Source organism: Lampetra planeri, chromosome 2, assembly GCF_965212315.1.
Source record: "Lampetra planeri chromosome 2, kcLamPlan1.2.h2, whole genome shotgun sequence".
NCBI lineage: Eukaryota > Metazoa > Chordata > Hyperoartia > Petromyzontiformes > Petromyzontidae > Lampetra > Lampetra planeri.
This window is the reverse complement of record NC_136108.1, coordinates 8,277,941-8,548,608: the sequence shown is the minus strand read 5'-3', so window position 1 is coordinate 8,548,608 and position 270,668 is coordinate 8,277,941. Positions and strand designations below refer to the sequence as shown.

At 50.9% G+C, this 270,668-nt stretch overlaps 7 protein-coding genes across 27 annotated transcripts; all 7 read left to right on the top strand.

The window, feature by feature from the left end:
- Positions 1-49,165: 49,165 nt before the first annotated feature.
- LOC144726716 (gap junction gamma-1 protein-like) lies at positions 49,166-93,414 on the top strand. 2 transcript variants are annotated; one of them, XM_078605542.1, is made up of 2 exons: positions 49,166-49,345; positions 91,835-93,414. In XM_078605542.1, the coding sequence occupies exon 2, from the start codon at positions 91,857-91,859 to the stop codon at positions 93,402-93,404; it is 1,548 nt and encodes a 515-aa protein (XP_078461668.1). In that variant the 5' UTR covers positions 49,166-49,345; positions 91,835-91,856; the 3' UTR covers positions 93,405-93,414. The 2 variants fall into 2 exon arrangements, with proteins under 2 accessions (XP_078461668.1, XP_078461678.1); XM_078605552.1 differs by lacking the exon at positions 49,166-49,345 and adding an exon at positions 60,028-60,295.
- Positions 93,415-109,400: 15,986 nt separating this feature from the next.
- On the top strand, positions 109,401-129,861 carry MEIOC (meiosis specific with coiled-coil domain). Its single transcript, XM_078605529.1, has 9 exons — positions 109,401-109,578; positions 110,335-110,560; positions 118,776-118,839; positions 122,609-122,763; positions 123,235-123,330; positions 125,679-127,473; positions 127,974-128,108; positions 128,971-129,151; positions 129,428-129,861. Exons 4-9 carry the CDS (start codon positions 122,639-122,641, stop codon positions 129,799-129,801), a joined length of 2,706 nt encoding a protein of 901 aa, XP_078461655.1. The 5' UTR covers positions 109,401-109,578; positions 110,335-110,560; positions 118,776-118,839; positions 122,609-122,638; the 3' UTR covers positions 129,802-129,861.
- An 11,952-nt stretch (positions 129,862-141,813) lies between these two features.
- LOC144733312 (obscurin-like protein 1) lies at positions 141,814-175,685 on the top strand. The gene is made up of 22 exons (XM_078615149.1): positions 141,814-143,406; positions 143,971-144,240; positions 144,813-145,097; positions 145,799-145,978; positions 147,312-147,593; positions 152,996-153,385; positions 153,804-154,091; positions 155,072-155,124; positions 157,127-157,292; positions 158,167-158,454; positions 159,938-160,219; positions 160,914-161,005; positions 161,142-161,205; positions 162,528-162,797; positions 163,079-163,348; positions 164,081-164,347; positions 165,028-165,140; positions 166,002-166,158; positions 168,698-168,859; positions 169,426-169,530; positions 170,611-170,877; positions 171,664-175,685. The coding sequence occupies exons 1-22, from the start codon at positions 141,825-141,827 to the stop codon at positions 171,936-171,938; spliced, it is 6,108 nt and encodes a 2,035-aa protein (XP_078471275.1). The 5' UTR covers positions 141,814-141,824; the 3' UTR covers positions 171,939-175,685.
- Positions 175,686-180,853: 5,168 nt separating this feature from the next.
- LOC144726696 (1-phosphatidylinositol 4,5-bisphosphate phosphodiesterase delta-4-like) lies at positions 180,854-205,888 on the top strand. 2 transcript variants are annotated; one of them, XM_078605517.1, is made up of 16 exons: positions 180,854-182,589; positions 182,658-182,756; positions 190,876-191,046; positions 191,680-192,016; positions 192,615-192,744; positions 194,124-194,355; positions 196,289-196,490; positions 197,017-197,161; positions 197,826-197,978; positions 198,557-199,333; positions 199,478-199,622; positions 200,340-200,456; positions 200,841-201,019; positions 201,330-201,465; positions 202,006-202,155; positions 203,033-205,888. In XM_078605517.1, exons 2-16 carry the CDS (start codon positions 182,672-182,674, stop codon positions 203,149-203,151), a joined length of 3,078 nt encoding a protein of 1,025 aa, XP_078461643.1. In that variant the 5' UTR covers positions 180,854-182,589; positions 182,658-182,671; the 3' UTR covers positions 203,152-205,888. The 2 variants fall into 2 exon arrangements, with proteins under 2 accessions (XP_078461643.1, XP_078461634.1); XM_078605508.1 differs by having other exon boundaries at positions 180,854-182,756.
- Positions 205,889-207,036: 1,148 nt separating this feature from the next.
- ZNF142 (zinc finger protein 142) lies at positions 207,037-222,194 on the top strand. Of its 6 annotated transcripts, none has more exons than XM_078605451.1 (13): positions 207,037-207,151; positions 208,955-209,371; positions 209,777-210,026; positions 210,449-210,725; positions 211,645-211,996; positions 213,410-213,587; positions 214,174-214,267; positions 214,659-214,882; positions 215,538-219,564; positions 219,755-219,860; positions 220,187-220,497; positions 220,931-221,080; positions 221,366-222,194. In XM_078605451.1, exons 2-13 carry the CDS (start codon positions 208,996-208,998, stop codon positions 221,660-221,662), a joined length of 6,642 nt encoding a protein of 2,213 aa, XP_078461577.1. In that variant the 5' UTR covers positions 207,037-207,151; positions 208,955-208,995; the 3' UTR covers positions 221,663-222,194. The 6 variants fall into 6 exon arrangements, with proteins under 6 accessions (XP_078461577.1, XP_078461585.1, XP_078461620.1 ...); XM_078605459.1 differs by lacking the exon at positions 207,037-207,151 and adding an exon at positions 207,158-207,276; XM_078605485.1 differs by lacking the exon at positions 207,037-207,151 and having other exon boundaries at positions 207,286-209,134; positions 209,780-210,026.
- Positions 222,195-223,880: 1,686 nt separating this feature from the next.
- LOC144726641 (nucleolar transcription factor 1-B-like) lies at positions 223,881-251,032 on the top strand. 7 transcript variants are annotated; one of them, XM_078605409.1, is made up of 20 exons: positions 223,881-224,117; positions 237,505-237,623; positions 237,901-238,076; positions 238,513-238,596; positions 239,061-239,216; positions 239,698-239,765; positions 240,095-240,218; positions 241,185-241,295; positions 241,838-241,965; positions 242,418-242,559; positions 243,025-243,066; positions 243,273-243,371; positions 244,304-244,423; positions 245,112-245,222; positions 245,358-245,443; positions 246,391-246,580; positions 247,000-247,047; positions 247,508-247,582; positions 248,829-248,924; positions 249,689-251,032. In XM_078605409.1, exons 2-20 carry the CDS (start codon positions 237,554-237,556, stop codon positions 249,767-249,769), a joined length of 2,007 nt encoding a protein of 668 aa, XP_078461535.1. In that variant the 5' UTR covers positions 223,881-224,117; positions 237,505-237,553; the 3' UTR covers positions 249,770-251,032. The 7 variants fall into 7 exon arrangements, with proteins under 7 accessions (XP_078461535.1, XP_078461527.1, XP_078461561.1 ...); XM_078605401.1 differs by lacking the exon at positions 223,881-224,117 and adding an exon at positions 227,347-227,433; XM_078605435.1 differs by lacking the exon at positions 223,881-224,117 and adding an exon at positions 231,390-231,550 and having other exon boundaries at positions 239,701-239,765.
- A 4,156-nt stretch (positions 251,033-255,188) lies between these two features.
- On the top strand, positions 255,189-268,854 carry ATXN7L3 (ataxin 7 like 3). 8 transcript variants are annotated; one of them, XM_078605364.1, is made up of 14 exons: positions 255,190-256,504; positions 256,925-257,059; positions 257,508-257,560; positions 259,228-259,360; positions 259,747-259,918; positions 260,864-260,997; positions 261,435-261,457; positions 261,538-261,601; positions 262,674-262,708; positions 264,456-264,551; positions 264,652-264,695; positions 265,305-265,376; positions 266,713-266,816; positions 267,205-268,854. In XM_078605364.1, exons 3-14 carry the CDS (start codon positions 257,555-257,557, stop codon positions 267,351-267,353), a joined length of 1,032 nt encoding a protein of 343 aa, XP_078461490.1. In that variant the 5' UTR covers positions 255,190-256,504; positions 256,925-257,059; positions 257,508-257,554; the 3' UTR covers positions 267,354-268,854. The 8 variants fall into 8 exon arrangements, with proteins under 8 accessions (XP_078461474.1, XP_078461490.1, XP_078461482.1 ...); XM_078605356.1 differs by having other exon boundaries at positions 255,190-256,564; XM_078605371.1 differs by lacking the exon at positions 256,925-257,059.
- The last annotated feature ends 1,814 nt before the right edge of the window (positions 268,855-270,668 follow it).

The window sequence follows — 270,668 nt, the reverse complement described above, 5'->3', positions numbered from 1 at the left end:
TGAACTTGGAACCAAAATAACAGGCTAATTATTCCTGAAGAAGGCCAGTCGGCGAAAATGTCATGATCTTTCATCTGTCACGGTAAAACAAACATTTTAATGAACCTCTTTAAAAATAAGTGTATGTGTCTGTGGGATCTGGTGCATCTGCCAGTCATCTCCGTCAACCCCTGGCACCTGGGTGGGTCCCGTGACCTGTCGGCTCGCCTTCGACACTTCACGTGTGCTCAGTGCACCTCGCCTGGCCTGGCACAGGCACCGTGGTAACATCACCTCAACAAAGTGGCGAATGGCGACTGTTGTGTGAAATTGTGTACGTGTCGTGTATGTGGGAGTATTGCCTGTATATGTTCATGTCTGAATGTATATGCGTGTCGTGCCATGAAATTTACCCAGACATGCCCCGGGAGGGTCCTGCCTCACTGTGATGTTTGGTCAAATCCCACCACGCGAACGAGGGGATATCAATTATTAATTGGTGTACTGCCATCTCCTGAGCACCTCAGCCCACAAGCTTACAACTCCTGGTATCCCTAAACAGTCGAACCAAGGCTTGTCAGGCTCCCCACCTGTTCAGCGTCTGAGGTGTGACGATATCGGACGCATTCGGGGTGATTTGGGGGGTCTTTGCAGTGCGTTCTGTACCTCTGGATGGAGCGGCACTTAATTGCGATTCCCGTTCACACCAGTGGCGAATATGGGAACCGGTCTTGGGCTTCCCCAAAGTCGAATAGACCTAAAATGATTACCTGGTAAGTGGGTGAATATCAGCACTGGGGATTTAAAGGTGCTCGAGTGTGGTTCTGACCACACCACCTCGTGTGCCGCCGTGTCGGTCAATCTAAGTCCTCTCGAGCAGCATTTCCCCCAACAGTCTGTCGGCTCTATGGGGGGCGGGGGGGGAGGAATCTTTGCCTTTGTACCTTTTATTTGATCTCTGGAGGAAAAAAAATCACTTCCAGCATCACAAAATAAACAAGTAAAACATTTTCATCTTCTTGGTTCTTTCGGTAAAGTCACGTAGAAGGGAAATAATAAAATTATAAAAATAAAATTTAATAAAATAATTCTCACGACGTTTCGGCCACAACGCAAGCAGCCGTCCTCAGGTGAAGAACAGGTCTGTCAGACGCTGTCTTTCCGACAGACCTGTTCTTCAGACGCTGTCTTTCCGAAAGACCTGTTCTTCACCTGAGGACGGCTGCTTGCATTGCGGCCGAAACGTCGTGATAATTATTTTATTATGTTTTATTTTTATTATTTTATTATTTCCCTTCTACGTGACTTTACCGAAAGAACCAAGAAGATGAATCCCTGCAGTCACGAAAGCTTTAAATCGAAAAGGAAAACATTCATACAGAGAAGAGAGAGGTATCCCGTGTAGCCGAGTTGACCTCTTGGGCGGTGTTAACTTTGTAAGCGAAATTAGCGACTTAAACTATTCGTCGGAATTTTTTTTACTTAATCTGTCAAAAATGACAATGAGTGGATGAAAATCACAAAAGGTGACGACGGCGTGACGACATCGACTCGTCAACGATCTCGTCGCGTTGTGAGACGCGCTGCATTGCACCGAGGGAGACCATACATGGGTAATTGGCGAGTCTGCATACGACGCGTGTGTGTGTGTGTGCGCGCAACTATTTACGGAGTTCTCACTGATTAGGGGGTTGGGTGTGATGTGGGTGGGAGGCAATTGCGCGCTCCCTTACGCCAATATTTGATAACTGAATGTGAAACATCATTTGATTCGGCTGCGGCTGTTACGTTGGCAGTGGTGCACAGACATTTAACAAATGCCTCACGGTGGAAAGCGCAGCCTCCAACTCGGACGATCTGTTGATGGGGAGGAGGGGTGGGGGGCCTTTTTGCCGGTATAACAATTGTTAAACGAGGCCCGTGAGGAAGCTGTCGCTGGTGAAGGCCAATCGGTTTCAAGGACAATGCAAAGATTATCATCTTTGCAAAGATGAAAATCTTTGCAAAGATGATAATCTTTGCAAAGATTATACTCTTTGCAAAGATGATAATCTTTGCAAAGATTATACTCTTTGCAAAGATGATAATCTTTGCAAAGATGATAATCTTTGCAAAGATGATCATCTTTGCAAAGATGAAAATCTTTGCAAAGATTATCATCTTTGCAAAGAGATAATCTTTGCAAAGATGATAGTGCGGGGCCCGTAGCTACATATGTAGCTACTCTTGCTACTGGGAAAATCCAGCACTGGATGAGTGACATCTGAGCCAGTCCTGGTGCCGCCTCGAGGTTGACTCAGCCTTAAATGAGTTAACTGTAAACATCAACACCGGCCACACCACCGCCCTCTCGTGCGCCGTGCTGGCCTTAATAAAGATGAAAGTGCGGGGCCCGTAGCTACATATGTAGCTACTCTTGCTACTGGGAAAATCCAGCACTGGATGAGTGACATCTGAGCCAGTCCTGGTGCCGCCTCGAGGTTGACTCAGCCTTAAATGAGTTAACTGTAAACATCAACACCGGCCACACCACCGCCCTCTCGTGCGCCGTGCTGGCCTTAATAAAGCGCTTGTTGCTAACAGCACAGGACGGCACTTGTCCTGCTTAATCGCTGTCTAAGTCAAGTGGACGGCATCGCGTGCAAATTGCGTCAAGCGTTGGGCTGTGGATGTCATTCTTCGCTTGGTCTCGTCGCCCAAAGCAACTCGAATATCAAGTCCACGCTCAGTTATACTGGTAGGAACCTCCTGGTTACACCAGCTCACAGGGGATTATTGTGTCCGTTGTGCAGGGAGGGCCTGGGTAGGGAGGGGCTGGGTGGGGAGGGGAGGGTGAGGAGGGGCTGGGTGGGGAGGGTGGGGCTGGGTGGGGAGGGGAGGGTGGGGAGGGTGGGGAGGGGCTGGGTGGGGCTGGGTGGGGCTGGGTGGGGAGGGGCTGGTCACCCCGTGGTGCCCTTATAAAACTCAACGTTTAACCTACTCACGCCGGCTTGTGCCCGCCCTCACAGTCGGGCATATTTGAGGAATACACCACGCCGCCGTTGACCCTGCAGGCCATTGACCGAGCAACCCAACGTTCTTGCCAGTCGGAATTAACCACACACGCTCGTGGTAAAATATACAAAAGAAACAATGCAAAGATGATCATCAAGGGCCCCGCACTTTCAAGGGCCTCGCACTTTCAAGGGCCCCGCACTTTCAAGGGCCCCGCACTTTCAAGGGCCCCGCACTTTCAAGGGCCCCGCACTTTCAAGGGCGCCGCACTTTCAAGGGCCCCGCACTTTCAAGGGCCCCGCGCTAAATGCTTTCAAGCTCTCAATTCCGGTTCAGTGATTTTGCACTTGCTTTATCACTACAGTACTATACTGCCTTCAACTTTTACGAACGACTGGGTGTTTAACGTTATCGATTCGTCGTATTATCTGGCTGTATAGCAAATGCAAGTTAAAGATGTATGTGTTTTCATATTTAAGTGTTTTATTTATTTACTTAGGGCCCCTTTACAACATGAGCTTGATCCGGCACTGCATACCGTATCTCCGTCCCTCCTCGACGCCACCGCTTCACGCGCACGAACACGACAGGGCAGGCTACTCACGCGACCGCCGCGAGGTACACTGGTTTCGTGACGATCATCGCCATCATCACCACCACCACCACCGTTATTTGCAATCCATAGTTCGCTGTTCGGTGGATTTGCCGTGTTTCCTACTCGAGGCAACTTCAGCGCGGATATCCCCAAGCCCCACATTCACCCTCCTCCCCTTCTCCCGCCCTCCCCCCCCACTCACCCACCCTCCTGTTGGACGTGAAATGAATGAACAATGAACATCCAGATGTGCGAGGCACGGGCCCCGACATCTGCCCCCCCCCTGCCCCCCCCACCCCTCTCCTCCACCCCCCTCTCCCCCAAAGTGGGGGGGGGAGGGGTCAGGATTGGCGTCGGAATAGCGGGAGAAGGCGCGAACTTGGCCTCTTCTTTAATCTGCAGGACTCATCCATCTCCACGCTCGCTGGACTCGCGACTCCAGCTCCTAGGACCCTTGGGGAAGGGGGGAGCAGTGCCGGCCCGAGCCTCTTGGGGGCCCTAAGCAGAATTTGATTTGGGGGCCCCCCTCCCACCACGCAGACTCATCTGTGCTAGAAGATTATTGACACAAATGTCACACTATAATGTTATAGCGAATATTATAAACGAATACAGTGAGGTTATGTATTAATAAAAAATAAAAACAACACTTAAAATACTTCACTCTTTTATTAAAACTTCTGAATACAAACGGTCACAAAAAACATATTAAATAAATTATTTGCAAATGTGCATTAAATGTGCAATCTTTTAAATAAAACCAAAATAGACAAACATTAATCTAATCAAAAATAGAATGTTACAAAAAAAAAGATACTTAAATAATGAAAGCAAACATAAGAACAGCAAGGGTTCAACAATGTCAACTGTACAACAATGACCTCAAAATCGTTCCTTCCTAGCTTTTCTGGAGGCAAAGTCACTAATGACATCATTGTATGGTATTGCTTGGCCAACTTTGTTATTAATACTAATGACTGCAAGTCCACTTAGTCTTTCCTGGGCCATTGATGATCTCAAATATGTTTTTATCAATTTGAGCTTGGAAAAGCTCCTCTCTGCTGAGGCAACTGACACAGGCAGAGTGCAGGCTATCCTGAGAGCTACCCAAAGATTTGGGTAAAGCTCACACATCTCATTTTGTGAGAGGTATGTGAGAAGCTCAAAGGCAGTCATCATAGTTTGGGGAAGTTCAGGAAGACTCTCTATCTCTACTGCCAGTGCGCTACCATCAATATCAGCCTCCTCTCCACAAGAGAGTTTTTCCCCAAGAAGCTCACATTGTTCCCTCCGGACCTTTTGATCTAGCTCCCTAAAATTGAGCAGCACTCCAAAGTTCTCTTTAACCTCACTTAGAGACTTAAATCTATCCTCCAATGACAGAATACTACGGTCCACTACAGCATTAAAAAATGACACTTCCAGCCTCTTCATAGCGTCCACTATCGGCTCATCTGCAGCCTCATAGGCAAAGTGCCTTTTTGTAGAACGCAATCGCTTCTCTTTCAGCACTGCTTCTGTGTTCATCCGCTCACAAATTTCTTTAGCAGATGTCTGTGCATCACAGAAGCCTGTTTTTCGGTAACTGATAAGTTCGCCTTTGTTCTTTTTTACAAGGTTAACCGCTACATCAAGCTGCATGTTGGTTGACTGTAGAAGCTTGCTCGTGATGTTAATTTTAGACAAAATGTCACACCAGACAACACAACAAATCTGAAACCTAAATGAACCTATCTCTTCCGCAAGGGAGTTGGCTTCAACAGCCACTACAGGGTCAGTCGCTTTACTTCTCAGTTCTAGCAGGGCTTCCCTCACCTTCTCTGACTGGTAGCGCAAAGCTTCAATACTTTTTATCCGGCTTTCCCAGCGTGTCTCACTCCAGGACTTGAGGGTGATGTCAACAAACTTCCGTAAGATGGCCCACCTTTGAGTGGACCCAGCGAACAAATTGTACAGCTTCTCCACATTTCCAAAAAAACAAGAAGCATCCGTTGATGCTTTAGCCGCATCTGAAACGGTCATTAATTCATTTATATCACTTGTTTAAGTTATTTAATTGTAAAAAAAAACGATTCGGGGGCCCCCTGGTGGCCAGGGGGCCCCAAGCAGCCGCTTAGTTCGCTTATGCCTCGGGCCGGCCCTGGGGGGGAGGCTGCTGCAGATTGCGCTGATGTCAGGATTGGCGTCCCGATTGGGGTCGAGGGTTTATGGGTTTGGTCGTAGTCTGGATTTTGGGTTCGGGAGTTGAGGACTGGGTTAAGGTCTGGTATGGGTTCGGGCTTTGTATTTGAGGCAAGGGGTCACTGTCTTGGATTGCGGTCTGGGTTTGGGTTTGGGTTGGAGGTGTAGACTGAGAAGTGAGTCTGGGGCTGATGTCAGGATTTTGTGGTTAGGGTTAGGATTTCGGTCTGGCTCTGAGTCTCGAGTCTCGCTCTGAATCTGGAGGATGGATCGTGCTGTTGAGACGTCATCGTGAGTTTTACGCTCCTGAGAGAGGGGGGAAGGGAGGGGGAAATGCGGCCTTGAGACTTCAAATGGCGGTGTTCGTGTTCCTGGCGAGCAGGTCAGAGTGACATTCATCCACGCACTCGCCACTCACCCTCCCTTACCCATACATCAGACTCACAATTCGTACTCCCCGGTGGGTTAGAAATCGGGTTGTAGGCTCGGATTATGGCTATGATTATGCAGAACTCGGGTTAGGAGGAATAAGGTTAGGGCTGTCGTTATGGATACGGCTCGAATTAGAGGTAGGGTTAGGTTGGGGCTATGGTTAGGGCTAGGGTTATGTTTAGGATTAGGTGAATAGGGTTGAGATTGGTCGAGTTAGTATTAGAAATATGTGCTGGACCACGGTTAGGTATTTATTTCGTGGCACCAAAGCGACCCTTTAAGACGACGTAAACGATTCCACGAAATCGTTTAGTAACTTAAAATGTCAAACACAACCCCAAACAAAACCACAACCATATCCAGAAAACGCGCAAATCTCTCCCCATGCACTCCAGCCTCGTCTCGAGACCCCGGGTGTCTGACGCAGGCTGCGTGGAGAGAAAGAGAGGCGGGGGGGGGGTGAAAGGAGAGAGGGAGGAAGAAGAGGGGGGGGGAGATGGGAATTGGAGAGAGTGAAAGGATAGTGGTAATGAGGATGGGGGACGGGGGAGCAGGAGGGTGAGATAGAGAGTTGGAGGGGGGATAAGGAGAGAGGGAGAGCGGGGGAAGATCTGTGAGGAAGAGAGAGAGAAAGAGAGCGGGTGAAGGAGGGGTGGGGGATAGAAGGGGTTGGGTGGTGTTGGGGGGGGGGTGACGCGGGGTTTAAATTGGAACCAGGATCGCGTGCGGATCAAATCCCACAATCTCTGGCCCGGGTCGGCGACCTCACCACAGGCAGTGTGTTAAGACAAGCGCTGTTAGCGAGCGCCTATTAAGGCGAGCACGCCAACACGTGTCGGGTTTGTCGTGGGGTGAGCACCAAGCCGGCATGGCCTGCCTTTGTTCCCGCAAGGCTGACTTTCATGGCCACAATCGCTGCCATTTTCCTCACCGCACGTGGCACCCATTTTATGCTGAGGTGACCTAAGGGGCCGTCCATAAATGACGTCACGCACCTGGGGGGGGGGGGGGGTCTGACTTTTTGTGACGCCGTGTGACGATGGGGGGGAGGGGGTCAAAATCGTCCAAGATCGCGTGACGTCATTTATGAACGGCCCTTAAGGGAGCTAAAATACAACTTGTGGGTTCGTGAACTCGTTTTTATGTCCGAGTGGCTCTTCTTGAGTGTCATGGACCCCGCACGCGTCGATGCGTTTTCTCCAGGTGCTCTGTTTTCCTCCCAGACTATCGTCAATGGAATTGGCCAAACATCCCAATGTAACAAAGACCCCTCCTGTAAAAGTAGGCTTGAGGCTCGGTCAACCTCTCCTGGGGTACTACTAAATAACATTATTTCATTTATACATATTTAAAACAAAAAGTAATTGGCCAAACGTGTCAATGTCACAGGATCCTCCTGCACGAGAGGAGTCCGTGAGACTCGGTGAGACTTTGCTCCCGACCGCTGGGCCGGGAAGAGCCGTGAAAAGTGTGGGGGGGGGGGTAGGGGGGAGGGGGGTTAGGGGGGAGGGGGGGATGGTGACTGAGGGATTGGACGTTGCTGAAGTTGGAAAAGGGGATTACTGACGGAAGTGGAGGAGGGGGGGGGGAGATTAGAGAGGGAGAGGGCAGTATGAGGGGGGGGGGGCGAGGTGAGGCTTTGAAGAGCCCACCCCCCCTCCTAATTGTGATGTTAAATGGCCTCGAGCCTCCCAAGCGCTCTTAACGAAGGGCCCGCGACACACGACAACATCCAACGTGACCTGGAACACTCAGAGCCCCCCCGTCCCAGCGCATTACAGCTCAGCGCAGCCACGCACCAGCGCCGGTCCCGTTCCAGTGGGGATCTTACAACGCGATTGTGCCCGTATGGACGTCGTGAATCAGTGCTTCTTAACCTTTACTGCAGCCTTTGGCTCTCAGTCGTGAACAAGTATGTAATGTTAATAAGTATCGAGGGTTTGATGGAACAAAGTAGGTGTACTCTTTGGTTCTGTCGGTGAAGTCAGGTAGAAAGGTTAATTAAATTAAATAATAGAATAGAATACGACGTTTCGATTGCAACACAAGCAATCGTCATCAGGTCGAAAACCAACCTAGTGAACTTAGAAATACGATGCAATCCAACACAGAGAGTCGGCTAACACAGCAGTCAGCACCCTACCTGGTTGATTACATTCTTCCATAGATTGCTAAGTTTGAGAGAGAGCGAGACAAAACACAGACACGGGGACACACAGACAGACACACAAGCAGAGAGAGAGACAACACAGAGACAGAGACATACAACATAGACACACAAACAGTAGTTGTACTTACGTGTCCGAGCTTAATTTGTCTTTCGATTATTTGCTTTCCGAAAGGGCATCTTGCAGCCCCAGGGGGTGCGTGCTCCCGAGGTCGAGAAGAGTCACCACTGTTATACATTTCACGAGCATGTGCTTGGATGCGTTTCAACCGGATCCTGTGGACATCGTTATCGTCAACATTCTAACCATCCTCTAACCATCGTCTACATAATGATCATCGTCTCCTCCGTGATCCCTTGCTCCTAACAATCATCTTTGTCGTCATTATCATTTTCATTCTCATTTACATCGTCAGCATCATGATCATCCGAATTATAATTATAATTACTCGCCCTGACCCTGCTTGTGGACAGTCGCTATTCGTGAATCGCCCTTAAACGTGTTTCCAATTGCAATGGCCTGGCACGGACCACACCGCTTTAGCCACCCCAGGGTGTGATGGGTTCCATGGCCATGAAACACGGCTCCCGGTCGGTACCATGCTCCTCCTCCGTCTCTTCACTCCTTATTATCATCATCAGCATCATCAGCATCATCATACTTTCACTTAAAACTTTCGTGACTGCAGGAATTCACATTCTTGGTTTTTTCGGTAAAGTCACGTAGATAGAAAATTAAACAATTTAAATAATAAAATAAAATCTCTCCGCCTGATGAAGACCGCTTGTGTTGCAATCGAAACGTCGTGGGTTTTTTGCTTTTATTATTTTCTATTTATTTGTATTTTTTATTTTAATCAAATTATATTTTTGTATTAGTTTTTTTTCTACCGAACGAACCAAGAATATACATCATCATCATCACGATCATCATCTTCCTCATATTTCGCCTCGTCTCTCCTGCTCAGCAGCAGTCATCCTCCCCTTTGACGCGCGGCGACGGTGCCAGGAGAGCCCCCCCCCCTCCCCCCCCCCCTCGTATTCGGGGACCGAATCCTGGAACCTGGGGCCAGATGGGGCTGAGGGCTGGGTCCGGGGCATCTCGGCGCCGCTGAATGAACATGTGTTTCGCGTCTCACAGGAAACCATCCCGGGCCGCGATGCTGATGACCGAGAAGTGAGACGGGGCCCCGAGGGCTGCGAGGTGATTTGTTGGGGGGGGTGGGGGGCGGAGGGGGGGGAGTAATGGGGCCTTGGGGGGGGCGGCTGGAGTCTTAACATTGCCTCTGAGAGTACAACCAAAACAAATATCTGTTGATTCTGTTTTTTGGTCCAAGTTACATTACGATGGGGCTATCGGTGTCATGTCATGTTAGCGGATGCAGCCGTGCCCACTTGGAGCGAACTCTCGCAGTGAGCAGTGCACCATCTGGTGCCGGACGACGATCCCATCACGTGATCTCGTAGCCGTTGCCTCTAAAGTCGCAATCTCAACGTGCCCTGCGGACAGTGGTCGTTGCATTTCAATCGAAGTAATTTTTAAATCCTTTGTATTAAGTTTACTTGCTTGCTTGCGCGCTTACGACCGTGCAAATCTTTCGGTCGTTTTTTAACCCACTTCCCGTGATCTAATCGAGCTGACATTTTGCACACAGACTCGTTGTGCGTGACAATTTATTTTCGTGAATTTTTTTTTCAAAAATGTTACACTTTTTAGGATTTTTTTTTTATATTTAATTACCAATTGCTTAATGGTGGCAGGCAATCATCTGACCCATAGGTGGCAGCCATCTCAAGCCAGAGGACGAGAGGACTCTAGCCGCCCGTTTCAAAGACCAATGTGGGCTGGGTTGTGGCCCATTGAACACGCATATAAAGGATTTATAGTGAAAAACTTTGTTTTTACGGGTTAATTTTTTTTTCATTCTCAGAGATAGAATTCAGCCAAAGGGAAATGACAAATCACATGTTTAATGTGATGGGTTATTTGAGTGCTTCGGGGGTCGGGCTGAGACCGGAAACTTAAGAAGCAAATTTAATCAACGGGCGGCCGAAATTGACAAAATCGGAACGGGACCTTAGCTCGGTTCAAACAGAGGTAACTTAGTTACGGGGTCACCTGGAGAAGGGTCGAGTGTATTTAGTTTAACCAGGTGAGATCTCAAAGACCAGGGTGAGTCTCATTTGCATGAGTGCCCTAGTGCCACCGACATTACTAAAGCAAAACGTATACAAGTTAGAAAAATAAACAACTGCCGTATCACCCGAGGAATTTAAAATATCGCAAACATAATTCCTTTCCGTACCGCAAATCGGGCAGATGGCCTCCAGATTAAATGCATTACGAAACTGAGCTACATAAAATGTTAACATTAAACAGATTTCGGGTGATTATATCACTCATGTACAGTAATTTGTAGAAGGCGGAGGAGACAAAAGATGATGATGATGATGATGGAGTCATCACTAGCCCCGCCCACTTCGCTTATGACCCTTGGGCTACACCCAGTTTAAACCTTTAAAACAGTCCGTCTCAGCAGCTTCCCCCCTCTGTTTTCCTCCTGATGACGATCGCTTGTGTTTTGATCGAAACGTCATCGTTTTTTTGTTATTTTCTTTGAACCTATCTACGTGACTTCACCGAAACACCCAAAAAATATGAATTCCTGCAGTCACGAAAGCTTCAAGTCAAGATGATGGAGTCATCGTGATCCTGGCAGCGTGAATAATTCCGTAACTCCCACATCCCACACGTCCACCCGTCACCGACCTCAATCGGCGATCTCGCTCACAGCACTTTGCCCTCTCCGCTTATTCCCTACACGTGTCACCCCCCTCCCTCCCTTCCCCCGCCCGCCCCGAACCCCCAACCAACTATTGCGCAATTCCCCTGCGACGCGAGCCCATTACGCACGCACAAGGCACAGCCCCCCCACCTCCCACTGCCTGGGTTGGCACCCGAGTTAGGGAGCGGTGGTGGGGGTGACGGGGTAAGGTGGGGGGGGGGTGGAAAGGGGGAATGGGGAGGGGTGATGGTGGGGGGGGGAGCTGGATACCCCGTCGCTTTACGGCCTGGCAACCGTCTCTGCGCTGTGATCCCGTTTCGGTCAATCTGGGATCACCGCGGGTGGGGAGGGGATGAGGTATGGGTGAGGGGGTAGAGGTGAGGAGGCGAGGGGAGGTGGGAATGGTGTGGGGGCGGGGGGCACGTGTTGTGAATTCTCATAGAGGGGAAATTAAATATGGTGGTGACCTAAGAAAGTGGTGTGGTGAGTGTGGAATGGGTGATCACGGTGAGTGTGGAATGGGTGATCATGGTGAGTGTGGAATGGGTGATCATGGTGAGTGTGGAATGGGTGAGCATGGTGAGTGTGGAATGGGTCATCATGGTGAGTATAGAATGGGTGATCACGGTGAGTGTGGAATGGGTGATCATGGTGAGTGTGGAATGGGTGAGCATGGTGAGTGTGGAATGGGTGAGCATGGTGAGTGTGGAATGGGTGATCATGGTGAGTGTGGAATGGGTGATTACGGTGAGTGTGGAATGGGTGAGCATGGTGAGTGTGGAATGGGTGATCATGGTGAGTGTGGAATGGGTGAGCATGGTGAGTGTGGAATGGGTCATCATGGTGAGTATAGAATGGGTGATCATGGTGGGTGTGGAATGCGTGATCATGGTGGGTGTGGCATGGGTGATCATGGTGAGTGTGGAATGGGTGATCATGGTGAGTGTGGAATGGGTGAGCATGGTGAGTGTGGAATGGGTCATCATGGTGAGTATAGAATGGGTGATCATGATGAGTGTGGAATGCGTGATCACGGTGAGTGTGGAATGGGTCATCATGGTGAGTGTGAGTTGGGTCAAGGTTTGTGGTGAGTTGAAAGGGTAAGCGTCAATGAGTGATGATGATGTGTGGGAATGAGTGACTGTGGAGGGGGAATGGTCGAGTGGGCAGATTCACCTGGTCAGTCGCTGTCAGATCCCTCCGTCTTCAATCCTCTGCCCCAGTTCCTTCCTTGCAGTTGAGCTACACAAGACACAGATCCCCCGTATAGCCTTAACAGACTTTTAGGGCAAGTGCTGTTAGGGAGCCCACGTGGGGGTGGGTAGCCAGCACCACGCCCCGCAGCATTTGCCTCCCTCGTGGCGACGTTTACACACCCTGCACCAGGTGCTCATTTGAGGCTGAGTCGACCTATGGGGAGGCCCATGACGGGTTCAGATAATCCTCACCGTTGTTGGCGGCGAGCGGAAATCGAACTCGGCTCTCCGGGTTCGTAGCGAGCACAGCTTACTAACCGCTACACCACCACTCCCCACAAAGATAAAGGTCCCCCGTATAGCCTTAACAAACTGTTCGGGCAAGTGCTGTTAGTGAGCACCTATTTAGGCCGGCACGGAACACGAGGGGGTTGGGTGGCCAGCACCACGCCCGGCCGCCTTTGTTTCCCCGGTGGCGATATTTTTTACACACCCTGCACCAGGCACTCATTTGAGGCTGCCACTCTTCATAGCCGCTTGGCAGGAGACGCCGCGGGCAGACACGCGATCCGCGTGCGCGTTTGTCTTGCTCGCTGATTCGGGGTAAGCTCTTATTTGTTTTTCTGTTCAAATCGAGCGGAGATCAATCGCGTTACGTGCTCGGGCCGAGCGGGATAAGGAAGGAGAGACGAGAAGACATTTGCAGTAGGCGGGGTGGGGGTGGGGGGGGATGATTGCTTTGCTGTGTGTAATCCTAATTGAGTTCATTAAAAAAAAGTGTTGAAGAGTTTATGCATTTAGCAATCTACCTGCACGGGCACGACCGGCACCCGAGACTCCACCTGCCCAACTCATTACCCAGACCCCCCCCTCCACCTGCCCACCCCCTCCCCCCAACAGTGGTTTGCCCCCCCTCCACCCGCCCCCTCCCACCCCCCAACAGTCGTTTGACCCCCCTCCACCCGCCTCCTCCCACCCCCCAACAGTGGTGTGCCCCCCCCCCTCCACCTGCCCCCTACCCCCCAACAGTGGTTTGCCTCCCCCCCTCCACCTGCCCCCCACCCCCAACAGTGGTTTGCCCCCCCCTCCACCTGCCCCCCCCAACAGTGGTTTGCCCCCCCTCCACCCGCCCCCTCCCACCCCCCAACAGTGGTTTGACCCCCCTCCACCTGCCCCCCCACCCCTCAACAGTGGTTTGACCCCCCCTCCACCTGCCCCCTCCCACCCCCCAACAGTCGTTTGCCCCCCCCTCTACCTGACCCCCCCAACAGTGGTTTGCCCCCCCTCCACCCACCCGCCCCCTCCCACCCCCCAACAGTGGTTTGCCCCCCCTCCACCCGCCCCCTCCCACCCCCCAACAGTGGTTTGCCCCCCCTCCACCCGCCCCCTCCCCACCCCCAACAGTGGTTTGCCCCCCCCTCCACCCGCCCCCTCCCACCCCCAACAGTCGTTTGCCCCCCTCTACCCGCCCCCTCCCACCCCCAACAGTGGTTTGCCCCCCCTCCACCCGCCCCCTCACACCCCCCAACAGTCGTTTGCCCCCCCTCCACCCGCCCCCTCCCACCCCCCAACAGTGGTTTGCCCCCCCTCCACCCGCCCCCTCCCACCCCCCAACAGTGGTTTGCCCCCCCTCCACCCGCCCCCTCCCACCCCCAACAGTCGTTTGCCCCCCCTCCACCCCGCCCCCTCCCACCCCCCAACAGTGGTTTGCCCCCCCCTCCACCCGCCCCCTCCCACCCCCCAACAGTGGTTTGCCCCCCCTCCACCCGCCCCCTCCCACCCCCAACAGTCGTTTGCCCCCCCTCCACCCGCCCCCTCCCACCCCCAACAGTCGTTTGCCCCCCCTCCACCCGCCCCCTCCCCACCCCCAACAGTCGTTTGCCCCCCCTCCACCCGCCCCCTCCCACCCCCCAACAGTGGTTTGCCCCCCCTCCACCCGCCCCCTCCCACCCCCCAACAGTGGTTTGCCCCCCCTCCACCCGCCCTCTCCCACCCCCAACAGTCGTTTGCCCCCCCTCCACCCGCCCCCTCCCACCCCCCAACAGTCGTTTGCCCCCCTCCACCCGCCCCCTCCCACCCCCCAACAGTCGTTTGCCCCCCCTCCACCCGCCCCCTCCCACCCCCCAACAGTGGTTTGCCCCCCCTCCACCCGCCCCCTCCCACCCCCCAACAGTCGTTTGCCCCCCTCCACCCGCCCCCCTCCCACCCCCCAACAGTCGTTTGCCCCCCGTCTACCCCTCCCCCACCCCCCGTGGGTGTTCACAATCAAGACGTCGTCAGGGCCGGTGTGACCGTGCGATAAGGAAAGGAAGCGACGCTGCGAGACGCGGTTCTGTCGCATTGTTTTTGGTGCGGATGCAGCAATAGACGACAAGGTAAAGAATACAAGTTGATAATGCTCTATTCGTATGGACACCCACATCTGCAAAAAAAATGTCCCTCTGTGCAAATAGCGAAGCATTGCCACGCATCACAGCATCCGTGGGCAAATCAGAGGCAGCGTCGAATCTCGTTCTGCTCGTGTCCTGTCACCAGGACGCCGCTGGAGCTTGGGACGCCGATGGGGCTATGCACTTCTGATCTAGATCTAGAATTCGTTTCGTGAGTTTTTTTTTGTTGTGTTTAGTTTGTTGTCTTTTCCCCGCACCTCCGATTAGCGCGGTTGACTACGTACGGTGCGAAAGACGTTCTACATCACGGTCAGATGTTCCTCCAGAATCTGGCTCATGGTGACTGACGTTGACGATGTGGTCCGGTCCGTAGCCCTGGCGAGGTCCCCCACGCTACGCGGCTTCTCCTCCACGAGTCGACAGATCAAGAGACACGTTGCACCGCCTGCGTTGCTCACCGCAGTCACGTGTGTCAGCCGCACACCGCCGACCAGATTTTGCTTGGCCAGGAAGAGCTCTCGAGCGTACACGACAGTTGCCCCCTACGACAGCCCTCTGCATCAGGCTGGAGAGTCGGCGGCTTCTAGGAGAGGCCCTCATGGCCATGGAGCACGTGGCCCGCTGGCAGCAGACGCACAGACACGACACTGGCCCCCGTCATCCGCTGGGCGACTTCAGCACTCCTGGGTGTTTTGGCCGATGGCTCGCTGCTTCAAATTAAATGCACAGAACATTCTTTGAATTTTGTCCACTGGCCAATCTGGAGGCTGAAGCAGCAGCAGCAGCATCAGCAGCACCCTTTGCTTTGTGCCAACGCGGCGAAGCTGCCAAAGTTCTTTGCCGCGAGGACGCGACCTGTGAACGGCGTCTCCGCCCCGCGCGCGAGCTGCCCTCAGTGCTGACCTCTTGCCGGCGTGAGCTGCGGGAGTTCAATTTTGCCGCTGCTTCATCCCTCCGCCTCTCCGTCTGACGCCTCCCACGTTTCTAGCGTTGTTCAACGGGCGACCGGTAGGTTAACCGGGATCCGTTTTCAGTCGTGAACCGGTGACCTCTTCCGGTGGAATTTCGGTCACGAATGCACTGATTGGAACGCGCAAAAAACGTACAAACCGCACGGTGGCTCTGAGTCACCGCATTGGACGCGTGCCGTCGTATCTCGGTGACAAGGTGAGAGGTGGCAGTCCTGCAAGTGGCTGATCGCTCACGCTACTGCTGGCAGAAGGGGCTTACACGAGAGAGAGAGAGAGAGCATCTTAGAGCGTGCTTGGGCTACTCTTCCACGATAACCAGAAGTCTAGGATGAGGCTGGTGGTAATTACACGTACGTTACCCCGCCACCCGCTGATTGACTAACTATGGTTCGTCTAACTGTGGTTCGTCTAACCGTGCTTAGTCTACACTGCTGAGTGGACAGAGGTGGGGGCGATTTAATAAACGTGCATCATTGTTTCAACGGCAGCGACGAGAGATGGAATGGAACAGGGCGACCTCTGGATTGCAAATCCAGGGCCCTGACCATTACATCAGTTGAAAAGAGACATATATATGTGTATGGAAAACTGGTAACCGGTTATTACCGTTATTTCCATGCAGTTAACCGGTTCGTCCCCCTCGCAAAAAAGTATGTTTTCCACCTGGTTAAATAAAGGTGAAATAAAATATTTAAAAATGTTAGGAAACTCCGTGCACGTGGGCGCCCAATGCGAGTCGTTCCCTGGCTTGCCAGGAGAATGCGGCACAGCAAAGCGTGGACTAGTATCCATCTGTCCCTTCTGCACACTGGCTAGATTGTCTCCCCCTCGCACGCGTGGGGTTTCTCCGGATGGTCCAGTTCCTCCCCCAAGTATGAACACTCATTAATTACCTGACGAAAAAAACAAATCATCTTCATATTTATGCATGCACCTCCGTGTGTGGCGTAATTGTGCATCGTTGTGAGATGCAGATCGTATGAACGACGCTGCGGTATATTAACCTTATGGCGGTACCCCGAGGTTCTACCATAGTAACCCGGCTCTCGTACGATGTCCGTGATGCAGTCACTTTGAGTCTGTTGATGGTCGGCGGTGCGGCAATCGACTCATCTCGACGAGCTGTACACGATGCACCGCTATGGTGCGTACCGCGAGCGTTCAGGGTTTCAGCGCAATCGTCCTCGCTGCGTTTCGACATCGCGGAGTGGCACCACGATGTCGGATCGATTGGTACCCCAGTCGCGGAGAGAAGTACACCCCTGGAAAAAATAGTGTCCCAGAAATAACATATTTAATTGCCTCGGCCCAGTTTGTATTAATTGGTACCCCGGGGTACCGCCATAAGGGATCATATATATATATAAAATTAAACGTTTGATTAATTATTATAAGCGCAGCGCTCTCTATCTCGTCATTGAGAACAATGCACACATCTTCTTTTGTAAGGCTGCTGATGTAGACGCTGGGCAACAACTTCAATGTCACGTTCGGATGGTCAAGCCAGAAAGCCGCGTCAGGAGCAGTGGGAGTGTATCGCTGTGACGTCTCCTTCGTATTTGTGGATCGGGCATTGTGTCGTTCTATGTTGCTATGGTCTGTTTTGGATGACCACGGTCGCACACTGGAGAGTTTTTAATGGTCTATTTGTGCATCAGGTGTGTCCGCATTTGCCATGGTTCGTGCGGATGCGATTTAGGATGGACCGTGAGCTTCGTGGAAAAGCTAACCCAGAGATCTTCTGTGTTGGGTCTTTCACACACACACACGATCTACATACGCTGACACTTAATGACCAACCCTTCCCAAGGTTGGCACGCAGAGTCCTCGTTCAACTCATTATTGAAGGGCCAGAAACAACGGTTAGCCAGACACTGGACACACGCTCATGCGAGTCCTCGTGACTTGGCATTCGAAGCCCACTCTCGACCCCGATAACATTTTGCCACACTGGATATATTTTACGTAATTGCTTGAATACTGTATACCGAAGCTTTGCCCAGGAGATACAAATACATCTCAAAATCCCAAACCTCATGACTGACTCATAACCAAAAAAATACTTTCTCTTGATCACACGCACTTTTGACTTGGCCATTGCCCGAAACGTTGCCTATTTTATTATTATTATTATATAATGGGGGAGGGTTTCCCCCTTTTTACCCACGAGTGTGTTGATTGTTTTTTTCGTTCACTTTTATTTCGGTACGGACTTTGCGAGGTTGTCATGTTCATCACAAGCTCAACTGTACGCCGATGTACTCCGGCATCATCGCTCGCGTCGCTTTGCAGTGATAATTACTCTCCTTGAACGATTTAGCAGTGTTTTGGAAAACTGTTTATCACGTGTATACAACGGAGACACAGGATGCCATTCTTTGTATACGTCTCAACTTTCCTGTGTTTGGCAGAAGTGTGGCCACAGAGAAGTGTGATGCCCCCCCCCCCCCCATATTCTCCCACCCTCCACCCCGCCCCTCCACCCCGCCACCCCCAGCCCTGCTACAACGCCGAGGCCAGCGCTGCCGACCGAATCCAGGCGTCCTTAGTAAACACCGATCACACGCAACGCGACCCCCAGGCCCCATTCCAAAGGGGCCCTGCAAGAGCTCTACAGGCGGCAAGCCCAGCGATGTCGCTATGGCGGCTGGGTGACCTCTACCTGTTGCGAGACGGCTTCTCACTCCAACCTGCAGCTCATCCAGTGAGGGTCAAAGGCAGAGTTTGATTTCGACATTTGGGGGGGGGGGGCAGGAGGTGGCTTTGTCCCTCACATTAGGAATCGCGGGTGCATATAATTACTTGTTTAATTTTAATTGTAAACTACTGAAAATAAATTAATAAAGGTGCCCAGTTGGGGGGGGGGGCTGCTCTTCAGCCCCCCCCCCCCCGCAAACTCCGCCCATGGCCAGGGGCATCAACCCCTTCTTGTCCCCTTACGCCCAGGAGCTTCATGAAATCCTTCACTCACTGCTCCTTTATTTCATGTCCCTGACAGTGAAGGACTTGGACACAAAAATAAGGCGCCATACACACTTTGTTGGAACACGTGTCTCCTTCCCTTTGCAAATACTATATATTTGTGTTTCTCGGTGGTTTATTTTCTAAGTTAAAGGAAAACATTTGTACGGGTCATCCATCTCGACTAGCTTTTGTATTTTCATACGTGCCATAACACCATTGGCCCGTGGTCAATCACAGCAGACAGCAGCTCAATGCAGTCTTTCAATGTTTTTGCTGAATCAATTGTGCTTTCTTTTCATTAAATAATGATAAGAGTGGTAGTAGCGGCCTCCAGTGGCTGCAAGAGAAGTCTTATCCCATCGCAACTAGCGAAAGGATCGATACCTACACACGTATCATATGGTACCGTGAGTTTGAGAAGCGATATTCATCGACGCATGATTTTATCACGGCCAGGATCACTCTCCCTCCGGTGTATCCTCACCACCCTTGTGAACCTCACCCCTGTCTCACCCACCCCCCCGTCTCACCACTCCCCGTCTCACCACCACCACGACCTTCAGCCGTCACATCCCCGTGAGCGCCATGCACACCTCGCCGCCGCTCTGTGATCCGTCGCTCTCACCTCCACCGCCACACGCGCGCTCTCCCTCCCTCCCTCCCACCCTGCCTGCCTCCCTGCTCTGCCTTAATAAACTTAACAGATGTTGTATTTGAAACAAAAGGAAAGTTAAACAAACGCGAGTCTTAAATCTCTGGCATCGAGTTCCCGGCGTCTTTAATTTAGCGTGAGCCGCCACCGTTCGTGCGGGAGCATGTGCGTTTGTGCGTGTCTGTGTGTATTATCCCCCTGTGTGTGTGTGGATTCACGTGTGTGTGTGTGTGTTTGGGGAGCGGTGGCGTAGCGGTTAGCGCGCTGCGCTACGAACCCGGCGAACCCGTTTCGATTCCCACTCACGGTCGACATCAGTGACGATTGTCTGAACCGGTCCTGGGCCTCCCCTAGGTCGACTCAGTCTCAAATAAGTATTTGGTGCGGTGTATAAAGATCGCCACTAGGGAGACAAAGGTGGCCGGGCGTGGTGCTGGCCACCCACCCCCTCGTGTGCCGAGCCGGACCATATAGGTGCTCGCTAACACCACTTGCCCCTACAGTCTGTTAAGGCTATACGGGTTTTTGATGTGTTTGTGTGAGGAGCGGTGGCGCGGTGGTTAACGTGCTGCGCTACGAACCGCCTGCCCGAGTTCAATTCTCACAACCGATAACAGTGGCGAATATTTGAACCAGGCCTGGGCCTTCTCCAAAGTCGGCTCAGCCTCAATTTAGTACACGGTGTGGTGTGTAAACATAGCCACTGGGGAGACAAAGGCGGCAGACGCAGGTAAAGCTTCGTGGCCACGAGTCAGAACCATTACCTGTTTGCCTTGGGGTCCGACCAGGATCTCCTGTGTCCCTTACACATTCAACAAACTCTCTTCCCGTGGGCGTCAAGGCGGTTCCATACCCTGGCTTTCCATGAGAGGGCGGTACGGCAATTGTGGACTCCACCTGTTGCATCTGCATGGGATTGAGTTTTGCCCTCTCACCACGTGTCGATGTTCCCCCCATACTCCGCTTTCCTCCCAGATGTAGACACCTATTAATTGGCCGATAACACCTGCATATACAGAGGACCCCAGAGCTTGGGGGTGAACGTGACGCCAGCTCACCGTCTGGCTGGCTGCCTGCCTTTCTCGCTTGTCTCTCGTTCCTCCACGCACCTCTGGGTCGTTCTCTCTCTTATTATTTTTTATTAATAATAATAATACTACTACTACTACATGTGGAACAACTACAACGAGAGGCTGATCGATGTCCGGGTGAGGTCCAGGCATGGTTCCCAATTGATCAACCGTAATTGTGTATGCTGATGATTGGATAAATACTGCTCACCTTGAGAAGGCGTTAGAGAGTCTGATGCTCTTAATCTTAAGATGTGGGGTCCTTTTAGCATCCTCGCCAAAGCAAAGCACCTGCCTGGGTACCTTGTGTCAGCAATCACTCCACTCCCTAAATTCTCCATGGGTAAGGGCCCATCCATTTCGTAGGTGCGCAAAAACGTTACCCCCCCCTCCTCCCTGTACGCACGCGTACTTTTTACACCCCCCCCCCCACCCCACCTGCGTACGTACGCTTGACCCCCCCCCCCCCAAATCCTATAGAACGGCCGATATTTAATTCACGCAGAAACGATCACGGATTAATAATAGTAACGTGTTTAAGCAAACAAACAGTCCACCGCCGGCTGCGTTAAAGACTCAAGTTGCATACCTTGCCCACTTATTTTGCTGAGCTGCGTGATAGCTGCAGTCAGGGGTACGGTGGCACACGAGTGACACCTCTCCCACAGTCCGACCTCTCCCGGTAGTAGTTGTCTGACAGCTGAAGAAACTCATTTGAAGGCCAATGTAGACAAATTATTATCGAGGCTTCACCCCGCCCCCCCCCCGTTTTCTATGCGCACTTACATTGTCAGTAGACCCCCCCATACGCAAGCGTACGCATTTGGGTTAACCCCCCCCCTCCTCTCTCCATGCGTACGTACTAAATGGATGGCCCCTAAGAGGGGGGTTGTAGAAAGCGTGGAAGAATGGTTACACGCGGGCAAAACGTTCATGGGCAGCCCTGGTTTGGCAGCGGAGGTCTCAGAATGAATTGAGCAACATTAACTTTTCATCTGCTAAATAACTGTTTGCAAGTTGCCTGGCCTGTCACTCCTCACAAAGCTCCGGGTCTTCGTGACCACAGTCACGTCCTCTCTTTTTTACGCTTGGGAAACATTTAGGTATTTGTAGGAACATCCTCTGGCGCAGCAAGGGTTGCAGAGGAGATGTCGCTGATGCGGTACATGAGAATGTGGAGGAGCTGATTGGACTTTCCGATGACTGGTACCAGTCATCGGAAAGTGTCAAGATCGGCCTCTGTGGAGGAGGCTTGTGAAATGACGCTGCTGCTACTGGGCAGACGAAAGCAGTCGCTCAGCAAAAACCATGGAGGGTGCAAGTGCAACCGCTCACAACAACGGCTAGAGTGCCGGGCGGCTAAAGCACCGCAATGTGGCACAGTGGGGGAGCACGGGTGGTGCACCTGCCAGTGATCTCAGTCGTTTAACTAAGAACACCTGGGCTTGTTTCATCACCTCCTGGCAGCGGCGAACCCCTTTGACACTTGTCTGGAAAAGAACCCGTGGCGATACCACCGCCACTTAGTGGCGAATAGCGGTCGTTGTTTGTGTTGGTGGAGGTGGTTGGACGTGTATATCTATCTGCACATTGTCATGTGTGAGTGTAGGCATCTGTGGGTGTGTATGTATGTGTTGCAGGTGCGCGTGCCAGCCCGGGTTTCTGGGAAGGTTTGGGCTGGGTGCAGAGCAACTGGCATAGTGGCTGCATGAGCCACAGTCATAAACCTCCCCCAATTCCCATCAGCATCTGAATGAGTGAGAGAAAATTCCTGCCACAAATGCTGACAATTAGCAGATTCTCACCCGCAACTATCAACAACAGCTCCAAAGACGGTGCGTGGGTTCATTGGTCATGGAAATGTTTGTTGATCGTTAAAAGTGTATAGGCTGTACAAAAATCTAACAGCCTCCTGCCATTATTGCTGAGCTAATCTGGTTCATGCCTTCAAAGTGCTCGTGTCCACGTGTCAGCATCGTGACCAACTTGGACATTAGTCACCGAGTGAGATGACTCTATCCCATGGGCCAATTAAGCCAATGTCTGGGATCGGAGGTGATCGAAACAATTCGGCTCATCAGCTATGCCCGTGTCCCTCCGGATATTAATCTTCAATGCGGGCAGGACCAATCGCCACCATCACAATTCCTCGTCTCCTGTTGACGGGGAAGCGAGTCCACGCCAGGCCGGAACTCACGGCCCTCCACACCTCGCCGTCTCCTCTCGGGGGTCGGGTCCCCTCGCTGGGACTCCAGAGTAATCCTGCGAGCGAATGGAACTCTCACGCGGAGTGAGGGGGGGGGAGCGGTGCGTGATTCGTGAAATAACGTTTCCACTTTTGTGCGAGGATGTTTGAGGGCTTCCTAAACTATAAACTATCGTTTATTTTACCAGGTAAGGCTCACTGAGCTAGATAGCTTAACGAAGTGGCTTATCATGTGGGAATGTATAGCAGCCAAACACTCGAAACCAGTGATTTTTAACCTTGGGTGTACGCACCCACTGGGGCTGCGAGATGCCCTTTCTGGAAGGTAAATGATCGAACACACAAATTAAGCACGGGTACTACTTTGTTTCATCAAACGTATTTATAAACATTATGCATGTTTATCGATTGAGAACCAAAGGGAGGCAAGGATGCATTAAAGGTTAAGAACCACTGCTCTAAACGCACGGTTTTACATGTGGAGGGAAAAACCGGAGAACCCGGAGAAAAGTCCACGCTACCACGGGGAGAACACACAAACTCCAAATATACAGGCATCGTCAGGGTCTGGATCGAACCCACGACTTCCTGTATACCAGGCGAGACAGTTAACATCTCGCCACCGATTAACTCGTAACATCATCAGCAGCAGCGGTGGCGGCGGCGGTGGCAATAACAGCAGTGCTGTCATCATTTTTGCGGCAGCATTATAATGTCATCATCATCATCATGAGTAGCATCGGGCATTATCAACAGCAGTTACAGCAATGCCAACAGTGACATCGTCAGTGTGATTAGCATCATCTGCGGTTCACCGTTATCACCGTCATCATCGGCACGCACACGCGACCACATCTGGGCGAGAGAATGCGATGTGAGTGTGGGGTGGCGGTGGATAGAGGATGTGGAGGTGTGGGGGAGGAGGGTGGACGGGGGGGGGGGTGAGGAATGAGTGGAGGATGTGGAAGGAGAGGAGTCAGATCTCCGAGACCATACGAGATGAGCGACTCGACGATTAAACCACGAGCATGGCGAGAATTTACCAGCACCGCCCTCTGCACGCCCTACACAGTAGTTACATTTTAACACGTAGGCTTTCGCGACCAAAACTATTCATAATAAAGGTTTTTTGGGGTTAGATCGCGATCTAACCAAAAAAAAAACCTTTTATTATGAGTAGTTATATTCTCAGCGAATTACTATTCAGCGTGGAAACAATTGTGAAGTTGGGAGAATGGTGGCCGGGTGTTGGCTATTGTCCCCGAGGTTACAGAAACGACTTGGCCCATCCATCATCATCATCATCATAAATTATCATCAATCATGCCCGTGGTCAGCGAACTAAGTATCACTTGGTCGACCGAGACCACTGGGTGTTGGGAAGGTCGAAGAGAGTCGCTGCTCCGTGCAGCAGGGCCTGTAAAGAGGCGAGGATGTGAGCAGGTAGATGTGGTGCGTGGATTGTACGGGGCTGACGTGAGTGACGGTCCATCGCTGACACGTGGCCGCAGGGGCGAGCGGCGTAATAAGCGCTCGCAAAACATACATGCCCTATCCCTCGCCTCCGCGTGCGCTCGCATTCCTGCTGCTCGTGTTCTCGCACGCAACGGGGGGGGGGGGGTTAGGACACCAAAGGGGCAATCGAGTCAAGACACGTTAGGGGGGTCTTCTTGAAAACAAAATCGGACATTTAAAAAAAAAAATCTTCGTCAAAAATGTATCTCAGCTGTTTCAATCTAATCTGCGACTAAGGTCGGCTGGTCACGAGATGACAGTACAGCAATGGATTGTTGAATATGTCTGTGCGGAGCTTTGAGTGTTAAACCCTTTGCATGGGGGGGCTTTTCTCCGGGTGCTATGTTTTCAACAACAGAAATTGCTATGGTTGGATATTCCAGGCCATCGTTTCTAACCACAACCCACGCCAGCGGCATAGCTATTCGAGTGGTGTGTTTAGGCGGTGCAACTGCACCCAACTTCATGGACCGGGTCAGGCCTGGCTGGTACACGCACAGCAGGGCCCATACAATGGCACGGTGTGCCACTGAGCGCTTCCAGGGCCCAAATCACGGATGTCTTCATCGTGACTAACAAAGAGACAACGTTGCGATGTGGAAGTGATAAATCCCTTAAATCAGTCCTGTGGTATAAACTCCACATTTCTGATAATGGTGCTCAGCATTTTCGTATGAAAACCAGGTTGGCTTCTCAGAAAGTGGTAACCTAGTCGCTTTTACCAGTCACTGAGAAATGCATGTTTGCAATATTACCACTAAATGATAATCGTACTTATAATGGCTGTATGTAAGAGGAAAAAACCTTCCTGAGTCTCAATTCTAAATTTTAGGAGGGTCCTGCATTGAAAGTTGGCCAAGTCCATTGCTAATGCGCCTTCGTGGGGCTTTGTCCACGGAGCAAACTTAAGAATTAGGAGAAACCCCACCACGCATAGCAGGGGATTGACTCTCAACGCCACAAGCTTCTGGCCACCTCACGGCCCAAAGCCTCTCAACACGTGACAGGCCCTTGAGATGGTCACCCATGCGAGTGCTTAACGAGGCCCAAACCTGCTGAGCTTTCTGAGATCCCACGAGGCAGTGCGCATTCAAGGTTCTTTGGTCGTAGTCCTCAACGCGCGAAGGCGACTCCTTCACTCAAACGTTCTCCCTGTTGCGTCAAATTATTTTGCTTTCCACCACCCCCCCCCTCCCCCACCCATCCTGCCCCCGCCACCCTAAACCCCTTCTCTCTTCTCGAGCAGAAAAAAAATTCCCACTCTCACTTGAAAAATAATCCCAAATTGCGGCCACGTGCACTGAGGGTGCAACGACTTTGGGCGCCCTGGGGTGACCCTAGATTCCACATCGAGAAAATGAATAAAACGAATTTCATCGAGCAATTCTCACAAAATCGAGTCATTCGCACAAGTTCGAAAATATTAGTTTGTAATCAATGTCCCCGATTATGGTGGCGTATGCCTGTGATCGAGCGCTTTGCAGACAAGGGAAGGGTGGTTCTTGTATGATACGTGAGGCTCCCAAAAAGGTGTCAGTGCGGCACGTGGTCTCGTGAACCCGTCTGTTTATTTTTACCTACCAGTTTCTTCCCAATAATTGAATCCCGATTGCCTCGCTCCGTGATGTGTGCTGAACCCATTGGGAATTCATACCAAAGATTATGGATTCCTGCAGTCACGAAAGCTTCAAATCACCATTGGGAATTGTCTGCTCAAGAGAGAGACGCAAACCTCTCGCCCTCCCGCCGTGTTCAAAGAACGCTCCGTGTGGGGTACCCATCTCACGGCACTGCCTTGGTGTAGCAGGCTGCTCTCATGTCGTCGATTTGCTATTCAACTATTTTATGTTTATATTTTTTTTTATCAGGTAAGCCCCACTGAGCTGCATGGGTCATTGTCAGAAGCGACCTCGCCACAAGTGGTTGCCCAATGAAGTGGCTTATCATGTGGAAATGCATCGCAGCCAAATACTCTAAACGCACGTAACAAACTGTGGGGGGGGGAACCCGGAGGACTCGGATAAAAATGTACGCGACCACGGGAAGAGAGAACTTGCAAACTCCAAATATACAGGCATCGTCAGGGTCGAGATCGAACCCAGGACCTCCTTCCTGTATACCAGGCGAGGTAGTTAACATCTCATAGCCACAGCTGCGCTCCTATGACTGTCACGGAGCTTGGAATTTGGGCCAAATTAAAGTCCATTGTCGTGGCCTTTACTCGCTTCACAAACATCACGTCCCTATTCACTTCCCTTGACACGCGCCGCCGTGTGGAGGAGACCTCATTCGCCCTCCGAGTTAATTTGTTCCATAGCCCCCCCCCCCGTATTTCCTGTATTTAGCCAGGTGGGAAACCATCGCGATTCGCCATTTCTTATTTCTCAATTACAAGTCCTTATCTGCCCTCTCTGACCCAATTACAGCAACAACCGCCTTTACTTGACCACTTTTGGGGTCCCATTTAAGCGATCATCATTGCCGGATAAGCGTGGGTAATGATCGCGTGTTGTGCTGGGTGAGGGGAGCGGTGGCGCTACCGTTGACGCACCGCGCCCTGAAGCCGTCGGGCATCCGAGTTCAATTCCCGGCCACGGCTCACGACGTCACTGTCGAGTGCCATCTGCGGCGGTCGTGGCCTCTGCCGTTTCCACCAACCCACACCGACCAGCGTGGTGAAGTATGGTCAATCTACCCCCGTGACCGACACGATGTGGGTAGGCCTTCATACAGAGGAGGTGTATTGACAAAGGGCAGTTATTATGATGATGATGAGTATTATTAAGCGGGTGGTAGCTCTATGTGATGCCTCTGAAATGAGTCGAGAATCGACCCGTGACATCAAGACCAACCTTGCTCAAGCATCCACGAACTCGTATGCGATTTTCGAAAGGAAAAAACCTGGACGATGCAGGGTCAACTGCAGACCGTTGGCGAACGCTACCGTAGAGTTTTGCTGCCCAGGTTCCGAGCAAAAGTCTCATCAAGGGTACCACCGCTGCTCCGCGTGGCTATGTTCTGCCAAGACACGAACTGTGGTGGCTCCAATCATCAATCATCAACCGCTTCGCCACGGCGATCGCTCCCTGTTGCTGCTGGGCGCCCCTTACGTATGTTGAACTTCTTGCGCACCGTACGTAGCCAATCGCGCTAATCACACGTGGGACATTAAAGATGACCCCCCCCCCCCCTCCACACGCACACGCAGCTCAAGGGCCGCGGGCCACACACAATGGTGCACATCGCGCGAACAACTTCATCGCTCTGCTGGGCCAGGAGTCGTGCGACTAACAGCGTCGCACCACTCCTCGAAGCTACAGCATCACCACGTGGCTAACCGACTTCAGCCCGGACGTGTGTCGGTGTGTGTACTGTGATTGCTTACCGCACACGAGAAGAAGAAGTTGAGAATACTGTGATGTTTTGAGTTTGGGATTTGGTAATTGCGGTGCTCGGCGTCTTCCCCGTCGCATCATAACGCGCGAGCTACTCGGTTTTCTCCGGATACTCCAATTTCCTCCCACATCTGGCCCACTCACTCATTAGGGAGGCTTTTCTTGGATCAACACGGGGGAATTGTTTTTGTTATAACGGTCAACTTCATACCGGGGCAGGTGCGCTGGTAGTGATGCCACGAATACATTGTAACTGACGTGTGCCCACGTGCGCGTGTGCGTGCGTGCCTGCGTTTGTGTACGTGGGGAAGCGGTGCGCAGTGGTTAGCGCGACTGCGACACAAACCCCGGCGACCCGGGTTCGATTCCCGTGCCCAGAGCCACCAACACTGAACCGATCCCGGGCCTCCCCTACCTCGGTCGACACTAGCCTCGAATGAGTGCCCGGTGCGGTGTGTAGCGAACAACGCGACTGCGGAGACAAAGGCGGTCGGGCGTTGTGCTGGCCACCCACCCCCTCGTGTGCCGTGCCGGCCTTCATAGGTGCTACTCGCTAACAGCACTTGCCCCAACAGTCTGTCAAGGCTATAGGGAGGTCTTTGTATTTGTGTAAGTGCGGTGAGCTGTGTGGCGTAGTGGTTAGCGCACTGCGCTACGAACCCAGCGACAAGTTTGATTTTCCAGCCTCGACAAACGTCAGATTCATGTGTGTCGGGTTTGGGTGTCACCTCGGTCAACTCGGCCTTAAATGAGTACTGTCGCCAGTGCGGTGTGAGAACATCATCACGGGGGAGAAGGGAAATGTATCCGGGTGTTGAGTGGGTCACTCCACCCGCTCGGGAGCCGTTTTTTACCTTAAAAGGTGCTCACTCACAGCAGTCTGTAATCGGCTATACGGGAAACCTTTGTCTGTATGTGCGCGCGTGCATGAGGGTGTGTGTGTGTATTTGCAGTGGGGAGCGGCAGCGTAGCGGTTAGCGCACCGCGCTACGAACCCAGCGTACCGACACCAGTGACGAATATTTGAACCGGTCGTGTGCCTCCCCTAGGTCGACTCAGCCTAAAATGGATACCTGGTGCGCTGCCTAAACATCAGCATTGGGGAGACAAAGGCGGGCGGGCGTGGTGCTAGCCACCGTCGTGTGCCGTGCCGTAACAACACTTGCCCCGAAAGTGAGTTAAAGGCTACGTGAGGCGCCTTTGTCTTTGCGTGTGCGCGTATGTGCGTGCGACCCATCCTACATTGTGTGAATTCTTTCCCCTGTGAAGAGCCCCATACCTGTGCGGGCCACAGCTCTCTCCTCTGGGCTCACTCAGCCTCAAATCATTACCTCGTGTGTTGTCCCATTCGCTTCACATTTCAATTCTCGGCGCGGTGGTTGAAAGAATCTCGAGACCCGATTTAAAGCTTTCATGACTGCAGGGATTTATCTTCTTGGTTCTTTCGGTAAAGTCACGTAGAAGGGAAGTAATAAAATAATAAAAATGAAACATAATACAACAATTCTCACGACGTTTCGGCCACAACGCAAGCAGCCGTCCTCATTCAGACGCTGTCGCCTCGACAGACCTGGTTTTCACCTGAGGACGGCTGCTTGCGTTGTGGCCGAAACGTGGTGAGAATTGTTTTATTATGTTTTATTTTTTATCATTTTATTACTTCCCTTCTACGTGACTTTACTGAAAGAACCAAGAAGATGAATCTGTAGACCCGTGCACCTTCTGGCCTCCGTCCATGCAGCCGTGTAACGCGTGGATGGCTCGTACCCTCCTCCAAGACGTGGCACCAGCGTGGAAGAGTAGGCCAAAATATATATATATATACCCGATACCGTCGGTGAGTTCTCGAGAGCTCCCTTCATTGGAGGCCCTTCTGTCATGCATCTGGCGTGAGGATGAAATTGCAGGGCTGCACCTTTACCCACCCACATCATTGTCATCGTTTATTCTGAGTCAACCTAGTGGAGGCCCACGCCAGTTACATGAGCACAACAAGGAGACCTTGGACGACGTCTTCCCCGGTTCAACGTCACCCACCCGGCTCCCATCTACCCCTCCCCCAAACTGCCCCCTCCACCCCCCATCAATTAGCAATATTGACAAATCGATTCTTACGCTCACGATATTCGTCAAGGGATCTGTGCAAACATCTCACTCGCGATTCGCCTCGTGTTGCAATGACATTCTTGCTGGTGGCAGCGACACGTCCAGGAGCCGCATGCCAATGTCAGGGTCTGCTCGCCACGACGATTGGGCTTCAGGGGAGAGAGTCCGTTTTACTAAACTAAATGAAACTCTTTTTTTATTTTATCAGGTAAATCCAACTGAGCTATTATCTCTTTCTCAGAAGCGACCTGGCCACAAATGTTTAGCAGCCAAGTAATGCTCAACGCACGTTTCTAAATGTGGAGGTGAAAAACCGGAGGACCCGGAGAAAAATCCACGCGACCACGGGGAGAGAGAGAGAGACACGCAAACTCCAAATACACAGTAGGAGTCAAGGGTCGGGATCGAACCCACAACCGCCTGCACACCAGGCGAGGGAGATAACATCTGACCACCACAACAACAACAACAGAGACAGAGACAGCAGAACGAGAGAGACGTAGAACAAACCTTAACACGTGTAAATAATGGAATCGCGAGTGTAAATCGTGACACTGTTGGGCGGCGTGGTGGTAACGATTTATGACTGCGGCTGTAATTATAATTACCGCGGCAATAACTCCACCACACGGGCACCTGCTGCACAGTGGGCTTACAGATCCCCCCCTTCTCCCCTTGACGTCATTCGCAAGAGTAGGCCATTGTGTCCCCGCGTCGGGGTTCCAAATTCGCTCAATTCGAAAATTGCACCACGAATGACTCAATTGGGATTACAGTCACACACACACACAGCGGCAATCATCGCGCTCTGCTGACAGCGGACTAATCGCCCAGGTCAAGCTTGCAAATGAGACTCGTCCTTGGTCGCTTGAGCTCTGACTGGGTGCGACTCCCGGCACGGGCGCATTTATGCGCGGGGTTTGTGTGTTCTCCCCGCCAGCCGTGTTCGGTGTGGGCTTCTCTCGGTCTGTTTTCCCCAGAACAAAGCAAAAATCCGTACAATGTCAAAGTCAACTTTTGCAACATATTTTGTGTTTTGCCACAAATGACTCACGTTGCAACCTTCACGCCTTGCTGGCAGGCTAACAGCCCCTCGCCGAGCCAGGTCTATAATGACCACCTTGTGCCGCACAGGGACAGCTGCCAAGAGGGGGGTCTGCGCTCTGAGCCGTTTCGTTCCGTGGTGGAGCGCAGTTTATACCAAGTGCAAGTTCATTCATTCAGTCATTCGCTCACGCTTCGTCTCCCCGTCAGCCCGCGTTCTGGCCGCACGAACCTTAACCTCGTCGCAGTGAGTCCGCAGCCGTCCTTTTAAAGCGACATTCGATCTCAGTTGCCATGGGACAACCAACTTGAGCCAAGTCGAGTTGCACGTCGAGTCAACTCCAACTGGCATGGGTTTCATTCCAGAACTCGAGATCGAGGGCAACGCGGGTCGACACGAATGTGACAACTTGGAGTTCATCTTCAAGTCGCGTGGCTCGTGTGTCACGTAGGGCCGTCGCGGTGGCGAGATGTTGCCTACCTCACCTGGCATACAGGAGGTCGTGGGTTCCATCGCGATCCTGACGCCTGGATATTTGGAGTTCGCATGCTCTCCCCGTGGTCGCGTGCGTTTAGACGATTTGGCTGCGAAACATTCCCACGCGATAAGCCACTTCGTTGAGCTATAATTTGTCGCGAGGTCGCTCCTAACAAAAGCGCTATATAGCTCAGTGGGCCTTACCTAGTAAAGTATAAAATTGTAACAGCAAATAGTTTAAGGGCATGTCGCCCGCATGACAACAGCGTGTGACGCCAAGGCAGTCCCGCGAGATGGAAGAAAGTGATCGTTAGGGGCCGTCCATAAATGACGTCACGCGATTATGGACGATTTTTGCCCCCCCCCCCTTCGTCACACGACGTCACAAAAAGTCAGACCCCCCCCCCCTCAAATATGACGTCACAAAGCTCTGCCCCCTCCCCTCCCCCCCCAAAAATAAAACATGCTTCAAATCGCTTTAAACTATTGTCATTGTAGTGCGTATTTAATATGGCGCTGCACTCTGATGTTGTAGGAGAAAACATTTATTAAAAAGTCTATTTAATTAAGTAGAACGTGTTGTCTATATTTATTTAAAGTTGCGCATTTTGATGTGACGTCACATTTCTCAACCCCCCCCCCCCCCCTCGTCACACATCATCACAAATGTCTGACCCCCTCCCCCCCCCCTAGGTGCGTGACGTCATTTATGGACGGCCCCTTAGCTCATGGAACCCCACAGAGGAGGATTCAGGTGCCTCCCTGTGAAGCTGGCAGTGACTCGATGTGACCAGCAGAGGTGGCAGAGGCCGCGCTGCTCATGAGACGTTGATGAGACGTTGCTGACTAATATCGGTCGCGAAAGCCTCCGTGTGAGACTGACTTGTCTTGTAGTTTACAGTCCCATGCTGTGGCGTCGCCCCCCATTCGTTAGCTAATCATGTGATTCGTGTATCCAGTAAAACCTCGCTCATCCTAACGGCTCTTTTTTCAGCATGGTCCTCCTGCATCGGGGTGTCTGGACAATGCTTTTTTTTTAAGATTGTTTTTAAGATGGGAGGAGATCGGAGTACATGGAGAAATCCCAAACCACGTTTAGCCGGGGTTATCGATCTAAAGGTTGGTAACAGATGTATTTAAGAGCCCAATAGCTGTACCGTCATCCTCGTGTTATCTCGCTGCCCATTTGGATTGTGACTTTCACATGTATCATCTATCTGTGTGATCTAGCAACCCTTTGTCTCCCACACGTGAGATTACAGGCGGGAATCACCTCGCCCGGACGTAAATACAGAGACGTAGAGAAAGTGACACAAACTTTTGACTTTTAAACAACTTTTATTGTCGCCAGCAGCAACAGCACTGGAAGCGATTCCGATGTGAAATACGCAGTCACCAGCAAACAAATAATCGCTATAATAAATCCACGCGCTATGGCGCTAAATGCAGCGCGCACAACACGAAAAAAAAGTCACGTGGTGGTGGTGGTCATCGCGCACGCCACGGTGACGAGCGAGCGCTTCGGAAGGTGAACACGAGGGTGCCGTCCACGCTGGTACAGAAAGGGGCTTCGAGAGACGAACGCAAACACAATGAGAACAAATGACACGTGCTTACATCCATATTTACACGCAGATACAGAGACATAGAGATATGGAGACACACATCGGCCAACAAACAGACACAGAGAACGTCTCGATCAGTGGTTCCTCTTAACCTGGGGGGCACGCAACTCGTGGGGGGTGCGAGATGCCAGATTTATTTTTGAAGGTAATTCACCGAAACACAAATTAGGCACGGGCACGTCAGTACAACTACTTCGTTTCTTCAAACCCTCTGTGTGTATTTATTCAGATCGTTATTTGTTTTACGATTGAGAACCAAATGGGTGCAAGGCCGCAGTAAAGGTTAAGAACCGCTGGTCTATATGAAGTGTGTAGGGGCAAGTTCTGTTAGCGAGCACACAAGGCAAAGATAAATATCCCCCGTCTAGCCATCAGCCAAACTGTTGGGGGAAGAGTTGTTTGGAAGCGCGGGGGGGGGGGGTGGCGAGCACCACTTCTGGCCGTATTTGTCTTCCGAGTGGCAATGTTTATACATCGTACCGGCTACTCGTATGAGGCTGAGTCGACCTAGGTGAGGCCCAGGGACCGGTTCAGATAATCGTCGCTGGTGTTGGCCCTGAGTCGGAATCGAACTCGGGTCGCCGGGTTCGTAGCGCGGCGCGCTAACCGCTACACCACCGCTCCCGCAGAGGCACACTCGCCCACAGAAACACGCACAGAGACACGCAGAGGAACACGCAGAAAGGGACACACACGCACACAGAGATACGCAGAGGAACACACAGAGGCACACACGCACACAGAGATACGCACACAGAGACACGCAGAGGAACACACAGAGGGACATACAGAAAGATTATGCCACACAGAGACACGCACACAGAGACACGCAGAGGAACACACAGAGGCACACACGCACACAGAGACACACAGAGGGACACACAGAGGCACACAGAGATACGCACACAGAGACACGCATAGGGACACACAGAGGGACACACAGAAGGATTATGCCACACAGAGGGGCACGCGCCGCAAGTTGAATGCGGGGGTCCCACAGACAACGTGGCCGCTACGATGTCGTGGACACGTGCACGCCGCCTTGTAGGGTGAAAGCACGCGGGCGGCGGTCTCGGGCCTCGTAATCACTGAGACGGAGAGGTGACACAGCTGGAATGCGCCAGGTTCACCCATGGTTACAGGGAATCAGCAGCGCAGCTCGGCGAAGGTTTTCCTTCCCGAAGTCAGTCATCCGCGTCTAGACTCATAGATGGAGGTGGAGGGGAGGGGGCTTCGTTTGGCACTGGACGTTTTAGGGAAAGGCTGCTCGGCTGGCTTTGAGTAGGGATTACCGGCGTAAGGCACTACGACTAGAGTAAGATCTACGCACATGCAAGCAATCCTAAAATATATTCCACGATATTCAAATAACCCAACGAGGACGTGAAATGCGTATCGCGACGACGCAGCAAGGCGAGATGGATGTGGCAGGGTGAGACGACAACTTCCGCGACAGCGTTGCACAATGTCCCCGGCAGAATTGATGAAGGGAAGACTCGGAAGCATGGGAATCGAACTCAGGCCGCCGGGTTCGTAGCGCTCCTTGGATAGCCACGAGTGTTGACGGGGTGAACTGTGTGGTGGCGACACCGGGGGTGAGTCGTGGGAGAGCTGGGAGAGAGAGAGAGAGCGTGTGTGAGAGTGTGAGAGTTTGAGTGAGAGTGTCAGTAGGATTGTGAGTGAGAGTTTCGAGTGCGCGTATGTGATTGAGAGGGTGTCAGAGTGTGAGTGTGTAAGTGTGAGTGTGTAAGCGAGAGTGTGAGTGAGAGTGCGAGTGAGAGTGTGTGAGCGAGAGAGGGAAGACTCGGAAGCATGGGAATCGAACTCAGGCCGCCGGGTTCGTAGCGCTCCTTGGATAGCCACGAGTGTTGACGGGGTGAACTGTGTGGTGGCGACACCGGGGGTGAGTCGTGGGAGAGCTGGGAGAGAGAGAGAGCGTGTGTGAGAGTGTGAGAGTTTGAGTGAGAGTGTCAGTAGGATTGTGAGTGAGAGTTTCGAGTGCGCGTATGTGATTGAGAGGGTGTCAGAGTGTGAGTGTGTAAGTGTGAGTGCGTAAGCGAGAGTGTGAGTGAGAGTGCGAGTGAGAGTGTGTGAGCGAGAGTGTGAGTGAGAGTGTGAGTGTGTAAGTGAGAGTGAGAGTGTGTAAGCGAGAATTGAGTGTGTGCTGGACCCAGAGTTCCATCTCTTGTACTCGAAGCACCGTGCAGGACTTCTGACTCAGTGAGGATCGCCAGGGAGGGATGAAAGGACAGACTTTTGACTTTTAAACAACTTTTATTGCCGCCAGCAGCAACAGCACTGGAGGTGATTCCGATATGAAATACACAGTCACCAGCAAACAAACGAATAAACGCTATAAATCCACGCGCAGGACATGAGAAAGAGATGAAGGGAAGGAGCGAGGGGGAGACTGAAGGGAGAATGAAGGATGGGAATAGGAATGGATGGACAGGGGAGAGAGGGGGGGGGGTCACGTGGCAGAGTTTGTAGCGCAGTAGAATCCCGGAGTGGTTTTACTGCTGTGACTTTGTGTCGTGCGGAGCGTCGTAGTGCGGTGGTTAGCGCACTACCGACCTGAGTTCGATTCCCGACCACGATTAACATCAGTGGGGAATGTCTGAACCACTCCCGGGCCTCCCCTAGGTGGACTCAACCATAACGGATTGCCTGGGTGCGGCTTGGAAAACGTCGGCGCTGGGGAGACAAAGGCGAACGGGCGCTGTTCGGTCGTCGATCTGTCATCTCTAAGTGCTCGCTAACGGCACTTGCCCCAATAGCCATAATGTTTATACGGGGGAACTTTGTCTTTATAATGCGGGTTGTGTGTGAACACGTATAGCGTAAATCGAGGTGCTGCAGTTGATTATGCTGTTGGTGACGTGTTGGGTGGATGATGATGGTGGAAGAGGATAGTGGATTATGCTGATGGTGGAAGAGGATGGTGTATGATGATACTGATGGTGGACGATGCTGATGGTGATAGTGGATGATGATGGTGGACGAGGATGGCGGATGATGGCGGATGATTCTGATGGTTGACGATGGCGATGGTGGTTGTGGATGTTGATGATGATGGTGGTGTGTATGTGTGTGATTCAGTCTGTTTTGGGGCGGGTGGTGGTTGAGTTAAGGTGACAGCGCGTGCAGGGGAGGAGTGGGGTGTGTGTGTGTGATGTTGGGTGAGAGTGGGGTGAGGTTCGGGCGAGTGGGGGTGCCCTTCGCCGGGCCCAATAAACGAGGATTCGCTGAATGTGTCGACACAGAGGGAACTCATAACATGGAGGCTCTTCAAACCCATGCTGCGCCCAACACAGAATCAGAATATGTCTACTGGAGAAATCCGGCGAGCTTTAAAGCTCTTTTTTCACATATGTCCAGTCGGGGCGGATTCGAACGTTCACTAAACCCCCTCGCGCCCCCATCCTGTCATTTGCTGACCTCTATTGAAGTGACCTCCGAAGTAGTTCTTTGATATTCTTAGTTTTTTTTTTCGGTAAAGTCACCATGTAGGTAAAAAATTAAAATTAATAAAAGTAAAATAAAAATAAAATAAAAATCACGACGTTTCGGAAGCAACACAAGCCTCCGTCTTCAGGTGGAACAGTCACAGCACGATAGCTGTATCAAGTGAGATAAATTACAGGAAAACCGTGTCTCTATATATACTGGTTAAGGGTGGGGGGAGCCAAGGTAGGCCCTGAATACCATTTTTGTGAGGTTCGGTGCGGCTGAAGCACGCCGCTAGGAATGAGCCCTTGTTGTGCAAACCAGGTGCGGATGATGTAAGGTTTTATTATAAAAAACATTTTTTACCTACGTGACTTTACCGAAAAAACCTAAGAATATGAATCCTTGCAGGCACGAAATCTTCAAATATATGATTAGTTCTGTGATGTCTTCTTCCAGGGCCGCGGGTGCACACTGCTTGCTGCCAGTTCCGAGTGTACCTCTGCTCGCATTTGCGCGGAACGCCGATGGAACAATTGGAATTTAATTAGAAGCGAACAGCAAACTGTCTGAAATCCAACCTGCGACTCTCAGATACTCGTGACCCCGAGGGATGGATGAGGCCAGCGGCCAAATCATTCCGAATGCGCCATATCTCGCCAGATGTCGGAAACTCGGCGAGGTTTGGGCATGTTCAGCGCTTGCGTTGGAGACGTTTGGGCTGGCTGTGTGTGGTGTGGCGATGCGATGTTTTATCTTATCTGTGCGGAGATTTGAGCGTCATACGTAGCGGGGGAGGGGGGGGGTAGTTCAACAATGAAGCCAAACACTCGTCTATGGACTTGGCGAAAGACCACAATGCAATATTGAGACTCAGCGAGTCTTTCCTTGGTTAACGGGCAATACGATCCTCAGTTATGTTGTCGATTTCGCGAATGCAGGGCTTGGTAAATTGAGAGAGAGATTGGATACGACTATTCACCCCTCCTAGCGATTCGCGTCCCTCTCTCCCCGTGTTGCAGTGTCTGCCCATTCGACCTGTTCGCCTGTCCCCCCGTGTCTCTCGTCCCTCCGTGTCCCAGTGTCCTCATGTCCCCGTGTCCCAATGTCATCATGTCCCCGTGTACCGGTGTCCTCATGTCCCCGTGTCCCAGTGTCCTCATGTCCCCGTGTTCCAGTGTCGTCATGTTTCCTCGTCTCACTGTCCGCGTGTTCCCGTGTCCTCTTATCCCCGTGTCCCCGTGTCCTCATGTCCCCGTGTCCTCATGTCCCCGTGTTCCAGTGTCGTCATGTTTCCTCGTCTCACTGTCCGCGTGTTCCCGTGTCCTCGTATCCCCGTGTCCCCGTGTCCTCATGTCCCCGTGTCCCAGTGTCCTCATGTCCCCGTGTTCCAGTGTCGTCATGTTTCCTCGTCTCACTGTCCGCGTGTTCCCGTGTCGCACCATTCCATCATCGCCCTGGCTTCCTTTTCGCCGAGTCCTGGCCCGTTGACTTGTGGTCATTGTCCCACCACCACCACCCCCCCCGCCCATAGCCCCCGCCCCCGCTTTGTGTGGGAACAGCGTGCATTTGTGTTCGAGGTCGCGCCACCCCTCCTCATTACAGCCCCTCCCTCGGACCTTTCGAGACGCTCAGCACTTTCTCGGACTCTCGCAATTTAAACTCGCAGGCATCATCCCTTCCACTCACCGCCGAACACTCCCCCCTCTCGCCATAGGAATGTGGAATAGGTCCACCCTCTTCTGAGGGCCGCGAACGAGCACCCCCAGAGCAAAGTCGCGTCGTGAACCTCTTCCCCAGTTGAATTCCAACTGCGCCGTCGGCGTCGTGCCCAATGAGATGGAGGCATGCCCATTGAGGACTCTCGCAGCGAGCAGTGCACCACGATGTGACGGGAGATGAGGGTCCCTTCGGTAACCTCGCATGCACGCCGCGTCACGCGCCGTGCGGTCAATAGAGTCGCGTCTTGCGAGACGACAGTCAAACCGAAACATGTTTACTCGCCAAAGATGGAATTTAGCAACAAAATTAGCAAAAAAAAAACTAAAGAAACTTGATGGGGTTTTTTGTTGTCGTTCTTGTTGTTGTAATTGCGGATATTGGTAACTGGACTGAGGTCATCCACTCGCGACGCTTGACAACCCAGTTTTAGCACGGGCGGCTAAAACTCCCGATTCAACAAACTCATGCCAGTACCGGCTTCAGTGCCTCTGACATGGCCATTGTTAATCCGCTGAGAGACGCTCTCTCTAAACCACGGACGGATGGAACCAGGATTCGAACCCAGGTTACCCTGGGTGATGGGGGACGGTGACTGCCTCGGTGTTTCTCGCACTGGCACCGTGGCACCCCCAGTCGAGTCATCCCCAAAGGTGGCACGGGTAGAGGCGTCTCGCCAGGCAGACGCAGGTTGCCTTTTCCACGCCACGGCTCCTGCCTTTTGAGACGCGCAGAGAATTCGAGACCGGTCCAGAGGGCCTCTTGCGATGACAGAAGTTACCGAGACGTGTGTCGGTTTGTGTGCGTGACCCGGCCAAAGGTATTGACGCTCCTATTTGGTGCCGAGTAAGAATTACATTCCCTTCTAGATTTGAAGCTTTCGTGACTGCAAGGATTCATACTCTTAGTTCTTTCGGTAAAGTCACGTAGGTAAAAGAGACGCTGGCCTTCCTTCATTTTTTACCTGCGTGACTTTACCGAAAGAACGAATTACATTCCCTTCTGATGCAAGTTGCACATGGATCGGTTCACGTGATGCATGCAGCCACCACATGCTACATTCATCAACAAGATTTTAAAAAAAGTACCGATTCCTGAACCAGTCTTACGTAACATTTGGAGGCCCTTTCAATTCAACGAATTGTCACGATTGCGATTGTAGCCAATAATCATCGTGATAAACGTGAACTTCTTTCGCACCGTACGTAGCCGACCGTGCTAATCGGAGTTGCTTCAACAACATCGTCCGGGAAATATTGGGTCCAGAAGGCCCATGGGTTTTATTTGGCGGAAGCAACATTTGATTAATTGTGCGTGTGTGTGTGTGGAGATTTGATTGTTGCGGGGGCGAGCGACGTTGCCTCTGGCCCCATTCTCACCACCGCGCCCGTGTCCCCCCCAGTCGGAGTTAGTGATTAATTGGTTTACAATCCCCACACTCTCTCGCTCCGACTCTCTTCCCTCGGCCTGTTCGAACATGCGCTGTTTCGCACGCTGCGGCGTTCGCTCAATGTCGTTTGTTCTGCGACTCGCAGATGGCAGTGAGGCGGTGCTTTTGCGGCCGAGTTGTTGGTTTGATTCGTTGTCACGGAGCTATTCTTGCTCCTCGGGTCAGGCCACGTCCTCTGAAAATCGAATTCGCATTTTTTTGGTTTTGCGCGCGCATACATTTAGTCTATCGCTCAACCTCGTGCTACCTGAACGGCGATGCCGGTGCAAGTACTGGGTGATGATCGGTGCTGACGCTGGTGCAGTAGGTGGCCGTGTATGCGAACGATTCCCCGTCTCGCGAGCGAGACGCACGATCGCCACGTGACGGAGCGGTCAGCAGACGCGAGTCGCCCTCTCCCCTCGTCGGCAGTCGGATTAGAGCGAAGCTGCTCGTCAGAGGCGGCTTAATGCAATCCCAGTAATTGTCCGCGCCAACCACGCGAGCAGTGTGACTGCACCCGCGATTATTTCCCAACATTTGCCAAGCAAACCCCCTCCCTTCCTCCCCCTCCTACCCCTCCTCCCCCTCCTCCTCCCCTTCATCTTCCTCCTCCTCGTCTTCCTCCCCATCCTCCTCCTCGCCCTCCTCCTCCACCTCCTCCTCCCCCTTCTCCTCCTCCCCTCCTCCCCCCTCCTCCCCCCCTCCTCCCCCTTCTCCTCCCCCCCCCTCCTCCTCCCCCCTCCTCCCCCTCCTCCCCCCCCCTCCTCCCCTTCCTCCTCCCCCCCTCCTCCCCCTCCCCCCCCTCCTCTCCCCCCTCCTCCCCCTCCTCCTCCCCCCCTCCTCCCCCTCCTCCTCCCCCTCCTCCCACTACTCCTCCTGCCCCCCCTCCTCATCCTCCTCCACCCCCTCCTCCTCCTCCCCCCCTCCTCCCCCTCCTCCTCCCCCTCCCCTACTTCCACCGCCCCGGACTGCCCCCACCCTCCAAGCGGGGCGCCTCTCTCAGTCAGGGGCTCCCGTGGCGATTTGCGGTGGGTCCCACGGCGATGAAGAGACCTGGAACCCCAACTCCAGCCGTGACCTCTCGCTCTTGAATTCTCGACATCAAACGGAGGAGGAGGAGGTTGGGGTGGGGGTGGGTGGGTGGGTGTCTCACGGTAATTGCTGCTAACGAGAGCGGGAGAGTGCATGGCCGAGGGTGAAAGGGAGTGAGAGAGTGCGAGAGATTTGAGCAGCCAAACGGGAGAACGAGTACGCAAGGGTGGTCGTGGCTGGAAAGAGGGGAGAAAGACAGATCAAGTGTCGTAGTCGCAGAGCCGTAGACGAGTGTGAGAAAGTGTGTGAGAGGGAGTGGGAGTGAGTTGCAGGCGTGGTGCTCGGATGGGCTAACAGAAGATCACTGGACGTAATGGCTTCTTAAGCCTCAATTACATGACGTGGTTGGACACGGAACGTTCACGCGCCGCTCAGTTCGCTCGGTTGAACTCCGCGGGCCGGCACCGACTAACCCGAGAAACGTGGCACCGCTGTGGCCAACGGCGAACAAGATGATGCTTGTCGTGATCAGTGCTAGGGCTGAACGATTAATCGATTTCAAATCGAAATCGCAATTTGGAACAATGCGGTTAGCAAATCGCAAAGGCTGAGATTTTTTGCGATTTGAAAAGTCCTGTTACTTTCTTATTGGAATTGTTTTATTGTTTTATTATTATAACTTTCTTTATTTAACTTAACAATTGTTCTATGTTTGATTGTTCTATTTCAATTAATACATTTTAATAGATACATGTTGGAAGCAATTCATATCTTTTAAGTTCTCATCCTTGCATTAGAATATATAGAGCAGTTCATATTTTGATGGTATCATGTGGTCACGCTCCATCACATGTTTTAAATCTATTACACAAGTGAATATTGAACTGGAGACTGACTTAAGAAAATGTAATCGCAAATCAAATCGCTATATCTGTCAAAAAAAATATCGCAATTGGATATTTTCCCCCAAACCGTTCAAGCCCGAATCAGTGCAAGGCAGCAGATTTCGGACCCGTCGTTCACAACGCAGAGTTTGAGCCGTTGTGCCCCCGCGGCTCGTGAGCCTCTCCCTGGCGTGAGCTGAAACACCTCCAAGCATCCAGCAGCAGGACCCCATCCTGACAAGACAGCCCGAGACGCCGCGAGACTTTCGTAGGGCACAGACAGAGAGAGCGAAAGCTCCAGTCGACAAAACCCCAAAATAACAAACGGCGCCTAATCGCACTCCTCAGATTAAGCGCGGTCCTTTCATGCGTAACAACAACAACGTGTATATATTGTGCCCATTTATTGTCACGAGGTGAGCCGGTGACTTGAGAGAGGACGGAGAGAGACGGAGTCGGACATAGGCAGGAGACGCGGAGAGAGACAGAGAGCGAGAGGAGACGTTGAAGTGAGGGAGTTAGGTGAGAAGGTGAGCAGGCGCGGGCAAGTCTCGTCGTGTCTGCATGTCTTGTTGAACTTCTTTCGCACCGCACGAAGCCGACCGTGCTTCATCGGAGGTGCGCGGAAGGACAGCGAACTTCTTCTTACTCGAAGAGGACGCCCTGAGATTGGCCGTGTGGATGTTTCACGATGTTTAGGGGGGTGCGGAGTGGGGGGGGGGGTCTGTGTATTGGAAACGAGAACCAAAACAGTCCTCTGCGCGATGCACGGAAACGTTCGGAAAGGAAACGCGAAGGGAGGAGAGAGGGGTGGAGGAGAAGAGTGAGAGACGCAGACAGCCAGGGGTGAGGTAGAGGGCGAGGGAGTTAAAAGTGAAAAAAATACCAAAATTACATAGCAAACAGGGGGAACATAGATATAGAGTAGGGAGAGAGGTGGTAGAAAGAGAGAGAGGTGGGGGGGTAGAGAGGGAAGGTGTAAGAAGTAGGAGAGCAGAGCCTGGAATATTTTTACATTTTTCATTTAAAAATGGGGGGGGGAGGGGAGGGGGCACATGAAGCAAAGCATTGAAAAAAAACAAAAAAACTAAATGATGAACGAAGCAAAGTGCCGACTACACCGAGCATCTTCTTGTTTCCTCTGATCGTCAAAAAAGAGTGAGAGAGTGAGAGAGAGAGAGCAGGAGAGGAGAGATGGATGAGAGAGAGAGAGGTAAAGACAGGAAAGAGAGGGTGGGGAGGCGGAGCGGTGGGTGACGGGGGGGGCTTAGAGAGAAAGCAGACTCCGAATAACAACAAGAGCCGGAACAGCGGCGATTGTAATAATTTAGAAACTATGTGTTTGTGGAACAAGTAGTGACAGCCGCGAGCGGGAGAGAACTCGCCTGCAACGCTCAACGCGTTGCCTGCCCAGGGAACAAAACCGAACACGAACGAGTTCGTTATCGAACCTCTCGCGAGCACGTGGCATTGCCAAGCGCTCCGAGCCTCGGGGTAACCATGCAAAACCGCCAGTTCCAGAAGAACTGGCTAGCAGTGCCGGATAATCCTCGTAGCAAAAGTAGCTACGTTACGTATGCTACGGGCCCCGCACTTTCAAGGGCCCCGCGCTAAATGCTTTCAAGCTATCAATTCCGGTTCAGTGATTCTGCACTTGCTCTGTTACTATAGTACTATACCGCCTTCAACTTTTATGAACGACTGGGTGTATTTATGTGTTTTTATTTTATTTAGAGCCCCTTTCTAACATATGCTACAGGCCCCGCACTAGGTTAATCCGGCACTGCTGGTCATCGGTCACTTTGTCTCAAAACCATCAACGAATTGAGAAAAAGGTTACCAACCCGAAGTTGTTGTTGTTGCTGTTGTTGTTGCTGTTGTTGTTGTTGCTGTGAGATGTGTGTTTGTATTCCGGGCCCCGCACAAACAAGTCGCTCGTCACCCGCGCGGGGGTGCCTCGGGTGTTTTGTTTAATCCACATTGAAAACAAATTTCTTTATAACTGCTTTTTGTGTTTAGTTTGTTGTCCTTCCCCCGCACCTCCGATTAGCACGGTTGGCGACGTACGGTGCGAAATAAGTTCAACATGCGTAGATACATCACGATTCATCCACAATGATTGATTCTTAAGCTCACTATTTATATATAGAGTTGTGTATAACACATCAATGTGTGTGTGTGTTTTTTTTAATTCCTCCAAACGTATCAAATTAGATCGCCGCTACATTTACCATATCGACGTTTCGGACGGCATGCCTTTCATCGACGCCATTTACTTTAACCGAATGTGGGCCCACGTGGCCAATTCCAGTAATTACAGCGCTTCCCCGAAACGCATGAACATGTTTATGAACAACGTGTCCCACAGTGGTAAGGAATGTGCCATCTAATAAAGAAAGACGCAAGAGAAAATAATGTAATAATTGTCATGTTCTTATTTACCCAGGAGAACCACACTTCGTCGTCAGAGTTTTTTGAGGAGGGTCCTGCATTGGGTTCTTATTTTAAGTTTTCAGCCGATTAATTGATGAGCATTTATGACATTTCGCACCTCCGATTACCACGGTTGGCTACGTACGGCGCGACAGAAGTTCAACGTACATATTTACATACAGTCCATACAACAATCCATCCTCCGTACAGATGGAAACTGATGGCAATTAGTCCACCTGCTGTACTGCCCTCTCCTGGCGAGCTATGGGTATGGCACCTCATCTTTGTGGTAATCCACGAATTCTCGCTGCTCCTGGGTTACAGACTAACACCGTACCCGCAAATTCGCCACTAAGTCACCACAGCGCCTGTGCCAGGCCAGGTGCACTTTGAGGCCACGGGACAGACCAACATACCATGGGTTGACTGACCGAGATGACTGGCAGATGCACCAAGCTGTGGCCCCGACTCTGCCATCCGCTCGTTGTTGTGAGCGTTGTTGTTGGAGGACGACTGCCTCCACTGCCAGGCACAAGCAAGCTCCACTTAGCTCGCACATCCAGGCGAGATGATCGTCGCGGGCTTGCCCCACGTTAGTTTTTCAGCTCCGTTATGATGAGATAAACGCGCGGCGTTCAAGTGACGTTCACATGACGTTCAAGTGGCGCTTTGGTTGGTGACAAGCCTGTGAAGTCACCCGCATACTCTCTAATAGAACGTGCCCCTATTGACGTCACGGTAACATCATCGACGCTTTAAGCTGTTGTTGGAGCGAGCCAGAACACACAGTCCTGGCGTGTAACCGCGAGACACGAGTATATATGTACAGTATATATATGTACAGTATATATATGTACAGTATATACGTACAGTGTATATATATGTACAGTATATATATGTACAGTGGATATATGTACAGCATATATACAGCGGAACCGTGGCGCCGTAGTAGTGCGTTGCGTTATCATTTCGGTAACCTGAGTTCGAATCCCGGGAACGTCTAACATCAGTGGCCAATCCTGGCTAGCGCTCACCCTTGAACCCGCATTGACCCACGCGTGGCAGGACGGTGACCTTATAGCCAGGACGGTGACCTTATAGCCAAAGCGGTGACCTTATAGCCAAAGCAGACTGTTGGGGCAAGTGCTGTTCGCGGTACGGCACACGAGGGGGTGGGTGACCAGCACCACGCTCGGCCGCCTTTGTCTCCCAAGCTTATACAGCAACCAGGTGGCTGAGTCGACCTAGGGGAGGCCCAGGACCGGTTCAGATAATCATCACTGGTGTTGACCGTGAGCGAGAATCGAACTCGGGTCGCTGGGTTCGTAGCGCAGCGCACTAACCGTTGCACTACCGCTCCTTACGACACGTAGCACACACACACGTGTGTATGATGGCTTTCATTTGCTGAACGGATATCTGTAATTGGTTTTAATCCGCGCGATCATCCCTTGAGATCAATCACGTGTGTTGCAACGCAGACCTGAGCTGTTCAATCGGAGCTGTGTGCTGAGTCAGCAGGGGTGCCACATTCAGGCGCCAGTCAAAACAAAATCATGTTTGAAATTTATGAAATTACACCGCCTCTCTGTTAGCGAATAGCCCATGCGGCAGCAGTTTCTGGTCTTCTGGTCGTCCTCACGGATAGACCGGCTACCGCCATGGGAACGTGGAGTTTCGACGACTGTCCCACGGCCACCCGGAGTAATGAGCGGCCTTGAGCAACTGAAAACTTTGAAACTTTCGCTGGATACACTCTCTCAATGATGCTGATTCCCAGCCACTGGTGGTGACCATTATGGAAGCCAAGGACGGATCGAGTCCCCGCCTTCACCCCTTGTGCCGCTTCCCCCCCCCCCCACTTTCACAAACACTCCCCAACTCTCACCCCCCGTGATTGATTGAGTTAATTAGGGATTAGACACGTCTCGCAGTGGTTACAATCACATGACCCCACCGGCACGGGAAGGGGGGAACCTCACCCCGCCCCTCTCCTCCCCCCAATCTCACCGTCCCCCCCAACTTCGTAAACGAATAGAGATCCTATCACAGTCCCCGGATGATCGTTCACAACAACTGCGTGCACACACGCTCAGTAAAGTCGTTCATTTGACCCGGGAATGTCTCAAAGGGTCCCAAGACTCTTTTTTTCCGCCAGGAGGGTCCTGCTTTGAGGATGTTTGTCCATTTCCGTTCATGATGAGTGTTTTTGCTCACTGTGGGAGGGAAACTCGGAGAACCCCAACATTTGCCAAGCAAATCCCAACCACGTACGATGGGGAGGGGGGGGTAACACTTAAAGGGCCAGAATACAGACCAACCCACTTGCTGTACTGTCATCTCCCGGCCACCGATCTCGCATCCCAGCAGGATTTGGGAGTTTCGCGGATCTCTTCGTGACCCACCGACCCTTGTCTACGCAGTGCTGACTCGCCCGGGGTCACGTGATGACCCCCCCACCACCACCACCGTAATTGCACTCACAAAGCGTGCTCATTGTGCCATCATCCCTCCTCGCGTAGCCTCAAAAGTGCCTCCTTATTCCGACTGAAAACTCCGCTTACTAAAACGGAGTTTGGTAAATAAAAAAAGTATACAAAAATTTTAATTTTTTCCCCTTTTGCTGCTCCACGTTTCTGCAACAACCCCGTGTCGCTCGTCTATGGCTTGGTTCGATCCCTTCACCCCCCTTCCTCACTGCCCCATTCGACCTGAACACAGAGCTCACCTGCACCTGCACGGAACTTGTTTCCCTGGCGCCTCTTGTTCTCCCATTATATTTTCACCGTGGTTTGTTGTTGTTTTTAATACGCGAGTGTTACGTTTACGACCTTTAAATACCTCGTTTATTAGTTGTGCAGTATTCCAAAAGGACCGTTCTCTGCAATATTGACGTCTTTGTATTTTGTTGCTGCTGCTGCCGCAGCTGCTGCTGCTGCTGCGCTCACGTACCACGGATATTCCTTGTAACGGAGCCGGGAAACTCGCAACAAAATATCAAATAAACCTAAGTCTCCGTACGAGAAAAAAACACAAACACACGACGCGTTGTTCGCCTCTACGATCTACGGCTGCCCTCTCCTCGGCCCTGGGGCTCGCAAAACTCGACCCCACCGTTCGTTTGCCTTTCGTCACAGTTCCGTTCAAACTCATTCGGTGACTTTTCGGTGAGAGCAACGCTCGGCCACAGGCTGCGCTCTTGGCAAGGGATGACCCGCGGAGGACAGCCTACCTTGCAAGAGTTGTTACGTCTTCAGCATACGAAGCAATACGCAATTAACAATACAGAACAATAACAGGAATTTCAAATAATCATTTCAACTGCAGGGTAGGCGCTTCGACAATAATTCGAAGGTGTACAATAAAGGGCAAGACGTTATTGCAGGACACGAGTAACTACAACAACATAGATTGTTGTTGTTGTTGTTGTTAAAACAGTAAGTCATGGAAGTGGAATTCACGACCTCTGGACGGAACGGCCAGACACGTGGCCACGTCTCCTGGGCGATCTCGCGCTTGTTGTTCCGAGCGGAGGCGCTGATCGACGATGGACACGCGGGCACGAAATCCGCGAATAATCCACCGCACGGAGCGAGACATTCGCCAACATCGCGGGAAGCAAATCCGCCGCGCCCAGCGGCGGAGCGCGGTTTGGAATTGGCGCAGGGAATTAAACGAGGGCTCCCCTGTCCAGAAATTAAATGCCCCCCCTCCCATTTTAGTAGCGTGGAACCCAGAGCACTTTCAGGCCGTAGGTGTCAGCGCAAATGCAACGCCTGCACGCTTGATAGCTGACATCGCTGTTTACACTCAAGCGAGCGTTGAGCGGTCCCAGTGATTAATGGCACCGTTGGTTCTAAAACAATCATACGGCGAGGCACCGGATTATCTTGAAACAAGCAAGCGGTGTTGTTATGTTTTTACTGATTTTAGCTTGCACTCCCCCCCCCCCCGCCTAAGATGGACGATGATGGGCTCATGCGACCTTGGTCGCGAATTCAAGTCGCGGACCGAGGAGGATTGAGTCAATGGGACGATGCTGTTCTTTGGAGAAGACGCCGTTCGAATGAACACACACGCCACGTGTGAAGCATTCTCAATCCACTGCTGGATAACGGTTGTCCTACCCATCTCGCTCAGGGACCCGTTCGCACTCGCGTGTATTTTTCACGCGGTTACCAAGAACAAGAACCGATAACAGCAATCTCTCTCCTTCTCTCTTGTGTTTTTGGCAGCGATGTTTAACACAACAACAATCATAATTTGGTAGAACTTGTGTGACGTCATTCGCTAAAATTCTGGCAGTCAGGGCATCGCCTTTATCTGATTCCCACGGCGGCTCACACTCCCCCCCCCCTTCCCAGAGGCTTTCTCTCCCAGAGGCTTTCTCGCCCCCCCCCCCTTCCCATCTACCCCCCCCCCCTCCATCTACCCCCCCCCCCCGTCTCCTCCCCTCATCCTTCCACTCACGCCGCTGCGTGATGCGATGAGCTGATATTCTGTGGGTCTTTCGGTGACGTCACGTAGATAGGTTCGAAGAAAATAACAAATTAAAAAACTGCGACGCTTCGATCGCAACACGAGCGGTCGTCATTTGCTCTTTGCTCGTGATGTGTTGCGATCGAATCGTCGTAGTTTTTTGTTGTTGTTATTTTCTTCGAACCTATCTACGTGACTTCACCGAAAGCCCCAAGGAATATGAATCCTCTGCAGTCGCGCAAGCTTCAAGTCAAGCGATGGGCCGAGTTAGTCGGCACCTGTGCGCGCTGCGAGCTCGTTGCAGAGACGAGCGCTGCGCTCGGAGTCAAAGAAAACACAGTATCGCGTCACCTATCTTTAGTCAGAATAATAAGCAATTAATTATAGGATTATCACGATCCACTCCGCCCCGGACACATTTACTCGACGCGAATATTGAGGACGTGCTGAACACTGGGTGGGGTGGAGCGGTGGCGCAGTGGTTGGCGCACTGCACCGAGAAGCCGACCACCTGAGCTCCATCTCAAGCCACGGATAACATCAGTGGCGAGTGATATTTGCACCGTTCCTGGCACCGATGATGGTTATGATGATGATGGCGATGTTGATAGTGGCCCATAAGAAACAGCTAGATGCTAACGGCGTGCTGCGCGGAACGCGACCCTGATCGCGATTAACGTGGTGCTGATGTTAATAAGAGTAGTGGTGAACACGATGATAATGATGATATAAACGCGTTATTAATTATAATCTAATAACAGTGATAGCGACGCTGAAGATGAATTGTTGTTGACAAGAGTGATCGCGGCCACGTGATAATAATAATATTAATATTCGGGATGGTGTTGATCGTGTGGATTCGCACGCACGCATCTCTCCACACCTCCCTCCTCCACCGCACTCCACTCTCCACCCCTCCTCTCCCACGCCCACCGCGACTCCCCCACCGACACCCCCGACTCCCCATCGCCCATATGGCCACCGAAACTCGCTCGTTCACTTCACTTTCTCGCGACCGTTCGCGCAGAGCGGACACCGTGCTCATCACCTGGCCCGCGTCTGCCCAACGACACCCTGAGCCGCGAGCAGAGAGGCAAGCCGAGGACGCGACCCTTCTCCGTCGCAGCTTCAGCCTCGAGCAGCTTTAGCGCTGCACCCGTTTCGACGCTCGAGGTATTGCGCAGCGTGGCTTCTCGCTTGAGCGGTCTTCCACGTGGAAGTATAAAACGTCGTCGTCGTTGTGAGCCGTGGGCTTGTCCACTGCTGGACGGAGCGTTCTGCCTGATCAACAGTCGCCATCGTTTTGCCAGAAGTTACCGTTGATCTCGGCACGTGCTAAGTGGAAATCGCCATCCGGCATCGGTTGTCGAGGTGCTGCTACTTTCGAGTGAACTTGTGCAGTGATAAGGGCAGTCGGCCAAATCGTGGGATTTTCTGCTCCAATGGCAGTACACAACTCTGTAATGAGAAATATATATATATATAACTCGTTATAATTATCACGATCGTGCGACGTGGTCTATCCACCCTTGGATGAAAATGTCTCCTTCCTGCTAATCATCACCATTATTGTGACCACCAGAGCCACCACTATCATTCAGCATTCACGTCCTCTGTTCATTCGATCGAGAGTAACGAAATAATGTAAAAAATATGTAAATATTCTGGTGGTGAGTGGGGGTTTAATTGAGTATAATTGTTCACAGATTGGGATTTCAAATAGTAAATACGATTTTCCCTCGTTTTGTGAGGGTTCGGTTTGTGCGATTTTGCGTATATGCAGCTAACATATTATCTACCCATAATTCAATATACGCCGTTTGCATTCACTCATATTACGGATATGCGGTAGGACGTGGGGCAACGTTGTGTATGTGTGTGTTCTGTATGTGTGTGCTCGGTGTGTGTGTGTGTGTTCTGTGTGTGTGTATTCTGTGTGTGTGTGTGTATTCTGTGTGTGTGTATTCTGTGTGTGTATGTGTTCTATGTGTGTGTACTGTGTGCGCTAATCGGCAGCCAGATGTCCCCTTGTGCGGTTTCCTTTCCTTGCGCCCTTTTCACGGACCGCATTTACTACCGCATAAAGCATCTACTACCGTATAAAGCGAGGGAACCCTCGACGAGAATACAATACACTAATAGGCGTCAACAACAACAAATGCAACCACCGTGATCTCTTCGGGTGGCGCTTCGGCGTCGTGGTGGCTGCTTCGCTTGCGCACCGCGCTCTCGGTCTCGGCCGTCTCGCTTCGATTCCTGGCCACGGCTACCAAGAGCGGCGAGTGACATCTCAACCGTTCCCCGCCGCTCCACTCCCACCCAGGCAACATCGTGCCATGACAACCATCACCAACTGAGTCAATACACGGATTTTTGTTCGTGCCGTAAGAATGTGTATTTTTTTTTGGGGCTGTATGAAACGGCAGGCGGGCTGCAGGTTAACAAACGCTCCCCCCCCCCAACGAAAGATGCATGAGAATTTGATTTATTAACACGGGGTTGATATTAGAGTCCATCCACTCTGGCGCCTCTGCGTGCTGCGAAGAAGGGCCATTGCCCGAAACGTCGCCTATTTTAGACAGATTTGCGTAAGAAGGGCGCGCCATTGTCATGCACGCAGCCGCCACGAGTAAGCAGAGCCGTGGCCCAAATTGCCCTCTCGACCACCTGGGCATGCGGGCCTTAGATGTCCCCCGCCCCTCCCTCCCCCGTGTTCACGCGACTCGTCCAACGCCACGTGGTGAACCCTGCGGCGGGCGTGTTCACCAAAGCGTGCCTCACCGTGAACCCGTGGCGTCGTCACACGCTCTACGAAGAAGGCCAATTTCCCGAAACGTCGGCTATTATAGTTATTTGTTTTGTTGGTGCCTTTCAAGGCCACGGCCGTTGTTGACGAACGCGTGATGCTGTTTAGTTCATTGTGCCCGTGCGTCACGACTAACGCGTCAGCCTTGGCCGCATTGTTGGTGTAATCGTGCATCTTCGGTTGTTCACAGGCTGCGTGACTTTCTTGAGCTATCATCTGTGACCCGGTCGCTTCTTCACAAAGCAATATAGCTCAGTGGGCCTTACCTGGTGAAAAAAAAAATAGTTTAGTTTTTAATACGGTGGGCAGCAGAAGGGCAGTGCAGCCGAATCCGTGGTTGTGCTGTACGCCTATGCTCCCCGCCGTGAAGCAACCGTCACTGACCGGCGTGGTGAAGTATGGTCGAATAACCCCCACGAGCGGCGTGGCGCGGAGGCTTACGAATCTAGCGGTGGATTAACAAAAGTGACTCTGCATGTTGCACAGTAACCATCTCGTCGGTCATGGAATTCATTTACAATTAATCGGGTGAGGGAGTAATGTGTCAGGCACGATTGGCTGCCGAAACATCCGACTATGATCTTGCTCCGATTATGATATACCGCTTCTTGAAAGGCAATGTTAATGAAGCATGTGAGTTGATGTATTTTATATATATATCCGTGCCTCACGTTGGATTTACAGTCCAAATGTTATGGATGTATGTTGAACTTCTTTCGCGCCGTACTCTCTACGGACGAGCATTAGAAAAATTCAAACCGGTCCAGAGTTCACTTTCTCTTAATGATTAAAAAACAATGCTGCCGAATAATGGTCGATGGATTAAAGTAGATTCTGCGTGGAAATGCAAGCACCGTCAAAGTGCGTTGTAGACTCCCCACCCACCCACACTGCGGCGGTGGTGGTATTGGTAGTGGTGGTGGTAGTGGTGGTGGTAGGGGTGTTGGTGGTGGTGGTAGTGGTGGTAGTGGTAGTGGTGGTAGTGGTGGTAGTGGTGGTGGTAGTAGTGGTGGTGGTAGTGGTGGTAGTGGTGGTAGTAGTGGTGGTGGTAGTGGTGGTGGTAGTGGTGGTAGTGGAGGTAGTAGTGGTGGTGGCATTAGTGGTGGTAGTGGTGGTAATGGTGGTAGTGGTGGTAGTAGTGGTGGTGGTAGTGGTGGTGGTAGTGGTGGTGGTAGTGGTGGTGGTAGTAGTGGTGGTAGTGATGGTGGTGGTGGTGTAGGCGCGTGTGTGATGCGCAGAATAGTTCTCACCAGGGGGCGTGGAGGTGCGGACCCTGCCACTGAGCTCTGCCGCGCAACTGAGATACTGGTACCCCCCCCCCCCAACTATGTGGGTAGGTGCGGTCTGGGGGGGGGGGCTGGTATACTCTCCAGTCGAGATGTTCGAGGGGGGGGGGGTGCATGAGTAGAGACATTGAGGTGTCGCCATATTCGGGGCGACCGCGCGCTGCCCCCCCATCCACCCGTGTCTCAAATCGCGCGCGGAATGTGCACGGAGCGTGTCCCGCCACGTGAGAAGGGGGGAGCGAGCGGTGGTGCAGCGGTTAGCGCAGCGCTTGCAGGACCCAGTTTATTCATCGCGCGTGCTCCCGATATCCGCATTTTTTTAAATCCGGAGCTTTGGCGGCGATGCCGGCTCGGGCGGCTCTGAGCCACCTCGATCGCGCGCAGAGGGACCGAGACTCGCGGTGAGCGTTGCGACATCGTCGTTACTGACGTGGTCGCATTGCACGGAGGGGTGGTGCCCAATCCTCTACCTACACATCCCTCTCCATCTTCTTCTCTCCCTTGTACCTACAACCCTCCCTCCTGCGCCCTCTCTCCCATTCCTCATTCTCCCCACCCCACACACCGCCCCACCCTTACTCCCCTTCTCCATCCCGCATCTCTCCTCCTCCCTCTCCCCATCCTACTCCCTCCCAGGAATTTGCTGCGCTGCCCTCTGCTGTTACACTCACGTTAGCCCCCCCCCCTCTGCCCGCCGCAGCGCCCCGTCACGCGCCCCGTGCCCTCTTGCACAGCGGTGGTGGCTCTGCCGAGGTGTCGTGACACCTGCATGGCTGCGCTATCCAGCTGGGTGCATCTGGGGCGCGTGCCACTGGGACGATCATTTCGTGACACGGACCTTCTCGGCCGAGGGCGTCGTCTGACTGCGGCGGTCATTGGATCTGGCAGAAGGAAGGAGGCGACGGTGGTGAGGCGTGCGGGAGGTGTGGAGGGCATGGTTCGCCATGCCCTGTGAAGCGCTCACCCCTCCTCTTCCCCGCCGCATCGTTCCGCTGTCGCTGTTGTTTTGGTCGCGGTTGTGTTTTTTTGGAGCGATTCGCGCGTGGATGTCGAATGTTGATTCTTTCCGTCAGATTTTTGTTGTTGTTGGGCGAAACCTCGCTGACGCCTCCATCGTCGGTGAGAGCAGCAACAGTAGCAGCAGTAGCAGCAGCAACAACAGCAGCAACAGCAGCAGCAATAGCAGCAGCAGCAGCAACAACAGCAGCAGTAGCAACAGCAACAAAAGCCAGCCTCGGCAGCAGCGGCGAGATTCGCCCAAGAGGAATTTCGTTGAGCGGTGCAGGGTGAGGGAGGGCGAGGAGGAGAGAGGCAGGCGAGAGGATGTATGAGAGGTGAGGGTGAGAGAGGAGGGAGGTGAGGGAGGGAGATGATGAGCCGGTGGGAGGAAGTCGCGAGTCTTTATCTCCTGCGCGTGTCTGGGCAGGTGGCTCGTGACTCCCGCCTTGGGCCACGTGGCCTTGTTGTCGAGGTCGACAGCGGAAGGGGGTGGGGGGGGGGAGTCGAACCTGAACTTCCAGTCCTCCGGGGGGTCGTGTTCTGCTGCCTGTCGCGTGTGCCGCGTTGGATGCGGCGCTTGATGAGCTTGTGCTGACTCGCGACCCAGGGGAGGCCAGGGCGAAGGTCGGATGCGAATGTGGCTCTATTTGTGGTGCAGACTGCCAGATGGCCGGACGATGGCAGGACAGCGATTCGTGAATTAATCTGTATAGATTTGTTTTGTTATGCGATCCGTATGCGTAGTGGGTTTTCTGTTGGCACTCCTGATTTATTCACACACGTCCAACACTTAGGAAGCCACTGCGGCTATGCACTTTTAAATCTAGATTGAAAAATAATTTATTTGAAAGCAATTTTTTGTGCGTGTATAGTTTTTTTCTTTACCCCGCACCTCCGATTAGCACGGTTGGATACGTACGGTGCGAAAGAAGTTCAACATATATACCATGACTGAAATTGGCCAAACATCCCAATGCAGGACATTCCTGAGTTTTGAAACTCGGCTCGGCGTTGTTGATTATAATGATGATGATGGTGCTAATTTACTCGTGCTCCGAGTTGTTAATGATGATGTGCTGTTGCGAGTATTAATAGGGATGATAGACCGATGCTGGTAGTCGTGGTGATGATGATGACACTGGTGGTGCTGGTCGTGACGGTGGTGCTGGTTGTGGTGGTGATGGTGATAGTGCTGGTTGTGATGGTGGTGGTGATGATGATGATACTGGTGGTGCTGGTCGTGACGGTGGTGCTGGTTGTGATGGTGGTGGTGATGGTGCTGGCTGTGATGGTGGTGCTGGTTGTGATGGTGGTGGTGATGATGATACTGGTGGCGCTGGCAATGATGGTGGAGGTGGTTGTGATGATGATCCTTACCGCACCCTGGCTGGGTCTTAAACTCGTACTCGACAAACTCTGTAATAATTTCACTCAACAAAAAATGATGGGCGCTTGCCAACAAAAAAAACCATTGAGTCCAGACGCAGCCTCCCGTGAAAGATCTTCTCTCGCTCCGCTGCGGGGGAAACTCTCCGCTTGGGACGGCGTCTGCGTTGCGTGAGTTGTGCGCGCGGCGAGCGAGTGCGCGTCTCGACAAACGGAGACCTGGGGTGAAGTTACGAGCAGATCGCGTGGTGATGCGGGCAAGCCATCCATAACATCCCCTCCCCACACACACACACCACAACCCACCCACCCCCAAAATAAAAAAAATACAATGGAATTTTATTTCTTGCCAGACGTATATTTAGTTTTTGTCCCCCCCCCCTCTCTTTTTCCACCATCTCGATGGCTTTGTCAGGAAATCCTAAAATTATTCGAATCTGCTCATTGGGCCGCGGCAGCCTCCAGCAACAGCGGCGGCAGCAGCAGCAGCAGCAGCGCCTATTGAGCTGTTTCCGTGAGCGATGCGGTGCAGAGGTCGCGAGTCGAATCAGCGGTGGAAGATTTAATAAGTATAACCCGTAAAAACAAAGTTTTTCACTATAAATCCTTTATATGCGTGGCAGCGAACTTAATTTAAAGGATCTAAAAATATATTCGCCTGTGGAGGACGCGGGGATCGATCCCGCGACCTTAGGCATGGGAAGCGAGGGCGCTACCAACTGCGCTACTCCGCCACGGCCTGTGGCGGCGGTGGTGGCGGTGGTGGGGGTGGCGGTGGTGGTGGTGGCGGTGGCGGTGGCGGTGGTGGTGGTGGCGGTGATGGTGGTGATGGTGGCAGTGCGTGGCGGTGGCGGCGGTGGCGGTGGCGGTGGTGGCGGTGGTGGTGGTGGCGGTGGTGGTGGCGGTGGTTGCGGCGGTGGTGGTAGTGGGGTTCCTACTCGGCTCCGGTGTCCTTCTGCGTGAAGGTGAAACGCTCGTTAACGTCATTGGTCAGACATCCCAATGGGCCCACCTCCTCACTGAACCCACCTCGTCACTGAATGGACTCACCTCGTCAATGCTGCCTCCTGTTCACGCATCTAAGACAATTCACTCCGCTGTGTTCCTAGAGACGATAATTCTCGTGAAGTTGTTTGTTTTTTTTTGCGTGAAAAACATTCAAGCGTTGCCTGGGATAAGCGCGTCTCCTGCGAGTGATCTTGAAGTGCACCTAGCCTGGCACAAGCGCCGTGGTGACGTAAGCGCAACTTGGCAATGAACGGCGGCTGCGTGTTTTGTTTATAAACGGTGCCCGGATGCAGCTCGACCCGTGGAGTAGCCGTCGTGGTCACTGTCGTCATCGTTGTTTATGGTCGATATCGGAATCGTCATCATCATCATCAGCATCATCAGCATCATCATCCACGGCAGCCGCACCATCAGTAACCACGAGGAGCAGAAGCGCCAATCGTGATTTACTGCGCCGCATAATCAGCATAATCAGCATAATCAGCATGATCAGCATAAGCAGCATAATCAGCATAATCAGCATAATCAGCATAAGCAGCATAATCAACAGCAGCAGCAGCGAGATGTCATCTCCCTCGTCTGGTATGCGGGAGTTCGTGGGTTCGATCCCGACCCCGACGCATGCTGCATAATCAGCATAATCAACATAATCAGCATAATCAGCATAATCAGCATAAGCAGCATAATCAGCATAATCAGCATAATCAGCATAATCAGCATAATCAACAGCAGCAGCAGCGAGATGTCATCTCCCTCGCCTGGTATGCGGGAGTTCGTGGGTTCGATCCCGACCCCGACGCATGCTGCTGTGTGTTTGGAGTTTGCGTATTTTTCTCCCCGCGGTCGCGTGGTTTTTAGCTCCGGGTCTCTCCGGGTTCTACCTTCACATTTTAGAAACGTGCGTTTTCGACTTTCTGGCTGCTTTACATTTTCAGACGACGGCCACTTCGCCGAGCAATAATTATTGGCTCGGTCTCTACTGAAAACAAAACAAATTCGCTCAGTGGGCCTTACCTGGTCAGTTAAATACGTTCATAATGAAATCGAAGTAAGTTGATTCGTCCGGGTGCCGTAGGTGAAGGCACCACGTGGCGAAGCTGCCCGACTATCTGGGACGCTCGATAACAGTTTTCCGATGGACATACGGGGGGGAGGGCTTCGGTCTAGAAACGTGGACTTTCTACCACTGGCTCTGGGAAAGCCGGTCGAGATGAGGGACTTTTGTCTCGTTGGTTAGAAATGTTTGCAGAAAGAAAAAAAAACTCGGGTGAAAAGTGAAACTTGCAAACAGACGGATGTGATGTCGTTGGGATGCTGTGTGGTCCCTTTGTTTGCAACAGCACAGGAACGTTCAGACCGCTGCGCTTGTCATAACCGTACAACAATCCAGACCAATAAATAAAGCGTTGACTTAATAATCGTCCCCATAAATCGTTTAATTTATTTTTATACTGCGTTTGGAAGCAAAAGTAGAAACCCGTAACTCAAGGAGATGTTCCTATACCACCGGCCAAACAAACAGAGTTGCCGGTGTGACACGCAATCGCAATACCACCCACCAGCCATGGCCAATCCACTGCTGGATGAATGCCTCTCCAATCTGTAGCCATCTCTCGCGGTGCAATCAATACTATATTGGTGAATAGATATATCTGAACCGCTCCTGCACTCTGCCCCCCCCCCCACTTCACACCACCTCCCTGCACTGAACAACGTGGTTGAAGTATGGTCAAACAACCCCCCTCAGGACCGACACGGCGCAGGGGAGAGGCCTTCATTTAGCAGTGGATTGGCACAAGGTTGTACATTATTATTATTATTGTTACAGGCAGAGGAGAGAGGGACGTCACGCGCCACCACCAAGCTGTGAGAGTGGCAGGGTGGCAGTGAGCGCGCCGCGCTACGATCCCGGCGACCCGAGTTCGATTCCAGCTCACGGCCAACGCCAGCTACGATTATCTGAAACGGTCATGGGCCTCGCCCCTAGGTCGACTCAGTCTCCAGTGAGTAGCTGGTGCGGTGTGGAGTAAACATCTCCACGAAAGAGACAAAGGCGGCCAGGCGTGGTGTTGGCCACTCACCCGCTCGTGTGCCGTGCCGACCTTCATATGTGCTCGTTAACAGCACTTGCCACAACAGTCTCTTCAGGCAATACCGGGGATCTTTATCATTGTGTTATACTGTATATGAGTTCTACTTCGCAATCGTTTTCTCAAAGTGAACAGTTTTATATAAATAATAACATTTTACGACCCAAAAACAAATGTGCGAGAGTCCATTCAAGTGCTTGTGGAAAAATGAACCTAATCATCATCATCATCACGATGCATGGGAGGGACACCCCGTAGGTGTCCAATGCACGTTTCGTCTTAACTTGGGGATAGAATCAACAAACAAAACTCTCCCAAGATGGGGCGATACCAGCCAAGGGCGTGTTGCCTCGCCGTGATTACAAGCGGGCCGCGAACACCGGAGGACGCTCGCAAAGAATCTGGAACAAACCAAAAACCGAGGAGTGCACAAGGAAGAAGCATGGTAAGCTCGGTGCAGGCTGGGAATTACGATGAGAAACAAACAAAAAAACGAACAACAACAAAAAAACTCGTGGATTAAAGTACAAATGTAAAAGCGGACTTGGGCAGGACAATTGCTAAGAAGGGAATCGTGGCTGGTGGACATCACGCATTGTAGAATGGCGACAGCAGCAGCCGCGTGATGAAGGGAACGTGCCCTAAACGACGACCATCGTGGAGATAGCGCGGAGAGACGCCGTGCAGTGGTGAGATTGTGACATGGCAAGGTCACGAGGCATAGTGAAGATGTTGCGGCCTTCATCCAGCAGTGGATAGACCAAACCTGCTGCTGCTGCTGATGATGATGATGATTGTCAATCCATTGCTGTGGATGAAGATCATGTTGGTCATGGTGGCTGTTTAAGGACACCACCGTTTTGGTCAATGCAGGTTTGTGAAATCGTGAGGAGGGGACAACGACCTGTTCAGATCTCACTCTTCGCTGACGGAAATCAACCTCGCGTTGGTGGGATTGTACCACAGTGCGCTAACCACTGCGCCACCGCTCCCTCTTACTCGTAAGGTCCATTGGTTGATGGGCCCGAGGCGGGCATTGAACTGGCACTCGGAAGGTCGGCGACTAAGGGGAAGTCCTAATACTCACGGTGGTGACGATAATGTGGAAGAGGTCCTTGAAAGATGCATAAATTGAGTAACCAGAGGTAGACTTAAAGCCAGACGACGGACGTCATGCGAGCAGCCTTCGTGGGTCAGGTGTCAACTTTGCAACGGCTGAAGGGATCTAGCAGAAGGAAGAAAGCGATGGCGAGCTGTGATGTCATCGACGGGATTGGGCGTGATGGCAGAGGGGAGCCGGTCGTGGCCACCATAGTAATGCCGAGGTAATTACCCACGAAAGCCTCGCCGAGCCTCGGGGCTCATCTTTAGCATGGCCCCACGTTGGCGTGTGCGAACAATTGTATTCCTGGGCGTTTGGCTTCATGTCGGCGGAAATCAGAGTCCGTGGAAAAAAAGGAAAAAAAACCGCATCAAGCGTTCGAGGGGCGTGGTGCTCCAGAGGGGTACACTTACTAAATCCACGCCAACAACACCCGGCAGGGCCCGGTAGTTACCCGTCCAAGCACCAACCAAGCTCAACTCTAATTAGGTCTCGGGGCCATTCGGCCACAAGCAGCCGAGTTTTTCGCCCGTCCCAGCGAGCGAGTCTGTGCACGGACATTTTAATTATTATTATTAAGAGCGTTTTCTCTTTAAATCTACTTGGCAGGCGAGACCGACCCAGACATCTCCGCTTGGCCGCGCTCTGCGTTTCGTCTCGTCCCCGAACAAGTGGTGGCTTTTAAAGCTGAAGTGTCATGATGAGTGCTCAAATGTCATGCAGTCAACAGGCCAGTCACCCAGCTAGCTAGCCAGCCACTCAGCCACGCAGCAATCCAGCTAGCCACGCAGTTGCCAAATCCGCCACCCAGCGAGTCATATAGCCAATCGCCCACTTAGCCAACCACCTATCCAGTCGTTCGGCCAGCTAGTCACTCTCCACCAGTCACTCCATCTCGCCAAGCATCTGCCCGGCCATCCAGCTCGCAAAAGAATCCAGCCACCAAAGCGAGCCGCTCGGTTGAGCCAGCCATCTAACCAGATCGTCAAGTCACCCAGCCAGTCACCTCTCCTCCCGCCCACTCAACCACCCACCCCACCCACCTAGCGAGCCAGAATATTACCCAGCCAGCCAGAAACTTACTCAGCCAGCCTCTCTTCAAAACTTCTTAGCTAACTCCCATTCCTCTACCCCCCCCACCTCCACTGACTCCGCCCGTCTGCATCTCTCGGTGTAATTTCCTGTGGTGTGTTGGACTGGGCTGGGCTTAATACTTTACTGGAGCTGCGCTCGGTTTTCGAGAGAGGGCGAGAGAGTGGGAGAGAGCGCGGCTGGGGTGGTTGAGTGCTCGCAGTGAACGCCAGGGAATCTCTTCGAGTCGCTCCGAGTTGAGTCCGCGGCATAAGAAGGACGGCGAGAAGGGCCGAGTTTGCGCCCACGGGTCCACGACAGCTTCGCCTCCAACTCGGCCCGTCTCGCCTTGTCGTCCCCCCGTCACCTCGCGAGGTACTGCCGCTTGCTCATCCTCGCTGCGTTGTGACCGTGGGGAGCGTGGGGTGGTGGTGGGGGCGGGGGGCATCGGTCAAACTGCGCACGGCGATCTGAAAAACCCCGGCCGCCCGAATTCGATGACGGTAGCGGCGGCGAGCGATATCTGAACCGGTACTGGCGGCCCAACGCCCCCCAGCCTCTTTTCTCTCCCAGCTTTACTCACTCGCACTGCCCAGCGTGGTGAAGTATGGTCAAACGACCGGCACGGCGCGGGGGGGGGAGGGAGGCCTTCATCAAGCAGCGGATTGACATTGAGGCTATACATTAGGTGATTAATATTGACAGTTATATTCGACTTTGTATTCTTTCGAGGTTTCAAATTGATTTGCTGCGGATGACTCGTTGCTGAGTGTCATCTGAAGGTTGACTCGGAGTGAACGTGGAGTGCACGGCATCACGTGGGTGCGCGTGCGAGTACCGGGTGAGCGGTTTAAGCATCATTTACAACCCTTCATCAATCCGCCGCTGGGTAAAGGCCTCTTCCCTCTACCTTGTTGGTGATGAGGGTTGTTTCGCCATACTTCACCACGCTGGTCAATGCGTGTTGGTGCGAGGCGGTGGGGGGTGGTGAGGGCAGCACTGGCGGAGATATCCGCCGCCACTGACGAAGCCGTGGCCGGGAGTCGAACTCGGTTTGCCGGTATTCCTTTGTGCGCATGCGTGTGAATGTATCTGTGTGTCTCTGTGTGTGTGTCTCTCTCTGTGTGTGTTTCTCTGTGTGTGTCTCTCTGTGTGTGTGTCTCTGTGTGTGTCTGTGTGTGTGTGTCTCTGTGTGAACGTGTCTCTGTGTGTGTCTCTGTGTGTGTGTCTCTGTGTGTGTCTCTGTATGTGTGTGTCTCTGTGTGTGTCTCTGTGTGAACGTGTCTTTGTGTGTCTCTGTGTGTGTGTGTCTGTGTGTGTGTCTCTGTGTGTGTGTGTCTCTGTGTGTGTGTGTCTGTGTGTGTGTGTCTCTGTGTGAACGTGTCTTTGTGTGTCTGTCTCTGTGTGTGTGCCTCTGTGTGTGTGTACCGCTTATGTAATGCACATAGATGATGGAGATTGTAATTCTCTGTTATGGAAGGGGCCGAAATGAATTTGGAACACAATAGCAGTCGAGCACGGAGCTTATGATCAGAAGGGGGGGAAATTTTCGATTTATTTTTCTCATTTGGATCACAAATTACAGCTTGGATATTTGATCATTGGGACACGGGCCAACTTAAAGATGTTTTTTTCCTTCTCAATAGAAATCTGGAAGCGTTCATCAACGCTTAGAGAGGGGTGATTCCTGGTCAGCTGTGAGTTAGGAAATTCGCCTCCCGTTGAAGCGTGTCACTGAATCCCGATAGAGAAATGGAACGAATTGCGCTGCTGGAGACTGTCACTGCGATCCAATGGTGCCCAGTTGCCGCTGTGGGCAGCACGGGGCTTATGCCAATCGACGGTGGAAAAGTTACCAATTTTTCAATCCCGGTCATTGTTCAACTCGACTCGTCATCACCATCATCACCATCATCATATCTCCGCGGTCGATAAACAAACAAACGACATATCCGTACTACATTGTCAAGAGGGCATCAGTCGCCGTGTTGTGTGGATAGACTGTCCCCGTCATGGGAAAGTGAAAGTTTTCACTCGCGCAGGTTTGGGTCCGCGCCGCCGCCCACATTACTCGTTCGAGCAGGGGAGATGTTTGCGGTTGGGAGTGGTCGGTGGGGGGGAAGGAATGGATTTAGATGTGGGGCGAAGTGCTCGTGCCTGGACACGATAGCGACGAAGCCCGTGAGCTTCACGCCGCAATCACTGCTGCGCCTGCATTCGACTCGCTTTGCCAGGGTGTGGTGCCACACGCCTATGGTTAAAGCGGTTTGGAGGGAATGGTTGGTGGTCAGGAGATGGCAGTACAGCAAGTCGGATTCGCGAGGTCCCCACCTGCGTTGCGGGACCACGAGCGAAAACCCTCCACGTACGCGTGGTGAGGTTCTTCCTCTCGCTTCGTGCGGTGTCCTCCCGCACGAAGCGAGATGGACATTAGTATTATTATTTATTTAAAAAAAGGATATGGCCAACGATCCGATTGCAGGGCTCTACAGAATAATACTTTTCAACACTCGTGGAGGCTTGCTTTCCGGAAAATACAGGTGTCATTGTTCGCGTTGCGCGAGTGTATTGCATGTGTGTGGTTTAGGTCGACTCAGCCTCAAATGAGTACCTGGTGCGGTGTGTAAACATCGCCACTCGGGAGATAAAGGCGGCCGGGTGTGGTGCTTGCCACGCACCCCATCGTGTGTCGTGTCGGTCTTCATAGGTGCCCGCTAACAGCACGTGCCCCTGCACTCTGCTGATGTTTTCACACCGCAACATGTACTCATTTGATGCCCGGTTCAGATAATCGTCACTGGTATTGGCCGTGAGCGGGAATCGAACTCGCCTGCTGAGACACGCAAGTCAATTGGTCCGACCAGCCATCGCTATGTCTGTCCGTGTATATGATTCCATCTGTATCTCTGTCCGTCTCTTCGTCCATCTGTCTATTCGCCTACCCGCTGTACTCTCTATCCTTTGGGATGATTGGTCATCTGCCGATGCCAACAATTAACGTCTGAATGTAATCACATTGTCACCACAGCGGCAGATGAATACACTTTGTTTTGTTAACCCCTCTGTCTATCCATCCGTCTATCTGCCCTCTGGCCTTGCTGTCTCTCTGCCTGCCTCTGAGGTCTCTCCGTCTGTCCGTCTTTCATTGTGCAAACGAGGATACGAATAGAAGTCACCCCAAGTTTGAAAGAATCCAAGAGTTTCTGAGAGCCCTGGCAAGGGAACGTGGAATCGCTGTAGGAGAACACGCTCCTCGACGATGACGATGATGATGATTTACCGCTCACAGGCATAGAGGCATTCATTTGTCTGCCCGGTGGAATGCGCCCAAGTGATTCTATCTGCCGGGAGACGGTAGCCGGCGGCGAGGAAACCGGGTGCCACGTGGTCTTACCCCGGCAATGTGGGATTTCCATCATCCACTTTAAAGCACCCGCCGATTTTGGACACGTTCATTTATTCTTGGGTTTTTTTTTTCTACGTGACTTTACCGAAAGAACCAAAGAGTGATTCCTGCAGTCACGAAAGCTTCAAATCACGTTCATTTATGTTTGTTGCAATTGTTAACTTCGGAATCAGTGGTGTGGTGTGGAGGGGGGAGGGACGGGGCAGCGGTGGCGCGGCTTGCTTTCTGCGCAAAAAACTCTGCAAACCTGAGTTCGCTTGCCGGCCACGACCAACATTGGTGGTGGGGGATATCTGAACCTGCCCTCGACAACCCTGCCTTCCAAGAGGTCCTCATCCTTCATCTAGCAGTGGATTGCCCAGGTGGCCTCTAGATAAACTTCTGAATCGGCATCGTTTCATCGTGGCTCCCCTCCCATCCCACTACGCCCCCCCCCCTCCAACAAAAGAAGCATTCCTGGCAGCGCCGTGACCGCGCGGCTCTCCGTGTTCACCAATCATCATGCGCGTGTGATGCGTGCAGGCGATTTGATTAACATGGCAGTGGAAAGATTGGCAGAGACGAAGCAGCGGGCCGCGCGAAGGGTCACTGGAATATTGGAAGGCCCAGATTTCAGGGAATGTCGGGCAGGGCAGGTGTGAAAACTAAAAACTCTTTCCATTCTAGCCCCCCCCTTCTCCCATGCCCTCCACCCCCCATCCACGTACGCCCCCCGTCCCCCCCACACCTATACCGCTGTGCATTATTGACGGTCAGAATCACATGTTGAAGAAACGGGGAACACATGGGCATAGTTACGTATATTGCCGAATTGTTGTCGTTGTTGTTGTCACTTATTTGCACGAGAAAACCTCGCTGGCTGTCAATTCTTTTTTCAGGAGGAGGCTCCTGCTGTGTTTCGCAGTAGGGCGGCGATGTTGCTACGCGTTCCCCACCCCCCCCCAATTGAGTAATTTGAGGGCAACTTTAGCAAATTTGGAAAACATCCAATCCACCTGGGCGCCAGTTGGCGCGGCGTTGGTAATTGAGACGTCTGCACGCCAAACATCTGACACAAACGAGTAAACGTTCGTTCAGATGCGTGCCTGATCCGTTCCCTGCACGGGCTATCGCCTTGTTTTAAACAAAGAAGGTAGTCTCTCTGCTTGACTTGTATCTGGAGCGGCTATCGCCTTATTTTAAACAAAGAAGGTAGTCTCTCTGCTTGAATTGTATCTGGAGCGGTGACGCAGTGGTTAGTGGCGTGCATCCGACGGCCGGCCTAAATTCTATTCCTGGCCACGGCTAACATCCGTGGCTTGAAAATGTTTGAACGGATCCTGCACCCCTCGCCCCTCCTCCACCCCCAGCCATCATCAAGCCGTACCGACCAGCGTGGTGAAGTATAGTCACGTAACCCCCCCATGAGAAAACTACTTTTATTTTACCAGGTAAGGCCCACTGAGCTATGCAGATCGTTGTCACAAGCGACCTGACCACACTGCATGGAGAGGCTTTCATGCAGCAGTGGATTTGATATATTTATTAGTACAAATAATTACATCATACTTGACCTATAATTAGAGTCAGTCTCACTGGGTTTCCGCGAACACATGGGGAACACTAAATCCGCTTATTTGGATTGAAACAGTTTCCTGGTGGCCACCATTCCCCAAGTACTGTGACTAACTGGCTGCTTTACACAGACAAAAGGAATTCCTTGTGACGTGGATTTTCCTGTTAGCGCACCCCATGCATCGCGGTGATTATCCCTACCGCCCTTGTTAAATAGGCTAAGGTCAAGAGATCATCACAGCCAATGCCGTTAAATGCCACCACGCCTCGCCATCGCTTCCTTCCTTCTGCCAGATTCCTTACGTTTCTGTAAAGTCGACACCCCGCCCTGACAAGAGCCACTGTCTGGATTTCTGTCCTCCCCCTTGAATCGCCCAACTCTGGGTACCCGTCCCGTTGGTTCCCGTCTCGGCAAGCCACCCGCCCCAACCTCCATCCTAGGCACCCGTCGTACCCCACCTCCTCTTCCTCCTACCACACATTGTTTCCACGTTCTAGTTCGAAGCGACTCGTAGCTTACCCCATACTCCTCTGCCCCGTAACACGCATGCCCCACACCCATCGCATCCAGGTTTTCTGTATTTCCCCGCCACGGTCCGTGACTCATGTCCAAGCTTGCTTGCCCTTACACCCCATTAAAATCGTTACGCATCCACTCGCATTGAAATGCCATCGAGTTTATTTTATCGATGCTTTGTTCAGCTCCAACCCACTGGGGGGGGGCGGGGGGGTGGGTCCTTGTTGCCAACAATTCTCGAGTCCCGGCCTCTGCTTCCACGAACCTCCCCAGCCGCTCCAGCCTCCTTCCCCGTCTCCCCTCGCTGGTACTGCGATGTCGTGGTTTAAACAAATATATACACAACTAAATCTTGTTATTACTCTCAGTCTGGTCTTTGTGCTCGCCTCGCGAAGTCTCTGTCCGTGTTTTTTTTTATTTAAAACAACAATAATAACAATAAAGATAAATCTCTGATAACCAAAAGCAGTAAACAATTCTACGGAATAAAAACAGCTGTTGCTTTTGTTCGGACGCCGGGACAAAGCAGCTGCATTGTGCGAAGAGCGACCTGTGCGAAGGAAAATGTTTTTTTTCTAAGTGTGAATTTCCTTTCACGTGACGTCCACACACACACACGCGCGCACACCTCGGTGTACACACACGCGCACAGACACATGCATTCACGTACACACACGCGCATGCGCGTGCACACACACACACCTCGACATACACGCGCACAAACAGCAGAACACACACAATCACAGACACCAGGGTAGCAGACACGTATACACACGCCCATACAAATTCATGCACACACGCACCCCGAAAGACGTAATTTAGCACACACACACACATGCACTCGCGTGCGCACACGGAGACAAAGACAACGTTCCCCCGTATAGCCTTCAATCGACTGTTTGGGCAACTGCTTTCAGAGAGCAACCTATGAAGGCTGGCACGTCACACAAGGAGGAGGGGGAGGCCAACACCACGCCCGGCCGCCTTTGTGCCCCTAGTGGCGATGTTAACACACCGCACCAAGTTATCATTTGAGGCTGAGTCGGCCTGGGGGGGAGGGGGGAGTCCCAGAACCGGTTCAGATATTCGTCACTGATGTTGGCCGTGAGCGGGAATCGAACTCGGGTCGCCGCTTTCCTGGGGAGGCAATGACAAAGATCGTCGGAGGTTGTCGTCGTGTTTTTTTTGGGTCACGTCCTGACGGAAGCGCCCATAACTCAACGCGCTGGTGTCGGGCGGTCAGTCGGTGGCTCTGCACGTGGCTTGTAACCCATCACTGGGGAGGCCGCGAGGGTTGGTGGGTCGGACAAAATGTTGCGAGACGCCCTTCCCGTGGGCATCGAGGTGCTCTAAGCCTGGCTCGCCAGCGGAATGCGATAGAGCAAAGCGGTGGGGCCGATGCCATCCGTCCCTTCTGTATGGGATAGAGCGTTGTCCCCTCGCATTGCGTGGGGTATCTCCGGGGGCCTCGGTTTCATCATCACACATGTATAACCAATCAGAAATTGGCTGAAAACATCTTAATATATAGAGAACTGCAGAGCAATTTTCGGCATTGGTTCACCACTTAGCAGTCTTCCAGCTTGTCTGTGGTTTATCAGCGACTGTGAAATGAAATTTGCATGAACAGCGCTGTGTAAAAAATAATTAGGGTTTTTGTTGTTGTTGTTGTTGCGTGTATGGTCTTGCAGTGATAATTAAAACTAGCCCTTTGCCCGTTCAAGGACGAGTGTATTGCAGTACATCTGAAACGTGCAAGCGGAAAGCAGACCGCGACGTGATATCCATTGCATCCATTCGTGTGCAATTTGTAAGACCGCGGTGACACAGACCTATTGCATTTTAATGTTATAATCCCTTGTTCATCATGACGTCCTTTTTACTTTGATGTCTCAATAGCGGAGATCGAGTGACGTGAGGGTTCTGCCTTTGTAGTGAGGGTTGGAAGTTGACGCTGAGGGGGGAGGAGGCGCCTCGGCCCCCTCATGTGGAGTGGCGTCACCCGCTAATGATTATTAATGGACGGGGGGGGGGGTGTCCATTTAGAGGACGTCACCTGTCAAAGATTATTAATGAGGGGGGCTGGTCGACGTGGAGTGACGTCACGAGCGTTGCACAGAGACATTCTTGGCTCATTATCGTAGGTAATAATAATGGGGGGGGGGGTGTCTGTTTGGAGGACGTCACCTGCTCATGAATATTAATTCGGGGGGTTGGTCGATGTGGAGTGACGTCACGAGCGTTAAGGACAGACATTCCTGGGTGATTATAGCATTATGCGTTGATGTTCCAACTGGCAGGTGAAGCATTGAAACAGACATGTGGTTGTATCCCAACGGTAGAATTTATTTAAATAGCCAAACCCTGCACCGGTTTCGACTTCCTATATTGAGTCTCATCAGCAGGACGTGTCAAATAAATGCTACTGGCGATGTCCGCGGTTATTTTTTTATTCGTGGGGAGAGGTCGTGTAGATTCTAGATTTGAAGCTTTCGTGACTGCAAGGATTCATACGCTTAGGTTTTTTCGGTAAAGTCACGTAGGTAAAAAATAAAATTAAAAATTACTAAAAGTCGCGTAGAGGTTAGCGTGCTTGCGCTACTAAACCCTCCGACCCGAGTTCGATTCCCGCTCACGCCCAACATCGGTGACGAATATCTGAACCGGTCCATGGCCGACTCGCCTCAAATGAATACCCGGCGCTTTCTAACAACACTTGCCCCCAACAGTCTGTCAATGCTACACGGGGACATCTTTCTTTCTGATTATAATTTGTTTCGCCCCAGAGCCCAAACCCCCTTCTCCATCCTGCCCCTCCATCCCCATGACACCCGCCGATCCCGTCGTGACCTCACGGCACCCGCAGATTTCTAATCGTGAGCCAATCCCAGTTTGTAACCCCCCCCCGCCCCGTGTGTTAATTCACGGAATTTCTGCGCGTCGCTCGCCGCCTGTTCAGCGGCGCGTGCGTGCTCTCGTGTCGTGGTCGGGCACGGGAGTTGTTTCTTTTTGTTTGCATTTTAACTGCTTGTGTTGTGGTTATTGCAAACATGATGCCTTGTATAAAGGTGTCAGTTTTTGTACCAGTTGAAAGGGTAAAAACCTATCACTATATTTTGCCACTGGTAAAGGAGATGTCTCATAGTGTACATGCTTACCCCGAGCTCTCAATACTCTGATAGTGCGCTGTTTTTGAGTTGTACGCCTTTTGGCGTCATTTGGTCCAACACCAATGGAGACTAGGCTCTAAGAAAAGCTGCCTCGGGTGTGGACCAATCAACTTCAAGGACAGTGCATCATCAGAGTTGTTTATTTTTGTTTGCATTTTGACTGCTTGTGTTGTGGTTATTGCAAACATGATGCCTTGTATAAAGGTGTCAGTTTTTGTACCAGTTGAAAGGGTAAAAACCTATCACTATATTTTGCCACTGGTAAAGGAGGTCTCATAGTGTCGAGCTTGAGATGTCGCGGCAGTCACAGCGAGCAGGTCGACACGCGCGCTCACGGCTTCTCTTGTGTGCGTGTCTTCGGGCGTGGGGGGGGGGCATGGGGGGGGGGTGTGGGGGGGCATGGGGGGGTGTGGGGGGGCGTGGGGGGGGGGCGTGGGGGGGGGGTGTGGAATTCGTACCGTTGCGCTAAGATGCTCGCGGGCATCAATTTCAGCAACGACGCTCGCGATGGAACACGTGGGGACATTCCTCACGCACGTGGCAAGGCTGAGTTCTCGTCAGCTGGACGATGTGACGATCAGCAGGCGCGACGAGATTCGTTCACGCGACTGCGTGTGCCAGTGACGTGACAAGTTTCGTCGAAGCCACCCAGACAACCTTCGCTCATTCTCCTCTGCTGCCCGCCAAGGTCTGGAACGCTCTTCACCTCGACATCTGACTGAATGCCTCTCTTCTCTCTCTCTCTTATAAAAATGAATGTGCCCGGTTTCTATAAAGCATCTGGAGGTGCCGTCGCATTTAGAACATGTATATTGATACGTGAATCGGCATTGCATTGCGTTTACAAACAACACCAACACCGTACTGCTCGATGCGTAATTTAAAGTTGACAAATAAACAGCTGGTCGTGATGTCAGCTGGTGTCTCTCTTGCGCATCTGTTTTAAGCAAATGTGTGGACTCTCCTCCATCTGCCCCCGCGATCAATCCTCTCCCTGCCTCCCTCTCGTTCCCCTGAAGTCCGTCCCTCTCTCCCTCGCTCCACTCCCTCCTGCCATCACTCTCTCTTCCTGCCTGACTGCACTTTCATCCCTCCACCCCTCCATCTCTTCTAGATTTGAAGCTTTCGTGACTGCAAGGAATCATCATCTTCTTAGGTTTTTTCGGTAAAGTCACTGACTTTACCGAAAAAACCTAAGAAGACCCTCCATCTCTGTCCATCCCCGCTCTTCCCCCCCACCTCTCTCCATTCCGCTGTAATTCCTCTGCACCACTCATACACGCGCACGCACAGATCCATACGTAATTACGCGTACTCACGCACACACTTTAATATTTACACACACAAAGATAAAGATCCCCCCGTGTAGCCTTCACAGCCTGTTGGGGCAAGTGCTATTATCGAGCACCTAATGGAGGCCGGCACGGCACGCGAAAGGGTGGGTGGTCAGCACCACGCCGGCCCCCTTTGTCTTTCTAGTAGAGATGCTCACACATCGAACCAGGTCATCATTTGAAGCTGAGGCGACCTAGGGGAGGCCCAGGACCGGTTCAGATAACCGTCACTGGGTGTTGGCCCTGAACAGGAATCGAACCCGGGTCGCCAGGTTTGTAGCGCAGCGCGCTAACTGCTACACCACCGCTCACCACTACACACACACACGCGCACACACACGCACACACACATACACACACGCGCACGCACGCACACACGCGCGCACACACGCACACACACACATACACACACGCGCACGCGCGCACGCACACACACGCGCACATACACGTGTTTGGGATCTGCCGCTCCCCGAGCGAGCGTCTGGTCGTCCGATGTCTCCTCAAGTAGGAAATTCCGCTGTCGTTTTCGATTAGAACTTCACAGACATTTGAGGCCAGGGTCCGGTGGAGGAGGAGGAGGAGAGGGGGAGTTCTGGAGGGCCCGAGGGGAGGGATGCCCCCCCCCCCTCGAGCTGCTGTCATCACGCTGCTACTCGCGATCGAAGAGACATTTTATTGTTGAAACTCGACCACCATCTGTTGACAATTTGTCAGTGTTTCTGGCGTCTCGGTAATTTGTTATCTTTGATTACGTTTCTATCTCCGTAATGTCACGGTGATGTAATGGCGCTTCGAATAGTGCGCTACGGCATCTCGCCATCTCGTCGAGTTTGGATTGAGCGAGTTCAATTCCCCCCCCACCCACCCAACTTTCACCATACCGCACCGACCAGCGTGAAGAAGCATGCTCACACTACCCTCGTAACCGGCACGGCCAGGGCCTTCATTGCACGGCGGACTGACTCAAGGCTGCAATCTCTCGTGGAGTATTATCTCCGATTCGCACGGTTGGCTACGTTCGGTGCACAAGAAGTTCAACATAGGCAATGTCTGTGGCTGTTTCTCTGTCGGTCGCTCCAACATAATCGTGAACATTATATTTATAATTAATTCACGAATAGACATAAACGTAAATAAATCCATACCGTGCGCTATTTCTCCCCAATAGCGCACTGAACAGGGCCCCCGTCGTAAAGAGGTCCCCGTGCCAGTAACATCTGGCAGCGCAGCAGCATTCGTACGTAGCGCCTGACTGTTGATGAGAGCCAGAATGCTGCTCAATAACGTTTGTCTGCGAAGACAACAGGGGCTCATGTACTCAACATTTTTACATTTCGCTTTTTATGTAGAGGTGGATGGAATACCCATTTATGTATGTATGCATTTATTTATTTTGCCCCATGATAATCCGCATCAGAGCTTTATGACTACTCTATATGTAAGTTGTGTGGTGTGGAGGAGATGCGGCAGTAAGCAACGGGATTTGCACGACGGATGATAGAATGCTGAGCTTGGCAATGGGCGCTTCTCTCGTTTCTTTCTCTCTCTGCGTATCTGTCTGTGTCTGTTTCTCTGTCGCCCGTGTCTCCGTTTTTATATCTCTGCCCGTGTGTGTGTGTCTTTATCTAAAATCTTAATTTGGAGCTTTCGTGACTGCAGGAATTATTCTTTGGTTCTTTCGGTTAAGTCACGTCTAAAAATAAAATAATAAATTAAAATAATAGTACCGTTTCGATTGCAACACAAGCAATCATCATCGGGCATAAACGAAATAGCAATAAAAATCTAACTAGAAAACTATAGACAGACATAAGCAGACAGACATCACAAGGACACACAGAGAGAGGACACATATCGGCACAGAGAGAGGGGTCGTTTCTGTGACGGTCCCTTAAATATAGAGAGGGGGGGCAGGGGCGGGGACGGAGAGAGGGAGGGGGCTAATTTTCTCTGCCCCCTCCCTCTCTCCGTCCCCGCCCCCCCTCTCTATATTTAAGGGACCGTCACAGAAACGACCCCTCTCTCTGTGCCGATATGTGTCCTCTCTCTGTGTGTCCTTGTGATGTCTGTCTGCTTATGTCTGTCTATAGTTTTCTAGTTAGATTTTTATTGCTATTTCTTTTATGCCTGATGATGATCGCTTGTGTTGCAATCGAAACGTCGCTATTATTTTAATTTATTATTTTATTTTTAGAGGTGACTTAACCGAAAGAACCAAAGAATAATTTATCTAAAATGTTTACACGTGGCAAAAAAGGGCTGTCTTCCTGTCTGGCTGTCATCCAATGTCCTGTCAATATGTCTTGGGAATTATCTGTATCTGTCTTTGTAATTAGTGTCGGTCTGTCTGTTCTTACGACTGTCTCATGACTTGTTATCTAACTTTTTTTTATCTTGCAAACTGTTTTATTGTCTGCCACGTTGTCCCTCCCTTTCTCTCTCTCTCTCTCCCCTTTGTAATCTTCCAGTTACTCTGGCACACTTTCCCTCTGCCTGTTTGTCTTGCACTTGGCATGTCTCTATTTCTATCTCCTATCTCAAAGCTGTCTCGTCTGCCAGTCCTACAGTCCCGCCCGTCCGCCCACCTGACAGTCGTTCTGCCTTAGCCTGACAGTCGCTCTGGGAAGTCACTGAGCTCTGAGGTTTAACGCAACCGCCTTTGTCTTTCTAAACAACAACTCCGCCTCGCTGCCGCAGCTTCTCTGAGCGACCTCGCTCAGCTCTTTTTTTAACTTCCAAATGTCATCGCGCGGATTATGGCTGTGGAGGCACGACCGCCCTCTCTCAATAAAGACAGAGTCGCCTCTATAAACACGTTGGGCCAGATTCACGTCTTGACGCCAACGGCCAAATGAAGCAACAAAGCCTGGGAGATCCCCCCCCCATCTCCCCCCCCCCATCTCCCCCCCCCATCCCCTCTCCCCCCCATCCCCTCTCCCCCCATCCCCTCTCCCCCCCATCCCCTCTCCCCCCCCATCCCTTATCCCCCCCCATCCCCCCATCCCCTCTCCCCCCCCATTCCCTCTCCCCCCCATCCCCGCCTCCCCTTGTTGGTGGAAATGCGAGCCGGTGGCACTGGCCACGTGGAGATGGGCATCAATAATTACCAATTCTCACAATCAATCGTCATTACTTATTACACATTATTTTGCTCCATCATCATCATCATCATCATCCAAATTCATCAAGAATGTCTCACTGATCATGATTTATTCATCCATACATATAATTGTCATTGCCAAGTAATAGTCATAGTGCTCACCCATCCCTTCATATGAATCTCGTGGCGGGACCCCGGGGTCCCGAATAAACGGAATTCAAAATCGTAATTAATTCGTTTATTTTTGGCGACTCCGTCCCACCGCGCACATTAATCAATCCTCTCGTTGTTCACCAAGCACCCGTCGTTGCCGTAGTCATTAACAAAACTTTGATTAGCGCATCGTGTAGAGCTCGTCGAGAGGAATAGATTACCGTATCGTTCGCCTTCAACCGATGTACAATGACGTCGCAACGCGGTTTATGCGAGAGCCGGGGTCCCGCCATAAGGTCCATGTGAGTGGCGTCACTTCTCGTGCTTGTAAATGGAGACCGAGTGATCGCGTGTTTACCTCCAGTTCTCTGGTGTGCTTGTGGGGAGCGGTCGCGCAGTGATTGGCGCGCTACTCACGGCCAACACCGATGATGATTATTGAACCGATATTTTGGGCCCCTCCTAGGTCGACTTAGCCTCAAATGAGTACCTGTTGCGGCATGTACATATTGCGATTGGGGATACACGAGGCAGGGCGTGGTGCTTGGCCAACCCCCACCCCCCTTCCCCTCGTGTGTCGTGTCGGCCTTCAGGGGCGCTAACAGCACTTGCTCCAACATTATTTTCAGGCAATAGGGGGGGGGGCGATCTTTGTCTTGACAGCACTGCGCTGCAAGTCGCGATGGGAAGCCGCGGATCTTCCTCGCTGTGTCCACGCGTCCCCGTTTTAAGCACCGCTCACGTTCGGACAGAATACTACAAATCCCATAAACCATTCTGCGCGAGATGTATAGTACGGCTCACCAACACCGGTGGCCGGATCTGCACAGTTTTTTTTTGGGGAGGGGTTTGTGGGGCCAAGATTGGCGATAAAATACTTTCAAAGGAAACTTTTTTTTGCGACAACAAATAAAAAAAAATATCACTGCAATGTTACGTAACGGCGCAAATACCGCGTGCGTTCTCGCTGCGTGGATGGTATGCATATCCGTGGGATTCTATGAAGTACGTGCTTCTGTGTATACGTCTTTGGCCTCTCTGCAAGTGTGTAGATTTCGTGTGTAGATCTCTAATGTAGGTAGACGGCTCTCCGTATGTGTATGGGACTGTCTAAGCCTGTGGATCTTTACGCGAGTTCATTGATGTTTATGTAAGTATATGGGGGTCTTTGTACGTTTATGCATCTGTGTGCGAATCGATGGGTTTTTGTGCGAGTCTATGGATCTATTTTGGTCGATCTATGGGTCTATGGGCAAGTCTGTCGCTATCTGTGTTAGCCCGAGTGTCAGTCTATGGATCTATACGAGTCTCCGTGCACACATTTTCCCTTTTGCAATCTTATTATATTGGTAGGAACCTCCTGGTTACACCAGTCCACAGGGGATTATTGTGTCCGTCCGTCGTGCATCAAAAAATGGGAGGGGTGGGGCTGGGTGGAGAGGGTGGGGAGGGGCTGGGTGGGGAGGGTGGGGAGGGGCTGGGTGGGGAGGGTGGGGAGGGGCTGGGTGGGGGGTGGAAGGGGTGGGGCTGGGTGGGGAGGAGCTGGTCACCCCGTGGTGCCCTTATAAAACTCAACGTTTAACCTACTCACGCCGGCTTGTGCCCGCCCTCACAGTCGGGCATATTTGTGGAATACACCACGCCGCCATTGACCCTGGCCATTGACCGAGCAACCCAACGTTCCTACCAGCTCCCTCCGCAGGAATTTGTGTTAAAAATATAAACATATCAGCCACACGCTGATCACTGCGGGTTGGTGACAAGTGGTCAAACAACCCCATGACCGACACGGCGTGTGGAAGAGGCCTTCATCCAGCAGTGTACTGGCAAAGGGCTTTAGTTATTTTTTTGCCGTTTGCGAAAGGAACCCGCAATACCCGGGGAAACCCCATCCCCCATACGAGGGGACAAAGCTCGTGCCTCCGCCATACAAACGCGTGCACTGGACCCACTTGCTGTACTGTCTTCTCCCGGTCACCTCGCAGCTTAGCGGGTTTGGGAAACGTATAAATCTCTCCTTGTTCTATCAGCACTCGCCTCTCCCAAACACGATAATCGCATGGGCGAGCCGCCGCACCAGCCCCCTGAACAATTTAGCAATTTGGCGTGCCGGGCCACGTGACCCCTGCGCGTGCCCGGCACGCGCGACACGTGGCCGCTTTAAAAAAAACAAAAATTGACAGCCAAAATGTTGGCCTCCGTCCAAACTCTCCCGATTGCGCCCGATCTCTCGCAGGATGGTAGAACTACTTTGTGTGTATTCTTGGTTCTTTCGGTAAAGTCACGTAGAAGGGAAATAATAAAGTAATATTAATATAAAACAATAAGAATTTTTATAGTTTGATATTTTTATTATTTTATTAGTTCCCTTCTACGTGACTTTACCGAAAGAACCAAGAATATGAATCCCTGCAGTCACGAAAGCTTTAAATCGAAAAATACTGTGTGTGTTTCAGTTTGTTGGGAAATAAGTTCTGCATACATACCCGGTAATGCCGCACCAGGCATTGTCAGCTGTGGCTGCGAGGTGGCCCGTGAGATGATTGTACAGCAATGGATGCTCTGATCTGTCTGCGCAGACCTTCGAGTGTTAATCCTCGTATGGGCGGGATGTAGTTGTATCCGGCTCCTCCGGTTTCCGAACTCACAGGAAGCCAAACGCGCGTTGATGGAATTGACCGCACATGGCGGCCCCTCCTGCAAATTAGTCTTGAGAATCAATGAGGCTTTCTCGGGTAAATCGATCGGTGTTATTATTTATGTCGTAACAATCGCGCTGTTGCGCTCGGATAGGGCATGATATCCCATTCGGATACCACGTGACTCTGATGTAACCCCCCCCTCCACACTCCCACACCGCCTTGACACTTTATTCAGTGTCGTGGGGAGCTCTGGGAGATTCCAGAGTAGGATCAGGGACGGGGGTGCGAGTATCCCCCTTTGCGGGATGTGTCAGTCGCGTAGCTTAATATAGTGCCGGGTGAAGCTAGTGTGGGGCCTATAGCATATGTTATAAAGGGGCCCTAAAAAAAAAAAAAATTTTTAAACACATTTGTTTTTTACTTGCATAGTAAAGTAATTGTGTTTTTTCATCCAGCCAGATAATACGACAAATCGCTAACCTTAAACACCCAGTCGTTCATAAAAGTCGAAGGCAGTATAGTACTACAGTAATAGAGCAAGTGCAGAATCACTGAACCGGAGTTGATGGCTTGAAAGCATTTAGCGCGGGGCCCTTGAAAGTGCGGGGCCCGTAGCTACTACATATGTAGCTCCTCTTGCTACATGTGCAGCTACTACATATGTAGCGCCTCTTGCTACATATGTACTACATATGTAGTAGCTACATATGTAGTACCGTCGTTATCAGCCATGGTCTATCCACTGCTGGACGAAGGCCTCCCCAAGACGCCGCCTGCTCTCAAGCTCCCGCGGTGCGAACAATCCACCTGGGCGCACGCGCTCGCCCGAGCCGATTTGATCGCTCCATCTCCGCGGGGCACGTCCCACTCCCGGGTGCGTTCCCCTCCCTACCCAGTTCCTCGTGGCTGCCCGGTACGTGGCACCTCGTGCCCCAGCCAGGACTCGCCTCGCGCCCGGCGCCCGCGAGTAGCCAGTGTCCGTGTGCCGTGGTAACGCGGCTGGCAGTCGGGGGAGTCGGTGGCGATCGGGAGGCGAGTCGCTTGTGGGGAAGGCGGCATCGCCATCCGACCCCCCACCCCACCACCCACTAATCATTCACAGATGCGCGCCCCTCTACCCCCCACTCTCTTTCTCTCTCTGCCTTCTTCATCTTCTCTGCTTCCTCCCTCCCCTTCCCCGCGACGCTGTGGGACGCTCACTCATTCACTCCTACACTTACACATTGACTCCTTCACTCACGGACTCATTATACCACTCACTCAGTAATTGCCTCACTCACTGACTCAATATACCACTCACCCATTGACTCATTCACTCACTGACTCAATATACCACTCACCCATTGACTCCTTCACTCACTGACTCAATATACCACTCACCCATTGACTCCTTCACTCACTGACTCAATATACCACTCACCCATTGACTCATTCATTCACTGACTCAATATGCCACTCACCCATTGACTCATTCACTCACTGACTCAATATACCACTCACCCATTGACTCCTTCACTCACTGACTCAATATACCACTCACCCATTGACTCATTCACTCACTGACTCAATATACCACTCACCCATTGACTCCTTCACTCACTGACTCAATATACCACTCACCCATTGACTCATTCATTCACTGACTCAATATACCACTCACCCATTGACTCATTCACTCACTGACTCAATATACCACTCACCCATTGACTCATTCACCCACTGACTCAATATACCACTCACCCATTGACTCATTCACTCACTGACTCAATATACCACTCACCCATTGACTCCTTCACTCAGGGACTCATTATACCACTCACCCAGTGACTCATTCACTCACTGACTCAATATACCACTCACCCAGTGATTCCCTCACTCACTGACTCAATATACCACTCACCCAGTGACTCATTCACTCACTGACTCAATATTCCACTCACCCATTGACTCCTTCACTCACGGACTCATTATACCACTCACCCAGTGACTCATTCACTCACTGACTCAATATACCACTCACCCATTGACTCATTCACCCACTGACTCAATATACCACTCACCCATTGACTCATTCACTCACTGACTCAATATACCACTCACCCATTGACTCCTTCACTCAGGGACTCATTATACCACTCACCCAGTGACTCATTCACTCACTGACTCAATATACCACTCACCCAGTGATTCCCTCACTCACTGACTCAATATACCACTCACCCATGGACTCATTCACTCACTGACTCAATATTCCACTCACCCATTGACTCCTTCACTCACGGACTCATTATACCACTCACCCAGTGATTCCCTCACTCACTGACTCAATATACCACTCACCCAGTGACTCCTTCACTCACTGACTCAATATACCACTCACCCAGTGACTCATTCACTCACTGACTCATTATACCACTCACCCAGTGACTCATTCACTCACTGACTCAATATACCACTCACCCAGTGACTCATTCACTCACTGACTCAATATACCACTCACCCATTGACCCCTACTGTATATATATTATCCGTATAAATATTTTTAGAGAAAAAAACAACAACAACAACACGGTATTCCAACAGAGGGCGAAACGAATTGTAATTCTCACTCCGATAAAAAGAACCTACAACTCGAGTTTCCTGGTAGCTTGTTGACTGCGCTCCTGCGGGCTGTTGCCACCGAAACTATTTGGATAACTGGCTACACGGGATTTTCCGTGTAACGAATGAACATTGAATTGAATTGAAAGGGCGGAAGGCACAACAATAATAATAAACACCGACGCGGTTCATTTAACATTCCCGAAACTTTTCGATTTGCGCTGCTGTTCATGTCACCCTTTCGTCAACTCGCTCTCTTGAAATCCGCGAGCACAACGGGGGGGGCTTGCCTCCTGCGCGTAGCAGTAAGCGATGGATGGTGGCAACTTCGCGCGTTGCTGCTAAACGAGGCCGTAGCCATGGAGTCAACATTGGGGGGGGGGGGGGACCAAATCTTCTAGGGTGTCTGGGGGGGTCCCAACCCAGAAAAATATCTAAATTTGAAAACTAATTTCCTCCCTAAAATATAGAAAAATTCACTCATACATGGGATGATTTTTTTTTCTTACAATAATGTCTAATAGTGTATTGTATTGCATTGCTCTATTTTAACTTTTATTTTGCCATTTTCTTGTTTCATTGTATGTAATGGCAGAGATTAGGGATTAATAAAGTACAACCATAACCACACAAACATAAACATACATCTATGCATTGATTTATATGAAGACAAATCCAGATATTGTGGGCAAGGTTTAGCAAATTGTTGTTTTTATTTACATAGCATAGCAATTATTATTTTTTATAGCAATATATTGGGAGGGACATTTTGAGCATATTTTAATGTTATGATTACGGTCTTGATGGGCCAGTCAACAGAGTTGGACGTCCATTGCCGAGACGTCGCGTTCCCATTGGTCGGTCAATCATTGCTGCGCGTGTGCCGCTCACGTGACGTCAACTTGTCACCTTGACGCCAACTGTCGCATTGGCGCGGCGAACCCGAGCGAAATTGAACGTAACTTCTTCTTTTTTTTAAACGCAACCATGTTGCCGATCCCACTTGGATTCCATTCCGCGGTCGGGTGCGCGCGTCCTGTACTTGTTTTTTCAAATCACTCTTTTTATCCGAATAAATAACCGTGGACATCTCAATCAGCTCAAGCCTCGTGTCGACCACGTGATTATGTGTGCCGCCCGCTGTCGAGGCCCTGATGTAGCTTCTTCCTATCCTCATTTTCTCGACCCTGCGCTCCCGTTGTTCCATTCCCTTTCCCCCTTATTCCACATTCGTTATATTCTCTCTCTATCTCCTTTTCATTTTTGCCGTGCATTAGATCATCGACTCCATTCCTCCTTGTCGCGGTGTGTCACGGGGCACAAAGTAGTTGCCCGTTTCATTAAACGAGGTTGGGAAAGTAATTTTAATTCACGTCGATCAACACAATAACTTTTGTTATACGGTTCATCAGGCGTGTGAGTCCATTGGCGAACGTGGACGGAGATTGATCCACCTTCAAATACTGCGTTTGGTTGAACGCTCTCCACGTCACGGGAACAAATAGAAAGATTCCCCAGAGAGCCTTAACAGATCGTTTGGATAAAGTGCTTTTACCGATCGCCTGTTAAGGCGCAACGGCGAGGCGCAGCACATTGTCGCGTGGTGAGGATCACACACGGCCGTCTTTGTCTCCCCAATACCGATGCTTACGCACCGCACCAGGTACTCAATTATGGCCGAGTTGACCCGTTCAGATGATCGCCACCGATGTTGGCTGTCGTGCGCTTGACCACCGCTATATTACAACTTCCCCGCACATACGCAACACACGTGCACACACCAGCGGCGCAACGATTGCGTCGATTAATATCGATAGCTGAAGCTCGTGACACACGCGCGCGTGTGTGTGTTGCACGGAATGGGTTCGCGTGACTTTTTCAGCCGCCACATTGCCTGCTGGATGAAGGCCTCCCCGAGCGAGGGGGTGCTGCGGTGGCGAGATGTTAACTACTTCGCCTGGTCTACAGGGGGTTGTGGATTCTAATCCGAACCTGACGCCTGCTGTATATTTTGGAGTTTGCGTGTTCTCCCCGTGGTCGCGTGTATTTTTCGCCATACTTCACCACGATGGTTTTTGCTGCAATTTGGGTGAATTTGGTGTGGTGGTGGTGGTGGTTGGTGGTGGAGGAGGAGGAGGGGCTACGACTGGTTAAGATGTCACTGATGTTAGCCGTGTCCGGGAATGGAACTGAGGTCGCCCGGTTCGTAGTGCATTGTTTGCGTGTGTGTCGGGAGGATGTGAGTGTGTGCGTCTGTGTTCCTGTGTGTGATGCGTAAATATCGCCATTGGGGAGACAAAGGCGGACGGGCGTGGTGTTGGCCACCCACCCCCTCGTGTGTCGTCCTGGCATTCATAGGTGCTCGCTAACAGCACTTGCCCCGACAGTCTGTTAAGGCTACACGGGGGATCTTTGCTTCGTTGTTGTAGTTTGCAATGTGCCTGTCACTGCTGTGTGCATAGGGAGTGGCAGGATACGTTCGGTCGCTTTTTAAGTTTATCTCGTGATGATAATGGCGGCGGCGATGACGACGTCGATGATGTCTGTGACGTCACATGAGTGCACGCTGTTTTAAAGTCTCCCCACCCCCCTACCACCACCACCACCAACCCCACTGCAGCTATTTCCCGGGACGGCGTTTTATTGTTTGAGTTTCTCGCCGTGTTATTTGGTTTTGGTTTTTTTTCGTGTCCAAGAGGAAATTACTGAATGCGAAGTAGGAAACGGGCGCGACGATTCGCAGAAGAGCCGAGCGAGCGAGGGGGGTGTGTGGGGGGGGTGGGGGGGGGGTGTGTGTGGGGGGGGGGGTGCGTGGGGGGGGGAGTCGGGGGGAGGGGGGAATCGATGATTGCCACCTCTGAGGCTTAAACATATCCGGGACAATTCACGGGATGTGTGTATATATTTCACTCCCGGAAACGGGAGAACCCCACGTGACCGCATTGTCTTGAGTGGTGCATTATTGGGCAACTGACAAGCAACCGGGACTTGCGACGTCCCGGAAAAGGTTGCAGTGTTCCCAGGACAGCAGCTGCCTCGACGCGATGACAATCCTGGGAAAACCGGGACAGGTGGCAACCCTGGGGATGGGGGGGGGCAGCGTTGAGAGAAGGCCTAGGGGGGGGGGGGGTGGGGGGGGTGATAGAGATCGGAGATTGAGGTGACGATGGGAAGGAGAGCGAGAAGAGAGACCGCAGAGACAGACGAATCGAGATCGGGGAGAGCTCGGACAAGTCCGTCGGAGGGATCTTCTTTCGCACGGCGGCGAAGGTGACGTGGGCGACATGATGCCTTGTGTGGAGGCTTGGTGAGGTGATAACGAGATACCACAAGGAGGGAGACGGAACACCCAGAGAGAGAGAGACGAGAGAGAGAGAGCAGGGATAGCGGGAAGGCGCAGAGCGAGGATCGAGAAGAGAAGTGCAGGCGGGAGGGAACCGGGCGGAGTGCGAAGTGAGATTGAGAGAGTCGATGGAAGGAAATGCGATCATCTGGAGGGGGGGAGAGGCAAGAGGTGAGTGGACGATGAGAGGGCGAGGTGAGAGCGAGGTGAGAGAGCGTGACCGGTGGCATCCTCTCTCGGTCTGATGCCGATTCGTGTTGGCGGGGGGGGGGGTGCGAAGCGCCTCTTCCTTTGTGCCCGACTGGAGAGTGACGCCAGCGCGCGTTCTTCTTTCTCACGCCGATGCGACCCCCTTCGTGGTGGCGGGGGCGGGGGGTTACGTCACAGAGACGTCACAGAGACGTCACAACGAGAGTGCTGCAGTGACGTGTTCGCTCGGACCAAGGTTTTCTCGACGAGCTCGGGTGGTGGCACAGCAGCCAGGGACACGGGCACGCGCCTGGGTCTCGCTCCGAGATGAGAGCTGCCTATTGTTTTGGGTCACGTGTTTCTTTAATTAAGACAAGCAGCACACGCGTCCTTGGACGAGACCGTATGTCCCTCCCTGCCTGCCTCCCTCCCTCCAGCCAGCGACGATTTTTCTTTTTAAAACATAACATGAACGAGTCGTAATGACAATGGCCCACTTACTTAGGAAAAAAACCGTCACCATCATTATTATCGTTGATCACCGTGGTTAAAAAAAAAAATGTAAAACCGAGAGAATGTTTTTTTTTTATTTGCTTAATTCGGTTCCTAAAGAAGCTCCCTGCGTGTGGAGCGAAACGTCGGACATCGTCGAACAACACGCAGCGCAACCTGAAAACAACATGTGAACCACGTCGTACAATCTCAACAACGCAGTAGTGTCTGAACGACGTAGTACAACCCGAACAATAGCTGACGACGAGAAATAAACAAACGGCGTAAACACGAACCGCGGCACCACTGCTGCCGGCGCGGAGGGATGAGGATGAAGAGGAGGACGAGGGATGAGGATGAGGAGGGAGGAGGATGGATGAGGAGGAGGATGAGGGAGGAGGGATGACGATGAGGGAGGAGGTGTTGATGAGTGTGAAACCACGGCGAGTCTCTCCGTGGTTCCTGGCAAGAGGAAGGAATCGGTCATGGGAACGGAGTCGCGCACCGAACGTGAGACCCTCGGCTCCTTACACAGGGCGGGGGGGGGGGGGCTCGGGGGGTAGGGGGGCGGGGTGGGCGAGGTGGGTGGGGGGGGGGCAGCCCCCATTGTTGTCCCCGGGTCCCACTCCTCGCTTCGCTCCCAAGCGCCCCCCCCCCCTCTCAGCATCCTCCTCGCGACCTTTAAGGCGACGTGCGCGTCATTGTTATCCCTGCAGCCGCTGCCGCTGCTGCTGCTCCATTGTCAGCACGGTCGCTGGCTGCTATTGTTGTCGTCCTACACATTTGGACGCAGGACAGCAAAACACGCGTGAGAGAATCTAAATGCGCGTGTTTGCGCGCAGAGGTGGTGGCCCTGCGACTCCGCGGGGGGTGGAGGGAGGGGGTGACTCACAAACAAATACAAAGATCCCTCCCCCCCGTGTAGCCTTCGCAGGCTCGTTGGGCAAAGTGCTGTTAAGCGAGCACCTACGAAGGTTCACAGTGGCCGTGTGCGCAGACAACCGAGTCGCCGCCGCTGCCGCCACCACTGAGATCCACTCCATTATATAGAGAGATTTGTGGATATGAGTCGATTACCGGGACGCCAGTGCATGATTAAGCGAGTGCGGGGCCTGTAGCATATGTTATAAAGGGCCTGAAATAAAATAAAATAAAAACCACAAATATTCAAACACATAAATGTTTAACTTGCATAGTAACTTTATTGCATTTTTTCATTTGCTATACAGCCAGATAACACGACAAATCGCTAACCATAAACACCCAGTCGTTCATAAAAGGCAGTATAGTACTGTAGTAATAGAGCAAGTGCAGAATCGCTGAACCGGAATTGATAGATTGAAAGTGCGGGGCCCGTAGCATATGTAGCTACTATTGCTACGAGGATAATCCGGCACTGAGGGGCGCCACAGTGGCGAGATGTTAACTACCTCGCCTGGTGTGCAGGAGGTCGTGAGTTCAATCCCGACCTGACGCCTGCTGCTGTGTATTTGGAGTTTGTGTGTCTCTCTCTCTCTTATCATCACTGTGGCTCGGAGATGTTGACTACCTCGCCTGGTATACAGGAGGTCGTGAGTTCAATCCCAATCCCAACCCTGACGCCTGCTGTATATTTGGAGTTTGCATGTATCTCTTTCTCTCATCATCACTGTGGCTCGGAGATGTTGACTACCTCGCCTAGTATACAAGAGGTCGTGGGTTCAATCCCGACCCTGATGCCTGCTGCTGTATATTTGGAGTGTGCGTGTCTTCCCAGTGGTCGCGTGGATTTTTCTCCCGCTCCTCCGGTGTTTCCCTCCCTATTTAGAATTGACATGCGTTTAGAGGATTTGGCTCCTATAAAATTCCACGTGATAGACCACTTCGTTCAGCTATCATTTGTCGCTTCTGAAAAAGAGCTACTGTATATAACTCAGTGGGCATTACCTTGTAAAATAAAATATATATACTGTAGTTTAATAGCTTTTAGTTTACATTTTTGTTGAGGATGACAATGTTTGGTTTCATTGGCACGCGAGAGTTGCCTCGATGGCCGTGCACGTAAGAAGCTGCAGCGCCACCTCGTGTGGTTGCGAGGCAATTGATGAGACCTCAGAAGTAGCTCCCTGAAGTCATCTTCCCCGAGGCCGTTCTCGAACACGGTGCGATGCCACTGCTTTCTGCGATAGGTCCGCACGTGGATGTCTTAGCCTCCTTGCCAACAAGACGCCACCGATAGAACAATTATAAGATCGTTAATGAAAATGAATAAGCACGTGTTTTAAACAGGCACTTGCCGGCGCGGGTGAGAGTGTGATTGAGTGGTTTTACGTCTAATTCGGATAGCGCAGCGGTTAGCTCACCTGTCCAATGAACCGGAGTTCTATTCCTGGCGAGCGTGGTGAAGTATGGTCAAACAACCCCCATGGCCGACAGCGTGGGGGGAGGTTTTCATCCAGCAGTGGATTACTGACAAAGGGCTGTAAATGTAGTTGATTCACAAGCATCGCGCAATTTACACTCGGATGCAGTCCCTTTTATTGATTGCTGTAAATAGAAACATTTTCGTGAAGGCGTTTTGTTCGTTTTTGTAATTCCACATCACGCCCCGAGTGTTGCCTCGCGGCAGCTTGGTCCACGCGAGGACGAGACTGAGTTTTGTTTTTTTTATTAATCGCGTCGCCTCGCACGGCGGGGCCCGCAAGCATTCGCATCCCACCTGACTGAGAAGTGCCTCCGTCTCCTTCTCTACCGAGGCTTTAATTTTGTTTTTTAAACACGTGTCGCCCGGAGCGCGGCCACAACCTTCGAGTCTTTCTTTGTCACGAGCGACGCTCCATAGTGCAAACCACGGCTGTGTGGGACAGCCCCGTGTGCGTACCGACACGATGAGTAGCTGCCTGTTTGTTGACGTTGAAACTCCGTGGCTGCAATGAGTTTGCTAACAAACAAATTAGCAAAACCTCTTATCCGTTGGGCTCGGTCCCAGTGCCGCCAAACACGGCACCTTGTTCGGGATCGCTAATTATTGTGGTGACTTTGTTCCCAATGCTTGGAACACCGCGAACCGCGGTGCCAATAACAGCAACAGACGGGGGGGGGGCGGAGGGGGGGGGGGCTCGGGGGGAGTCAGTGGCTCGAGGACGGGGGGGGGGGCGATGGGTGAGTTGGCAGAGCTGAGAGCTCGGGTTCAAGACCTGATTGTGGGTGTCTCTGTGGGTGTCTCTGTGGGTGTCTCTCGATAGTGCAGCGGTTCGCGCGCTGCGCTACCTAACCCGGCGGGTTCGATTCCCGCTCACGGCCAACACCGAGTGAAGATTATTTGAACCGGTCCCGGGCCTCCCCTAGGTCGACTCAGCCTCAAATGAGTACCTGGTGTGGTGTGTAAACTTTGCCACTAGGGAGACAAAGGCGGTCGGGCGTGGTGCTGGCCACCCACCCCCTCGTGTGCTGTGCCGGCCTCAATAGCTGCTCGCTAACAGCACTTGCCCCCCACTGCACGTTACAGCTTTACGGGGAGATCTTCGTCTTGTTTTCGCGTTTGTGACTGTGTGTGTGTGACTGTGTGTGTGACTGTGTGTGTGTGACTGTGTGTGTGTGACTGTGTGCGTGTGACTGTGTGCGTGTGACTGTGTGCGTGTGACTGTGTGCGTGACTGTGTGTGTGTGATTGTGTGTGTGTGACTGTGTGTGACTGTGTGTGTGTGTGACTGTGTGTGTGTGTGATTGTGTGTGTGTGACTGTGTGTGTGTGTGACTGTGTGTGTGTGTGACTGTGTGTGTGTGACTGTGTGTGTGTGACTGTGTGTGTGTGACTGTGTGTGTGTGACTGTGTGTGTGTGACTGTGTGCGTGTGACTGTGTATGCGTGTGACTGTGTATGCGTGTGATTGTGCGCGTGTGACTGTGTGTGTGACTGTGTGTGACTGTGTGTGTGACTGTGTGTGTGTGACTGTGTGTGTGTGACTGTGTATGCGTGTGATTGTGCGCGTGTGACTGTGTGTGTGACTGTGTGTGTGTGACTGTGTGTGTGTGACTGTGTGTGTGTGACTGTGTGTGTGTGACTGTGTGTGTGTGACTGTGTGTGTGTGACTGTGTGTGTGTGACTGTGTGACTGTGTATGCGTGTGATTGTGCGCGTGTGACTGTGTGTGTGACTGTGTGTGTGACTGTGTGTGTGTGACTGTGTGTGTGACTGTGTGCGTGTGACTGTGCGCGTGTGACTGTGCGTGTGGCTGTGTGCGTGTGGCTGTGTGCGTGTGACTGTGTGCGTGTGACTGTGCGCGCGTGACTGTGCGCGCGTGGCTGTGCGTGTGGCTGTGCGTGTGGCTGTGCGTGTGTGTACGATTCAATCTTTGCTCCCTGCCCACGGGGAGATGCTACAAGTAGCGGCCCCTTGCCAAGACACGTGCCGCGTGCCACTGGGAGCTCAGAAGGGGGCACCCCGGGGGGGTGGGGAGTGGGGGCACCCCGGGGAGGAGGGGGCAGGGGGACAAGAGGGCATCGAGGTCAGAGGGGAGGGGGCAGGGGGGGGAGGGGCGTGAAGGGAGTTGGGTCGACTTCGAACTCATCCACGACCAAAATGTTGTCCTTGCACCCCGCGCACCTCCGTTTAGTACGGTCGACTACGTACGGTGCAGAAGAAGTTCCACGTGCATGCACGTCCGCTGCTGCTGTTGTTGTTTGCGAGGCGAGAATCAAACACGCGTGGCCAAGGTCACAGCGCAGTGCGCTAACCGCTGGATCACCCCTCCAGGGACAAAGGGGGGAAGGCGTAGCGGTGGCGAGATGTTAACTCCCTCGCCTGGTATGCAGGAGGTCGTGGGTTCGATCCCGACCCTGACGCCTGCTTTCGTGTTCGCTCTCCGCGTGGTCGTGTGGATTTTTCTCCGGGTCCTCCAGTTTTTTTCCCCAAAACATTTGTAAACATGCGTTTAGATTGATTGTTTGGCTACGATGCATATCCACTCGGTTGAGCTATCGTTTGTGGCCAAGTCGCTTCTGATAAATAGCGATTAAACTGAGCAGACCTTACCTGGTCAAATAAAAGAAAATAGTTAGTGAAAGATTCCCCGATTGCATGAACAGACTGATGGCGCACGTGCTGTTAACGGGCACCTGATGAAGTTCGTCACGGTACACGAGGGAGTGGGTGGCCAGCACCACGCCCGACCGCCTTTGTCTCCTCAGTGGCGATGTTTACACACCGCACCAGGTACTCATTTGAGGTTGAGTCGACCTAGGGGAGGCCCAGGACCGGTTCAGATAATCGTCACTGGTGTTGGCCATGAGCGGGAATCGAACTCGGGTCGCCAGGTTCATAGCGCAGTGCGCTAACCGCTACACTACCGCTCCCCATGCGTACAGACACACACACACGTACATACACGCGTAGCACAGACATACACGTAACAAATGCAAGCACTTATTCGCAGACTCACAGACGAGTGTATAGAACAGCCACCCAAACACTAACAGAGCGCACGTGTGCAAATAACATTTGCAGACCCCTTGGACTCGTAAATATGTATTTTTTGTGGAATGATATTTTGAAAACCGTGGCTGGGATACATGAGTGGTTGAGGGGATGAGTGGGTGCAGGTGATGGCGGGGTGAGAAGGTGAGTGTGTAAGAGGGTGAGTAGTTAAGTGTTTGGGATGTGACGGAGTAAGTGGGTGAGGGTAATATGGGATGAGTGTTTGAGCGTTGTTAGTGCGTGTGTGTATATGGGTGGGTGAGTGTGTGCGTGTGCAAAATGAGTGTGGGTGAGTGTGTGTTTGTGCCGATGACTGGTACCAGCGGTGTCAAGATCGGCCTCTGTGTAGGAGGATCGTGAAGGACGCTACTGGGCAGTTGGAGGCAGTCGCCCTCCAACAACAACGGAGGGCGGAGGAGCGACGCTCACAACAACGAGCGGAGCGCCGGGTGGCTAAAGCACAGCAAGTTGGCACAGGTGGTGCATCAGCCAGTCATCTCAGTCAGTCGACCTGTGGCACCTGGGTCTGCCCCGTGACCTCCTGCCAGTGGGCGTTCGACACTTCACGTGGTAGCCTCAACGTGCACATAGCCTGGCACAAGCGTCATGGTGACGTCACCACCACTTAGTGGCGAATGTCGGTTGTTGTTTGTGTGAGTGGATTGATGGGTGAGCGGGGTGCGATCGTATTGTGATTAGCGCACTGCGCTAACGAATTGTGTCATCTGAGTTCGATTTCGTTTCACAGCCATCATCAGTGACACATGACTAGGTTAACTAGGCCTAAAATGTGTACCTAATATTCTGTGTAAACATAAGCCAGTGCCGTTGATTGTCCACCTCTACTTCAAGACCGCCATCGAAGCCAGCCACCGCACAACGGCCGCGAAAGAATGCGGCCCCGTGTCGACTGATATCGAAAGCTAATCGGGATTGTTGTTCACAGGTTAGCACTTGCATGGGAGACCGTCTGGCAACGCCACGTGTTGCAGACTGGGAATAGGAGGTCGTCAGAAGATGGGCAGATCAGATCAACGGATTCTGTAAACGAATCCGTGCGGAATGTTGAGTTGCCTCCTGTTGCGTGCTGGGGTTTCTCCCGGTTCTCTCCAGTTTCCTCCCAGAGGGATCCAAAGGCGACACGTGATTGCAACTGGCCAAACACCCCTAATTGCATGACTCTCCTGAAAGAAAGAGAGAAAGAGAGAGAAAAAAGAGTCTTGATATTCGGTGCGAATTTCTTCTGGGTAACGAGCGGCCACGATTAGTCGTCTTCACGCGAGTTTTTATTTATTTATTAAACGAGACGTGACGCAACGCAGAAACGGCTCAGCAGTCGCCTGCGGACTTTGAAAAAGAACAACCATCATCATCATCAGCAGCAGCAGCAGCAAAAATAATATAGTAGCGACGGTGCGCTGCGGTGGCACCAAAAGCATCAGCCTCAATGACCTCCTGACCTTGAGGAGCGACGCAATCGTTCATCTGACACCATCGAGACCTCGTGTGGCCTCGGGGACGTCACCGGGGCAATGCCGGTGCCACGCGCTGGCTCGCACATTCCCGACCATCATGTCGGATATAACCATAACATTCGCCGATTGGTATAAATTCCTGTTCTTCCCCAAAAAAAGAAATGTATATAATGAACCCCCCTTCGCCCTTGACAAAGTTCCTCCTGCAGCGGATGTGGCCGGTGGACGCCACGCGGGCGAGCTGATAAATTAGGTGTGGTTGTTAAATAGGGCTGACAACCGCGGTCGGTGACGCGGGCGATTAGTCTCGCAAATTTCACAGCGATTACAAACAATGTCCAGTTGCAATAACGGGACCTTCAAAACACATGTCCATGAAAGTCCATTCACCTTGCGCTCCCTCCCCCTATCCTCCCACTCCCCCCCCCCCCGAATGTCAACTTTGCTCTTTATAAAGGCATCGCCAGTGCGCGACGTGCTCTGTAAAAGGCCGGGTTCAAGGCGCTTGTCCCGACCTGTGTGTGTCTGTGTGGCATGAGGACAAATTGCGTCTGGCGCGCGCGTGCCTCTGTGGAGGGAACGCGTGGACGGCACGCGTGTCGGGGTGCGTGCGTGTGTGCGTACACGTGTGTGTGTGCGTACACGCGTGTGTGTGTACACCTGTGTGCTTTGGGGGGAGCGGTAGCCTAGTGGCTAGTGCGCTGGGCTACGAACCTGTCGACCCGGGTTCGATTCCCGCTCACGGTGACGATTATCTGTACCGGTCTTGGGCCTCCTCTAGGTCGACTCAGCCTCATGATTATCTGATGCGATGTGTAAATATCGCCAGTAGGGAGACAAAGGCGGCCGGGCGTGGTGTTGGCCACCCACCCGGTCGTGTGCCGTGCCGGCCTTCATAGGTGTTCGCTAAGAGCACTTGTCTTCACAGTCTGTTAAAGGCTATATGGGGGACCTTTGTGTGTTGGAGTAGTGTACGGTAGTGGTTAGCGGGCTGCGCTACGAACCCGGCGACCCGAATGATCTTCTCGCTCGCGCCCAACATCGACGAGGAATGTCAGGACAACTCCTGTCCCTCTGCCCGAGGTCGACTCGAGATGAAATGATTCGATGCTGCGGCGTGCAATACATCAGCAATGGGGGGAAACAAAGGCGGTCGGGCATGGTGCTAGTTACACGCCACCAACCTTACGGCGGCCCTGCCGGCTTGCGAGCAGCACTTGGCCCAGCAGTGGGTGAAACTTTGATACGGTGGTTCTTTGTCTCTCTCTCTCTCTGTTTTGCATGGCATCTGTGTGCGTGTGGAACGCACTTACGCCCTCTGATGACATTGGCGCACATCCCAACTCTGTAACCAACAACAACATTTGTAGGGCTTCTAAATTGAATACCCCCGTCCCCCTCGGGATGTATTTTCTTTTTAAGTGAAAAGGGGGCTGTTGTCACTTTACAAAATCGGCCTTTTAATGAAGTCTGATGATGTTACACCCTCATTAGTCCTTCCTTCGCGCGATGCCAAAATCATTTCCTACTCTTGTTTGTCTCGCGTCTGCGCGATGTCTCCCGAGATCGTGGCTTGTCTCGCCGCGTGGGAATGACAGTGGGAAGGCCTCCCGACAGCCGATAGTTGAACCAAGGCGCTCGAATCGCGCTTTGGTCATCCTTCACCACGGTCCAGAATGGTCCGAACGTCGTTCCGGGAACTATGTTGGCGCCCAGTCACATCCGTCTCCCCGGTTTCTTCTTTTTTTTTGTCCCCACGATGGGCGTCGTTTATCCCTCGTTGATTTACAGGATTATCGTGGAAATTATACGAAGCTAATTATTGTTTTTGAAGACGCTACTGCATTTGGCAGTGGTGCACACACGCACAAATAGTAACAACAAAGACGCTTGCTTTTAAGTGCTATGTAGGGCACGGCCGTTCACATTTCTCACTGTGTGGGCCCCCCAACGCCTTGAAACTGAACCGGCAGCATTGCATCTGACACCGTGGCGTCCAAGCGGACCCGCCCCCCAAAGCAAGGGGCCCGGGGCGGTCGCCCCGACTCGCCGTATCCGAGGGACGGCTCTGATGAAGGGCCATTGCTCGAAACGTAACCTATGATGTGCGTCTCCTTTTAAGGCCACGGTGTTATTGATGAATGTTGAGTTATTTGTGCAATATAGGGTTGAAATGGATAGGCGTATGTATTATGTTGAACTTATTGATGGATGTATTTCTTCATTGATTGGTACACTGATCGATTACGTATCTAATGTATGAATTGATTGATCCAAATTGATTGGCGGATGAATTCCTTTATACATTGCATTGATGAATTGACTGGTGATGCACTCAATGATGGATTAATTGTTTTATGAATATATTGATGATTCGATGGATCGATCCAGTGATTGATTAATGAGTTAAACAGCTGATTGACAAGCACATCACACATCTCCCCCCTCCCTCCCGCCCTCCCTCTCTCCCTCTGTTGCGCTGCGCAGTGCCGCGTGAAACAGCGCCACAATGAGCTGGGGCTTCCTGACGCGTCTCCTCGAAGAGATCAGCAACCACTCGACCTACGTGGGCAAGATATGGTTCACCTCCTTCCTCATGTTTCGCATCATCCTCACGTGCGTGGGCGGCGAGACCATCTACTACGACGAGCAGAGCGCCTTCGTGTGCAACACCAAGCAGCCGGGCTGCGAGAACGTCTGCTACGACGAGTTCGCGCCCCTGTCGCACGTCCGCTTCTGGGTCTTCCAGACCATCGTCGTCGCCGTGCCGTCCGTCGTCTACCTTGGCTACGCCATGCACAGCCTGAGCCGGGCGGAAGAAGCCCGGGGGAGCGTCGCGCCAAGGAGCAAGAGCCGACCGGCGATGGGCACCCATCGGGCTCAGCACCGCCACATCGAGGAGACGGAGGGCGACCACGAGGAGGACCCCATGATCGTCGAAGTGGCCGACGAGGACGCGCCCAAGGCCTCCGCCAAGGGCGGCAAGGGCGGCAAGGAGGAGTCGCCGCCGCCCTTGAGGCACGACGGGCGCAGGAGGATCCGCCAGGAGGGGCTGATGAAGATGTACGTGGTGCAGCTGCTCTTACGCACCGTCTTCGAGATGGGGTTCCTCTGCGGGCAGTACTACATGTACGGTTTCGCGGTCACGGCGTGCTTCGAGTGCACGCGCTCCCCCTGCCCGCACCGCGTCGACTGCTTCGTGTCGCGCCCCACCGAGAAGACCATCTTCCTGATCATCATGTACTCCTCCATCAGCTTCTGCCTCCTGCTCAACTTCTGGGAGATGCTGCACCTGGGCCTCGGCTCCATCCGGGACATCCTACGCGGCAAGAAGGAGCAGCAGCAGGAGGAGCAAGAGCGCCAGCAGTTGGCCCTGAAGCAACAGCAGCAGTCCTTCTACCAGCAGCAGCAGCAGCACCAGCAGAAGCACCAGCCGCCGCCCCAGCAGCAGCAGCAGCAACTACAGCAGCAGCAGCAGCAGCAGGAGCAGCCGTTCCCCATGAGCCCTGCGCCTTGCTACAACCAGCACTACCCGCGGCAAGCACCGCACGCTCCGCCCGTCTACGACTCCCTGCACGCGGCGGCGCAGTTCCCCTCCAAGGTGCCCGACGGCGGTCGCTCGATGGTGGCCAGCGTGCCGCAGGGCCTCTTCCCCGCGAGCATGGAGAGGCAGCAGGCGGCGGCCACGGACGGCGCGAGTTGCGGTCCGGTGCGCATGACGGCGCCCGCCGGAGACGTCGGTCCGGCGCCCGCGACGGCGTTGCCACCTTCGTCGCCGGCCGCAGCGTCCCCGTGTCCGGGAGAGGCGGCAGGACGGGGGTTCCACCCGTCGGCGAACTCCTACTCCTCCTCCCGGCCCAGTTCCCCCGCAGGGTCAAACAACAGCGCGGCTGCGGCGGCGCAGAACCGGGTCAACCTGGCATACGAGCAGCAGCAGCAGCAGCAGCAGGCGCAGCAAGTCGCTGCTGCCACCGCCGCAGCAGGAGGCGCCGTGGCGGCCAACGGCTGCGTCAAGACGGCAGCCGGGGGGGACAAGCAGGGCTCGGTGTGGATTTAAGTCGGGGGGGGGGGGGTTGCTGCGCTTGAGGGTGACGGGTGGTGGAGGGGACGGGTGTAACCATCTCTCTCTCCCCCCACCCCAAACCCCTCCACTGCTCTCGACATCTCTCCCTCCCTCCCCAGCCTCTCCCCTTCGACTATCGCCTGCCCCCCCTTACCCCACCTTCCCCAAACACACACAGCAGCCTGGATGAGTCTGAGTCTTGCCTTCTACTTAATGCTGAGGATTTTAGAAGGGGTGGTGGGAGGGGGGCGCGGCGGAGTTCGGAGCTGATTAAGACGTTGGTTTCGGTAGAAATGTAGATTTGTTGTCACCCGTCCACCACAAACCGGTGGCCTCTCACCGCCTCCGCAGCCCCCCCCCCTCCTCCCCCATCACCACGTCCCCCCCCCCCCCCCCACTGGGGAATGAGCTTCTGATGTGCGCCTCCCTCTGTAGGGTCGTGTGATGGTATTGTTGTTGGCTATGGTGTTGGTGGTGCCAAGTTTCGTGATGGCGAAAATGATATTGGTGGTGGTGCTGATGTGGTGATGGTAGTACCGGTACTGTCGTGATGCTTGTGGGGTGATAGTTGTGGTGGTGGTGGTGATGCTGATGGTGTGGATATTGGTAATTGAATGGCAGTAGTAGTGGTGGTGATAGTGGTGGTGTTGGTGGCGTTGGTGGTCGTGAGAAGTCGCCCTTCAACAACAACGGATGGCAGAGGAGCCACGATCAAAACAACGAGCGGAGCAGTCAACCCATAACACCCGGAGCTGTCACGTGACCTGCCGGCAGCGAGCCTCCCACACTTAACGTGGCCGCTACGTGCACCTAGCCTGGCACAGGAGCCGTGGTGATGTCACGGCCGCTTCGTGGCGACTGTTGTTGGTGGCTGTTTGGTGGTGGTGCTGCTGATATTGGTTGTGTTGGTGGTGGTGCTGATATTGGTTGTGTTGGTGGTGGTGCTGATATTGGTTGTGGTGGTGGTGGTGCTGCTGCTGATATTGGTTGTGTTGGTGGTGGTGCTGATATTGGTTGTGGTGGTGCTGATATTGGTTGTGTTGGTGGTGGTGCTGCTGATGATATTGGTTGTGGTGGTGGTGCTGCTGATATTGGTTGTGTTGGTGGTGTTAGTGGTGATGTGAGCGCGACCGCTAAACCCATCACAGCTGTCACTCGCAGCTCTGCGTAGCACGGTTCGCAGGACACTCGTACTTGGGCCAGCTCGCGAGGCTTCGTGCCGCTGGACGGAGTTGGACGGAGCCGAGGTTAAGCGCAGGAGGGGCAGGGTGGTGGGATGGAGGCAGCCTGTGATGGGCGGGAGATGGCCACTGAGTCATCCGATGCCTTACCAGCTTCTCTGACTTTCCTCCCCCCTTTTATTGCAACGCTGTCATCGTCACCACTACCACACCCACCGCGTGCGGCAGCTCCTTACTTGACATTCCAGAGAAAGTCGTGCCATGTTTGAGTGGCGTTCTTTATCAATACGCAGCAGCAGCGAACGAAGGTGGTTTGTGGATAAGCTCGTATCTATTACATCTTTAATAGTGCTTTTTGTTGCTGGTCGCTTGGCGTTTTGCGCTTTTTTTTGGACGGTGCTCAGCAACCGCAATAGAGTAAATCGTCGGCCTGCGTAGGGAGACGCAATTGCATTTGTTCGCGCGGAGACGCGTACGGTTTTAGCCTTCGCAAGTTTTCTCCTTTTTTGTTGTTGTTGGGATACTCGCTCTGTCCGCAGCCGAGTCGGTTGCATGATTCGCCTGCGTGCTGTTCGTACGGCAAATACACATTGTTGTGTGCGCGCACGTGCAGCCTGCCCTGAGTGTAACGAACGTCCCGTACCGAGCTGGCGAGTTCTGTTCCGCTAAGCCTCAAACACGTTCGCTGCATCTCGCCATCCAATGAATCGTCGACATTCGCTTCGACGACTTGTTAGACTTTCGACGCGTGCCTAGCTTGAGCTGAAGAATCGATGGTGGTCGATACATCGATGATTGTTGCACCCCCGCTTTTGAAGCTTCGATGGCCCCCTGAATGAAAAAATTCCCTGCCCATGTCATCAGCCCCACTGTAATCTGTTCCCCCCCCCGCTCGCACCACGCTCGCCTCCGTTCACAGCCGTGAGGCCGGTGGTGGAAACTCCACGTGCGTATGGCGGGGGCCAGTCATTCCACGTCCCGGTGTGAAATCCACAATTACGATGCCGCGCTCCGGCACGCGAGGGTGACGCTCGCTCGCTCCCAGCACCCCTCCCCCCGCCCCCCCACGTGTCCCCATGCTCCTCGCTCCCCGTGCCGCGAGGCGCGTGCGCTCCCCTGGCTGCCACTCCGTGGCCCCATGCTCATCCTGCACATCGTGCCATCTTCGTTCCTCCATGGCACACGAGGAGGTGGCCTGCCCAAAACCCTCGTTTACCTCGACTGCTAGAATTTGTATGTTTACCAGGTAAGCCTCCCTGAGCTACGTAGCTCTTTTTTCAGAAGCGACCTGGAAAAAGAACAAATGATAGCTCAGCGAAGTGGCTTATCGCGGCGTGGGAAATGTATAGCGGCCAAATACTCAAAACGTGGAGGGGAAAACCCGGAGGACCCGGAGAAAAATCCACGCAGCCACGGGGAGATAAACATGCAAACTCCAAATTATACAGGCGTCAGGGTTGGGATCAAACCCACGACCTCCTGCATACCAGGCGAGGGAGTTAACATCTCTCAGAGTCCATGCGATTGTCGCTCTGCGTCACGTGGCCCTCTTCCTGTCTCTTATTTCCCAGCATTCCAACCCCGCCGTGCTTCTGTGCGCACTTCTCACCCCCGGTCCCATTTACTTTGTCAACGTGTCCATGTTTCACATCCGTATGGCGTCGCAGGCAACATTCGTGCAATTATACGCACGTGATCGCGATCACCAAACGTGACTCGAAGGGCATATGTTAAGTATGTTGAACTTCTTTCGCACCGTATGTAGCCTACCGCACTAATCGCACGTGATTGGTGCTGAATGGGAGCTGGGTGAGCTCGTAACGGAGTGCTGTTGTGGAAAGTGGGACATCGCGATCGGTCTGGCTACTCCACGTTCACGGCAAAGGGGGTGCAGGGTCCTTACAGCAGAGGGGTCCCGCGTTACTTGGAGTGAGGTTGTGGGCCCCTAGGCCGCCCCTCCTCCTTGGAGGGGTGCGGGGGGGGGGGTCCGACCTTAACCCCAGACAATTGCCGAGTCCTCGGCGAGTCGAGGGCAGCGGAGCGCCTGTCTCGGGATGCAAACTTGAGCGACCAGAAGTCGCGCGTCGTCGGTAGCTCGGCGACACGAAGCAAAAGAAGATTCTTGAAAGTTCTCCCAAGAGAAGAGAGAACTCGAACCGAAGGGCCCCGCAAAAACCCCGCTCCCCCCCCCCCCCCCTGCTGCCTTACCCCACGCGTCGCGTTACACATTCTTACGTTTTCTGAAAGCAAGACTCAAACGACAAACAGCTCTGGTAGATGCACACTTTAGGCTGCGCGTCAAACATCATTGACGTTGCGTTTTAATTGCGGAAGACCAAAGAAGAAAGCGACGTTCAAGTTAGGGTCTTGCGTCACGTCGCTCGACGGACGTGTTCAAACGCACGCGGGTAACGTTGTGGTGTTATCAGGACCATAACTTTGAACGGCCGCATTTTTCCAGATGATGAGACGCTCCGCTAAAGTTAAGAAGCGCCACAAAACAAATGCTCGGTGTCGATGAACATCACCAACTCTGGTTCCCGCAACCTACACCGGATTTGAAGATGCACCTCAACGTTGCTTTGAAACACATGGGCAGAGTGCGTCTAATCGTCTGGAAAAGTCGGTAATAGGGAGCTCTCTTCGCAGTTCTGTCTCGACGCATCCATCCCACGTCCACTATCTGAGAGCTATACGCTTGGTTCTTTCGGTAAAGTCACGTAGAAGGGAATATGAATCCCTGCAGTCACGAAAGCTTTCAATGTCTGAGAGCTGTTTGTTATGGGCTGCGTCTTCTTTAATTCCACTTTGTGTCCACTTGTTTGTCACACGTCTTTAAACATTTCATATCATCTTAAGTTTATATTATTGGGGGTTTTTTGTTGTTTCAATAGTATTATTTTTTATTCCCCACAAATGTATCGAAAGAAACAAACGGCACGCGGCGTTTTGCCTGGCCGCAACGGCAAAAGCAGTGTGAGCTTTACTTACTCCGCAGCGTCGAGTTTCACTCCCCAGAGCATTTCAATCAAAAGCACGTGCTCGCATTGTGACCCGTTTCCGTGCGTCACGTGTCCACGCGTTTCCGGTGGTCGGTCGTCACGTGTCCACGCGTTTCCGGTGGTCGGTCGTCACGTGCCACGCGCACGCAATTCTCGGTTGTTATTGTTGTCTTACAAAGTGCCTTTAAGAGTCGAGATACTTGAATTTATATGCGTTTAGCTTTGTCGGTGCACATTGATAAGTTTAGACACCCAACTCGCTTCGGGTGAGTGGCGATTCTGAATAGGGGAGCCCTTTGGGTGGGGGGGCAATACCCCCCCCCCCCAAACCTACCCACACCACACCATCCCCCCACTCCCAGGCCATATTCGTGTGCCCCCACCTCCCAACCCCATATGCCCTCCATTCAGGGGCAGCTCCTCGGGGTGGCTGGGCAGGCACCCAAGTGAAAGTTCAAATTGTTCTTCGTGGACAATGCCGGCACACCTAGCCATCGCTTCCTTCCTTCTGCCAGATTGCTCGTCAGCCTCACGGTCAAGGTGGCTCTCGCAGTCTCGCCCAACTCCCGCAAGGAACTTCGCCACCAGCTTGTGGGGCATTAGGCGTGTAACGATGATTCCCTTCCTGGCAGGTTCGATACATTCACCACAATTAAGGTGACGACTCAACAATCGATACACTTGTCATCGCGACACACGCATTTATCCCTCGCGGCTGTCCGGAATGATTCGAAGGTCGTCGTTTCCGACACGCGTGGCTATGCGCACACGTCGTGAGCCGTAACAATCGATTTTAAATCGACGAATCGATTGACCGTTACGTGCCTGGTGGGTATTGGATGCCCTCCTCCGACCCCGCCGTTTGTTTTAGCATCGCCACCGCCACGTCTGAGCGAGATGGGGTTAGAGGTAGGGCTATAAGTCGTCACTTGCGCCTGTTGGCTGACGGTGGAGGGCAGCCCGTGCCCTCGCAAGGGGGTCGTGTGGGGGGCCCTACATGGGTCGGGGGTGGTGGGAGGGGGGGGGCACAGCGACACTCGGATAGTTGCGCAGTGGGTGAGCAGAGGGGTTCGCGGTGAGTGGGGACGGAGTCACGGGAGTCGGACTGCTCATTGAGGTTCATTGTCCAAATCCTTAATGGAAAGATTCCTTCATTGGCAAGGGAACTCCCACGGAGATCATGCTGAACAGAGAGCGCTCTTGGTAGCGTTTCCATAGCAGAGATTCTTTGATGGAGAAATGTATGTTCTGGCATGTTGAACTAGGCCTGAATAGAGACATATTCCTTGATAGCGAGATATCTGTTTACAGAGAGACCGTCCATCGTAGAGACAGGGAGAGAGCTTTCTCACTTGATAGAGATATACACATTGATTATATTGATACTTCATAGATAAGTACCACTTAATAGAGACGTGCTTTCTCTTACAAGGATATAGATTATTTCATTCAGAACAAAGACATATCTTTGCAGTGAGATATCCATTGATATAAATCCCTTTATATTAAGATATGTTAATAGACACACGTGTTGGTTACAGAGAGTCTATGTAATAGAGGGATCATTCCTGATAGAATTTCATTGATAGAGATCCTTCATTGCAGTAATCCCTTCGTAGAGGTATCGTCCTTCAAAGGCATTCTCTAACAACGTTGGTTTCTTCGCTGACAAACATCTTCCCTTTGAAGAGAGATCCATTGATAGCTAAAATATCTTCACAAGTGAAATTCAGTAACAGAAATGCCCCTTCGTATACAATTAATTATGATTTTTTTTAATATGATAACAATGCTTTTTATTTACCCTGGGAAACCACAATGGGTCTCGAGACTGTTTTTGCAGCAGGAGGGTCCTGCTTTGGGGATATTTGGATAATTACACTTGTGGGAGTTTGGCATCGTGCGGGAGGAAACCAGATATCCCTGGAGAAAGTCCACCACGCACGGTATTCGTAGTCTTCCATCTACAACTCGCCGTCATCATCATCAACATAATTTCCTGTATTTCTTACCAGCTAAGAGAGATTTAAAATATTAAAAGTCTCTCTTTTCAAAGCACACCTCTGGGTGTGAAACAAGAGCTACCCAGAAATATGGTCATGTCTTCTTCTCGTTGCTGATCTACCAGCTTTTAAAACCCACGTTTTCCGAACATCGGTCATTGCAAAACTTGTAACCCTAGCTATTAACCCTTCCTAGAGTGCTGGTTGATCACCGACGGGATGAAAAGCGAGAACGCGTGTCCGCATCAATCATTGTTTTTCACGTGCTCTGTTTAAAAAGCAAACGAACTTAGTTTTTTTTAATATATATCGAATAATCGACACCAAAGCCGCATTGCTGTGCCCTTACGCTGCTGTTCTGAGCAGTCGCTTGCGAGGCGTGGGAGCTGCCCAAAGAATTTCGTCGCGAGCCACGACCGAGCGATGTTTGTTTCTGCGCCGAAATACAGAACGAAACAAATAAACTTCATGATCAATCGATGTTGTTGGAAGATTCCGTGTTCACGTGTGGTTGTTTTTTGTCCGCTTGCGATTGCTCTCGGTTGCGTGTGTGTGTGTGAGAGATTCAGCCCCCCCCCCATTCCCTCTCTCCCACCCCCCCCCCCCCCTGGCGATTCAATGCACGATCGAGCGATGGTGGATATCCAGGTGGCCTGGAATCCAGCACTGTGGAGGCAGCGAGGGTTGGTCGATCGAACACAATTTTGCGAGACTCCCTTCCCGCGGGGAATGCGGTACAGCAAAGCGTGGAGTGACAGCATGCGTTTAGGGGATAGGGTGTTGTCCCCTCGCATTGCGCGGAATTTCTCTGGTCGCCCCGGGTTCCTCCCACACGTACAAACACGCAGCAATTGTCTGAAAACATCTCAATATACAGAGACGTGCAAATCAATTGTTGGCGCCGGCTCACCGCTCGACAGCCTTCCGGCTTCTCCCCCTGTGGTTCCTCGTGCGATCGTGAGATGACATTTGCATGAACAACGCGATTTAAAACTCATCGTTAGATTATAAGCAAAAATTAGATAGCAATTCACTTACAAATTAGTTCAACACGTAGGCTTTCGCGACCAATATCATCCATAAGAGGTTTTTTTTTGGGTGAGATCGCGTAAATATATAAATGTGTCGTTAAACCTGCCACCACCCGACACAGCCAACGAGTAAATTGTAAATATTGTGGCTTGGGCTCTCCAACACACCGGCGTGCTGTACTAGTGACGAATTGGCCACGTTCTGTTGACGTTGGTTGTCGGGTGGTGGCTGGTTTCACGACACATTTATATATTTACGCGATCTTACCCAAAACACCTCTCGTGTTCCAAATTAGTATTACCTTCTTGGTTCTTTCGGTAAAGTCACGTAGAAGGGAAATAATAAAATAATAAAAAATAAAACATAATAAAATACAATTATCACGACGTTTCGGACACAACGCAAGCAGCCATCCTCGTTGTGGCCGAAACGTCGTGAGAATTGTATTGTATAATGTTTTATTTTTATTATTTTATTATTTCCCTTCTACGTGATTTTACCGAAAGAACCAAGCAGATGAATCCCTGCAGTCACGAAAGCTTTAAATGGAAATTTAGTATTACCTTTTGCGTGAACACCGCGGTGAATTGCATCAGCTCGGCAGACACGAGTGGCTGGAGGAGCCGCGTGGCCGCGTTGCATTCACCCAGGCAAAGCTTCACAAACGTCGACTGCGACGCCAGAGGTGCAATGCGTGTGTCGTGAAGCGAGTTGAATGGATACTATGCCCGGAGCAAAGGGCAATCGCCTACGAACATTTGCCCTCCTCGTACGGTGACAACAATAACGTGCAAAAGGGGCGCAGCTCCTGCAATTGCTCGCTCACACCGCTGCTGAGGGTTAGGACCTCCATCAGAGGGGGCTCAAGAGACCCCCCCCCCCCCCCACCGCGTCTAGTATGTTATTACCCAGGAAAGTCTCGCCGAGTCTCAAGACTGTTTTCAAGAGGATCCGGCATTGGGATGTATGGTCAATTCATTTATGGTTTTATTCTTATTTTACTCCTCCAGCTGATATTTCGTCACCGTGGTGTCATTGCACCACAGGTCGACAAAGAAAACAACAGCAATAAGATACATCATTGTTGTTCGAAATCCGTGAACAAATCTTTAAAGAGCCGCAACACGAGACGGTGGTCCTTGATAAAAAGCTGCAGGTTGCCAACCCCTGCCAAAGAAAACCTGGATTTCCATGGTAAACTGGATTTCCATGGTAAACTGGATTTCCATGGTAAACTGGATTTCCATGGTAAACTGGATTTCCATGGTAAACTGGATTTCCATGGTAAACTGGATATCCATGGTAAACTGGACTCCCATGGGGCGGCAAACAAAATAACAAGTCGACTTTTTTACGTTGATAACACAAACCCTCTACATTTCACGAGCCGCGCTGCCCGTTAACACGAGACGTTGGTTCTAAATAAACAACGGTCACGAAGCGGCCGTCCTTAAAGAGCCGCATGTAGACGAATGAGCTGTCCCACTTGGAACTCTGATCGCAGCCGACAGTGCCCCACCTTGTGTTCCCAGGTTGTCACTGCGGGTGTAATCACCGCGGCACAGGAATACTACCGCTTGCCGTCCGCTTCGCAGTGCACGTTAAAGACCTCCTGGCTTCATTCGCAAGACCAGGCGACTGTGTGCCGAGGTCAGAGTCCAGATTATGTTGCAACATCTGAGAATGTCTCACGGTGTTACTAAACTGGGATGACACACACACAGAGCAGCAGCAGCAGCAACCATCGCCCCCTACTGACAGACTCGTGACCCTTGCAATCGAGACCCATCCTCGTCTCTTGTTGAGTTCTCAACTGGGCAACCAAAATCAACTTAATTTTTATTTAACTGTCGAATGGCCTCCGTAAAATCAAGTGAGAACGACGTCTGATACGGAATGGCGCCACATTCGAGCATGTCCTGACATACGAGAGGGAAATGTCCATCGCGTCTCTGCAATCGAATATAAAACTTTTATTCTACCATGTGAGGCCCACTCAATTACGCAGTTATATTTATTTTTCAGAAGCGACCTGGCAACAAACGAACGCCCAACGAAGTGGCTTATCATTCTGCGGAAATATATCGTAGCCAAATAATCAAAACGCACGATTCTAAATGTGGACGGGGACTAACCGGAGGACCCGGATAAAAATCCACGTTACCACGGAGAGAGAGACACGCAAACTCTAAATATACAGCAGGCGTCGGGGTAGGACCCACGACCTCCTGCACACCTGGCGAGGTAGTTAACATCTCACCACCACAATGCTGATGTTTTACATCGTCAGAGCTGTAATTTGGCCAAGTACATCGCGAAACAAAAGTGACCGGAGGCGGGGAGAGGGGGGAGACATCGTGGACTCGCTCCACTTGGGAAGCCGCTTTAAGTCACGGGCGGCTGAAACCCGGGGACTCAAACCCAAGGAGCCCAGCGGTGCCGGCTCGGTGCGCGTTTGCATCAACTGGCGTGCAACTTCGCCTGCAACTCGCGTGCAACTCGCGTGTAACTCGCGTGCAACTCGCCTGCAACTCGCCTGCAACTCGCGTGCAACTCGCCTGCAACTTCGCCTGTAACTCGCGTGCAACTCGCCTGCAACTCGCCTGCAACTTCGCCTGCAACTCGCGTGCAACTCGCGTGCAACTCGCCTGCAACTCGCGTGCAACTCGCCTGCAACTTCGCCTGTAACTCGCGTGCAACTCGCCTGCAACTCGCATGCAGTTGCGTGTCCAATGCGCGACGCGTGAATGCGTCTTATTCGCATGGTGCCCGCCGTCGAGACGACCACGATGATGACGCTGCGTTTGATGCCACCGCCGCTGCTGTTGACGACGGTCGTCGAGATGAAGACGGTGATCCTCCTGGTTCTGACATCGATCGTTCGTATGGCGCTGACGATGATGGGTGGTGCTGCTGATGCTGATGCTGCTGCTGCTGACGGAAATAACAAGGATCGTAGAGATACGATGTCGACACTTTAACTCGCTGACGATGACCGCGGACTTGGGGAACCCCTCTGCCGTGCGCGCGAGGCAGCGGGCGAGGTTGTCACAAACTGGGCAGTAGAGCAAGTAGGGCGCGTGAGCTCGCTGTGAGCAAGTTTTATTTGTTTTGTATCGAGTCATCTCCTCGTACGAGAGGGGTTTTGCTCCGGGCACGACTCTTCCCATGAATCGATCAAAACGTCCCAATGCAGGACCCTCCAGAATGAGACGTTTGTTGACTCGGTTTGAGGGTTTTTTTTCTTTTCCCCGGGTGATTAAATTAGGCGAATGTACACCACATCTACAGCCCGTTTGTCCACCCACTGCGTGATGAGGGACTCCTCACGTTGTGCGGGTCCTGTGGGTTATACATGCACTGACCATCGCCACGATGGCCAGTGCATGTAAATAAATCCTTGTCCGGTTTTTTGTGTCAACATGCGGCTCTCAATGCTCTTTGTACAAAACACAAAAAACTCACCGCATTGGCCATTCACACTTCCTTGATATTAAACACACCTTTTTGCAGACAGACGTTCCGCGCGATGCCCCTTCTGCGGGGCACAGAGGGGACAGAGACCGGCAGATGACCGCAGATCGTGTCTGGAGAACAGCAGCGCCCCATCGTGGTCGGCCTGGGCTATACAATTGGCGCGAATACCAAAGGTAGTGAACGAATGACATTTTAATAATAGGTTTTTACCCTTTCAACTGGTACAAAAACTGACACTTTTATACAAGGCATCATGTTTGCAATAACCACAACACAAGCAGTCAAAATGCAAACAAAAAGAAACAACTCTGATGATGATAATGATATGCACTGTCCTTGACGTTGATTGGTCCACACCCGAGACAGCTTTTCTTAGAGCCTAGTCTCCATTGGTGTTGGACCAGATGACGCCAAAAGGCGTACAACTCAAAGACAGCGCACTATCAGAGTATTGAGAGCTCAGGGATAAGCATTTACACTATGAGACCTCCTTTACCAGTGGCAAAATATACTGCTTGTGTTGTGGTTATTGCAAACATGATGCCTTGTATAAAGGTGTCAGTTTTTGTACCACTTGAAAGGGTAAAAACCTATTACTATATTTTGCCACTGGTAAAGGAGGTCTCATAATGACATCTTATTATTATCATTGCTCGAGCTGAAATTAGGAAATCGTAACTTTGCGCGTGAGATTAACAATCGTCAATAATTTAATACATTTGTTGTCGTTTACTTATTTCGCCAATTATTTCTGCGTGACATCGGGGAGAAGTGAACGTGCCAAAGACGTCCAAAGATCAAAACAATTAAACCAATCAATGAGTGAATGACTTCAATGGGATGATGAGCTCACGCACCCAGTACCTGCCCAGCCTGTTTGTCAGAATTAGAAAGCCACGTGGGAAGGCCACGGACTTTCAGACAAAAATGCCTCTTTCGCTCCCACGTGAAAGACCCAACGCAGAAGATCCATGGGGTTTGATCGCCCACGAGGCTCACGGTCCACCCTAAACCGCATCCGCTGCACACACACCATGCATGGCAGGCAGACGCGGACACACCTGATGCACAAAGGGAACATTAAAAACTCCCCCGTGTGCGACTGTGGCCATCCAGTTCAGACCATGCAAAACATAAAACGACCCAATGCCCGATCCACAAATACGAAGGAGACGTCACAGCGACACACTCCGCTGCTCCTGACGCGGCTGTCTGGCTTGGCCACTTGAAGGTCACATTGAAGTTGTTGATCTGCGTCTACATCAGCAGCCGTGCGAAAGAAGAATACGAAGACGACGAAGCTTCCATGCTCACGCGTGCGTGAGACAGACGAGAGCCGCACAGGTGGCCATTCCACACTTCTCGGGCGGGAGCCGGTATGGGTATCTCTACGCACAAAGGTTTAAACGAATGTTTGACTGCCCCCCCCCCGACAAAGTGGTATTCGCGGTACCTGTTGTATCGGCCCGTGAAAAACGACGGTGGGATGAGTCAGAGTGTGCCGCAGTGCCACGCACGCGGTTGTCCTTTAAACTCGGCCACCGGGGTCTCGCCGAACCGCCCAAGCTCAATGATCTACAATCGAGGGGTTTTGTTTGTGTGTGATCGCGTAAATATAAATGTGTGTCGTTAAACCCGCCACCACCCGACCACGGCCAATTAGCAAGGTTTGCCACGTAAACAAAACATGCCAATGCGTTACTAGCTGCAGCACACCGGTGTGTTGGCGAGCAAAAACCCACATTTACAATGCGAGCACCACGTTTCGCCAGTAATTGCAACGAGCATCATCAGGCGACAAGTCAGAGTTGTCTACTCGTTAATCTGCGCGCCTTCCCTGACACAATGCTGGCGAGGATAACACAAACGCAATGCGTCTGTTACCTCACCTGTGCCTACTCAAGATATTTATTCCCTCGTTTCGCTCGTCCCTTGCTATCGCCCGACGCGACACGGGCCGACAAAGACCCCCCCCCCCCGTATAGCTTTGAACAAACTGCAGGAGAAAGTGACAGCACCATCTCCCACCAGCATTAAGCCGTGGTCATTGTGGTGGGGGGGTGGGGGGCATCCCCACGCATCGCATCCCCCCCCCCTCCTCTTTCGCCTAATTTATTCCATCGCTTTTTTCACGGCGCAGCGATTCGATTCATTGTCGCGATGGATGTTAATAATGTAACACGGCAAATTGTCATCATCATTGCGGTGAGTGGAGCGGCCTCGAGCGGCGGCAGGGATCACGTGAACCCGACGAAGAAAACTCTTGCGAATCGTGAGCTTATCCGTCGACGATTAACCGATAGATCGATGCATCATCCTTCGTATCAATCACCCATAGCCGACGCGAGCAGCATCAGGCTGAGCGGCGCGAAGCTCAGTGACCATCATCATAATCATCAACGGGAATCCCCCCACCCCACCCCACCCACCCACCCGCCATAAGAATGTGGAATGTTGTCTTTATTCTTGACCGATGTCTCACAGAGACGAGACGAGAGCGCGACGCTTTTGTCCGGGGAGCGGAGAGCGACGTTCAGAGCCCTTCGCTTGCGTCGCTGCTAACGGACATGGGCAGGTGGAGAAACGATTAGCGGTTCGGGAACAAAGACCCCGACCGTTGCAACCTGTCGGAGGTGCCGGGTGGGTGGGTGAGGGGTGCGGTGCTGTCAGCGAGCACCTGTCAAGGCAGGTAGGGCGCACGGCAGAGGTCGCAAACGGGTTTTGATTCCTTACCCGTACCCGTACCCGGCCGCACCAGGGTCGCAAACGGGTACCCGTACCCGGCCGTACCCGTACCTTACCCGTACCCGGCCGGGTAGGGTACGGGTATTGGGTACCTGATTGCGAACTCTGGGATGAAGCCATGTTGCAGGCGCGGGTGGGTTGATTCTAGGAACTTGAATTGTGAGAAGAGACAAGACGTTGGGGAATGAGTGACAAACGGTTACTCACCAGTGACTCACGGTCTACCCGTACCCGTACCCGGCCGCACCAGGGTCGCAAACGGGTACCCGTACCCGTATCCGGCCGGGTACGGGTAGCCGGGTATCGGGTAGGGTACGGGTATCGGGTACCCGTTTGCGACCTCTGGCGCATGGGAGGGTCGGTGGGGGGGAGGAGCGCCCAGGTGTCGACGATTGGAGGCTGCGTCGAACTTGGGGAAGGCTCAGAAGAGGCTCTTGTCATCCTTGCGCTGACCTTGCTACGCTACCGCTCCCCACGCTTTTACACGACGATAAAGCTCCACCCGCGTAGCCTGAAACAGACTTAGTCTTCTTGGTTCTTTCGATGAAGTCACGAAGATAGACAATGAAAATAAAAAATTAAATAATTATTTTATTTTCTATCTTTTAAATTTTATTTTATAAAAAATAAAATAAATAATTAGTTTTTTCTACCTACGTGACTTTACCGAAGGAACCAAGAATATAGATTCCTGCAGTCACGAAAGTTTTAAGTCAAAATATAAACAGACTGTTGGAGCAAGTGCTGTGAGCGAGCACATATGAAGGCCGGAACACCACGCCCGGCCGCCTTTGTCTCCCCAGTATTGATGTTCATACACCACACAAGGTTCCTCATTTAACGCTGAGTCGACCTAGATGAGGCCCGGGACCGGGTCGAATATTTCGCCACTGTGATTGGTCGTGAGCGGGAATCGAACTCGGGTGGCCGGGTTCACAGCCCAGCGCGCTATCCACTTCAAGTGTTGGGGCAAGTGCCGTTCGGGTGGTTTAAAACACGCGCACACACACACATACACACACCTCACTCACTCACGTACACACACACACACACCTGACTTACGTACACACACACAGACACACACACCTACACACACCTGACTCACGTCCACACACGCACGCACACACAGACACACACATACCTACACACACCTGACGCACGTACACAGACACACACACACATACATACCTACACACATATACCTACACACACATACCTACACACACACACCTACACACACCTGACTAACATACACAACAACCGCCATTCGCCACTAAGTGGCGGTGACGTCACCACGACGCTTGTGCCAGGCCATGTGCACCTTGAGGCCACGTGAAGTGTCGAACGCCCGCTGGCAGGAGGTCACGGGGCAGACCCAGGTGCCACGGGTCGGCTGACCGAGATGACCGAGATGACTGGCTGATGCACCACCTGTGCCCCCTACTGTACCAACTTGCTGTGCTTTAGCCACCCGGCGCTCCGCTCGTTGTTGTGAGCGTCGCTCCTCCGCCCTCCGTTGTTGTTGGAGGGCGACTGCCTCCAACTGCCCAGTAGCGTCCTTCACGAGCCTCCTCCACTGAGGCCGATCTTGACACCGCTGGTACCAGTCATCGGCAAGTCCACTCAGCTCCACGTCCTCCTGTACCACATCACTCCATCTCTTCTCTAGCCCGTGCCGCGTCCGTTTAGCCCCCTCGATCCGGCCGAACAAAAGCTGCTTGGGCATGCGGTGGCTGGGCATGCGGGCTACATGACCCAGCCAACGCAGCCTTGCCTGCAGTAGGAGCTCACTGATGGGACTTTGCCCAGATCTTTCAAGGACTTTTGAGCTCCTCACACAATCCAGCCTGGTTAAACCCAGGATGGATCGTAGGCAGGCCAGCCTAAATGTTTCCAACCGGCGAAGATGCTCCATTAGGGGGGTCCACGTTTCGCAAGCGTAGAGAAGGGAGGGAATGACCGTGGCCGAGAAGACCTGAAGCTTCGTGCGGAGCGACAGACCAGGTAGCTTCCACACAGCGTTACGCAACCGATGAAAAGATATTGCCGCTCGACTGATTCGGAGTGAGACCTCTGCACACACAGACACACACGCACATACCTACACACACCTGACTCACGCACATACCTACACACACCAGACTCACGCACATACCTACACACACACAGACACACACACACGCACACACAGACACACACAGACACACACGCACACACACACACTCTCCAAACACAACCTTCGCAACGAACGATCGAGTGACCCTCTCATCCGTGAGCGCGGCGCGCGTTCCCGCGTCGCCAGCGCGGGAAGGAGACGCGGGATGGATGGCGCGCATCTCCCTCCTCCTCCTCCCTCCCTCCCTCCTCCTCCTCCCTCCCTCCCTCCTCCTCCTCTTTCTCACTACCGGAGGGGGCCGAGGGGAGGGAGGGTGGAGGCAGGGATGGAGGTGGGAGCAGAGGCGGTTGCCGTGTTGTTGCAGAGCGTTGCTGGGGAGAGAAGGAGGAGTGTGGTGGTTGTTGTTGGAGGAGTGTGGTGGTTGTTGTTGTTGTTGTTGGAGGTGGAGGAGTGTGGAGGAGTGTGCACAAGGTGAGAGACGTCAGGGGAGTCCTGGGTCTCGTGGACTCGGCACGATCCGATTGGGTCGGGGGGTGCAGCGGGGAGAGAAGACGGAGCGAGTCCGATTCCCTGCTGCGTTCCCATCAGTCGCGACTCAACGAGCATCGATCGGTAAGCAACGTGCAGACACAGCCTGGTAGCAAGCGAACACTGCACACTCACTGCTCGGTGCCCATGTGCGCAGCAGAGTTGACACGGCACGGCGATCAACTTGGAGTGTCTCGATATAGGCAGAGAGCGATAGGAAACCTGTCGCGGGTACACGCGCAAGACAGTGAAAGCGACTTGTGTTCACCGTTGTTAGTACTCAATTATCACGACTGGGGATTTTTTTGTCATGATGTTTGTCTTGTTCACGTTTAAACAACCAGTGCTCATGCTTCGTGTGGCAGGAAACCGATCGGGTTCACGGACCCAATTGCTTTACTGCCATCTAATGGGCCACCTCACATGCAGTTTAGGGATTTTAGGAGTTTCACAAATGTTGTATGACGGCCTCCCCCCAACCCCCATCAACACCACTGGCCCTTGCCCCCCCCCCCCACTCCAGCCCGGCGACTTTCACGCCACCACCTCTCCCCGTCACATTTCGAAGGCACGGTTGGCTACCGTACGGTGCGAAAGAAGTCCAACATTCAAACACAACACGGGCAGGCAGAACACACCGCGAGGCTGCACGTTCTGTCGCCCCAACGTGGCGCGCTGAAGTTCCCTGCACGGTATCCATTCCGCAGTCTGCCCCCACTCTCTTTCCCTTCCCCCACCCATCAAAAACGCTCGATTCTGAGTCGTGCGTCATCGCGCCGGCTGCACCGCGGTGATGAGGCTGCTAATAAACACAAAATGCGCGCGTGCCGCTCCAATCAGGTGGGCGAGATTCCACGGATGCGCCCGAAACGAGCTTCGCCGATTGATGAAGTAACGCGGCACCGCGACCACGTGCTCGCTCGGCTCTCTCGGTCCGTCGAGGCTCAAGGAGATGCAAGCAACGGTGGCGCCTTCCTCGTCTTCCCCCAGCCACGACCGTGCCTGGGATCGAACCTAGAAGAGGGGGGGGGGGAGAGTCCTTAGGGGCGCGCCATCAGCGTGTGAGGTATGTGTATGTGTGCGGGTGTGTGTCTAATAGGGCTGGTTTGGTCTGCGTAGGGCGAGAGTGTGTTGTGTGTGTGTAGAAGAGACGTGGGGAGCGGTGGTGTCGTAGCAATCAGCGCGCTGCGCTACGAACCCGGCGACCCCAGGTTCGATTTGCGCTCGCGATCATCGGTGACGATTATCTGAACCCTGTCCTGGGCCTCCCCTAAGTCGACTCGGCCTCAAATGAGTACCTGGTGTTGTAACATCGCCACAGCGGAGGCAAAGGCAGCCATTCCAAAAACAAGTTTGGCACCCTTGACCTTAACCCCCGACCTTAAACCCTCTAAACCCAGAGCCTAGCCCTACTAAACCCAGAGCCGAGCCCTACTAAACCCAGAGCCGAGCCCTACTAAACCCAGAGCCGAGCCCTACTAAACCCAGAGCCGAGCCCTACTAAACCCAGAGCCGAGCCCTACTAAACCCAGAGCCGAGCCCTACTAAACCCAGAGCCGAGCCCTACTAAACCCAGAGCCGAGCCCTACTAAACCCAGAGCCGAGCCCTACTAAACCCAGAGCCGAGCCCTACTAAACCCAGAGCCGAGCCCTACTAAACCCAGAGCCGAGCCCTACTAAACCCAGAGCCGAGCCCTACTAAACCCAGAGCCGAGCCCTACTAAACCCAGAGCCGAGCCCTACTAAACCCAGAGCCGAGCCCTACTAAACCCAGAGGCTAGCCCCACTAAACCCAGAGCCTAGCCCCACTAAACCCAGAGCCTAGCCCTACTAAACCCTAACCAAGCCCTACTAAACCCTAACCAAGCCCTACTAAACCCAGAGCCTAGCCCTACTAAACCCAGAGCCTAGCCCTACTAAACCCAGAGGCTAGCCCTACTAAACCCAGAGGCTAGCCCTACTAAACCCAGAGGCTAGCCCTACTAAACCCAGAGCCTAGCCCTACTAAACCCAGAGGCTAGCCCTACTAAACCCAGAGGCTAGCCCTACTAAACCCAGAGGCTAGCCCTACTAAACCCAGAGGCTAGCCCTACTAAACCCAGAGGCTAGCCCTACTAAACCCAGAGGCTAGCCCTACTAAACCCAGAGCCCATCCCTACTAAACCCAGAGCCCAGCCCTACTAAACCCAGAGCCCAGCCCTACTAAACCCAGAGCCCAGCCCTACTAAACCCAGAGCCCAGCCCTACTAAACCCAGAGCCCAGCCCTACTAAACCCAGAGCCCAGCCCTACTAAACCCAGAGCCCAGCCCTACTAAACCCAGAGCCCAGCCCTACTAAACCCAGAGCCCAGCCCTACTAAACCCAGAGCCCAGCCCTACTAAACCCAGAGCCCAGCCCTACTAAACCCAGAGCCCAGCCCTACTAAACCCAGAGCCCAGCCCTACTAAACCCAGAGCCCAGCCCTACTAAACCCAGAGCCCAGCCCTACTAAACCCAGAGCCCAGCCCTACTAAACCCAGAGCCCAGCCCTACTAAACCCAGAGCCCAGCCCTACTAAACCCAGAGCCCAGCCCTACTAAACCCAGAGCCCAGCCCTACTAAACCCAGAGCCCAGCCCTACTAAACCCAGAGCCCAGCCCTACTAAACCCAGAGCCCAGCCCTACTAAACCCAGAGCCCAGCCCTACTAAACCCAGAGCCCAGCCCTACTAAACCCAGAGCCCAGCCCTACTAAACCCAGAGCCCAGCCCTACTAAACCCAGAGCCCAGCCCTACTAAACCCAGAGCCCAGCCCTACTAAACCCAGAGCCCAGCCCTACTAAACCCAGAGCCCAGCCCTACTAAACCCAGAGCCCAGCCCTACTAAACCCAGAGCCCAGCCCTACTAAACCCAGAGCCCAGCCCTACTAAACCCAGAGCCCAGCCCTACTAAACCCAGAGCCCAGCCCTACTAAACCCAGAGCCCAGCCCTACTAAACCCAGAGCCCAGCCCTACTAAACCCAGAGCCCAGCCCTACTAAACCCAGAGCCCAGCCCTACTAAACCCAGAGCCCAGCCCTACTAAACCCAGAGCCCAGCCCTACTAAACCCAGAGCCCAGCCCTACTAAACCCAGAGCCCAGCCCTACTAAACCCAGAGCCCAGCCCTACTAAACCCAGAGCCCAGCCCTACTAAACCCAGAGCCCAGCCCTACTAAACCCAGAGCCCAGCCCTACTAAACCCAGAGCCCAGCCCTACTAAACCCAGAGCCCAGCCCTACTAAACCCAGAGCCCAGCCCTACTAAACCCAGAGCCCAGCCCTACTAAACCCAGAGCCCAGCCCTACTAAACCCAGAGCCCAGCCCTACTAAACCCAGAGCCCAGCCCTACTAAACCCAGAGCCCAGCCCTACTAAACCCAGAGCCCAGCCCTACTAAACCCAGAGCCCAGCCCTACTAAACCCAGAGCCCAGCCCTACTAAACCCAGAGCCCAGCCCTACTAAACCCAGAGCCCAGCCCTACTAAACCCAGAGCCCAGCCCTACTAAACCCAGAGCCCAGCCCTACTAAACCCAGAGCCCAGCCCTACTAAACCCAGAGCCCAGCCCTACTAAACCCAGAGCCCAGCCCTACTAAACCCAGAGCCCAGCCCTACTAAACCCAGAGCCCAGCCCTACTAAACCCAGAGCCCAGCCCTACTAAACCCAGAGCCCAGCCCTACTAAACCCAGAGCCCAGCCCTACTAAACCCAGAGCCCAGCCCTACTAAACCCAGAGCCCAGCCCTACTAAACCCAGAGCCCAGCCCTACTAAACCCAGAGCCCAGCCCTACTAAACCCAGAGCCCAGCCCTACTAAACCCAGAGCCCAGCCCTACTAAACCCAGAGCCCAGCCCTACTAAACCCAGAGCCCAGCCCTACTAAACCCAGAGCCCAGCCCTACTAAACCCAGAGCCCAGCCCTACTAAACCCAGAGCCCAGCCCTACTAAACCCAGAGCCCAGCCCTACTAAACCCAGAGCCCAGCCCTACTAAACCCAGAGCCCAGCCCTACTAAACCCAGAGCCCAGCCCTACTAAACCCAGAGCCCAGCCCTACTAAACCCAGAGCCCAGCCCTACTAAACCCAGAGCCCAGCCCTACTAAACCCAGAGCCCAGCCCTACTAAACCCAGAGCCCAGCCCTACTAAACCCAGAGCCCAGCCCTACTAAACCCAGAGCCCAGCCCTACTAAACCCAGAGCCCAGCCCTACTAAACCCAGAGCCCAGCCCTACTAAACCCAGAGCCCAGCCCTACTAAACCCAGAGCCCAGCCCTACTAAACCCAGAGCCCAGCCCTACTAAACCCAGAGCCCAGCCCTACTAAACCCAGAGCCCAGCCCTACTAAACCCAGAGCCCAGCCCTACTAAACCCAGAGCCCAGCCCTACTAAACCCAGAGCCCAGCCCTACTAAACCCAGAGCCCAGCCCTACTAAACCCAGAGCCCAGCCCTACTAAACCCAGAGCCCAGCCCTACTAAACCCAGAGCCCAGCCCTACTAAACCCAGAGCCCAGCCCTACTAAACCCAGAGCCCAGCCCTACTAAACCCAGAGCCCAGCCCTACTAAACCCAGAGCCCAGCCCTACTAAACCCAGAGCCCAGCCCTACTAAACCCAGAGCCCAGCCCTACTAAACCCAGAGCCCAGCCCTACTAAACCCAGAGCCCAGCCCTACTAAACCCAGAGCCCAGCCCTACTAAACCCAGAGCCCAGCCCTACTAAACCCAGAGCCCAGCCCTACTAAACCCAGAGCCCAGCCCTACTAAACCCAGAGCCCAGCCCTACTAAACCCAGAGCCCAGCCCTACTAAACCCAGAGCCCAGCCCTACTAAACCCAGAGCCCAGCCCTACTAAACCCAGAGCCCAGCCCTACTAAACCCAGAGCCCAGCCCTACTAAACCCAGAGCCCAGCCCTACTAAACCCAGAGCCCAGCCCTACTAAACCCAGAGCCCAGCCCTACTAAACCCAGAGCCCAGCCCTACTAAACCCAGAGCCCAGCCCTACTAAACCCAGAGCCCAGCCCTACTAAACCCAGAGCCCAGCCCTACTAAACCCAGAGCCCAGCCCTACTAAACCCAGAGCCCAGCCCTACTAAACCCAGAGCCCAGCCCTACTAAACCCAGAGCCCAGCCCTACTAAACCCAGAGCCCAGCCCTACTAAACCCAGAGCCCAGCCCTACTAAACCCAGAGCCCAGCCCTACTAAACCCAGAGCCCAGCCCTACTAAACCCAGAGCCCAGCCCTACTAAACCCAGAGCCCAGCCCTACTAAACCCAGAGCCCAGCCCTACTAAACCCAGAGCCCAGCCCTACTAAACCCAGAGCCCAGCCCTACTAAACCCAGAGCCCAGCCCTACTAAACCCAGAGCCCAGCCCTACTAAACCCAGAGCCCAGCCCTACTAAACCCAGAGCCCAGCCCTACTAAACCCAGAGCCCAGCCCTACTAAACCCAGAGCCCAGCCCTACTAAACCCAGAGCCCAGCCCTACTAAACCCAGAGCCCAGCCCTACTAAACCCAGAGCCCAGCCCTACTAAACCCAGAGCCCAGCCCTACTAAACCCAGAGCCCAGCCCTACTAAACCCAGAGCCCAGCCCTACTAAACCCAGAGCCCAGCCCTACTAAACCCAGAGCCCAGCCCTACTAAACCCAGAGCCCAGCCCTACTAAACCCAGAGCCCAGCCCTACTAAACCCAGAGCCCAGCCCTACTAAACCCAGAGCCCAGCCCTACTAAACCCAGAGCCCAGCCCTACTAAACCCAGAGCCCAGCCCTACTAAACCCAGAGCCCAGCCCTACTAAACCCAGAGCCCAGCCCTACTAAACCCAGAGCCCAGCCCTACTAAACCCAGAGCCCAGCCCTACTAAACCCAGAGCCCAGCCCTACTAAACCCAGAGCCCAGCCCTACTAAACCCAGAGCCCAGCCCTACTAAACCCAGAGCCCAGCCCTACTAAACCCAGAGCCCAGCCCTACTAAACCCAGAGCCCAGCCCTACTAAACCCAGAGCCCAGCCCTACTAAACCCAGAGCCCAGCCCTACTAAACCCAGAGCCCAGCCCTACTAAACCCAGAGCCCAGCCCTACTAAACCCAGAGCCCAGCCCTACTAAACCCAGAGCCCAGCCCTACTAAACCCAGAGCCCAGCCCTACTAAACCCAGAGCCCAGCCCTACTAAACCCAGAGCCCAGCCCTACTAAACCCAGAGCCCAGCCCTACTAAACCCAGAGCCCAGCCCTACTAAACCCAGAGCCCAGCCCTACTAAACCCAGAGCCCAGCCCTACTAAACCCAGAGCCCAGCCCTACTAAACCCAGAGCCCAGCCCTACTAAACCCAGAGCCCAGCCCTACTAAACCCAGAGCCCAGCCCTACTAAACCCAGAGCCCAGCCCTACTAAACCCAGAGCCCAGCCCTACTAAACCCAGAGCCCAGCCCTACTAAACCCAGAGCCCAGCCCTACTAAACCCAGAGCCCAGCCCTACTAAACCCAGAGCCCAGCCCTACTAAACCCAGAGCCCAGCCCTACTAAACCCAGAGCCCAGCCCTACTAAACCCAGAGCCCAGCCCTACTAAACCCAGAGCCCAGCCCTACTAAACCCAGAGCCCAGCCCTACTAAACCCAGAGCCCAGCCCTACTAAACCCAGAGCCCAGCCCTACTAAACCCAGAGCCCAGCCCTACTAAACCCAGAGCCCAGCCCTACTAAACCCAGAGCCCAGCCCTACTAAACCCAGAGCCCAGCCCTACTAAACCCAGAGCCCAGCCCTACTAAACCCAGAGCCCAGCCCTACTAAACCCAGAGCCCAGCCCTACTAAACCCAGAGCCCAGCCCTACTAAACCCAGAGCCCAGCCCTACTAAACCCAGAGCCCAGCCCTACTAAACCCAGAGCCCAGCCCTACTAAACCCAGAGCCCAGCCCTACTAAACCCAGAGCCCAGCCCTACTAAACCCAGAGCCCAGCCCTACTAAACCCAGAGCCCAGCCCTACTAAACCCAGAGCCCAGCCCTACTAAACCCAGAGCCCAGCCCTACTAAACCCAGAGCCCAGCCCTACTAAACCCAGAGCCCAGCCCTACTAAACCCAGAGCCCAGCCCTACTAAACCCAGAGCCCAGCCCTACTAAACCCAGAGCCCAGCCCTACTAAACCCAGAGCCCAGCCCTACTAAACCCTAACCAAACCCGGGCTGTCCGCGGCTGCGTGCGAGAGGCCCTCTGATGAGCGGCGATCACGCGCGTCGCTCGGATTGTCGGCCACAGACTTCTTCGTTGTGTTTTGTTCGTCCCATGTGCCCGGACAAGATGTTTCGCTCCTCGCTACCGCCCGCCTGAGGTGGCATAACTCTGCAGTGGTTCCAATGTCGTTACGTAAGCAGCAGCAGCAGCAACAACCACCACTACCGCCAGTGAAGCATAGTCTGGGGGGGGGGGAAAACTTTTTGAAATGCGTGGGTTGTCAAACAATTACGCCGTTAGCCGTGTAAATAAACCACTTTTAGAACGAGTGCGTTGTTACCTTGGGTGGTTCCAAGCGCTGTGGACTATTGAGGGTAGCTGGTCTGTGTGGGGGAGGGGGGGGAGCGGTAGTGTAGTGATTAGGGCGCCGCGCCACGAACCCGGCGACCCGAGTTCGATTTCGGCTCGCGGATCAACACGAGTCCCGATTGATCTGAACCGGTCCGAGACACCCCCCCCCCCCGCCCCCTAGATCGATGCGTAAACATCGCCAGTAGGGAGACAAAGGCGGCCGGGAGTGGTTCTGGCCGTGTCCGGGTTGTAGACTGCTCGTAAACCGCACTTGCCCCAACAGTCGTCCATGGGGGTTGTACCGAGGCGGTTTTTGTGCAATCATATTGCTGCGTGTTGGCGAGTTTCGTGGCCCAGACCCCTCGGGTTCGCTATCGCACGAATGCACCGCCCATCCGCCCCCCTCCCTCCACACCCCCGGCCCCCCTCGCCATCTGAGGAGGGCGCGAGTTCTGCAATCTGCACGCCCTTCACATCCCAAGCAATGGCGCTGGCTGCGTGCCACTCATGAACTCCCAAAGAGCTCGCGACAAAGACAAAGACCCCCGCCGCCCCGTATAGCCTGGATAGACTGTTGGGGCAAGTGCCGTTAGCGAGCAGTCGGTACCTAATGAAGCCCGACGTTTAAAAAAAAAAAAATTAAAGGAGTTTTTGTCTTTTCAATGGTGAAGTGTAAACAACCACACCAGCTGCTCATTTGCGGCCGAGTTTGCTTGAGATGCCATTTAACAAATTATTAAATGTGGTGAAATTATATTTAGGTTACGTCTAAAATATAGATACACACGTGTGTGTGTGTGTGTACAGACGCATACCACGCAATCAATATTCTTCAGCTATGATTGGAATCGGCGTCCTATTCGTTACGTGGAACGTGTAATAGGGGACGTTTCGGGCAATGGCCCTTCGTCTTCGTAGCACACGGTGGCATTTGACGTGTGACTGTGCACCGAGCCGTCCCTCTGGCGAATCGGGAGCGACCGCCCTGGGCCCCGCGCTTTTGGGGGGCGGCGGGGGGGGGGCGCGCTCCGACGTCACGGTGTCGGATGTAATACTTTAGTTTCAAGGTGTCGTGGGGGGTTATTTTTCCCTGGGCCCCCCCCCAACCCCCCCCCCCCCGGTTGTGCAACACTGCCAACGTAGCAGCGGCAACGGCAGCATCGGCAAACAATGCGTCTACTTTTCGATTGAAAGCTTTCGTGACTGCAGGGATTCATCTTCTTGGTTCTTTCGGTAAAGTCACGTAGAATGGAAATAATAAAATAATAAAAATAAAACCTAATAAAATAATTCTCACGACAGACCTGTTCTTCACCTGAGGACGGCTGCTTGCGTTGTGGCCGAAACGTCGTGAGAATTATTTTATTATGTTTTATTTTTATTATTGTATTACTTCCCTTCTACGTGACTTTACCGAAAGAATCAAGAAGATGAATGCGTCTACTTTCTATCATAACGGAGCACCACTGGGAAACCTGCGGAGCCGTGGTGCGTGGCGAGGTTCCCATTTGGGGGAACGGAACTCTCTCCCGTGGCCCTCGCCCGTTCCGCACTGGCCACTCTGCAATCTCGCGTGGCTCCCCCACTCCACCTGCGTCTCCCCCCCCCCCCCTCTCTCTCTCTCGATGTGTTGTCTCTCTCTCACGACGAGGTGAGGAGGTGGTGGCCGCTCTGGGTGTGTGTGTGTGTGACGCCTCCTCACCCCGCCTCGCCCCTGCACGCGGCTCTGTTTTGTGTTTTCTCAGAACGCGTTGCTCGGTGACGGCGCGGAGAGAAGAGGCCGAGGAGTCCCCGGGGTCGCGAGTGGAGGTGAGCAGAGTGAGGCTGGTGTGTGTGTAGGTGTGCGTGTCTGTGTAGGTGTGTGCGTGTCTGTGTAGGTGTGTGCGTGTCTGTGTAGGTGTGTGGGTGTTTGTGTGTGTGTAGGTGTGTGTGTGTGAGCATTTTGCCCCTGAGCGAGTGGGTCCTGCGAGTAGTGGGATGCGGGGGTTGGCGGTCGTTGCGAGTTTGTCAGCGAGTCCCTCTGGGTGCAAAAGAGTGAGCCGTGAGTGTGTGGATGGTGAGCCGTGAGTGAGTGTGTGGGTGGTGAGCCGTGAGTGAGTGTGTGGGTGGTGAGCCGTGAGTGAGTGTATGGGTGGTGAGCCGTGAGTGAGTGTGTGGGTAGTGAGCCATGAGTGAGTGTGTGGGTAGTGAGCCGTGAGTGTGTGGGTGGTGAGCCGTGAGTGTGTGGGTGGTGAGCCGTGAGTGTGTGGGTGGTGAGCCATGAGTGAGTGTGTGGGTGGTGAGCCATGAGTGAGTGTGTGGGTGGTGAGCCATGAGTGAGTGTGTGGGTGGTGAGCCGTGAGTGAGTGTGTGGGTGGTGAGCCGTGAGTGAGTGTGTGGGTGGTGAGCCATGAGTGAGTGTGTGGGTGGTGAGCCATGAGTGAGTGTGTGGGTGGTGAGCCATGAGTGAGTGTGTGGGTGGTGAGCCATGAGTGAGTGTGTGGGTGGTGAGCCATGAGTGAGTGTGTGGGTGGTGAGCCATGAGTGAGTGTGTGGGTGGTGAGCCATGAGTGAGCGATACGTGCATCTTGTGAGTGCATTGTGAACGTGCGAGTTTGTACGCGGGTCTAAGTTTGCGCGCTTAACGCGTGCGCTTGTGAAGGTGCGTGCATGTATATGAAGAGGTGGTTCCTAACAGCACTTGCCCCCCCTCCCCAGCAAGTCCGTAAGGCTACACGGGGGAACTTTGTTTTTGTTTGAGTGAGTGGCCACATTATTTAGTCCCCTCCACGCATCGGTGGCTGTTATTTGACGACGCTCGGACAAATCGTCCCGGAACATAAAAAGATGAACTATGCCATTTCGTCCAAAGTCCATCAAAGTAATTCATCGCTTGTGTTTTCTTGGTTGTCGTTCGTGAGAAATGTGTGCCGAGAATGGCCTTTCACCTGTAGCAGGCGAAGCCCCAGTTGCTATCATCTTATCAGCTGTTGACCTGTAATTGTTTCATTTCTAAGCATTTTATAACACAGTCTAGAACACTCTCCCGACAAATCAATTAACTTCGAATCTAAACTAAAAGCCTTTTTATTTGTCCTGGCATACGCTGGAAAAGAGGCATTTACATTATTGTCCAACTGGCTCGTAACTTTTTGGCCACTCCATCACCCCTCCAGCGGAGGTTCTCCAAAATCTGGCGAAATGTTGGGATTGTGGTCTGGGCTATGGATACTAAACGGATTTTTGTATTTTTTATTTTCTCTGCGATAATTTTTTCTCGTAATTTTTTTGCTTGATAAATAGTTGGGTTTTGTGTTTTTGTATGATCTGTGTACAGAACTGAATAATTGATGTGCAGCGCTGTGGGATGCAATTGCATGAATGACACTCTATAAAATGTCACTATTATAACGCATAAACCATGCAATGTGGTGTATTCCCGGTGCTTGGATTCGGTCGGAATGGTCTGGAATGCTTTTTCCAGGAATTATTTTGGCACCAGCCATATCCTTCTCGCCCCATTTTAACACCGAAGGTGGTGCGTGTACGAAAAACACGTGTGTGGAAAGTGCAATGGGTGGGGGGAGGGGAGTCTGGTCTGGGGGGTAAGGGATTACCAGGTGTCCTTGCACACATTACTACAGTACTAGGATGATGATGATGAATCTTTTACTGGGCTGGTAGCCAGCCTAGCAGGCGGCATGCTTCCAGAAGATATCGAGTGAGAAATGTGGCCCTCGCGTAATGGACTGCGCAGTGGCGTAGCGTGTGGTTATCATTGGCCCTGTGTGGGGAAATGTTAACTACCTCGCCTGGTATACAGGAGGTCGTGTGTTTTGATCCTGACCCTGACACCTGCTCTATATTTGGAGTTTGCATGTTCTCCCCGTGGTCATGTGGACTTTTTTTCTCTTGGTCCTCCGGTTTTTCCCTCCACATTATAGAAACGTGCGTTGACAGTATGTGGCCGCTATACATTACCACGTGATAAGCCACTTTGTTGAGCTATCGTTTGTGGCCAGGTCGCTTCTGAAGAGAGTTATACAGCTCAGTGGGCCTTGCCTGGTTAAACGCCACAAACGAGACGTGCAAAAAAACCCGATACAAAACAGAACTGGTTGAAAGCGCGATTTTGCAGCGTTATGAAATGACAATCCATTTAAAAAACGCTTTTAATTATTTTAGTTGAATCGAATGAAGACAATTGAATCGCCGAGGGTACGGTGGGGCGTGCAGATCGGCCCGCTGTTGAGGCTTTTAATGCTCAATTCATATTTTTCGGGTTGTCGGTAAACTATGGCTATGCATGTGACCTAGTACCCACAACCATAGCTATATGTATACTGGATGGTGAGTGCGGGTAGTTCACCCAGACCCACTTGGCTGGAATGAACCCCTAGTTTCTCCCTCGAGGGGTTGCTTCTGTTGTGCAACGTGTTCATCTCGCTGGACATGAAATCCAGAGGACACCAGTTCGATCTCCCGGCACAACATTTTGAAACGGTGAGCAGCAGCAGCAGCAGCTTTTGCCGTCGGGTAAAATGAGGTTGCTGCTACTCTCCCGCCTCTTCCAAGGCATCTGGCCAACACGGAAGAGTAGGCCAAAGCGCCTCCTAAAGAGAGGGGCGCCCTGCCACCAATGGTGGTGTGAGCAAGGACGTTCGGCCGGTCTGCACCTTCGCACCCCGTAGGCACGTGTTGCGCAAAGGTCGCGCGTGTCTCCGCTACAAAGGTCGCTTAAATCTCAGCCACGTGGGCTGAGGTGTCCGGGCACGGGGGCGGCAGGGAGTTGCGGCTGAGAAAGAGAAAGTTGGTTATATGAGAGTTCACGGATATATTTTGCCTCCCCCCACCAGGAAACCTGAAATGTCGTCATCTATAACACTGGTCAACACACTTTTTCTGGCATAAGGTATTCCAACGGTTTTTAGGTATTTTTTTGGTGCCGATTCCAAATCTGACATCAGTTTTTGCCTATCACATCAGGTTTTTGAGATATCAAATATTGCATTTTCAATAAAAACTGCAGAAGAAAAATATTAAATAAATGTGGATATCTACATACAATTATATTATAAACACACTGTCCTAAAAATGCAGCACCATATTTTAACACTAAAGCAGTCACTGACTCGCAACAACTTGCAATCATAAGTGACAGAGTTAATTTCGGGTAAAATCAATGAAAAAGGGGTATGCCGATAGCATAAAAATGAGATGTGATAGAGCAAATCTGAGATCAGATTTGGAATCAGCACCCTGAAATTGGTCTAAAACAGCTGCAAAAGTCCAGGCCAGAAAAAAAAGTTTTTTTGTTGTTGACCAGTGTAATGGCATCTGCAAGAATCACGTGATAACGTGTAGACGAATTGAAAGCTATCGATGTTTCCCCACGATACGGGGAGGTGGCCGAGTGTTGTCGTAGGATGTTGCGCTGGGCTTCGGCCACCCGTGATGTTTAAACCGAGTTCTCGAGTGTCGTGCGGTCGATGGTCTCGGCCCCTACAGCAAAGTTCGCCATCCCGTAACCCTGTCTGCTGGGTATGTAAGCATGCACGTGTCTGCAATCGCTCCCAACCCTTTTTGACGCCAACATCAGACCACGCGGGTGTCCAAGGCGGTTTCGGAGATGGCCTTCATTTCAGCGTCCGTGACCTCTTGTAATCGGTCACTCTTCTTCAACGCCTGGTCCACAACCGTCGACGACATCACCGCCACCACGAGATCCCCCCCGGCAGAGCACGTGCACAGCCGGTGAGTGACCCCCCCTCCCTCCCCGCCAACCCCACCCGCACTCCCGTTATTGAGACTGCCTGAAAATTCAAGCGGTGGTCATTTAACAAAAAAAAACCCACAGAGAGCCACACTCAAATGTGACCGCTATTGGCCAAATCACACCATTGCCCTCCCTCCCGACTGCAAAAACCTGGCATGACACATCTGAAGCCGAGACATGAGGCTGTGTAAGGCTGTGCGGGGTAAACAAGCATTAATAATACGGAGTAAAAATAAAAAATAATAAAGATTGCCTTGGAATTCTGGAGGTATGCCGGCATTTTTGGATTGTCTCACGTGTGACCCAAGACTTTGTAAAGTAACTGTGAATGTAACCTTGACGGGACACGTTTCCCAGCCGCTGTATGAATTGGCGTTGCATATTTCTGAGCAGGAAGCGTCAAACAATGCGTTCGTGTAATTAATAAACAAATAAATCTCTTCCTGCAGAAAAACATTTGACCTGAACGATTCTGGTAACGCACCGGATCTGTTTGGCCTCGTCTCCCGCCTCCTGGATGAAGAGGACCCCTCAGAGACCGAGGAGTGAGCTGCCCTAACCGTTGCGGTGTCGCCATGTGCAGTAGTGTTCAGTTAATTTATTAGGCATAGCCCTGTGAGCCATGCGGCTCTTGAATCGGGTGCAACCGCAACAAACAAAAACATGAACGAGTAGTGTACCGAGCGGTAGCACGCTGCGCTATGAACCCAGCGACCCGAGTTGGATTCGCGGCCAACGTCGGTGACGAATATCTGAACCGGTTCGGGGCCCCTCCCCCAGGTGGACTCATCCTCCAGTGACGACGTGGTGCGGTGTGTAAACATCGCCACGAGGTCGACGGGGGCAGCAGGACGTGGTGTTGGCCACCCACCCCTCCGTGTGCTTTGCCGGCCTTCGTAGGCCCTCTCGAACAGCACTTGCCCCAAAAGTCGGTTGTAAGGCTATATCGGGGATCTTTGTGTCTTGACGTGTGCCACGTGCAAGTTGGCACAGCTGAGACCCTGCAGTGAGAATCTGGGTTTTTCATCCGTCCGTAAATGTGAACGGGGTTCACACGTTTGTAGCCAGTAAATGTTCTCGGCCTGCTCGCCAGTGGCTATCGCAATGGCTTTTTGCTGGGGACTAAAAATCAAAGTGTTTTCTTTTAACTTGCGATAAATAACCGTTTGCGGGGCGTGTAAAAAGGTTTTGTGCACTTAGTGTGGACAAAGCAGAGTCTGTTGGAGAGACTTCAAAGGTAGTTCCACCACGTCATCCTTCCGGGCCGGGGTGAAGCCCTGTGCACGGACATTTTATAATCTTGTGACGCACCTCCAATGGCACGGCTGGAATCTAATAATTCTCAGCCTTGGTGAATCCACTGCTGTTTGAAGGCTTCCCCCCCCTCCCCCAAAACCGTGTCTGCCATGGAAGTTGTTTGACCATACTTCACCATGCAGGTCAGTGCGGGTTGGTGAGGGGGGGGTAGGTCCAGGACCGCTTCCGATACCACTTTTCGGTAATGTCATCCATGGCCAGGAATCAAAACGGGTTGTCGGTGGACTCGCAGGGCAGTGTCTGCCACTCGACCAAATTCGGAACACAGTTGGAGGAGAAACTTAAATGACGATTTAAAGCTTTCGTGACTGCAGGGATTCATCATCTTGGTTCTTTCGGTAAAGTCACGTAGAAGGGAAATAATAAAATAATAAAAATAAAACATAATAAAATACAATTCTCACGACGTTTCGGCCACAACGCAAGCAGCCGTCCTCAGGTGAAGAACAGGGCTGTCGGAAAGTCAGCATCTGAATGAACACCACCAAGCTTGGCAGCGACAAAGGAATTCTTTTGTCAAGGCGCTCTCCTCCTCTAACCCAGCTTAAATATACGCTGCCAAGCTTGGTGGTGTTCATTCAGACGCTGTCTTTCCGACAGCCCTGTTCTTCACCTGAGGAGACGGCTGCTTGCGTTGTGGCCGAAACGTCGTGAGAATTGTATTTTATTATGTTTTATTTGTATTATTATATTATTTCCCTTCTACGTGACTTTACCAAAAGAACCAAGAAGATGAAACTTAAATGACTGAAGAGAGGGACGATATTCTTGCCTGAGAATTATATTTCCACCTGAAGAGTTTTTTTTTTTATTATCTACAAGCAATGCAATGTTGCAACAGCAGCGGCAATGATAAGCACTCGGAGAAAGCACGCAAGCACAAACAAGTCATTGACTTGCTGGTGAACCGGCTCCAGAATGAGCCCCTATCGTGCATCCTTGGCAGTTTTTCGTAGAAATGATAAGCTGGTAACTAATTGTGCTCGGAGAGTTAAAAAAAATAACGACGTGCTTTTAACGCACGTGACGGCGATAAACACGGTCGAGCGACGATGCGTTTTTGTTTTCCATCTTGGAAGAAGTGCGCGAGCTACTCGACCCACAATGTCACCTAGGCCGATTTCTTCTCCGTTTAATTAAGAAGTAGGACGACTCTAAATGTGTGCGTGTAAAAAAATCATAATAATAATCAAGAAATAAGCACTAGATTAACATCCCCATTATTGAGGCCATGGTTTGTCCAGGACGAGCCGTGCCGAGTCTCGAGACTCCATTTCAAAAGGGTCCCTGCATTGTTGGGATGTTGGGCTGTTGGGATGTTGGGCTTCGTATGAGAGCCAGCCGGAGAACTCTGAGAAAACGCCTCCTAATGCTCAAAGCTCTGCACAGATGTACTAAAGAATCCATTTCCTGGCCACCTCGGCACCTGGAACTCCTGGGAAGTCTCCCCTCCGAGTATTAACCAGGCTCAAGGAACTCGGCCTGCGAGATTTAGTGACATCGGAGCGTATTTGGTAACGGGGTAACTTGGTAACCGTTTAATCATGTGGTGGTGGTGGTTGTTGTTGTTGTTTAGAAGGGTGCCGTCTCCAGCCCCGCACAGCTTGCCCTGGCCGCTGCTAAACCACACAGCTCCTCCACCACTCCATCTCCCGGCGCACGTGCCTTCTGCGACGTCTCTTCCACCGCCACCCTGGCTCCTCCCCGGCGGGGGTGTGCTGGCAGGGCCCTCGTCTCGCTCGGCCGAGCAGCCGAGCAGAGCGGCGGATGCGCGGGGGACGCCGGGGGCCGTGAGCACCCCGCCGCCAGGCCGGGGGACTTCGAGCTTCCTGGGACGCACCATGGAGGGGCTGTGTCTCCATGAGCGGGCGGCAGCGGAGGAGGAGGAGGCGTGCGTGGCTCTCTCGTCGTCCCTCTTCAACTCCGCTATGCACACCTTCAGGGCCGGGCTTCCTCCGCCCGACGGCTTGATGCGGTACAACGAGAAGACGTCGGCAGAGATGACGGCGATGATGATGATGATGATGCAAGACGAGAGTTGTTCGCGGCCAAATTACTCGAAGGGGAATTCTAACCAGAGTTCCGGCAGTGGCTTCAGGAGGCCGCTCGGCTCCCGGAACTGTGTGGAGGTCTCTCCGTTCAACCGCCAGGTTGTCGACCCCACGATGATGACGCCGAACCTGATGGCGGATGATGGGACGATGACAACGTCAGCGGTGGCCGGGATGAGCAGGCAGAGGGAGCGACCCTGGCATCAGTGGAGCCATTACAAGGCGGGCGCTCACAACAAAAGCGATAGCCCTTTTGTCAGGCCGGCTGACGGCGAGTGCCACTCCGCGCCAGTGTTTGGCAAGTTGACGGCAAATGAGCACGAGGAAGAACCGCGAGGCGGGCTTGGGTGCGTGGCACCACCGCTGCCACCACTACCGCCACCACCACCACCGGCGATGGCTCCACAGGGGCCACCGCCGCTGCCCTTCGCGTCCGTCCAGAGATTTGACGGCAACCCGAGACCGAACCGGAGCGACTACTTCCGCGCAGAGGCATCGCCGGGCTCCCCGGGCTCCCCGGGCGTTTCCTTGATGGCGCAGAGCGGCACGTTCCAAAACCGCGGTCGCCCTGCCGGCGACTTCGCGACGGTGGGGGGCGGCACCGGGCCCAGCTTCGGCGGCAACAAGCACAGCCGCCCCGCTCGACACGAGGCCACGGTGCGTCAGGCAGTGATGGGGTCCCACCGTGGCGTCGACGCTGAAGGAGAGCAGTGCGGTTTCCTCTCCTGTCCATTCAACTGCCGCAAGCAGCAGCAGCAGCAGCAGCAGCCAGCGCTGTCGCCCCAGAGTTGTCTAGCTCGGGGTTACTCAAACGTGGGCCCCCGTGGCTTCTCGCTTCCGTTTGACCGACGCAATGGCAAGCGGCCGTCCGAGACGCCGACGCCGCCGCCCAAGGGCGGCAGCCCTGAGGCGCAGCTGCACCCGCCGTGCTGCTACCCCGGCTACACGTACAGGAGCGATGGAAGGCCGCAGCTGCCACCGCCAGGGCTGCCACCGCCAGGACCGCCACCGCCCGCCGCGCCACCCTCCAGCGACTCCCCGCCGTTTGCATTCGGGCCCCCGTTCGGCTTCCCGCCGCCGCCACTGCCGCCGCCCCTTCCAGGCGCCGGTGAGCGGCGCGTGTTCAGGCCCTGCTATCCGAGCACGGTCTTCCCGGACCTGTTCTACGGCGAGCTGGCATCTGGGCTGTACGGATTCCCGCTGCACTACGGCCTCTTGAAGCCGGCGATGAAACCACGCAGCGGCCCCGCCAACGAGCTCCACAAGCACCTGGAGGAATCGTGCGAGCAGTGGAGGGGCCTCGAGAAGGAGAGGAAGAAGGTGGGGGCACCCCTGTGGGCAGTGGTTGATGGTGGTGGTGTTGGGGAGCGGTAGTGCAGCGGTCGGCATGCTGCACTACGATCCCGGCGACCCCGGGTTCGATTCGTACTCACGGTCAACACCAGTGACGATTATCTGTACTGGTCCTGGGCCTCCCCTAGGTCGACTCGGCCTCAATTGACTACCTTGTGCAATGTGTAAAAATCTCCACTAGGGAGACCAAGGCGGCCGGGCGTGGTTCCAGCCACCCACCCCCTCGTGTGCCGTGGCGGCCTTCGTAGTTCCAGACTGTGCGGCTAGCAGATCGGAGCAATCGATGTCCCCTTGCACCTCCGCTGTGGTCGCACAGCTCTTCCAGCCCACGGTGCGCCGGTTTCGCGTGCCGCCCTCTCAACGGGAGCGTCGGTGGAACCAGGTCGGGGGGTGAGCTTCGTGATCACTCCTCGTGTGTGTGTGTGTGTGTGTGCGTGTGTGTGTGCGTGCGTGGACACGCATGCCAGGCGGAGATGGAGCTGACGCGGAGCTACCCAGGGAGTCGCGTGCCGGGCCCCGTCGGCATCGCGCTGCCGCGCCTGCCGCCCAATCCGTCGCGCGTCGACCGGCTCGTGGTGGACCAGCTAAGAGAGAACGCCAGGGTACGACCCGTGACGTTGCGGAGGGGGGTGGTTGAGGGGGTCGTCTTGCCCCCATCTCCGGCGCTCAATTTCTCCAAAAAAAATGTCTCGCTCAAAGTCGTTGGGTCCACTGGAGCTGGTGACGTGACCAGTAGCGACAGTCGTGGCTAGCAGTGTAATATACTGGATGATGTGGTGTGCCAGGTGTGGAAATATAGTTTCCACTGCTGAAATGGGAGCCGTGTTTGTGTCCGAGGAAATGCAGCCCAGAATGTGTGAGCTTCCGCCTCCTGGGCTTTGTAACATCAAGTTTGCTAAGACTGGCGTCTAATTTAGCAGGCTACTAATTTGTCGATGTGAAATGTTCATGATGCTTGCACTCGTGGTACATGCACAAAAGTGAGCATCTAAGAATACATTATTTACAGTTTTTATGCAAAAATAATGTTCAAATGCTTCATTAGAATACGAATCGATGAGACGTGCGTGCTGTGAGATTGATAATCGACATTGGTCGATGCAGCATCGTTGCGCCCCGAGTCCAATCACTGACAACATCGGGCCGCGTGGCACGATGGTCGGAGCGCTCGACTCGGCCCAATCGTCGCCTTGCCTGCAGAAGTTTGTTTATTCGGTACTTGTCGTAATGTAGATTTCGTTTTGAAGACGCACCGAGCCGAGCATCTGTGAAAAAGAGCTTTATAGCTTATCGAATTCCTCCAGTGAAACAGATATCCTGATTCTGATCGGCAAGGCAGTGAATTGAATTGCGCTGAGCTTCTTGAAAATCGTAAACCTGAGAGCAAAAACCAGACAAAGCGCCAGGTCGGTCTCTTGACTCGCTCCCCTCGGCGTGTGCCGCTGCCGGCTATCGCTGGTGCAGGTGGTGGCTGTGCTGGGCCACGTGGAGGCCCTGCTGGGGCAGTCGCTCCCTGCCAGCGTCGTGCGTGCGCTGGCGCGGCACGTGGAGGCGGTACGCGGCGTGCAGGATGCGAGGCGCAGCGAGGTGATGAACGCCGCTCTCCGGCATAAGCAGGGAGCCCCGCGGCACCGCTGTGACAAGGGTGAGGATGACGGTGGTGGTGGTGGTGGTGGCGGAGAATCGTGATACCGATGACGGTAGTGGTAAAAGTGGTGATGACAAGGAGGGGATGATGATGAACATTGATGGGAATGAGGATCTGTCTGCGTTGCTGCTGCTGCTGCTGCTGCTGCTGATTGTTCAACTTCATTTGAATTTTCGTGACCCGAATCGTCCTCGTGACCAAACGATTTTTTTAACTTCCGTTCTTTTTTAAAAATTAAATTGCATGTCAATGATTGTGCACGTGGGCACACAGACGTCCTGGCGCTCGCCTACTCGGTGCGGGCACTTGGTGTGGCGACGCGCCGGGCTCGCTTGGCCCTCTGGTGCGGCCTGCAGCTCGGCCTCCCCGAGTGCCTTCGCGGGGACACGGCCACGCACGCCGCCCTGAAAGAAGCCCTGCGTGACCTCGACTCGCCTCCTCCGCCTCCGCCTCCACGTCCACCTCCGCAGCCTCCCGCTCTTTACGGCGGCGGCGGCGGCACGGAGGGCGCGCCGGCGGGCGCCGTCTCGCCTCGCCCCCACTGCGAGCCCAACCAGCGCGGTGGACAGGCCCCGCAAACGGCGTTCGGCATTGACGATGGCCGCGACGATGTCGATGATGATGGTGAAGGAGGAGGAGGTGCTTAGAAGAAGCGGCGGTGGCGGCTGCGAGTTTCTCCTGCTGCAAGGGACTCGAGACGTGTTCTTTCCGAGTCGCAGATTTGGAGGGAGGGGGGGTGGGGAGGAAATGAAATAGTTGTTTATTAATTTTGGGTGTAGTTTTTTTTTTGTTTAGATGACTTTATTCGCAGACGGGTGGTTGTCCGCCCCTTCGAATACCGGTCGGGGGTCGACTCGGCTTGTCAAGTCACTGGGGTCGATGAAGTGTAACACTTTTTTGGGAAAGTCACCAGTCGTTGTCGTGGAGGCAGACTGGTCCTTGTCATAGGAATGTAGAAAGTCCACCACTGGATTAGAGCTGTAAAGGGATGAACAAAGGTCCCGCACTCGTTTTAGTGGGAAACCACTTTTTCTTTAACTTTCTATTGAGGTCACGTGCAGCGGCGATGTTGCGTTTATTGAAGAATCGCATGTGTGCACGTGCATCCCCGCGAGCCTGGAATGCACGACCGTGTGTTAGTTGTGGTGATTGGAAATCTAGATTATTTTTACTTTTTTGTAGCTTTCTTACAACCAAATCTCCCGAAATGCGCTATTTGAAGCTGGGCCGGGTTGATCCTGGTTATCACTTAGATGGGTTGACTGCCTGGGAATACCAGGGCAGGCTTGGGGGAAGGGGGGCTGTGTGCTGGCCATGCGATGGCAATAAAAACAATGGATTCTTGAATGTATCTGTGCTGAGCTTTCAGCAGTTCCGAGTTCTCTATGGTTTCCTTATTCCAATGCAGGACCCTAATTAAGAAAACCTGGAGACTGAGGCTTTCCGGGGTAAATCAATGGGGTGTTATTATTGTTAACTCTGTCATGTACAAATTCAGAACCGCGTCGCGTCGAATGTTCATTTTGACTTTGGCGATTTTATATTTTGACGCAATCGTGATGCGACGAGGCGATCGACGCGAAACTGCGTTGCAGAAGGGCATCTTCACCTAGCAGCAGACAGAGCTTGGCTAACTGATTTTATTGAAGAGTCAAAACCATCGTAAACTAGACGTAGTGTGCTACTAGTTTAATCGGTTGTGGCTGCCGCTTGCGTGCATACCGTATTTGTGTGCTTGGCGTCTGCTCCGTTGTTGACTTCGCTAGCAGGTTGATTCTGGCACGCGCTAAAATCTTATTGCGTTAGCCGCCAGATTCTCACTCCTGACGGTGGTGGACGGCGATTTTATTTATTTATTTTTAAAAGGAGTGTCATTTCTTGGGAAGCTTCGGGTCCCAGCGTGACCCCCCTTCGTGGTTTCGCGTTTTTAGTTTTCACTTTTTTTGCGTTTTAATTTCGTGGGTATTTTTTACGTCTTGTCTACTCGTGTTATTTTTTTTATATACGGTCACGTGATAACAGCGTCCTGAGCGGTGCTCGTATTTATATATATATATTTTACGAGTTGAAACGATCATGATTTGTCGTTGCGCTTTAGTAATCGTAACGATGTTTGTAGGTGCGTGGTGGTCTGGCACCCGCTGGGTTCCATGGGGACAGAGCGAGCAGTCGACTGTTCGACATCCTTTATTTTAGCAGAGAGAGACGGGTCCGTTGAGATTCACAGGTTCATTTACGCAAGGGAACTCCCTGTAGTCTGAAGTTACTTACGGGGGGGGGATGTGTTCCCGAGTGGTGATGTTACAATTGTCTTAACAATCATTAATGATGTTAATTTTAAGTCCTTTGGGCTGTGCAGTTTACAATACGTTGGTTCTCACACTTTAGCGACGTCACAAGAAGTGCCTGAAAGTCACTTTACGAAGTGGGTACTTTATGTTTTCCCGCGAAATGGAGTTTCAGAACTCGCTCGGGAGATGCATCTTGGATGCGTATCTGCCCGAGCCCACTTTTTTTCCTCAAGTCCATGCCTTGCCACGGACTTTCGTTTGCTCTGATCCACTCGTTTCTCTCGGTGTCATTCCAAATATGTATCTTTGCTGTGCCCCTGGCATGCGTGTGCTGCGTAATCACAAAACCGTATTATGTTGTGTGTGGCGTGCGTATTTTGAGAGTGAATCTCTGCGTTATCTCCTGGAGATAACATTCCTAATGAGCACAGTGAGTGGCTGAACCAAATCCTCGTGCACGATGTTTGCGCTTGAATGTAACGTTGCTGTAGTGCCACTGAAAACGAGATAATGATGATGACGATGACGATGCCGACGATGGTGGTCGTCTTGGTTGGGTGCTACCACTTTGTTTTGTGTTTTTGGAGCGAGTTCCTTGCAGCAGGAGTTGGTTGTAATTTGATTTGCTCCGTGTGATTTTCGTGGAGCAGCCGTTTGACAGCGTAGAGGTGCCTGTTGGAGTTTGACTTGATTTATGGTACTGCATGTCCTTTTATTTAACCACTTGCAAGGCCTACAGTGTATTAATATTAGTAGAACACGTTGTCTAATATAATGGAAATTATATTATTTAGCTTTTGCATGTGCCTTTTCTATGATACTCTTAGTTCTTTCGGTAAAGTCACGTAGGTAAAAAATGAAATTCAAATTAATAAAAATCACGACGTTTCGGAGGCAACACAAGTCTCCGTCATCAGGTGGGACCGTCACAGCCAGATTTGCTGCGTCAAGTCACTTGATGCAGCAAATCTGGCTGTGACGGTCGTGATTTTTATTTTATTTTTATTAATTTTAATTTAATTTTTTACCTACGTGACTTTACCAAAAGAACTAAGAGTATGCATCCTTGCAGTCACGAAAGCTTCAAATCTAGAACTTTTCTATGATGTTTATGTCCAGGTATTGTTTTTTTTATTGCGGAGCAAGTGGCTGGTCTGTTCCTGGGCCCTTCATTCAACTGACCAGCGTGGTGCAGTGTGGTCAAATAATCCCCATGAGCGACAATGGTGTGGGGAGAGAGGCCTTTCATCCAGTCGTGGATTCTTGACCAAAGCGGCTTTAAATCATTGTGGTCCTTTTATTTAACGGGGTGAGAATCCTCTGGGATTACGCCTTTTTTTTATACAGTGTTTGACTTAAGTTTAAAAATGATTATTTACACCAGGTATTCATTAATCTGAAAGTGTTCTGTAGTATGATAATATATTTTTTTTTACCCTTCTATCTGGCAACAAAACTGACACTTTTTTTTGAGGTTCCAATGGTGTTCTGTAGTGTTATTAGAAATCAGCCGTTAGTAGGGGTGCGACATTTTCCCTGCTGCCCCGGGGCAAGTTGATGAAGTTGCCACGAATTGGAGGGGGGGGGGGTCATGATCTGATTTCTAAAATCGATTTATTTTATTTATTTTACACGATGGTAAAATTACAGATAGCATCATCATCAATTCAGACTCGCAAGTTGATTTGTTTATTTCGTTTCTCATGTTTTGCCGCTTGACCCGTGACCTTGGGTTTTTTGGAGGGAAAGTTTGCAATGTACGCCACAGCCTCTTTTCCTCTTCATCATTCTCACGCCGGTGTTGATGACGTCCGGTGTTGCGTTGCGTGTTGGGTGGGGGCACATCGCGTCAACATCCCCCCCCCCCCACCGTTGCTTCTCACCTTCGCCAAACCCGCACTAAACCCAGCGTGGTGAAGGATGATCGCGACCCACCCACACACCCCGCCTGCCCGTGACCCACCCACACACCCCGCCTGCCCGTGACCCACACGGAGCTCGTGTGGGGAGGCGGTCATCATCCAGCAGGAGGTGTTCTCGTGTGGAGATGCTCGCCTTGTCCAGTAGCCGGTGATGCAAAGTGCGTTTGTATTATTATTATTCTTTTGTTCTTGTTGTTGAACCGTAGTGATTGATTGGTTGTGAGGTGTAGGTTGCTGCTCTGATTTTGTTGTTATTATCCCAGGCATAATCCACTGCCTGGTGGCGTTTCCTAAAAGATGACAATAAACGGAAACGAACAGCAAGGGATGGGGACGCGTCTCACGATTATTTATTCAATCGGCTCGCAGTGCTGCAACAAAGCCGGCATCGTGAATTAATCGAGTCTCCAGCTCGTGTTTGTGCCGACGGGGTCACTACCCCCCCCCCCCCTCACTTGCTTGTAAGGGGAGTGCCCTCGCCAAATCACGGCCTGCTAAAACCGGTGACTGTGTGGTCATCATGAGTTCAGCTAAGTTTAACACGCAGAGTAGGCTTTCGCGACCAATATAATCCATAATAGAGGGGGGGGGGGGTTTTGGGGGGGGGGGGTTAGATCGTGTAAAATTTCAAGATTGTAAATGTTGTGGCTTGGCTCTCCAACACACCGGTGTGCTGTACTAGTGACGAACTGGCCAGGTTCTGTTTACGTGACAACCTTCACTAGTTGGCTGTGTCGGGTGGTGGCGGGTTTTAACGACACATTTATATATTTACGCGATCTAACCCAAACAACCTCTTTATAGTTCAGCTAAGCCTGGCTTTGCCGCCGGTAAATATATTTCTCCTTAAGAAGATCCCAAATGGGCTGATAGCTTTAAGAATGTAAATTTTATCCGGTGTAGATGCAGAAAAGAGGGGTTATTTTTTTTGTCATACGAACACCGATAGTGTATGCATCCCCTTTTTTGTAAGGTTGGGTGGGTTCATGGTGGGGTGAGGTGACAATTGCGAAAGTGCGTTATGGAGGCCGGCGAGGTGAGGTTTGGGGGGGGGGGGGAGTCGGCAGAAGGCGAGGGTGGTGAGTTTAGGCGAGGTGAGTGCAAAGGTCGAGATGTGTGCCGGCTTAGGCAATTTGAGTGAAGGTGAGGCGAGGTACATGAATTTGCAGTTAGACGAGTGGGCGATGCTCGCTGTTGGGCGAGTGTAAAAATCCGAGGTGAGCGCGTGGCGGTGAGAGGTGATTGTTTTTTCGTGAGGTGCAGGCGAGAGGCGAGTAGTGCGTGAACTGATGCGGTACGGGAGGATGTGGAGCCAAGTGGGCTTGCCGGAGACTGATACCAGCGGTGTCAAGATCGGCCTGTGTGTGGAGGAGGCTCGTGAAGAACGCTGCCACTGGACAGTAGGAGGCAGTCGCCCTCCAGCAACAACTGAGGGCGGAGTAGCGACGCTCGCAACAACGAGCGGAGCGCCGGGCGGATAAAATGCAGCAAGTTGGCACAGTAGTGGGGGGGGGGTTACAGCTTGGTGGCGCATCTACCGGTCATCTCAGTCGGCCAACCCATGGCACCTGCTGGGTCTGTCCCGTGACCTCCTCCTGTCAGCGGCGAGCCTTCGACACTTCACGTGGCCTCTGTGCACCTGGCCTGGCACAGTCGCCGTGGTGACGTCGCCTGTTGGTGTTGGTGAGCCTGGTGAAGATGACGGCCGAGTGCGCGTGGCTCGTGGCACGCGCGCGCCACGAGCCCCCCCCCACGACCCGCACCGCCCCCACCACCACCACCATGCTGATGGTGGTGGTGCTGGTGGTGGGGGCTCATCGGTGGGACACGTGCCCCGGCACCGGTAGAAGGTGAAGTTCTTGGGGTACACGATCCAGTGCGCCCAGCCCAGCTCCTCGAACGAGATGAGCGTCGCCTCGCGGTGGAAGTGGGGGGTACTGCTCCCTCCCGGGGGGGGGGGGGGGGCACCTGCGGGGCCGGGTGGGGTGACGACAAGTAACGGGGGGGGGGGAGGCAGAACAGCCCAAGAGCCGCATTCACGGTCGATGTTAAACGATAACGCACGCGTTCGACAATGAACAGAATGAGACGCTATCTTCATTTGAAGCTTTTCGTAACTGCATGAATCCACACTCTTTTTGGTTCTTTCGTTAAAGTGACGTAGGTAGAAAATTAATAGATCACGACGTTTCGATCGCAACACGAGCAACCGTCATCGGGTGAAACAAACACAACGGGAAAGCTGCTGACGGAGGAGAATGAGACGCAATCCGCTCGTCTCTCTCGTGCATTCTCCTCTGGCTCTCACCCCCCCTTACCCCCCGCCTGTACGGCAGGGGGTAAGGGGGGGGGGAGCACGGGGTCGGTTTGTGCTGTGGGGTAGAGACACCTGCAAGAGTTGGATCCTGGCCGGGAGGGTCTCGGCCGAGTCCTCCGTGTGCGCGGCGCCCCGACCTCGCCCGCGCTTCTGGGCGCGGCGCTGAGAGCCACGAACACTTAATTCTAGATTTGAAGCTTTCGTGACTGCAAGGATTCATATTCTTAGGTTTTCTTCGGTAAAGTCACGTAGGTAAAAAATTTAAATTAATAAAAATAAAATAAAAATCACGACGTTTCGGAGGCAACACAAGCTTCCGTCTTCAGGTGGAACCGTCACAGCACGATAAGCTGTATCTTGATACACTGATTTAGGCTGTATCTTGATACAGCAATCGTGCTGTGACGGTTCCACCTGAAGACGGAAGCTTGTGTTGCCTCCGAAACGTCGTGATTTTTATTTTATTTTACTTTCATTAATTTAAATTTAAAATTTTTACCTACGTGACTTTACCGAAAAAACCTAAGAATATGAAGCCACGAACACGGGGGGGCGCCTCGGGGCCCTGGCACGCGGGGCGGCACCGGAGGCGCAGCGCGTAGCTTCGAGCCCCTAGCGAGGACAGGCGGCTCGCGGGCACGTGGAACACGAGCGAAGAGGAGATTGTTTTATCATCATCATCGCCATGGTCCCGGTCCTTCTCCAAATTCTCATGCGCATCACTCCGCCGAGTCTCATTCCCCTCTTCATTCTCCTCCTCTGGGTCCTCGTCACCACGTGCGCAGCGCACTAACCGCGACACTACCGCTCCCCACGCACAGGCGGAGGGGATGAGAGCCAGAGCGGAATGCACGACAGGCAGGCAGGTCGCGGCGTGAGCCATTCCGTTTAGCGTTCAACGTTTGCTTTGCATTGACCATCGTTCCCCAACCCTCGCTCGCTCTTCCCCCCCCCAATGTGTCTGAGCCCCTCCCCATGTTTCTGAGCCCCCCCCCCCCCGGTATGGACGCTTTACATGGAGGCAGCGACCTCCTTGCGCTCCGGGGGAGACGAAGAGGAATTCGGTGTCGCGTCTATGAATAGAAAGGCGAGAGTGGTGGTGGTGGTTGCGTGTTGTGCGTGTGGAGGGGGGGGGCGCCAGTGTAGCGATTAGCGGCGCTGCGCTACGAATCCGGCCACCCGGGTTCGATTCCCGCTCGCGGTCGGCACCAGTGACGAGTATCTGAATCGGTCCTGGACCTCCCCTAGGTCGACTCAGACTCAAATGAGTGCGTGGTACCGTGTGTTAACATCGCCATTAGGGAGGCAAATGTGGCTGGGTGTGGTGTTGACCACCCCACCCACACCTTCGTGTGCCGTGCCGGCCTTCATAGGTGCCCTCTCACAGCACTTGTCCCAAACGTCTGTTAAGGCTACACGGGGGATCTTTGTCTTTGGGATGGAGGGTGGAGGGAGGCCTCACTCCACACATGGTGCTCCCCATGACGACTAAGGGCGGTCAGGCCGGGCGATGTTGGGAACTGAATTGTTTCGGGGTAGTTTTAGACACGCAGCGTGGCATCAAAGCGCACCAAGCCTGGCACAAACGCCGCCGTAACCTCAGCAACACGATCATTAATATTGCATATCTCGGTGTGTATATTCTGTGTGTGTGTATATATACCGGATATGCAGCGGACTGGCGATTATTATTTAAACCGGTCCTGGACCTCCCCTAGGCCAGCTCCGCCTCAAATGAGTTTGTTAGCGCGATGTGTGGACATCGCCGCTCGAGAGACAAAGGCAGCCGGGCGTTGTGCCACCCCCCCCCCCCTCGTGTGCCGTGCAAGCCTTCATAGGTGCTCGCTAACAGCACCTGCCCAATCAGTATGTGTAAGGTAAACGGGAGCTCTTTGACTCTGGCAAATGTGTCAACGTGTTGGTGTGTATTTATTACGATGATGATGATGATACTAATATACAAAATGAAACTAATTATTTATTGATGCAAGCAGCACGAATAACACAATTACTTAATACAAATGCACCATGAAGATGGACCGTTGCCCGAAACGTCGCCTATCGTACATTTATCTTTTCGAGGTCACAGCGTTGTCAACGAACTCGTCGAGTCCGCTGCTCTTTTGCGTTTCCGTTCGTTGTCCTTCCCCCAGCAACATCCGATCGGCGCTGTTGACTACGTACGGCGCGAAAGAAGTCCACCACACAGTCCGCACGTGCGAGTGTGGCGTCTTGCCTAAGTTGGCTGGAGCGCCTGTCTGGTAAACAGGATTTCCTGGGTTCGAATCCCAAGCGGTGGTGCCTGGAAATGTCAATACCGTCGTTGTTTGGGGGGGCGCGGTAGGGTCGTGGTTTGCGTGACTGCGCTCGATCCCCGCTCATGGCCAACACCAGTGGCGATGATCCGAACCGGCCCCCTGCCCGGGTTCTCACGCTGGGTCGGTTCCACATTGCATGCGGACCCGGCGCGGTGAGTTAGACATCGGGGAGGCAAATCCGTCCGGGCGTGGTGCTGTCGCCACAGCGTCATTCCCTTCACATGCGCTCGCTCATAGCAACTCGCCCAAACAGTCTGTGAAGGCGACAGGACGTGTTGTGTTTTTGCTCCTTACACGCATCGTGAGTGCACGTGTGTGCATGCGTCGTTCCGTTGGGAGCGGTGGTGCAGCGGGCAGCGCCTTGAACCCGGCGACCCGGGTTCGATTCCCGCTCACGGCCAACACCCAGTGACGTTTATCTGAACCGGTCCTGGGCCTCCCCTAGGTCGACTCAGCCTCAAATGAGTACCTGGTGAGATGTGTAAACATCGCCACTGGGGAGACAAAGGCGGCCGGGCGTGGTGTTGGCCACCCACCCCCTCGTGTGCCGTGCAGGCCTTCATAGGTGCTCGCTAACAGCGCTTGTGCCCAAAAAAGTATATTGAGGCTATACGGGGGATCTTTGTCTTTGTATTGGGGGGGGGGGTTGACGATGCTGACGTCACAACAATCTCCCCCTCGACTCCCTCCCTCCCCCTGCCCCCACAGACCCCCCCCCCCAACCATGCAGCCACCCGCCCCTGGCCACCCCTACCCCCCTTGGGGAGCGTGGCCGCCTATTTTAAACCTCCCCGAGCTGAAATTCTGATGACCCGCGAGGAGCTCCCCAGACCGCGAGGCCGACTCCCCCCGGCCGTCAGTGCAGCGCCTAGCAGGGCGAGACGAGCAGCCATTCCATCGTCATCAACGTCATCATCATCCTCAACATCTTCAACATCATCATCAACGTCATCATCCTCAACATCTTCAACATCATCATCAACGTCATCATCCTCAACATCTTCAACATCATCATCAACGTCATCATCCTCAACATCTTCAACATCTTCAACATCATCATTAACGTCATCATCCTCAACATCTTCAACATCATCATCGTCATCAATGTCATCATCATCAACGTCATCATCCTCAATATCTTCAACATCATCATTTGCAGTAATAAGGCCACGTGGTGCACGTCCTGGGAGACAAAGCTGAAACAAAGTTGGTGAATTTGCTGCTACTGCTGCTGCTGCTGTTTCCAATTGACGAGAGACAGAGACGACAACAACAATAAGAAATATAGAAGCGAAAAAAGCAATCGAGACCATCGCCGTCATCGTCGGCGATACGGACTAAGGAGAGAGCACGTGCGCCGCCGCGTACGGGGAGACGGATTGAAAGTTGGTGAGTCTGCTGCTGTTGCTGTGTTCACTTCGACGGGAGAGACAAAGACGCCGAGGTCTTTAGCAGACGATCTGTCCGCATCTGTCAGCATCGCGAGTGACGGGGAGAGACGGCGAGGATTTGTGTGGAGGCCTTCGTCCAGCAGTGGATTGACCATGACCGACTATGTTGATCAGGCAAACCCATTATCGTGGCGTTATAGAGAAGACCGCATTTCTAGCGAGACAAAGGACAGCTGACGAAGGCAAGGGGTGGCGGTGTGCTCGGCTCTGTGCGAGTCTCTTTACAATCTCAGTTCTATAATTAGCGTAATGTATAACCGCTGCTTGGTTGTAGAACTTGTTTGACCATACTTCACCACGCTGGTCATTGCGGGTTGGTTGAAAAGCTCCCGGACCGGTTCAGATACCACTCGCCGCTGATCGTTCGCCGCGATCGGGAATCGAACTCGGGTTCGATCCCCCCGACGCTGAGTTCTTCGAGAAGTCCGTGCTAACCACTGCGCCACCGCTCCCACTGCCCCCCCCCCCCCGAGTCTCTTCAACGACGCATAAAGAGAGACAAAGACGGATACAAATAGGAGCGACAATCATGGGGGGGGGGGGTGGGGGATCGGATCGAGCGAGGGGATTCCGTGAGGACCCCGTTAGGACCCCCTATTCATCATGTAGGGCACCTAGTGCCCCCCCCGCCCATCCCAAGCGAGATGTCATTCGCGTGAGCTCAGCGTCTCTTTATAGACGCGGCCGCCTTGCGTCACGCGCCTGCTTTAGGGGGCAGCGCGTAAGGAGGTTTGGGGGGGTGCAGAGAGCTGACCACGTGCGCGTGCAGCGCAGTTTTGTCGATTCGCTGCTGGATGACGACCTCGTCTCGCCGACCTGTGGGTCCTGGGGGTTACGTGACCCCCCCCCCCCTGTTCCCCATACTTCACCACGCCGGTCGTCGCGCGCTCTCAGACGCGCTTGTGCGGCCGTCTGGAACGCTCTGCCTTAACGATATGAGGAAGCCACCTGGAGCTATGGCACCTTGAAATGAAGGTTGAAAACGAATTTATTTTTAGAACAGCTTTTTGTGTTCAGTTCGTCGTCATTCCCGCGCACCTCCGATTAGCACGGTTGGCTACGTACGGTGCGAAAGAAGTTCAACGTACCTACCATATGTACGGTACGTTGGCAGCCGTGTCGAGAAGTAAAACCCCGCTTGCTTGCCCATCGCCACGTGAATAACCTCTTGTCGTAGCAGCTCTCTCGCTGGTTCAGCAGTTCCACTGCCGGATGAGTTTTTTCCGCTTGAGGACGACCGCTTGTGTTGCGATCGAAACGTCGTGATATTTTTTTTTTCGACCTACGTGACTTTACCGAAAGAACCAAAGAGTTTGGATTCCTGCAGTCACGAAAGCTTCAACTCAAGATTGAGGCACAGCGAGTTGATCCTCTCACTGCCATGCAGCATGTCGCCTCGTCGCAGCCTATAGCACCTGGTTGTGCATCGCGGACGCCCCGCCCGAGCCACTCACGACTCGGGGCTCAATCTCACCCGCCCTGCCAACGTGCCGAGCGGGGGCCCAACGTTGGCACGAGGTTGGAACCGTCAGTCCATCGTTGGGGCCAAAGCGTTCCACGTTTACTGGGGTCTGTCTTCAGCTTACGTGGTCTGACGCCAATCGGGAGGCATTCACGGGTGATATGATCCCCAGCCTTAGGGAACTGGTCATACATACAAAAAACTAATCATACAACAGATTACACAAACATACAAAGACAAAGTTCCCCCGTGTAGCCTTAACAGACTGTAGGGGCAAGTGCTATTAGCGAGTAGCACCTATGAAGGCCGGGACGGTACGCGAGGGGGTGAGTGGCCAGCACCACGCCCGGCTGCCTTTGTTTCCCCAGTGGCGATGTTTACTACACACCGCACCAGGTACTCATTTGAGGCTGAGTCAACCTAGGGGAGGCCCGGGACCGGTTCAGATAATCGTCACCGGTGTTGGCCGTGAGCGGGAATCGAACTCGGGTCACCGGGTTCGTAGCGCAGCACGCTAACCGCTGCACCACCGCTCCTCACCTCTCTCCACACACCCTGCATTGCTCGAACTCGCCCGCATCACTCAGCGCACACTCGAACGAGCACCCTCCCTCCCTCCCTCGCACCTCCACCGCTCGTCCACGCAAAGCGATGACCACCCACACTGCTCATCATCACAGACTCTGGTGCCGGCCCATCTCCCCACCTTCTCTCTGTACCACCACCACTGGCCACCCACCCCATCCCTCTCACCCGCACCACTACCCACGTACGGCTCGGCACCCACCCACACGGCTAACCCCTCCCGCCGCGCCGCCCTCCCGCTGGCTAAATACGGGGCCCGCGCACGCCGCTCCGCGCTAACGCCGCCGCCGCCGCCTCTCGCTCCCAGGACACCCGACCCCGGCCATGGCCTCTACATTCGGCGGGGCTCCGCGGTTCCTGTCGCGACCGCGGCCCCCGCGTGGCCTCGTCCCTGGCGCGGACGCCACCATCAACTGCAAGATCGCGGGCGAGCCGGCGCCCGTCGTCGTCTGGGAGAAGGGGGGCGAGCGGCTGGGCGCGGGGGGCCGCTACCGGCCCTACGAGGACGGCGACGGCGGCTACGGCCTCGTCATCAGCGAGGTGCGCGGCGACGACAGCGGCCTCTACACGTGCCGCGCCTCCAACGGCGTGGGCGAGGCCTACATGGCCGTGACCCTCAGCGTGCCGGCGGCGGAGGCCTTGGCGGCGGAGGGACCGCCGGGCGTGACCCTGTCCACACGGACACCGCCACCAACACGGACACCGCCACCAACACGGACACCACCAACCACACAGACACCGCCACCAACACAGACACCGCCACCAACACAGACACCGCCAACCACACAGACACCGACAACCACACAGACACCGCCACCAACACAGACACCACCAACCACACAGACACTGCCAACCACACAGACACCGCCACCACGGACTCTGCCCACTCAATCTCGGCCCACGTCGACGTCAACTCCGAGCCGGATTCGTCCCGCGTTCGAGTCGGCCCCGCGCTCGGTGCACGTCCGCGCCGGTCGCGACGCTGCCTTCTCGTGCCGCGCGTCCGGCCAGCCGCGGCCCCGCGTGTCGTGGGAGAAGGGCGGCCGCGCCATCGACCACGCCGCGGACGGGGGCGGCCGCTACGCGGTGAGCGAGTCGGCGACGAGCGACGCGGCGTGCACGGCGTCCGTGCTGCGTGTGTACTGCGCTCGTGCGGCGGTCGATGCGGCCGAGATCGTGTGCCGAGCCGCGAACGCGGCCGGGGAGGTCACCACCACGGTGAGGCTCGAGGTGGATGAGGAGGAGGTGGCGGACGACGTGGAGGAGAAGGGGTCTCGTCGCTCGAGGCGAGAGCCCTCGCGGTCACGGGGCAGCTCGGCGTGTCCGCACGCCAATGGCGAGAGAAAAAGTGGCGGTTACGAGGACCGGATAGGTGGTGGTGATGGTGGTGGTGATGATGATGACCACGAATGGCGGAAGCAGAAGGAGGAGGAGGAGGAATACTTTTCGCCTCGGTTACTTGAGGCCAAGCGACGGATGGAAGGTCTGGGTCTGGAATTGAAGAAACTCCGCGACGGGAGCGCGTGTGGGCGAGACGACCTCATCTCGTCCGCACATCGGCATCACAAGCAGCAGCAGCATCATCGCCACCACCGTCATCAACGTCACCACGAACAGCAGCAGCAGCAGGAGCCGCCGCCCGTGAAGCCCATGAGCTACACCATCTCGGAGGGGAAGCACGCCAAGTTCAGCTGCAACGTGACGGGCAAGCCGAGGCCGCGCATCGTCTGGAAGAAGGAGGGACGCGAGCTGGCCGAGGGCCGGCGCCACCTCCTCTACGAGAGCGACGAGGGCCTCTTCGTGCTCAAGGTGCTCTACTGCCGCGCGCGCGACCAGGGCCTCTACACCTGCGAGGCCTCCAACCGCGTCGGCTTCACCTACAGCGCCGTGCAGCTGCACGTCAAAGGTTCAGGAACCCCTCGTCCTCTCCGCGGTTCTGCCGAGCGCTCCGTGTCTTGTCCCGTCCGTTATTATAAAGGGGGGGAGGGGGGGCGGGGGGGGGGGCAGGGTCGCCCGGTGGGGGGAGCAAAAGGGGGCAATTGTCGCCGGGCCTCGCAGTCAAGGGGGCCCTACAACGGTGCCGGTCGTATCGTCGTTGACGGATAAGGGGCCCGCGTGGCACCCTGTCCTCTGGCCGCTCTGTAGACGGGCATGCCGTCACGTTCTGACCCGCCCCTACTGGATATCTGTGGTGGGGAAAAAAAGCTTAATAGCTCATCGGATTCCTCCAGTATAAGCTGATTCTGACCTGTTCCACTGTATGGCTCACTGAGCTGCCCCCTAGCTAAGCAATCGTTTTTGCCATTTCTTAAATCGCCGTCTACCGAGTGGCATCCGTTGCGTTCCGTCTGCGCGCCTCCCGCTCCTCGCTCTCGCGAGTGCTTCGCCGACCGTCTGCTCCGCCGGCTTGGGTAGGCGCTCGCTAACAGCGACTCCGTGGGCTCCCCCCCCCCCCCCCCCACTGCCTTAGAGCCACCGTGCCCGTTCCGGAGCCGGCTGCGCGACACGGAGGCGCGGGAGGGCGGCGTCGCCACCCTGGAGTGCGAGGTGGCGCGCGCCGGGGACGAGGCGGCGTGGTTCCTGGAGGAGCGGCGACTGGGGCACTCGGAGAAGCACGCCGTGGAGAGCTCGGGCAAGCTGCGCCGCCTCGTCGTGCGCGACCTCGGCCCCGACGACGACGGGGTGTACGTGTGCGAGACCGCCGACGGGAGCCGCACCGTGGCCGAGCTGAGCGTCACAGGTGGGCCGCAGTAGAAAGGATGGAGCGGGGGGCCTGTGGGGCAGGGCGGGTGGAGCGGACGCGCCGAGCAGGTCCCCCCCCCGCCCCGCCTCCATTCTCCTTTCCCTGTCCCCGAATGGGCGACTCAAATTGTTGGTGGGGCGGTGCCATTGTAGCCAGAGGGGCGTCAGCGTGGTTCCTTGCACCGGCAACCAAGATACCTGCTTGATACGGCTCTGAACCATTAGGGCCGCAGTGTTGTAACGTGGAGTTGATGTTTTGTGGTTCCTCGACTCCGTATCACAGGTCAGAGAGGCTCCGTATCACGGGTCTAGGCCACATAAAGGTTGTCGGTGGAGGGGCGATGGGGTGCCTGGTCTCCACCGCAGACTGCTTCGGGCCTCAATTCAATCCGAGGGGTCCTAAGAAAAGAAACGGTGGCCTCATAGGGGGGCCTCTCGTGGCATTTTGCCCCAAGCCTCCAAAAAAAAAAAAACTTGCCAGTCCTGGGCGGCCAGTCCGTACTTTTACCTTTACTCGACTTTACACCCCCTGTACTCACCCGCGCTCGCCTGCGTTTTCACCCCGGGCAGGCAAGATCGCAAAGCGGCTGCCCCGGCGGGTGAAGGTGGCGGCAGGCGGCGGCGCCGTGCTGGAGGCGGAGGTGGCGCGCTCCGGCGGCCAGGTCCACTGGCTGTGGGCCGGCCGGGAGGTGCGGCCGGAGGACCACGGGGAAGGGGACGACCCCCGCGCCCGGGCCGCGAGGGACGGGGCGAAGCGTCACACGCTCACCCTGCGTGCCCTCGAGCTGCGTGACAGCGGCCCCGTGGTGTTCGTGGCGGACGGATCGCGATCGACCACCCAGCTCCTCGTCGTGGGTGCGGATCGACTGTCGTCGTCGTCGTCGGATGTTATTGTCGTCTTTGTTTAGTTCATCAGCAATAACGGCATCATAGAAATAATAATAATAATGGTCGTTGTCATCGTCACCTATTTCATCATCGTCATCAATTGCTTAATTTTTCACGGTTGTGTCATCGTCGCCATCAGTTATTATCATTATTGATAACATCATAATAATCATCATCAGTAGCACGATCACCAGTTAAAAGAAGAAGCAGCAGCATTTTAATTATTTACATTCATAGTTCGTATCATAACAAACATCATCGTCATCATCACAGTCATCATATTTAATTTTAATTGGATTTGTCCCCATTGTCTATGGTGGATCATCACCATCATCAAACACGTTTACATTGTCATCACATCTTCTTCCATAATTGTAACGATCAGAAGCACAATCATGACCCCCCATTTCCAGAATCCGCATCATCGAAGGAGCGGAGAGACGCAGCTTCCCAACAGAACGGGGACGCAACCTCCGAGTCGCGACCACTCGACAACGACATCGACGACATCGACGGGATCAACGACATCGACAACAACAACAACGACATCGTCAACATCAGCAACAACAGCGGCGGCAGCGGCAGCATGCTGCCCACGCTGGCCGAGCTCACGGACACGAGCGTCACCGTGCGCTGGACTCCGCTGCCGGACGCGCGGGGCTATGCAGTGGAGCGGAACGCGCTCGGCCGCCCCGAGTGGCTGCGCTGCCACGCGGACGAGCTGCTCGCGGAGCCGCGTCTGCTCGTGCGCGTCCCCGAGCGCGCCGAGTACCGCTTCCGCGTGTTCGCGCTGCGCGCTGGAGCCCTCCCCGGCAGCTGCGAGGCCGTGCCAGGCACCGCAACGCTCGGTGAGAACGTGCGGCGGCGAGCGAACCCCTCGGGCCGACGGTTTCGGTGGCCTCCCCGCGCCTACCCGTGGTTTCTCGCGGCTCCCTCCGTGGAAAAAGTGCGTGCGTTACAAATTCTGCAGCATCTTGAGATGCAATGTGACGTGAGTGACGCTTCGTAAAAATGATAACGTTAATCGCTAAGATTTTTTTTACCCCATCAGTTAGTTGGTTATTGACGTCATCTGCACAGATTTTGTAATTGCTATTGCCTCGTGTGTGTGTGGGATCTCTCCGGGTACTTCGGTTTCCTCCCATACACAGAAATACCCAATGAGGCATTGGCCAAACATCCTCACCAGGGCACGCTCCTTAAAAGGTGTCCCGAGACTCGGTGCGGACATTCTGGACAATAACGGACGTTGTCATTCTCGCTGGAATAGTTCACGCGTTTTGAATTTCCCAGTGGAAATTTGGCCGCATAGATGACGCTGTAAAAGCCAACAACAGTGGGGTTTCATGTCCATTGAGATGCGTGGAAACAAACGTGGAGTCAATATCAAACCACCGCATGACTTTAGCCACTCAGCTTACAATCGGCATGTCCTGTGATGACATTAGTCACTGACTGGGTTTTGGAATCATCGTTCTTTCCAATACGCAAAACGTTCCTTCATGGAATTGGCCAAACATCCCTTAGCAGGATCCTGATGAAAGACAGTGTTTCATTTCAGGTTGGTCTGGATAAATGAATAAATAGCATTCTATTTTATTATTACAATTATTGATACACTCTGGGTGGAGCATTGGCACGATGGTCCGCACACTTCGCCATGAACCTGGCGACCCGAGTTCAATTCCTGGCCATGGCTAACATCAGTGGCAGGTGACATCCGAACCGGCTCCTGCGCACCCTTCCAACGCTTCACCAGCCCTCGACGACCAGCGCGGTTACGAGCGACGCATCGCGTTGACGCCATAGTCCAGCACTTAACAGTCACCATTGGTACCTCATTTGCCAATAAAAAAATATCATTGTTTTTTTACCCTTTCATCTGGCAACAAAACTGACACCTTTTTTACGAGGAGTCATGTTTGCATAGACCACAATACCTGCAGTCATAATGCAAACAAAAACTCTGATAAGGACAGTGCATACATAATCAGAGTTATGTTTTTTGTTTGCATTATGACTGCAGGTATTGTGGTCTATGCAAACATGACTCCTCGTAAAAAAGGTGTCAGTTTTGTTGCCAGATAAAAGGGTAAAAAAACAATTATCAGTTAACAGTCAACCAATCGTGCTCCGTCGCCGCCACCCCCGTGTGCCCCGTGTCTCCTTCCTCGCGCGCAGCCGTGGAACCGGTGGTATTGCGGGCTCCACACGACCTCCGGGTGAGCGAGGGGGAAGACGCCGAGTTCCGGGTGGAGCTCTCACCATCCTCGTCGCCCTCGTCCTCCTGCTGCTGGCTCCTGGACGGGCGGGAGGTGGTGCCAGGCGGTCGCTACGGGATGCGCGCCGAGGGCCACGCGCGCCTCCTCGTCATCCGGGACGTGGACGCAGGCGACAGCGGGGCCCGGGTGGAGTTCCGGTGCGGCGAGGAGCGCGGGCGAGCCGCCACGCTCACCGTCACAGGTGAGCGATGGCAGAGTGGCCACACCGCCCCCTCGTGCGCCGTGCCGGATTTCATAGGCGCTCGCTGACAGCACTTGCCCCAACAGCCAGTGCAGGATACACAGGGTATCTTTGTCTTTGTGTGTGCGTGTGTGTGTGTGCTTGGGTTAGCAAACACGCACACATCAAGTTGGCAGAGTAGGGGACACAGGTGATCCATCTGCCAGCCATCTTCATCAGATAACCCACAACACCAAGGGTATGTTCCATGACCTGCCAGCGAGCCTTTGACACCTTCCAGGGGCAGTGAGCACATTTTCTGGACTTGTTATAAACAGGTTTATACTCACATTCAAGCTGGCACCACCTCAAAAATTCAACGCTGTGCAAAACAGACGTGTATTTGATTTTGTCATGGATGCACCCCTACGCATAACAGCGTACAGCTGTGTGCTGGCGTGCGTGCGTGCGTGCGTGCGCACAAATTTCACTGAAGACATTTGGAGGCCTCAAGAGTTGAAACGCTCTTATCACGACCGTGACGTTTGGGTGACACACGTCCATAATCCGGCGGTGGGCACTTGGGGCTTTAGATCAAGACGCACGCGGGAGACTTCTATCTTCTCATATAAGTCGGGGAGCGTTACGGACACGTTGGCGAGATAACGGCACGGCTCGCGCGTCTCTGCGCGATCCGTTTTGAGAAGCACGAACACGCTCGACACGCGGCACGTGGGGATTGATCGTGCTGGAGGAGGAACGCAACCCGCGGGTAAATCCAGATCGGATTTCCGATCCTAAATAACACATCCCCGGTGAGAGTCGCTAATGATCACGGTAATGGTACAGAAGCCACGGTTGCAGGGGACGTCTTGCCTTGCATCTTCTCCCGGGGGCATTCAGGCAGCCAGGCCTAATTAGCCGTAGAAAAATAACGGCGTCGTTCCATATTCGCCACCGAACCATGGACGGGGGGGGGCTTGTATATCGGGTGTGCGTTAATGGGATTGATCGAGCGGATAGAACGAGCAGGGCTAAGAGTGAGCCAGGAGGCGGCCACCTCAACCACTGCAGCACCACCGACGAACTACCATCACACCATCGCCATCGTGCCACCATCACGCGCGTACCACCCCAAGCACCCTGCGATCCTTCATCCAAATAACGACCTCCCCATCTGTTATCGCTCCATCGTCGCACCACCCACCACATCGCTGTCCTATCACTCACCACCCCATTACGAGACGGCCGCTGTGGTGGTGAGATGTTAACGACCTCGCCTGGTATACAGGAGGTCGTGGGTTCGATCTCGACCCTGACGCCTGCTGTATATTTGAAGTTTGCATGTCTCTCTCCCCACGGTCGTGTGTCTCCGGGTCCTTCGGTTTTTCCCTCAATGTTTAGAAATATGCTTTTTGAGTATTTGGCTGCTGTACATTTCCACGTGATAAGCCACTTCGTTGAGCTACCATTTGTGGCCAGGTCGCTTCTGAAAAAGATCTATAAAAGCTCAGTAGGCCCTTCCTGGTAAATTAATTTACCGCCCATCACCACCCAATTATCATAATATATCAACCACCAGCTACCACCCCATTACCATGCTAACCACCACCCATCACCCACAACTCTGTTACCACGCCACACCAGCGCCCAGCAGCCACCACACAAATACCCAGCACTTGCCAAACGTATCCCTATTACCCGATCACTCCACACTCACCATCATCACTTTGACCACCCAGCACCACAGAAACTACTGCTAAGCCCACCGCAACCCACCATCTCACCACCCCCTACACCACCGTGCCCCCCCCCCCACCGTGCCCCCCCCCCACCGTGCCCACCCCCCCCCCCACTGTGCCCCACACCACCGTGCCCCCCCCCCCCACCATGCCTCCCCCACCGTGCCCACCCCCCCCACCGTGCCCCCCCCCCCACCGTGCCCCCCTCCACCGTGCCCCCCTCCACCGTGCCCCCCCCCCCACCGTGCCCCCCCCACCGTGCCCACCCCCCTTCACCGTGCCCCCCCCCCACCGTGCCCCCCACACCGTGCCCACCCCCCCCCCCACCGTGCCCCACAGCACCGTGCCCCCCCACCGTGCCCCCACCCCCGTCCTTCCCAGGCCGAGGGAGATTCAGAGCCCAAGTCGTGCACAGCTGCAGGGGCTGCAGGGGCAACACGCGAATGTTCACCCCGCGCTGCACTGCCACTCAACCACGGTCCCGATATAGACGCTGCCCGGCGTGCGTGCGAGCGTGCGTAGGGATGTGCCTGGCGTCTGCGTAAGTGTGCGCGAATGTTTGAGCTGTGTGTGTGTGTGTGTCACGGTGCGTTTGTGTGAATGCGTGATCTGTGCCCGTGCGTGAGCACGCGTGTTGTGTAACCTGCTGCCCGCGTCTAATTGTGTGTCACCTGCGATTATATGAGCACGTTGCGTTATCCGTGGCTTTAGGAGCATAAGTGGGTTTGTGTGATTGATCACACGCACGGCCACCCACCCACGAAAGTCAAAGATTCCCCTGGTAGCCTTAACCGACTGTTGGGACAAGTGCTGTTAGCGAGCACCTATGAAAGCTGGCACGGCACACGAGTGGGTAGGGTGGCCAGCACCGCGCCCGGCCGCCTTTGTCTCCCCAGTGGCGATGTTTGAGGCCGAGTCGACCCACCCGCACAATGCACACACGCAAGCGCAGATGTCCCCACTGACTCGACAGCTCAGAACCCTGGCGTCGACCAACACCCGGCACTCGTCAGCTCTTGGGTTTCACTCCGACCGGGGCTCGAACCCTGAACCCTCCAGGACACGACACTCGCATCGCTCGTAACCCCGCACCGCCGCAGCCTCTCCCGTGGCAGGAGGTTGGCTCTGAGATTTCGCTCGGAGCGAATTCCAACCCGTCGCGCGTTTCAGGAAGGAATTTATCAGGCGGCATTTCCAGGGCTCGGAGAGTGCAGGGATTGAGTTGATTTGATTCGTTACACGAATCATCGCGTTTAGACAATTGCTCGTATATTTGTACAAGGGGTGATCCGTGGGTGTGCGTGAGAACGGCAGCAACACAAAAGACAAAACACATCGACACTGCAAAGAGTGAGTAACAGGGTCCTTAAGCGACACTGCACAGCTAACGAACGAAGTATTTAACGTTCGTAAACGAAGCACATGTGACGACACAAACAGTGCCAGGATGGTATGGCGGCAAGAGGCCCCAGAAAGAGTTAGGTACATGTGCAAGTCAGCTGTATATTTTAGTCCAACGGTGACATAACCACACGCTAATCAAAACAAAAAACCAGCGCGTGTGGTCAATGCAGACTTGATGCCTTGAAACAGGTATCAATTTGGTGTTTGAACATATTTACACCTGTTGGGTTGCCAGAACGGGTAAAGCTTATTCTTGTGTATTTCCTTCCCCCCCCCCCCCTCCCCATCATTTTGATACTGGCATAAAAAAAGGTCCCATAGCTCTAGGTAGAGGTGCAAGTTTGCTCCGTGTGTTTTGGCCCTAACAGTCGCCACTGGTACCGAGGGTGGGGGGGGGTGGTTTGCCAGCGGTGGTCGCTCATCGAGGCAAATGCAGGCAGTGAAGGCTCATCATCGCCGGGGGGGGGGGCGGAAAAAAAAACCTTCGGCGATTCGTGAGCCGGAGGGCGACAACTCGCCACCTGTCGCCCGCTGTCGAAGCGTTCACACTTTTTGAGCGAAGCGGTTCCGGCGAAACCCCGCGGAGCCGACGCCGGTGAAGAGATTGACAGCGAGACAAAAGTGAACGCGCTCCGCAAGGTGGCGAGAGGACGGTGGGTTGCGCACTGGGTCGCCCAATGTGCTGCCCCCCCCCCTAACTTGTAGCATCGATGGAACAAGCCAACCAGCCCCTAGCTAGCTCCAGCAATAGCCCCTGAACCTAACCAACTATTCAAATTATTCAATTAGGATTATACTGTCCTTAGCAATCTTCCCCACCCCTTCTTTAAAAAAAGAACAACTTTTGGCAGCACCCAACTGGAAAAGAGTCATGAGACTTGGTGAGGCTTTCCTCTGTAAACAAGCACAATAATAAGCACAAGCCTGCCTTTAACATGCGAGTCAACCAGACACTATCCCTATCTATATCCCCCAATTAGCATAGCCGGCAAGCCCATAGGACTATTCCCTACCCCTGTCCCGTACCATACGAGCCAGATCGTAGCCCAACCTCTAACCAGCTTTCTCCCGTGTCTTCACAACTCCACGCTAATCCCAACCGCCGCTAAAAGGGAACATTCCGTGTTGCCTTCCTATCCATGCCAATCTACCACTAAAATGGAATATTCCGTGTTGTCTCCCCGTCCACGCCAATCCCAGCCATCGCCTAAATGGAACATTCCGGCATTGTCTTCCCATCCATGGCAATCTCACCCACCGCCAGCCTCCCATCACCGCTTTTGGTGACTTAGATGTGAGCCAAAATCTTTGTTTCTAAATCAGCTCAAGCCTCCTGTGAATCACATGACTCCTGTGTGGCCACGCCCACTCGAAATCCCTCAACTCTCCCCACCAACCTGTGAAAACAAGATGCTGCTCAATGCAGCAGCTTCCAGGTCATCGTGTAGCCTCTCCCAATTCTCATTTCCCTGACCCATTTCTCCAACTTTTCCATTGCTTTCCCATATGTGTCTTACGTCCCATTCTTTCTCTTCTCTCTTCCCTTTCCCATTCCGTTTTCTATTTCCATACATTATATCATTGACTCTACTCCCCTCTTTAGCCGTGTGCCATGGGAAAATAAGTTGATAAGTCATATACTAGTTTCATGCTTTACGCATACATTTCTTGCCGCATTTCAAGAATCGTTTTTTTGAGCAGGGCCTTCTGCTTGGGATGTTTGGCCAGTGTTTGTGCGCGAAAGCCAGAGTGCCCAGATAATACCCATGCCTACAAGATGAGAACACGCAAACTTTATGAAACAGAGAGGGGCTTTTCTAAAATTGCTATGCAAACATATAATAGAGAGACTGGAACAAATAGGGGAATGACATTCGTAGGCTTTGATCTAGGAGTTTCTAAATATAATGATGATGGAGGCAATTCTGATGGACGTCATGAGGATTATGATGATAATGGAGGTCATGATATTGATGATGGTCGTGATGGTGACCTTGAAAGAGGTCACGATGAATTTTATATCAGGATCTCGGTCTTGATAATGATGGTGATGGTCATGATTATAATGTAGTTAATGATAAATAAGTTAAACACGATGATGATGTGCTGGAGGTTACATTGATAGTGATGGACTTCAGAACAATTATGATGATGAAGTTCAGGACGATGACAATGGCAATTCTCTTGTACTTGCAACAGGCCACCACCTCTCTTTCCCCTCTCCTTCCTTCTCCCGTCTCTCCTCACCCCTCTCTCCTGACCTCTCCTCTCTCCCAGCTGCCCCAGACCTCTTCGTTCGGGACCCGGAGCCGAGTACGGACGTGCGTGCCGAATCGGGGAGCCCCGCGGTGCTCGCGTGCCGCGTGCGTCGCCCCGGATCGCGAGTCCGCTGGCTCGGGCCCGGCGGCATCGACCTCCTCGCCGACAAGCGGCCGCCGCCTCCGTCTCGGGGTCATGGCCACCAGGAGACGGGGGCTGGCGAGGGCAGCGGAGGTGCGAGCAGGAAGGAAGGCGACGAGGAGGAGGAGCAGGGGGAGGTGGAGTTCAGCGAGCGGAGCGAAGGGACGCTGCGAGAGCTGACCGTGCGCACGGCGCGGCCCCACCACTCGGGGGAGTACGCGTGCGCGACGAGCGACGACTCGCTCACCTTCCGGCTGAGCGTTGCGGGTGAGCGAGACGGTGCGACGCGGACGTGCGCGTAGCCATAGCGTTCGTTACAGGATGACGCTGCAGAACTGCGGATATCGCTTCGCAATCACTGCGCACAAAGATCCCAGTGGCGCGGCAGCAGAGGCACCCGGATTCTGTTTTGCCGCGAAACTTACTGGTGACGGAGGTGGTGGTGATAGTGGTGGGGTTGATGGTGGTGGTGGAGACTGTGTTGATAATAATAGCAAATGGTGGTGGTGAAGGTCGTGGAGATGGGAGTGATGCAGATGATGAAGGAGGTAGTGGTGGTACTGGACATTATCGTGGTAGTTTCGGGAGTAATTGATTTTGCACAGTAAAGGGAGATGACAGGAGAGTTTCTGATGATCATCATAATGGAAGTGACGACGACGATGCTGTGCGCGTGCGCGCACAGAGCCGCCCGCGACCTTCGTGTCTCTCGAGGAGACGCTGACGAGCGTGGAGGCGGTGGAGGGGGAGTGCACGGAGCTGAGCTGCGTGGTGTCGCGCGGGGACGCGAGCGTCGCGTGGCTCAAGGAGGGACGCGCGCTCTCCGAGCAGCAGCAGCAGCAGCTCGGCCTCCGCCTGGAGGCGTCGGGGACGCTGCGCCGCCTCGTCATCGAGCGTGCGCAGGCGGCGCACGCCGGCGTCTACACGTGCGACACGGGGCACGAGCGCGTGGACTTCACGGTCCGCGTCGCCGGTGAGAGCCCTCCGACCAGCGGTTGTGGATCACATGGGTTGCCTTACATGTCACATGGGTCGCTCTGCTGGAGTTGGGAACACGGTGTTTTTATAACACAGCTCCACATCATGGGTCAGAGAGGTCATCACTTGGACAGGAGTCGCCCCGCAAGTCCAAGTGATGATCACGATGTCAGTTATGATCAGGGAACTGCAACCAAAATAACAAGAAGAGGCATTTTTCTTTTATCAGTATTTCAAGAGCCGCACAATGCAAGTGGATACCAAATGGTCCTTAATGAATAATGTCATGAAGCGGTCCTGAAAGCGCCACGTACGGCTCCGCAGCCGCAGGTTGCTGACCCCTGGCCACGACCATGGCGGAGTTACGGCAAGGGTCGTGATTATTCTTGCGCATTGCTTTTCGATATAGCAACTCATGATCATCAGTCCATGTCCTGCCAGAGGTCGTCTTCCTCATTTTTCCAGGCTCAAAACGGTCCACAGTGTGGTGCTCAGTCTGGCCAGGGGTTTCCACAGTCGCATGCCACGGGGCATTCTCTTGATTTGTCCCGCCTGAGTAGCTGGTGGCCGCATCTCACATGCGTGCCACGGGTTGTTCGGTTGAGCGTGTACCACTGTTTGCGAGGCAGGCCTAATCCGGGGGGGGGTTCGACGGTCGGCTCGCTGGTGAGACGTTCGTTATTGAGGACGTCGCTCGTTCTTTTGAAACTCGGTTGCACTCCAGAAGGGTTTCCGCCATCGTCTCGGGCGGGGCATCGATAGTTTTGGGAGGTCTTCGAGGGTGGGTGGGTTTAGGTTTTTGCTTAAATGTGGTGATGTTCCTGTACACTTTGGCAGAATCTGATCTATTATAGCAAAATAATATTTGACAGTACTGGGAACCTGGATAAAGGAGGGGTTGATGTCAGCATGTCCGTGATGGTTGGAGTCGTTAGTATGGTGCCGAGGTGTTTCGTGTGGCTGCTCTTTGCCCAGACAGGGAGCAGCTCTCTGTGGTAACGGTAGAGTATGCAAGGGTGGTGGAGAACGTGAGGGCGAGGGGAGAGTGCAGAGTGTTCACGTGTTCACTCCCCGTGTCGTTCTCTCACTTCTAGACCACGCTTCTCGTTTGCTTCGTCTTCTCGTGGCCTTTTCGTAGATGCTCTCGATAAGTCACCGTGATCCTTTCGCGTTTAAAAGAGCAATGCGATGATAATGATTTTGGCGATGATTTTGCTGATGGTGGGTGGAAGTCATGAGAGTAAAAAAGTAATGATGATCATGACAATGGCACAGGATGTAAAAATCATATTGTAGTTCATGATGAGGGCAATCATGACATTGATGAGCTACTAATGACGATGCTGTGTTCACGCGCCAACAGAGCCGCCCGCGACCTTCGTGTCTCTCGAGGAGACGCTGACGAGCGTGGAGGCGGTGGAGGGGGAGCGCGCGGAGCTGAGCTGCGCGGTGTCGCGCGGGGACGCGAGCGTCGCGTGGCTCAAGGAGGGACGCGCGCTCTCCGAGCAGCAGCAGCAGCAGCTCGGCCTCCGCCTGGAGGCGTCGGGGACGCTGCGCCGCCTCGTCATCGAGCGCGCGCAGGCGGCGCACGCTGGCGTCTACACGTGCGACACGGGGCACGAGCGCGTGGACTTCACGGTCCGCGTCGCCGGTGAGGAAGGCTCTGGTGTCAGGGGTCATCATGCAGGTCACACGCGTCGCATGGGTCTAAACTATAAACGAATCCTTTTATTTTACCGGGAAAGTCCCACTGAGCTACGTGGCTCGTTTTCAGAGGCGACCAAATGATAGCTAAACTAAGTGGCCTATCACGTGGAAATTGATAGCAGCCAAATGCTCTCAGCGCAAGTTTCTCAATGTGGAGGGAAAAACCGGAGGACCCGGAGAAAAAGCTACGCGACCACGGGGAAAAAATGCATACTATAAATATACAGTCATCGGGGGTCGGGATCGAACCCACGACCTCCTATATACCAGGCAAGGTGGTTAACATCTCGCCACCGTGGCGCCCTAATTGGTCACTTGTTGGCTGGCACCAAGGTCGGGTATCACCTCTGTGCATCAGGTACAATGTTTGTAATGAGAGCCGAGAAGCACTGTAACTAACAAAGTGAAACGCAAGCAAAACGTTAAAAGGTTGGGCAAAGTACCAGTGGGATTAGAGTGAAGGTCATGGGTATCGTTGTTCGTATGTTGAACTTCTTTCGCACCGTATGTAGCCAACCATGCTAATAGTTCGTGCTAGGGTCTGATTTTCTAATTTGTGAGGCTTAGGGCGAGTTCGTTTCGTATTGGCGAGTTTGCTCTACTCCCAAGCGGTGGGTCTCCACCCTGCCGTGTGTGTGTGTGAGGTCGTTTCACTTCCTGTTCACGTCTAACTTTTGGAGTCAGGGCTCGTGGATCGAACCGTTGTTCGATCTGCTCACGGACGTTTTCTGCCGATGCCACACAGATGCACGATGCGTTGAACTGTTTTAAAGATGGCGATGCTGCCGATGATCCCAGCGACGACCACTGATGACATTTCCATTGGACAATTATCATCTTTGATGATTTTAATGTGGGATCTTCATGATGATGATAATAGTGGTGATTTAGAAAAAAATACATTGTTTGATATTTTATCTAGTTTAACTATTATTATTGTCATGTAATTGCGGTGATAATTGATAATGATGTAAGTCATGATATTGAGGAAGGCTATATCACAATGATAATGATGTTGAGCGTGATGTTATTGAGATTATGATCATTGTGATGATGATAGTGCAAGTCATGATAATGATGAAGGTCATGATGATCATGACTATGATGGTGATCAAGTATATAATGATGGTATCTTAGTTGAGGACGACGATCATTACATTGATGAACTACTAACGACGATGCTGTTTGCGTGCGCACACAGAGCCGCCCGCGACCTTCGTGTCTCTCGAGGAGACGCTGACGAGCGTGGAGGCGGTGGAGGGGGAGCGCGCGGAGCTGAGCTGCGTGGTGTCGCGCGGGGACGCGAGCGTCGCGTGGCTCAAGGAGGGACGCGCGCTCTCCGAGCAGCAGCAGCAGCAGCTCGGCCTCCGCCTGGAGGCGTCGGGGACGCTGCGCCGCCTCGTCATCGAGCGCGCACAGGCGGCGCACGCCGGCGTCTACACGTGCGACACGGGGCACGAGCGCGTGGACTTCACGGTCCGCGTTGCCGGTGAGAATCCTCCGACCAGCGGTTGTGGATCACATGGGTTGCCTTACATGTCACATGGGTCGCTCTGCTGGAGTTTGGAACACGGTGTTTTTATAACACAGCTCTACATCATGGGTCAGAGAGGCCAGGCCGCAGAGAGGTTGGGTGGCAGATGGGGCGGTTTTCCCCGGGCATCAGATTTGTTGGTCTTCAGAATCAATGGCGATGGGTTCAGAAAAGGCCAAGGAGGCCTTGTCTGACATTTAGCCTCAGGCCTCAGAAAACATTTTGGCGGCCCGGCAAAGAGGCTCCACTATCTCAGTGGTTGCGAACCCCACGCAGGCTGGACACGGGGACAATGAGGCTGACTCCACAGCCATTTTCTCTTTGTTTCCTTGATAATATGGTGGGGCTTGCTGTGGGTTTACAGTCAATGATCTTATGTGTAACTGCAATGGAGCATTTCCATTTAAATGCGATGTTGATGATTATACAGATTTTTTTAATTTATGACAATCATTAATGTCCAATTCAGACGATGGGCATAATGGTGAAAATGTGATGATGATGATGATGATAGTGGTCATAATGATTTATTCAAGTATGTTAGGCTTCTTTCACACCGTACGTAACCAAATTATGTTGATAATGATGATGACGATGGAAGTCATGATGACAATGGCAGTCAGGATAATGATGTAGTGTAGGTCAGGATGAGGGAAGTGATGATGGTAATGACAATGATGACGAGAGCTAAAATGTAGCCCAAGAGAACGCTAGAGGATGATGCAGGTGATGATGATGGTAACTTAAGTCATAATGGCCCTGTCGAGAACGATGACCATGACGTTGATTACCTACTAACGACGACGATGCTGTTTGCGTGCGCGCACAGAGCCGCCCGCGACCTTCGTGTCTCTCGAGGAGACGCTGACGAGCGTGGAGGCGGTGGAGGGGGAGCGCGCGGAGCTGAGCTGCGCGGTGTCGCGCGGGGACGCGAGCGTCGCGTGGCTCAAGGAGGGACGCGCGCTCTCCGAGCAGCAGCAGCAGCAGCTCGGCCTCCGCCTGGAGGCGTCGGGGACGCTGCGCCGCCTCGTCATCGAGCGCGCGCAGGCGGCGCACGCCGGCGTCTACACGTGCGACACGGGGCACGAGCGCGTGGACTTCACGGTCCGCGTCGCCGGTGAGGGAGGCTCCGGCGTCGCGGCGCAGCGTTCGCCGCTTGCTGCAGAGGACCCAGCAGCTTGTTATTACTGCGGGTGGAATTACCAATAATGATAATAAGAATAATGAACGCCGTCTGCTTCACATTGGATGTTAAAGTCCACTGTGAAGTCATTCGCAAGATCAGAGCAGGCCATTGCAGAATTTGAAAATTACCAGCAAAGTTCCCAATTGGATTTATATGAGCGATTATTGCACCATACTGACAGACTAATGTCCCAGGTCAATCTTGCCAGTGAGACTTTGCCGGTCTCTGGAGTTCTCACCTGGTTAAATAGAGAAACTTTAAACTTCCCATTGCAGCACACGGGACACAGCACAGGGGACACGAGACATGAGATGCAGGACATGCTGGCTGCGATGGCACACACTTGTGATCCAGGGTTGGCGGATCACACGTAGAGGAGTGAAACTCCCAAGCAAGCTAGAATACGAGGTGGCCAGTACATAGCCATCTCAAGTTGTAATTCACTATATTTATGGTTTTTTTAATCTGGCAAACTCCAATTTCCATTCATATGATGCAAAATAATCACTGAAAATTATTCATACAAATATTTTAATCCAGGAAGCTCCTGGTGGAGGATGTCATGATGATGATGATGATGGTAGTGGAGATGAGGATGGCGCGATAGCTCATGATGGTAATGATGGATGTCAGGATGACGACCATGTCTGTCCGGTGCTCGTCGAGCTGCTTTGGCTTCCAGTTGCTGATGGAATACTATTCTAAGGTCGTACTCATTCCACACAAAGTGCCTGCCACAAATGAATCACACTACTTTGCTGATCTTGTCAAGGAGAATAAACCATCACGCGAACTCCGCTCATCCTCGCAGCCGCTTTTGGCTGGCCATCGAACAAAGACAGCCACTGCATCGCACGCTTTCAGATGCGCTTCTGCGGCCGTCTGGACCGCTCTTCCTTCTAGATTTGAAGCTTTCGTGACTGCAAGGAATCATCTTCTTAGGTTTTTTCGGTAAAGTGATGCAGCTGCATCAAGTGATGCAGCTAATCTGGCTGTGACGGTCCCACCTGATGACGGAGACTTGTGTTGCCTCCGAAACGTCGTGATTTTATTTTATTTTCATTTTGATGTTTTACCTACGTGACTTTACCAAAAAAACCTAAGAAGATGACCGCTCTTCCTCCCAATATGTGATCATTGGGGAAGGCTGTATCACGATGAAAATGATGTTGAGCGTGATGTGATTGAGATTATGATCATTGTGATGATGTGCACTTTTAATTTTAAATTGAAAAATCATTTCTTTAGAACTACTGTTTGTGTTTAGTTTGTTGTCCTTTCCCCACAACTCCGATTAGCACGGTTGGCTACGTACGTCACGAAAAGAAGTTCAAGACACGTGATGATGATGATGATGATAGCGGATGCCAACCGGATGATGGAGATGACGGCGGTGTCCGTTGTGCGAGTGCAGAGCCCCCGGCTCGCTTCGTGTCGCGCGAGGAGACGCTCACCGAGGTGGAGGCGGTGGAGGGGGAGGACGTGGCGCTGGGCTGCGAGGTGTCGCGCGACGACGCCGCCGTCTCGTGGCAGCGCGCGGGCGGCGAGGAGCTGAGCGACGACGAGCGGCGCGAGCAGCTGAGCGACGGGGTCGAGCGGGCGCTCGTGCTGCACGGCTGCGAGGCCGCGGACGCGGGGACGTACGTGTGCGTGACGCGCGACGGAGACGCCATCGAGTTCCACGTGCGCGTCACGGGTGCGGACCGGACACGCGCACCCACGAGCACACATACACTCACACACACGCGCCAACACACACGCATGCACCCACGAGCACACATACACTCACACGCACGCACGTACACACACGCATGCACCCACGAGCACACATACACTCACACACGCGCGCCAACACACACACGCATGCACCCACGAGCACACATACACTCACACACGCGCGCGCGCACACACACGCATGCACCCACGAGCACACATACACTCACACACGCGCGCGCGCACACACACGCATGCACCCACGAGCACACATACACTCACACACGCGCGCGCACACACATGCATGCACCCACGAGCACACATACACTCACACACGCGCGCGCACACACACGCATGCACCCACGAGCACACATACACTCACACACGCGCGTGCGCACACACACGCATGCACCTACGAGCACACACACGTAGGCAAAGATCACCCTATAGAATGAACGGACAAGTGCTGTCAGCGAACAACTGTTAAGGCCGACACAGCACATGAGTTGGGGGAAAAAAAAAACCTAAGAGTATGGAGAGGGAGTGTTCAGCACCACTGCCGGCCTTTGTCTCCCCCTTGCTGATGTCTTACGCATCGTACCAGGTCCAGTTCTGACATTGACTCACCACCAAAGTTTTCTTCTGCCGTCGCTACCCCCTCCCCCCTTGCCCCACAGCCCCCCCGGCGCTCTTCACGCAGCCCCTGCGCGACGTGTACGCGCGCGCCGGGGAGCCCGTTGCGCTCGGCTGCCTCGTGTCGGACCCGCGGGCACGCGTGGCCTGGCTCCGGGACGGACTCCCCCTGGGGGAGGGGGGCCAGGAGGAGGAGGAGGGGGGGGGAGCGGTGGGAGGAGGTGGAGGAGGGCGCCAGGCGGGAGCTGCGGATCGCGTGCGTGGCGCTCGAGCACGAGGGCGAGTACACGTGCGAGACGGGCGGCGACGTCACGAGCGCGTGGCTGGCCATCGAGGGTGAGGAGCGCGCGCGCCCTGTTCGTGTGCCACGGTGCCGGCCTTAGTTTGGTGCTACTCGCTAACAGCGCTTGCCCCAACAGGCTGTTAAGGGTGTCTTGAGTACCTGGTGCGGTACTGGGGAGGGTGCCCATGGTGGTGCTGGCCACCCACCCCCTTCGTGTGCCATGCTGGCCTTCATAGGTGCTTGCTAACAGCACAGGCTATACGGGGGGTACTCTTTGGTTTTTTCGGTAAAGTCACGTAGGTAAAACAATCAATAAAATAAATTAAATGAAAACAACTAAATTAAATCACTACGTTTCGGAGGCAACACAAGCCTCCCTCATCAAATAATACAGTTATTTTGCTGTGCCTTTTTTACACCTGATGAGGGAGACTTGTGTTGCCTCCAAAACGTCGTGATTTCATTTATTTTATTTTATTGATTGTTTTACTTACGTGACTTTACCGACAAAACCAAAGAGTATGAATCCCTGCAGTCACGAAAGCTTCAAATCTAGCATAAACGGGGCGTCTTTGTGTCGCTGTGCATCCATGCGTGTAGGCGCACATGTAGCAAGCCTACAAAACTGGCACAATGCTATCCCAGTGTTTTGAAGCTTTAAGTAAAAAAAAACACGGGCACATTTTGTCCCGGTTTCAATTTAGCCGCGTCTCACCGTCAGTGCCGTTAGAGCCTCGCCACACTCATGGAGCTGCCGGGTGGAGCTGCCGTTCTCTCACCTCCAACCCTCAACCCATAGCATCAGCAGAGGCTTGCTGACACTGTCAGCCATTCATGGAGGCGCTGTCAGCTTACCATGTGTCCTGGTTAAGCCTCCCAGATATTTGGGAACCCCACCATAGTCAACAATGTCACTCCAAAAGCCACCGCCTTCATGGCCAATCACTTTCCCACTCACCTACTCCAATAACTCTCACCACTGTCTCCACGAACTTTCACCCTCCTGTCTTTAAATACCACTCTTCTTCACCACCACTCATTCTCTTATTGTCCTACCCACCAATCCTCTCCATCACCACTACCAACACATACACTCACCCTACTATTATATCATCATCACCACCACCACCACCATTGCCAACTCAACCTGCAGTTTTCGAACGCCACTTATCCTCACCACCACTCACCCTCATACTCTACTAATCCATCATCCATCACCATCACCACCACGACAGTCACTCGCCCTACACGTCCACTTACCATCTCATTCCCCTACTCTCCCGCCCCATCACCCCTCACCCTTAAAATCTCCACGCCCTGCCTTCTCCCCCTCACCCGTGACCCCGTGACCCCATGACCCCGTGTGCCCGTGCAGTTCCTCGTCCCGTGGAGTTCGTGTCGGAGCTGCACGGGCTCACGGTGCTGGAGGGCGAGGACGCGACCTTCCGCTGCTCGGTCTTGCCGGCCGACGCGGCTGTGCGCTGGGAGCTGCGTGGCGCCGCGTTGGAGGCCGGGGGCCGCGCGTCGCTCCACGAGGATGGCGCCGCTCGCTCACTGCTCCTGCGTGCCGTCACGGCGCTCGACGCCGGCGAGGTGGCGGCACTGGCCGACGGAGCGGAGACGCGGGCCTTGCTCCGTGTGCAAGGTGAGGGCCCGGGCAGTCGCACGGGCGACTCGGCCTCAAACGAGTACCCGGTGCGGTGTGTGAACATCGCCACTTAGGACACAAAGGCAGCCGGGCGTGGTGCCGGCCACCCAGCCCCTTAGTGCGCCATGCCGGCCTTCATAGGTGCTCGCTAACAGCACTTGCCCCAACAGCCTTATAAGCCTATACGGGAGATTTTTGTCTTTTGTACACATCTGTGCATCACACGCACACCCGCCGTCCGTTCACATCTGTGCTCGTGCGCGCGTTCGTCTGTGCAGAGGCCCCCGTGTCGTTCGTGCGCGGGCTGGAGGCGACGGCGGCGGAGGAGGGTGACGACGTGGTGTTCACCGTGGAGCTGTCGCGAGCGCAGGCCGAGGTGCGCTGGGCACGCAATGGCGTGCTGCTGAACCCCGGGGCCGAGCGCGCCGACCTGCGCGCGCACGGACCGCTGCGCTCGCTCACCGTGCGCTCCGTCAGCTTCTCGGACCGCGGCGTCTACTCCTGCGAGAGCCTCCACGAGCGCACGCAGGCGCGGCTCAGCGTGGAGCGTACGTGGCGGCGACGGCGGTCGGGCGGGGTGACAGGTCACAGCCGAGATGAGCAACCTCACCGACTACAGCTGAGATGATATGAGCAGGATTACCGATAAGTTGAGATATGAACAGGATTGCTGATTATGGCTGAGATGAGCAGGATTACTGATTAAAGCTGAGATGAAACGAGATGAGCAGGGTTGCTGATTACATCTGAGATGAGCTTGATTAGCGATTACAGTGGAGCCTAGATGAGATGAGCAGATATGCAGGTTACTGATTGTGGCCGAGATGAGATGACCAGGGATAACCGAATGCAGTCAAGTGGCTCGGCGCTCCTTCAGCAGCGTAATTTGGTTGTCTTTCCGACAGACCTGTTCTTTACCTGAGAACGGCTGCTTGCGTTGTGGCCGAAACGTCGTGAGAATTGTATTTTATTATGTTTTATTTTTTTTATTTTATTATTTCCCTTCTACGTCACTTTACCGAAAGAACCAAGAAGATGAATCCCTGCAGTCACGAAAGCTTTAAATCGATCCTCTCCCTGTCCAATGTCCCTCCTCGTCTCCCCTCTTCATTGCCTGGCACCTGGGCCCCTCTCTTCTTCAGTGCCTGGGCCTCTCTCTCTCCGACCGCACGGCCTCCTCCGGCGCGGTCGCACCTTCGGTGGCGCACTCACCAATAGCCACGCCACTGTGCTCCCCCCCCCCCCTCCTCCCCCCACCGCCGCGCTGTGCCCCGCCGCAGCTCGCCAGGTGCGCCTGGTGCAGGCTCCGAGCGCGGTGGAGGCGACGGAGCGCGGCACGGCCACGTTCTCGCTGCGCCTCTCTCACGCCGACGTGCCGGGCCAGTGGTTCCGCGACGCGGCGCCCGTATCTCCGGGGCCCCTGTGCCGCGTGGCGGCGTGCGGCGCGGAGCACAGCCTCACGCTCGCGGCGCTCTCGCTCCACGACTCGGGCCTCGTCTCCTTCCAGGCCGAGGGGGTGCACTGCTCGGCGAGGCTCACGGTCAGAGGTGCGAGGGGCGGCGGTCACGTCGTCTGCCGGCTGACGGGGTGTCCGTCCGTGTCTGCCAATCGACGGGTGTGCCCGCCTACCGTCTTTGTGTCTACCCAAACGTCTACTCACTGATAGCTGGTGGGCACCTGTGACGAATAACCGCAGCTCGCGCCTCCGATTAGCGCATTTCGCTGCGAAAGAAGTTCAACGTGCATACATACATACAGCCATATCGAGAGGTATACTGGATGTGGTGTGCCGGCTGCGTAAATATTTTTGGCTGTCCGACCCAGACACGCTCAGCTGAAATTAAGCCCAAGGCCTATCGATTCGTTTTTTGTGGTCACAATTCAATGGTCCCTTGCGGTGGGCCCAGTGGTGGCCGGTGGATTGTGGTTGCCGTGGGTTTTGGTTAACCCTGCTGACTCTAGATTTTAAGCTTTCCTGCTGACTCTTTGCGGTTGCCGTGGGTTGTGGTTAACCCTGCTAACTCTACGGTTGCCGTGGGTTGTGGTTAACCCTGCTGACTCTACGGTTGCTGTGGGTTGTGGTTAACCCTACTGACTCTACGGTTGCCGTGGGTTGTGGTTAACCCTGCTGACTCTACGGTTGCCGTGGGTTGTGGTTATCCCGTTGCGGTTGCCGTGGGTTGTGGTTAACCCTGCTGTCCCGTTGCGATTGCCGTGTGATGCACAGAGCCGCCCGTGAGGTTCGTCCGTGAGCTGGAGGAGACGCGCGCACCCGAGAAGTCACGTGTCACCCTCGAGTGCGAGGTGTCGCGCGAGTTCGCCGACGTCAAGTGGTACAAGGTGTGCGCTCGCACCTAGCCTGGCACAAACGGCGTGGAGACAACACCGCCACCCAGTGGCGATTGATGTTGGTGGTATGTGTGGCGGTACTTAGATGCTCGATGGCAGCTCGAGGGAATATTCTCAGCTCTGGTGACAAAGGACTTGGCTAAGAGGCACCGGCCTTGACACTGGCCCTCTACCTAAGAGACTCCAACACTTGATGTGGGCCTTGACTTGTGGCTCCTAACCTCAACCTCGGCCTTAGCCTCGTGGCTTCTAGCCAAGACCGATATGTGGGGAGGGGTGGTACAGTGGGTAGGGCACTGCACTACTAATCCGGGGCCCAGGCTGACATCAGCTATGAGTTTTATCTGAACTCGTCCTGGGCCTCCCCGAGATCAGCTCATCCAAAGATGTGTACCTGGTGCTGTCTGTAGAAAACATAAGCACTGGGGATACAAAGTCGGCTGGGCAAGGGGCTAGCGGTGACACCACCACCTTTCGCGCTGCGCCTGCTTTAATAGGTGCTCGCTAACGGCGCTTGCCCCAATGGCCTGTGCATATGACACGGGCTGTGTGTGTGGGGGGTAGCAGTAGTGCTATGATTCCAGTGACCTGAGTTCGATTCCTACTCAGGGCCAACACCAGTGACGGTTATTTGAATCGGTCCTGGGCCTCCTCTAGGTCGACCCAGCCTCAAATGGGTACCTGGTGCGGTGTGTGAACCTCGCCACTAGGGGAGGCAAAGGCGGCCGGGCGTGACGCTGGCCACCCACCCCCTCGTCTGCCTTGCCGGCCTTCACAGGTGCTCGCTAGCCGCACTTGCCCCGACAGTCTGTCGAGGCTATACGGGGGACATTTGTCTTTGTGGGGGAGCAGGACGGAGAGGAGGTGAAGCCGGGCGGCCGGTGCCGCCTCATGTCCCAGGGCCCGCGGCGCTCGCTGCTCGTGCCGCGGTGCGAGCACGCCGACTCGGGGATCTACGCGTGCGTGGTCACGGGCGACGCACGCACCGAAGCAGCGCTGCGTGTGCACGGTCCGTGATTCACTCGTATACTGAGTCATTCACTCGGTCACTCACTTGGTCGTTCACTCAGTTACTCACTCATACACTCAGTCACTAATTCAGTCAGTCATACACTTCGTCACTCACTCATTCACTCAGATGCTCATTCAGTCACTCACTCAGTCATTCACTCAGATGCTCAGTCACTCACTCATACTCAGTCATTCATTCATTCAGTCACTCATCTCGTCTTTCACTCACACTCAGTCATTCTTCAGTCATTCACTCAGTCATACATTTCAGTGAGTCGTTCAGTCAATTGTACTCGTATATTCATAATTATTTTTGTTGGTTAATCCATTATTAAATCAACCATTCATGTCTTCGTGCATATACATAAATAACTCCATTCATACTTCCAATTATTACTTAAATCATCAACTGACCCATCCATATGTTAATGAATATAATCATAAATCTTTTATTTAATCCATTCATTCAGGAATATATCCAAACGATCATTCATTGTTAAATCATTCTTTATTTGATTCGTCCGTTTGTCAACAATTGTCAACAGAATGAATTAACTTATTTGTTAGTTTATGAATTCGAGACGGTCGTGTTGAGAGATTGAGAGTGCCATGGTGGCGAGATGTTAACTACCTTGCCTGGTATACAGGAGGTTGTGGGTTCGATCCCAACCCTGACGTATGTATATTTGGAGTTTGCATGTTCTCCCCGAGGTCAAGTGGATTTTTTTCCGGGTCCCCCGGTTTTTCCCTCCATATTTAGAAACATGCGTTTAGAGTATTTGGTTGCGATAAATTTCCACGTCATAAGCCACTTTGTTCAGCTATAATTTGTGGTCAGGTCGCTTCTAAAAAAGAGCTATACAGCTCAGTGGGCCTTTCCTGTTAAAATAAAAAAAAATGTGTTTATAGTTGAAAGGTACCGCTTCCTCCATAGAATCTGCGCACAGTGGAGCCTGTTTATACTTGTCGAGTTGTGGGCGAAGTTCACAGTAAAGTGAGGGCGAGTCCTGTGCAAATTGGGCTTTAAATAACCAGAAGTTGTTCGTCCTGAAGTTCATTCGGGGACACGCGTCTTCAGAGAGATGAGTGTATTAATGTGGCCATGCAACCCAAACCGGGGACCCGATAGTAACCCACTGGAGTATGAGGAGGAACAGCAACACTGCACGAACTCGCTCCTCTGAAGCCCTCTCGTGGCCAGCAGACCTCAACATTGGCATTTAGCTCCTGAACGTACTGCCATGCGCAAGAACACAATAGTGTAACAATATTCAGTTCACTCACTCTTTAATGATAATATACAGACTTTTATTAGTCCGCTGCTGGATGAAGACCTCCGTATCAGCAATGGGGGCTATTTGACCCCCATTGTGGGTTGGTGATGGGTGGAGGCCCAGTATAGGGTTGTTTCAGATATCACTCTTCTCTTGTTAGCCGTGGCTGGGAATCGAACCTTGGTCACCGGTTCATCGTGCAGTGTGCTCACGATTGTGCCACCGCTTCCAATTGCCAGCCATGCACTGTGGAGAAAACCCGTTTGGGCTGTTTGTGACAACCATTTGAGTTTGTTTTGTAGTGCCCGGTGCTGGCCAGAGTGACAGTCGACACCTCTTATGTTTACTAAGAATACCTGTACCCAAAGACAGATTGATACACTGAGTGAATGTTCAATTTATTTACCCATCGACTGACATGTTGACTGACATTTTGACTAATTTACACGAATTGAACGACTTCAATACTGACCGATAAATTATCGTTCATTTCTTTTCATTTCACCTTTACTTAACCAGGTAAAACACCATCGAGGTTACAAAGCTCTTTTACGAGGGCGACCTGATTGATTGACTGCTTGCTCGGCTGTTTGGTGAAACTATTCTGACAGATTGACAGAGTAACCAATTAAATTATCCCAACATAATGACTGACAAATACACTGCCTGGCTCATTAACTGCTTTATTCACTGACTGCTTGACTGATTTTTCTCACAACTGCCTGACTAACCAACTTGACTGACTGACTGGCTGATTGACCGAGAGCTTGAAAGAAGGCCGTAGCCATGAAGTCAACATTGGGGGGGGACCAAATATTCCAGGGAGTCTGGGGGTCCCCCCCGCAGAAAAAAAAATCTAAATTTGAAAACTAATTTCCTGTCTAAAATTAAAAAAAATTCACTAACACATAGAATGGACTTTTTATTTATTTTTTTACAATAATGTCGAATAGTGTATTGTATTACATTGCTCTGTTTTTTCTTTTTTACCTTTTCTTGTTTAATTGTATGCAATGGCAGAGATTAGGAATTAATAAAGTACAACTATAACCACAATCATATAAACCAAAGTCTATTTTATAGCAATATATTGGGGGGGACATTTTGAGCATATTTTATAATTACGGCCTTGGCTTGAAGGATTGACACACCGAGTGTCTGCCGGGCTGTCTAATATGAAGCCCTTTCATGAACCCACCTCAACCGTCTCCTTCGATGACCCCACCCATCTCACACCCCCCCCCCCCCCACCGTCTGGTACAGCTCGCGACGTGCGCATGGTGCAGCGGTTGACGGAGTGCGACGTGGAGGAGGGGCAGGCAGCCTCGTTTGACTGTGAGACCACTCACGACGAGGTGAGCGCCGTGTGGACTCTCAACGGGACGCGACTCAAGCCCGGAGACAACATCCGCATCCGAGATGAGGGTACGCGTCGATTCGCCGGCTCCCCGCCACCCCATGATCTGGGTCACTATTTCACGTCACAATCTGGGGTCACGTATTGTGATGTTTTTTGGAGGTCTCTAGTCATGGGTCACGATTCAGGGTCACAAACGATTTATTTTCACGGTTGTTGAAGTGATGCAATCCTCCCGTGTACGATATCTCGTTGGTTTGTTGCATCGCGATATCGAGATAGTGACGGCTTGGGGAGGAGGCCTTCATCCAGGGCCGACGATGATGGCCAGAGCGATGTGAATCTATAATGGTGTGCATCTTCACAATGTATAGAATAGCAGCGTGAGTCTATAAACTCGACAGTCTTGTGAACCCAAAGAATCCATAGTGGTACGTTCACCGAAGGGCACAGTCACAAGCGCACGAGTCCACCTGCGCCTAGCATTCATCAGCACGTCTCTTCCGCGTGACTGTGCTTTGTTCGCCCAAGGACACGTCGTTCAGAAGCACGCCGATTTGCCGGCGCTCAAGTTGTTCGTCAGCGTGTGCGAGCACTTGCACCGGCGCTCACCGTGTTCCCCCATGTGCCACAGGCACGCGGCACAGCCTGGTGCTGGCGTGTGTGCGTGCCGAGGACGCCGGGGAGGTGGGCTTCTCCGCCGAGGGCGCCGAGTGCACGACTCAGCTCCGCGTCCGAGGTGAGGGTCCGGGAGCCGTTAACTTTTTATTTTGTTTGACTCTCTTTGGTTCTTTCGGTAAAGTCACGTAGAAAATTATTCTATTTAATTCCTGCAGTCACGAAAGTTTCAAATCAAGTTTGTTTGACTCCTTTATTTTTTCTATATATTTGTTTACACAAGCTGCTGATCGCAGGCCGCAGGTCCAATGGCCCAACACGTTATGCGGCCAGCAACCAGCGTTACTGTTAAAGTTGTAAAGCCCACTGAGCTGTTAGCTCCTTGTCAGAGACGATCTGGCCACACATGATAGCTTTTAAAGTTGCAGCCAAATCATCTAGATGCATGTTTCTAAATGTGGAGGGCATGCAGTGGCGTGGCAACACAAGCTAGTCTTATTCAGTTGCCCACCGAAAAGCATAGCCTCAGAACCATTGGCATCATACACACATCGACGCCTCTATATAAGGAACGAAACAGCAAGACTTCTCCACAAATCTGGCTGTCGCCTGATGAAGCTAGTTGTAATTACTGGCGTAACGTCTTATTGCCCGTGCCCGATGGTAACGCGTTCCAATTAAGTTACTTGGCTTGCGGTCATTGTAATTCGAACGCTTTGTTTTTGTTTTGTCGGGTTCGTCAACGAGGGTGGATTAACATCTTAATCATCGTTTGCAAAATCGCTAGGACGAATACTAATGTGGTGCATGGCCAACATCGGTGACCAACATCGGTGAGCGATGTTGGCCATGATATCTCAGATAAGCCTGCGTCCTTCTTTGTTGTAGATGTTTGTTGAACTTCTTTCGCGTGCCGTACGCGGCCAGATTGTAAATGTAGTGGCTTGGCTCTCCAACACACCGGTGTGCTGTACTAGTGGCGAATTGGCCACGTTCTGTTTACGTGACAACCCTCACTAGGTGGTGGCGGGTTTAACGACACATTCATATATTTACGCGATCTAACCCAACAAAAACCTATATTATGGATCATAAGTTGTCACAAACACTTTGCCATTGCGTCTTGCGTTAGTGACGACAAAGACGGCTCTCTTTGTACCCCCCCCCCCCGCCCCCCCCCCCCCCCATCTTGCGCGACCAGAGTTGCCGGTCCGCATCACAAAGCCTCTACGCGACAAGATCGCCATCGTGGGCCGGCGCGCCGTGCTCGAGTGCCGCGTGTCGCGCGCCACCGCCCGCGTCTCCTGGCAGCACGGCGGGCGCGAGCTGGCGGAGGGCGGGCGCTACCAGATGGGCGCGCAGGGCGAGTACCGCACGCTCGTCATCGTCGAGGCGGCCTTCAGCGACGAGGGCTCCTACACGTGCCGCGCCGGGGAGGCCTCGTCGTCGGCGCGGCTGCTCGTCGAGGGTACGCGCTGCCTGGCGCCACGCGCCTCCTCCAGCAACCGCGGGAACTTCACGCCGTGTTCATCGCGTTTCGAGGGCTCGTAATGGCCGTAGCTGGGCACGAGTCGGCACCGATTTGATGGTTTGTGGAGGTTGGTGGCGGTTGTTGGAGGTTTCTGAGTGTTTTTATCGCTGTCGATTATTGTGCTTGTTTACCCTGGAGAGAGTCCCATGACTCTTTTGGTCAGAAGGGTTCTTCCAAATTTACACAGTAGGGGGCGATGATTGCCGTGTATGCTGGATCCTAATGGAGTAATTTAAAGGTAATTTTTCTATTAATCCATAATAGAGGTTTTTTGGGTTAGGTCGCGTAATTATATAAATGTGTCGTTAAAACCCGCCACCACCCGACACAGCCAACTAGTGAGGGTTTTCACGTAAACAGAACGTGGCCAATTCGTCACTAGTACAGCACACCGGTGTGTTAGAGAGCCAAGCCACAACATTTACAATCTGAGTACGACGTTTCGCCAGTAATTACAACTAGCTTCATGGTTTGTGGAGGTTGGTGATTACTGGCAAAACGTCGTACTAACCCAAAAAACCTCTATTATGGATGTTAAAATAAATCTTTTTTATAGATTAGCTTAGTATAATGAAGGAGTATTTGGCATGCTAACGATGCTGCTGTCCATGATGCTGCTGAAGCCGTTTTCGAGAATGCCAAAGCTGACATTGGTGCCGCTGTCGACGAATAACCCTCGCGACGACCTCACCGTTGGGGCGCCGCTCGTCTTTTGCGCTGCAGACCAAGTGCTCCAGGTGACACGTGGGCTGCAGGACGTTCGGGTCCCGTCCTCGGGCACCGCCGTCTTCGAGCTGGAGCTTTCGGGCCCCGCGGCGCGGCCCCCGCGCTGGGCCCTCAACGGGACGCGGCTCCGCGACGGCAGCGGTGGCGCCCACATGGAGGCGCGCGGCACCGTCTACCGCCTCTCGCTGTTTGAGCCGCGGGCCTCCATGAGCGGCCTCGTCGAGTTCTCTGCCGGGGAAGCCAAGAGCTCGGCGCAGCTCACGGTCGTGTGAAGGGGCACTGAGCCGGCAGCCGTGATGAGGGGGCCTCGGTTTGATCCCTGGTGCCGGGGCTGTCCTTGCTGCCTGGTGGCGGGGCGGTCATAATGACGGTGCCGTGTTGGAACCAGAACTGGCACGGCAGAGATCCTGGGTTTGAGCGCTGAGGTTGAGTAGGTTTTTTCTGTCCATAATGGTGGTGTTTGAGATGCTGAGCTGGCACTGCAAGGCGCATGAGTTTGAGCTCTTAAGGTTGGGTGGCTATTGTTGTTTCACAGGGGGAGGTTCACAGTGGCTGTGTCAAAACTGCTGAACCACCATGGTAGGGTTGCTAGCTTCAGGCCCCGGGGCTGGGCGTATATCTCTCTGTTACACAAATGGGAGGGGTTTATAATGGCCATGTCAGAGAGACTGAGTATGAACCACCGAGGTGCAGTGTTTGAGCTTTGTAGATGGGTGTGTCTCATTGGCTTACAGAGTTCATAATGGTTGTTTGAGATGCTGAGTCAGTGCTGCTGAGGTCCGGGGTTTGAGTCCTGGGTCTGGAATTCTCTTTCACAAACAGAGGGTTGACAACCATCTTGCTGAGATCCCATTATTAACACCTAGGGTCGGGTGTCTTTTGTTGTCTCAAAGGGGCGTTCATAATGACCTTGACAGAGGCACAGAGCCATCACCGCTGAGATCTTGGGTTTAATCCTGAGGGCTTTTCACGGGCTCATAATGGCTCTATCTGAGTCAGCACCACTTGGTGGTTTGTGGAGGTTGTTGACGGTTAGTGGGAGGTTTATATTGGTTTTCGGATGTTGGTGGCTGACAGATGTCGATGGTTGAGATGATGATGTTGGTGGCATAAGTATACATTTTACTGATGTAGAAGGAGAAAAGTTTAATGGAAGGGCAAGATATTAGAGGTCGTGTCACCCCCTTTACTCAGTTTCTATTTTAGCCTTCATGATATTAATCATGGAATAAAGATTACATGCTCATGGTTGCCAGTTCTCATTGTCAAAGTGTCTTCCTGCCCAAACAAGCGTGGGAGTAACAGCCCTGAACTACTGGTCGAAATTCCACTTTTCTATGATGAGGACCAGTTGATCCAGAGGACCATTCTGATCCTGATGTCTAATTTGCAATAAAAACCCCACAGGCTGAAATTTGAAAGAAGTGTCTGTGAACTTTTACAGGTGTAACTCAAAAATTAAATCGCTCTTGTAGAAATGAATTAAAGTGATGTCACTACATTGGCATTATTAAACCGTATGGGAGTAACATCACGACAAAGGTATATATATTATTTTTACCAAAAATGACATTTTAAACTCATGTGGGACAGCCCATAGACACTCAGTCGAGGCGAGCAGCTACAAGATAGGAGCTGTTTGTTGGGTTGTGTCTTCATTTAACCTGGTCACGGCGATTCGTTTTGTGAACCTCACACTGCTTTGTGTGCCCTTCGCTTTGTTGGGGTTAACTCAGCTGTTCAGCCCTATGTGGTCGATAAATTGTTTGTCCTATAAATATACTCACATTTACAATGGGAATGTGGAATTTCCACCACTGGTTCAGCGCTGTGAATAAAAGATGAGCAGCGTCCAATATTGATTTGCACTGAAAACCACTCTTGACTCTCTTTTGGCTCGATTGACATGAGCCGGTAACAATCATGTGCGTAAAATGAAGTTAAATAGAGGAGATGTTTCTTAAACCATTGAAAACTGATAACTCACCTCAAGGAGGTAATTAATATATTTGTAATATTTTAATGAGCACGGCTCGATAACAGATTTATATTCATGTAAAAATAGTAAATTGATGGATAAAAGCTATCATGAAATGATGACTCGTTGGACTTACAAACATCGGTGAAATGAACGCAAATGAGCGTCTGATGGACCCGAATTAAACAAACACAACGAGGTGATTGTGTGGCTCAGGGTCAGAGATACCGCGATCCTGGGCCTGAATCCAGGTCTCACGCACCCGTGGTGAAAGTGGCTTTCACCTGTAGCAAGTTGCCGGTCTCCGCCCGCTCACCAACAATTCAACAAAAAAGTAATCACATCAAAAAAAAATTCCGCTTTAAATTAATTTGTTGGATTTGTTTTTGATGTACAATGAAACAAAAAATTGCAGGTTCATAATATATTTTTTGAGGGGTCGGCCAATTTTAAATTGTAAGGTTGGCTGTGAAAAAAACCACGTGTTGAGTTCGCCTTTGCCGGGAATTAAAATGTTTGCCTCTCGTGTGGATAAAGAAGCGAAATGAAGTGACGAGACTGCTTTCATTGTCCGGGGTTCTCTGACTCGGGGTGGCGCACTACTCGTTGAGAGACCTCGAAGTGGAACGTTCATTGTCTCGAGACACGACGTTGGATAGCACAATTCGAATGTATGTTGAACTTCTTTCGCACCGTACGTAGCCAACCGTGCTAACCTGAGGTGGGGGGGGGGGGGGAGGACGTAAAACTATACACAAAGAGCAATTCTAAAAGAAAAAGGCGTCTTGAATAATGACCACAGTGATGGTAGCATGGCTAAGCTTATGATGAGAACTTCGCACCTTCCATAAAACAATTCACGAGTTGCCATGGAGAGCATTGACACTGAATGAATGGTACGCCTCTGGATGAGGTGTACATAAGAATGACTCACTTCGGCAGTTGTTCATTAACACTTGATGTGGTATTAAAACCTGTGTATACTGTTAAGTATTCAATGTACATTCAGTATAAAGGTGGGACATGCACGCCATAAGCTGGTGGGGGGGGGGGGGCGAATATTCACGAGTTAAGTCAGAGATCTTCTCTGTACCCCTTAGTTCACGCACGTTTTCCATTCTAGAATCCTTTGCAAAATAGCGGGGCATGTGAGAAGGTGCGGAGCCACTTCGTGTGAATAAGGGGCAGAGGTGTGGACTCGAGTCATGTGACTTGGACTCGAGTCAGACTCGAGTCATGAATTTGATGACTTGCGACTCGACTTGGACTTGCATAACAATGACTTTGTCCCACCTATGAGATGTGGACTCGAGTCATGTGACTTGGACTCGAGTCAGACTCGAGTCATGAATTTGATGACTTGCGACTCGACTTGGACTTGCATAACAATGACTTTGTCCCACCTCTGATAAGAGGAAAATTAGGGGATCTAGGAAGTGTTTCTGTTAGTGGGGAGCCTGGTGATTCGCAGGAGTGGGGGCTCATATGGCCGTGTCAGAACCACAGAACCAGTCCCGTTGAGACGCTGCGGTCAAAACTGTGTTTCAGCCACGTGTGATTAAACCAAGTACGCAAATACAGCGAGTTGTTGGTTTCAGTCATGCCCCAGTGACTGCATGATTGTTTTTTTTAAAAACTAACATTAAAATTAGTTTTTGACGTTGGCATATTTTCAGCTTTGAGGATTACAACGTAGTTGGTGTGACTGCCATGCGAGGCAACGAAGCACTTCTTGTCACATAGCACGTGGGATGATATCACCTGGTACAGATAAGAGGCAATTGAAAGTATTTCTGGTATGTCATCTTCCAAAAGCCATTAAATAACACCATGTAATGTCACAATGCTCACTGAAAAAGTTCTGAATGGGAATGTGTTTCTCTCGTGACATGATAACAACAGCACATATTGGAAGACAATTTGTAAAAAGCATGCGAGAAAAAATAGAGAAAAAAGTGCACTGTGGCTTGTGATCATGTTTGCATACGTGAGTTTTGAGCAGAGACGTATAAATCGTCACTTTATTAAAATAAGTATCCAATCGGACGTGTCACGTGGTTCTATCTGCATGTTGCGTCCATATTATTTTGAAGCCGGGTGAGTCTAGCGGATCGTTGGGCCCTTCCTGCTGAAACTAATCAAGTAGATTTAATCGAACACCGATGTACAGGAGGGACAATGGAAATGAAATGCACGGCTTTTGGGGATTTAAAAAATACCAAAGAATGACCATGCCTGGTGGCACCTTTTATTAATATTTGCGGTCTGGAAAAAGCGTGCGTATCTGTGTATGTGTCAGTTTGTCTTTGCGCGTGTGTCTCTGTATGAGCGGTGGTGCAGTGGTTTGCACGATGGATGGTGATCCCGTGCAATAGGTTCAATCTCCAGCCACGGCGAACATCATTTATGATTGACCTTATCTTGGGCTTTCCAAAGATCAACTCGGCAGATTATTTACGACTTCGTGAGTGTGTAAACATCAGCACTGGAGATAAAGGTGCCCTCATATGCATTGCAGACCACTTTTAATAGGTGCCCACTAACAGCACTTGCCTCAACAGCCAATGTAAGTTACACGGGGGAGCTCTATCATTGTATTTACAGTATGTATATGTCTATGTGTTGATCTGTTTTATTCGTGTGGATGTGTTGTCTCTTCGAATCAGTCGACCGGCATCTATTCTTCGGCTGTGCAACGCTGTGTGGAAGCTACCCGGTCTGCCACTTGACAGGTCTCGGCCACAGTTGTGCCTTCTATTCAAGCTTGCGAAAAGTGGACTCTTACAGGAACACCTACACTGTCTTTAAACATTGAGACTTTCCTCTCTACGTACCATCCTGAATTTGGATTGTTTGACGAGCTCACAGATCCTTCAAATATACAGACACATCAGTGAGCTCCTCCGGAAAAGCAAGGCTGCGTTGGCTGGATCATATATGCCTCATGCCCAAGCAGATTCTGTTTGGCTAGTTGGAGGGGGCTAAATGGGTACGCCACGGCCTAGATAGAGATGAGCTGATGTGGTACAGGAGGATGTGGAGCTGAGTGAACTTGCCACTGACTGGTACCAGCAGTGTCAAGATCAGCCTCTGTGGAGGAAGCTCGTGAAGGACGCGACTGGGCAGTGAGGTTCATTAATTTTTCTCTAACAACAACAGAGGGAAGAGGAGCAACGCTCACAACAACTGTTAGATCGTCGGGCGGTTAAAACAAAGTTGGCACAGTAGGGAGCACAGGTGTTGCATCTGCTAGTCATCTCTGTGAGTCAACCCATAACACCTGGGTCTGTCAATGGACCTCCTGCCAGATAACCTTTGACACTCCTCGTGGCCTTCAAGTGCATCTAGCCTGGCACAAGCGCTGTGTCACCACAACTTAAGTGTTGAATGGCGACTCATGTGCGTGGCGTTGGTGCCTTGACTGAGGTTAAATGTTCAATGCACATCTCCTGCACGACAGGGAAATGTCTCCAAATCATACCTGCAAGTTGCAGCCTGTGATCGGCTGTCTCTTTGGCTCTGCACCCGTAGATGGGAGATTCAGCACAACATTTTCAGCATTCTCAATCCTCCGCTTGGGCTTTTCCTGCCAAATCAAAAAAGGCCTTGGCGCTGTTTGAATAAATAGTTTGTGTCTCTGCCCCTTAGGCTAGTGCTGTAAATTCCATATTGCCATGGTAAGGGGACTGTCCAAAAAGACGGCCAACGGTTGACTTCCCACAAAGTGGTGGGTCGTTTTGTATCCATCCTGGAGCTATGATGGAAGGATGGATGTGTACACACCTGTCAACCCCTTGTCACCTTATTGCAGACCCATTTAAACTTTATTGGTCACCTTTGTAAATCTCGACGTTCATCCCACAAAGTCCCATCACAAGGGAGAAACACAAACAAATAGACAAAATTGGTTTCCTGTATTCAAACGGCCGTACGCCGTATGGGCCTGACAACTCAATTTCCCTGTACAAGAATGGGGGTAATACGTCTGGGTGTGTACAGTGCCGGATTAAGCTAGTGCAGCGCCTGCGGCATATGTTATAAAGGGGACCTAAATAAAAACACAAATATTAAAACAATTTTTTACTTGCATAGTAAAGTAATCATATTTTTTCATTTTCTATACGTCCAGATAATACGACAAATCGCTAACCTAAAACACCCAGTCGTTCATAAAATTTGAAGGCAGTATAGTACCATAATAATACAGCAAGTGCAGAATCGCTGAACCGGAATTGATAGCTTGAAAGCATTTAGCGTGGGGCTCTTTAAAGTGCGGGGAGCGTAGCATGTGTAGCTACTTTTTATACTAGGATAATAATTCGGCATTGGGTGTGCACGATGCAGCATCTTGGGCTTCTACAGTTTCCAATGCGCTATAAACTGAATTGAGTACCATCGCGCCTGTAAGGGATTTTTGGTCAGGCGAAAACGAATGACAGGCCACACATATGCCCATATGGCTTACCATATGGGGGGACGTAGTGTGTGGTGCCACGACCGCGGAGAAACTCCGGAAGCGCCGGGATTCCCTCCCGGCCCCCGCACTAAACACACACAACCCGCACGCAGCGCACCCACGTGGTGTCCTGGCGGGGGATTGCCTGGCACATCGGGTTTTAATCCGAAGGGCCCCTAGAGGGAGAGACCCACGGTTTCCCGGTGCCAGGAGATTGGCCGACCCTCGCAGGACAGGTTACATTGCGATGCCCCTAAAATTGCCTTAAAATTGTATGGACGCAGAAAGAAAAGGTTCCCTGGGCCAATCGCAATGAGTTACTCACAACATTGGGGGGAGGACGGAGGGCGGAATATTAAGCAAGCAAAAGCGCAAGAACCCTTCCAGACAATGTGCAACGAGGGACAATGGGTGGCTGGCGCCGCCGCAGCGGCACTTGAGGAAAGACGTGGTAAGAAGGGAGCGGTAACCACAGGTAGGCGCACAATTGGTCGCGCGGGACAAACACCATCCCGGCCCTTTGAAGTGAGGGGATTAGGCCACGGTAGAAAGGAGGAAACAAGAGCGCGAGGGCGCAGGTAAGCGCACGATTGGCTGTCAGGTATGACGTCACCCTGAGCCTTTGAAGTTTAGAGAATAAAAAGGGGGGCCCCGGACGATTTTTGGTCAGTTGTCTGCAACCTCCAGGCCGTCAAGACCCTCTCCCTGCCGTCCTACCTCTTCAAGCCGCTCACAGCATCCGTGTCATGCGTGCGGCGTGAGTAATTAGGGCGCGGGGGCGGGGTGCGATAAACCCGCGCTCACGCGCGTTTACACAGCTACGACGATAGCGATAACAGCGAGGCGCGCGTGCATATTCATACAGCCCTGTAGCATTAGCCTTTGTGTGCAACGTATTAAGGCTTAGGGACATGGCTAAGTGGCTTAGCCACCCGGAGGGGCGCGCGTGTATTAATACCGCAGCTCATTAAGCGCTAACCTTTGCGCGGAATAAGCGCCTGCAGAGGGGCGCGCGTGGTTACGCGCGTGTGTGGGAACTACGCGCCTGCAGGGGCGCGCACGTGCACAGCTCGGCGTTCGCTTGTGTGGTGGTGGTGTCCGTGGGCGTGTGCGGGATAACCCCGGGTGGTGGTGAGCCAGCCACTTAGCCACGTCCCTCAGAGAGGGCGCTGGCGCGGGGGGGTCACCCAATCGGCGGGGGCCAAGGGAGAGGCGGACGAGGAGGAGGGGGGAGCGAAGGGGGTGGACGTCGGCCCCCCACAAGTGCCTGTTAAGGCGAAACATTCCGTTTGCCCGTGCTGGTAGTGTATGGGCATTCGTTTTTTTGTCTTCTTCTGAAATTCCTTTGTAGTCTGTCCCGTTTTAAAAGCAGAAACACGCAACATATGGGCACGAACGTAACAAAAATGAAGATCCCTCTCCCCTCTCCCCTCCCCCCCGTATCGTCGTTTAACGCAGCGGTCCCCAACCTTCTTGGCACCAGGGACCGGTTTCGTGGAAGACAATTGTTTCACGGACCGGGGGGGGGGGTCATCATTGGGTCTTTCCCCCTTTTCAAAGAAGCTCTCCAACGACGTTTGTTTTTTTACTCATTGCGGCTAGGGGTTAGCAGCTTGTGGGCTGACCAACACTGTGACACTGGGACAAGTGCGTAGTGCGGGAAAGAGGCGTGGACGGAAGTGGTGAATAATGAAACAATGGGGGGGGGGGGGGGTTTCACGTGCAGACTCACCGCCCTCACCTGCAGGCCACGGGCCGGGGGTTGTTGACCCCTGGTTTAACAACAGGCGAGATTTTGATTTAAAGCTTTCGTGACTGCAGAGATTCATATTCTTGGATCTTTCGGTAAAGTCGCATAGAAGGAAAATGATAAAATAATAGAAATATAAAACAATACAAATTCTCACGACGTTTCGACTGCAACACAAGCAATCGTCATCAGGTGTGAAATTTCACATTGCTTGTGTTGCAGTCGAAGCGTCGTGATAATTTGCATTGTTTTATATTTATATTTTATTATTTCCCTTCTACGTGACTTCACCGAAAGAACCAAGAATATAACAGGCTAGATTTGAAGCTTTCGTGACTGCAAGGATTCATACTCTGAGGTTTTTTTCGGTAAAGTCACGTAGGAATTAATTTTTTAATTTTTTATTATTTTAAATATATATATTTTTTTACCTACGTGACTTTACCGAAAAAACCTAAGAGTATTAACAATAGGCTGTTGTGGGCCAAGCGCTGTATTAACGAGGCCACCTTACGAAGGCTGCCGACACGGCGAGCGAGTAAGGGGACGGAGGGGTGGGGTCAAGCACCGCGCCTGCCCCCCCCCTCCCAATGCTGATGCGTTTACACACCACACCAGGTACAGTGCTCGTTTAAGTCCGAGTCGACCTAGGGAGAGACCCACCCACCCACGCCGTGACCTTGGTTCTGATTCAGACGTTGGTCGCGAGCTGCCAACGTCGCGAGTTCGTCGCTCCAACCGCAGCGCCACCGCTCCTTCCAAACTCGCACAAAACAACCACGCCCGGCCGCCTTTGTCTCTCCCCCCCTCCAAATGGCGATGTTGACGACGCACCGCACCGGGTAGTAATTTGAGGCTGAGTCGACCTAGGGGGAGGAGGCCCAGGACCGGTTCACGATAATCGTCAACTGCGTGCGCGTTGTCGTTGGTCGGGTTCGGGCTGCTGCGCTAACCGCTGCGCCACCGCTCGCACGCCCGGCCACGCCTCGCTCCCTCCCGAGTTGGAGGTCGCACGCAACCAGCACACACAGCATACACACAGCACACCACATAAACACACACACAGCACACCACATAAACACACACACAGCATACACACACAGCACACCACATAAACACACACACAGCACACCACATAAACACACACACAGCATACACACACAGCACACCACATAAACACACACACAGCATACACACACACAGCACACCACATAAACACACACCCAGCATACACACACAGCACATCACATAAACACACACACAGCACACCACATAAACACACACACAGCATACACACACAGCACACCACATAAGCACACACAGCATACACACACAGCACACCACATAAACATACATCACACACAGCATACAGCATACACACAACACAGCATACACACAGCACACACGCACAGCATATACACACACACAGCATACACACACAGCACACCACATAAACATACAGCATACACACACAGCATACAGCATACACACACACAGCACACCACATAAACATACAGCATACACAGCATACATCATACACACACAGCACACACACAGCATACACACAGCACACACACACAGCACACACACACACACAGCACGCACACACACACAGCATACACACACACAACACACACACAGCATACTCACAGCACACACACACAGCACACACACACACAGCACGCACACACACACAGCATACACACACACAGCACACACACAGCATACACACAGCACACACACACAGCACACACACACAGCATACACACACACAGCACACACGCAGCATACTCACAGCACACACACACAGCACACACACAGCACATAAACACACACAGCACACCACATAAACATACAGCACACACACAACACACACCCCACACACACAACACACACCCCACACACACACAGCACACACACACCCCACCACACAGTCCCTCTCGCTCTCGCGTGAGTGAGTGCCGGGGTGGTGGGGAGGGGGACACACACAGGAGGAGGAGGCGGTGGTGGTGGTGGACCGGACCCGCGGCGACGTCGCGGGTGACAGAGAGAGGCGGAGCGAAAGACAAGCAGAGGCGGACGGGGAAGAGGCGGACGGGGAAGAGGTTGTGTGTAGGGAGAAGAGAGAGAGATCGAGACACGCGGCAGGGAGAGGCAAAGAGGGGAGAGACAAGGGGGGGTGGGGGGGCGACAACTAAGATTGTGACTATTGATTATCGATCACCTGCCTGCACGTGGTTTGAACGAGGAGGGTAGGGAGAGCAAGGCGGTCAGCTTGGGAACGAGTTCAAGTTAATGTTATTAGGTGTAGCCCTGTGAGCCGTTCGGCTCTTGAATCGGGTGCAACCGCAACCAACAGAAAACAAAAACATGAACAAGAAAACATCTTAAAGTGAGGAGAGCAGCCGAGAGACGGGCGACACAGCGAGGTGTGTGGACAGAGGGGAGGGGGACACGGACAGGGAGACAGGGAGACAGACAGACAGAGACGACAGACAGGTAGACTGTGATACAGACACAGACGACAGGCAGGTAGACAGGCAGGTAGACAGATAGACTGTGATACAGACAGAGACAGACAGAGACCACAGGCAGGTAGACAGGTAGACTGTGATACAGACACAGACAGACACAGACGACAGGCAGGTAGAGACAGGCAGACAGAGACAGACAGAGACCACAGGCAGGTAGACTGTGATACAGACAGACACAGACAGACATGCAGGTAGAGACAGGCAGGTAGAGACAGGCAGGTAGAGAGACAGACAGAGACAGGCAGACAGAGACAGGCAGGTAGAGACAGGCAGACAGAGACGACGCGATGTGGTGTTGGAGTCCGCAGACCCCGCGGGACGACGAGAATCAGAGCGACGTGAACACGGCGAGCGAGGCGGTCAAGCGGATGGGTGCGTGCAGTGCACACAGCAACATACAGCACACACAGCACACACACACACAGCACACACACACGCACATACAGCAACATACAGCACACACACACATACAGCACACACACACATACAGCACACACACAGCACACACACACAACACACACGCACATACAGTACACACAGCACACACACACACAGCACACACACACATACAGCACACATACACGCACATACACGCACATACAGCACACACACACAGCACACACACACATACAACACAGCGCACATACACAGCACACATACACCACACACATACACAGCAACACACACAGCACACACACACAGCACACACACACAGCACACACACACAGCACACACACACAGCACACACACACAGCACACACACACAGCACACACACACATACAGCACACACACACATACAGCACACACACAGCACACACACACGCACATACAGTACACACAGCACACACACACATACAGCACACATACAGCACACATACACGCACATACAGCACACACACACAGCACACACACATACAACACAGCGCACATACACAGCACACATACACCACACACATACACAGCAACACACACACAGTACACCCACACAGCACACACACACAGCACACACACACAGCACACACACACAGCACACACACACAGACACACACAGCACACACAGCACACACAGCACACACACACAGCGTGCGCTCTGTGTGTCTGTGTGGGGCTTCGTTACTACGCACCCACTGGCCTCGAATGCTTAATCCCGTCAACGCATGCTACTCATGCCATGTTTACACGGTACATGTACTGTACCTGGGTGGGTACAGGATTATATTACATGTGATTACATTGTACTTAGATAACCATACGAACACACACACTACAATGACATGCATCACATGGACACAGACAAAAGTCCCCCTCCGTGTAGCCTTAACAGACTGTTGGGGCAAGTGCTGTTAGCGAGCACACGAGGTAGGGGGGGCAGCACCACGCCCGGCCGCCTTTGTCTTTCTAGACACCGCAGCAGGTACTCATTTTGAGACTGAGGCGACCTAGGGGAGGTCCAGGACCAGTTCAGATAATCGTCACTGATGGGGGCCGTGAGCGGGAATCGAACCTTGGTCACCCGGTTCGTCTCGCAGTGCGCTGACCACTGTACTACCGCTGCCCATACCTACACACATATACACACACATACCTACACACATACACACGTGCACATACACACACACATACACATACATACACACACACATACACACATACACACACACATACACACGTGCACATACACACACACATACCTACACACGTGTACATACATACACATCACATGAGCATACACACGCATCACATGGACACACATCACACGAATACACACATGCTGACACACAGGCATACATCCCACGAACATACACATGCCTACACACATGCACACACATCACATTGGCACACATCACACAAATACATACACACAATCTACATACACGTCCCACGAACACACAAGCACATACACACACATCACATAGACACACATCACACGAATACACACATGCACACACATCACATTGGCACACATCACACGAATACCAACATGCCCACACACAGGCACACGTCCCACGAACACACAAGCACATACACACATCACATGAACACGTGCACATCACACAAGGTCTGTACAAACCATGTACTTTGGACTGTAAGTTGACTTTGGCCAAGAAAGTGAATGTGTTTATTCAGGGGGTGCACGACCCCCACTCCTGCTGATAAACAAACCCCTTTCATCTCCTTCAGCGGGGTCTAGAGTCGTTTGAAATCATAAAATAACATGAAGGTATTCAGTAAAACATCCTCTTCTTACTCTTAGGTTTTTTAGGTAAAGTCACGTAGGTAAAAGTAAATAAATAATATAAATAATAGAAAAATACTAATAATAAAAAAATTATTGTATTTCTATTATTTTTATTATTTATTTTTACCTACGTGACTTTACCGAAAAAACCTAAGAGTATGAATCATTGCAGTCACGAAAGCTTCAAATCTAGAATAAATGCATCCTCTTGTGTAAAAATATATACAGTAGTAATAACAATGGCAAAAGCCAAACGTCTCTTGTTCGAATTCGCAAGTGGTCTCATCTGTCTGTGTTGATAGGTCTGAGACATTACTGGAAATTCCAGATTCTTTATGGCAGGATCAGTAGAATATGACTAGGAAGCCAATCTCGTATGTTTGACAGTGTTACTAAACTCACAAATGTGTCTCATAGGTACAATACCAAGCACATACATATACAGTACCGTACAATACTGTCATGTAAGTGTTTTATATTTGCTAGTTTTGAGTGGGGTATGTGATTTGTCAGATGATTTATTTTGTATCCGCCTGATGAATGTCTGAATAATGTGGGGTTTTGTTTGTTTAGACTTTACAGTATCATAACCATAGCACGTAGCGGAAACATTGATTGGTCATTGTGAAGTGAGTGGATGGAGGACTTGTTTGCAGGTGTCAATGCATCTATCTGCTACTTGTAGTCAAATCTGTAAAATGGAAAAAAGATCCATCATCATAGAAACACCATATCTTATCAACCCATACGGGTTACCCGTATTCTTGTACGGCGTACGGAGTTTTCAATATGGGGGGAAATGTTTCTGTTTGTATTTCTCCCTTATGATGGGACTTTGTGTAGGTTGAACGTTGAGATTTATAAGGGCACGGGATGACCAATAAGGTCTGAATTGGTCTCTAAGGAAAGCTGTCTCGGGTGTGGACCAATCAACTTCAAGGACAGTGCACATTATCAGAGTTATGTTTTTTGTTTGCATTATGACTGCAGGTATTGTGGTCTATGCAAACATGACTCCTTGTAAAAAAAGGTGTCAGTTTTGTTGCCAGATAGAAGGGTAAACATTTTTTTTCAAGAAACCGTAAGTTTCAAACAACACACAGACCTCAATGGTTTTTGCGTGATGCACAGAGGCCGAGTTTTCTCGTTTGTTTGTACAAACACGACGGTGTTCTGTGTGTTGTGTGAAATTCACTCCACTATTGTGTGCCAGCACAGCCCTTGACAGAGTTCCACTGAAGAAAGTGTGGCTCTGACACCTGAGCTGTGTTGTCAGTGTTCAGAGATCCTGGACTTCCCCGAGGTCGACTCAGCATTAAGTGAAGTGCCTCCCTCTCCTGCGGTTTGTAAGCATCAGCACAAGAAAGGTGCTGGTCATACACAACCACCTTGCACACTTTAATATTAGTGCTGACTATAACAGCGCATGCACGCCGAGTTTGCATAGCTATAGGGCATTTGTGCTTGCTGCTGTGCATCTGCCAGTCATCTCAGTCAACCTGGGTCTGGCCCTTGACTTTCTCCTGTCAGCAGCGAGCGTGGCCTCAAAGTGCACCTAGCCTGGCACAAGAGCTGTTGGTGATGACACTATATTTTCAAGAGAGAGAGGGTGGGTCCTTGCCTAGAACATCTGGCATTTCATTAGCATTCGTTCTAGCAAGCTTGCATGCTCATATACTGAATGTCGAAACCGGTTTAGTTTTCGTGTCCTGAATCAATGCTGCTGAAATGATGCACTCCGTGAAGGCGGAGGGTGACAATGGGTTGCGTAAAAGTACTTTTAGGTATTGATGTGGAGGGACATAGATATATGAAGAAGGTATTATATTACCTGCTTGTTTATTTTAGTTTCACCAGCATTAGTGCGTATTATGGGTTCACAGCATAGCCTGGTGCGGTATATGTGTCCGTGTGTGTACGTGTGTATGTGTACATCGGTGTGTAACTACGGTATGCGTGTCAGTGTGTGTGTATGCGTGGGTGTGGAGTGCTGTATGTGTGTGTCGGTATGAACATGTGTGTAACTGTATATGGATGTGTCTGTGGGCGTACATTAGAGTATATACCGTGTGTATATTCCCTTAAGGTGTCGTGTTAGGGTTACATTTCAGTATGTGACCATGAATTATGCATACATAACAAAGCGTCATGCTGGCACATTGCCAACAAGCCTGTGCACATGTCGCTAAATGAAGAGTGCCATTTAGGCATTATTCATATATCACGTATGCTTCCACTCATACTGCACATATTGTACTCCGTGATGCTGTCACTTCATGTGCAATAACTGGGCGGTGGTCATTTTCATATCGAATTAGTACCCGAAATTCCACATTCACATGACAAGAGCTTGGTGGATTATTCACAGCACGGCCAAAGTTATTTATTTACACATGTCACCCCAACATTTTTTTTATCCCGAGTTTTGCTATCTGCTAAGGCAATCCCTTAATGCTTTTATTGACGTCAACTTCGTGGAGCACGTTATTTTTCTAATTGTTTTGCAGTTATTAGCGTTCAAGAGGCTGCAGACATCGTCGTCAACTAAACTGGAAAACGTCCAGTTTTTATAATGTTTGGCATTTCCGCCCAGTTGTATCCTGATTGCGCTATTAATGTCGTGTCATCAGATGAAGCATTCATTCGGATCTTTCGCAGAACAGTGCAACCCTCCATGTTAGAGAACGTCCTACAGATGCGGACATCACAGAGCTACCTCTGGGACCACTTTCAAGTTGACTTCTGGTCCACACATAAAGGGGCGGCACTTCCCCATCCACTCTGCATACCACAGTGCCGTCCGTCGCATGACGCCCCCAATATGAAATTTAGAAAAAACAATTAACCCGTAAAAACAAAGTTTTTCACTATAAATCCTTTATATGCGTGGCGGCTAGAGTCCTCTCGTCCTCTGGCTTGAGATGGCTGCCACCTATGGGTCAGATGATTGCCTGCCACCATTAAGCAATTGGTAGTTAAATATAATTTATTTTTTCTTAAAAAGTGTAAAATTTAGGTTTATTTTTTTTCACGAAAATTAATTGTCACGCACAACGAGTCTGTGTGGAAAATGTCAGCTCGATTGGATCACGGGAAGTGGGTTAAAAAACGACCGAAAGATTTGCACGGTTGTAAGCGCGCAAGCAAGCAAGCAAGTGAACTTAATATAAAGGATTTAATTACATTGTCGTGAATGTCACACCTCCCGTGACTTGCCGTCACTCCGTAAACAAATCGAAAATTATTTGCAAGCACCTGATTTGAGGAAATGCATCATGAGTGTAAGCAAGTCAATTTGAATAGATGCATATACGCATTGTTACATGCCTACTCTTTTTCCCGTGTGGTGTATGTCGAATCTGTAGTGGTGTGAATTTTCGGCATTTACAGTGGTAGCTGTACATAAGGAAGGAATGGACGAAAGTGGGGGAGGCCTTTGTCTACCGGAAGGAAGTTACAGGCTGACAACAGATATTTACTATAACCACGTAAGAACTTATAAGAATTGATGCCCACATTCATAGTCCGATGTATAGTGGATTAAATTGACGAGTCGTTACATGCCTCCTGTTTAATGTAAATAACTATAAGTTCACCCTACAAGCTTGAGCCGGAGCACGCAAGTATGCCAGGATTGCAGAGGTGTGGACTCGAGTCATGTGACTTGGACTCGAGTCAGACTCGAGTCATGAATTTGATGACTTGCGACTCGACTTGGACTTGCATAACAATGACTTTGTCCCACCTATGAGATGTGGACTCGAGTCATGTGACTTGGACTCGAGTCAGACTCGAGTCATGAATTTGATGACTTGCGACTCGACTTGGACTTGCATAACAATGACTTTGTCCCACCTATGAGATGTGGACTCGAGTCATGTGACTTGGACTCGAGTCAGACTCGAGTCATGAATTTGATGACTTGCGACTCGACTTGGACTTGCATAACAATGACTTTGTCCCACCTCTGCAGGATTGTGTGGGCAGCGCCTGGAGGCTATAACCAAGCCGTCGTGTGGAAACTTTAAAAATACATTTTTGCACTCCTTTATTACACTCAGAGGTACAGAGAGAACAGATTTTAGAAGCTTGTGCCCATGGCACAGACATTGACTCGCCCGTGATCATACTCTCCGCTCTGATTGTCGTCGATGCCTTTTAAATCCTTTATCCCTGAATGGAGCCAAATGAGACGGGGCTGTTTTGAACTGACATCAAGTATCTTGATGTTCTTCATGCTTTGCTCTTCGGCACCGTTGGGGAACATCTGCTGTTGTTGCCTCAATGCATGAGTGCTGCCCCCAAGGTGTTCTGCTTTTTCCCTGATCTGTTTCGACGTCAAGTTATGGGTGGGCCAAGTGGGATAGGACCTTGGGAGCTGACAGCACACATGGATGCACACATTAGGCCATGTGACCATTAAGATCGACACACATGCACAAAATCTCGTACGTGCGATTTAACACGGCATAGTTACAAATGTATTGTCACGATGCAGGGTTGTGCTTTGATTCAAAAATCAATAACTTTTTTACAATGTATGGGTTCTGGAGTAGTGTTAGGGGTCACAAAAACTAACTAGCTGGCACATATATTAATTGAAAATAGCTTCATGTTCCAGTGTGTGACAAAGTCACACACTGGAACGTGAAACATGCCTGACATAGTCTCACAAGCTTTGGAACGTACACATCAACGTCACATAACAACAACACCCACCATTCGCCACTAAGTGGCGGTGACGTTACCACGGCGTCTATGCCAGGCCAGGAGCACCTTGAGGCCACGCTGATGGGAGGTTACGGGACAGACCCAGGTGCCATGGTTTGACTGACTGAGATGACTGGCAGATGCACCAGCTGTGCCCCCTACTATGTCAACGTCACATACACGCACTGGAACATGCATAACATACGCATATACGCTGGAATTACGCACCTGTATATATGTATGTTGAACCTCTTTCGCACCGTATGTAGCTAACCGTGCTAATCGGAGGTACGGGGGAAGGATAACAAACTAACACAAAACGCAGTTCTTAAGAAATTAGTTTTCAATCTAGATTTAAAAGTGCATCACTCCAGTGGCTTCCTAATATCGGAAGGAAGAGCATTCCAGACAGCTCTAGAAGTGCATATAAATGTGCGAGATGCAGTGACCGTCTTTGTTCGATGACTAGCTAAAATCCACCGCGAGAGTAACCAGAGTTCGCGTGATGGTTTATGCTCCTTGACGAGAAAATATAACACAGTCACGTGCACATTGGAACCTAAACTCCGCCTTGACACATTTACAAATTCCTGCACAGCCGGTGACCTTTCCCACAGGAGTGATCGTGTCACGAGTCGCCTTCTCTATTTGCATTCAGTCGTTAAGGCACTGCCCCCATTAACGTCCCATTCAGAGCCATGAGCAGGCTGCTGTGGTAGTTTGTGCGCGCACAGGGGCGAAACGGTGAACTTTGTTCCCACTGTCTCTCTGTCGTTGAGGCGGAGTTGACCAATTGAAGGGGGAACCGTGCACAGGTGACAAGGGGGACATCTTGGAGGACGTGGGTGGGGGATACTGCATGTCTGCATTACTTACCTTTCCACACACATGTGATTCACGCACACACACAATTTTAAAGCATTGAGTTACGATCTTGATCATCTGGTTCAATTTCTGGTTATCCTACAATGTTAGTGGTCTAGTGGTATGTGAACCTATATGGGGTTTTATTTGATCAAGTCAACCTAGAAATGGTTATCTCTTGCAGCGTGCAAACATCGTCACTAATAAAAGCGACTGGGTATGGTTCTGGCCACACCACCACCCCAGTTTGTCTGCTGTTCTGTCCTTAATAGTTGGTCTACAAGACTAAATGTTGATCTTTGTCTTTTTAGAGTGTGTAGTATATATGCAATTTGTTTGCCTATTTTTATTGATGTTTATCTCAAGTGCTTAATTACGTGATAGAAATTTCAATATGGAAAAGCCTCACTGAGTCCCAAGTCAGGATGTTTTACCAATTACTTATTGAACAATTCTGCTTGAAGAAAATCCCCACACAAACAAGGAAGAACACTTAAACTCCACGTTCTCCCAACATTTCCCTGCTTTGCAGGCTGCCTCCTGCCCTCTCCTTCAATGCCCCCAGCCCTACCCGAGCCAGTAGGCACTATTCCGTGCACCCTCCCCTTTCCCAGCCCTCTGGTCGCCGTGCCCCCCATGCCCTCTAACCCATGGCACCCCACCCGGTCCTGGCCCAGGCCTGACTCTGGAGGATGAGGACCTCGCGTTGCTGGTGCGGGGCTCGGCGGTGCTCAAGGCAAGCTCCACGGGCCGGCGGGGCCGCCGCGTCATGTCCTTGCGAGACGACTGCTCGGCCGTGCGGTGCAGCTCCCGCAAGCTCAGCAAACTGCGCAAGCGCCGCACCATCTGTGAGTCGAGATCGCCACACCCCAGCCTGGGTACAAAGCCACCCATGGATGAAGATCCAGCTGGGGTGAACACACATTCCGGATACATGCCCAGCCTGGATAAATAGCTACAGTACAATTACAATATCGATTTATCGCAAGATGCTGTACTAAAACAGTAGGCATACATATTCTCAAGAGTGAGCGAGTCAATTGCAGGCAGAGGGAGAAGAGGAAAGTCTTGAACATGGACTTGAACAGGAGCAGGGAGTTGACAGCACGCATGGCGATGGGAAATACGTTTTAGATGATGAGGCAGGAGAGGAGATGGACTAATAAAAACCGTGTTCAATCACGAGATATATATTCATGGGCCTTCAGTCTTGGTGAACCCCAAGAGGATAATGGTGTTTAGACGGGAGCCCTGCAAAACATGTGTCTCAGACAATTCTTTTTGACGTAGGGCCGAGGTTGATTGTCCTACTCTGTGTTGATGCAGACGTACACTCGAGTAGCGCTTCATTTCTCTCTAAACGTATTCCAGGTCATTGATAGACTGGAGTGACTCAAGCCTCTCATCCCTACCGAGTGCTTGCATCAGTGCCGCTCTCGCTGCTGGTCCCTCCCTCCCTCCACTGTCTGCGCATCTCACAGTTTCCATCAGCGACCTGGTCGAGGTGCGCGAGGGCTGCCAGACGGAGACGCCGCGCGCCCTGCCGTCCGGTTCCGGGGCGGCTCCGGAGACCGGCGGTGGCAACAGCAACGGCAACAACAGCGACGGCGCCGGGAGCAGCGGCGAGGATGGGCGGCAGCCAGCGGCGGTGCCCGGGCGCGTGGACCCTCAGCGCTGCTTCACGCTCGTGTTCCGCGGGCGGCAGGCCAACCTGGACCTGGTGGCGGACAGCGCCGAGGATGCCCGCCGCTGGGTGCACTGCCTGCGCAGCCTCTCGGAGCACTCGCGCACAATGGACGCCCGGCAAAAGCTCGACACATATCCTGGCGCATGTTCCGGTGCCGGTGCTAGTCTCACCGCGACCGGGCACCAAGGGGGGCCCGTGGGATTGAGTTCAGAGCTTGGTTATTGTAACATTTAATTGTAAGAATGTGATCAAGCTTTAATACTTATCACGAGATAATTTTTTGAGGAGGGTCTTGTATTAGAATGTTTGGTCAAATTGTAAAAAAAAAAAAATTGTGGATTTTTTCTATCTTATGTGTGTGTGTGTGACAGCTCACCAGCTTTGGTACAGGGTGGATATAAGATTTAGTGCCGAGTGTAACTTGCTGAGATATCTGCCTGGCTTCTGGACGGTTATTTTTTTTACCTGTGCATGAGTTTTTTTTTCCCTGAGTACTCCCAATTTTCTGGAAATAACATCCCAAACAGCAGGATTCTCCCGACAAAGTATTGAGACTCGGTGAGGCTTTCCTGCAACCCTTCCCTCTTAAGCAACGAATGCCTGGTCTTCACTGTGGTGAAGTCAGCGACGGGAGAATATCATAAGGCTCGTATTCAGTGAGCTCTGCCTGCCATGCCTTCCCCTCCATCCCATGTCTCCTGCTGTTGTCCTCCTTAACCTGCCATTCACGTGGCTCTACCGTAGCTTCAGGAAGGCCGACAAGAACAAGGATAACCGGATGACGTTTGACGAGGTAAAAGACCTCCTCAACACGCTCAATGTCAACATGAACGAGGCGGAGGCCAAGAAGCTGTTTGACGTAAGTGCCGTGTTGCTCGCAATCCCTTCAAAAGGGGGTCACCTCGGTTTATGCTGAGTTGACCTAGTGGATGTTCTGTCCAGGGTAGGATTTGTCGGTTATGTGCTTTATGGGCAAGAGAATGGTTCTTATTTAACCATACTTCACTACGCTGGTGAGTACTGGCTGGTGAAGACCCGGATTGGAGAGTCTGTTCGGTTCATAGTGTAGAGCGATAATAACTGCACTACCCCTTTGTACAATGAATTTGTGCAATACAGAATAAGTTGGATGTATATAGCATACAAATATAACTACGTTCCACAGCGCTGTAGATTCAGAGAGCAACTAAACACAACTGTATCACAAGGCCCTTCGGTATGAGAGGGGCGTTAGATTGGGATAGAAATTAAAGAAATAACGAAGGGAGGGAGGGTTGTGTACGCAGGGAAATGACTCAACAGGGAAGGTTCCTGTCGCAATGCAATAACTACTACTTGGAAGCGTTGGTGTCGTGGTTGGCGCACTGTGTTATGAATTCTGCTACCTGAGTTCAAGTTCAATTCTGGTCACGGCTAATATCATTGTCAAGTAATATCCGAATCGGTCCTGGGTTGCCCCAAGGTCAACTAAGCCTTAAATGAGTACTTTTGTACATATCGGCACTGGGGAGACAATGGTGTGCAGGCATGGTGCTGGCCAGCACCCCTAGTGCACATTTCAGGTGTTCATAGGTGCTCACTAACAGTCTGTTACAGGCTATACAGGGAGCTTTGTCTTTGCTCACATGTACACATGCTCGCACATGTGCTTTGGACGATCGGACGTGTTCACATGTCCACATTTTTCTGACGCTCACACAAACACGCAGTCTCATTTGCTCACACGTACACGTTCTTACATGCGCTAACACATTCACTCACGCGCACACACACATACACACTCATACACGCACACTCGCTGTCTCACATGACCACACATGCACACATATGCTCACTCGCTCACACATACACATGCTCATATACACACACTTGTTCACACCTATTTGCTTACAGACATACACAAAAGCAAGGCAAATAAAGATCCTCATGTAGCGTTTTAATGGACTTTTAGAGCAAGGGGGTGGGTGGCGAGCACCCTGCTCAACCACCTTTGTCTCCCCAGTACTGATGTTTGCACACCACAGCAGGTATTCATTTAAGGCTTAGTCGACCTAGAGGAGGCACACTACCAGTTCAGTTATTCATCACTGTTTTTGGACATGAGCTGCAATCGAACTCGGATCGCCGGGTTCGTAGCACAGCGCACGAACCTCTACACTACGACTCTCCATGCACACAAGCTCATACGCTGCCTCGTGTGCTCATACGCTGCCTCGTGTGTGTGTGTGTGCTTCACAGGAGAGTGACAGCTCGCACACGGGCGACCTGGTGGAGGGCGAGTTCGTGCAGCTGTTCCGGAGGCTGACACGGCGCGACGACGTGACGACGCTGTTCAAGCGCCTCTCACCGGACGGGATAGGGCTGCCCGCCGCTCAGCTCGCCCAGTTCCTGCGGGACGAACAGCACGAGGAGGATGACAGCGAGCACCGCGCCGCATGCATCATTGCCGAGCACGAACCGTTGGATGAGGGTACGTGTCTCGGACAGACAGCTCACCTCGCCGATTGAACGAGGGACGGATATTGTTTTTTTATGTATGGAAAGGCACAAAGCAAACGGGTCTCATGTTGAAGCTACGTACCTAGGCTGTGCTTCCTGTGTCTGTCCATCACAAGTTTGAAGCTTCAATAATGAGAAACGAAGAAGAAAAATCACGCATATTAATGGGCTCTGCAATGCTTTCCGCATTAGTTTAACCTCGCAAGTGCTTTATTCGTTACAATGACGTCAAATTTTGGAACGGCGCGAGGAGATGATATCATGTGATGCACTGTGCGTGACGTCGCGAGATTATGTCACACGTAATTACCCCATTGCCTTGGTCGCCTTGCCGGATAATTCATTTCGTGCTGGTTTTTAATATCCAAACTTTGGACAACCCTTTGATCAATTTTATTGGTTTTCTTCAGGGTAAGTATGATAGCAACACGACCTAATACTAAAACGTTGTTCTAAATGAATAATCATTTGGAAGATGGAGAGTATGGAGGTGCATTGGCAAAACGCTGCAGGTGCGAGGCACAGTAAGGGTGAGCAGATGGATGCAAACAAGAGAGATGTACTCAGATAAGAGAACAAAGTTGCAGACAAGAAACAAATATGAAGTGAGATGAGAGAAAAAGAGATAGACTTCCGGCTATTAATTTTAGTCCAGCAGCGTGGTGGCTTTCTGCAGTGATGTTATCCAGCGGTATTGTTTAAGCAGCAAACTCTGCAACTCTTGGGTCTCATGAGCAGAGTCAGTCTTGTTTGAAAAATACTGCAGCGTTGCAAGATGTTACTGGCAAGAGCTCTCCACCTTCACAATGGGACCCTATCATTGCAAAATGCATTATTAATAAATCACTCATCATTACGCGTATTCATCGAGAGGTGGATCAGTTAGGCGGTTGTTCAACCACTGTGCTCTGAACTCGGTGACCTGAGTTTGATTCTCGGGTACAGCTAAGATTGGTGACAAGTGCAGTGACCACTGTGGTGAAGGAGTTGTATGTACGTATGTATGTTGAACTTCTTTCGCACGGTACGTAGCCAAACTTACTAACACTGGTCAACAAAAAAAAAAATTCTGGCCTGGACTTTTGCAGCTGTTTTAGACTAATTTCAGGGTGCTGATTCCAAATCTGATCTCAGATTTTCACTATCACATCTTATTTTTATGCTATCGGCATACCCCATTTTCATTGATTTTACCCGAAATTAACTCTGTCACTTATGATTGTAAGTTGTTGCGAGTCAGTGACTGCTTTAGTGTTAAAATATGGTGCTGTATTTTTGGATAGTGTGTTTATAATATCATTTTATGTAGATATCCACATTTATTTAATATTTTTCTTCTGCAGTTTTTATTGAAAATGCAATATTTGATATCTCAAAAACCTGATGTGATAGACAAAAACTGATGCCAGATTTGAAATCAGCACCCCAAAATTACATTGAAACCGTTGGAATACCTTATGCCAGAAAAAGTGTGTTGACCAGTATAATCGGAGATGCGGGGGAAGGACAACAAACTAAACACAAAAAACTGTTCCAAAGAAATTAGTTTATTAATTGGATTGATTGATGACTGTAAATTATATATTTTTATGGAGAATGCTTATTATTTTAGTTTTAATCTCGCTTTCACATGCAGTAGCATTTCAGTGCTAAATAAGTACAAATCCTTAATTTTTTAAAGCGGCCCTATTTCATCCGTCGCTGGATGCGGAGTCGGCAATCGATGCGTCCTTACATTTCACCAACCCCTCATGGATTGCTGAATCACCCCCCCCCCCCCCCAATGGGGATTTGAACTCCGGAAGCTTCCGATTGCGACTTGAGTACTCGAACCACAGCGCCACCCGCTGCGGCAGAGGGCAGGAATGAAATGGTTTGCATTCATTTGCGGCACGTGGGTCCAGGCCGAAGTGAGGGACTGATGACGCTGGATGGTTTCGTGCGCTACCTGACTTCCCCGGACGGCTCCCTGTGGGACCAGCGGCACGACTCCGTCAGCCACGACATGACGCAGCCGCTCAGCCACTACTACATCTCCTCGTCGCACAACACCTACCTCACGGACGACCAGCTCCGCGGGCCCAGCAGCACTGAGGCCTACGTGAAGTACGCTCAATATGCAGCCCACACCATCGCCAAGTTGTCGTACAGGTTTTTTTTTATTGTCGGGAGTTTTTATTTTAAAGTGCCCTGGCATGCTCTGCATGAAGAGTGCTCTGTAAGAGCAAAATTGTTCTTCTGCATTGGTTTGTTTTCCCCAGAAGGTTATATTTACAGATCGAGTTCTGAAGTGCTTCCAATTGGCCGTTTTTGTCATATGATCATAATGTATTAGTTTTCACAGGTGGAATATGCTCAATTTGGTGAAAAAAATAAATGTAATGTGGTTTTATTGTGCAGTCATAGGTGACTGGGTTGCATCCATTATATCAGCATATTCGTGAGGCCAGTTTGATTATGGGTTGCTCAAACTTGTATTTGAAGTCAAGATCTCAGCAGTGCAAGCTCATTATCTGACTATGATCAATCCACTGCTGGATTAAAGCCTCTTTAAAGTCACCCGCCATGTTTTCTAGTCACGCGATGTTATTATTGCTAGTGCTACTTTTCTATCGTGGTGTTCTCGTTGCAGGTCGCTGATGCGGGGCTGTCGTTGCGTGGAGCTCGACTGCTGGGACGGGGCGGATGGGGAACCGGTCATCTACCACGGCTACACGCTCACCTCGCAGATTTTCTTCCGAGACGTCATCACCAGCATCGCCCACGAGGCCTTCAAGGTGATGTGCCGGTCAAACGATCGGGAGGATGGGCGGGTGAGCGGGCGGGCGGACGGGTGGGTGGGCAGGTGGGCTGGCAGGTGAGCGCGTGGGTCGGCTGGTCCTACCGCACTGTGGTCACCCACTTGGACGCAGTTGGTCGCAGGGGTATTCAGCTATTTGCAGGGGACACACGTGTAATGCAGGCAAGTACAGGTGACGCACACACGTGGCACAATTGAACGGAGGTGGCACGCGTGACACACAGATGAACATTGGTATTCACAGGTGACACACGTGTATAACACACACACGACACATAGGTATTTACTGGTGATACACGTGTGACAATAATATAGAGGTGACACACATGTGATGCATGTGAACACAGTTAATTACATAGTCAATTACAAGTGACACACATTTGAACACACACGTGTACACACGATCACAGGTAACAGCAGGTGACTATGTGACCACAGGTTCCATCATATTACTGGAGGTGACAATCGGGTACAAATGTTTTAATAAAAAAATGAATTTCAAAGGCAAACTCAAAATCGTCTCCCAAAAAACACGATCTCCTAGTTTCTCAGATTCGAGATTAAGCACCCGAGGGTTGATGGAGGGCGTCGTCGCACCCAGCGTCTCACTGCGGGCGTGCGTGTGTGTCCTCGGTGTGCAGGCGTCGGCGTACCCAGTGATCCTGTCCTTGGAGAACCACTGCAACGTGGAGCAGCAGATAGTGATGGCGAGGCACCTGCGCTCCATCCTGGGCGAGCGGCTCGTTACGGCACCACTGCCCGGGCGGCCCCCCACTCAGCTGCCCTCCCCAGAGGTAGTCGTCACGCCGACGGGTACCCCATCGGCGCGGAGGATTAAAAAAGAAAAAGCAGGAAAAAAAAGACCGTGCTTTAAACAGTGTTTTAACAGTCAAACATACCCCCTCACTGTGTTTGGTGTCTCAAGCCTGTGGCTCTTTGATGATCTCTGGAGTGTTTGACACGGTGTATTCATTCCTCTTATGGTTTTATTTCTAAACACAAAATCATTACGAGACTTTCTGTCAATGCGAACATTTCTAGATATTTCATTATCGCCATCATCTATAGAATGTCTATTCTGAAACAAGTGTTGACCAGTCTCTCAAAAATTTGTTGACTTCCAATAAATTGGGAATTGATGTGACCCCTGACCGTGATTTGAACCTGCAGCCTTCTGATTGCGAGTCAGCCACTTAAAAGTTACGTTGCTGGTGGGAGCGGTACTGTTGTGATGTAGACTTTTATCATGCAGATGTGTGCCGTGCCGGCTTTAATTGGTGCTCGCAAACAGCACTTGTTATAAGTATATCCAGGCTGTACAGGGGAGCCTAAGCACGTTGCTCTGAGCTTCCTCCTCTCTCTCTGTCGGCAGGAGCTGAAGGGGAAGTTTCTCATCAAGGCCAAAAAGCGGAGCGAGCCTGTGAAGAGCGAGGCTGAAGGCAACGGCGGCGGCGTGCAGATCGACTCGGCCGGCGCCACGACTGCTCCGAGCGAGCTCACGGGCAGCGACAGCACTGCGGACAAACTGTGCACGGGCAACGATGACACCCGGTCTGAGCCAAAGCCAGAGCCACCGCACACCAACAATCAGCCTGAGACACAGGTTGGAGCCCATTCAGAACCTCAGCCGGATCTCCAATCTGAAACACGGCTGGAAAGCCAACCACAGCCAGAAATCCGGCCTGAAACACATCTCCAGAGAGAGGCAAACCCAAGCAGCATGTGTGCCAAAGATGAGAGCTGGCCGAGCGATGCTGCGGTGCTCAACGAAGAGGAAGGGGACATCCCGTTCATCGATGGAGACAATGAGGTCACGGATGGAATTGCAGATGGGGTCACCGGTGGGGTAACGAACAGGGTCACAAATGAGATTAAGGATAGGGTTGAAACTGAGGTCGCGGTTGAGGTCGTGGATGAGGTCATGGATGGGGTCAAAGGGAAGCAGTCAGAGACGAAGGGCATGGGACTCAGGAGGAGTCTCTTGATGAAAGTTGACAGCTTCACAAGGCGTTCATCGGGGTCTGGCAGTGTCAAATCCTCGGCCAAAGGTCTGGGGCAGGTGTCGGACACCGACAGCGATGTGTTTGAAGACAGCAAGCCGTCGACGGGAAAGCACAAGTCCTTAAAGGCGGAAAAGTCAAAAAAGAAGGTACTGCTGTTCTATCTTGTTAATTATAACATTAAGAATAGCAAAGCTGGGCTGTAATAACTCAGGGTGGTCTAAAATGTAGTTCTCTGAGATAAATACTATCTCATGCAACGAACTTTTGTGTATTGTTTTTCATTTTAAAAGGAAGTTTCCAAAGAGCTATCGGACTGCGTCGTGTACTGCAATGGCGTGCACTTCGTGGGCCTCGAGAGGGCGGAGAGTCATCAGAAGGGGAACGAGATGTGCTCCTTCTCCGAGACCAAGACCATGGGGCTCATCGAGACACAGGGTGAGTCCCATGCGGCTGAGCTCACAACCTGGGTAACAGGCGAGGTCAGAGGGCAAGGTGATTGGCTGAGGACACAGGCTGAGGTTACAAACTTGGTTGTAGACAACCAAAGGCCTCGTCTTCTTTTTCAACACTGTATAATTAAAAGTGGCCTATATAACGAGCGCTTGGGTTGTGTGTTCGAGACCAGATGGAGGTGACTCACGAAACCTGGTCATGACATCTTTGTAGAGGCGTGAGCTCACTCCGCGGAGAATTTAGAGATTAACCGATTCACCTGCTCCACGGTTCCATGAATTGTCAGGTGTTCACTTCACACGGTGAATGCAGAACCCGTAGCGGCGGTATAAGTTATCTAAACATCTAAACATGTACATGTTGGACAATTTGTCCTGCAATGTTAGCATCACGGGGGCGTAATGATTTACCCCATCACTTCCCACATAAATTGTCACGTGTATTCGAGTCCGTATTTGTGTATAACTTCACTGCACATGGATACTTGTTGGTTCTTTCAGTAAAGTCACGTAGGTATAAAATAAAATAAATAACGAGGTTTCGATCGCAACACAAGCAGTCGTCCTCCGGTGGAAAAAATATAATCAAGCAGTGGAACTGCTGAATAATCGTGCCCTTTATTTATCCAGGAAGGAGATTTTAGATTTTGTGTCTGGTTTCCTAGGTTAATTGCGTGCGTTATTTTTTTTGTCTTGGCAGGTAACGCGTTTGTGCGGTACAACATGCAGCACCTCAGCCGCACCTACCCCAGCGGGACTCGCGTTGGCTCCGGGAACTACAACCCCCACGACATGTGGAACGCCGGCTGTCAGATTGGTAACGAGCAGCACACCGCACGTGATCAATGTTAATGTGAAACATTATTATTGAAACAAATATTGTGTATGTCTGATTCATCATTCATTCACGTTTAACCGTTAAGTCCAGTTTCTCCCCCTCCAGCTGCAGAGCCACACGTCGTAATTTTAGAAAAGACCCCGACATATTAAAAACCTTCACCCGACATTCATCAAAGGTCCAACTTTCAGAACGACTGAACATCCAGTGTTGGTTAACTACTGCGACAGTGTTGCTTATCATCCACCACCCATGCTATGAATTGTGCGAAGGTGTTTTTTATTTATTTTCACGAACCACAAGCCGCCCTTACTCAATGGCTGTGTTTGTTGTTCCCTCCTGTCCATGTGTCCCTGGCTGCAGTGGCACTGAACTTCCAGACCCCGGGCAAGGAGATGGACCTGTACGACGGCCTCTTCCGGCAGAACGGCGGCTGCGGCTATGTGCTCAAGCCGTCCTGCCTGCGCGATCCACACACCGACTTCGATCCCGGGAACCCGGCACGGGGCACGGGCCGCCACCCGGTCAAACTCGCCATCACCGTGCGTTTCCCTCCCACGCGTCCGCACCACGTGGCAAATCCCACAAAGGCCGGAATACGCCAGGGCAGGGTTTTTGGAATGATGGCCCACGGGCAAGATTTGACCCTTAATTCTTCTTTGAGCGGTCCACCGAGCTGTGGTCCAGAATAGTGTGATGAAATAAAGATAAACTAGAAATAGAGATGAGAGCGCTGTAGACAAGAGATAAATATTAGTGAGATTATGGCGAAGTAAACAAGAGAGACACGAGAGACGACCAGCCTCTTTTGCTCCTCTTATTAATTGTGACCACGCCGGCCCACGTGTGCAGGTGATTAGTGGGCAGCAACTGCCCAAGGAGAGGAACAGCCGCCGGGGCTCCATCATCGACCCGTTAGTGAGCGTGGAGGTCCACGGGGTGCGGGGTGACACAGCTGTGCGGGAGACGCGCCACCAGGAAAACAACGGTATGTAACACCCCACAACCACCATTCTACCCTGCTTCATCGGCACCAGGGACCTATTGTAATGATGATGAACTATGTAAAATTTGTTCATCTTTTGGCTTTTGCAAAATGATTAACTCCCTCCCCATTTATCTATTTTTCTGGATGAAGAAATAGATATAGTTTTTTAATTAAAGAAAAATATTGATTCTGTGGGGAACGAATGGTGAGGACTTCAGCCCTGAAGTTCCCAATGCGTTATTTGGCCAGTGTGGTTAAGTTTGGTCAAACAATCTTCATGGCTGGTACACAATGCACTGATTTTTATTTATTGATGCTGTTAATAATGTGTGGTTGTGATTTTTCATTGAAAGGCTAAATAAAAATAAAACTGATTTATTGTCCCATTGAGAATGAATGAAACTTGAGAATGGTGATGAAGACCAAACGATTAAGATCGTGATTTTTATTATCTTGATCATGATTGGCATTGGTGATGTTGAAGAACGTAATATTGAACGTGATGATGATGGAGGGGGGGGTGACTTGTTATCCACCCAGGCCTGAACCCCGTGTGGAAGGAGGAGTTCTCATTCCAGCTGACTGTGCCCGAACTCGCCCTCATCCGCTTTGTCGTCAAAGACTACGACGTGACTTCACGGAACGACTTTATCGGCCAGTTCAGCCTGCCCTTCTCCTGCCTCAGACAGGGTACGCAAAGCATCGATACGGTAGCTTAGAGCCACTCGTGTGTGAAGAGAGAGACGGGGGGTGAGGTGGCCAGGTTTCCTGGGGGGGCTCAGACTGTGTCAGAGACACTGGGTTTAAGCCGTCTCTGATTTAAACTGGGTTCTCAAATGTAGCAAATTGATAGTCTTAGCTCGGTCACCAGTGACTTGTGCAAAGAGACAATTATATAAAATTAGGATTGCCACTAAGAGCATTATAAACTATCTCCGATTTGCATAGTTGGCTATGTACGGTGCAAAAGAAGTTCAATATACATACATATATGAAACAAACAGTTGGATTGACATGCAACGAACACTCTTCGAGGAGCACTTACTGTAAAAATATGTGGCCCTATTGCTGATAGCGAGCATATTGGAGGGTTAAGTAGTTCCGTGACATCACGTTCCAGGGTCATTCTATGAAACAATGTGGTTCACTGCTTACTGAAAAAGTTCTGAAGGGAATGTATTTTTCTCTTGATGTAAATTTGATAGGACAAGTGTATATCTATGGTGAGGGGAAAATGAAATAACGCAAAAAAAAGCCTAAGGATGAGGTTATTCAGCGATGAAGCTCGGTTTAGATTTATATTGATATAAATAAACTGGAAAGTTGTCTTTTTATGGCTGACGTAAAGTCACTTTTATTCAACTTAACGATTTTCTTGTTTTCCTTCAGCATTTCTTTAAATGGGGAAAACATTGGACCGGTTGAGTCTCATCAGCAGGATACACTGTTCACCCACGTCGTTTCTCATGATCCCCCCCTCTCCCTTCACAAGCTGTCCCCTCGCTGCGTAATCCTACGTGCCTGCTGTTAATCCCATTAAAGCGTCTCTCCATGTTCTGTGTTGCAGGCTATCGCCACGTCCACCTCCTGTCGCTGGACGGCCGGAGCCTCTTCCCTGCGACTCTGTTCGTCCACATCCGTATCACAGAGCTGAAAGAGATCGAGGGCCTAGATCAAGGATTGTAGATCGTCGGATGTAGATTAAGGGGTATAGATTGAGGGGTGTAGGTCACGGGTAGTAGTTCTGAGAGGAGTAGATAACATGATGTAGATCTAGCGGTGTAATTGATAGTGATAGATCGGCAGATTTTGATCAATGGAGGCGATAGAGCGGCATAGACCAAAGGACGTGGATCAAGGGATATTAGCTGAATCCCTTTATATGCAATTTTGTGTGTGGACAGGGCACACCCCCTGTGTAAGTTCTCATTAGCCAAACTGTTTTTTCTGGAGGCATGTAAGTCACCTTTTTGGAGTCGGGTACACTGTGCAGTTTTTGACATTTTAAACGTTTTTATCATAACTGTTTAGCAGTTTTAATATAGCACAATGTTATCTCAGCAGATTACATAGTTCTGTTTTTCTGCAATAATTGTGCATTGTAAATAGTTTGAAAGTAAAAGAAAAAAAACTTGGAATCGTTTTTATGAAAAAAAAATTTTTTTCATGTAATAGAATTGTTGAAGGTGAGCTGCCAAACAGCAATAGCTTTTAATTCAACCAATGTTTACAATTGCAATACAAATTTACACTAATATACAGCCATGAGTACTTCGCTACAAAATGACGCTCGTATGAAGCCATTCTCATTTAATTTATTATGGGCAGTGATGTGGCCTAGCAGTAGCGCTTTTGCTGCTTGTTGCAGAGGCTCACGGTTCTAATCCAGCGGCCGCCCTGGTTATTACTGCAAGAGTAGGACATTGTGTGCCAGCATATGGGTCCAAATTTGCCAAATTAGTCAATTGGGATTATAAACAAAACAGCAATCATCACGCTCCACTGGCAGACTACATTAACACCATGGAAATGAGAACTGGTTAAACAAAGAAACAATGTTACCGTGGGTTATAGTTTTTTTTTATCAAACTTAAACTAACGAGGTAATTGGTCACATGGCCAAAATACAATCATATGTGGGTTTTTTTAAAGTGTAGAAGAGTTGTAAGTGTGGCAGAGTTTTAATAAATAGCAGTAGAGACAGGTTACCTCTTTAGAGTCGATTTCAGCAGATGCTAATTGGTAACCTCCATTTCCAATAAGTTTAAATGTATGCCAGTGAGGCAATTGTTATTAATTGTTATTAATTAATGTATCAATTGAAAGGAAATATTGACAAGCACTATCTTGTGACATTTATGTTTTGACTGCTGTATGGTCTTGAGTCGCTCATTACTTTTAAACTACACACCAAAGCAATCCAGACGATTTTGTAAGGCAAATATCGCAAAAAATTATATTGACACTATCATAGAAGATTTTGCCAAAGATATTTGCATAGTGATTTTAATCACTGTTGCAACAATGATATTAAGGTTAAAATCAGGCGGTTCTTACGTAACTACGTTTGAATTACTGATACCATCCTATATCGTTAAGCATGCCATGGTGCATACATTTTATTCTTACGCCCGCGACGACATGTCATGAGAATAATTGTTTCCATTGTATACAAACTAAACTCAAACGATATGTTAATTTTACATTTCAGCTCATGTGGCGAACCAAACTGTACAAACAGGAAAATAAAGACACGGTATACATATGTGCGGGGGTGGGGGGGGGCAACTATAAACGGCGCGAAACAATCGATTCTTGAATAGAATGACAACTAAAATGTGGGGTGGAGGAGAAACGGGTAAATTGCCTGCAGCTCATGGTATATTTTTGTGGTGGAAACTGAGAGATGCCTCAACAGAATTCTCATGGGATTGTCTTTGTAATTTCTGGAAAAGCATAGGAACAATACGTAGTTTCACCTATGTACTTTTAGAAAGACGTGCTATCACAATTTTCACACTGGTCGGTATATTATTACAGATATTTACCATGGATTTTTTTAACATATAAAACTTTTGTCACTTTTTATAGGCTGTGGTGCATTTTATAAATACTGAATTGTTGCAATACAGCAGATAACATTGTTTATGCCACACTGCTTTGTATGAAAAAACTCAACTTTAATATTGAAGAGGAGCATCTTATCTCAATGGGCCTTACCAAAAAGAAACTGGCTGAATATTAATGATTGTTTACATTGCCGAATTCAGATTTTTATGTTTGTAGTCATCTCTGATAGAGGCCCTAAAATATAATTGCGTGGCTGAATTGGTACTGTTATAAAAACACTTTTAAATGCTCATGGCTGTTTTTGATTAACATTACAAGCTTTATACACTCCTACAAAATATACACTTGGAGGAATTATTTTGTTGATTATTGAAAGAGTTTAAGGACCATTATTTTAAATTTATAATTCACTGGGTTACACGATATGCTTTAATGGGTTTCTAAAAAAATGTACAACATTCATATCAATTGTAAGAAATTGTGAATTTGATAGATTTTTTGCATTTTACACTTTTGAACTGACATGTAATAGTGATACGTATGTTTCTGCACTACTTTTGAAAGAAGATTGTTTCTACTTAATGTTGCGGACGTTTCTGTCACGGCTTTCTTTTTAAGCTGTTTATCACGTTGGTTTTAAAGCTTTTCCTTTTTAATATTACACTACAGTAATAAATATCACTGTAGTTGCATTGTTCTACTTTTGTGTATTTTCTGTAGCATTTAATCTTGATATTTTATATGTATCACAATGTAATATTACTACGGTACTTTCATTGTAGCAGTTTCTGCTTTTCAAAAATGCAATGATTGGGAAATATGGTTGGTTGCATTAAATGTTTTTTTTCCCTCATTGACTTGTTGTGCCATAGGAATGGGGAATTTCCACCACTGGCTCAGGACTGTAAACAGGAGATGTGCAACTACTCCACGTTAATATGAGCACGAAGCCTCTTTCGCTTTTAAGATGGAGATGCAAGGGTAATAAAAGTATTTATAAAGTATTACAGTAAGGTAGATTATGTGACTCGCGGCAAGTTGCCAACTTTGCTTGAACTACCTCGAGTGATGATACTCTACACAACATTTCAGTGGTTTCGTCAGGCACTGTGTGTGTTAATTTTGAAATAAACCAAGAGAAAGCTCGGTTGAGTGGTTTTCAGATATCAAAAAATTAACCCGTAAAAACAAAGTTTTTCACTATAAATCCTTTATATGCGTGGCGGCTAGAGTCCTCTCGTCCTCTGGCTTGAGATGGGTGCCACCTATGGGTCAAATGATTGTCTGCCAGCATTAAGCAATTGGTAATTAAATATTTTAAAAAAATTCCCTAAACAGTGTAAAATTTTGGAAATGTTTTTTCACGAAAATTAATTATCTCGCACAACGAGTCTGTGTTGAAAATGTCAGCTTGATTGGATCACGGGAAGTGGGTTAAAAAACGACCGAAAGATTTGCACGGTCGTAAGCAAGCAAGCACGCAAGCAAGCAAGCGAAGTTAATATAAAGGATTTAAAAATAACAGTTTCCATGGTAGGACGGGGGAGAGTGTTGTATCTAAGGGAAAACCACTTGCATACACCTGCAAAATCTGTACCAAAACAAATGTACATTTTGTGGAAAAGTTGGCTGTTCCAACAAAATCTCATCGCATACACGGGTTTAATTGCAACAACCAGCCAGTTTAGCAAATGCTTGCTCTGTCTTTTGTTTATATTCAGTAGAATAATATAAATTAAAATATCTCCCAAAGTAAACTTCATTTATTCCATCACGCACTCTAAACATTTTTGAACCGTAGCATTTCCAATAAGTTATATAAACCCCCTTTGGCTTTAGAGGTAACTCCTCCTATCTGGCAGGGCCCTGTAACACAAACACGCCCTCAAATACCCTAGTCACGATAAGGTCCGCCCGGTGGTTGCACGACTTCTGATTGGCTGTAGGGGTGTGTGGGGGGGGGGCGGCGATGGGAAAAACAACGCGCGCGATTGGTCGAAGCGTTCTGCGTGCCCGCCTCGCGACCAATGGTGAGAGGGCGTCGCGCGTGCGAGCTACGGAATTAAATCGCTCGATCCGAGCCGTGCAGAACGGGACGATGGTGGTGGTGGATGAGGTCGGTTGAGACGCGTTGCTTCCCGTTGTCGAGCGCGCTTTTGTTTTAGTTCGTTCAATTGTTGGCAACCCTGTCGTCTGCAGGCTAAGCTCGACGTCTCAACAGACACGAGGGCTGAGTTGCGTGTGAGTTGCGTGTGAGTCGAATGTGCAGCGATAAAAGTGCGCCAGTTACGGAGAGGCTGGAGGAGAGACCACTTTCATCGTCACCACCGTCTTCATCATCTTCTTCTTCTTAACCTCGTCTTGTTTGTTGTGTGCGAGCGTGGACGGTGGAAACGTAATATATCTGCGTGTTCTTGTTGCAAAGATTTTACGGGGACAATTTCGCCTCGAATTGACCTTTGACCTCCGCTGTCAGTGGGGCTGGCAGCATTTGTGAATTGTGTTTTAGATTAATTCGCGAGGTCAAGTTATTCGTGGCATCCTTTCTGTTGGTTCCCCGCCGTATAAATGTGTCACTTGCACTGGGGTCTGTAAACTTGGAATGCAGTCCTCTGCTGACCTTTTGACGTATTTGTCAATGTCGCTGCGTTTCTCGAGACTCTGAAAGAGTACGCATTGTTGCTCGAGGTTCTACCATGTGGAATAGATGCCTTTAATACACACTTGTTGCTATTATTGTACAGGGCACTGTATTATGTCTTGTGCGCGGTAACAGGAGATGATGCTAAATTAGGGTCGTATAGGCACACCAACAGCTATAAACAGTGTCCCACAATTGCCGAAGGTAACTAAGCTGTAACCCAGTTTTTATATTAGCTTCGCTTTCTAAAAAAAACCCCGCAAATGGTGGGTACGTTTTTTTATTTCTGGCAGCACCAGTGAAAATACTAAACCTCTTTATTGGACTCCCGTTTGTTTACTTGGCCTCTTCCCAGTGCCCACGAGAAGCAACGCGATTCTAAACAACAGCGGTCTTTTACACTCCTCGTTAACCATGGTGTTACATAAGCCATGCATAGTGTAAATACTGTACAGGAGCATTTGGCGTGCATTTAACAAAATAATACTGGTGAAGAATAACGAAAATAACAAAACGGTTTTTTTTAGAATCGTATGCATTGGAATGTTTGGCCACGTTTAAGGAGTGGTTTGCATGGGCATGATGAAATTGGAGAGCCAGGGAAAACCAGACATGTATGTGAGCGGACTGCATCCTCCGGTCTGTGTAGTCTGGTTCACCAGCCAATTGTTGTACTAATATATCTTGGCAACCTCACGTATCGGTGGTTTGGGAGGTTTACCAAGATATTCACTGTGGGTGTACGTTAATACACATCTCCACATATATATAAAAGGCAAAGTTGTGATTATGTGCATCTGTTCAAAATGTTTAGCGTACTTCCCGACATGCAACAAACTTGAAATTTGCCATGGGGGTACTTTCCAGACTGTACACCAATAATGCATGTGAGCTGTGACGTCAAATATGTCAAATCTGTCATGTGACCCGCGCATGTGGAGGAGTAACGCGTTGTAGTGTAGTGGTTAGCGCGCTGCGCTACGAACCCGGCGACCAGAGTTCGATTCCCGCTCACGGCCACCACCGGTGACGATGATTTTAACCGGTCCTGGGCCTCCCCTAGGTCGACTCAGCCTCAAACGAGTAACTGGTGTGGTGTGTGAACATCGCCACTGGGGAGACAAAGGCGGCCGGGCGTGGTGAATCCAAGTCCCGGGGCGAAGCCGGGTAGTAAAGCTAGTACGGCTATAAATGTGTTCTCACGTATTGTATAAGGTGTTGAATTTAAAGCAACTCGCCTTGGTTTTTTTTGTCATACACCTGCCTCCCCTGTATTAGTTGCTTTTGCACTGGAGAGCAGGACACACCAAGTAGAGAACATGGAGGAGTGTCACAGTCTGGAGCAGTCAGGAAAGTATGTGGACCAGGACACGGAAGAGAAGAATACTACAGTGCACCCAATGAATGAAGCACAAGAGCAGAGACATGAAAAGGACTGCAGTTCACAAGAAGAATTAGGTGATCATTTTCACAATATCTCCCCCCAGTTGCCGGTTGGAATGTGTGATGGTGATGATGGCGAAAGTCACAATGGCAACAATGGCAGCAAAAATAAATGTGGTGACGATGAGGATGGTAAAGCAATCACTTGCAATATATGGGGCCAAGAAAAGGTTCAAAGAGTTTGTGGATCATCTGAGAAGTCTTCTTCAGACATCCAAAGAGCAGCCTCTAAGATTGACCTTGCTGACCAGGGTAGGCCTGTGTTAAATTCTCAGCACACTCAAAAATATACGATAAAAAATATAATAGGCCTTGATCCAGCAGTGTATTGACAAAGGGTTATACATATTCTTGGTTCTTTCAGTAAAGTGACGTAGAAGGGAAACAATAAAATAATACAAATATATTACAATAAAATTCTCATGACGTTTCGATTGCAACACAAGCAATCATCATCTGATGCAATCAATCATCTGAAACGTCGTGAGAATTTAATTGTTTTAAATTTTTATTATTTTATTGTTTCCCTTCTACGTGAATTTACCGAAAGAACCAATAATATGGATCCCTGCAGTCACGAAAGCTTTAAATCAAAAGGGTTATACGTTATAATGCCATTGTGGGCATGCTGACTTTTTTGCGTGTGTGCGTTCCTAGTAGCCCCCTTGCGCATAGACCCTGTCGCCGCCAACCGGTGCTCCGAGTGCAGCAAGTGCTTCCGTAAGCGAAGTCACCTACTGGAGCACATGCGCCTACACTTCCCAGTGCCCTGGCTGGCTTGCTCGGCCTGCGGGCGGCACTTCACGAGCGCAAGCAAGCTGCGGACACACCGCCTGCGCGAGGAAGGCCAGTCCCGACACGCCTGCCCGCACTGCAGCTTCCGAGCTGTTGAGCGTCACTCGCTCAGGTCTGATGACGTCAGTTTTGTTTTTGGCCTCTCTGCTGGCTTTTTATTTGATTAACTCGCCCCCCCCCCCCCCCCAACGATTCCATGAACTGTCCGAATTTAAGGTCGTGATTTGATTTTAAAAGGCATTCTCTTTTACATCGTTTTTTACTTCTTGATTTATTTTACTAGTTTCTTTCTCATTTGCACAGCGTTTCTTCTCCCACTTCTCCTTCGCTTAATTAGCTTACATGAAACAGCAAAACATGCATATAATTCGCATAAAAGTGTGTTAATGCATAATTAAATATTTTGAGAATAGGTTTTAATGAATCAATTGATTAATTGTTATATGCCTACTTTCTGAGTTTCCTGATACGATTTTCACCATACAGTGCTCAAGTGAGACTGACCAACCGACACGGTTCCTTTCTGGTGCGCAGGCGCCACTGTGCGAACGTACACGGCGAGGTGGGCGATGGCGTTGGGAGTGCGCTGTCCGGCCAGCCCGAGGGCTTCTTGTGCTCGTTGTGTGGCCTCGGCTTCTCGCTCAGCCCTGACCTCAAGGCCCACTGGAAAGCAGCACACAAGGGGGTGGTGGATGACGGTGGCACCAGCGGTGGCGGTGGTGGCACCAAGATGACGGTGCCTTTCACTTGCGCCGAGCTGGAGTGTGGATTTGTTACGAGATCAAGGCCCGAGTTTGTGCGGCATGTGAAGGTGCTTAATGCGATATGTCCCGAAAGTTATGTTGCACATATTTTCTTTTTTGAGAAGTGTTTCAGTCATTTATTCTCAGCTTCAAAAATAATGTGTGTTTGAGAGCTGGCATTGGAGATATCTTTTGAGATCGTTTTCCATTGCCTCAAACTCCTGACAGGAAGATTTTACAATGCAGTCATTGCAGCTAATAAAATATCCATTAAGGCTTGGTCTTTGTAACATTTATGAATAATACTCTTATACAAGCGCACAACTTTATCTATCTGTGATGAACGCTGCACTTTCCGTCGTTTTCATGCAGGGGGCGCTGCAAACCTACGTGCCCCCTGTATGAACGACGGAGACGCAGGGACAGACGTTCGATTACGTTGGAATCGATCTGCAGACGGCGGTCTTCTCGCACGGCCAGCAGCTCTATTTCGCCTTATCTCGATCCCGCAATCCCAAACAGGTGAAAGTCCTCATCGAACCGAACCCCCAGCAAGGCCATCTACTTAACGATGAGAGAAAATTCACACTAAATGTCATTTTCAATTAAGTCTTCCAGATGTAAAATGATATAAGATTTGAATGAAGAAATGTAATTATCTAGTTCAAAACATAATACAATTCAAAGATGTTTCATTTTAAAACTTCAAAACGGAGCATTGGGTGCTTGTGTGAATGCGTCGTTCGTGTGCAATTTTTTTCGTGACTTTCCTGGCCGAATGCTGCCCGCTCACAACCAGACCAGAGGATGCACTGTCCCCTCGCATACCAACACATAGGATTTTTGAGAAATCTATTTTATAACTGAAATGCTTTTTGCATTTTTGAGTAATTTATAATATTTGACGATTTTAAAGTTTGTATTTTCTGGTCGAATTTTGTTGTTCATGATGTTGCCACGTCCCTTTGCATGCACTTGCATGACAAGGCCAGGCACGGTCGTCCGGCGGCGCCATGCCCGCACCGTTCGTGCCGCGCGATCTTCAGCGACCGGGCGGCCGTTCAGCAGCACCGGCGCGAGCGCCACCTGCCCTTCCACTGCGTGAGCTGCGACTTTGCATGCTCCAGCAAGCTGCAGCTGCAGAGGCACCGGCGGGCGGGCCACGCAGGGCCCCATCGCCTCACCTGCGAGCTGTGTCCGTTCAGCTCGCACAATCCCGTCGAGCTGGAGTCGCACCGAGCACGGGCACATGCCGGCGAGCGCCTGCACCGCTGCGCCGAATGCGGCTTCTCTACGCCTGAGCGACGCATCCTCAACCGACACGCGCTCACACATAGCGGTGCGTCACCACAGAGACACTGCGATGGAGAGAGCAGTCCTAAACAATAGAATGGCATTCATATGGGCTCATCAGATAGACGGAGAGAGATAATGTCTTCATGCCTTCAACCCGAGTTGCAAGTTATTTAAAATCTAGCGCAAAAAGCAAATAACTCTTGTAAATACATACCTATGCAGTAGATGTATCAATGCATCATTTTATTGATTCAAAGCTGATTGTTAAGCTGATGATGCATGCATAAAATTTTGCCAGAGGGAATTGGTTATTTACGATTTATGCAAATTGTACTCTAAAGTGTAGACAAACTTTATATTTAGGTTAAGAGGGTGGACAAAATTATACAAATTCGATTAAAATTTTAAGACAATACAATCAATTTCTAAAGTAAATGGTGGCTGAACCTTTAAAATGAATTCAATCACTGGGGAAGTGGATTGGTTCTTAATAAGGACTGCAGTTCAAGGTGCATGGTGCCCTCTAGTGATATCACTGAAGTAATACTATTTTTCTCTCAACAAGTCTTCATTAGTTTGGAGGACGGCTAGAAATAGGCACACTTCTACATGATAATTACCTTTATAGCCAGGTCGCCCACATCAGTGAGTCTTTTTGAAGGAAGACTTAAGTTTAAATAAGTCCATCAAAACAGCAATAAAGTATAAACAAAACACAATAATAAACTATTTCTAATGAGCACTTTTCACAAATCGGACACAATGTTCGATCGAGAACGTGGAGGTGCGAAAGCCAGAGCTTAACGTCTTTTGTACGCGAGCCCAAACAAGCGAGAGCCTGAACAGGTGGGTCTTGAGCTGCTTCTCGAAGTCGGATGGTGCTTGGATGCTGCGAATGTGCAGTGGGGGAGCATTTTTAGATGACTGGTGCATCTCCGGAGAAACGCCACTCTACCAGGACAGCATGGTCAAATAACTCCCCCATGTTCCACACGGTGTGGGGAGGTCCTCAACCAACAATGGAATGACAGAGGGCTCTACATGTACATATGCATTATGGATGCTTGCATTATTTTATTTTAGAAAATATTGCAGTCGTAAATTGCAATTGAACACAGGCTTTCGCGACCAATATTCATTGAAGTTTTTTTTGAGTTCGTGTAAATATAAATTTGTCGTTAACCCAACACCACGCAGCCAATTAGTAAGATTTGTCATGTAAACAAAATGTGCCAATTAGTTACGAGAGCACACCGGTATGTTGGAGAGTAAACCCACAAGATTTACAATTTTGAGTATGACGTTTTGCTGGTAATTAATATCAGCTTCATCAAGCGATTTTGCCTGAATTGCAAAATATAATCATATCTTTTCAAATCTAGATTTCAAATCATATCTGTTTGTTTTTTTTGGTTTGTGTATTCGTTTGACACGCCTTCCCTGCCCCCTGTGACAGTTGACAAGCCTCACAAGTGTCCAGAGTGCGAGTTCGCTTGCCGGGACTCGAGCTACCTGACGCGGCACATGGCCAGGCATCGTGACGTGCGCGAGCACATGTGCTCCGAGTGCGGCTACCTCACCAAGTGGAAGTCGGCCCTCACCATACACATGCGCAAGCACAGTGGGGACCTTCGGTGGGTGGGCCCTTGAATCCACGTACCTTGCGATCGAGATTGTCCGCGAGTTATCATTGATAGCCTTCTTGCACCTTCACACCCCGAGGGCTCTAGGCAAAGCTGACTGCTTTGAGTTGTGTAAAGAGACTTTTACTGGTCAATAACATCGGATGTAAGGCAGAGCACTGAGAAAAGAATGCTGTTTGGAGGGCTTGCCTGAGTGAGGAATTAAAATTACAATGTTATTAATCTTTTAGATGTTATTAGGGATAGGGTCTTAGGCTTTGTTTGCGTCTTATGATTTGGCAGTGTTTTATGTCGGAATTTAAAAAGTGATGTTTCTTGTAATCTGCAATCTCCACACTGTTGGGTGAGCATCTTCACATTGCAGGTCACATGGCGGTTGTAGGTGATTTTGAGTGAAACATTGAAATCTCTAGAGCAACAGAACCCACACTGCTCTAAAACTGCCCCAATAACAATCGCAATTATAGCAACCCATTCCCTTGCACCTCCGGCTTTGATGAACTGCAGTGCGCGTTTGATGCGAGGGTGTGTCTTCACGTGCGTTCGCGTCCACGCTTGCCCTGGCTTATGACGGCAGGTACCGATGCGACATGTGTCCGTACCGGTGCCACCGTCCAGACCAGCTGAGTAGCCACAAGCTGCGGCACGGCGAGAAGGGGCTGTGCTGCGAGGTGCGTATCCGGCACGGATGCCCAAACCGTTAAGCTTAACCAAGATTGCAGCTCATCACTGCAAAATGACAGCCGCTGTTAACTACCGGCGATGACGTTTAAAATAGAGCTAGTCGACCAATAACCTGAATTTTAATAAGCCGTTACAGGTTTTGGATCTTTAAATGATTTACAGCTTTGAGATTGTTTGGTAATGTGGATTTATAAATGCATGCTACAATGAGTAAGGTCACGAGTCTGCATGTACTCGTTATCAAAAGCCTCTTTTCATTTGATTTTGCAGTTAAAATTATGTTAAAGAAATAGATTTTCAGTCACGTTGGCACATGCTTCACCGCTTTGTTGTGTAGTGGCCGGTAATAATATCTGTCCCTCTGCGCTGGTGCTGCAGGTGTGCGGGTACGCGTGTCGACGCCGGGCCGAGTTGCTCCGTCACAACGAGGCGAAACACAGCGGTTGTGGCGCTGCTGGGCTGTCCCTCTCGTCTGGGACGAGCGTTGTAACGTCAACATCGTCGTCATCGTTTGCTGTGACCACGGAGGACACAACCAACAAGCCCAATGGAGAGGGTGACTTGCCCAACACAGCCAGGCCAACTCCACCGCTGCACTGCAGGTGTGCCTCATTTTTTTTAAATGCGTCCTTGTCTTCTGACTCATTCGTAGGTGATGTTCATCAAGCCTGCAGTACGAGGTGGCGAAGCCAAGTTTGCACTGTGTTTACACTGTGACATGTATGCCTTTCATAATCAGAATCTTTATTTAGACGGATGGTGGTGAAGGAGACATTTAAGATTGGACTTACGCATGAGCTCCAGCCTCCCCTCAGTCACATTCTACATCACATTTAAGGCTCCTAGTTTTTGGTCCATTGCTGAGTCTTATCACAAAATGCAGGGAAAAAGTAATACATTTCGATTTAAAGCTTTCGTGACTGCAGGGATTAATCTTCTTGGTTCTTTCGGTAAAGTCACGTAGAAGGGAAATAATAAAATAATAAAAATTAAATAAAAATTATCACGACGTTTCGGCCACAATGTACGCAAGCCGTCCTCAGGTGTAGAACAGGGCTATCGGAAAGACAGCGTCCGACAGCCCTGTTCTTCACCTGAGGAAGGCTGCTTGCGTTGTGGCTGAAACGTCGTGAGAAATTGTATTATATTTTTATTATTTTATTATTTCCCTTCCACGTGACTTTACCGAAAGAACCAAGAAGATAAAAAGTAATAATTTGGGCCAGATTTTCAAACTTTTTTTTAACAAAACCGCAGGTACTGCAACTACAGAACACCCTACAAACAAGCACTACTCAACCACGAAAATTGCAAGCACACGCACAGCCGTGTCTTCAGCTGCCCGACGTGCCCACACGATGCGTTCAGTGCTTCCAGCCTGCTCAACCACCGGAAGAAGCGCCACGGCTACCAGCCTGGTACGTACACGCACTCCACCATCAAGGGCTCACAGGCGGCGCCTTCTGCACACGAAGCGGCCGCATCTGGCAGCGTGGCCATCGGCCACAGCGGGGGCTCGATCGCAGTCGTTTGGGACGCCGGTGACTTCGGAGAAGCCACTGCGCCGGTTGCAAGTGAGAGAGCCGTTAGATCCGGCGTTAATGATGTGGAACGCTCCGCTCTGCCGACCTTGGAGCCCGAGGAAAACGATCGGGAGCACAACGGGGTCGACCTTGACGGTGAGGACCTTGGCGGTGGCAGCAACAGTGGAATGCTCGTGGGTAGGGGCGTTTTAAATCGAGATGCGAGTGGGGTTAGTGATCTGGTTGCAATTGGAATAGGAGATGCAGTGACTCAATACGTGGGGGAGGCTTTACTACAGAGCAACATCACAGTCAACGAGGTTGTGGCAGAGTCGCATAGTGCAGCAGATGCTTCTGATGTACCGCACAACTCTGGACTTGCAGTGGAACAGGAAATGCGAGACGTCGCTCAGGACCTGGTTGTGCCGGCAGACATTGGTCATAGTTTTGGAGATGCTGTCACAGGCAGACCTGCGACTCCTGATTTAGAGGGTGGACAGCACGAGGTAATGAGCGGTGAAAGACCCCCAGCCTTGGATGGAACTGAGCAGGAGCTTGTGCGGGCCATGGATGGTGAGACCTACGGGACCTTGAGCAACGCAGGTGGAGTAGAGGAAACGGCAGCTGAAGTGGCAAAGCTTCTCGTGAGCCTCTACCCAACCGCCTGTCAGAGTGAAAGTCTGCACGGCAAACTTGAGCACAGCCAGCAGGGGCATGATAGCGCACTACAGATGCTCGAATCACAGCACATGAGTAAGGAGAGCATCGCTGGAGACTGCACCATGCTTTTGGAAACCCATGATGTTCAAAATACACAATATCTTCAACCCTCACATCATCAAAGTGAAAATGTCGTCTGTGGAACATTTCAGGAAAAACGTAGTTACGAAAGTATCGTAGACTCGAGGGACAAGACAGTGGCTCTACCTTTGCTTGCAGTGACTAAAGTTACGGAGCCGGTGGATCAAATAGTGCATTCTTTAGGTCAGGAGATAACAGAGACAGAGATTTCGCTTGCATTGAAGCAGCTGCCGCAAGGCATTTCCCCAGGCATTGAGGAGGAGGAGAAGACTCCTAAGGCAGGGCAGCCATGCGATCCCGTGGCGCTGCAGAAGAGGCGGGACCGCACATGCGTGGGCACGCTAGTGGAGGAGGGCAAGGTGGAGGTGGTGGTGCTCTGTGAGGCGAGGGGTGCGGGGCGGCCCGTGCTACGTTGCGAGCGGTGTCCTTTCTTCACACGGAGCGAGAAGGCGCTTGCCGTTCATGCCCGAGCGGCCTGCGTGGCCAGGGGAGAGGGCGGAGGGAGTATCCGTGCCGCGACCGTCGCCCCACATGCCATTGCCTGCCCCGAGTGTGGCGCCCAGTTCAAACAGCGCCGCGCTCTCAACACTCACCGGCTGAAACGGAAGTGCCCCGCCGTGCGCAAGCAACGCAGAGCTGCAAGCAAGCCTCTGGGAAATGGCATCGGTGTCAAATGCGAGAGCGCTCGGATGAGGGAGGTGGATTTACCACAGCCTCAGCTGGAGTTCATCTCAGGAACTCGGAGAGGTGGAAGAGATATTGGTAACGCGCAAAAAAAGAGCACGCATACCAATAAAGGTAAAATCTGGAGAAATATAACAGCTAAGATCACAGACGCCGCTAATTGCAAGAGCATCAAAATTCGACGTAGCACAGATACGCAGCCTAAGGTAAATGATGATCCAAATAGGGAAAGGTCTTCACATTGTCAGGAAGAAAAAGACTTGCAAGAGGGGGAAGCATGGGTTTGTGATCAAGGACGCTTCCGCTGCCTGCACTGCCCATTCTTGTGTCGGCAGCAACGAGCGATCCTGTCGCACGGGAGGAAGGGCTGCCTGCGTCCCGGGCAGATCCTGTGCGGAATCTGCTCGTTTGTGTGCCAGTCAAACGGAGCACTCGGCAACCACCGGCAGTTGTTTCACAGCACAGCCAAGGCAGACGAAATGGGCCCGCCATTGAGTGAGTCGCTAGATAGGAAAGTTGCAAAGCTGGACAACGGGGATGGGGGTAAACGGGAGGGCAGTAGTGATTCAATGCCAAATGTGGATGCCACACAAGGGAAAGAGCAAGATGGTGAACTAGTAGTAAATCAAAAGGACCATGCAGATGGGTTTAAATTGAACAAGGACATTTCGCAATCAAATACAGGCTTAGTGGCTGGGATAGAGACTGTGGAAGATGTAAATCGGTGTCGATCAAATAAACACAAGAGCGAAAACAAAGCTGTTTCCTGCAGAAGTGAGGACAAAAACATCGTTGTAGTGAATGAAAAACAAACTGGCGGCACGTGCACAGCAGGAAAAGAAAATGTGGTGCACTCTGGTGGGGAGGAAATCGGACAACGAACGCGATCCAAAACCAGGGCGAGCTCTAGACAGGAAATTATAAAACTAGAGAGGCACATAGACATGGTGTCAGGTGTAGATGGGAGTTCCAACAAAGGTAATGGAGAATCTGAGGGCGATACGGGAGAATCTCCCGAATTAAGCAACAAAGGTAAGAACGGCAGCAGGAATTTGGGGTGTGAGGGCTGCGCCTTCCGCTGCAAGCAAGAGCGAGCGTTGGAAACGCACCTGCGCAGGGGATGCATGGGGCCAGGCGAGGTGCAGTGCCGGCTCTGCCCCTTGGTGTGCAAGTCGCCCGTTGTGCTGAGAGACCACAGCCTCTCGCACAGACGGGCCGGCCGGGCTAGGTCCGGCAGGAGAGCGCCGTCCGCAGCGTCGAGGCTCACTCTGCTCCAATGTAAGCAGTGCCCCTTCTGCTGCAAGCAGGAGGGTGCCCTCCGACGGCACGTGAATCGGCAACACCGCGGCGTGTTGCCCTACTGCTGCACCGCCTGCGAGTTCAGCACAAAGCGGCGATACCGACTGACGGCGCACGCGGCGGCGGTGCACGGGGTGGCAGGCGGGGGGCCCCCACGGCGTCCGCACGGCTGCGACCAATGCTCCCGCGTCTTCCTTGAAGCGACCAAGCTGCGCAGCCACCGGAGGCGAGTCCACGATCGCAGGCCAACGCACTTCTGCAATCGCTGTGACTATGCCGGGTACGGAACGCACGACGTCGCGCGGCATGTAGAAAAGTGCCACGGCCAAGTTGCGGCCGGCAAAGGCAGCAGCGACGGCTTCCCCTGCAAGAGCTGCAGCGCAACCTTCAGCTCGGCGTCGGCCCTGCGTCAGCACCTGTTGAGAAAGCATCGCCAAGAGCCACTCGGCAAAGATGGGACTCCCTCGCCGCCAGTGGTGGCAAATTTGTGTGCGTCGCCGGGTGGCCCCGAGCCTGCCATCCATGTTCAGTGCACAGCGTGTGGCCAGGAGTTCTCGCAGCACGCAGATTTGAGGGAGCACCGGCGTGTACAGCATGGGCCCCACCGTCGGCACGGTCACACCTGCCCCACGTGCCCCGAGACGTTCCACGGCAAACAGGAGATGGTGCTGCACATCCTGCGCAAACATGAGGCCATCGACACAGGATGCACCACTGAGGGCGTGGGGGAGATGTGCGACAACGCAAACGAAAAGCTGCTACGCTGCGGACTATGCAAGTTTTCCTGTCGGCACCAGGTGGTGCTGGAGCACCACGCGCGTTGCCATGGTGGTCGCAAGCTGTACCGGTGCCGGTTGTGCACGTACAGCACACGGAGCGGGCAGAAAATCGCCTGGCACAGTCGCATCCACACGGGCGAGAAGCCCTATCGCTGTTGGCTGTGCGAGTACACTTGCACCGAGCCCTCCCGCCTCAAGGTACCCACAGGTCCATTGTATCAACACCTTTGCACGCATACTTACTGACTTGAAGCATATTTTTATTTGTTACCAATGTCGCACAGTAATTGGTTTGTAGAAATAATAACGTATAAATGATTACATTTGAGTTGCTCTAACAACATGGCAATGTTTTGCACTGAGTGCTGTGCGATGTTGTTTGTGTCAGGTCCACATGCGGAAACACAACCCGGACACCAAGTACCTGTGCCCTGTATGTGGTTACACCTGCAAGTGGGCCAACCAGCTTAAGTACCACATGACCACGCACACAGGCAAGCAAGCGGTTATATGATGGCTTCAAATACAGTGGGACTGTGAGTTTCGGTTTACAATTCGATTTGTGTTTACTTGTTTCTAAGGAGTTGCAGGTGTTGCATAACAAATAATATATACGAAGTTATTTGTCTATAAATTCAAGGATGCCAATGCAAAAAGTGTATGCAGGATTAGGTGAGGCTTTCCTGTTGAAAGATTGAAACTTTCACTTACGTGATGAAATTAACCTAAGATGAAAGATGAACCAGATATTATGCTTTCATCATACGGTTTGTGCACTCTCTCCGCGTTAACACCCATGTGTGTCGCTGACCTCTGCCAGGGGAGAAGCCATACCGGTGTGACAAGTGCGAGTACGCCACGAACCGCAGCGACGCCCTGCGCACGCACGAGGCCACACAGCACCAGGAGGGCCGCGCCTTTGTGTGCGAGCACTGCGGCAAGGCCTTCAAGACACGCTACCTGCTGGGCAGCCACATGCGCAAGCACGCCGAGGTCCGGCCACACGTGTGCCCGCAATGCCGCCGCACCTTCCGCTGGCCGGCGGCCCTGCGCAACCACCTGCTCACGCACCGCTTCGAGCGCCCCTTCGCCTGCTCCTTGTGCGCCTACCAGGCGAATCAGCGGGCTCAGGCATGTTAATACCTCTTTCTACAACGTCCAGCAGTAATACCGCATTTCCATGACAATTGCATCCAGACTCTGCCAGAACCCAAATGATCCAAGAATGGCCCAGGAATAGCAGCCCCAGTGGGTTCCCACGCTGTACGAGTAATGAATACAAGTGTAATGATGCGTGGATTTATTGATTAACATCATTGTTTAGATTAAATCGTATATATAGGAATGGATGTTTTCCAATTTATGTAATTTGTTAATTATATGGTTTATTTTAAACGAATGCACTAAATGAACAAAACTGTGCAAAATAAAACGAACATTACTAATGACACCAAAAAGTGAGACGAGAAGAGATTCTTTAATCGAATTGGCCCCAAATTATAACATTAATTCCGGAGTGGCGAAATTGAGACGTGTGTGTTGGTGATGCCTGCGTTTGTGGCAGGTGGTGAGCCATCTGGCGAGGCGCCACACAAGTGAAGCGGAGCAGGGCGTCGTGCTGGACATGCGGCACGTGCCTTCCGAGATGTCGGCGCTGCCTCTGCGCAACCAAAGCAGGCGGGGCCCCCCATTCGCCACCCGAGGGGACGCTCCGGTAAACGACGAGCAGCGTTTCAAATGTAGTGGTGGGTTGTGGGCTATACGGTTCAATTGTGCCCATTTTAAGGAGGAATATTTGCGTTCATGGAAATATCACCGTTTGGTTATTAATCTTCCAAACAAAATGAGGTTATTGAAGAAACAAAAGCATTCTCGAACAAATGTGCATCTGTTTCATGCAAGGGTTTTGTATTTGTAAAGCACTTAATTGCTTTAACTGTATTTAGTCAGTAGAGCTTTGAAGTGATTTACATTGCCGTTTGCGTGCGGTTCGCTGCAGGAGAATGTTATCGGTCAGGGCGTCGGAGATCAAAGCAAGCAAAGAAGAGAGGGAAGCGAAGAAACCAGAAAAAGGAGCAGCCTCGGTCCGATGGAGCCACCCTCCCTCTGGGTTACAGCTGGGGGTGAAGTGGGGGACAAGGGTGGGCTGAGGGCCACAACTGTGTCGGAGGAGGATGTGTCCGTCGGAGGACCTGCGTCTGACTTGGGAAACGCGTCAAGGGTTGAGCTCGGGGTAGCGGTGCCTTCTCTTCCCGTGCAGCCCACATTCACCAGCACACAGGTTTCCCTCCATTAACTCAACACAAAGTTGCGAAGAGCAGAAAGATGCCAATGTGTTTGAAACAGCAGTCATTTCAACAGTCTCGGTAAAAAAATATATGTACTTTCCATCGTAAAAAGGTTTGCATTTTTTTATTGCAGGGCATTTTAAAAACTGTATTTGATTGTGCTCATATAGTCGTTGCATGGATTATCATGCCGTATGTGAAAGCTGTGATGTTCTTTATTTTCATTGTTAGATGTCATCACTGCTGTCGACTACAATAATAAAACATATATATGTAGGCACTACATTTAAGCAGTTATGTGCATACAAGTAAATAATTAATTGTTATGCTGTTAAGTTGAATTGTTAGTCGGCGACGCACTGTATGAGCTGTTGCAGAAATCTGTCCCTGTAGTGCTGCTTTTCTGTTAACATGTGTTAAAATAACTGAATGAAACAATCCTGCTGCAGTAACATTGATTGTATGTGAAACATGACTCCCTGTTGTCTCTCGCACAAAGTCCTGCCAAGCATGATTAAAAAATTATACAAAAAAATTCAACCATCTTAAGCGTGTCTGTTAAACCATTGCATGGCAATGATAAGGCAGTGAGTGGACAGTGTGCATTATTTAACACCTGCACAATTCCAAACTGTAATTCATGTTTTGTGTAAGTGAGCTGTCACCTGATTGCAAGTAAAGTTTCATGTATATGTATATTATAAATAATTTGAGGAAAAGTGTTTACAACAAAGTAAATGTGTACATCTCATTTGCTCAAGTATCGTTGTGGTGGTTGCCACATGGCTTCATTGAGCAGTGGTGAAAAGTCCACATTTCTAAGACAAATCTATGCATTTAAATAGCACAATTGACTTTCTACAAAGCAGCAGGTATTTGAGTGTACCAAGGAAATATGGGTTCAGTTGACCCTAAACCTGTATTTGAGCTTGCAATCCTAAAAAACGAAACTTGGTATAATTTAAACAACCCAAAAAACAAAGCCAGACCTAATGAAGACCCTGCTTATGAAGTTTAGCCATGCAAATCCTTGTCCTCGACCTGAGTAGAGAAAACGACACATGGAGAAGGAATGGTTCAAATGCTTCTGCACAAACGTCAATTCGCACCCATACGCGTGCACACACGTTGCGTGTCGTAAGGTTAAAGGGGGGTGATTACAAATCAGCGGCCAGACAACATGGTGAGCAATGAGCGACCTTGAAGAAAGTCATTTCTCGAAATGGTCCCTTTTAAGGTACAGTGCATGCTCTCGGTCTGTCGGAAGTTCCATCGTTCTTGGAAGAATGTTAATTCCCCAGCAGTCTTTTCACAGCACACGCTGTGGTGAATATGGACTTTTTCCAAAAAATTCTCCCACAATTTCTAGATGTCTCTGGATATGTGATTTTTTTTTCGTCATTCGTGTTATTTTTCTCGCTCGTACAGATGTCTTTCGAAATCCTGATTTGCCCTCTAGATTTGTGACTTGTTTCTGATTGTTTCCCCCCCAGATGTCTTTGCATATTTCAGACTTGGCTTTCAATTATCACACGTGGCCAATTCAAACACCTGCAACAACAAAAACAAGTATAACCCGTATAAACAAAGATTTTCACTATAAATCCTTTATATGCGTAGCGGCTAGAGTCATCTCGTCATCTGGCTTGAGATGGCTGCCACCTATGGGTCAGATGATTGCACGGCACCATTAAGCAATTGGTAATTAAAATATAATATTTTTGTCCTAAAAAGTGTAAAATTTTTGAAAAAAAATTTCACGAACATTAATTGTCACGCACAACGAGTCTGTGTGGAAAATGTCAGCTCGATTGGATCACGGGAAATTGGTTAAAAAACTACCGAAAGATTTGCACGGTCGTAAGCAAGCAAGCGCGCAAGTGAACTTAATATAAAGGATTTAAAAACAAAAAACCCTGACTTCCAACCGAACGTTCGCTCTTCGTTCGAGCTCCCTCCATCCGTGCCAGACCACGGACCGTCCAATCAACCTGCAAATATAGAATCTTCCCGGCCCACTCCTTTGCATCCCCCCCGTGATGTGATGCGTAAAGTGTGAACACGGAGCAAGGCAGCAGGGCGGAGCAGAGAGCGAGGCTCCTCCCGTGTCACCCCGGGGTGGAAACGAGTGGTGGAGGAGGAGGAGGAAGCAGATGCAGGCAGGAGGATGGACGACAGTGTGGAAGCACCTCCCTCCATCTCCCCTCCTCCTCCTCCCCCCCAGCTCTCTCGGGGAGCAGGGCAAGATGGAGGGGCTTTCACCACCGCCGGGGGGCTGATGGAGCCTCCGTGGGCAGCTGCTGTTAGTGTGTCTCCTTCCCCGTGGGGCCCCCTCCTGAGCAAAGGGAGTCTGATGGACGGGGGCATCAGAAACCATTGGCTGTGGAGCGGGCAGGGAACGCTGCTGCTGATGATGATGATCCTGCTGCTGATGATAATGTGCTGATGACCGCTCGTGTCGAGGTGGGGGAGGGTGGTGGTGGTGGGAGTTGAGATGTCCGGGGTTGGGGGGTGGGGGAGCTGAATCTGTGGTTTTGGTCGCCCGGAGGAGGCGTCGTGGAGCCGGCGGGGGAGGCAGGCAAGGCAGGGGGGTGGCTGGTGATGACGACGACGATGGGGGAGGAGGATGTCTGTATAGTTGTATCGGTGCCTCTGTATTTATGTAACAATAGTGCTTGTACGTATGTTGCGTGGTAGAAAAGGACGCTCCACTCCTCAACACGTATATATGTGTGTATCTGAGCCGGTCATGTGTATGCGCCTTTACGAATGTAAATCTCGTTTGTGCGTGCTATTGTGTGTGTGTTGTCTACGTTATTCACTCCTGCTACAGCGGTATATGCGCGTTGTCAATAGGTGCTCGCTAACGACACTTTATCCAGCAGTCGGGCTGAAAGGTAGAAAGGGGCATTCGCCGGCGGCGTGTTCATTCGTCGGTTGTGTAAACGCACGTGTACACACACCGGTACGCGTGTGTGTACACGTGCGTGTGTGTACACCGGTACGTGCGTGTGTCCACACCGGTACGGGCGTGTACACCCACGTGTACACCCGCACGTGTACACGTGCGTGTGTGTGTGTACACGTGCGTGTGTACACGTGGGTACTTGCACATCGTTCGCATACCCCGTGAACGGGTGAGTTCGCAAGCACTGTCGCATTTAAGTGCCTTTGTACATGTGTACAAGTACGGTGGGTGTATACACACGCGCGCGTTTACACATTGAGTGTTGGCGTGTAAAATGTATTGTATGTCATCAAATCTAGAATGTACACGTGTGTGTGTGGGGAGCGGTGGTGCAGCGGTTAGCGCGCTGCGCTACGAACCCAGGGACCCGAGTTCGATTCCGGCTCTCGGCCAAACCCCAGTGACGATTATCTGAACCGGTCATGGGCCTCCCCTAGGTCGACTCGGCCTCAAATGAGCACCTGGTGCGGTGTGTAGTGAACATCGCCATTGGAGGAGGGGGGAAGACAAAGGCGGCCGGTGTGGTTGCTGGCCACCCAACCCCCTCATGTGCCACAGTGCCGGCCTTCATAGGCGCTCTACAACAGAACTTTACCCCAAAAGTCTGCTCAAGATACACCGGGGGGTGGTAGTCTTTGTCGTGTACACACCAGACTACTGGAGTACTTGTTCGTATCGGGCTAGGACGTTAGGTGTTCAGTCTGCACGTGTATGTGTCCACGTAGCTATTTCCATAAGCGTGCCACCTATGAATGAATGAATATAGTTGCGAGGACGGGCTTACCCACGTGGCTGGGCTTTCAAATGTAATACCGGACACAGCTGGAGGCAGCAGCAGCAGGCGAAGGTGACGACGACGATGATGATGAGATTGTGATGAGGTGTGGGAGGCGAGGGTTGGGGGGGGGGGCATTGTTCCAGAGACAATTAAGGGGACCCTCCTGGCACCGTGGGGGCTCGAATATCCCCCGTAGGGAGAGGCGGACGTGAGCGTGCATGCTAAATGTGTTGCTTTAGCAAGAGATGGGAGGATTTACACTTTGTAGAAGGGGACCCATATTATCGTGTTAAAATACACTTGGTGGTGGTGATAAGAGAGTTTATTGATATTGCAACTATGGCATGGGTAGTTAAGGGTTAGAAATTGATACCTGTCTTTTACAAGACATTTGAGTTTTCAAGTCCTTAAGGACAAATTGTGTTTGTCTATTTGTTTGTGTTTCTCCCTTATGATAGAACTTTGTAGGATGAAGGTTGAGATTTATAAGGGCACGGGGGTGACCAGTAAGGTCTGAATTGGTCTGTAATAAGGTAGGGCACTGATTAAGGGGTTGGCAGGTATGGAAATTGTTCGTCAAAACAGATACTTGAATGCTAGTCTTGATTTGCAATGTCAACAGGAAGAGGTGATGAAATGAACCTCTCTAGAAAGATGCAACAATAGTTTTATTACTGGAGTCGAAAATATGAACGAGTCCCTTGTTCATCGGAATAATCTTCCTATAAACCAATACTAATTGGCTTAATGCATGCACCAGATCAAGACAATAGTAAACATTAAAATACCGTACATTGTGAGTTACAGGAAAAGTAATGAGTGAAGAAGAGTCAGTATCTTCAAAATAATGTGTGAATAATAGTTAACTAAAGCATTGTAAAACTATCCTTGATTGGCAACTGTTATCATAATTATGAATTCATCTAAAGCTAAACTTTTATCATAAATAAATAGAATTAAGTTAATTCCACAATCATGTTTGTTGCGGTGGACACTTCAAAATGCGAATCAACAGAAAATAAAGCAAGGATCCCCCGTGTAGCCTTAACAGAATGTTGGGGCAAGTGCTGTTAGCGAGCACCTATGAAGTACAGCACGGCACTGCGAGTGGGTGGCCAGCACCACGCCCGGCCGCCTTTGTCTCCCCAGTGGTCATCAGCAGCAGTATCGGTATCGGCATTAATACTAACCACAGCAGCATTGCATCAGCAGCAGTAAAATACAAAATAATTAGCAGCGGAATAATCAACAGAAACAACACTCATTTCATCATCAGCACATCATCATCCCATAGTCATCGGCACGAGCAGTATAACAATGCAAATGTCGCCAGAATCATATATATCATGTTCATCATCACTAGAATAACACGACTGACGTGTGAATTCTGAATCCATCTTCAACAATCATCAGTTGAATATGTAAAGTCGTATCCATCACGTAACATTATCACCATATCGTAATCATCAACAGCAGTAGCATAGTTCATGATCATCACCAACATCAGAAACATCAACAACATCATCAGCAAACATCACCACCAACATCATCAGCAACATCACCACCAACATCATCAACAAACATCACCAACATCAGCATCACCAACATCATCATCAGCAACATCACCACCAACATCATCAGCATCACCAACATCATCATCAGCAACATTACCAACATCATCATCAGCAACATCACCAGCATCAACATCACCATATCATCAGCAACATCACCAACATCATCATCAGCAACATCACCACCAACATCATCATCATCACCAACATCATCATCAGCAACATCAGCAATAGCAGCAGCAGCAGTGGGTGGGGTGGGGGGGGGTCCGTGGATGAAGGGGGTCTGGCCGGGCTGGCGGGGCCGGGTCCCCGAGGGGCCAGGGGGGGTGCCGATCCCGGCCGGGCAGACGGCCGCCTCCTCCTCCTGCTCCCTCCCTCCACCTCCTCATTCCCCTTTCAATCAACAATCTCCTCATTCCCCTTTCAATCAACAATCTCCTCTCGCCTCGTCACTCAACAGCGGTGAGTTTTCGCTCAAGTAACAATGATGATGTGTTGTTTTTTAAGCCTTTGTTGTCCGCGTTGTTGCGCGTTGAGACAAGAGGGTCTCGAACACGTGTTGTGGAAGCTGGGGGGATGATGGGGTTCTGTGCACTATGGAGTGGGAGGTGTATATCATCATCATTGCCACAAACATACTGTCTGTATTCGGTATTAGCACCAGGCACTGCCAGTCTTCCACTCAACATCACCATTAGTCTACGACCATCAATCACGTTATCATCATGACCTCACGACCACAATTCGTATTTCAACATCGTTACCATCCTCGAAATCACGCGTGTCATTTTCAAGTAATGAAACTGATGACTGGATTGATGATTGTGTGTTATGGTTTGTAGCCTGAAATGTTCCACTTTAATGTAATATTGATGTGTCAATTAAATAATACTCGACGTATGTTTTATTAAAGAACGAGTTTGGAGAGACGAAATTTATGGGACATTGTGTCCATCTCTTGGAGACAGACGTGTTATTGGAGCGATCTCGGACTTGAGTCAAATTTGACTTTCTAGAGACTTGGACAAAATAGATGGATGTCCACTGGCACATGGAGAATTGATCTTTGTTGGAGAAAAGGAGCGAATGCATAGCAATAGTTTGATAGGCATACCTTTTGAGACACAAAGGAAAGCGTTGCAGTGCTGCACTTGAGTTGGTTTGCTTTTGTATTTTTTGTGACCCAGGTTGTTACTCTTGAAAAATGAGACTGTTCTGGTCTCGTTAAGTTTTCACTGGGTTCAATAAACTGGTGAGCTGATATTTAGGAGACGGGGAGAATACATGATTATGATGTGGTGGTCTGAGCTTAAGGAGAAAGAGAGTGGAAGTGGTATGCGAGTTGTCATTTTGCAGAGATGTTGGGAGAATGGACAGAGGGAAATCCAAGCCATCGGTGAGGCTGTCCTCTTGAGAGTCAAGGGGTGATTATATAATTACTGACTCAATAAGATTTGAAGAGATAATTTAATTGAGGGTGTACCTCTCATCATGATGCGTGGCATGAGGTAGGGACTGAGGAGGTGTGTGTGTGGGAGTAATGTGTGGTGTGCATCAGGGTAGATGTCTCAAAACCTTGCCAAGTCCCTGTTACAGTATTTGTAAGTGGTAACCTTGCAAATTGTTTACAAACATGCAATAGGTATATATGTAGTGCACGATGTATTGTCGACAATAATGTACTGTTATACTGCAGTGTTCATCGAAAATCCTTCATCCAGCGGTGGATGATGATGGGTACTGACGGTGGTGGTCTTAAATTTACTACCGAAAATTATTATATCGTTCATGTATTGCAATTATGATTTAATGGAGCATATTGTTCAATGCAAATTCATTCCATTTGGTTGAGATGGAATGACGTGGGGGTAACTGGGTGAATGTTAGGCGAGTTGTGGGGTGATTGTAGGTTATTCGAGTGAATGCGCGAGTGTGTCTCAGGAGATGGAGGAGAGAGCGAGTGGACCAAATGCATTTTGAGTGATTGGATGAATGAGTGGGAGAGAGAATGAGTTGCCGAGGAGATAAACCGGGGAATGACTAGATGAGTGGATTAGTCAAGAACAAATTAGTGAACTATAAATGGTTGAAGCAATATTCATTTCACACTTGCATGCATAAATTAGCAATCCAGAATATAGATTCAGTAGAATGTCACTTAATCAGAGGACTGAATTTTGGCCAGATATGGGTTTTGATGATGGCTGACAGGTGTAGGATAAGATAAGGTCTTTAGTAAATATATATATCCACGAAAGACAAACAGATACAACCCGATAGGCAGACACACAGCCAACAATATAGACAGAAACCCAGACAAAAATCCTTTCAGACGGGCATATTATAGAACAGACGGGGCAGACGTAGATTGCCAAACTTTGGTGCAGGCACAGACAGCGAGCCAACTAAAAAACACACAGCCATCCAGATAAACATGAAATCAAGAGAGCCAAACAAGAATGTGAACATTCACACATGCAACAGACTCTCCATCGCCCATGATTCCATGGGGCCATGCAGTTATGCAGTCAATCATTGCCGACAGCGGCCAGGCAGACGGCCAAACATGTAAATAGATGCAGACAAATGCTTGAAAAGAGACGAACACAAGTCGGATCCATAATCTTAATTTGGGGGGGACTCGACCGGGCCAGTTTGTCCAGACCCATCATGCACAGGGTGGTCGAGACGTCTTGTGACCTCCATTTGATCCTCTAAAACGTACTATTTTAAGTAAGGTGTATTTAAAACATAAATTCATATGTAAATTAAAAAAAGGTTAAATTAATTGGGGGGGGGGGGTCACAAGGCATACGGACCATACTGTACAATATATCCATACCTCTTATACAACCAAATACAGATAAACGACAGACAAATACATAAACGTCAAGGAAACCCCGTGGGGTGGGTGATATAATCAAGACATCCCCAATTAACAGCTAAGACAAGACATCCAAACGGATATCGCACGAGAGTGCCGATCATCTCGCAATTGCACAGCTAAGACACGTGGAGATACACACCCAGAAGCCACACGGACATCGTCTCATCCATTCCCTCGGTGGGATTTGTGGTACCAGCAGCCAGCCAAATAATTACAACACAAACCGCAGCCCCAAATCGGACATCAAAACAGCGGGGACAGCTCCACACAGAGGGCCCTGGGGACCCCCGGTGGGACTCATGGGTGGAAAAAACCCCGATTTTTCCACAATTACACCCGATTTCGTGGGAATTAAAACCTGGTTTTATTGAATACGACACTCTGATAGGCTTAGGCTGCTATCGTAGAATGCGGCGGGCAGGTTGGTCTTGATGAACAAGAGCTTCTTCTCCACAATCGTGGGCGCCAGTGAAGTTCCTTAGCTTGGAATGGATGAAGCCCATCGTCGAGAAGTGCGGTTCTGCAATTAAAACCAATTAAACCGGATTTCTCACAATCTCAGATGATCGGGTTTAATATAAAAAGACAATTAAACCCGACTTGTGGCCACCCTTGGGTGGTGGGACCACGTCCACCCCAAACTGTCACCCAGAATCTTAAAGATTTCGGAGATTCCATCACCCCGCTCACTTTTAGGGGATTAATTCGTTCTCCCTGCAGCGTGTGGTGAGGGTGGGTTATGGTTTAGAGTACGAACAGTGGCTAACAACCAAACAAAAACGTCACTTTCGCTGCTGCTGCGGCTGTTGTTGCTGCTTCTTGCTGCTGCTGCTTCTTGCTGCTGCTCTGCTGCTATTGCTGCTGCTGTATCTGCTGTTGTTGCTGCTGCATCTGCTTTTGTTGCTGCTGTTGCTGCTTCTTGCTGCTGCTGCTACTGTTGCTGCTTCTTGCTGCTACTGTTGCTGCTGCATCTGCTGTTGTTGCTGCTGCATCTGCTGTTGTTGCTGCTTCTTGCTGCTGCTGCTGCTGCTGCTACTGTTGCTGCTTCTTGCTGCTACTGTTGCTGCTTCTTGCTGCTACTGTTGCTGCTGCATCTGCTGTTGTTGCTGCTGCATCTGCTGTTGTTGCTGCTGTTGCTGCTTCTTGCTGCTGCTGCTGCTACTGTTGCTGCTTCTTGCTGCTACTATTGCTGCTGCATCTGCTGTTGTTGCTGCTGCATCTGCTGTTGCTACTGTTGCTGCTTCTTGCTGCTGCTGCTACTGTGGCTGCTTCTTGCTGCTACTGTTGCTGTTGCTGCTGCTTCTTACTGCTACTGCTTACTGCTCTGCTTGCTGGCTACGGCTTGCTGCTCGTGTTTGTCCGTGAGGGTTTGAGGCTGTGGTGGTGGTGGTGGTTGTGGTGTAGCCACCCGGGGCTAGGAGGCTGCGAGCGAGGGGGGCCGTGGGGCTGGGTTCGTGGTGACCGCCGCGCCGGGCAGAGGGGGCCGGGCCCGGCCGCCATCTCCCGCCTCGTTCCCTCCTCCTCCTCCCCCGCCGCCGTCGCTGCCTCCACCGCCGCCGCCTCCTCCTTCTCCTCGTCTCTCTCCTCCTCCTGCTGCTGCTCCGCGGTGTCTCTGTCCCGACTCTCCCACTCACATTGCTGCTGCTGCTGCTCTGCGCATCAAAGCCCTCCTCCACAGGCAAGTCGCAAGCGGTAATGTCCCTCCTCGCCTCCATCTCCTCCTCCTCCTCCTGCTGCTGCTTCTGCGAGAGAGAGAGACGCGGCTGCTTGCCGGGGTCCCCGTGTCTCTCGTCTCTCTCGCGGAGGGGATCGATGCCCTTCTCCCCTCGTCTCTCTCTGGCGTACGACGTTCCCTCGTCTCTCTCTCGTGGCCTCCTCCTCGTCTCGTCTCTCTCCGCGTTTCGCGGCTCAGCCTCTCGCCTCTGGCCGCCGCCTTCGTCGCTTTTGTTGTCGATTTGCAGGCGGCGGCGAAGGCGGCGGTCGTTGTACGAATCGCGTCGCTGCTGCTGCTGCTGCTTCGTGCACATTATTATTATCATCATTCGAGGCGTTGCGTTTGTTGCCCTCACGTCCGCGGAGGGTGGTGGGCACGCGAGTTTATTATCTGTGGAGGGGGGTTGTCTTGTTGTTGTTGTTGGTGTCTTTGTGGTGTTTTTAAAAGACGACGACGAGAGGCGATGTCGCCTCGCTTGTCGGGGCGGATGGCGGCCCGGGCGTGAACGCCGCGCCGCGGCTCGCCTCGCCCTCTCGCCGTCGTTTCACTGAACTGTGGCTGTATGTCAGCGCCGTGTTTAGCTGCTGCGGTGATGGTGGTTGGTAGTAAGCGGCGAGGCTGAGTCGTTGTTTGCCGCCCTCGTTGCTCGTGGCCGTGGGGTGGTGGAGGTGGTGGTGGTGGAGGAGACGCGGCCGGGCCGCGTGCGCCATTTTCGGGCCGCGGGGCCCGCGCAGAGACCGCGACGGTGGCGAGACGCGGAACGAGACCACCAACACTACTAACTACTACATACCAACACCACCACCACTAACACCACTAACTACCACCACTAACTACTACTAACTACTACTACATACCACCACCACTAACACCACTAACTACTACTACATACCAACACTAACACCACTAACTACTACCACTAACTACTACCACAAACTACCACTACTAACTACTACTACCACTAATCACCACTAACTACTACTAACTACCACCACTAACTACTACTACCACTACTACCCACACGAGACGACCACCACCACTAACTACTACTAACTACCACCACCACTAACTACCACGAACCACCACTAACCACACGAGACTGACTCTACTGACAGCTGCCACCGTAGAAGCTGAGCAGAGGCCGCAGACTTTAAAGAGACGCGGACACGAGACGTCTATCGGCACGCAGCATGTAGATGGGGGGGGGCTATAGGGGTCTAGGGGGGCTATCAGGGGGCAGGGGGGCTATAGAGGGGCTAGGGGGCTATGAGGGGGCTATAACACCGTAGACTCTCTACACAGACGCACTATATACCACTGCAGTGTAGACACGTGCGTTATTATATATACAGTAAATACACAGATTGTACAGCCGTGGACGACTATTTAGATGTGCGATCGTAGACTGTCGTGACAGGCACGATACAAGCGTAGTCGCGATGTATACTCTACACTTTAGACTTATACGCTTGCAACTATACAATATACAATAGTCTATGCACTGTAGCATATCGGCTGTACTCTACATAAACATCCCATGTATGATCATACAAACTGGATAGACATGCACGGCAGAAGCACACTGGCGCTTTAGACTATGCCCTGTGGACGAGAGAGATTATAGAGCCTATGTGCAACACACACACACAGACCCTACCGGCATGATGATCACTCTAGACAACATACACACACTAAGGCAGAAGAAGAGCTGTGTAGCTCCACGTGTACACTCACTACCACATGGCGTCTTGGGTGTGTGCAGACATTACTGGTCCCTACTGCGGGGACAGAACCCACGATTGGCTCGGTTGTGCTACGTACGGTGCGAAAGAAGTCCACCATAGTTCACCAAGTCCACCATACGTACACAATTCATGTCCTATTCCGTACGGTGCGAAAAAAGTTCACCATAATACACAATTCATGGCCAATTCCGTACGGTGCGAAATAAGTTCACCATACATACACAATTCACGTCCTATTCCGTACGGTGCGAAATAAATTCACCATACATACACAATTCATGTCCTATTCCGTACGGTGCGAAATAAGTCCACCATACATACACAATTCATGTCCTATTCCGTACGGTGCGAAATATGTTCACCATACATACACAATTCACGGCCTATTCCGTACGGTGCGAAATAAATTCACCATACATACACAATTCATGGCCAATTCCGTACGGTGCGAAATAAGTCCACCATACATACACAATTCATGGCCTATTCCGTACGGTGCAAAAGAAGTTCACCATACGTACACAATTCATGTCCTATTCCGTACGGTGTGTACTAAGTAGGGGATATCTCTGGGTGAGTCGATGAGTACTTGAATGTTTGCTGATCTTTTGCAACGTGTTAGGGGCCTGTGGTAGTGACGGAAATAAGGTGAAGGTTTACTCTGTTGATATTGTTGCTGCTACTGCTGCTTAATTGCTGGTGGTGGCTTCCCCTTGACTGCAATTGTTGATCACCAGTGAGGGAACATTTGCAACTGTGCGTAGCATGTTTTTGCCCTGGTAGGTGTAGCTGCTGTGAGAAAACCGGGTCAGCTTGAGTTTCACAGAGGGCATTATAATGCTGCACTCGGGTAAGATTTGGGTCAAGTCTTGTGTAGAGCATCTTCAGGATGGAGAGACTACGGCATGTGGTGTCAGGGGTCTGCGCTGGATAGGATTAGGCCGTCAATGTTGGGCATGTTTATGATTAAATCGGGTCATACAGGGTGAGGAGGCAGTGTCACAGGTATGGCGGGGTTAAGACTGGATTGGTTTGTGTGTTGTTACGGGTGGGGCTGTGACTGGGTCAAGTACCGTCGGGGTAGAAACTGCGTTGGCTCGAGGGGGTTTAGGGGTTTGGTTTGGTTTGGACTGGGGTTGGGCAGCGACAGAGAGAGAGAGGCAGCTGGGAGACGGTGGAAGGCGAAGAGGCGTGTTGAGACACGTGGGGGGGGGCAGGAGGGCCCCCCACATCATCCACACAAGGGGGGTGATCCGCGGGGTGAGCCGCCCGACAGCCGTGCCGCTGCCTACCCCCACACCGCCCCTCGTTGCCTCTCCCCGGGGCCTCTCGGGGGAGGAGGAGGAGGAAGAGACGGTCGTGGTGGTGTCGTTTAAAGGGCTTGGGGAGGGGAGTAGGCAGAGTGTACAGTGTAGTGCGGAGAGCGCACACGTTTGTGTGCAGTGGTGGAGCCGCCGTTATATATTTGATGACGAATCCTATGGGAAGTAAAAGACACGTGTCATTGGCGAATACATTTGGAAACAAATTCCTAATGCGATGCTGCATCCGTCGGTATGTGGAACCGCAGACTGCGTACGTTTGGGATGAAACTGTTCACAAAGGCAAAATTTATGGCGCAGCAGCTTATGCGCATCGCCGTGGTGACCTTTTGGGTCAAATTGTCTCGGGAAACATAATTGCGCACGGTTATATTTATACAGCATTGGCTGTATTTTACGTAGAAGTAATTGCGCGTAAGATATCCAGTGATCGTTCTGGAGGCCGATTCCAAGCGCAGGCATGTGGATTTTCCACCATTCGTTCAGTACCCTGCTATAGGAGATGCGCACCACCCCCCCCCCCCATGCTAATTTGTTGCACTCTGTGTGTACGTACGCTTACAAATATTTTTTTTGCAGGAATTATTCCAGCTACCACATGTTCAGGGTTAGGTGCCGAGCCAAGCACCGAGCTATGCATCATGGAGTGCAGTCAGCCGGGGAAGGTTTGGTGGGCAGGGATGGGCCGCAGGTTACACATGCGTAGCCCCCACAGGTTACATGTGCCGTCACCCCCACAGGTTACACGTGGCGTCACCCCCACAGGTTACATGTGCCGTCACCCCCACAGGTTACATGTGCCGTCGCCCCCACAGGTTACACGTGGCGTCACCCCCACAGGTTACACGTGGTGTCGCCCCCACAGGTTACATGTGCCGTCACCCCCACAGGTTACATGTGCCGTCACCCCCACAGGTTACATGTGCCGTCACCCCCACAGGTTACATGTGCCGTCACCCCCACAGGTTACATGTGCCGTCACCCCCACAGGTTACACGTGGTGTCGCCCCACAGCCAGGACGCAACGCCGGCCTTGGCGTGGGGCGCCCGCTGTGCGAGCAACAGAGGAGATAAAATTTGTTCTTGCAGCTGCAGAGAGCATTGGTGATTGTCCAAGGGCAGGCGGGACCAGCGTGCTTTTGTGTGCACGCGTGTTGCATGCATGCATGCACGCAGGCTGAGGGCGGCCAGCTTGCCGGGGTTTGTGGTGGGGGTGCCGCGGTTCAGGGCAGAGCGAGGAGGAAAAGGAGGTGGTAGCAAGGGACTCAGCCGGCTGTCGCCGCTTGAGAAGGAAAGGCATTAACTCTGTGGCTGCACACTGTTTTGTGCGCATCCTGCCAGATCTAAATTATTCTATACTGTGCTGTTTGGGCTTGTGGGAAAAAACATGACCTAATGCTGTACGTTGAAATATTTCCTTGGGAAGCCCACATTTTGAGTCTTTAAAAGAAGATGCATGGAGCTTGAAATAAAAAATACACTTTGTTGATAGCAAGCTTGGCTTTGTGTTCCAGGCCATCTTATTATGGGGTTGAAGCTGTGTTAATGAGCATGATAAAATAGACTGTAAATGCACAGCCAGGTGCTTTATTATATATTAGACTACCGTCAAGGCGACGGTAGTCGAATATATGAATACTTTGTCACTGCATTTATTGCATAAACACTGATAGTGTCCGTGACAACCAAGTCTTTACCATTCAGATATTTTTTTTCTCACTTAAAAATGCTTTTAGCTGGAGTCTGACAGCCCAGGACACAGCCTAGGTACATGCCAAAGCTGTTTGCCTTTTGCACTGCATTTTCCTTTGGGTTTTTTTCAGAATGGTCCAGCTTGGTTTGTTAGGTCAGTACCTTATTGAAAGTGGATTAAACCCACATCATTCGGGAACCCTATAATGCACCATGAGTAGATATATGTCATATACAGTCCATCTTTTTGGCAGGAAAGGCTTTCGAGACCAATATAAACATGAACTTGCAGGCTGCACTCTTTGCCCCCCCCCCATCAGCCCTTGGAACCAACACCCATGTCACATGTCAATAAAAGTGTTTCCTTAATGGTATAAACGTTTAGGTTAGAACCTTAAGGTTGTGTTGGAGAGTGATGTTAATCATTAACAACCGTTCAAGCAACTTTCATTAAAAACCAAACGGAATTGTTTACCTATAACACTTTATGAATTACATATGCCGGTTGTATTTATATCCAGGACAGCCACTGAGAATAATGTTAAACGTGTGTTTGTTCTTTGAAAATAAGTAGGGCCTTGTGTGGCTCGAGCACCAGATTCGCAAATCTGACGGTAAACAAATTTGAATGCGCTGTGTATAACACTGACGTCTGGTTTTGTCTTGTATTTGACTCAAGAGTTTGCAGATGCTGCCTTGGCTATAGCCACAAACACAGAACCACACTTTACGAATACTTTTGGCAGCTCAAAAGCATGCATCATCAAATTCAGATACTTGCTTGTGTTGTATATGAACAATTATTGTGATGCTGTGGAGAAGGAGGTTTAAAAAAACTGTTCCACTTGTAAAGCACACTGTTATCTATCCTCAGGGAATCACTTGCACAGATGTTGTTTTGGGCAAAAATAAAAAAGGCTTAATTTTTGTATCTCCTTAAGTTCCCTTAACAACAGCACTGGGTGTGTTGTACTGACGGCGGCCTGATCAGAAAAGCAGCGCCGAGTAACATTTTGTATGTATGTTGATCTTTGTGACTAAGGCACAGTGGTAGACAGCATTTCCTGTGAGTGCATGGGCTGGCATGGCCGAGATCCCTGGAAAGCACTGAATAAGACGCGCGTCCACGGCTGGGCATGTGTGAATTCTAACGCGCGTACCCGTGTCACACAGGAAGGAGCCGCGGCTCCCGTTGTGCCTCCAGTAGGTGAGGCGGCGTGACATGAACGGAGACCTGCAGAAAAAAGGGGAAGGCGTGCAGACATCCGGGGCATCCACGATGGCCTCCACAGGTGAATTGTCCATCAGGGCTCGGGTGCAGGGGATCGTGAGTGACCGCATTGTGCAATTAGCGCATCGTCCTGAGATATTTTGTTCTGTGAGCCCCGCTGGGTGGAACGACCAGACCAAATCCGTCAGATGTCTGCTACCTGGGGACTAAGAGACAAATTGGTCTCAGTTTATATGTTTTGTAATTCCTGTGCCCCTGTTCCGGCTGCTCTGAAATTGTAATGTATTGCAATAATTGTAATGTATCTTTCCGTTTTGATTTTTGCACTGATGCAATAGATGTTTGGACGCAGGATGACCTGACGACGCTCCTTGACCGCATGCATGCCTTGGTTCCCGAGAGCGACACATTGAAATTCAAGACCACCGAGCTTCACTTTGACTGGGAGAAAGTCAAGTTCGGTCCCTACTCGGGCGAAGTATGTCGTGAAAAATGGCTAAAGCTGACCACCGAGGTGAGGTCTGCAATGTTTGTTTAACAAACTTTTTTCGTGGTACTGTCTCAATCTTAGATCATCCACATGTCAAATCGTACCTAGCGCCAGTTTGGTCACATGATACTTCCCACATTGCTCTCTGATGTGTTTTCAGGTTGCATGTTTGATTGTTTCTGTAAAGCCATAAGCACGACGGCAAAAACCTTCGCTTAGTATACTCTCAACTTACCAACATGATCAATAATTTCCGGTAATTAATTGTGTAGTATTTGGAAGCAAAATCTCCACGCAGTGGCCTACTGTTGTGAACAAGCCGTAGAAATGTTTTAACATATACACAATTTTTCCACTCTTGGCCATCCCACATTTCTGCATTATTTTCGTCTTTGTCTTGGAGCCGCTAGGCTATAAAAGTGAAGGCTGATGGCCGTGTTTGTGCTGTCGGTGCCTGCAGATCCGCAAATATCGCACGATGACGGAGTTGCTGATCGACGCAAGAGAGTTCGTGAAGAATCCCTACAAGGGAAAGAAACTTAAGGTGATGCTCTGATTTCTTTTGAGAGAAATGACCGAGTGATAATCGTGTAGTGTCTCAATGCCACCAGTTATATCTGTATTGCCTTTGCGGTTTGTCATTGGTAAATAAAAAAACTACGTTTTTCCAATTGGCTGCTGTAATAGGGATAAGAACTAGTGTCAGGCCTGTAAAGATTTTCCCCCTCACAAATGGATACATTTTCACACTTTTGGGTTGTAATTCAATTCTAGCAATGTTTTTCTTCTTGTTAATATAGTGGCCCCGATTGGCAGCATAGGTTACGCAAACTCATCACGTAAAAGTCAACAATAATCGATTCTTACAAGCATGATTGGATGCGTGAATCAAGCGCTGTAAGAATAAATTAATCAACGTGTTTATATTTCATGTGTTTTGGCATTTGCAGGGGTTTTTTGTTCTGGGTTGCGCGATTCACCGCCCGTTTCTGTCTCTCGTACATGCAGACACACCCCGACTTCCCTAAGAAGCCGCTCACGCCCTATTTCCGCTTCTTCGTGGAGAAACGCTCCAAATATGCAAAGCTGTACCCAGATCTCAGCAACCTGGACCTCACGCGCTGCATGTCCAAGATTTACAAGGAGCTGCCCGAGAAGAAAAAGGCATGGCCTCACAGCAGGAACAGCAAGCGATGATGGAACACTTATCACCAGCACCATGACTCGTGATATTGACATGCCTGCAATGTTGTGTGTTCACATAACTCTTGGGTTCAGTCAGTCGGTCTTACATATTGCCTGGTTTCAGTTGCCCCTTCGTGTGGTGAACCCTGTCAACCACAGTACTGCTTTGCTTATATAATCCTGTACAACAGTTGCAAATGCACAGATTCGTAAGTGAAACATTGGAATAAATTGAAACGTGAGATATTGCAGATCTTGGATTCAGGAGAGGCCATGGATGTAATTCATGTGCTCACATTGCACCTCGAAGTGGTATGGTATACATTGCCAATCCATAACCCCAATTACTGACGTAGCGTGGAAAGGCCTCCATCCAGCAGTGGATTGAAAAAGAGCTGTGATTTATTTATTATCATGCTACAATGGTGATCATGCTGTGTTGATATTGTATCTCAAAAAGCAGATGAAGTACATAGAAGAGTACCAAAGGGAGCTGGAAAACTTTGATAAGGCCATGGCCAAATTCCGGTGAGTTGCGGGCTGCTGCTATGTCATGATTAAGTGGGAGCTGTAAAAGCTAAATCTACAGTGCTTTGATGCCATTGTCTACGACGACTCTGTCACACGTATTTACACAAAACGTTAAATAATAGTTTGTGAAAAAAAATTCTTCCCCAATCGTGACCGTTAATCGAATTGTAGGGGGTGGAGGAGTGAATCATTAATTACCTACTCTCCCACTTGGGTCATAACTGTAGGTGTATGTGTTTGTGAGATTTAATTGGTTATGTTCCAAGTGTGTAGTTTGTATGTGTGTGTGTGGTTTATGAAAGTTATGATTTGTTCTTGGTGGGCAGGGAGGAGCATCCAGAGCTGGTGGACACTGGAAAGAAGAAGTCTGATCACCCTGAGAAACCCAAGACGCCGCACCAGCTGTGGTACAACCACGAGAAGAAGATCTTCATGAAGCAGAACACGGAGGTCGGCCTGTCTGCTTGGAATACACTTCTTGGAAATGCACAAACTATGATTCCATTTAGCTTTTCCTCATTGCCATTCACGTGCCACCACTTGATAATAGTTTTTTTACCCTTCTATCTGGCAACAAAACTGACACCTTTTTTACAAGGAGTAATTTTTACATAGACCACAATACCTGCAGTCATAATGCAAACAAAAAACATAACTCTGATAATGTGCACTGTCCTTGAAGTTGAATGGTCCACACCCGAGACAGCTTTCCTTAGAGCCTAGTCTCACATGGGTTGGACCAGATGACGCCAAAAGGAAAGCTGTCTCGGATGTGGACCATTCAACTTCAAGGACAGTGCATATTATCAGAGTTATGCTTTTTGTTTGCATTATGACTGCAGGTATTGTGGTCTATGTAAACATGACTCCTTGTAAAAAAGGTGTCAGTTTTGTTGCCAAGATAGAAGGGTAAAAAACCAATTATCATATTTTTTACTGGCAAATGAGGTTCCCATGGTGCCACCACTTATTTAATAGTTTTGACTTATGCCATCGCTAAGCCTAAAGCGGCACCTGCTTAGCATATGGATGTGGCTACGCTTTGCAGAAGAAGCACGATGCTGCCCAGATTGGTCCAGCCTCATGGTTAAACTCTCCGCACTCGGAAACACTGATCTGGAAAGCCATATTTGTTTTCACCACTCAAAACATAAATGTCGCTAAGCTACGTATACGTGTCGAGGTGCTTTTGTCACGATTTTTTTATTTTACCTTGGGGGCCCCTTTTTCAGGAGTCTCAGTGGGACGTCGCTTAGTCTAAATCAATTATTTGATTGATTGGAATATCCATATTTATATATAGGGCCTTAAGTCCATAATGGATGGGGATTTCAGCTCATGGGAAAAACTGTAACTGCGTGGCCTCATTGAGCATGGGATGCATCATTACCACATTTTCCTCCCCACCGTGCGCAGATGAACCAGCGGGATGTGAAGGAGGCTCTGCGCAAGCAATGGTCTCTCCTGCCCGACAAGAAGCGTCTCAAGTGGATCCACAAAGCCCTGGAGCTGCAGAAGGAGTATGAGGTGCTGCTCGTTGCACCCACATCGCCACTTTTTATGGCAAAGGGAGCAAGCATTACCTACCCCAGGGGTCGGCAACCTACGGCTCCGGAGCCGCATGCGGCTCTTTACGGGCTGCTTCTTGACGATATGTACGTATGTACATAGATGCATTGCGGCTCTTGAAATACTGAATTTTGTACCGAATTGGAAAGAAATGGCTCTTCTTGTTATTTTGGTTGCCGACCCCTGACCTACCCGCAAATATATCAAATACTAATTTATGACTAGGTCCTGAAGAAATTGGGCGCTGTACAAAAATGTATCAATACAACTTTGGCTTGTGGGTTTGGTCAGCCCTTGTTTTGAATCAGAAGGAAGAGCTTTCCAGATGGCTGCATAAGCGCATCTGAAGGCTAGCCAAAAGCTGGTTGGCCGCAGTTTGCGTGATGGTTTATGCTCCTTGGCGTGCTGAAACAGGATCTATGCGAGTCTCCTGACTGCCGACCCCGTCTTGATGGTGGAGTCGCGTGCGTTTGCGCGGTGCTGTGGGTTCCGTCGAGCAGGGTGCGGTGCGCAACTACATGGAGAGCCACCCCGAGTACGTGCACGACGATAACATCAAGTCGGTGCTCTCCAAGGCAGAGAGACAACTCAAGGACAAGCACGACGGGAGGCCCAGCAAGCCCCCTCCGTGAGCTTGCGCTCGCGCATACACGCACACGTACACAAACGCTGTGCCACGTACAAAGAGTTTTCATGAGGAAGGGAGTGCTCCTACATTTGACAAGCTGTTTGTAATCGTCGCACACCATCATTGGATGGTAGCCCTGATAAGTGCCTGCAACTAAGTTGTAAAATTCTGTTATTTATGCTTGTGTAAATAGAATTCATCAGGTTTCCCTTGGAGGAAAAGCTAAAATTGTGCTTGCATAGCTCAATGAAGGATATTACTGATATTATTGGTAAATGATAAGGAACCTAGGTATTTAAAAGTTTTTGAACCACCATCTTGCATATTAATGCAGCCAATGTGTCTGCTAACACCTACCTGTATCGTATGTTGTATGTGTCCGTACTGAATTTCTTGTGACGTCCCGCCCATGCACTTGTGTGCTGCGTGTGGCATGTGGGGGACTGCTTTAGGAATGGCTATGCATTGTTCTGTGCCGAGCTGATGGTGGGGCTGAAGGACATCCCTTGCACGGAGCGCATGATCGAGTGCAGTCGGCAGTGGCGGTCGCTACCACACAAGGAGAAAGACTCCTTCCAGAAGCGTTGTGAGCTGGTGAGTGTGGTCCTGAAGCATGTTGGTATGTGACGATCAGGTCAGTGTTGTGCTGAGACGGTTTGATTGTGTGGTGCTGAGTAAGGTCAGCGCGCGGCACTGACCCTCCACTCTGCTTCCATCTATAAAGTGCAGCCCCCTTTTATTATTGCCAGAGCGATGAGAATTCAACTTGAAGCTCAAATGAAATCGGTTCCTTGGTCTTGAGATTGCACAAAAAAAACAAGGAATTGTTTACAATGCCACCATATTCTCATTGGTGCTGTAAGAATTAACTTAAGTAGGTGCTCATACAAATACTGTACTGCAGTAACTTTTCCTTTTAAGTTCGGAGGCCCCAATGATGCTTTCCCATGTAGACTAAATGTCATCGCTTTTTGTCACCTGACTTAAATATAAGCGTATGTTCACTCTTGCAGATGAGAACTGTTTTCTGTACTGATGTTGTTTTTTTATTGTTTCCAGAAAAAACGGCAGTTTGAAGTTGAATTTCAGAGGTTTCTTGAGGTACGTTCTAATCCCGCCGAGCATTTTGCGAGCCACATCACGTAGATTTTTAAATGAATTTGCCAAATTCAATCAGGAAGCGACCCTTAGGCGGCGCATGGCTTGCCTTGAGGGCATTGGCACGGAGCTTGGGTTAAAGGGGGCGTGGCACGGTCACGACGTTGTCATCGTCACTGTGGTGTTCCTGTGCCCAATGTCCGAAACAGAGCCTACCGGAGGAGGAGCGGGAGAGGGTGGTGAATGAAGACAAGGGCAAGGAGGGGAAGTTGGCGACTTCCACTGCCAGCCGGCCAATGGTGCCAAAGGTAGTGGGATGCAAGCCCCCCCCCGACCCTGCTTGGCTTGTTTTCTGCGAGCTGTGTTGTGCTCGTGCGTTTAGATCGGCCATCCGATAAATCGAATTTGCCCAACACTGATAACAATGGCTGTCTGTGAGTTTGTGGAAATCTGTGAATATTGCTATACTTTGTCACAAATGCAGGATTATAGATATGTTTTTGCTGTTGGATAACCTATCAGTTTAGGGCACTCACGATTGAGCCAGTTTGCTGTCCATAAGAAATGACAGGAGTGTGTCGGCTACTATTAAGAGTGGGCATCACTCACAAGCGCATACCGTTACCGCGCTGGAGTCTTAGCTGAAATTGAGCAATTAACTGCAACTAAAGGACAGTAAATGTAGCAATCTCGGACAAAATACTTACCGACATCTCTATTTTTTTTATAAATGGTATTGAATGGCAATGAACTGACAGTGGTTATATGTATTGGATAGCCTTATCTCATTCCACTACAGGATGAGGGCTCTTCCAATTTGTCTGGGTCCTGAGGGTTATTTAAAGATCCTTCGCCACCCTACTGAGTGCAAGTTGGTGATGCTGGGGAGCATAAAAGTACAGTACAACAATAGATATTGCTGCGTTGCCTGCCGCAACAGCCCCTCAACCAACAACAACATTGCATGGTGGCCACCCATCCAAGTACTGTTCAGGGCTCAACCTTGCTTAGCTTCTGAGATCTCACAAAATCGCTGTCATGACTTGGTAATAGACGACACTTGACAGGTTCGGCTTCAATTATAACTCTTGCTGATTAGTCCACTCTGAGCTTGCAGTCTACCATTTGCCGCACCATGTGGCTTGGCACGTAAGTGCCTCGGTGCTGACCTCTCGCTTTCTGGCAAGCTGCTTGCAAGAGAGTCACAGGGGGCTTCTTTTTTTGCACAATTTCTGTCCAGGACGAGGATGGGAGGGACAAGAAGGAAGCCTGGAAGCGAGGAAAGACGCCCGAGACGCCCAAAACGGCGGAGGAGATCTTCCAGCAAACGAAGCTTGTGGAGTGCCTGGTGAAATACAAGGTGAGGGTCAGAATTCGCTTTGCATCGGCCCGCACTGACGGTGACTGTTGCACACTTGATTGCATCCCACACACCGAGTGACTTAGCTTATTTAGAATAATTTCTAAAGAGATGTGCTTTATGACCATGATTTATTAATTGCAGTATTGGTCTCTCTGTGTGTATGTCCGCTTGTTATATATCCATGTGATGCATTTATCCCCTGAATTCAATGAATTCTTCCAACTCATGGTCTTGATTAGGTTAAATAATTAATTTGTTTTTGCATTGTGGTCCATGTAGCGCCTCTAGTGGCTGCATGGGTCATGTGATCAAATTGCATACGATAAATAGAAAATTATATCTAATTGTAAAATGTAATGTGTGCATCATTATTAAAATCTGTCTTAATAAATGAATTCACTCTTACAGGTCTGTTGCATTGTGGAATGTATGCAATGATGTCGAAGCATTGAACACAACGCACTTGACGCATGATTGTGTGTTGTTACTATTAATGTGAAGGGAAAAAAATAAAACGCCGACCAAAAAAAATTAACTAAATACAGACTTTGCCACAAGTGTGAGTTAATCACTCGCGCCTTCCTCGTGGTGGACTGCAGAACATAATGCTACTTCACATTGGCAAGATCATGTTTTGTAAAGCCACTGCTGGATTCACCACATTTCCGTGCACTGTTCATTTCAGAATGACAAGAAGAAAGCCCTGAAGGCGCTGGACGCAGAGTGGAAAGGTTTGGACAAGAAGCAAAAAATATTTTGGATCAAAGCAGCGGCAGAGGACCAGAAGCGATATGAGGTGCGCACGCCCGTGTAAACGCCCGACACGCTGCGGCAATGTCGGTCGTGCGCTTCTTCTGCATGTGCGCTTGCTTTCTTTTGCGTGTATTTGTGCTGCTCACTGTGCATCTGTGTGTACATTGTACCTGTCCAGAGAGAAATAACTACCCTGAGGACAACGGCCGCCCCCACACATAACAAGAAGGTGAAGTTTGAGGGGGAGCCCAAAAAGCCACCGGTGTAAGTGATCCGCCGCTTTTACACTCGCAATGTGTCACTGACAGTATGTGGGGCTGCATGCGGCGCGCACACCTTGACGCACTTGCGTCAATTTAATACAGACACGTGGAATTTGGTCAACACATCTTGTGGTTGCAGACTAGGCGTGTAATTATGCATTGATTCATTGATTGAAATTCGTTATAATTCTCTTGATACATGTATCGATTTATGAATACGAGTAATGATTATTGCATGCACGTAATATACTAATTATATGCGAATTGTTTTTTGGGTAATTGTGAAAACTAAATTATACAAAGGACACAAAAAATTGGAAATTACATGACAGTTGATGAACAAAATAACAAAGAAATCGATTCTTGGATTGATTTGCATCCCAGATCTGTGACAACAGAATTTGTGATTTGTTGGGGGCAGATGTGAATTGTTACATTCCTATTCTTTGGTTCTTTCGGTAAAGTTACGTAGATAGAAAAATAAAAATAAAGTGAATACAAATAAAAATCATAGAAAACAAAAAGACCACTAATGTAGACTGTAGCCTGGTTCTTAAGTTTGGTAAGTGTACTGGCAGTCTATAATGTAGACTATAGCAATGGTTATTAAGCTGGGTGAGTGTACTGGCAGTCTATAATGTAGACTGTAGCCTGGTTCTTAACCTAATAACCAGGTTACAGTCTACATTATAGACTGCCAGTATACTCCGATTAAGAACCAGGCTACAGTATAAATTGATGTTTTATTTTTTTCGATCTCCATGACTACTGAAAGAACCAAAGAATATGAATTCCTGCAGTTACGAAAGTTTGAAGTCAAAATTTGTTACATGCCTATTTATGGATTTATTGTTTATATATTTTAGTGGGGAGTATTGCGTGTGGGTGTAGATGGGGTGTTGAACTGCGGTAAACCAAAGCGTGGATCTGTGCTGTTTGCCTTCGCAGGAGCGGTTATCAGATGTTCTCGCAGCAGTTGCTGTCGAACGGTGAGCTGGCGCGCATCGACCTTAAGGACCGTATGGTGGAGATTGGCCGGCGCTGGCAGAAAATGTCACTCGCGCAAAAGGAGAAGTACAAGCAGATGACGGAGGAGGCACAACGCAAATACCAGGTGGCGCTCGACGCCTGGATCAAGGTGTGCACCCTGGAATTAGTTTCATCAAGGCAACACAGGGAAACACATGATACAGCAACATAGCTAAACGGGAACGTCTTGTTTTTTATGGAACCTGAATATATTAAGTGGTGCACCTAACATTGCTATGTGGGGTACCTGAATATGACAACTCCGATATACATACATGACCCCAAGATGTAGTTCCGTGACAGTCTCTTCCTGCGGGCTGTTCTCTAACACACAGAGCTCCGAATGGATACTTCATCTTATGGTCTGGTTCCAGGAGCACATTTGGAATAACATTTTAAAAGAAAAAAAATAACAATGATTATTTAAAAATGATTTATTTGACATCTGTTTTTTTGTACACGATATATTGAGTGACCTTGTCAGTCTGCGTTTGTATATTTTAATGCATATTTTAACCTTCTTGACAGACGCTGTCATCTTCTGAACGGGCAGCATACAAAGAGTCCATAGCCAATGTGAGTGGCACCTCCGCTGTATTTCATTTCCTTTACACAAAATAACAGCAGCAGTAGCAGATACCTTGTCCGCTGTACAGGAATGCATCTTGAAGTGGAATATACTAATTATGGTTTCATAGATCTCCCTTGAACAGTTCTACCCATAATACAATGTGCCAGCAATATTATATGCTTTTATATACATCTATGATACAAATTAGTTATATATTCAAATAAAAAAGTTAATTGGAATTTTTTTCAAAATTGCCCTGTGGTGTAAATTGTCATCACTAACTTCTATCTACTCTGTCTCTCTGGTCTATGTGTGCTATGGCCACAGTGTTATTGGCGAATGTGTTCAGCATTGTATTTGTTTCCGTTGCTCCCTTGCAGCTGTTAACCATGGCGGTGCTTTGTGTCCCGGCTACCCGCCCGCTCCCCGTTTTCCGATTTCTGCTGCCGCTCGCTGTCTTAACAGAAGCGTAAAGGCGGCACCAAGTCGAGCGCACCACCAGCCAAGATGCGCATCACCATGCCCAAGGCAGACACTTCGGTGAGCGAGTGTGCCCATTCCCAGGGCTTATTTTCTCACTGAATAAGTGCAGGGTCACCTTGGTAGACTGGTGTAGGCCTAGACAGTAGCCACAGCCAGTGAGTGGTATACGAGATGTCGTAGTATGCTGTTCGTGAATATATATTCCAAGTGACTAACCTAGACAGACTCGACTGAAGTTAAGCCGTGTCCATGGCTCTCGGGCATATCATCCAAGCTCGTCGTTTAACTTTCTGATACATTGACCTCTGAAGTAAAAATGTGCGATTTCCACCACTGGCTCAGAGCCACCACTGAAGAGGAGTGCAACTCAATGCACTCATTCAAGATCGTAGACACTTTGACTTGACTTTGTCCAGCACGCCTTTACGTTTTTAAATCCACAGATGGGCAGAGGATATCACAAGGACGATTTAAAGATACTCTCTTTATGTTTTTTACGGTGGTGACCAAGTGATTTATGGCTACGTGGAATAGACTATTTTTAGTGTATCCCACAGGTGCAACACTTCCGCCCTCTGTATAATTGATATGCACATTTTATACGCTGTACACGCATCTTGGGCGTTTATTGAGATCAACTCCACTGCAGTTGCACAGGGCAGCAATAAAATGTTATATCCTAGTACGGAAAATAAAGCAAAACAGTATGCACAACTCGGTTGATACTTAAAAAGAGACATATAATACTAGTCGACAACCCGTCCTATGAATGAGGTGAAATTACTCACAAACTCACCTGACCTTCGTCATTCACCACTCGCCCGACATTCGCCAATTTATACAATGTCATGGGAAGGCCGTTTTGACCCCGTTCACAAACTACATATCATAAGCTCATTTAAATTGATTGAGTGATCTAGGAGGGTTTCTGTGGACAAAGACCCATACAGATTAGCTGCTTGTTATATATAAATAATGCAGATGTTTGCATAACTTTTCCAATGAAGTCTTTTGACACTGCTTCAGGTGCAATACATGCTGTTCATCGCTGTTAATTATTTTAATTGAACGTAACCAGACTGTCGATAATTGCCAGGCATAAGTGCCACGAGTCAGTTTTTCACAGCTGTCTTTTTATAATCCTTTACCCAAGAAAGATTAAAAGTCTCTGGTTTCTCTTTTCCAAGAGAGTTAACAATTGGACTCTTTGGTCTAAGATGTGGGATCATCGGCTTTATACTCTGAGCGGCAGCTCTGCTGAACGACGAGGTTAACAGTGATGCCGGTCCTCCCCGGTGCTCAGGACTCGAGCGATGGCGAGGATGATGATTCGGACGAGGAGGAGGGCGATGGGACATCGGGCTCGGACAGCGATGACAGCGATGAAGATGGCGAGGAGGTGAGGCTTGGCAGTGGTGATGTTCGATTGCGGACGTGGATTGTGCATACTTTGTTCGTCGGTATTTCTTTTTTTCAGCGTGACTGGTTGATTACTTGCGTGGCATTGATGATGAGCAAATCACTTGGCAAAAACACTTCGTAAATTGGTGATGAAGTCGCCACGCAAAGGACTGCTGTTCAGCACAGGTTATATAATCTCCCTATGTAAACCAATTTCACCCTGTAAAGAATAAAGGTGCTTGCACATTCTACCAAAATTTGGGAGATTATTGATTCCTATTGAGGATAGTGGCACCAGCATTAGCTGGAGTTGCAGTATATTTTATGCCGACTACTTAACCTGCTTTGCTTAGAAAATGCATACCAACAACACCCATGGGTAGGATTTGCTTGATTGGGTGAGAGAGTGTGTTTGCCTGTTACAGATGCAGTTATTCATCCCTCTACTTTGAGAATAATTGTGGTGTTAAAATCGGCTTTTTTTATTAATGTATTTACATATTCTTTGTTCTTTCGGTAAAGTCACGTAGAAGGGAAATAATAAAATAATATTAATTGGTCTATTATTTTATTATTTTTTCCAAAAGAACCAAGAATATGAATCCCTACAGTCACGAAAGCTTTAAATTAAGATTTAATGTATTTACATGTAAACATTTGTTTTTAAATATGTGATTGCGTGTATGTTGAGTGCAAAAAAAAAGAGAATTGACGAATGTTACATTGCGATTGTCCACTTGGCATCTCCGTGTGATGGTGCAGGCAGAAGAAGAGGGAGAGGAAAACCAGAGCAGTGGCAGTGATTCTTCGACGGATGATTCTGATGACTCGGACTCTGAGTAACCTCTGCCCAGCTCATCAGTACCGACCGTCCCATCCAAACTTAATACTTTTTTTTTGTATCCAACTACCCTTGCCGTCTTACATGCAACAAAAACTTGCATTGACACACACGCACGCACCCTATTGCTGGTTGAATTTTCCGGCAGGGTATACATGTACAAATTGAGAACATTTAGGGCATTATGAGCAGCCATTTTACCTTTAAGCTTCATTACCATCTTTGGCATGTCGTGTTAGGCAGTTTTGGGGAGAGAAATAGTAAAAAACACTAACTGTGCTGATTTCATTTGGAGGTTATAACTTTTTTTTTTACATAAAGCATGGAACTTTATGATGTTAATGACAACCCAAGGGCTGCCAATTTTAGCAAAATTTGACAATTTATGGTTTCAACCAAACAGGTTATTTTTTTTACACATGCGACCTGTTTCTTTTTTGTCATCACTTAGTACATATTGTGTAATTTGTGAACAATTGTACATTCTTTTGCTAATGGGGATTTTACATCAATCGGGATCTAACTTGGCGGTGACATGGCCCAGCGATAGCACGTTTGCTGCGTGCTTCAGTTGTTCGTGGTTTGAGTCCAGCAGGCTGCCCTGGTTTATACAATGTATGTGTTTAACCGTAAAATGCTTTGCACCGTCTGCTTCACGGAGAACCTGAAGGGATCCCCTGATGTTATTTGTTGCCCAGAATTTGCAAAATTCTAAAATAGCCGACAAATTACTCAGTTGGGATGACACATGGAAGTCATAATCCCCGACTGGCAAACTAAATAATGCCTGCTTTGCAGGTGGGTTGAGTCGTCCCCTCCTTGCTGCACAGGGATAGCTGCCATTGCGGTTCCTTTTCAAACGTTAGAAATGTGATGCAAGTTACTTAATGTGTAAATTGATCTGAGGGCACTTTATTAAAACAAACAGCATAGATTTAAATAGTGTGTGGAATATTTTTAGTGGCTATCTTGGATTGTTTGCAACCATGTTGGATGTTGTTGTGTGTGGTCCAAAGTGTTTACCATTGAAGCATGTATCCATCCTTTGTAGACGTCTGATACTCAAAACGTATAGGTACTGACTTACATAATAAGAAAGCCATGTTCACTCTTCATATGTATTATTGGGACTTCATTGGAATTTCGGTATCCTACATTTATATAAAAATTACGTGGATGACAATCCTTGACAGCCACACAATGAAATGACCTTAATATTACATCCATCACTAAGCTATTTCAAGAATGTCCATCTGTGGGTACAAGCAATAATCTGAAGGCAAAGCTAAAAAGAAGTGTAAAATATTAATTCTGGATATTCATGCAATTGGTAATTTGGCATCCGTGTTTTAAGCTAATGTTGATATTACAATTCCTGCTTTATATAAGCAGAGGTTGAATGCCTAAATCTTAAGTAATCTTGTCTCATACAGATAGATGCCAACACATCAAAACGTATGGTGAATACATGGCAAAATCCAAGAATGGCTGCATATGATTAAAACGATGGATAACAAAAAAACCCATTTTATTTACTGTAAATCATTGATCTAAAAATCTACATTGGCACAAATGTACCAAAGATTTTCACATCATCAATCTTGCATTATGTTGCCCTTAATCAATGATAACTTTTTTGTTGTAACAGTTAAGTCATGTGTCCTGATTTCATACAAAAGAGTCGGTTCATTTGGCTAAACCACAAACTATGATATTGATCATGTTAATTGGGGCGAGGGAGGGGTTGGGTGGGGGGGAAAAGGAAAAAAAAACATCCAACAGTGGCTGCACCTTTTGTCATGTTTTCATTCCATGTACTTAAATACGTTGGATGAAAGCCACTTGTTTTGCCTGAAACACATTCATCTTCAGGATCACAAACAACCTGAGTGTTCTATAATGGTGGTAAATAGGTCTCTAGGATTTTTTTTTGCTTTAAGTGTCGTAAACAGTGTTCCCTGTCATGTAGGGATTTTTATATAACTAAACTTTGATCTGAGCTGCAGGCTGTTATGTATGTTTCCCTACATACAATCCTGCGCCCGCATTGAAGGGACAATTCATTCACGTTAACTTGTATTAGCAACCTTGTACAGATTGTTTTGTTTACATTCGGAGAAATGTGATAAATTGTTTTTTTCCTAATCTGCAGTTGTTTCTCTTTGTTTGCAGTATAGTTTTGAGTGGCTACGTGAGCTGATCACGAAGTGCAATCACCACAACTTTGGTACTCAAGACTGGAGCATTCAATGTCCCCTCACTACCTGGTTGTTTATGAAGAATATACTATTTCTAGATTTGAAGCTTTCGTGACTGCAAGGATTCATATTCTTAGGTTTTTTCGGTAAAGTCACGTAGGTAAAACATCAAAATTAATAAAAAAATAAAATAAAAATCACGACGTTTCGGAGGCAACACAAGTCTCCGTCATCAGGTGGGACCGTCACAGCCCTTGATGCAGCTAATCTGGCTGTGACGGTCCCACCTGATGACGGAGACTTGTGTTGCCTCCGAAACGTCGTGATTTTTATTTTATTTTTTATAAATTTTGATGTTTTACCTACGTGACTTTACCGAAAAAACCTAAGAATAAGAATATACTATCAAAGCACATGATTGTATAACACATGGTGAAGACCCTGCAGTATCATACAACAGCCCACAATGTTTGAACCATACTTGGGTGATGCAAATCCCTATACTCGAATCAAGTTTAACTTGGGTGCCTTCTAAGAGCTCATCAGTTGCACTGCTGGATGAGTTTTTTTTATATTGTGTGGGGAATGGAGATTATTTGACTATACGTCACACTGCTCCAGGTTGGTGAAGGGAGGGGAGCATAAACGGCGTGGTTACAGGACTTTTCCTATCCTGACAATGTAGCCCCACAGCAGCTTACAACAGGTGCCCACACATATATGCAATCCAGACTGAATCCTACTTTGCTTCCGAGATCCGATGAGCTCGTACTTATTCCGGTTGATTTGGTAATAGCCGTATACCCGTTAAAGGAACAAAGCGAATACGATTAGAGAGGTTATGCTGGCGTTTGGATTGTAACTAAGTCATAAAACTCGAGAGAGTTTGCGTTGGGATGTATTCCTTTGCAAAGAAATCGGAGCTCCGTGCAGGACTTAGTGGCCTTTACTGGGCTCATTGGATGTGGTCTTTGCTCTGCCACCCATTGTTTGAGGGGGTGGGGATGAGAAAACTTCAGAAATACCTCGAAACAATGTAGTGCTTTGCTGCATGCATGTCATTAAAGTGAAATGCGTGCGCGTTGTTGAGCCGACCATATATTGCGACACTAGGCATTTAAGAATACGCATTTCCTCGCTCAGCACAGCTATGATGAATTCCAACAATTCAAGGCCCCTTCAATAGTCTATTCCCGTTTGTCTAGCTTGTGCAGTCGATATTGTCTAGTTTGTATTGCACGTCTTGCTCTAATCTCGTTCCATTAGGTTAAAGGTAACATTTGCATGTTATTTCTAGAAATTGTATCGTGCATTTTTACATGCACAGTTCGTTATCACCAGTTGAGACCTTTTGAAAATAGGGGGGGGGGTTATAGGGAGAGCGGAGTTAAAATAATAGCAAAACATGACACTGCACAAGGCAAACCCGTAAAAGTAATACAATATATCAACCACAAGTTATTTTGAACACAATTCTGGCAACATTTAACCGATTGCGTTGTGGTCAAGACAAGCAAGATGTTTGAATCGCACACACAAATATCCGGTTGAATATTAGTGGTCAGCGCAGCATGCAGCTTGGGAATCCCTCCGGTGACGGAAAGAGCAGTCCTCCATCATGTGTGCGCCAGCCAGCCACCACAGCAGCACAGTGGCTGTGCCAATTGCCCTAGGCACGGTCGGTCGTCGGGCTTGACACAGCGTAACAAACCACACACCTGGACCGTTTAAGGTGGTTCTGGGGATGGCGAAGCCAGGTGGGCCGCTCACCCGACCCAATGAGATGCTTGCCAACGATTCCGATTCGAGCAAAGAGCTTGGGAAACGTGTTATTCGGTGAAGGTGTGGAAAACAAGTGGTGGTCGTATTCTTTGGGTCTTTCGGTAAAGTCACGTAGATGGGTTCAATGAAAATAACAAAAAACTATGACGTTTCGGTCGCAACACAAGCGTTCGTCATCTACGTGACTTTACCGAAAGACCCAAAGAATATTAATTCCTGCAGTCACGAAATCTTTAAGTCAAGTGGTGGCCAACCGCTGCGATCGGAAGAGTTGGCAAGTGTACAGATGGTGTGGAAGATCCTGGTGGTTGCAGTGAGTCCAATTCCTTGTGCGCCTGAGAACTGTTCACAGGTGGATGGAGTGTGCCACACTGTCCAGGTATAAGGGCTTTAGTTGAACGGTGACATTTAAGATTGTTCACCTGGTGGCCACCGCTAGACTCCACTGTTATGAAGGGCTGGCACCGAGGTGGAATGTCCATCTCATAAGTGGACACTGGCAGTGGCCAAAGGTGAAAACCAAGCTTATAGTAAATTGTATCAGGAACAATACGATACATTCACGAGGACTCCACGAGGCAAGTGCTGTCAGCGAGCACCTATGAAGGCCGGAACGGTACACGAGGGGGTGGGTTGGCCAGCACCACGCTCGACCGCCTTTGTCTCCCCCGTGGCGATGTTTACTACACACCGCACCAGGTAGGTAACACATTTGAGGCTGAGTCGACCTAGGGGAGGCCCAGGACCCGTGAGCGGGAATCGAACCCGGTTCGCCGGGTTCATGCCAGAGGTCGCAAACGGGTACCCGGCCGCACCAGGGTCGCAAACGGGTACACGTACCCGGCCGGGTACGGGTATCGGGTACCCGATTGCGACCTCTGGGATGAAGCCGTGTTGCAGGCGCGGGTGGGTTGATTCGAGGAACTTGAATTGTGAGAAGAGACAAGACGTTGGGAAATGAGTGACAAACGGTGACTCACCAGTGACTCACGGCCTACCCGTACCCGGCCGCACCAGGGTCGCAAACGGGTACCCGTACCCGGCCGGGTAGCCGGGTATCTGGTAGGGTACGGGTATCGGGTACCCGGTTGCGACCTCTGGTTCATGCCGCTCCCCACTCTCTGCACGCGCGCGCGCACAAGCCCCGCCCCCGCCCCGCCCCCCACATCGCGTGTGGGCGTGGCGATCGGGGTGGGGGGCTGGTTCCCGGATGTTGTGCAGGAAGCTCCATGAATGAAAAGTGGACGCGAGATCGCGCGTGACGTCGTCGAGACGCGATCGCCCCGGGTCGCCATCTTAGCCGGGGAGAGGGTGAGGGGGGAGGGGCAACGGTGGCCGAGCGAACGTTGCGCACCTACCCCCCCTCCCCCCACACTGCGCGCAGCTGCGGTGACGTCACGACCGCCGGCGAGTTCCAATTGGAGGGGACCGCGCGGCCACACCCCCTTCTCCTTACCCAACATGGCCGCCGCCTGACTTGTGCAAGGTGGGGGGGGTGGAATTGCCCTTCCTCTTGTTCTTTAATTTCATTTCAAATCCGCTGCCCACGCCGATGTATTATCGATAACAATAACAACGGCGTGAATGCTCCAGTCGTCAAACAACAACAACAACAGCAGCCGCGCGTGATTACGGTTCGGGCGATGGGCGGTGGCCGCCGCGCGCTGCCGGGCGGCTCTCGCCTCTCCGAGCGCCGCCGCCGCCGCCCCTCGCGGCCCGGGCGATGCCCGTGAAGCGGCGACCCCACGGGCTCCGAGTCCTCTCCACCTCGATCAGCCGCGCATTTCTCTTCCTCGCCGGCAACGACAGCAGTAGCAGCAGCAGCAGCGGTGGTGACGGTGGTGGTTGCCTCGTAACCGAAGTATACAGACACCCACGTTCTCGTCGCAGAGACGCGCCGCTCGTGGAGGATTCTCACCCCTCGGCTGTCTCCTCTCCTCCTCTCCATCATCATCATCCCAAGCAGAGGCAGCAGCAGCAGAGAAGCAACAGCGCAAGCATTGGCAGCAGGTGCGGTTGTGGCCAGTAACAGCCAGTCCCAATCCGGGCTCATTCACGGGGAGGAATACGGCGAGTTGCGCCTTCTCGTCCATCATTGTCATCTTCGCCGGCTCTGGCTCCATCATCGTCTAAATCGGGAACGACTCGGGGCTTCTTTACGGGTGGCTCTCTGCACCTGGAGGAATCGAAGTGTGCATCGGCTCGTCTCTGTCACCTGCACAAGGGACCCGCGTCTCGTTCAGACTTCGCTTGCGCAGAGTGGAGCTGCTTGTAAGATTATCTTTATGCCTGTGGGCTTTGCTCCATCACCACCGACATCAGAAGCATCTGTAGCAGAGTAGAGAAGCACCTGTAGCAGCAGCAGTAGACCCTTAACACATCTTGACCTGGGTTGCTTCACAGGGAACAAGGTTCCTTGGATTTCTCCTCTCCCGGCTCCGTCAACACCCAAACAGATTCGAGCTCGGCTCCTTCTCAGCTTCACCACCACCAACTACCAGCAACCTCGGAAGAAGAAGAATAATCTTCACTTGAAACGCTTAAACCCAAGCAGACGTTTTACCCTTGCAGAGTTCCCACACGGTGGACTCCACCCCTTCTGGTTTCTCCTCGAGTTCCAAATATCAACAGACTCGCTCACCACCACCATCAATAACAGCAGCGGCATCAGCAGCAGTGAAGCCCCCTTCCTCTGAACCCTGGAGGTGGTCGTACGGAGGAGCCATAGCGAGAGAGGAGGAGGGGACACATCCCCACGTATGCGTCTCTCGACATTGCTTGTCTGTGTCACTCGCTTGCCAAGGAGCACGGAAGAGCGTGAGTTCGCCAGATCTTTGTCTGTGTGGGTGTCTGTATCTGTGTGTGTGTATCTGTGTGTGTCTGTATCTGAACCGGTCCCGGGCCTCCCCTAGGTCTACTCAGCCTCAAATGAGTACCTGGTTCGGTGTGTAAATATCGCCACTAGGGAGACAAAGGCGGTCGGGCGTGGTGCTGGCCACCCACCCCCTCGTGTACCGTTCCGGCCTTCATAGGTGCTCGCTAACAGCACTTGCCCCAACAGTCCGTTAAAGCTATACAGGGGATCTTTGTCTTTGTGTGTGTGTGTGTCTGTGTGTGTGTCTGTGTGTGTATCTCTGTGTGTGTGTGCCTGTGTGTATGTGTGTGTGTCTGTGCCAGGGTGAGCGAGTGGCGCTCCGAACCCTGCGGGTTGAGTTTCAAATCCCCAGCCACGGCTTGACGTCGGTGGCGAGTGAAGTCGCCAACCGGTCCCTGGCCTCCCGACTAACCGAGGAGGGCCCATTCGGGCCATAAGTGAGGACTTTGTGCGGTGTAAACACGGGCACCGGGGTGGAAGGTGGTGGTGGTCGTGGTGCGGGAGAGACGAAGGCGGTCGTGCGCGGTTCTGTGACCACGGACGGACAACCCCTTTGTGCGCCACTTTCAGCCTTACAATAATATAGTTGCTCGCCTGTTTTAAAAGGGGTCCACACGGGGAATCGTCTTGGCTGATGTCGGTGATTTAAACGCGCGTGTGCAAAATGGTCGGAAGGTACACAGACTCGTGGCGGATGTGGGTGGGGGTGTGTGGCTCCGCTTTGTTTCTTACTCCTGCTGGCTTGCCCCGGTCCATTGTGTCGCTTAATTCCTGAGCTCGCTTCAATTCGTCTCTTCGGTGCCAAATGAGCGTGGGACGTGTGTTGGATACGGCGAGAGACGAGATGCGTCGCCTACACGAGTGCGCGTGTTGTGTGTGCGACAGGAGGAGGCTGCGGTGAATTCGGAGGGCGCGAGTTGGTGGGCTTGGACATGGAGGTAAGGGAAGAGAGATTCCACCTTTTAAAGCAATCGCGCACACAAAAACCACGAGGTCATTTGATCAGCGCCTTCCATTTTCCCATTCGGCTTGGCTTGTGACAAAAGTAATCATTTGCAACCGGTATACAATCCACTGCTGGGGCTCCACGCCGTGGCGGTGGTGATGGCGGGGGGGCTTTAATTGGTGCGTCAACGCTGGTAGTTGCGGGTTTGCTGTTCAGGGGGGTGGTGGTGGTGTAGAGGGGACACGTGGTTGAGCGGTGGTGTGGCGGTGAGCGCGCTGCACTTGAGCTACCCGGCGACCCGAGTTCGATTCCCGCTCGGTCGACTCGGCCTCAAGTGAGGCTGGGGATACAAAGGCGGCCGGGCGTTTGACTACCCAGCTCTTGCCCCAACATCCTGTTAAGGCTATATGGGAGATCTGTGTCTTTGTAGGGGGAACTCGGGACCAGGTCAGAGCACCTGATGTCAGCCGCATGAACCACTGCACCTTTGCCCCCACGCGGTCATTTCATATTGCGGGTTTAAAAGGAAAACCAAATAATTGTCACGTATGTGACTTTCATCACAATTGGCCGCACGGTGTGACTGCAAGCGCGCTTTAAAATGTTAATGCGATTATGGCCATCTCAAGCCGTAAGCGTTACGGATACAAAGCTTGGCTGTGCATTTCGGTGCTTTAAAATCTGTGCTCATCGCTACAGCTTCGGTGAGTCAATTATTATTCACGACATCATAAGGAAGTGATTCCCGTTGGACTGCAGTGTGTACCCTGTGAACCCTGATGTTTGTCGCATGTTGATGAGTGAGGTGTTACCACCCCAAGTCGCCACAGCGGTTCGTCTAAACAATAGCCGCGTCTCTTTATTGATTCGTGTTAGCGGCCCTTATGAACCCCCTGCTGTAACTGGTTGTGGAACGGGTAATGTGTACGTACATACAGTACACGGACAGTCTTGATATTGATTGACAAATCTTTCAGCACTTTTCGCTCTGAAAGGTTACATGATCGGACAGTGCTTATTGGCAGACTGTTGTGTTACGCCCTGCATTTTTACCCAATGTAATATTTGTGTCGTGTTTACCTTTTTTACGGAACACAGTTATTTTTTTGCTGTGTCATGTTGACATCATACTCCAGCACAATTTTTAAGGGTGAATATGTGGCTTCATATTTAGGCATTTGTACATTTCCCCCACCCCCATAATGTTCAGCGCTTCCTTTTGCAATCTAAGCAATCTCACAACGCATTCTTTATGGTATAACATGTATCCTGTAGGTAGACACATTAGATTCAGGTTGTCAAGCACACACACCTTTAGTATACATACTCTGAATTCATGCACATTCACAGGCATTTGCCCATTCAGGCATCGCTCGTGTGCTTATCCACTGTGTATGATCACCAAGCCAAACGAGATACTGTAATTATTAAACCGCCGCTTTCTCCCTAGGCCCCAATTGAGGCCCCAATTGAGGTCCTAAATCTCCTTCCACTCTACGAGACGCCCCTCTCCCTCACTATGCCGCATTCTGCCTCTTGAGCTCTGATTTATGGACCCGTAAATGATCCTCTTAGAGTACCACACTGGGTGTGTCACTGCTCAAATATACTGGTGCGTTGTACTGAACCCTACTTGTTGTGGCGTGTGGTGGGTGGTAGGCGATAGTGCAGGAAGTGTACGGTGACCTGGTGGAGGATGTGTGCCTGGGACTTTGTCTGGAGGCTCATCGCTCGGTTAAGTGTGGCTTCTTCTTCATCGACGAGATGGACCCCGAGGGCATGCAGGAGTTTGGTGAGTGGTGGAAGAGGAGCCATTCACATGCATGGTAAAAAAAAATGTGGCATCCAATTAATGTCCTGTTACCTTGAGGGTGCCTTGAAGGGTGCCTTGATGAAAATTGCATTGTGAATGCAGTTCAATTTGCATATTAAATATTTGTATTTTGCAAACTGCCCTTTGGATGTTCCTGCTGCAGCATGGAGAAATTTGCATAATATCGACTAAAATGATGGCAATGTTACTTTTAGACTCGTGTTTTATAGTGCACGTTGCAGAGCGTGATGGCACAAGTGCAATCAGAAGTGCAACTTGCGTTCTCACACGCCTCGCTCCCTACCCGACCCCACCCAATCACCTGGCACCATCACTGCCGCCACCACCACCTCATTCCGGTTCAGAAATCGTGGACAAGGCGGGCGTGGACGTCTTCGGGCAGGTGTTCAACCAGTGCAAGAACCGCGACTGCGAGTGCCCCAACTGTGGGCGAACGATTGCGGCCGCCCGATTTGCGCCGCACCTGGAGAAGTGCCTGGGCATGGGGCGTAACAGCAGCCGCCTGGCAAACCGCAGGTGCGAGCCAGATTCCCACCCCCTCCCTCCCCACCACCGCGCATTGGTGTCCACGCAACGCAGAGAGGGGGAAGTGAAGCTGCCCTCCTGCCGGCAGCTGCCGCTCATTCAATTCAGCACAGGGATTGCTTTGCAAAAGTGGTGCTCTTCATGATAATGTGATTTATTCATTCCAGGAAAGGCTTCCTTAGTCCGAAGATTTGTTTTCATCAGGGTTCTGCATGAAGGTGTTTGTCCAATTTTCCTTTTTTAAGGAGTGTTATACATGTGTGAGGGAACCGGAGCAACTGGAGAATGCCCAAGCGCATGAGGGTTAAACATTCAAAGGGTCACACCGATTGGTTTCACCGACTTATTTGCCATACTGCAAGCTACTGGTCGCCTTTCGTGCCAGCAGTTTTGAGAGTTGCACAAATATACATGATCCAACAACTCTTGCCTTCAGAGCGCTGAATTTCAGGTGTGTTTGTGGCAATGGACCACATAAAGAAAACTAAATTCACTCCTGAAAAATGCATGATTTTGTCTTAGTCCTTTTTGTTTCTTCATTCTCTTGAATGAACAGTCGTATTTTAAATGGGCAAAGCGCCAGAAGAGTTAGTCTATGACAACTCTATTTCCATATTGTATTGCATGAGTGGGGGTGCAGGCAAGGCTATTGAACCAATCTATGAACATCGTGAATTTTGCTATAGACCCTACTCGTACAAACTTGACAGTCTTCAATATTTGCGTTCCCGCTATTGAGGGTTACCATATTCCCATTGGGGTCCACAGGCCTCTGCTATAATATGTACGCAGGAGTGGTCTATGATTACTAAATTGTGGTGAATGTGCCGAGCAGCTGGTGTCTCAACCGCAAGCGGTCTACACTTCATAAGCCGAAGAGATCGTTAATGGTGAGCGTACAGTGTTTAAAGCGGACACCTTGTGGCTATGCTGCAGGCTTGCTAACAGCAACAGCAACAACATGACTAAATCAGAAAGCGACCCGGAGGATAACGACGATGTGAATGACAACGACTGGTCCTACAGCTCCGAGAAGAAAGGTGCGTCAAGGACAGGTCCGCCCGCTGCAGGTGCAGAAGCTGATGACGCTGTCACAGTTTGTATTTGTTGCGAATTTAACACATTCACTTGTTTTTCTATGTAATGAATACGAAAAAAATAATCGCCGTATTTTTTTTGCTGCATTTCCCTGGATGGCAATACTAAATGCATATTTTATATCTGGATTATTTCGGTCGCGTGCATGTTATCTTGGTGATTTAATTAGATTCGCAAGCGATTGCATCGTTTAAAAATAGGACAAGTTATTCTTTGTATCCCGTTATTTCCAGATTGCCAAAATGCTTACATATGTTAGAGAAACATATGCACAATAACAATGAAATTATATATTTTGAATGGTTCGAAGGATGTTTGCAATCTCAGTGTGCCACGTTTGTTGCTGTACTGCTGATATTGCTTCAGATGCAATGCCTAAGTCATGACTTTTAAATTTTGTCATTTGCAGCCAAGAAGAGAAAGGTGGAGAAGGTAAGTTTTTATGGACTGACATCACAGACAAACCGATGATTAACTGCTACAATGCAGTGTGATCAACTTTAATGTGAAAGCCACTGCTGTCGCTACAGAATCCCAACTCGCCCAGAAGAGCCAAGCCCGTCAGGCACAAGAATGGTACGAAGTGTGGAAATGTGGGATCTGTCAGCTGCATACATACTAGCATTGTTGCAATCTTCTCTTTTTTCATACCCGGTAACCAAATTGGGGAAAAATGTTTCTTGGTTTGGCGCATATATCGAAATCTCTGGCAATAAACAGAATGTTTACTTTTTCAACTCAAATATGAAGGGGAGCGGCCACGGTGTAATGGTTAGCAACACTGGACTTAGAATCCTGAGTCAATGGTTCTATTCCATCTCCCAGCGCAGAAGTTGAAACAATGGGGAGAGTTTCTTAAATCCCCCTCGCGGCTGTCCACCCAACAGTATATACATAGGAGTACGTCGCATTCGATTGCCAGTTGGCGTATGGTGGGTTAAAGTGTGGGCACACCCACCTATTCTAATAAGTGTGGTCAGGCTGAAAGAGGAGACCAAACGCTCCCTAGAGCTCCGTCAGCAAGCAACTGCTGGATTTTACCTTGAAATGAGGAAAAATGCACTTTGGCTGCTGTGCCGTTTGTACGTCTGCCTGTGCCAATCAAAAGAATAATTACTAAAATTCCACTCAACTTACCGATTCCTGACTTTCAGAACTGGCAGAGTCTGAAAATAACTAGCAGCTAACAGGTTGCCATCAAACAACCTAAATACATGTGACTGCTGTAAGGGTTACTTTATTTTGGGCATAAAACCAACACTCATAGGAAGATTCTCTCTAAAGGTGCCCCCGTGCTCCTGTCACACCCCCTTTATATATAAGATTTGTCATTCCGTCCAGAAGATTGCCAACTGCCTCCTAACCTCTTCAAGTTACGCCTTTCTCCAACAGCCTTCAAATGCACTCAGTTTCCTTTTTTTAAATGTTCCTGGGCTCTCACCCATCAAATATCCTCGCCAATCAGAACAAAATTCCATTTGTTCACAAGCTCGACAATTTTGGAATACAGAAAGTGACGAGAACTCGTGAATGCAAATCTTACAACCGTGTACCTGTAACCTGACATACTTTTAAGGTTGTATACTATCTTGAGCGTGCTTGTATACCATTACATTTATAATAAACATGCATTTAAAATGTATTTCAGGGGACCTTGGTGGAGCAACTTCAGAATCTGTAAAGGTACACTTAATTGCTTGCACCTTGTAACATTGTTTCCCAATAGAAGAGCGCATTTTAAATGGTAAGATGCACAATATTTATAGGGTTATTAAAATAGTTTAGCATAATTGGTAACCTCATGAAAAACTAGTTTACAGTTTGGCGTACATGTAGATGTGTAGTAGTAGTAAACTCTACAGCTTTGACTTTTTCATGGAAAACTGAAGATGACTAATGGTTAGCATCAGGGAATCGAATCAACGGATGTTCAGGTTCACAAAAATGGTCTCGGAAAGTTGAGTTCCCTTTTACTACAAATCAGTTTAAACGGTTCAAATCTGCCTATTAGCTCAGAAATAGCAAAACAGAGACCCGTGTCACCTACAATGTTATTTTTAAGAATATACATGCTTTTATTTTATTTGATTGCTTATGGTATATGGAACGTTGATTGCTTTGTTGTGTTTTTGTGTACGCGTGTTCGTTTTGTGGTTTATTGTTTTTTTTGCAATATTAGAAAAGTATCAAAACAAGGACCCAAACAAAGCAATCAGACGAATCAATTGGCATGCAATGTGTATTGCTTCGTTTGATTGCTCATGGTGTATGCATTCATGCAAATGCAAAAGTACAGAACAATACAATATTGGATACACCATGAGCAATGAAAACAAGTAATAAGCATTGTATAGCATTTATCACATTACCTTTAAATGTTTAATGGTTATCTTGTAGCTAATGCTAGAGTTAACCCCCTTCAATTAATATGCTTTAATCGGCAAAATTGGCAGCTCTAGGCCTGTATTTGCCTCTGTGTGCGCATGTGTACATCGCTATCCAAGACTCGGAGTGCCACCGTCTCGCCTATGCAGAGTGTCATGCTCTGAGCACAAGTCGTCTCGCCGAGGGACCACGACAAATGTTCTATAGTGGCATACATAAAAGTGAAATTGGCCAAGGAATCGCAGCCATTTTCATTTTTAACACCGCAGCTACAAGTGCTATATGTTTTGATAGTTTGAACCGGTTAAAACCAGTAACCAAATCCTATTTTTTCCCATTTTGGTTTATGAAAATAATGGATTAACTCCGGTTACCGGTTCCGGATTTTGGTTTGACTCTGGTTAGCAGAGTGAACTTGCAATCCGGAGGTTGCTGGTTCGACTCCATCTCCCGGCGCAAACTTTGAATCAATGGATGGGGCAAGTTTCTACCCCCATCTCTCTGCCTGTGTCCAACCATCTGTGTAAATGGGTACAGAGCACACCCATTCGATCGGCAGATCGTGTCTCGGGGTAAATTGTGGGTGTGCCCAGTACTTCCAAGACGTCTGGTCAGTGTGGAAAAAGTGGATCGAATTCCCTCTACTTCTAGAGCTCCCTCGCGTGGAAGCAGGTGGAGGCCTACACCTTTACCTTCTAACTGAGAAATAAGGACAAAATGTCTCCCGCGGTGACTTAGGCCGTTGTGCCGTTCATACGTGTTCGCGTGTCCCGATGCATGCTTCGTTACGAGCATTTTATCGGAAACTTACCAGTTCCTGACTTTCGGAACTGGTCATCGATTCTGAAATGGTTACCGGTTTTCCGGTTATCATTTGTAATAACCATAATTATCTGTGTAATTGCTTAATATTGGGAACCTGGAACATTTGCATTGATGGATCTATATCTGTTATGTAAATAATGCATGTACCCAAATTCAGGTATCATTATAGAGGCTAAGGAATGTTAAACGTAGTGTGTCTGCCCGAAACCTTACCTTGCAGACATGCCAGATTCCCAGTTCCAGCAATGCTGGTAGCACCAGTTCCATAAATTACGAGAGCCTGGGACCCCAGGAGCTCAAATCCTTCCTGAGTACCGTACGTTACGTCCTCGCACGCAGCACGCATGCAGACCATTGTTCCGTCGCGGCCATCCCTTTCCGTTCTGGGGGATTTATTTGTGCCTCTCGATTTGCAGCAATGCGGTGTGGTGTCTGAACACACGAAGAAGATGTGCACCAGGTGAGGCGAAGGGTCAAACGGCAGCACAAAGTACTTCCTGTTTCGTAAATGCTTGGCTGAGCGGTGCATTGCTATTAACCCTTTAAAATGTTCTTTTAATCATGTGCGTGCAGTGTAAACGTGAATCTATGTTACTAGTTGCGCTAATTAAATGGATGCCTGTGTCACCACTGATTGCAATTGTTTGTGTGAATATACGAACATGAACATTGCTTTCCTTTTACAATGACTTTATTCAAGACCTTAATTACACCCATCTTAAGTTTTGTTAACAAAATGCATTTTATCCATCAGGCCACTTACCCCCTAACATGATGCCCTTTAGTGAATGCTAGCTGCAATTTGGAGCAGATAACCTTGTTTATGCTAATATTCGGAAGCAGCGACCTAATTGAGGGATCGCTTACCATTTGAGCAGAAGACATAAGGTCACGTGAAATGAAAATAATATTTTCAAATAAATTTCGCATTCTATTTTTTTGGTCTGAACGGCTAAGTGAAGGTTCCATGACACAAGTATGGGGCTGCAGAGCTTTCCTTTGAAGCGGCCTATCCTGTGAGCCCGTGAAGGCCGTACGCGGTGTTCAACGATGAAACGCTTCCCCGTAGGTCCCATCGCTGTCCGCAGCACACAGACGATCAGCGCCGCTCCGTCCGGCTCTTCCTGCTCGGGCCGTCGGGGTGAGTCCTCGCACCGTTGACCGCCTTCACCCCAGGCATTCTCATCTTTACCGGGCATTCTCTCCTCTGCTGGACGACGGACGGTCTCGTACTGACATCTCCGCTTCTCGTCCTGCGTGGCTGCATTCCGCCTTGTGTCCGTCTGTGCTTTGTGTGCTTGGTCCTTTTGCCTTGTTAACACTGAACATTGCTGGTTACAATGGGGAGGTGTTTCTTCACATTGGTAAGTCTTATTTTGTATATTTATTTCACACCGGATATTGTGGAGCCTCATGCAAGATGATGTTTTTTTGGGGCTCAGGGAAGTTGCATACGGTGAGGATTTCTCAATGCTTGTTTGCCTGTGCTGAATGCATCTTTTGTTCAAGTTGAATACACAGTTTTTTTAGCCTTGGCCTTATTAATTAAAATAGTTCAGATCGTGTATTAGTGATAACCTTTCCATGTATTATATGCGTCCATGTATTATATGCGTACATGTACACACTGGCGGAGCCAGTGGGGCGGGGTGGGGTGGCACGTTGCCCCTCCAATGATCCGATCGAAATCCCTATTTTCGATCGGATAATTGGGGTTTATTAGTAATACATCGTCATTTTAAGACCCCCACTGCCACTGTGCAGCATATTATTACGTGCCAGGGACTCTATGAGATGATAGGACAATAGTTTGAGTCCATAATTGGCAATAAGTAACGGCAAAGCGGTTATAAGTGACTCGCAGAATTGTGCGCAGTTGCGTATAGAGTCCACGACTTCCCTGAAGGCATTCACCTTCAGCGAGCGCGATGCTGATCACACACGGTTCGAATTCGACCCTCGATCGATGGCTGTGCCATCGCCGCACACGTGTCTAATAACAACTCCTATCATTTTTCATTGCTGGAGGGGTTGCCCCCCCTACCTGAAAATCCTGGCTCCGCCATTGCATGTACAGCTCTTTTTTTTGTCTATCCACTGCTGGATGAGGGCGCCTCTCTCACATGCTCTGCGGGTGGTGGAGCTAGTTTGACCGAACTTCCCCGCTAGTCAGCGGGGGTTGATGTAGGTGGGGAGCATAGACTTAAAAAAACAGTACAGTGCAACAGTGGATATTGCTGCTCTGCCCTCTGTTGACAACGTTGCCCTGCAGCACCCTATGACACCTGTTTTGTGCATTGTGGTCACCCATTTGAGCGTTATTCAGGCTCAACATTGCTTAGCTTTTGAGATCTTGATAGGATCTTGATAGGATCGGTGTGTTTTGCGGGTGATTTGGTCATAAGCCTATTATAGGTCTAATCATGTATACTGTTTTCCTTGCCTGCTCAGGTTGTAATTTGTTCTTTGCCTCGCAGGAGTGCGCTGATGGAGCCGGAGGATGTGGATGTGGATGGGTTTGACGTGGGGGACAGCACGTCGTACGATACCTCACCCTCCGACTCGGTCTCCTCCAAAGCGAGTCAGTGCAGTCTTTCTGTCTCCAGAGTCCTCACTTCTCCTACCACCACCTATCTCCCTGTTTAATTGTCGCAGCCACGCTTCTTTTCCACTGTTTAAATTTATCAGAAACTTAATGTGTAGACAGAACATTTTTTGCTTTTGCACCGCAAAGTAAACTTACCTTGTGTTGTGTCACTCGACTCTCTTCACATAATTGCTGAAAGTAATTGTGTATCATTTAATCGTTGCATGTGCCAATAATTGCTAGTTAATGTGCTTTTATGTTTCATCCTAATGCATCCATAACAAAACATCTTCAGGTGATTTTTAAAAGCCACCAGTGGAGTGTGTGCTTTTCCTTGAAAGTGTAGGAACCTTTGCTGTGTGCTCTGTCCTCTGCGCTGAAGGCACGAACGCCTCCGAGTCAAAAAAGAAGAAAAAGCCTCCCCCAGCGGGTTCTCTCTCCGGCTCTAGCGGCGCCGGCTCTAGCTCCGGCTCCAATTCCAGCTCCAAGAAGAAGAAGATTCGTCCTCCCACGCCTGGATCGGCGCAGTGACGCCAGCGGTACCAGGGATAACAAAAACACCCATCAGCGAGGCGGTTTTCTGTGCACGGACCACCAACCCCACATACCCACCCGCCACTCCAAACCCCCTTCAAACGCGCCGTGCATGTGAACCACCACTAAGACTCCAGGACAGCGCTGTTCAGCGAGATGTTGCACCTCGTCTTGTGTGTGTTGATCAAACTGTCTGAAGTTAAACTGGACTCGGTGCAGCGTGACACTCGGGGAAGATTTTGGCTGATACGGCCTGCGGTTAGAGCAATGGGTGTCCGAGCCTGCCGCCCGAACGCCACGTATATGGCTTTCGTCTTCGCACTCCTGCCATCCCACCCGCTCGTTTGTCTGCATGCCCGCGCATGTGCAGGTCGGCCTAAGTCAGCGCTCTGCATGCAGCTGCGACACTGGGTGGAAAAGAAGCCGAGCAGCGACGTTTAGAGAATTTCTGTGCACACTGGTGCATGCTTGAGCAGGTCTATGCATTTGACATGGTCTGTGGAGCCTATGGAGACTATTAAATGCGGTTGCTTGAACTTCAACTTAGCATGAGGACACAAACAACAGTGCCCCGAGTCAAAAAAAAAACCTGCACTTTGCTCACTGCTCATTGGATGCTACATGGTGCGCTTTCACATTACACTTGCCGTGCACAGCTGATAACGGTATCCATTGCTGTGCAAGAACAGTGATAAGAACATGGTAATTTGACTGGAAAGGCCATTACCATTCATTGTATGCAGTATGTCTCCAGTGCAGCGGATTTAGCCGGACGCGATGTAACTTTATTCTGGTTAGATCTGTGGTCTATACTATGATTACGCGAGTGCAATAGTGGACCAGTGCGGTGCATTGTGGTCCGTATTGCAGACGACAGTGAAGAAGAGTGCTCATGGGAGTACTTGGTTTTTTTGGCGTTTTTAGACACAGGTGAAAATAAAATACAGATTTTCCCAAGTGTAAAAAAAAAATCTCAGCATTGTATGATAGATTCCATGTTTCTCAGTATGGTAGAATACTGCCGTCACTCAACTAAATCTACAATAAATAGAATTTGCAGCGGTATTTTGGAATCTATTGTTTTGATTCATGTGTAGTATGCATTACTTATGTTTGCGTGTTCGATATTTGAGTATTAACACTCGTGTAGTGTACATGAGCTGTGTAGGTACTTGCGTTGAGTTGATATATTTTAAGTGGTGCATTGTAGCGTCCGGTGTAATTGACTTTTTTCTGTTGTTTGAAATGTAAAAGTGTGGAGTTAAAAAAACATACGGTTGAGACGATGGCGTATATTTCATTGCATTCACACTTGTGATTTTGTTTTGTTATTTGCATAAGTATGGTAACTCCGCAAGCTGCGCTTGTGCAGTGATGTGATTGCCCCCGTAAGCTTGTGCAACTGGAGTGCGTGCGGTGTTAGTGCACACGTGGTGTCTGTGCACATTTGGTATATTTACTGCATACATTGACATGTCCAAATAAACATTCAAAGCGGTGTTTTCTGCTGCGATTTCTTACGTTGCCCACTATACTTCGTTAATTGTTTTACGTTTTTCAAGATGCTGCCACTGAGTTTTAAATTCCAAGTCAGAGAAACAACTCTGCTTACACAAGTAGAAATGTCTCACTCAATGTGTCTTAACCACATTTGGGGAAAAAATAATAAAGACGTACGTATGTACTGATGTTAAGTGGGATGCATCTTGTATGTTTTTAGCATTCTTTTTTACAATTACTTTCATTTGGCTAGACAGTACTTTTCACACATTCCACATTTAGTGTGATTTTCGCAACGGTCTACTTTTGTAGAAGCCTTTCATCCATCCACTGCTGGATGACCTTGTCCCCTCGCCCTGTCGTTCATGGGAGTTATTTGACCATACAGGAATTTACCACGCTATGTCAACTTGCGCTATGTAAACTCACACAGTTATTGGCACGTCATGATGCTGCTGCTGATGATTTGCGTCAAATAGCCCGGAACGTGGGAGGGCCGCTACGTAGTCGCATCGTGACCTCGTATGACACCGACTGCCGGTCATGTTTGCTATGTCCAGCATAAGACGCCAGGGGGCATCAGAGGACCGAACAAGGCACATTTTCGGGTCTAGTTACGAAGATTCAATATTTTCATGAATACTGTATTTTGTATTTTACGTTGTCCTTAAACTTTTTAGTGTGGATGGGAGAGGAGATTTAAAAATAAAAATGTTTTATGTCAAACTCAACAGGGCGCGACAATATTGCACTCGTTGAGAGTCCACTGAGACGAGAAGTCGCTTGAGAAGGGAGGCATTGGTCAACAAGTGAAAGCAACAACATTGCAGGTTTTTTATGTTCATTTTATTTTACCAGGTAAGACCCACTGAGCTATTTGGCTCTTTTTCAGAGGCGACTTGATCACAAATGATGGCTCAACGAAGTGGCTCATGTTCATATGTATAGCAGCCAAATACACTCGACGTACGTTTCTCGTTTTCACCGAAGCGCACACGGCTAAGAGCTCTCTGAGGGGGGGTAAAGTTGCTCGTTAGCATTATAAACATTGGCAAAGTCAGACAGATTCGTGCAGAAAACTAGATTCAGGTTAATAAATGAATGTATTAAAATACTTTCCAAAAGGAAAGTTCCACAAATGTCATTTGAAATAATTTCACTCCCAATCTTTTTGAGATTGAAAAATGACGCTTGCTTAGAAAACAGAACCTCGCTGTTGTTAAGAGAAATGTTTTCCACTGTATGTTCCACACGAGGGTACACAGAAACCGCGTTGTTATATCGCTTGGGATCACCGCGTAGCCTAGGGTGACTATAGGGGGGATGGGAGCATGCCGACCCCTTTTCAACCACGACCAAATTTAACCCGGGCAAATAAAGAATGAAGCCCATAACTAAGCTTGAGTTGTGTGTATGCTGGTCGTGCACATAGAGATCACAAGGGCCTCTCTCTCCCAATATTCACTGAGTTCTCTGTGACGATAATGTTGCGGTGTTTGGGTAAACTTCACATTAGTTCAGCTGGTAGAGGGGACACACGAAGGGCAGGGAATTCCTTGACCCGTATCACGCCTCCACAATATTGTGTTGACCAAGGGTTTTTTCTGTTGTTCACGTTCACAAATAGCCCTTATTCATCCTCAACATATGCCCAAATCACGTCGAAACACACTCGATCTGAGAAACTAAGCAGGTCTGAGCCTGGTTAGTACTTGGATGGGTGACCACCAGGGCTTGCCAGATGTAGCAGGCGTGTAACTGCGAGATGGCCAGAAGATGTCAGTGCCAAGTGTCGCCCCCTCCAATGCGTGA

Excerpts from the sequence above, each read along its gene's own strand:
- LOC144726716 (XM_078605542.1), top strand. The coding sequence starts at position 91,857 with ATGAGCTGGGGCTTCCTGACGCGTCTCCTCGAAGAGATCAGCAACCAC.
- MEIOC (XM_078605529.1), top strand. The coding sequence starts at position 122,639 with ATGGCCTTCATTTCAGCGTCCGTGACCTCTTGTAATCGGTCACTCTTC. Across the intron at positions 123,331-125,678 it reads GACCCCTCAGAGACCGAGGA|AAGGGTGCCGTCTCCAGCCC; the intron begins GTGAGCTGCCCT and ends GTTGTTGTTTAG. Across the intron at positions 127,474-127,973 it reads TCGAGAAGGAGAGGAAGAAG|GCGGAGATGGAGCTGACGCG; the intron begins GTGGGGGCACCC and ends CACGCATGCCAG.
- LOC144733312 (XM_078615149.1), top strand. The coding sequence starts at position 141,825 with ATGGCCTCTACATTCGGCGGGGCTCCGCGGTTCCTGTCGCGACCGCGG. Across the intron at positions 144,241-144,812 it reads GGCCGAGCTGAGCGTCACAG|GCAAGATCGCAAAGCGGCTG; the intron begins GTGGGCCGCAGT and ends CACCCCGGGCAG. Across the intron at positions 166,159-168,697 it reads AGCAGCGCTGCGTGTGCACG|CTCGCGACGTGCGCATGGTG; the intron begins GTCCGTGATTCA and ends CGTCTGGTACAG.
- LOC144726696 (XM_078605517.1), top strand. The coding sequence starts at position 182,672 with ATGTGGTGTTGGAGTCCGCAGACCCCGCGGGACGACGAGAATCAGAGC. Across the intron at positions 194,356-196,288 it reads GCACGAACCGTTGGATGAGG|GCCGAAGTGAGGGACTGATG; the intron begins GTACGTGTCTCG and ends ACGTGGGTCCAG. Across the intron at positions 200,457-200,840 it reads GAACGCCGGCTGTCAGATTG|TGGCACTGAACTTCCAGACC; the intron begins GTAACGAGCAGC and ends CCCTGGCTGCAG.
- ZNF142 (XM_078605451.1), top strand. The coding sequence starts at position 208,996 with ATGGAGGAGTGTCACAGTCTGGAGCAGTCAGGAAAGTATGTGGACCAG. Across the intron at positions 214,268-214,658 it reads AGAAGGGGCTGTGCTGCGAG|GTGTGCGGGTACGCGTGTCG; the intron begins GTGCGTATCCGG and ends CTGGTGCTGCAG. Across the intron at positions 219,565-219,754 it reads CCGAGCCCTCCCGCCTCAAG|GTCCACATGCGGAAACACAA; the intron begins GTACCCACAGGT and ends TGTTTGTGTCAG.
- LOC144726641 (XM_078605409.1), top strand. The coding sequence starts at position 237,554 with ATGAACGGAGACCTGCAGAAAAAAGGGGAAGGCGTGCAGACATCCGGG. Across the intron at positions 238,597-239,060 it reads ACAAGGGAAAGAAACTTAAG|ACACACCCCGACTTCCCTAA; the intron begins GTGATGCTCTGA and ends TCGTACATGCAG. Across the intron at positions 240,219-241,184 it reads TCATGAAGCAGAACACGGAG|ATGAACCAGCGGGATGTGAA; the intron begins GTCGGCCTGTCT and ends CACCGTGCGCAG.
- ATXN7L3 (XM_078605343.1), top strand. The coding sequence starts at position 256,507 with ATGCGTCTCTCGACATTGCTTGTCTGTGTCACTCGCTTGCCAAGGAGC. Across the intron at positions 256,565-257,507 it reads GCCAAGGAGCACGGAAGAGC|GAGGAGGCTGCGGTGAATTC; the intron begins GTGAGTTCGCCA and ends TGTGTGCGACAG. Across the intron at positions 264,552-264,651 it reads TCAAATCCTTCCTGAGTACC|CAATGCGGTGTGGTGTCTGA; the intron begins GTACGTTACGTC and ends CTCGATTTGCAG.